The sequence below is a fragment of the Orcinus orca genome, chromosome 8, assembly GCF_937001465.1.
Source record: "Orcinus orca chromosome 8, mOrcOrc1.1, whole genome shotgun sequence".
Lineage (NCBI taxonomy): Eukaryota > Metazoa > Chordata > Mammalia > Artiodactyla > Delphinidae > Orcinus > Orcinus orca.
This window is the reverse complement of record NC_064566.1, coordinates 49,967,255-50,217,810: the sequence shown is the minus strand read 5'-3', so window position 1 is coordinate 50,217,810 and position 250,556 is coordinate 49,967,255. Positions and strand designations below refer to the sequence as shown.

The 250,556-nt window shown below is 46.1% G+C and overlaps 4 protein-coding genes across 11 annotated transcripts; 2 read left to right on the top strand and 2 right to left on the bottom strand.

The window, feature by feature from the left end:
- Positions 1-41,624: 41,624 nt before the first annotated feature.
- CLPB (caseinolytic mitochondrial matrix peptidase chaperone subunit B) lies at positions 41,625-206,311 on the top strand. Of its 3 annotated transcripts, XM_049713879.1 has the most exons (18): positions 41,655-42,126; positions 45,596-45,647; positions 77,287-77,373; positions 97,943-98,046; positions 104,165-104,254; positions 118,018-118,146; positions 147,734-147,831; positions 160,015-160,129; positions 170,505-170,582; positions 171,840-171,895; positions 179,009-179,053; positions 179,429-179,590; positions 185,274-185,430; positions 186,195-186,268; positions 186,437-186,556; positions 186,775-186,879; positions 187,267-187,497; positions 204,794-206,311. In XM_049713879.1, the coding sequence occupies exons 1-18, from the start codon at positions 41,724-41,726 to the stop codon at positions 204,866-204,868; spliced, it is 2,181 nt and encodes a 726-aa protein (XP_049569836.1). In that variant the 5' UTR covers positions 41,655-41,723; the 3' UTR covers positions 204,869-206,311. The 3 variants fall into 3 exon arrangements, with proteins under 3 accessions (XP_004279801.1, XP_049569836.1, XP_004279802.1); XM_004279753.3 differs by lacking the exon at positions 204,794-206,311 and having other exon boundaries at positions 41,625-42,126; positions 187,267-195,197; XM_004279754.3 differs by lacking the exons at positions 104,165-104,254; positions 204,794-206,311 and having other exon boundaries at positions 41,656-42,126; positions 187,267-195,197.
- Positions 206,312-211,282: 4,971 nt separating this feature from the next.
- PHOX2A (paired like homeobox 2A) lies at positions 211,283-225,373 on the top strand. 3 transcript variants are annotated; one of them, XM_049713892.1, is made up of 7 exons: positions 211,283-212,118; positions 212,245-212,414; positions 215,761-215,818; positions 216,214-216,364; positions 218,078-220,897; positions 223,062-223,249; positions 224,208-225,373. In XM_049713892.1, the coding sequence occupies exons 5-7, from the start codon at positions 220,681-220,683 to the stop codon at positions 224,658-224,660; spliced, it is 858 nt and encodes a 285-aa protein (XP_049569849.1). In that variant the 5' UTR covers positions 211,283-212,118; positions 212,245-212,414; positions 215,761-215,818; positions 216,214-216,364; positions 218,078-220,680; the 3' UTR covers positions 224,661-225,373. The 3 variants fall into 3 exon arrangements, with proteins under 3 accessions (XP_049569849.1, XP_049569851.1, XP_049569850.1); XM_049713894.1 differs by lacking the exons at positions 211,283-212,118; positions 212,245-212,414; positions 216,214-216,364 and having other exon boundaries at positions 212,421-215,818; XM_049713893.1 differs by lacking the exons at positions 211,283-212,118; positions 212,245-212,414; positions 215,761-215,818; positions 216,214-216,364 and having other exon boundaries at positions 216,552-220,897.
- Positions 225,342-241,501, bottom strand: INPPL1 (inositol polyphosphate phosphatase like 1). 4 transcript variants are annotated; one of them, XM_049713878.1, is made up of 29 exons: positions 241,487-241,501; positions 239,268-239,682; positions 236,399-236,462; positions 236,156-236,306; positions 235,805-235,925; positions 235,416-235,556; positions 235,079-235,172; positions 234,882-234,971; positions 234,603-234,701; positions 234,339-234,489; positions 234,143-234,249; positions 233,702-233,804; positions 233,422-233,618; positions 233,001-233,118; positions 232,297-232,393; positions 231,856-231,994; positions 231,640-231,739; positions 231,451-231,539; positions 231,132-231,213; positions 230,911-231,000; positions 230,239-230,352; positions 230,012-230,100; positions 229,481-229,568; positions 229,233-229,388; positions 228,909-228,987; positions 228,673-228,813; positions 226,655-227,327; positions 226,287-226,420; positions 225,342-226,166 (listed from the first exon to the last, which is right to left on the bottom strand). In XM_049713878.1, the coding sequence occupies exons 2-29, from the start codon at positions 239,462-239,464 to the stop codon at positions 226,076-226,078; spliced, it is 3,795 nt and encodes a 1,264-aa protein (XP_049569835.1). In that variant the 5' UTR covers positions 239,465-239,682; positions 241,487-241,501; the 3' UTR covers positions 225,342-226,075. The 4 variants fall into 4 exon arrangements, with proteins under 4 accessions (XP_049569835.1, XP_004279799.1, XP_049569834.1 ...); XM_004279751.4 differs by lacking the exon at positions 241,487-241,501 and adding an exon at positions 240,516-241,152; XM_049713877.1 differs by lacking the exon at positions 241,487-241,501 and adding an exon at positions 239,806-240,500.
- Positions 241,502-242,341: 840 nt separating this feature from the next.
- Positions 242,342-244,836, bottom strand: LOC101290489 (folate receptor beta). Its single transcript, XM_004279750.4, has 4 exons — positions 244,644-244,836; positions 243,397-243,585; positions 243,149-243,284; positions 242,342-242,999 (listed from the first exon to the last, which is right to left on the bottom strand). Exons 1-4 carry the CDS (start codon positions 244,791-244,793, stop codon positions 242,713-242,715), a joined length of 762 nt encoding a protein of 253 aa, XP_004279798.1. The 5' UTR covers positions 244,794-244,836; the 3' UTR covers positions 242,342-242,712.
- Positions 244,837-250,556: the final 5,720 nt, after the last annotated feature.

Here is a 250,556-nt window from a genome sequence, read left to right as displayed (position 1 = left end):
GTTAGTGTACGACAACGGTTTAGGGTGAGCGTATGTGTGAGGGCACAGGTTAGTGTTAGCGTACGGGTTAGGATTAGGGGACGGGTTAGGGTAAGGCTTCGTGTAAGGGTTACATTTAGGGTTAGAGGTAGGTTAAGGGGACGGGGACGGTTTAGGGTACAGGTTACTGTACGACAATGGTTTAGGGTGAGCGTATGTTGAGGGCACAGGTTATTGTTAGCGTACGGGTTAGGATTAGGGAACGGGAAGGGTAAGGCTTCATGTAAGGGTTAGGTTTAGGGTTAGGGTTAGGGTTAGGGGACGGGGACAGTTTAGGGTACAGGTTAGTGTACGACAACGGTTTAGGGTGGGTGTACGTGTGAGGGTACGGGTTAGTGTTGGCGTACGAGTTAGGATTGGGGGCGGGTTAGGGTAAGGCTTCAGGTAAGGGTTAGGTTTAGGGTTAGGGGACGGGGACGGTTTAGGATACAGGTTAGGGTACGACAACGGTTTAGGTTGAGCGTACGTGTGAGGGCATGGGTTAGTGTTGGCATACACGTTAGGATTAGGGGACGTGTTAGGGTAAGGCTTCGGGTAATGGTTAGGGTTAGGGTTAGGGTTAGGGGACGGGGACGGTTTAGGGTACAGGTTAGGGTACGACAACGGTTTAGGGTGAGCGTACGTGTGAGGGCATGGTTTAGTGTTAGCGTACGGGTTAGTATTAGGGGACGGGTTAGGGTAAGGCTTTGGGTAATGGTTAGGGTTAGGTTTAGGTTTAGGGTTAGGGGATGGGGACTGTTTAGGGTACAGATTAGGGTACGACAATGGTTTAGGGTGAGAGTACGTGTGAGGGCACGGTTTAGTGTTAGCGTACGGGTTAGGCTTAGGGGAGGGGTTAGGGTAAGGCTTCAGGTAAGGGTTAGGGTTAGGGTTAGGGTTGGGGGACGGGGATGGTTTAGGGTACAGGTTAGTGTATGACAACGGTTTAGGGTGAGCGTACGTGTTAGGTTATGGTTTAGTGTTAGCATACAGGTTAGGATTAGGTGACGGGATCGGGTAAGGCTTCTGGTAAGTGTTAGGGCTACGGTTAGGGTTAGGGGTCGGGGACGGTTTAGGGTATAGGTTAGGGTACAACAACGGTATAGGGTGAGCGTATGTGTTAGGGTACGGGTTAGTGTTAACGTACGGGTTAGGATTAGGGGCCTGGTTAGTGTAAGTCTTCGGGTAAGGGTTAGTGTTAGGGTTAGGGGACGGGTTGGGGATGGTTTAGGGTACAGGTTACGGTACGACAATGGGTTAGGGTGAGCGTACGTGTTAGGGTACAGGTTAGTGTTAGTGTACGTTTTAGGATTGGGGACGGTTTAGGGTAAGTCTTCGGGTAATGATTAGGGTTAGGGTGAGGGGACCTGGACGGTTTACGGTACAGGTTAGGGTACGACAAATTTTAGGGTGAGCGTACGTGTTAGTGTATGGGTTATTGTTACTGTACATGTTAGGATTGGGGACCGGTTAGGGTAAGGCTTCAGGTAACGGTTAGGCTTAGGGTTAGGGTTAGGGTTAGGGGTTGGGGACGGTTTAGCATCCAGGTTAGGGTATGACAATTTTTTAGGGTGAGCGTATGTGTTAGCGAATGGGTTAGTATTAGCGTACGGGTTAGGATTAGGGGACAGGTAAGGGTAAGGATTCAGGTAAGGGTTAGGGTTAGGGTTAGGGGATGATTTAGGGTACAGGTTAGGGTACGACAACGATTTAGGGTGAGCATACGTGTTAGGGTATGGGTTAGTGTTAGCGTACGGGTTAGGATTAGGGGACGGGTTTGGGTAAAGCTTCAGGTAAGGGTTAGGGTTAGGGTTAGGGTTAGGGGACGGTTTAGGGTACAGTTATGGTACTACAATGGTTTAGGGTGAGCCTACGTGTTACGGCATGCTTTAGTGTTAGCGTACGGGTTAGGATTAGGGGACGGATTAGGGTAAGGCTTCGGGTAACGGTTAGGGTTAGGTTTAATGTTAGAGTTAGGCGACGGGGATGGTTTAGGGTACACTTTAGGGTACGACAAAAGTTTAGGGTGAGCGTACGTGTTAGGGTATGGGTTAGCGTTAGTGTACGTGTTAGGATTAGGGGACGAGTTAGGGTAAGTCTTCGGGTAAGGGTTAGGGTTAGGGTTAGGGGACGGGGACGGTTTAGGGTACAGGTTAGGGTACGACAACGGTTTAGGGTGAGCGTACGTGTTAGGGTACGGGTTAGTGTTAGCGTACGGGTTAGGATTAGGGGACGTGTTAGGGTAAGTCTTCGGGTAAGTTTTAGGGTTAGGAGATGGGGACAGTTTAGGGTACAGGTTAGGGTATGACAATTGTTTAGGGTGAGCGTACGTGTTAGAGTATGGGTTAGTGTTAGTGTACGGGTTAGGATTAGGTGACCGGTTAGGGTAAGGCTTCGGGTAAGGGTTAGGGTTAGTGTTAAGGAACAGGGAAAGTTTAGTGTACAGGTTAGTTTATGACAATGATTTAGGCTTAGCGTACGTGTTAAAGTACGTGTTCGTGTTAGTGTGTGGGTTAGGATTATGGTACAGGTTAGGGTAAGGCTTTGGTAAGTGTTAGGTTTAGGGTTAGGGTTAGGTTTACGGAAGGGGGATGGTTTAGTGTACAGATTAGGATACAAAAAAGTTTTAGGGTTAGCGTACGTGTTAGGGTACGGGTTAGTGTTAGTGTACGGGTTAGGATTAGCATACAAGTTAGGCAAAGGCTTCAGTTAAGTTTTAGGGTTAGGGTTAGGTTTAGGGAAGTGGGACGGTTTAGGGTACAGGGTAGGGTAGGCCAACGGTTTAAGATTAGCATACGTGTTAGGGTACTGGTTAGTGTTAGTGTACGGGTTACGTTTAGGGTAAGGCTTCGGGTAAGGTTTAGGGTTAGGGTTAGGTTTATGGTTAGGGAACAGGGACGGTTTAAGGTACAGGTTAGGGTACGACAACAGTTTAGTGTTAGCGTACGTGTTATGGTACGGGTTAGTGTTAGTGTTCGGGTTAGGATTATGGTACAGGTTAGTTTAAGACTTCTGGTAAGGGTAAGGGTTAGGGTTTGTGTTAGGGTTAGGGTTAGGGTTAGGGTTAGGGTTAGGGTTAGGGTTAGGGTTAGGGCTAGGGAACGGGTACGGTTTAGCGTACAGGTTTGGTTCCAACAACAGTTCAGTGTTAGCGTACGTGTTAGGGTATGGGTTAGTGTTAGTGTCCGGGATAGGATTAGGGTTCAGTTTAGGGTAAGGCTTCGGGTAAGGTTTAGGGTTATGGTTAGGTTTACGGAACGGGTACGGTTTAGGGTACAGTTTAGGGTACGACAACTGTTTAGGGTTAGCGTACGTGTTATTGTACGGCTTAGTGTTAGTGTAATGGTTAGGATTAGGGTATGGGTTAGGTTAATGCTTCGGGTAAGTGTTAGGTTTAGGGTTAGCGCTAGGGAATGGGTATGGTTCAGGGTACAGGTTAGGGTATGCAACAGTTTAGGGTTAGCGTACATGTTAGGGTACGGGTTAGTGTTAGTGTCTGGGTTAGGATGAGAGTACGTGTTTGGGTAAGGCTTCGGGTAAGGGTTAGGGTTAGGGAACGAGTACATTTTAGGGTACACGTTAGTGTACAACAAGAAGTTAGGGTTAATGTACGTGTTAGCGTAAGGGTTAGTATTAGTGTATGGGTTAGCATTAGGGTACCGGTTAGGGTAAGAGTTAGTGTAAGGTTTACGTTTAGTGTTAGGGTTAGGGTTAGGATTAGTGTTAGGGTTAGCTTACAGGTACCGTTTAGGGTACAGGTTATGGTACAACCATGAGTTAGGGTTAGGGTACGTTACTGTATGTGTTAGTGTTAATGTACGTGTTAGGGTAAGGGTTAGGTTTAGGGTTATGGTTAGTTTTAGTGAATGGGTTCATTTTAGGTTACAGGTTAGGGCACAATAGTGAATTGTGGTTAGGGTACGTGATAGGGTACGGGTTAGTGTTAGTGTATGGGTTAGGATTAGGATACGTGTTAGGGTAAGGCTTAGGGTAAGTGTTACAGTTTGGGTTAGGGTTAGGGAACGGGTACGGTTTAGGTTACAGGTTAGGGTTCGACAACGGGTTAGGGTTAGGGTACGTGTTAGGGAAAGGTTTAGTGTTAATGTATGGGTTAAGTTTAGCATACGGGTTAGTATTAGGTTACGGGTTAGTGTAAGTATTTCAGTAAGGGTTAGGGTTAGGGAACGGGTACAGTTTAGGGTACAGTTTAGGGTACACAAACAGGTTAGTTTTAGGGTACGTGTTAGGGTATGGGTTAGTGTTATTGTCTGGGCTAGGATTAGCGTAAGGGTTAGGGTAAGGTTTAGGGTAAGGGTTAGGTTTTGTGTTAGGGTACGGCTATGGTTTAGGGTACAGGTTAGGGTACGACAAAGGGTTAGGTTTAGGGTTCATATAGGGTCCTAGTTAGTGTTAGTGTATGGGTTAGGATTAGGGTACACTTTAGGGTAAGGCTTAGGGTAACGTTTAGGGTTTGGGTTAAGTTTAAGATTAGGGTACGGGTACAGTTTAGGGTACAGGTTAGTGTACAACAACGGGTTAGATTTAGGGTATGTGTTAGGGTACGGGTTATTGTTAGTGTACAGTTTAGGATTATTGTATGGGTTTGGTAAGGCTTAGGGTAAGGGTTAGTGTTACAGTTAGGGTTAGGTATAGGTTAGGGATCGGGTACAGTTTATGGTATATTTTAGGGTACGACAACGCTTTAGGGTTAGGGTATGTGTTAGGGTATGGTTTAGTGTTAGCATACAGGTTAGGATTAGGGTACGGTTTAGTGTAAGGCTTAGGGTAAGTGTTAGGGTTAGAGTTAGGGTTATAGTTAGGGAACGGTTTAGCATACATTTTAGGGTACGACAATGGTTTAGGGTTAGGGTACGTGTTAGGGTATGGGTTAGTGTTAATGTATGGTTTAGGATTAGGTTATGGGTTACAGTAAGGCTTAGGGTAAGGGTTAGGGTTAGGGTTACAATTAGGGATCAGGTACGATTTAGGGTACAGGTTAGGGTACGACAAAATGTTAGGGTACATGTTAGGGTCCGGGTTATTGTTAGTGTATGGGTTCGGATTAGGGTACAGTTTACTGTAAGGCTTAGGGTTAGAGTTAGGGTTATGGTTAGGGATATGGAACGGGTACAGTTTAGGGAACAGATTAGGGTATGAAAACGTGTTAGAGTTAGGGTACTTGTTAGGGTAAGGCTTAGAGTAAGGATTAGGGTTAGGGTTAGGTTTAGGGTTAGGGAAAATATATGGTTTAGGATACAGGTTAGGGTACGACAATGGTTTCGGTTTAGGGTACAGGTTAATGTTAGTGTACAGGTTAGGATTAGGGTACGGGTTAGGGTAAGGCTTAGGGTAAGGTTAAGTGTTAAGGTTAGGGTTAGGATTAGGGTTAGGTTTAGCATACAGGTACGGTTTAGGGTACCAGTTATGGTATGACAACGAGTTAGGATTAGGGTACCTTTTAGGGTACGGGTTAGTGTTAATGTACAGGTTAGGTTACGGGTTAGAGTAAGGGTTAGTGTTAGGATTACGGTAGGGTTAGGGAACGGGTATGTTTTAGTTTACAGGTTGGGGTACCACAACGGATTGTGGTTAGGATACGGGTTTGGGTATGGTTTTGTGTTAGTGTACGGGTTAGTTTTAGGGTACGGGTTATGGTTAGGCTTAGGGTAATGGTTAGGTTTAGGTTTAGGGATTGGGAACGGGTACGGTTTAGGGTACAGGTTAGGGTACGACAACGGGTTAGGATTACGGTTCATGTTAGGTTATGGATTAGTGTTAATGTACGGGTTAGGATAAGGGTACGTGTTAGGCTAAGGCTTAGGGTAAGGGTTAGGGTTAGGGATTGGATTAGGGAACATGTATGGTTTAGGGTACAGTTTAGTGTATGGTAACGGGTTAGGTTTAGGGTACGTGTTAGCATATGGGTTAGTGTTAGTGTACGGGTTAGGATTAGGGAATGGTTTATGGTACAGGATAGGGTTAGGATTAGTGGTACGGTACAGTTTAGGTTTCGGGTACAGTTTAGGGTATGGCGAGAGTTTAGGGTTAGTGTCCGCGTTCGTGTATGGTGTAGTGTTAGGGTATGGGTTAGGATTAGGGTACAGGTTAAAGTATGGTTTAGAATTAAGTTTAGCATTACGGTACGGGTTAGGTTTAGGGTACATTTTGTGGTATGGTTACGGTTTAAGGTTAGAGTATGGGTTAGTGTACCGGTTAGTGTTAGGGTACGGGTTAGGATTAGGGTATGGGTTAGAGTACAGTTTATGGTTAGGGTTAGGGTACAGGAGAGGGTTAGGGTACAGTTTAGGTTATGGCTACGTGTTAGGGTTAGGGTATGTCTTACTGTATGGGTTAGTGTTAGTGTACGGCTTAGGGCTAGTGTACTTGTTAAGGTAACAGGGTTGGGTTAGGGTTATGGAACAGGTACTGTTTAGGCTACTGGTTAGGGTACGGTTATGGGTAAGGGTTAGAGTACAGGATAGGGTTAGGGTATGGGTTACAGTTAGTGTTTTGGTTAAGCTTAGTGTATCGGTTAGGAATAGGGTTAGTGTTAGGGTACGCTTTAGGGTTAGGGTATTTATTAATCCTCTCCCACTCTCCAGATATCACTTAGCACGTTTCCCTAGGTACCAGGTTGGGGAACGTAGAAATGCTGCCGACCTCTGGCCAATACCTGCAACAGCACCTTTGAAATCTGTGCTAATGGTCACTTCATATGCACAAGTACTGCATGGTTGTAAATGAAACCTGCCCTCAAAATATCTTCATGCAGTTAAAGGCCAAAGAGTTTCAAAATGTGGCACATATTTCAAGAAAACAATTTGAAGAAGTAAGCTGTAATAACAGTTTGAAAAATTAAAGGACATGCCTGAAAGCTCAATTTCAAAGGATTATGAGACACATGCAAATCCAACCACAAAGAGATATCAGCTTACACCACTCAGAATAACCATCAGCAAAGAAACTACAAATGGTCAATGCTGAAGAGGTTGTGGAGAAATGCATACCCTCAATTTGAAGTGGGATGTAACCTGGTAAGAGCCACTAATGGGAACAGAATGGAAGTGCCTTTAAAAGGTAAACATTGAGCTACTATATGATCCAGCAGGCCCACTCCCCGGCCTATAACCGAAGAAGACAGAATTGGAAAGACACAGGCAAGCAAAACTGCACTGCAGCAGAATTACAATAGCCAAGACATGGAAGCAACCAAAAAGTCCATCAAGAGATGAGTGGACACTTCCGGGAGGATGGCGGAGGAGTGGGACGCGGAGATCGCCTTCCTCCCCACAGATACACCGGAAGTGCATCTACGCGTGGAGCAACTCCTGCGGAGCACCTGCTGAGCGCTGGCAGAAGACCTCAGACCTCCCAGGGGGCGGGGAGCCCCCCACGTGCCTGGTTGGGGCAGGGGGGAAAACTAGACAGAGACGGGAGGATGGGGACGGGTCCTGCACCAGCGGGAGAGAGCTGTGAAGGAGGAAAAGTGTCCACACACTGGGAAGCCCCTTCGCGGGTGGAGACTTCGGGAGGCGGAGTGGGGGAGCTTGGGAGCCGCGGAGGAGAGCGCAGCGGCGGGGGTGCGGAGGGCGGAGCGGACAGATTCCAGCGCAGAGGATCGGGCCGACCGGAACTCACCAGCCGAGAGGCTTTTCTGCTCGCCCGCCAGGGCGGGCGGGACTGGGAGCTGAGGCTCCGGCTTTTGTCGGAGCGCCGGGAGAGGACTGAGGTTGGCGGCGTGAACACAGCCTGCAGGGCGTTAGTGCACCGCGGCTGGCCGGGAGAGAGTCCGGGGAAAAGTCTGGACCTGCCGAAGAGGCAAGAGACTTTTACGTCCCTCTTTGTTTCCTGGTACACGAGGAGAGGGGATTAAGAACGCTGCTTGAGAGAGCTCCAGGGACGGGCGCGAGCCGCGGCTAAAAGTGCGGAGCCCAGAGACAGACATGAGACGCTAAGGCCGCTGCTGCCGCCACCAGGAGGCCTGTGTGCGAACACAGGTCACTGGCCACACGCCCTTCCGGGGAGCCTGTGCAGCCCGCCACTGCCAGGGTCCCGGGATCCAGGGACAACTCGCCCGGGAGATCGCACGGCGCGCCTCAGGCTGCAGCGTCACGCCGGCCTCTGCCGCTGCGGGCCCGCCCCACACTCCGTGACCCTCCCTACCCCCCGGCCTGAGTGAGCCGGAGCCTCCGAATCAGCGGCTCCTTTGGCCCCGTCCTGTCTGGGCAAAGAACAGACGCCCTCCGGCGACCTACACGCACAGGCGGGGCCAAATCCAAAGCTGAGCCCCTGGGAGCTGTGAGAACAAAGAAGAGAAAGGGAGGTCTCTCCCAGCAGCCTCAGAAGCAGCGGATTAAAGCTCCACAATCAACTTGATATACCCTGCATCTGTGGAATACCTGAATAGTCAACGAATCATCCCAAATTAAGGAGCCCTGTGGATGAAAGGCTCTTGGTGCTGCAGCCAGGAGTCAGTGCTGTGCCTCTGAGGTGGGAGAGCCAACTTCAGGACACTGGTCCACAAGAGGCCTCCCAGCTGCACATAATATCAAACAGCAAAAATCTCCGAGAGATCTCCATCTCAACGCCAGCACCCAGCTTCACTCAACGACCAGCAAGCTACAGTGCTGGACATCCTATGCCAAACAACTAGCAAGACAGGAACACAGCCCCACCCATTAGCAGAGAGGCTGCCCAAAATCATAATAAGTCCACAGACACCCCAGAACACACCACCAGACGTGGACCTGCCCACCACAAAGACGGGATCCAGCCTCATCCACCAGAGCACGGGCACTAGTGCCCTCCACCAGGAAGCCGACACAACCCACTGAACCAACCTTGGCCACTGGGGACAGACACAGAAAACAGCGGGAGCTACGAGCCTTCAGCCTGCAAAGAAGGAGACCACAAACACAGTAGGATAGGCAGGATGAAAGGACAGAAAGGCACACGGCAGATGAAGGAGCGGGATGGAAACCCACCAGACCTGACAAATGAAGAGGAAATAGGCAGTCTACCGGAAGGGGAGTTCAGAATGATGATAGTAGGGTTGGTCCGAGGTCTTGGAGATAGAGTGGACAATGGAGTGGACAGGGTGCAGGAGTCAGTTAGCAAGGACCTAGAGGAACTGGGGATGAAACAGGCAACGATGAACAACGCAGTGGATGGGATTGGAAGTACTCTAGATGGGATCAGTGGCAGAGTGGCTGAGGCAGAAGAACGGATAAGTGACCTGGAAGATAAAATAGTGGAAATAACTGCTGCAGAGCAGAATGGAGAAAGAAGAATGGAGGGAGCTGAGGACAGTCTCGGAGACCTCTGGGACAGCATTGAGCGCACCAACGTTCGAATTATAGGGGTTCCAGGGGAGGAGGAGAGGGGGAGGGGGACTGAGAGAATGTTTGAAGAGATTATAGTTGGGAACTTCCCTAATATGGGAGGGGAAATAGTTGGTCGGGTCCGGGAAGCACAGAGAGTCCCATGCAGGATGAATCCAGGGAGAAATGCGCCAAGACGCATGTTAATCAAACTGTCAAGAATTGAATGCAAAGAAGGCATATTGAAGGCAGCAAGGGAAGGACAACGGATAACACGCAAGGGAGTCCCCATAGGGTTGGCGGCTGATCTTTCGGCGGAGGCTCTGCAGGCCAGAAGGGAGTGGCAGGACGTATTGAAAGTGTTGAAGGAGAAAAACCTGCGGCCAAGAGTGCTCTGCCCAGCGAGGATCTCGTTCAGATTTGATGGAGAAGTTGAAGCCTTTGCAGACAGGCAGAGGCTGGGAGAGTTCAGCACCACCAAACCAGCTCTACAACAACTGCTAAAGGAACTTCTCTAGGCAGGAAACACAAAGGAAGGAAAAGACCTACAATAACAAACCCCAAACAATTAAGAAAATGGGAATGGGAACACACATATCGATAATTACCTTAAATGTAAATGGACTAAATGCTCCCACCAAAAGACACAGATTGGCTGAATGGATACAAAAACAAGACCCATATATTTGCTGTCTACAGGAGACCCACTTCAGACCTAGAGACACATGCAGACTGAAAGTAAGGGGATGGAAAAAGGTATTTCATGCAAATGGAAACCAAAAGAAAGCTGGAGTAGCAATTCTCATATAAGTTATATATATATATATATATATATATATGTAGTTTGCTTGAGTGCAGTGTTTTTTGTTTTCTGTACTGAATTCATTAGCATGGGTCGGTATAAAATTTAGCATAGGTCAATATGTAATTTGTAAACTAATAAGGTCTTAAAAGTGAGGAATTAAGTCTTTTAAATTTAATTATTTATTGCAAAGAGCAGAATAGCATACATAAACAGGTGCCTAAGGAAAACTTGTATTCTAATATGGAACTCTCATGAACACCTTTTTTTTTTCTTCTAACGGTATGATAGTAGGCCATTTGATTATTTTTATGGCTTTAACTTTACAACAATGAAATATTCGTAAATTTTAAAAAGTATTTTTCTTTATTTGATGCGGGTGGGATACTGGAGAAATGAAAGGTCAAACATCTATTGAGGAATCCATACTTGTCTATATATTGTGTACTTTTATTTCAAGAACTGATTTAAAATTCCTAAAAGGATGCTATAATAAGTTATTATGCCATTTTACAGACTGAATTAAGTGAATTTCAGGGAGGTATGAAACTTGCCTAAGGCTATCCAGCTACCAAGCGGTAGAAGTGAGAATTAAATCCAGGTATACCTATAAAAAAAAAAAAAAAAAAAAAAAAAAAAAAGAAGGCGAGGGCAGCACCAGGGTATGGGGTTGTTAGTTTTATAGGGGTGAGTAATTTCATACGCTGATGAGTGGGAGGAGTATTCCAGCTATTTTGGGGAAGGGGTGGGGATTTCTAGGAATTGAGCCACCGCCCACTTTTTGACCTTTATGGTCATCCTTGGAACTGTCGTGGCACCTGTGGGTGTGTCGCTTAGCTTGCTGATGTGTTACAATGAGTGTATACTGAGGCTCAAGGTCTAGTGGAAGTAGACTCGTCCGCCATCTTGGACCTATTTTGTTCTAATCAGTTTATGTTGTGTCCTTGGGCTATGTAATTCTTTTAAAGGTTGTGCCCTGCCCCCTTTCCTCCTGTTTCATATTGAATATATAATATTTACCAGAGTATGTTTTAATAATTAATACATGATATATTGTATAATTAATTTATATATCATATATATAATGATATCTATAGGTATTTGTTCTAATAAGTCATTAAAAATAAATGAATATTCTTTTTCTTTCATAAAAAAAATATATAAACATTTTTCTATGTCAATAAATATCCCCCTCCATAAAAAAAAAAAAAAAGATGTTAAAAAAAAAAGAAATGGTCAAAAGTAATGAAATCTAGGGACTGGTTGTAGAACTGATAGTATGAGAAAAGTATTATTATTATTTTGATTTTGATTGTTAATGTCTTTTTCACTGTTTATTTTTCTGTTTATACTATTATTTGGGCAATAAATATTAATAAAGTCAAAAAAAAAAAAAAGAGATGAGTGGACAAAGAAGAACTGGTACATGTAAAGATGGAAGTATTAGCCACGGAAAAAAATGAAACAATGACATTTGAAGCACCATAGATGAGTCCAGAGGTAATCAGCAACTGGTAGTAAGTGAGAAAGCAAAAGACACATATCCTATGATATGACTTATAGGTGTTACCTAAAAATTTATACCAATGAAGGTATTTCCACAGAGAAATGCAATCACAGATTCATTAAGCAAACTTATGGGTCACCAAATGGAAAGGTGTGAGGATTGGATACATTAGGATATTGGGTTTAACAGAGATATGCAAACACATGTGAAATATGTAATCACCAAAGACCTATGGCATACCAAAAGAAGACTACTCAACATTCTGTCATAACCTACATGGGAAAAGGATCCAAAGAAAAATAGATATATGTATATGTGTAAAAGAATCACATCTTGCACAGCCAGAACACACAAAACATTGTAATCAAATTTGCTCTGATACAAAATAAAAATTAAATTAAAAAAACGAACAGCAAGTAATGAGACATAAACTTAAGGGGCTTTTTCCTGGCACATTCTATTCTAATTTACAACCTACAACACAACTTCCATTATGGCTCTGTTTCCCTAGTAACAAGATTTGGTAAGGAGAAGTGCTGCTGCCTTCTGGCCGTTTCATACAACAGCGCTAATGGTCACTTAATATTCAAAATAATTGCACGCCTGTAAATGACACCTGCCATCAAAAAAAAATCCTGGGGTCGTATATTGACCAGAAAATTCAAAAGACGTCAACATTTCAAGAAGCTAATTTTAAGAGGCATATTTTACGCACATTTTGTCTTTTCTTTTTTTTCTTTAAAATAAAAGGGAATTGAAAAATGCTCAACATCTGCAATTAATAAAGCCAGACAAATCCAATCTACAGAAATGTTCCCCTCATAGCCATCAGAATGATCTTCAGCAAAAAGTCTACAAAGAATAAATGCTGAAGGGGTTTCAGAGAACTGTGTACTCTCTAGCTGCTGGGAGGATGTAAACTGTTAACAGCCAGTAGTGAGAACATAATGGAAGTCCCTTTAAGGGTAAAAATTGAGCTACCATGTGATCTGGTAGGTCCTGTGATGCACCTATCACCTGAGCAGAGCAGAATGGAAAAGACACAGGCTGGCAATCCTACACTGCAGGAACATTTATCATAGATAAGACTTGGAAGAATCCAAAATGTCCAGCAACAGAAAAATGTAAAAGAAGTGGTCCATGTACACAATGGAATATTAGCCATGGAAAAGAATGAAACTGTGCCGTTTGCACCACCATAGAAGGACCTAAAGATCATCACCCAACTTGAAGTACGAAAGAAACTGAAAGACAGATATCCTATGACATCACTTATAGGTGTTACCAAAAAATTGATACCCACGAACTTATTTCCAAAACAAGGAAAAGCATGGATTAAGAAAACAAAATTACGTTTAACCAAATGGAAAGGTGTAAGGAATGGATGAATTAGGATATGGGGGTTAAGAGACATGTGCTAATACATATGAAATATATAATCACAAAATACCTCTGGAATACCAAGAAAGGTCTACTCAACACTCTGTAATAACCGACATGGGAAAGGATCCAAACATGAATAGACAGATACATTGATATAATGAACCACATTCTGTACACCTAAGGAGAAAGAAAATATTTTTTATCAACTTTGCTCTGATAACTAATAAAAATTAAATTTAAAAAACAAACAAGAAGGAGATATAAGCTCTTGGGGGTTTGCCCTGGCACATTCCACTCTAATTCTCAACCTACTAACACGATTTCCAGGGAAGCTCTCTTGCCCAAGAACCCAGAGTTGGAAAGGTAGAAATGCTGCCGCCTTGTGGCCATTTCCCGCAAGAGCGGCTTTAAGCCCCCAGCTAATGGTCACTTAACATTCACAAGGACTCAGGGCTGTAAAGGACACCTGCCCTAAAAAACTGTGCTGAGGTAGGGAAAAAAAATTCAAAACAGGCAAATGTTTCAAGAAGATAGTATGAAGAGGTAAGTTTTACTCACTCTCTTTAAAAAAAAAAAGGAAAATGGATAAAAGCTCAATCTCAGGAATTATTACACTCATGAACATCTAATCTACAAAAAGTTTTCAACTCATAACTGTCAACTAACGATCAGCAAAAAGTCTACAAACAATAAATACTGAAGGGGTTTTAGAGAAATGTGTACCCTCTAGCTGCTGGTGAGATGTAAAGTGGTAACAGCCAATAATGAGAACAGAAAGGAGCTGCCTTTAAAAGTAAAAATTGAGGTACCATTCAATCCAGCAGTCACACCACTGGGCCTCTCACCTGAGAAGACCAGAAGCTAGAAGACCCAGGCTGCAAAAGCTACACTGCAGCCTATTCACAATAGCCAAGACAGTGAAGTTACCAATTTGCATCAACAGATGAATGGATAAAGAAGAAGTGGTCCATGTACACAATGGAATATTAGCCATGGAAAACAATGAAACACTGCTCTTTGAGGCACCATAGATGAGCTTGGAGATAATCACAGAACATGGGGTAAGTCGGAAAGCAAAAGACCTATATCCTATGATATCACTTATAGGCGTTATCTAATAACTGCCACAAATGAACATATTTCCACAGAGAAAGACATGGACAGATGTAGAAAAAAACTATGCTTATCTAAACGGAAAGGTGGGCAGAATGGATAAATTAAGATTAGCGTTCCAATACGTATACACACACATATTATATACATATATGAAAAAGACCGACCATATAGCAAGGGAGGTGTACGGAACACTCTGTAATATTTAACACGGGAGGAGGATCTGTACATGAATAGACGTATATAATGTACAAATGAACCAGATTGTGTACACCTAGGACAAACAATATTCTAATCATTACTCCGATTAAAAAAATTTTAGAAACCAAGAAGTAATGAGACAAACTTATGGGCGTTTCTCCTGGCACATTCCATTCTAATTTACAGCCTAGGAACACGGCTTCCAGAAAGGCTCTGCTGCCCTAGTACCCAGATTTGGTAATGGAGAAATGCTGCCTCCTGGTAGCCGTTCCCCAAAAAAGCAGCTTTAAACCCAGTACTAATGGTCACTAAATATTCACCAAACTCGCAGGCCTGTAAATTACACCTGCCCTCCAAAAAAATCCTGGGGGCAAAAATGGACCAAAAATTCAAAAGAGGGCAACCTTCCAAGAAGACAATTTCAAGACGTATATTGTACTCACACTTTTTTCTTTGTTTTTTTAACAGAGAATAAAAAGGTGTGGGAAAATGATGAATTTTAGGAATTTTTAAAGACATGCAAACCCAAATTACAAAAACCTATCAGCTCACAGAAGTCAGAATGGCCATTAGCAAAAATGCGGCAAACAAGAAATGCTGAAGGGATTGTGGAGAAATGCGTACCCTCAGTTCTAAGGGGGACGTGGTAAGAGCCACTAATGAAAACACAGTGGAGGTGCTTTGAAAAGGGAAACATTGAGCTACTAGTCAATCAGTCACACCCACTGCTCGGCCTATCACCTGAGAAAATGAGAATCAAAAAGTCACTGGCTGGCAATCCTGCACTCCAGTAATATTTACCATAGCCAACACTTGGAAGCAACGAAAAAGTCCATCAACAGAGGAATGCACCAAGAAGAAGTGGTCCATGTACACAATGGAATATTACTTCAATAAAAAATATAAATTAAATTTCAAAAACAAACATAAGTTAGGAAACATCAGCTTTGGTGGGTTTATCTGGGCACATTCCACTCTAATTTATAACTGAGGAACACCACTGACTGGAAGGTCTGTTTCCCTAGTACCAGCATGGGGAACGTAGAAAGGCTGCCGCCCTCTGGTCATTACCAGCAAAAGCAGCTTTAAAGCCTGTGCTAATGGTCACTTCATGTGTACAAGTGCTGCAGGGGTGTAAATGAATCCTGCCCTCAAAATGTCTTGAGGGAGGTAATGGCCAAAAAATTTCAAAATGTGACTCATACTTTAAGAAAACACTTTGAAGAACTAAGCTTTAAGCAGTTTGAAAAATAAAAAGGACATGCCTTAAAGCTCAATTTCAACAGATTATGAGACACATGCAAATTCAACCACAAAAAGGTATCAGCTCACACCAGTCATAATATCCATCCACAAGAAAACTACAAACAATAAATGCTGAAGGTGTTGTGGAGAAATGCATACCCTCAACTTTAAGTGGGATGTAACCTGCAAAGAGCCACTAATGAGAAGAGAATGGAGATGTCTTTAAAAGGTAAACATTGAGCTAACATATGATACAGGAGGACCACTCCTGAGCCTATAAGCTAAGAAGACAGAATTGGAAAGACACAGGCAGACAAATGTACATTGCAGCAGTATTACAATAGCCAAGACATGGAGGCAACCAAAAAGTCCATCAAGAAGTGAGTGGACAAAGAAGAACTGGTACATGTACAGATGGAATACTAGCTAGGGAAAAAAAATAAAACAATGCCATTTGCAGCACCATAGATGAGTCTAGAGGTAATCAGGCAAATCGTACTAAATCAAACAATAAAAGACACATATCCTATTATATCACTTATATGTGTTAGCTAAAAATTGATACTAATGAATATATTTCCACAGAGAAAGGCAATCACAGATTCCTTAAACAAACTTATGGTTCACCAAATGGACAGGTGTGAGGATTGGATACATTAGGATATTGTGGTTAACAGAGATATACAAACACATGTGAAATATATAATCACCAAAGACATACGGAATACCAAGAGAAGACTACTCAACATTGTGTCATAACATACATGGGAAAAGGATCTGAAGAAGAATAGATACATGTATATTTGTGAAAGAACCACATCTTGCACACTTAGAACAAACAAAACATTATAATCAAATTTTCTGTGATAAAAAATAAAAATTAAATTAAAAAGAGAACAAGAAGCAATGAGACATAAACTTAAGGGGCTTTTTGCTGGCACACTGCATTCTAATTTACAACCAGAACACAACTTCCATTAAGCCTCTGTCATCACTAATAAAGCAGCTTTATAAGCAATGTTGAAGGTAGCTTAAAAGAAGTCTCACTAACTATTGATAGTAACAAGAAAACAAACAAAAGTAAAAATCTCACTGCAAAAAGTATACATAGAGTAAGGGTAGTAGATCAAACACTTATTAAACTTCTGTAAAGAATAAAAGACAACAGTAGTATGTTTTTTTAAAAAAAGAGAGGGCCCAAATAAATCAGAAATGAAAGAGATGATGTTACAACAGACACCACAGAAATACAAACTATCCTAAGATACACACAGGTTAACTCAGGGCTCAGATTGGACAGAGCCCTCTCTCCATTCCCCTGTACATGACTTACAAGGAGCCTCAGGAACTGAGGATGGAGTCCCTGACAGGAGGCACAAGAGAGAAGATGTTAGGCATTAACATTACTGCATTCATCTTAAACGTGCCTGAACTACATTCACACGAGATGATTTTGTCCTCTATGTACATTGCACCTCTAGTCGGAACTGCAGATCGTTGGCTTCACCACCTCTACTGACAGCGTTAGCTTCACCTGCTGTGGACCATCTCCTATAGGATATCTAGAACCACAAAGCATCGAAGCTTCACAGGACCCAGAGTCTGTGTGACTCCATTCAGAGTCTCAGAGTCTCAACTGCACTCAGAGACTCAGTCTCAACAGAGACTCCACTCTTGGAGGGCACACACAAAGTAGTGTGCACATCAGGACCCAGGGGAAGGAGCAGTGACCCCGTAGATGAATGACCGGACCTACCTGCTAGTTTTAGAGGGTCTCCTGCAGAGGCGGGGAGTGGCTGTGGCTCACCGTGGGGACAACGACACTGGTAGCAGAAGTTTTGGGAAATACTCCTTGGCGTGAGTCCTCCCAGAGTCTGCCATTAGCCCTTCCAGGAGCAAGGTAGGCTCCAGTGCTGGGTCGCCTCAGGCCAAACAACCAACAGGGAAGGAACCCAGCCCCATGCATCAGCAGACAAGCGGATTAAGCTTCTTATTAAACTTTTATTTAATCCACAGACAAGCAGATTAAAGCTCGGCCCACCAGAGCAACACCCAGCTCTACCCACCACCAGTCCCTCCCATAAGGAAGCTTGCACAAGCCTCTAAGATAGACTCAATCACCGGAGAGCAGACAGCAGAAGCAAGAAGAACTACAATTCTGCAGCCTGTGGAATGAAAACCACATTCACAGAAAGATAGAGAAAATGAAAAGGCAGAGGACTTTATACCAGATCAAGGAACAAGATAAATCCCCAGAAAAACAACGAAATGAGGTGGGGATATGCAACCTTCCAGTAAAAGAATTCGGGATAATGATAGGGAAGATGATCCAAGACCTTGGAAAAAGAATGGAGGGAAAGATCGAGAAGATGCAAGAAATGCTTAACAAAGACCTAGAAGAATTAAGGAACAAACACCTATAAGAATTAAATAACAAACAGATGAACAATACAATAACTGAAATGAAAAATACACTAGAAGGAATCAGTAGCAGAATAACTGTGGCAGAAGAACGGATAAGTGACCTGGAAGACAGAAAGGTGGAAATCACTGCCATGGAACAGAATAAAGAAAAAGAATGAAAATAAATGAAGACACCCTAAGAGACCTCTGGGACAACATTAAACACAACAACATTCACATTATAGGGGTCCCAGATGGAGAAGAGAGAGAGAAAGGACCCAAGAAAATATTTGAAGAGATTATAGTCGAAAATCCCCTAGTATGGGAAAAGAAATAGCCACCCAAATCCAGGAAGCACAGAGAGTCCCAGGCAGGATAAACCAAAGGAGAAAAATGCCGAGACACAGAGTAATCAAATTGACAAAAATTAGAGACAAAGAAAAATTATTGAAAGCAACAAGGGAAAAATGACAAATCACATACAAGGGAACTCCCGTAAGGTTAACAGCTGATTTCTCCACAGAAAGTCTACAAGCAAAAAGGGAGTGGCATGATAAATTTAAAGTGATGAAAGGAAAGAACCTGCAACCAAGAGTACTCCACCCAGCAAGGATCTCATTCAGATTCAACGGAGAAATCAAAAGTTTTACAGACAAGCAAAAGCTAAGAGAATTCAGCACCACGAAACCAGCTCTAGAACAAATGCTAAAGGAACTTCTCTAAGTGGGAAACACAAGAGAAGAAAAGGACCCACCAAGACAAACCCATAACAATTAAGAAAACAGTAATAAGAACATACATATTGATAATTACCTTAAACGTGAATGGATTAAATGCTCCAACCAAAAGACACAGGCTCACTGAATGAATACAAAAACAAGACTCATATATATGCTGTCTACAAGAGGCCCATTTCAGACCTAGGGACACATACAGACTGAAAGTGAGGGGATGAAAAAATATATTCCATGCAAATGAAAAAAAAAAGAAAGCTGGAGTAGCAATACTCATATCAGATAAGATAGATTTTAAAATAAAGAATGTTACAAGAGACAAGGAAGGACACTACATAATGATCAAGGGATCAATCCAAGAAGGTATAACAATTATAAATATATATGTACCCAACATAGGAGCACCTCAATATATAAGGCAACTGCTAACAGCTATAAAAGAGGAAATCGACAGTAACACAATAGTAGCGGGGGACTTTAACACCTCACTTACACCAATGGAGGTCATCCAGACAGAAAATTAATAAGGAAACACAGCTTTAAATGACACAATAGACCAAATAGATTTAATGGATATTTATAGGACATTCCATCCAAAAACAGCAGATTACACATTCTTCTCAACGGCACACGGAACATTCTCCAGGATAGATCACATCTTAGGTCACAAATAAAGCCTCAGTAAATTTAAGAAAACTTAAATCATATCAAGCAGCTGTTCCGACCAAAATGCTATGAGATTAGAAATCAATTACAGGGAAAAAAATGTAAAAAACACAAACACATGGAGGCTAAACAATACGTTACTAAATAACCAAGAGATCACTGAAGAAATAAAAGAGTAAATCAAAAACTACCTAGAGAAATATGACAACAAAAACACGATGATCCAAAACCTATGGGATGCAGCAAAAGCAGTTCTAAGAGGGAAGTTTATAGCAATACAAGCCTACCTCAAGAAACAAGAAAAATCTCAAATAAACAATCTAAACTTACACCTAAAGGAACTAGAGAAGGAAGAACAAAACCCAAAGTTAGTAGCAGGAAAGAAATCATAAAGATCAGAGCAGAAATAAATGAAATAAAAACAATAGCAGAGATCAATAAAACTAAATGCTGGTTCTTTGAGAAGATAAACAAAATGATAAACCTTTAGCCAGACTCAAGAAAAAGAGGGAGAGGACTCAAATCAATAAAATTAGAAATGAAAAAGGAGAAGTTGTAACAGACACTACAGAAATACAAAGCATCCTAAGAGACTACTACAAGCAACTCTATGCCAATAAAATGGACAACTTTGAAGAAATGGACAAATTCTTAGAAAGGTATAACCTTCCAAGACTGAATCAGGAAGAAATAGAAAATATGAACAGACCAATCACAAGTAATGCAATTGAAACTGATTAAAAATCTTCCAACAAACAAAAGTCCAGAACCAGATGGCATCAGAGGTGAATTCTATCAAACACTTAGACAAGAGCTAACACCCAACCTTCTCAAACTCTTCAGAAATTTTCAGGGAAAGGAACACCTCCAAACCACTTCTATGAGGCCACCATCACCCTGATGCCAAAACCAGACAAACATTACCACAAAAAAAGAAAATTACAGATCAATATCACTGATGAATATAGATGCAAAAATCCTCAACAAAATCCTAGCGAACGGAATCCAACAACATATTAAAAGGATCATACACCATGAACAGGTGGGGTTTATCCCAGGGATGCAAGGATTCTTCAATATACACAAATCAATCAATGTGATACACCATATTAACAAATTGTAGAATAAAAATATGATCATCCCAATAGATGCAGGAAAAGCTGTTGACAAAATTCAACACCCATTTATAATAAAACGTCTCCAAAAATTGGGCATAGAGGAAATCTACCTCAACATAATAAAGGCGGTATATGACAAAACCACAGCAAACATCATTTTCAATGGTGAAAAGCTAAAAGCATTTCCTCTAAGATCAGGAACAAGACAAGAATTTCCACTCACCACTATTTCTCAACATAGTTTTGGAAGTCCTAGACACAGCAATCAGAGAAGAAATAAAAGGAATACAAATTGGAAAAGAAGAAGTAAAATTGTCACTGTTTGCAAATGACATGATACTACACATAGTGAATCCTAAAGATGCCACAAGAAAATTACTAGAGCTAATCAATGAATTTGGTAAAGTCGCAGGATACAAAATTAATGCACAGAAATCTCTTGCATTCCTATACAATAACAATGAAAGGTCAGAAAGAGAAATTAAGGAAACAGTCCCATTCACCATTGCAACAAAAAGAATAAAATACGTAGGAATGAACCTACCTAAGGAGGTAAAAGACCTGTACTCAGAAAACTATAAGACACTGCTGAAAGAAATCAAAGATGATATAAACAGATGGAGGTATAAACCATGTTCTTGGATGAGAAGGATCAATATTGTGAAAATGATTATACTACCCAAAGCAATCTACAGATTCAATGCAATCCCTATCAAATTACCAGTGGCATTTTGTACAGAACTGGAGCAAAAAAAATCTTAAAATTTGTATGGAGACACAAAAGACCCCGAATAGCCAAAGCAGTCTTGAGGGAAATTAAAAGAGCTGGAGGAATGAGACATCCTGACTTCAGACTATACTACAAAGCTACAGTAATCAAGAATATATGGTATTGGCACAAAAACAGAAATATAGATCAATGGAACAGGAAAGAAAGCCCAGAGATAAACCTACGTACCTATGGCTAACTCATCTATGACAAAGGAGGCAAGGATATACAATGGAGAAAAGACAGCCTCTTCAGTAAGTGGTGCTGGGAAAACTGGACAACTACATGTAAAAGAATGAAATTAGAACACTCCATAACACCATACACAAAAATAAACCCAAAATGGATTAGAGATCTAAATGTAAGACCAGACACTATAAAACTCTTAGAGGAAAACATAGGAAGAACACTCTATGACATAAATCACAGCAAGATCCTTTTTGACCCACCTCCTAGAGAAGTGGAAATAAAAACAAAACTAAACAAATGGCACCTAATGAAACGTCAAAGCTTTTGCACAGCAAAGGAAATCATAAACAAGACAAAAAGACAACCCTCAGAATGGGAGAAAATGTTTTCAAATGAAGCAAATGACAAAGGATTAATCTCCAAAATTTACAAGCAGCTCATGTAGCTCAATATCACAAAAACAAACAACCCAATCCAAAAATGGGCAGAAGACCTAAATAGACATTTCTCCAAAGAAGATATACACATTGCCAACAAACACATGAAAGGATGCTGGACATCACTAATCATTAGAGAAATGCAAATCAAAACTACAGTGAGGTATCACCTCACAGCAGTCAGAATGGCAATCATCAAAAAATCTACAAACAATAAATGCTGGAGAGGCATTTATTGGACAAAAGGGAACACTCTTGCACTATTGGTGGGAATGTAAATTGATATAGCCACTAGGGAGAACAGTATAGAGGTCCCTTAAAAAACTAAAAGTAGAAGTACCATACAACCCATCAATCCAACTACTGGGCATTTACCCTGAGAAAACCATAATTCAAAAAGAGTTATGTACAACAATGTTCATTGCAGCTCTATTTACAATAGCCAGGACATGGGAGCAACCTAAATGTCCATGCACAGATGAATGGATAAAGAAGATCTGGCACATATATACAATGGAATATTACTCAGCCATAAAAAGAAACAAAACTGAGTTCTTTGTAGTGAGGTGGATGGACTTAGAGTCTGTCCTACACGGTGAAGTAAGTCAGAAAGAGAAAAACAAATACCATATGCTAACAGAGATATATGGAATCAAAAGAAAGTAAGTTTATGAAGAACCTAGGGGCAGGACAGGATTAAGGACACAGACGTAGAGAAAGGACTTGAGGACATGGGGAGGAGGAAGGTTAACCTGGGACAAAGTGAGAGAGTGGCATGAACATATATACATTACCAAATGTAACATCGATAGCTACTGGGAAGCAGCCACATAGCACAGGGAGATCAGCTCGGTGCTTTGTGACCACCTAAAGGGGTGGGATATGGAGGGTGGGAGGGAGATGCAGGAGGGAGGGGATATGGTGATATATGTATATGTATAGCTGATTCACTTTGTTATGCAGCAGACAATAACATTCCATTGTAAAGCAATTATACTCCAATAAAGGTGTAAAAGAAAAAAAGAAAGAAAGAAAGAAAGCCCAGAGATAAACCTACACACCTATGGTCAACTAATCTATGACAAAGGAGGCAAGACTATACAATGGAGAAAAGACAGTCTCTTCAATCAGTGGTGCTGGGAAAAATGGACAACTACATGTAAAAGAATGAAATTAGAACACTCCCTAACACCATACACAAATATAAATTCAAAATGGATTAGAGACCTTAATGTAAGACCGGACACTATAAAACTCTTACAGGAAAACATAGGAAGAATACTCTGACATAAATCACAGCAAGATCTTTTTTGATCCACCTCCTAGAGTAATGCAATAAAAAAGAAAACTAAACAAATGGGACCTAATGAAATGTAAAAGCTTTTGCAAAGCAATGGAAACTACAAACAAGATGAAAAGACAACCCTCAGAATGGGAGAAAGTATTTGCAAATGAATCAATGGACAAAGGATTAATCTCCAATATATATAAACAGCTCATGCAGCTCAATATTAAAAAAACAAACAACCCAATACAAAAATGGGCAGAAGATCTAAATAGACATTACTTCCAAGAAGACATAGAGATGGCCAAGACGCACATGAAAAGCTGCTCAACATCACTAATTATTAGAGAAATGCAAATCAAAACTACAATGAGGTATCACCTCACACCTGTTAGAATGGGCATCATCAGAAAATCTACAAACAACAAATGCTGGAGAGGGTGTGGAGAAAAGGAGCCCCTTCCACTATTGGTGGGAATGTGAATTGAAACAGTCACTATGGAGAACAGTATGGAGGTTCCTTAAAAAACTAAAAATAGAATTACCATATGATCCAGCAAGCCCACTACTGGGCATATACCGAGAGAAAACCATAATTCAGAAAGACACATGCACCCCAGTGTTCACTGCAGCACTATTTACAATAGCCAGGTGATGGAAGCAACCTAAATGCCCACAGACAGAGGAATGGAAAAAGATGTGGTCATATATAAAATGGAATATTACTCAGCCATAAAAAGGAATGAAATTGGGTCATTTGTAGAGACGTTGATGGATCTAGAGACTGTCATACAGAGTGAAGTAAGTCAGAAAGAGAAAAACAAATATCGTATATTAATGCATATATGTGGAACCTAGAAAAATGGTACAGATGAACCGGTTTTCAGGGCAGAAATAGAGACACAGATGTAGAGAACAAACGTATGGACACCAAGGGGGGAAAGCCATGGGTGGGGGGGGAATGAGTTGGGAGATTGGGATTGACATGTATACATTTATATGTATAAAATAGATAACCAATAAGAACCTGCTGTATAAAAAATAAATAAAATTAAATTTAAAAATTTTTAAAAATGAAATTAAAAATAATAAAACAGAAAAAAAAGTTCTTCTCTTCACATACATGTATTTATATGAATGAATGATTTCCATGCTTATATCTATAAATACAAAAAAGAGGAATAAAATCTACCTTGAACCAAAAAAGAAAAAAAAAACAGAACCCACCAGTTATACAGAGGAAAACCCTATCAGGGCACTTGCTCCAGTGGTAAACAATTCTGAAGTTGGTCAGAGGTGGGGAATCGTCTCCCATGCAGCCAGCAACCCCCCCGCAAGGAGCGTCCTCATTGCAAAGCTGGGGGACTGTGCTGAGACGTCTGTGAGTAAACGTGAGCTGAGCCCCAGGCCAGCTGCTGCTGAACTGTTCCCACCCTTCCCAGGTAAAACACCTGAATAGGTACAAGGACTTGAAAGCCTATAGGAAGGGCCATGCAGCCACACCAGCGACAGCACACAGGCCGACTTGGTGCCTGCAGGCCAGCCAGGATGGTCCTGGCCCCAGGCGCTCTTCTGGAAGGTTTCCATTTCCCTTCCTGAGATACCCCTCCTGTCCCGGCCCCCACTGCTTTTTTCCTTCCTCACCTCTGCCCAGGGAGAAATTCCAGCGGCAGGTATGGGTGACACATCCTCTTCTTTAGCAGGTGGCAGCTTGGCAACTCCTGCAGAAAGTCAAGCAGAGCCCCACTCACACCGGGCCACCCACAAAGCCGTGGCCCCTCACTCCCTCCCACCAGCCCAGCCCCGACACTGCTGACAGGGCAGAGAATATGGCGTCAGGCACAGCTGCAGGGGCTCTTGCTTCCTGGAGCAGTGTTTATATTGACCTCAACCCAGGCACACCTGGGGAGGGCTGGCCGGCAGGGTCAGGCTGCCCAGGTCAGCCAATCCTCACCCCTCAGGGGCTCACAGTTGCAGAAAATGGACCTTGCTGAACAGGCCAGGTCCAAGGAACAGGTGTGGGCTCCTGAGAGTCAGGATAGACAAGGGGCTGCAGCTCTGTTCTCTAATCATTTTATCTGGCCCATGAGTGGGAGACAACTTCAAGAAGACCCTCTCCTAATGAGAGGAACCCAAGAGTCAGGGAGAGGAGGGGTGGTGGGTGGAGACAGAGGCCTGGTGCCCCAACTGCAGTGGAAGTCTCTGGAAGACCAAAAGGAGGGAGGCCGCACAGAGTGATGCCCAGGGCCACAGACCTGTCAGAGCTGCTGTTTGTTAGTTCAAGTCCTGCTCTGAGGTGCTCTGTGTCAGCTCTGAGCGACAGGTGAGCTGGGGGTGCTCTTCAATGAGGGCTATGTGCACGGTTCCTGTGTGCCCATCCCTGCCAGGGTACCTGCCCAGGGGAGCTCTGTAACCTGGGAGGGGCCTGACCACACGAGCCCCATGGGCTGCTGGCAACCTGCCCAGGTGAGCTCCATATCCTGGGAGGGGCGTGACCACGAGAGCCCCGTGGGCTGCTGGGAACCTGCCCAGGTGAGCTCCATATCCTGGGAGGGGCCTGACCATTAGAGCCCCATGGGCTGCGTGGTGGGGGGGACCTGCCCAGGTGAGCTCCATATCCTGGGATTGGCCTGACCACGAGAGCCCCGTGGGCTGCTGGGGATCTGGTAAAGGATGTCAGGAGAGTCAGTGAAGTCACCAAGGATATACATCCAGTAATTCCTAATTCCTACACACTACTGGACATTCTACCATCCACCAGAACATGGTATTCTGTATTAGACTTCAATGATGCCTTCTTCTGTATTCCATTAGTCCCAGAGTCACAAGAAATTTTGGCTTGTGTGTGGCAAGACTCAACATACAACAAAAACAATACTGTTAGGCCGTCCTGCCCCAAGGGTTCAAAAATTCCCACACCATCTTTGGGGAAACGTTAGCTAAAGACCTAAAAGTTCTACCTCTGGAAAAGGGAACCCTCCTTCAATATGCAGATGACATTCTGATTTCCAGCCCTACTAAGGAGGTCTCTGAACTACGTAGCCAATAAAGGATAGAAGGTGTCCAAGAAAAAGGCTCAAATATCACAGACTAACGTGACCTGCCTGGGCTTCATTCTCAGAGAAGGTCAGAGAAGCCCATCCCAGGAAAGGGAAGAAGCCATTTGCAGCCTTACCCCTTCTAAAACTAGAAGACAGCTTAGGGGTTCCTGGGGAGGCCGGGGTTTGCTGCATCTGGATCCCTAACTACAGTCTAATAGCTGGGCCTCTATATGAAACACTGAAAGGAAAAGATGATGATCCTTTTGAATAGAATCCAGAAGCGGCCTTTCAAGAATGGAAAGAGCAGTCAATTCAGACACTTGCCCTGGACCTCCCTAATTTAGCTAAACCCTTTGACCTTTACATCTCCATAGAAGGTGAATCGCCCTTGGAGTATTAGTGCAAAAACTGGGACCACTTGAAATGGAACAACGCAAGAATGCCCTCCAGGTAGGAGAAGTTACGGTCACCAAGGGCTTGGCCCGCCGCCCCATCTGGCGAGGATACTGGGGGTATCTAAAAACCTGGAAATCAGCAGCCCGCAAGGCCAGCTGCCTCCTAAGGAAAAAGGACCCCACGTGGTGATCCTAACCACCCACCATGCCCTGAAGTTGCAGGGGTCGCTCCGTGGGCACACTGACCTCGAGTGAGGAGGCCCTCCAACTCCAACCTCCAGAGACAACCGGGGGCAACGGGCCACCATGACGACTCGTGTGACCATCACTTGACCTGGAGTTTCTCTCAGAAAACAAGAGTGTGCCCCAAAAGAGCAGACTACTACTTGCAGGACGTACTGCACCCAGAGGGGAGCTAATAAGCTTGGCGGGGGAACCGTTTATCATGCTGTCACAATAGAAAAACCTACAGACACCGCAGTGACGGCAGCCAATAAGACCGGCTGGACTCCTGGCTACTTCAAAAGGACGTTGATTCAGTGGCCATCATGGTCCTGGATCACCACCGACCCTGGATTGTCTGGGAGTTGAGTAGGCAGGGCTCTGACACCTGGTGCTGTTTGTACGTTAATTCAGGGGCCTAATTGAAGAAAGCACAGACTACAGGTCAGAGCATCTAGGCTGGCAGAAAACGTCAGCCTAAGTAAGGTGGCCGAACAAATGTGGGGCGGGGTAAAACCGGCCCCCCCCCAGCGTCTCTGCGCATCTCTTTCCTGGACCCTTAAAGGTCATTAGAATTTATAACACTTCAAATGCTGGTGCTCAGGCGGACAAGCAGTGAGGCAGGAGGCCTGGGGACAATCAACCTCACCTGGAGGCTGCTGGGGGGAGAAGTTCTGCCCCTCCCCCCCCGGGTATGAGGACTCCCAACTCAGCACGAAGCAGTTACAGAAGAGGGGTCTGCACCCGCAGCACCCCAAGAATGAGGAACGGGACAAAAGGCAGAGGAGGGGTTTGTCACCGGCAAAGCCCATGAAAAATTCCTGGGAGATAAAAATAGAATCTGGGCAATAAAATAAAGTCTAACCTTTTTTTCCTTTGTGCTTTGTCTAATTTCACGTGCTCCTAGGGTTCCGCATGCAGAGGTCCCACACCCGGCACTTCAGACCCAATTTCCTAGTGCAGAGTGGCTGGGCCGACACCTCAGCTCGCGGGGCCCCGTGCAGACTCCGCGACATAGAGCCTGAGCTGCAGCCAACCTGGCCCTCGAGAGCTCCGCCCCTTCCCTCCCGCTGACGCTGCCGGGATCCCTACACAACAGCCCCGCCCACAGCCCGCAGGGGAGTGCACGCTCTCACCTCTCCATTTTCTGATCAAAATATAAAGTTTCCTTTGCTTCTGAACCAAACTCAGTCTCGATCTGTTGGCTCCAATGACACTGGGCAGGGGGACCCTTGTTGGGGCCCACTCTGGAGGATCAGTAACAGAAATTGAGAATATTGTAACTTCAATGAACAGATGTGTGAGCCAAACTGTAATTAACATAGAGCAGTGTATAAGGCTCGGGTAAAATAAGATGTTTGTAACACTTCCATTGGATATTTCCATCACTTTATTATAAGCAAGTTCAAGAGGTTTGTCTTACTTGTCAGGTCAACATTAGAGAAATGAAGTGATTTCTTTCCAAGGATGTACATCTAATAATCTTGGCTAAAGCTTCAATCTTGTTTTGAATGTTTTTCCATTGAAAATGATACCTCTCTTTCAGCTCCCCCATTTTTGAGAAGTATAAAATCTTATAATTTATTATTACCAAAGGGGAAAGGTGGGAGGAGGGATAAATTAACAGTTTGGGATTAACACATATACACTGCTATGTATAAAATAGATCATCAACAAGGAACTACTGTATAGCACAGGGAATTACACTCAATATTTTTCAATAACCTATAAGGGGAAATAATCTGAAAAAGAATAGATATTTTTATCGACATCATCTATCAACGACAGATAAAATGTAACCTAAGGGAAGCCGATGGTGAGCGCTTCTGACCCTGAAGACTTCAATCATCTAAAGTTTGGACTCTGCCTACTTCCCAAGGCCCTTAATGAACATACGTGTAGCCGTAGCTTAAAAAGTTCCCCAGTTTGGGGTTCGGGGAGACACTGATTTGGAAAAATCTCTGGTGTTCTCCTTACATGCACGGGACCCTTCCTACAGCTAAAACATTCCTGTCACACCCAGAGGATGGCACACCGTTTGATCGGGAAGAGTTTGGAAAAGGCATCTCATCTCCTCATCTCCTGGTGCTCGGGTTCACCCCTCCAGCATCTTTCCTAACAATCTCCCCACTTGGGGATGTCAGCACCGTCAACATCCTGCTGCACACAGTTTGGAATTTGTCCAGAGGATGAAGCGTAAGGAGAAGAAACAATGAGAGACAAGTCCTAGGTGTTCGGACAGGCACATGTCACTCTAATTTCCAATCAGGAAGACGAATTGACCAAAGGCTAGGATTGCCCACGGAAACAGAAAAGGCTTGAGGAAATCCCGCTCTCTTGTGGCCAGTTCCCAAAAACACAAGTTGAAAAATGAAACTCAGGGACACTAAAATTCACGAAACTGCAGAGTGGAAAATATCTATCTCCGAAAAATGTCTTGAGGTAAGTCACCGAAAAGGACTTGTAAGCAAGGGAGAATGGCAGGAAAGGGATTTGAAGAGGTAGAATGGACTCGCCACTAAAGCACAAGAAAAGAGGCTGAACATCGCCTACGATGCAGTTGGCCAAAAAAGGCATATGCATTTTTTCTGAATATATTCAAGAAAAGGGCATACACCCTTTTTAGCCAACAAAACAGGTGGGCACTGGAAATCAATACTACAAAAGGTATCACTTCGCATCAGTCAGAAGAGCCATCCTCATAAAGTGTAAACACCAGAAATGCAGGACAGGACGAGGAGAAAAGGGAGCCCTGTGAGGCTGATAGTGTAAATATAAATTGCCAACGGCCACACTGGAGAAGTGTATTGTGTTTACTAAAGCATCTAAAAAATGAGCTACAGAGCATAGGGCACTTTCACTCATGGGCATATATCTTGGGAAAAACAGAAATCAACAGGACACAGGCACCCCAACGTTTACCGCCTCTCTGTTTAAAAGCGCCTCGACTTGGATATAACCTAAATGTCCCTGGAAGGAAAAAATGGATAAAAGAGATATGGTACTCATGTAGAGTGGAATATTACTCAGTCCGGAAATCAATGAAATAAGGCCAGTTGCAACAACTCCAGAGGAGTTACGGACGATCATTCTAAGTGACATAAGTCAGAAAGAAAAAGACACATATCATAAGATATCACTTAAGGGTGGAATCAAAAATGGCTACACATGAAATAAATTACAAAACAGAAACATAGTCAAATATGTAGAAAACACGCGTAAGGCTGCTAAAGGGGAAAGGTGGGGAGGGGTGAGGCATTATCCAGGAGGTTGAAATTAGCAAAGATACCATTCCAAATACCAAATTGATAATCAACAAGGCCTACACGGTAGCTCAAAGAGCTGCACTCAGCACACTCAAGTCACCGGAAAAGAATATATACGACTGGTAAGAATCTGAAAAAGAATTTATTGATGTCTCTCTGTACGTGAATCAAGTGGATGTACAGCAGCAAGAAACAGAGCTTTGAAAATCAGCTGTAACCAATATAATAATAAATTTTAAAAAATAAAAGACAATGAGACACAGAAAACTTCTTACAACTTTTTCTCAGGGGCTGTGATGCAACATGGATTGAACACATCTAGACCCACAGCAGGATGAGACATAAGGCTGGAAACTGTTCGCGCTAAGAAATTAGTGAGGTTGGATGAGGAAATGCAGACCCTTTAAAGTAATACTGCCTGGTACCCATTCCATGGGTCCCAAATCTGCAGGTTCAAGGGAATCTTCCTACAGCTAAAACATGCATGGGAAACCCAGAGGACTGTACACCGTGTGATGGGGAGATGTGTCTAAAATGCACCTCATTTATCCTCTCCTGGTGCTCGGGTTCGCCATTCCAGCCACGTTACTAACAATCTCCCCACTTGAAGAATCAGCACCTTTAAACTTCTGTTTCGCACAGTTTGCAATTTGTCCGGAGGATGAACGGGAAGAGGGAGAACCAATGAGAGACTAGCTGTAGGCGTTTCGACAGGCACATGTCACTCTAATTTCCCATCGGGAAGAGGAATTGATCAAAGGCTCAGCCTGCCTCCCCAGAACAAGAATAGGGCCTGAAGCAATCCTGCGGTTTTGCAGCCAGCTCACAAAAAAGCGAGGTGAAAAATGGAGCTCAGGGGCACTGCAATTCACAAACCTGCAGAGTTATAAATGACAACTATTGTCCAACAATATATTGAGGTAAGGCAACGAAGAGGATTTGAAAGCAAGGCAGAATTGCAGGAAACAGATTTCAAGAGGTAGATTGGACTCGCTTTTAAAGCACAAGAAAACCGGCAGAACTTCGACAATGATGCAGTTGGCCAAAAAAGGCGTATGCATTTTTTCCTGCATATATTCAGGAAAAAACGCATACGCCCTTTTTGGCCAACCAAGCAAGCAGGCAAGGCAAATCTGCACTACAAAGAAGTCTCACTTCCCACCGGTGAAAAGCGCCATCCGAACAAACTGTAAAATCCAGAAATGCAGGACAGACCATGGAGAACAGGGAGCCTTGTTACGCTGATGTGCGGGGTGTAAATTGCCGAGAGCCACTCTGGAGAAGTGTATGGTGTTTCCTAAAACATCTAAAAAACAGAGCTACAGAGCATAGGGCACTTCCACTCACAGCGCTATATCGTGGGAAGACTAAAAATCAACAAGACAAGGCACCCCAAAGTTTAGGGCTGCTCTGATTCAAGAACCTCGACTTCAGAACACCTTAAATATCCCAGGAAAGAGAAAAATGGATAAAGAAGTTGTGGTACTTATGTACAATGGGATATCACTCAGCCATGAAATCAATGTCATAAGGCTAGTGGCAGCATAAGGAGCGAATTTAGGTACGATGATTCTAAGTGAAATAAGTCACACAGAAAAGGAAACTTATCATAATATATCACTTATAGAGGGAATGTAAACATCGCTACACATGAACTGAATTACAAAACAGACCAGAGTCACACATTTAGAAAACACACTTATGCCTGCTTAAGGGGAAAGATGAGGTGGGGCGGTGCATAACACAAGAGTTTGAAATTAGCACAGATACCGTTCCATAAACCAAATATGTAATAGACAAGACCTACTCCTTGCTCAATGAACTGGACTCAACACCCCCTATTCACCACAGAAGAACATATCTCACTAGTAAGAATCTTAAAACTTATGTATTGATATCTCTCTGTAAGTGAATCAAGTGTGTGTAAAGTGGCATAAACACAGCAGTGAAACTCAGATAAACCCCATTATAAAAATAAATTCCAAACACAAAACACAAGGACAGTGAAAGAGAGAGAAATTTTTACAAAATTCGTTCAGGAGCTGTGATGCAACCTGGACTGACCACATCTACACCCACAGCTGGATGAGACATAAGGCTGGACACTCTTGGGGCTGAGAGGATTGGTGAGGTTGGGTGAGCAAATGCTGACCCTTTAAAGTAATATTGTGTGCTACCCATTCCATGGGTCCCAACTCTCTAGGTTCAAGGGAATCTTCCTACAGCTACAAGATGCACGGGAAACCCAGAAGATGGTACACCGTGTGATCGGGAAAGGTCTCTAAAACGCACCTCATTTTTCCTCTCCTGGTGCTCGGGTTCGCCATTCCAGCCGCTTTACTAACAATCTCCCCACTTGGAGAATCAGCACCTTTAACCTCCTGTTTCGCACAGTTTGCAATTTGTCCAAAGGATGAATGGGAAGAGGGGAACCAATGAGAGGCTAGCTGTAGGTGTTTGGACAGGCACATATCACTCTAATTTCCCATCAGGAAGAGGAATTGACCAAAGGCTCAGCCTGCGGCTCCAGAACCAGAATAGGGCCTGAAGCAATCCTGAGGTTTTGCGGCCAGCTCACAAAAAAGCGAGGTGAAAAATGGAGCTCAGGGACACTGCAATTCACAAACCTGCAGAGTTATAAATGACAACTATCGTCCAACAATATATTGAGGAAAGGCAAAGAAGAGGATTTGAAAGCAAGGCAGAATTGCAGGAAACAGATTTCAAGAGGTAGATTTGACTCGCCTTTAAAGCACATGAAAAGCGGCAGAACTTCGACAATGATGCAGTTGGCCAAAAAGAAAGTATGCGTTTTTTCCTGAATATATTCAGGAAAAAACGCATACGCCCTTTTTGGCCAACCAAGCAAGCAGGCAAGGCAAATCTGCACTACTGCCGAACTCAGCTCAGGTGTCACTTCCTTGAGGTCTTCCCTGACCCACTACTCAGCCTGCTGTGTGCTCCCAGGGACACCTGAGTTGTCTCTGTTAGAGCACTTGCCATTCTGCACTGATGTTTCCTGTTGACTGCAGGCCGTCCAGAGTTCCATACCTTGACTGCCATTTCAGTACCTGGTGCCTCACCGCTCTGCAGTTAAGTGAGGTTGAGTATTATTGAAACTGTGTCAGCTTTAAAGGGTTGGTTTGTTGGGTCAGCTTACCCATAAGCATTCAACAAAGAGGAACAGAGTGGGATGGAGTGAAGTTGAATGGAGTGGTGAAAACTCTGATTATGATATTTAGCAGCATTATCTTAAAAGTCCACAAGATGTCAACACAACCTTGTAAAACAACCATACCCCAATTAAAAAAAAAAAAAATTGAACAGAAGGTGGAAAAAAAAAATAGTCCACAAGATATCAGGGTTTCTACCTGAGAAAAAAGAATGCAATAGTCTGAGATAAAGAACACTCTCACTGATGCCAGAAATTAATTTAAAGTGAATATTGGGGGCTTCCCTGGTGGCACAGTGGTTGAGAGTCCACCTGCCGATGCAGGGGACACGGGTTCGTGCCCTGGTCCAGGAAGATCCCACATGCCGCAGAGCGGCTAGGCCCATAAGCCATGGCCGCTGAGCCAGCATGTCCGGAGCCTGTGCTCCGCAACGAGAGAGGCCACGACAGTGAGAGGCCCACATAACGCAAAAAAAATAAAAAAAATAAAAATAAAAAAAAAAAAAATAAAGTGAATATTGGTATAGAAATAATAGATTTATTTAATTGAATAAGCAATATATGTCCATGCTACAAAATTCAAAGTGTATACGTGGAAAGTAAACTCTTCCTCCCTCCCTACTTCTTTCCCTGATCCCCCCGCCCCATTTTGTCTACCCCAAGGGCAACTATTTTTATTATCCTTCCAGAGATATCCTAAGTGTATAATCATATAAATGTATTTTTTTCTAAATAACACCAATGATTGTATACAAGTGTTCTGTGCCTTGGTTTTTTCCACTTAAAATACCTCAGAGTTTTCATATTAAAAGAGATAATATTATTTATATCTTATTATTATTTATACTTTATTATTTATATATTAATATTAAGATAATAATATTTTTAGCTGTACTAACATATTTACTAAACCTCCTATTATGGATATTCAGGCTGTTACCAATCTCTTGCTATTACAAATATCCCCAAACAACAGGCCTCATCTTACATATATGCAAGTATATCTATATTTTAAATTCCAATATTGAGATGTTGTCAGCCCTCCATTGAGACTGTACACATTTACACTCCACCAACAATATGAGTGTCTTTTTCTTCACAAACTTGCCACAGTTATACATAATATATATATAGTTATATATATGAAACTTAATATATAACTTAAGTGTGTGTGTGTATATATATATATATATATATATACTGTAAAATATATTAAAAATATATTTGCCGATCTGATAGGTGACTCATATCTCATTACAGTTTTAAAAAATGCCTTACTGGAGTATAATTGACATACAGTAAACTGCACATGTTTAAAACGTAAATTTAGTCAATTTTGACCTGTTTACCCATGTGAAACCATCACCACAATCAAGATAATAAACCTATCCATCACCCTCAAAGGTTTCCTTGTGCTCCTTTGCAATCCCTCCCTCCTACCAGCCTTCCTCACCACTCCCCCATGCAACCACTGGTGTGCTTTGTGTTACTATAGTTTTTATTTTCTAGAATCTTATATAAATAGGGTAATACAGTATGCAGTCTTTTTTTTTAATCTTACTTTCACTCAGCATAATTATTTTGAAATTCATCCATGTCATTGCGTCTATCAGTAGTTCATTCCTTTTTATCAGTGAGTAGTACTAGGTTGTATGGACACACCACAATTTGTTTATCCATTCTTGTGTTGATAGACATTTAGATTGTTTCCAGTTTGTAACTATCACAAATAAGACAGTCACTTAGAAGCCATATGTTTCTGTTTCTCTTAGGAAAATACCTGGAAGTGGAATGGCTGGATCACACGGTAGGTGTATGTTTAACTTTTAAAGAAACTGCCAAACTGTTTTCTAAAGTGATTGTACCACCTTGTGTTCCTATCAGCAGTGAATGAGTGTGTGGTTGCTCCATATTCTCACCATATTTGGGGGTCAGCCTTTTTAATTTTAGACATTCTAATAGATGTGTAATGGTAATTCATTGTGATTTTAATTTTCATTTTCCTAATGAGTAATGATGTTGAGGGTCTTTTCATTTCACTCTGATGAAGTGTCTGTTCAAATATTTCATTTTAAAATCGGGTTGTTTTCTTATTATGGAGTCTTGAGAGTTCTTTTTATATTCTGGTACCAGTCTTTGATATATGATTTTCAAATATTTTCTCCCCTTTTGTGGCTTGTCTGTTCATTCTCTCAACAGTGGCTTTTGAGGAGCAAAGTTTCTCAATTTTGATGAAATCTAATTTATCTCTTTTTTGCAAATGAATGTTTTTTGTGTTTTATCTAAGAAATCTTTGCCTTACTCAAAGTCACAAAGATTTTCTCTCTGTTTTCTTCTAGAGGTTTTAGAGTTTAGGTTTTACCTTAACCCATTTTGAGATCATTTTTGTATATAGTACAGGATGTGGATCATTATAGTTTTGATTTGTATGTTTCTTATCACAGGTATTGATTATATTCTCATATATTTAAATATAATTTTTTCTTCTTGTGAACTCTTCAGTCAAGTCCTTTGTTCCAGGCTGCCATGATTGGATGTGCAGTTCATGTGCTGCTCAAAAGCCTAAGCCAACAGGACTAATGGAAGCAGAAACCTGGCAGCACACTGCTCACTGAACCCCTTTCCATAATTCACCCCCAGGAAGACCCTGCCTTCACTTTGCACAAGGAGTGGTATAAGCTAGCACAAGCATTGACCCTGTCCATTTATTTATCTCTTGTAGGCGTTCTTTGTATTACTTAGCCCTTCATCACTGTGGTGCAAATATATTTTTCCCAGACTGTCATTTATATTTTTCACTGTTTATGGTATTTTTCCATCAGGATTGCATTTTACAGAGTCAAATGTATCAGTCTTTTCTATTGTGGGTTCTGAGTTTTGTGTCATGCTTAGAAAGTTTCTCTACTTCAAATTCATTTCAAAAAAATACTTTATGCTTTTTCTAACATTTTTATGGTTTCTTTTTTCACATTTCAACATTTTGATTCAGTAGGCATTTATTTTGGTGGAAGAGGTAAGATAGTAATCCAATTTTTTTCCAATTGGCTCCCCAGTTGTCCCAACACCATTTACTAAATAATTCATCTTCAGGTTTTCATAAACAAAATTCTCATCTTTAGTGTAAAAAGTAGCCATGTTGCTCTGCCCAGAGGCCACATACTACACTTTGATTATGTGGTAAAGAGGCAGATGAGAAGTAAAGGAGGTGATACAAGAGATTTATTCTGCAAAATATTTTCCATGCGTGGTTTGGGTTAATGCTCAAGATTTCTACATTTACAACACGGTACAAAAAAATCTGTTGTTATAGCAATAACCTTGATCAGGAAAAGGTTAAATTATATTCACTATCTGCTATTTGTTAATACAGGAAAGTGGGCAATGTATTGTATTTGAGAAAAAAATAATGCAGAATATTTTTCACACACACCCCTACAAACATAGATAGAAAACACACACACAAACACGCTCACACATTTCCTTCCTCAGAATGGTGTAATGGCTAAGAGTTTGGACTCTGAGTCGGGCAAATCTGGGAATATTAATAGTATCTAACTCATAGGGTTAATGCAGGCAATTAAGAGAGTTTGCTCATATAAAGTGTTTATTAGCACTGACTGACTCAGAATAAATCTCAGCATTCAGTACCTATTAACTTCTTCTGTTTTTGTAAGATGCTTAGGTAAGTTTCTCCAAGATTTCTCAGATGTAGTTTACTTGTTATCATTGGGGTATTGTACCTTCATTGACTAGAGAGATCACATGAAAAAAACATATTCAGCAAAACCTGGGAGAAACGTATCTGAGTATTTATATAAATAATAGATGCAGGTAGGTTACTTAGCACAGTGGCTGGAACATAGTAAATAGTTAATAAAACTTAGCTTCTATTATTACTAAGAAATCCATTCATATCACTTATTCCAAAGAGCTGTGGGTGAGTGGGCACTGAGGTAGGGGTATGATAGTATCCAGCAGGATCCGCAGGAAGTGAATTCTGTTTCCAGACCCTATTCATTAACCTCTAGGTATGGTGCTAAATATACTTTAAAATATCTTTGAGTAATGAAGGCTAACCAAAATGAACTACTTATCAGCCACTCTTGATATTTGGAAGAATACCTTATTTTAAAATTATATCTTTTGCTTCTATTAACTGACCATATAACTTGTAGAAAAAAGTTGTTTTCAAAGGTTTCCACTGGAATGCCATGAGAGGATCTGGGGCTCTAACCATCATCTTCCATGCAAGCATGAAGATTCTTTGAGAACTCACATATTTTACCTTCAAAAAAATCATGTAAATTTTGTATTTGAATTCATACCATTGAATGCTCTTTGAACTGAATGATGCCTATCCAAGATGGAGAGCAGCATGATGTGGTGGAAGGAGGCTTTGGAATCACACAGACCTGGGCTGGCATCCTAGAGCCATTACTCACTAGTTTATGACATGGACAAGTCACTGAACCTGTTTCTCCATCTGAAAAATGGGGGCAAAATCCTACCTCATAGTTATTGTCAGAATTAAATAAGAACATACATGCCTTCTCTGTGCCAGCCACTGTGCAAAGTGCTTGGGATACATAAATGAGTAAGACATGGACCCTATCCTCAAGGAGTTGACTCTAATAAATCACTTAACATGGTATCCAGCATATATTAGGTGCTCAACAAATACTTTGTTGAAAGGACTAATAAATGAATAGCAGACCCTTAATACATGTCAGTTTCTTCTTTATTTCCCCTGCCTATCCCAACTACCAACTGATTTGAGGGAGAAAATAGACTAAAGTACATTTCCCTTAAAAACATTTTATTTTGAATTAATTTTAGACTTACAGAAAGGTGGCAAAAATAGTACAAAGAGTTTCTTTATATCCCCCACCTCACTTTCTCAATGTTAACATCTTAAATAACCACAGTATAGTGATCAAGAACAGGAAATCAACATTTGTACAATATTACTAACTATAGAATTTACTTGAAATTCACCAGTATTCCCACTAATGTCCTTTTTTTGTCCCCAGATCCTATCCATGATCACACAAGGTATTTAGTTTTCATTTCCTTTCATCTCTTCCAGTCTGTAGCAGCTCCTCAGTCTTTCCTTATCTTTCGTGACCTTGACTTTTTTTTTTTTTTTTTTTTTTTTGGCTGTGCCGTGTGGCATGTGGGATCTTAGTTCCCCAACCAGGGATCTAACTCGTGCCCCCTGCAGTGGAAGCACAGAGTCTTAACCACTAGATCACCAGGGAAGTCCCATGACCTTGACACTTTTGAAGAGTACCACAGTAGTCAGAATTCTAAGGTGACCTCTAAGATTCCCACCTCTGGGTGTACATGCCTTGTGCACACATTGAGAGAAAGAAGAACCTATGAATATGATAAACTATCACTCCTGTGATTATATTACTTATCATTTGACATTGATTTATCAAAGAGATAGTACCTGGGTGGACCTTCACATTGACTCCTGTGTTCTTTTGACAAGCCTGTATCTGGTTTTTCTTTCCTTACTTTCTGGCCCACAAGATAGTCCTGGGTCATCTTGTATTTTCCCTACCTCAGTTCTGAAAATAACCATTTCTCCAAAGAGAACTGGTTCCTTTTATTGGAGGATAGTGTTTAGATATGGGTGATATGGTGTATTCAGTGTTTAAGGTGTCATTGCTTCTAGACCTTCTCAGGAGACACAGAGAGGGAATATATGGGCTATACTAAACCATACATACTTACATATCTATATTTCTGTATTGATGTATCTGTATATGTTTTATCTATTGATTTATTAATTTTTTATTTTTGGCCGAGCCATGCAGCTAGCAGGATCTTAGTTCCCTGACCAGGGATTGAACCTGCACTCTCAGCAGTGAAAGCGCAGAGTCCTAACCACTGGACCGCCAGGGAATTCCCTATCTGTATATATTTTGTTTTATTTTATTTTATTTTGCATATATTTTAAAACCATGAGTTTATACTGATACCCCTAATTCCAATCCAATGCCACAAGGTTCATTTTAGCTTTCTCTCTTTCCTTACTTATAACTTCTTTCTCTAACAGTGAAAAATCCAGCTTTCATTATCAACCATACATTTAATTATTTGTTTAAAAATGAGTGTGTGTGTTGTTGTTTTTCAGGAAAAGTTTTTTCTTTAGAAATCTATAGAATGGTCTCCAACTCTACTCCATCAGTAGATGACCCCAGAAAATGCATTGATCCTTCACTTTCCGCCTCCTTCTAAACCCCACTCCAATATCTCTACTAACCTAATTACAAATTAAATGAAACTGGAGTCCTCTGTGCCCCAATCCAAGAGCTAGAAGCTCGGGGCCCAGGTAGGGTAACTAGAACCTGATATAAATCCTTGCTTTCTGAGCAGACCAAAAGGAAGTCTTCCTGAATTGAAGATCTTTTAAAATGTTATCAATGAGACCTAGGGGGGTTTGAATTGGTTATTGGAAGATCTAGAATTCACTGAGTCCTGGCTGATTCTAATGGGTGATTCCCCCATGCTCCCTCACTACTTCTCACTCAGCCAAACATTGATCATTTAACACTCTCAGTACTCCCTACCAAATGCTGATAGTTATTCAACACTGCCTTTTTCCCTTCATAGATGTTATTTGTGAAAATCAAATGAGAGAATCAATGGATATGTGCTTGGAAAGTTATGCAGTTCTAAGTATACTGAAGGGCCCTGGAAAGTGTCTGCAGCAGGGGGGTTGAATTCTGCATACTCAGATGCTCTCCATCTTGTGACCCACCTGGTAATGGGAGCTCAGAGACCACCCTTCCTGCTGTGACCAACCCTAGTTGGGAGTCAGAAGTCCTCTAAGAAAACAGGGAGGGTGAAGCTGCTATAGTGAATAGAGTGGCTAAAAAGACAGGATATCCTGGGAATCTCTTAAAATAGGGAGGTCAAAATGCTTTGACTATTGTACTTTTAAAACATTCATTCATTCATTCAACAGCTATTTGCTGAGTGCCTCTGCTAAGGGATGGGGAGATGAGAAACCCCATCTCTGCCCACAAGAAGTTTAGAGTAGGGAATCCAATAAACCCCTAGTGCAGGCAATACAAGAGCTGCCATTTCTTGAAGACCTACTGTGAGCCAGGAATGGTGGTGGTCTACATATTATCTCATTTAATACAACTGATTGTCTTGAAGGTAGGTATTATTATCTTTGATAAAAATGAGGAAATTAAATATCAGAGAGGCAAATAAATTTGTCCAAAGTCACACATGTAGTAAATACAAGAGTCATAATTGAAATCCAGGTCTGCCTGGACTCTAAAGCTCATAGTCATTCCCCCACACTAATAAAGTGAGAGTAAGCCATTCACTGAACAAATATTTATTGAGTACCTCTTTTTGTTCCAGATATTGTTCTGGGTGCTAGTGATGTGTGAAAGTAAAAAAAATAATAAAGTCCTTGTGTCGTGGGTCTCACGTCTACTGGAGAAAGACAATAAACAAATAAGTATTTAGTATGTCAGGTGGTAAGTGCTATGAAGAAAAAGTAGGCAGGATAAGAAAGACAGGGGAAGGAAGATTATTAATTTAAATAGAGTCATCTGGGAAGGCTCTGATACTGTGAAGTAAGTGCAGGAGCAGGAGCTGGAACTGGCATAAAGAAGAGCTTCCTCCTTTGCCTACCTGTGGGTTCACTCTGGAGAAGAGAGGGCAGGTTGGGGGTGCAGGTGTTAATGGAGAGGATGGGCTTGGAGTCAGAAGACTTGAGCTTTATTTATTGATTTATTGACAAATCATTTCACTTTTGAGCCTAAATTTCCTTCCCTGTATACGGGAATTATAGTCCTTGCCCAGGTTCCCACATGCAGCTACCATGAGGATGAGATGAGATAGCCCATGTGAAAGCCCTTTGAAAATAAGACAAGCAAGATTAGGCGTCAGCTTTTCAACCGAAAGGAAGCCTGTGTAGGAAAAGAAAAGGAATTTCTATTTCAGGTGCACCAGTTACCTAGATATCTTTTTGAAAAGCAGTCCCAGGCTGAAAAGAGATATAGGCTAAAAGAAATAAACATAAGTTTCATAATTGGCCTTCACTGAAGACTCCTGTTTAATTTACAATCGTTAGAAATTGCTTTTTTTTTTTCAACCTTAACTCTTGATCGCTGCGCCCCTACTTGGTTGTTTCCCTCCTTGCCACGCCCCCCCGCCCTATCTCCATTTCCCAACATGCCTCGGGCTCCCGTAAGCCGGCAGTCATTCTGGCGCAAGTTCCAGAGCCTTCTGGGAAGTGTAGTTTATTTTTTCCTCCGCTGCGTCAAGATCTAGGGCTGTGGACTACCACTCCCGTGAAGTAGTGCGTAATTCCACTACGCGGCGTCTTCGAACGCGCCGCGGCAGCCATGTTGGACGTGGCCAGTACAGGGGCCGGCACCAGGGGGTTATCGAAGCAGCTGTCACGATGCTGGGGTCCCTGGTGTTGAGGAGAACAGCGCCGGCGCCGCGGCTGCTCCTCCAGCTGCTTAGGTCCCCATCGCTCCGGAGCCGTGGGAGTGCCACCGACCGGAGTGTGACCACCGGGGGACGCGGGGAGCCTCAGTGGCTGAGGACAGCCATCCGGGGGCGCCCTGGAACATCGCCGGCCTTACTCACAAGAGAAGGGACAGCCACTGGGGGGCGCCAGAGGGGAGGTACCGAGACCCCCTGCCTCGCAGCCGCCACGTGGGGACGCCTTCCTAGCCCCGAAGACACTCTGCCTGGACAGGACAGCTGGAACGGGGCCCTCAACAGGGCCGGAATGGGCGTGTGGGCGCTGGCAACGGTGCTGGTGGTACACTGTTACAGCAAGAGCCCGTCCAACAAGGGTGATTATCGGGACAGTATGGGTTTGTGGAAGTGAGAGGCCGGAGGAGTGTCCTGACTGCGTATCTTTGGAGGGTGGGAGTTGCATATAGATTTAGACCACCGGAGCCTCAGTCCTTGTAGGACCTAGACATCATCAGGTCATAGAGCAGGCCGAAGAGTTCAGTGTCTCTGCGTTGTATAATTTCCCAAATTGTACAACTATTATTGTATAATAATACAGTTATTACAGGTCAGCCTCCCTTCTTTGAGCATCACTTTGTCCATCTGTACGATGGGAGCATTTTCTCTACCGTATCGCCTGGTTCAATTCCTCTTTTAAGAGGTCTCCAAGGAACCGCGCGTGTTTTAAGGGCAACCATTAGATGGTTTAGAGAAGTTGCCCTCCCTAAGGTGGCCTGAGAAAGGAAGAGGAGACTTGGTTTCAATGCCAGCTTTGGCCCTGCTCGCCCCTTGCTGCTCTCTAGCTTCAGTTTCCCCATTTATACAGTGAAGGATGACTTCTCAGTACGCTTACAGTGCTGTTATTTTGACTCCTCTTGGAGTTCAGCAGCGTGGGTGTATCCATCAGGGAGACTCCTAAGGTTTTGCTGTGCCTGGTCTCAGGCGTGAGGTGATCTTGCTATGTGGGGCAGTTGGCAGGAGAAGGAAGACAAGGAAGTGGCTCTGTAGAGCCCCAGAGCAACCATGGGGCCTGGCTGACCCAGGTTGGCATCCCCCCTGGGTGCATGGAGCCGAGCAGGGACTGGGAGAGCAGGCAGAGAGCTAGACTTCTGGCCTACGTGAGTCCAGCTACTCAGGTTCTCAGCTTTTCCTCAAGAGAGAAGACTAAGGCATGGTGTTCCTAGATTCCATGCATCCCAAGCTCTGAGATTTTGGACCAAGAGGAGGGACTCCCTTGACATTCATTTGTTTATTCAACAGATGTGACCAGCTATAAAGGAAGGGCCTTGGATGGGGAGTAAGGACACCTGGGATCTTGTTTTGGTTCTGCCTCTAACTCCCATTGTGACTTTGGAGTTTTGTTCCTCCTCAGTGGTCCTCTGTTTTCTCATCTACAAAATGAGGGTGTTGAAATAGAACCCCTAAGGGCTCTTCTAGCTTGGGCATGCTATGATTCTATTACTTCCAATATTTTTATAATATTAAAAATTAAATTATATTTTTATGATTCTATTACTTCCAATATTTTTATACTCTGTGTGTGCCTACTTTGGAGCTCAATGTAGAACTCCTAACTTAACACAATGCCAGTTAAGGGGACAGTGCAGGCAGTTAGACCTGTAGGTCTGGTGAGTGATTTGACAGTGTGTTGTTGGGGGATCAGAAGGCCAGCAGGGTCAGGAAAGCCTTCCTGAATGATTGGAGACCTTCCTGGAGGATGGGGAATTTGAACTTGAGTTCCAAAGGATAAGGCAAAGATGAAAAGGAGAGTGAATATTGTGAGTTCCATGAGAGCAGCAAGTGCATCTTGATATTTTCAGGTTGATGCCAGCTCCTTTCCCTAATACTTTCACGTTGTTTGTCCACCATAGTCTCTGGTATTTAGTATAGGTACTTAGTAAATGTACCTTGAGATGGTTTGTATTCTACGCAGAGGTTTCCGGGAACAAAGATAAAGTAGTCGCAGGTCAGCATGGCATGTATAGAGGCTAGCAGAATGTCCAGCCTGGTTAGAGGACAGGGGGTCTTTGGAATGAGGTGAGAGCAGATGGAGTGGGGTCTGGATATCAGGCACAAGGGTTTGGAAAGGTTGGAATTCTCCTGTAGGCAATGGAAAGTTGATGAGCAGGGAATGTTCCGAGGCCAGTATGTTTAGAAGGACTGGGGGAAGGTGTCCAAGGTCTTGCCTTAGAGCTTTTGGGAGGCTCCAGATTGGACTTTGTGGCATATGAACCCTAGCAAAGAGACTAGGGTCTGTTCACCAAAATAGATAATGACCAAAACCATGACCAGTTCAACCTTTCTGACCTGCCAGTTACCCTGTCTCCTTACTTTGAGTTGTAAGCTGAGACCCTCAGTGCAGCACAGTCATTACTGCCCTTTAGGAGCCAGGAGGCCCTGGTTCTAATCTCAGCTCATTCCTCACTCCCTCTGTGACCTTGCAGAGGCCACTTCTTTTTGAAGACTGAGGGGAGAGTGGATACAGCAATATCTGAGGAAGGCTTGTTTCCCTTCTAGCTAGGGGCTGCCCAAGCATGCCTGGGTGTGTGTTGGAAGAACAACTGGGGAAGGTAACCAAGGAAGACCTGGCCCTGCAGTCTAGGCCAGGAGGTGAGGTGGAGGCATATGCATAGGTCTGAATCACAGGACTGGTTTGCATATGCATGATAAGGTGGATTTTGTACACATGAGGAAACTGAGGCTCCGGAGGTTAGGTAAGTTAGCCAGCTCATACAGATAGGACTGGAGCCCAAGTCTGCTACTTCCACCCGGCTCCAGTGCTTCCTCTCATGTTTTACTGGGTGACTCTCTTGGCTGGACTGAGAGCTCCTTGAGGCAGGGATGGGTATGAGTCTGTCCAGTGCCCATCAGTGGAGCTCAGGACCAGCTGGGCTCAAAGTGTTGCACCGGCCCAGGAAAGAATTGTGCCTCTGCTGACTTTTGAGTTTTTTCGAGCCAGGCAGCTTTTCCTATGGCCACAAGGTGGTGCCAACAGCCTACAGGCTGCCCAGGCCAGGCCAGACTTAACATTGCCTTTCTGCTAGGCCTGGTGATTCCTAAAGGATTGATTGGAACCCTCTGCTTTGGATCTCCCTTTGTTGGGCTTGGCACTTGGGTGTTTGCAGATTTTTCAGCCATTATTTCATTTCTTTAGCATCCTTGTGAGGCCATCAAGGCAGGGATTACTGTCTCTGCTTTATAGTCAGGGAAGCTGGGGTTGAGAGGGAGAGGGGCTGCCATAGCACATGGTGAATAGCGGGCAGAGTGTATTGGAGCCTGGCCTCCTGGTCGAGGCTGTCTCCACTCTCAGAGGGGTCCACATCCCTGCCTGCTCCTCCCTATCCTGTCCCTCTTGCTGGGCTTGTGACCTGTGACATCAAGATTCAAGACTAGGCTGAGAAACTGAAGTGGGGGGAGAAAGTGGGGCAAGGTAGGGGGATGGTTAATAACAACAATGATAATCACATAAACCTGCAGAGCTTTATAGCTAATGAAGAGTGAAGGAGTTCACACACTGAGTGTTTACTGTAGGCCACACGTGGTACTAACACGTTATTTGGATCACCTTTGGGATGAGAGTGAAGCGTTTGGGCTCTAATAGAAAGATGTGGAAGACAAGTTGTTAACAGAGGCTACCACGTAGGCAGGGGATGACTAGCTTTCTCTTTGTATATCTTGGCGCCCTTTCACTTGCTAAAGCCCATGTTTCTGAAGTGCCTCCATTTCCACTGTCTTACTGGGCCCTCCAAGCAGCCCTGAGGGGTAGGTCCTGGCCAGGGATTTGACCAGTGCCCCCTCTCTCTTCAGATGCAGCCCTGGTGGAAGCTGTTCGAGCCAACAATGTCCAGGAAGTCAACAGGTGAGTGTCATACCCCAGGCCTTGCTCTCCCGTGCAGGAGGGCTGAGCGGGATGGGCCCCTTGCTCTGGCGGTGGCTCTGCCTTGGAGGAAATCCTCACAGTGAGCTGGGAACTGAACGCTGTGACTTCCTTGTAGTCACCGAGTCACTTGGGCTCCTTTGGCCCAGGTCAACCCTTAGATATTTTAAGGTAGAGAATCAGTCCCTGTGTCTTCTTTCTGGCCCCAAACATCCCCGGATCCTTTGGCTGTTCTGTTCTTTGAAGGATGTGGTTTGGAGTTCCTCTGCATCCTGTAGGTTCTTCAGTGAATCTTCCAGTTTGTTCTTGTTTCTCTGTGGGATCGGTCACTTGTAATTGCTTGTTGCCTGGATGGGGTGCAGGTGGGCACCAGTGGAGAGGCTTGGAGATTTGAGAGGGAGCTGGAAGAGACCTTTCTGCCAGAGCAGCCTGCCTGCAGGGCTGGGTGCACATGCTGGGCTCCTGCCCAGGGGCTGACTGCATTTCTAGCCTCCCTGGCTCAGCTGTTCCCCTAGTGACCACTGGTCAGTTAGATCTGAGACTTGTTCTTGCTCAGGGACAGGACTTCACTCGGGCCTCCGCCTGGTGCCCAGGGCAGGGCAGAGTCTGTGTCTTGGACGGATGCTCAGACATAGGGCATCAGTATGGGGCTGTTATTCAGGGGCAGAGGCTTCATTCTTGGTGAAACTAGTGGCCCGCATTAGGCCTAACTTTGACCATTTTTTGCCTTTTGTATAGAGCTAGGTGGCCATAGGACATCCTCCCTTCCCTGCCACTATGTCCACATTTTAAACAGGAAGTCAGGTGTTTGGAGAGGCTGTCACTGCGCCCAGCGCTGCACACCCGTTGGTGCGCTCCCTCACTCCAGTTGCCTGAACATACAAGAAAGTGTTGAAAGGCAGTCACAGCCCCCATCAAGACTTACTGCTTTGATTCCCTTGCATTTTATCTGCAGCATTATTATTGATTCTCAAGGGTGCTTTTGAGTATTAATGTTCAAGGCTTAGTTTTTAATAAACCACTTTTGGAAGTATGGGCTGGGAGTTGTTTCGTAGCCAAATAAATATTATGGAGCAATAGTTTAATAAACATGCGATGATGCATCTTTAAAACCAAGCACAGATGTCAGCTTGTTGTTATAAGAGCCATTCATAACTCCAGGCAGTGCGTGGCCAGAAACAGATGAGCCTCATTTCCTTCTGCTGCAGTACGATGGCATGAGGGGGTGGAAAGTGGCTGTGCCCCGTGCTTTAAGGCTTTTGCTGACCCTTTAATCACCTGTTGATGACTGCTGAGGTAACTGCTGCTTTCCTCTGGCGAGCCAGTATAGGCAGTGCATTTACAGAGCAGCAGTGCTGTGAATCCACCTTTCCATCACCTAGGGGAGGCTGAGTTTACCCTGTTCCATTGAGCCCCCAAGGGTTGATTGATTTAGCTCTTTCAAATACACATTTTTCTCATTAGCAGGTAAACCCGTGCCACAAAATTACAGGAAGTGATTGAATTTATGTTGTGTGTGTGATTCACAACATTCATGCTTGCCTGTGTGGATAGGGTCTGTAGGGACTTTCCTGTATGTCACCAGTCTCTAACCTGCCTTTCTCCTGCCTCCTCTTGTCCTCTCTCTCTTGGTCATGATGACTCAATCAGAATCTCCCTTCACCCCTCGTGAGGGGGTCAGAGATGAGCAAGGCACAGACCCTGCCCCTCAGAATTGACAGTCTCCCCCCTTCACCACCACCTGGTCTCAAGGAAACAAACATGTAACCTACCAATCACAGTTCTTCCCACTCAGAGAGCTAGACCTACAGGTAGGAGTGGGGAGAGCCCAACCACCCTTGCTAGAAGGAAGCTTTCTTGAATTCCTACTGCAGGTCCTTGTTTAGCCTTTTTACGCCCTAGACTCTGCACAGGTGCTTAACGCTACCCCTAATTTCTTCCTCTGTGTGTCCTGGCCTTTAGTTCTGCCCAACAGACCTGCCAATACCAGGATAGAATTCCATTCTCAATTTTTAAAAGATATTTACTATAGTTTATACGTGGTTGGGTCACCATGTGTATGATGTGTGGTTAAATCAGTATTTGGAATAAAACTCAGACCTGGTAATAATATTGTCCTCTACCCTCCTTTCCTTCTTGCCCTCTCTGGATTCTATGCTGTGTGTGTCTCTGCCTTGATGGCCCCCTACCTTCTGCTGGCCCCAGAGCCTTGGTAGAGCTCCGGATAGTGAAGGGCAGCGATCTGAAGCTCTTCTGCTCAGAGGCGGGAAATTTCATCATCCTCTTTAAGGATACTCTGGAATCTGCAGTTCCTAGGTTCTAGGTGTGGACCCTCCACACAGATGGCTCTCTGTATACAGTGCTCATTACCCTCTGCTTAAAGCCTCCCAGCGTCAGCTCAAGTCCTACAGCCCTTGTGAAGACTTCCTTGACTCCTCCCAGCTGAGTGTGATCTGCCCGTTGCCCCACACCTGCCTGCTGGTCTGGGAAGGTACGTGGGTCATCTAGGAAGAGCCGTGTTAGCCATGGCAGGAGAGGAATCCTTTGCTAGAAGAGAGGTTGGAGGTCAGGTGGGAGAAGCAGGGCTGAACATCAGGACTGAGGAGGCACTCAGCCCATGAACAGGAAAACCAGTGCGGTTCCCATGCTGCCCAAATCAGGAACAGATGAGGAATCCTCACGCAGCAAGCCAACAGCTCTGGACAGCCACCTGAAGTGTGGGCACTGTTGACCTGTTTTATGTAGAGCTGGCTAATCGTTTGTGGTATGGGCCTGCCTGGCTAAAGGGGCAGGGAAGGTTCTGCCACTCGCCACACTCTTTTTTATATTAAGAAGGTTTGGGCTAGACTTCACCTTAAACCACTGGATTGTGTGCCTCCCCAGGGCAGGGACAAGGTCTGGTTTCCCACATGTCTTATCCTCTTCTCCAGCACAGTGAAAGTTGGGGAAAGCTGCTTTTTACTGACTTTTCAGCAAACCTGAAGTAGACAATCCAGAGTCTTATTTCCATACTCCCATTGGCTATATCAGAGGAGGGCTGGGTCCCTTTTTCTTCCCATTGTCCTCTCCTCCTTTCTCCCTGTGTGGCAACTGTTTCCTTCCTCCCCCAAGGCACTTAAACCTTGTTAGCAAGTTCAGGTCTCGCTCTTCAGGAGTGGAAGCCCAGTCCTGAGGCCCCTGTCCCACCTGTCAGCAGCATGAGCAGGTGGCCCTGCTTCTGGGCTTAGCCCAAACCCAAGCCTGGCTTCTGGACTCAGGATCCACTCACCCGAAACCTAGGGCACAGGGCAGTCTGAAGGCACATCTGTCCAACCTCGAGCTGAGCCATGTGAGGAGCTGTCGGGGCTGGCAGAAGTGAGGCCTCCTGTTCTCCCAGTGGAGATCACATTTCCTTTCGAACAAACTTGGGTGAAAGACTATACCCCTACCCACTTCCCTTCTCCTGGCAGGGAGCTGGGCCTTTGCTGAGTGCTTTTTCTGTTAGTTTTTTTTTTAATTTATTTATTTTATTTTTGGCTGCGTTGGGTCTTTGTTGCTGCGCGCAGGCTTTTCTCTGGTTGCGGCGAGCGGGGCTACTCTTTGTTGCGGTGCGCTGGCTTCTCATTGCGATGGCTTCTCTTGTTGCGGAGCACAGGCTGTAGACGCGCGGGCTTCAGTAGTTGTGGCTCGCGGGCTCTAGAGCGCAGGCTCAGTAGTTGTGGCGCACAGGCTTAGTTGCTCTGCGGCATGTGGGATCTTCCCAGACCAGGGCTTGAACCCATGTCCCCTGCATTGGCAGGCAGATTCTTAACCACTGTGCCACCAGGAAAGCCCTCTGCTGAGTGCTTAACTCAGTTGTTTCCATCCGCCCAAGCGCTTTTTAAAAGAAGGAAGTCTGATGGTGTCAATCTTGGACTGCAGACTGCCTACCCTTTCTCTCCAGGATTCATTTGTTCATTTGACAAAATTTTACTGAGCACCTGTCATATGCTGGGTTGCATACTTGGCACAGGGGACATCTGACCACTCATGATTCCTGCCCTCAGTGAAGAAGTCTGGGGAAGACTGTGGTAACACAGTGTGATCAGTGCTGAGACAGGAGGCCAGGATATACCACTAATCAACCTGGGGGACCAGAGAAGATGTCCTAGAGGAAATGACACCTCTCAGACATTTCCTAGTGAAAAAGATTAGAGTCTTAAAATGTCAGGAGGGCTTAGCAAATAGAAGGAGAAGGCGTTCCAGGCAAAGGGAACAGTGTAAGTGATAGCACTGAGGCAAGAAACAGCCTAGAGTGTGTGGTGAGGAGGGGAAATTACTGTTTGGTGTTGCTGGATCACAGCCTGAGGCCAGGAGAGACTGGAGATAGGAAGGGACCTGGTCATGGAGGGCATTGTCCATTTGTCCCTCAGTCACTCATCTGTCCAGCCTGTCCATTGTGCCTAGCCCTGAGCTGAATTTGTGTTGGTGGCAACAAAATGAGGAAGGGGCAGCAGTCCTCGCTCTGGAGGAGCTCACTGACCCTCTTCTCAGGTGAAGAGGGAGCACATTAAGTCAAAAATCGAGAACCAGCGAAACAAGGCACAAGTTGCCTAACTTCTGTAAGACTAAGTAACATGGAAATGATAGTACCTATAACTTACAGAGTTGTTGAGTGTTCATTATTAATAATAGAATTATTACTTAATTCAACCAATATATATGACTGCTTATTAGGAACTAGGCGTTGGACTGAGTGCTGGAGGTAGAGTGGTGAACAAGATTGGCACAGTTCCTGCCCTCTTGGTACTTACAGTCTAACCGGGAGCCAGGTGACTAATTATGCAATTATGTACTTCAAAGTGATGAACAGTTTGTCTCTTCAACAGATGGTGCTGGGACAACTGGATATCCACATGCAAAAAAATGCAGTTGGAATCCTCCCTCACCTATACACAAAAATTAACTCAAAATGGATCATAGACCTAAATGTAAGAGCTACAACTATAAAACTCTTAGAAGAAAACATAGGATTAAATCTTTGTGACTGTGGGCTAGGCAAAGCCTTCTTAGATATGGCACCAAAAGCATAGGAAACCAAAGAAAAAATTAGGTAAATTGGACTTCATGGAAATTAAAAACATTTGTGTTCAAAGGACACTTTTAAGAAGGTGAAAAGACTCTCCCACAGAAAAGGAGAAAATATTTGCAAATTATATGAGATTTGCATCCAGAATATGTAAAGAACTCTTACAACTCAAGAATAAAAAAGTTAACCCAATTTAAAAATGGACAAAGGATCTGAATAGACATTTTTCTGAAAAAGATTTTCAAATGACCGATAAGCGTGTGAAAAGATGCCAAACATCATTAGCATTAGGGTGATGCTAATCAAAGCCACAATGAGATACTGCTTCTCACCCATTAGGGTGACTGTAATCAGAAAGACATAATAGCAAGTGTTGGTAAGAATGTGGGGAAATTGGAATCCTCATATATTACTGGTGGGAATGTGAAATGGTGTAACTGCTTTGGAAAACAGTTGGCAATTCTTCAAAATATTAAAGATAGAGTTACCTTATGATCCAGCAAGTCTACTCCTAGGTATGTACTGCAGAGAAATGAAAACATGTATATTAATGTACTTGTACATGAACGTTCACAGCAGCATTATTCATAGTAGCCTAAAGAGGGAAACAACTCCAAAGTCTATTAACTGATCAATGGATAAATAAAAATATAGTATAGCCATACAGTGGAATATTATTTATCAGTACAAAGAAATGAAGTACTGCTAGGTATATGCTACAACATGACCTTGGAAGCATTATGCTAAGTGAAAGAAGCCAGACACAAAAGACCACATATTATATGATTCAATTTACATAAAATGTCCAGAACAGACAAATCCATAGAGACAAAGTAGATTGGTGATTGCCAAGGACTGGAGCGGCTGGGGTTGGGAGGGCACAGGGAGTGACTGCTAGTGGGTCCAGAGTTTCTTTCTGGGCTAATGAAAATGTTCTGAGGTTAGTAGTCAAGATCACACAACTCTGAATCTACTAAGAACAATTGAGTTGTGTACTTTTAATGGATGGATTTTATGGTATGTGAATTATATCCTTTTTATTTCTCCTTTTTTTTTATAGAGGAGAGTTTTTATTGTTGTTGTTGTTGTTTTGTTTTGTTTTGTTTTGTTGCGGTACGCAGGCCTTTCACTGTTATGGCCTCTCCCGTTGCGGAGCACAGGCTCCAGACGCACAGGCTCAGCCGCCATAGCTCACGGGCCCAGGCGCTCCACGGCATGTGGGATCCTCCCGGACTGGGGCACGAACCCGTGTCCCCTGCATTGGCAGGCGGACTCTCAACCACTGCGCCACCAGGGAAGCCCTAAAGGAGAATTTTTTAAATATTTATTTAATTTATTTTTTGGCTGTGCCTCACGGCATGTGGGATCTTAGATCCCCAACCAGGGATTGAACCTGTGCCCCCTGCAGTGGAAGCACGGAATCCTAACCACTGGACTGCCAGGGAAGTCCTGTGGATTATATCTTAATAAAACTCTTTAAAAAATGAAGTACAAGACACTTGGGAATCTAACCTTGAGTATAGGAGGGCTTAGGGGTGGGGGTATGTGGTCAGTAAGGCAAACCATCTGAGTGAGATTGAAGTGAACTCTGAAGGATGAAGAGAAAACTAGAACATTGTGTTAGAAGGGCAGTAGGTAGAAGGCCTTGAGTCAAGCAGAGATGTGAAGGAATTAGAGAAGGTCAGTATGATTGGACTCTAGAGAGTAAGTGGGAGAGGGTGTGAAGCAAAGTTGGAAAGTTAAGCAAGGACCATATCACACTGGATCTGTTGGCCAAGTTAATGATTTTTATTTTTACTAAGAACAGTGGGCAGCCATTGAAGAATTTTAAGGTGTGTGTATGTGAGAGAAAAAGACACATACATGGTGACATGATCTAGATCTGTAATTTTAAAAGATCACTCTGGCTGCTCTGTGGAGAATAGATTGATAGAGCTGTGGTGGATGGAGAAGACCGGTTGAAAGTGACTGGAGTAGTGCAGACCAGAGAGGATGATGGCAGGTGGTGACTTGAAGTAAGATGTCAGTAGCAGAGATGGAGGAGGTAAGCTAGACAGGACTTGGTGTTGTGTAGAACAGTGTCAGTACCTGGTATGTAGTAGGTACTCAATATGTGAATCTTGAATGAATGAATGAATGAATGAATGAATAGAATTGGATATGGTTGATTAAGGAGAAGAAGGTATTAAGAATGAATTTCTGTTTTCTGGCTTGATCCGCTATGGAGATGCTGTTACCATTCGCTGAGATGAAGATCCTAGAGGAGGACTGGATTGGAAGAAAATGATGAGTTCAGTTTTGAACATGCTGCGTTTAACGTTTCAGTGAGATATTCAAGTGGAGAGGTCAACTAGGCAGTTGAATGGGTCTTTCTGACTCTTCCCGCTATATATAGCATGCTGCCTCAATGATTGGTTTAGAGATTGTTTTGACATCTTGTTTTGATTTCTGGTTTGATGGTTTTAGGCAATAAAGTACTTCATACCAGTTAAAAGTTTTTTACTAGATACCTTTGGGAAAAAGTCTGGTTTGATTTGCAACACAGGAAAGAAGAAAGGGTTGGGTTTTGTTGAAGGCTAAACACATTTATTCTAGCTCTGCATTGATGGCTTGGTTTGGTTCTTGTCCCCAGATGCCCCAGCTTGGGGCTTGAGGCGCTTGCTGTCCACGTGCCAGGATTAAGGTGTCCAGAATGTGCTTAGCTACAGTATAGGTAAATGTTCTGCATATTGATCCAGGGATTTTATCTAATTAACAAAAACCCTGGCTGGTAAATACATTTGGCTGTCTCGGGGCCTCAGGGAGGCTGTCTGTCTATTGATTGTTGTATCATTTTGGCTCGATGGGAAGATATTAATGATGGCATCAGAGCAACCAAAACATCTGACTCTCTTAACCAGTAAATATGTAAATGTTCTTGTGGCTTGCAGTAGGTTGAAACAAAAGCTTTATCCTAGGCCAAAGGTCAAGGCCTAACTGGCATCACTCTTGTAATTTGATGCTTTTTGAGAGCATTTTTTGAATGCTAGGGTATAACCCACACAGGTTGTTTTGAATTCTGGGATGTTGGAAGGCAGCATAATGTTACAGAAAGAATACAAGGTTTTTAGGATTAGAAGACCTGGGTTCCCATAATTCAAAAAGAGTCATGTACCACAATGTTCATTGCAGCACTATTTACAGTAGCCAGGACATGGAAGCAACCTAAGTATCCATCGACAGATGAATGGGTAAAGAAGATGTGGTACATATATACAATGGAATATTACTCAGCCATAAAAAGAAACGAAATTGAGTTATTTGCAGTGAGGTGGATGGACCTAGAGACTGTCATACAGAGTGAAGTCAGAAAGAGAAAAACAAATACCGTATGCTAACACATATATATGGAATCTAAGAAGAAAAAAAAAAGGTTCTGAAGAACCTAGGGACAGGACAGGAATAAAGATGCAGATGTAGAGAATGGACTTGAGGATACAGGGAGGGGGAAGGGTAAGCTGGGACAAAGTGAGAGAGTGGCAGGCATATATATACACTACCAAATATAAAATAGATAGCTAGTGGGAAGCAGCCACATAGCACAGGGAGATCAGCTCTGTGCTTTGTGACCACCTAGAGGGGTGGCATAGGGAGGGTGGGAGGGAGACGCAAGAGGGAGGGGATATGGGGATATATGTATACGTATAGCTGATTCACTTTGTTATGCAGCAGAAACTAACACAACATTGTAAAGCAATTATACTCCAATAAAGATGTTTAAAAAAAATAACAGCTAGCAGTAATTGAATACTTGTAATGTGCCAGGCACAGTTCTAAGCTTTTTAAGTATATGCTTATAACAATCCCAAGAGATAGATATCATTACCTCCACTTTATAGATAAGGAAACAAGGACAGAGAGTCAGGAAGAAGGCCAGCAGAGACAGGATTTAAACCTAGACCATTCTAGTTGCTGTATTACCCTGGAATTACTAAGTTCATTCTTATTCAGGAGACAGAATGAGTCGCTGATAGAAAAGTTACTAAAGTTTGACTGAAGTTATTAAAGTTTGCCACTGAATTTGTCACTAAATACCTGGCTTGGATTTTAGAGAGAAGAGCAGTATGTATTTAAAATATATTACAATCCTCATCTGTTAACATCGTCACATAACTTTAAAGATGATATTTTTTATTTAAAATAATACTGTCAGAAATTAATTCTCAGTGGTTCTCTTATATAAATAATTGGCATTAAAGTGAAGATTATTAAATAAAGAAAACAAGACCTGGGTTCCACTTCTGTCACAGTAACTGTCTCTATGACCCTTAGTAGGTAATAGACCCTCCCTTTTTGAATCTTAGTTTCCAAATCTTGTTAATGGGCTTCCCACTGAGAACTCTGAAATATAATTCTCAGGGTTAAGCTCTACAGAAAAAACTGAGCCCTTTGGGGAGGGTCCAAATCACACACTAAAACACCAGGGCTTGCTCAAGTGGGCCTTCACCAAACAAGCAATTTTGCAGAGTGGTCCAGGGCCTGGCACCTTTTCTGAGGTGTGGACTTACTGAGTCTCTGGTTGCTTGCTCCCTGGTGATGGAAAGCAACTGGGGAAGATTGGGTTAGCAGCTTTTTATGAACTTCGAGAGTAGGTGAGTTGTGGAAACAGCCAGTCAGCTGCTGAGAACCCCAGCAGAGTCAGGTGGTTGGCCAAGCCGAGGAGCAGAGAACAGCCAGGGCTTACTGGGGTGGCTTGGGGGAAGGAGGGATGCCCCTGAAGGGGAGCCCAGCCCTGGGATTGAGCCTCTAGTGCTGGCCCCACTGGTCCTTGGCTGTATGGCCTTGAGCTGGTAGTCCCTTAACTTCCTCAGTGACTTCGACTGTAAGATAACTTCACAGGCCACCCTCCCAGGATCTCGTGAGAGTTCCAGGCAGGTGAACTCTTGTGGTCTAGAAAATTACCCATCCTTTGGTTCATCAGTGTCACGTCTTCAGGGAAGCCTTCCCTAGCCCTCCAGGTAGCACTTATCACCCTCTTTTGGAATGGGTCATCTGTTTCCTTCTTCCTCTCTCTCTCTGTCTCTCTCTGTCTCTCTCTGTCTCTCTGTCTCTCTGTCTCTCTGTCTCTCTCTCTCTCTCTCTCTCTCTCTGTGTGTGTGTCTCTCTCACAGTACTGTGAGTTTTGGAGGTGGGAGACCATTGCTGTGTTGTTCATCTCTGTTCATGTAAACAGTTAACAAATACTTATTGAGAATTGTAAAAGTGTTTGGTGAATGGTAAGAGTTAGGCAGACGTTAACAGTTATTTACAGTCATAATAAACCTGTAAATGGAGGAACTGACATCCCCTAGGAAAAAAATAAAAATGGTGAATTAGTTCAGTCATTTATTCATTCAACAAATAGTGCCTACTGTGTGCTGGCACTGTGCAAGGCCCTGATGGATCAGTGGTAAGCCAAAAATGTACAGACCTCACCTCATGAAACTTAAAGCCTAGTCAGACGTTAATCATGCAAATATGAAATTACAACTGTGACAAGTGCTGCAAAGGAATGGTATGGAGAATCCTGAGTGCCTCTGAGAGATTTACTCTGGTCAGGGAAAGCTTCCCAGAGGAAGCTTGAGTCCGAAGTGAAGGAGAGGAAGAATTAACCTAGGTGAAGAAGGATAAAAAGAGCTTTCCTGGCAGAAGGAACTTTTGTTTATAGAGGCCCCGTGGCAGGAGGAACAACAGCAGGTGTGAAGGACTGAAAAAGGCTGATGGGACTGCAGCTCAGAGGGGGGTGCCAGGAGCTTGGAGAATAAGCAGGTCTTGCAAGGCATTGGAGGCTGTCTATAGTAAGGAGCTTTGTCTTATTCTAACAGCAGTGACAGCTGAGTTGGGGGCGGGGCAGGGGTGGTTGAGAGGGGATTGATGTGCTCAGCTGCTCAGCAACCATTCTTTTTTTTTTTTTTTTTTTTTTAATTCCTAGGTATTTTATTCTTTTTGTTGCAATGGTGAATGGGATTGTTTCCTTAATTTCTCTTTCTGATCTTTCGTTGTTAGTGTATAGGAATGCACGAGATTTTTGTGCATTAATTTTGTGTCCTGCAACTTCACCAAATTCAATGATTAGCTCTAGTAGTTTTCTGCTGGCATCTTTAGGATTCTCTATGTATAGTATCATGTCATCTGCAAACAGTGACAGTTTTACTTCTTTTCCAATTTGTATTCCTTTTATTTCTTTTTCTTCTCTGACTGCCGTGGCTAGGACTTCCAAAGCTGTGTTGAGTAATAGTGGTGAGAGTGGACATCCTTGTCTTGTTCCTGATCTTAGAGGAAATGCTTTCAGTTTTTCACCATTGAGAATGATGTTTGCTGTGCGTTTGTCATATATGGCCTTCATTATGTTGAGGTAGGTTCCCTCTATGCCCACTTTCTGGAGAGTTTTTATCATAAATGGGTGTTGAATTTTGTCAGAAGCTTTTTCTGCATCTATTGAGATGATCATATGGTTTTTCTTCTTCAATTTGTTAACATGGTGTATCACATTGATTGATTTGCATATACTGAAGAATCCTTGCATCCCTGGGATAAATCCCACTTGATCGTGGTGTATGATCCTTTTAATGTGTTGCTGGATTCTGTTCGCTAGGATTTTGTTGAGGATTTTTGCATCTATATTCATCAGGGATATTGGTCTGTAATTTTCTTTTTTTGTGGTAATGTTTGTCTGGTTTTGGCATCAGGGTGATGGTGGCCTCATAGAATGAGTTTGGGAGTGTTCCTTCCTCTGCAAATTTTTGGAAGAGTTTGAGAAGGATGGGTGTTAGCTCTTCTCTAAATGTTTGGTAGAATTCACCTGTGAAGCCATCTGGTCCTGGACTTCTGTTTGTTGGAAGATTTTTAATCATTTTCAATTTCATTACTTGTGATTGGTCTGTTCATATTTTCTATTTCTTCCTGGTTCAGTCTTGGAGAGTTATACCTTTCTAAGAATTTGTCCATTTCTTCCAGGTTGTCCATTTTATTGGCATTAAGTTGCTTGTAGTAGTCTCTTATGATGCTTTGTATTTCTGCGGTGTCCGTTGTAACTTCTCCTTTTTCTAATTTTATTGGTTTGAGTCCTCTCCCTCTTTTTCTTGATGAGTCTGGCTAAAGGTTTATCAATTTTGTTTATCTTCTCAAAGAACCAGCTTTTAGTTTTATTGATCTTTGCTGTTGTTTTCTTTGTTTCTATTTCATTTATTTCTGCTCTGATCTTTATTTCTTTCCTTCTACTAACTTTGGGTTTTGTTTGTTCTTCTTTCTCTGGTTCCATTAGGTGTAAGGTTAGGTTGTTTATTTGAGATTTTTCTTGTTTCTTGAGGTAGGATTGTATTGCTATAAACGTCCCTCTTACAACTGCTTTTGCTGCATCCCATAGGTTTTTGGATCGTCATGTTTTTTTTGTCATTTGTCTCTAGGTATTTTTTTATTTCCTCTTTGATTTCTTCAGTGATCTCTTGGTTATTTAGTAACATATTTTTTAGCCTCCATGTGTTTGTGTTTTTTACGTTTTTTTTCCCTGTAATTTCTAATCTCATAGTGTTGTGGTTGGAAAAGATGCTTACTATGATTTCAAGTTTCTTAAATTTACCGAGGCTTGATTTGTGACCCAAGATATGATCTGTCCTGGAGAATGTTCCGTGTGCACTTGAGAAGAAAGTGTAATCTGCTGGTTTTGGATGGAATGTCCTATAAATATCAATTAAATCTATCTCATCTATTGTGTCATTTAAAGCTTGTGTTTCCTTATTAATTTTCTGTTTGGATGATCTGTCCATTGGTGTAAGTGAGGTGTTAAAGTCCCCCACTATTATTGTGTTACTGTCGATTTCCTCTTTTATAGCTGTTAGCATTTGTCTTATGCATTGAGGTGCTCCTGTGTCAGTTTCCTCTTTTATAGCTGTTAGCATTTGTCTTATGTATTGAGGTGCTCCTTTGTCGGGTGCATATATATTTATAATTGTTATATCTTCTTCCTGGATTGATCCCTTGATCATTATGTAGTGTCCTTCCTTGTCGCTTGTAATAGTCTTTATTTTAAAGTCTATTATATCTGATATGAGTATTGCTACTCCAGCTTTCTCTTGATTTCCACTTGCATGGAATACCTTTTTCCTTCCCCTAACTTTCAGTCTGTATATGTCCCTAGGTCTGAAGTGGGTCTCTGGTACACAGCATATTTATGGGTCTTGTTCTTGTATCCATTCAGCGAGCCTTTGTCTTTTGGTTGGAGCATTTAATCCATTCACATTTAAGGTAATTATCGATATGTATGTTCCTATTACCATTTTCTTAATTGTCTTGGTTTGTTTTTGTAGGTACTTTTCTTCTCTTGTGTTTCCCACTTAGAGAAGTTCCTTTAGCATTTGTTGTAGAGCTGGTTTGGTGGTGCTGAATTCTCTTAGCTTTCGCTTACCTGTAAAGGTTTTGATTTCTCTGTCGAATCTGAATGAGATCTTTGCTGGGTAGAGTAATCTTGGTTGTAGGTTCTTCCCTTTCATCACTTTAAATATATCATGCCATTCCCTTCTGGCTTGTAGAGTTTCTGCTGAGAAATCAGTTGTTAACCTTATGGGAGTTCCCTTGTATATTATTTGTTGTTTTTCCCTTGTTGCTTTTAATAATTTTTCTTTGTCTTTAATTTTGTTCAATTTGATTACTATGTGTCTCGGTGTGTTTCTCCTTGGGTTTATCCTGCCTGGGACTTTCTGTGCTTCCTGGAGTTGGGTGCCCATTTCCTTTCCCATGTTAGGGAAGTTTTCGACCATAATCTCTTCAAATATTTTCTTGGGTTCTTTCTCTCTCTCTTCTCCTTCGGGGACCCCTATAATGCGAATGTTGGTGTGTTTAATGTTGTCCCAGAGGTCTCTTAGGCTGTCTTCATTTCTTTTCATTCTTTTTTCTTTATTCTGTTCTGCAGCAGTGAATTCCACCATTCTGTCTTCCAGGTCACTTATCCATTCTTCTGCCTCAGTTATTCTGCTGTTGATTCTTTCTAGTGTATTTTTCTTTTCAGTTGTTGTGTTGTTCATCTCTGTTTGTTCTTTAATTCTTCTAGGTGTTTGTTCTTTAATTCTTCTAGGTCTTTGTTAAACATTTCTTGCATCTTCTCGATCTTTGCCTCCATTCTTTTTCCGAGGTCCTGGATCATCTTCACTACCATTATTCTGAATTCTTTTCCTGGAAGGTTGCCTATCTCCACTTCATTTAGTTGTTTTTCTGGGGTTTTATCTTGTTCCTTCATCTGGTAAATAGTCCTCTGCCTTTTCATTTTGTCTGTCTTTTGTCAATGTGGTTTTCATTCCACAGGCTGCAGGATTGTAGTTCTTCTTGCTTCTGCTGTCTGCCCTCTTCAGCAACCATTCTGATTGCTGAGAAACATTAGGAGCCAATCCGAGTGCCCACCAGCTTGTGTGTGCCAGCGTCTTCTTGGGCACTGATCTAGCCACGGAGGCAGTGAGACCACAAAACTGCTGTGCCCCAGGGCTCCCCAGCAGGGGCAGCTGTCAGGCTGTATCTCCCCACCACCATTGCTGTGGCCCAAGTGCTTCTTCTCCAAAGTCCCAGCTCAGTCATGGTCATAGCACAAATCCTGTCAGCATGACTGGAACCAGTTGGATTTTTTCCCTTGGAGTTTTCCTGGAAACTGAGGAACATAGAGAAATCTAAGAATATTAAAAATAGTCAAACTAATATGTTACTGGGCTTACCATATTCACTGTAGTAATTTACCTCACAGTTCTGCTCTCTCTGTCCTGTTTGAAAAGCCTCCTCAGAAAATCTGACTTTCGAACTTTAAGGCTCTTCTACATCCTGCTTCCTTCCCTCTCCTCTCTTTGGAGCAGTGGTCGCAGGCCCAAAGTCCTCCTAAGGCCATAAGTGGTTCTCTTCTTGTGACTCTATCAGTGGGTTTGCTGGAGAGGTTTTCATATCACTGGCAGGAATCCTGTCAGTAAGGAATTCAGAATCTGAGAAAACAAGGTTTGACTCCCAGCTGTCAGTCTGAGAAAACAAGGTTTGGATCCCACCTGTGCCATTTGTTAGCTCTGTGACCTTGGGAAAGTAGCCTAACCTCTCTAGCCTTAGATTTTTCATCTGCAAAGTGGGATGATGATTGACCTACCTCACACCTTTGCTGTGAGTATTAAATGAGAAAATTAAATGAGAAAAACCAGCGAGTGCTGTGCCTGGCACATACCAGGTGCTCAATACATAGTAGGTGTTGTTTTTGAGTGTTGTTAATTACACTAAGTGTTCGCCCCTGAACTAGCAAAATAAATTAAGATAATGGTTAGGATTTTCTGGATAATCTATTTTTACCCTCTTCATTTTTCTTAAGCTCCTAGTGTGCATTCAGAGACCCCAGCGAATGAACACAAGGTAAATGGATATTAAGGTGGAGCAGAAAGGCACCCAGCCTATCATGCTTAGTTTTACTACATTTTTTTAGAACCCATGTATATTCAGAGTTTTGTTTAATGTTTGTAGCATATTACTTTGACAGCATACTTTTGTATATTTTTTACATATATTCATTGTATATGTATATTATAAAGCACATAAAATAATAATATTTTAATAACATTATTAACTATTACTAATAGTGACCAATGTTTATTGAATGCCTTTTTAGAGATAGGCATTACGTGAGACTTAAATCACTAAATCCTTAAAACTGTGTAAGTAGTATAGCCCCATTTCATAGATGATGAAACAGAAATTTGGATTGTTTGAGTAATTTACCCAAAGTCGCCCCCTTGGAAGTGACCCACCACTTCATTTTACAGATGAGGAGGCCATGAGGCCGGAAGCAGAATGGAGCTTGCCTGGGTCACAGTTTCCTCCCAGCACTTTTCCAGGCTCAGGGAGATATTTTGTAGCTCAACGGAGAACCATTTCAGTCTGCCTTACTGGGAGTCTATAAGGTTCCTGAAGATAAATGTCAAATCTAGATCCCTTATCTGTCCTGCCCTCAACTCTGCTCTTCATTGACAGGCCCCACCCCACCCCTGCATTCCTCCCAGCCAAGCCGGCTCCCCTCTGTCCCAAGAACCCCCATTCCAGTCAGAACTGACTTCTCTAGCCCTAAACACACAGCTTACTTCTTCCTACCTGTGAGCCTTTGTAGCACTTCCAACTCTACCCCTGTTCTCCTCACACCCCTATCTAGATCCTGTTCGTGGTTCATTGCCCCCTTCAAGCCCTTCCTTTTCCAGAAAGCTCACCCTCCCTAATAATAATAGCTGCCATTTATTAGATACCCACTCTATGTGAGGCAGAGTACCAGATACTGTATATGTATTACCTTCATTCTTTGCTGCAGTATTGCAAAACAGATTGCGTTATAATCATTTTCCACTTGAAGCTCAGACAGATTTAGTGCTTACTACCCTACAGCTTGTAAGAAGTAGAGCTGTGATTTAAACCGAGTCCCATGTGAATGCAAAGTATGTGCTTTTCTCACTGCAGTTCACTGCTAGTTCCAGCCCATGTTGATCTTTCTTATCAACATTTCCACAGCCTTAAAGTCTGAGCCAAATGGTATCATGTTTAGTTTTCACCTCATTGTCTTTCTCCTCAGTTGCTTCATGCGTGTGTCTCCTCACCCAGGCCATGCTGTCACAGCCAGGTAGATGGCATCTCCTCCTGCCTTCACCATAGCTAGTCACACAAGGCTGACTGGGCATTCAGAAAGCACACAGTACAGAGTCTGGCCAGGTGATTGACTGGTTGAATAAAACCTTGTTTATTCTCCAGAGTCTACCCAGCAGGAGGGTACAGCAGCTGGGCAGGCTGACTGGTCTCCAGGATCCTCCATTCATGTGGATGGGAGGCCCAGGAAGGCTGCATAAGAATCCCTCTCTGAGGCTGAGCTGAGGCTTCCATGTCAATGCCCTTTTGTTTGCGAGGATAGCACCCAGGCCTCCCGGGAAGTCTGTGTATTTGACCAGCTTTTGCAGATAGTGAGCAGGGACCGAATGTAAAGCACAAACAATTGGAGGAGGCCCCTGAAATTCCCAGGGGTTCAGAGTCCAGCAGGCAGAGGAGTATCCTTCCCAGGGCCAACTGGGACTCAGGTACAGCCCCCGAATGGGTCTGTTAGGACCCAAGGCACTTTTGTCTCCAGCCTCACTTCCTGTCCAGTATTCATGTCTCCTCTTTAGGTTCTCTGATGGGCAACATCCAGCCCTCAGTTAGGCACCTCTAGGTATGAGGCACACTCTCCCTCCTGAATGATAAGCAGACTGATTGGTCAAACATTTACTCATTCATTTTATTTTTCCTTTTGAGATATAATTCGCATATCATAAAATTCACCCTTTTAAAGTATACAGTTCAGTGGTTTTTTAATATAGTTGTAAGATTATGCAACCATCGCTGCTCTCTAATTCCAGAACATTTTCATCACCATTTCCCCCCAAAAAACCCAGTCCCATTAGCAGTCACTCCCCATTCCCCCTTCTCCCAGACCCTGGCAACTGCTAATTGACATTCTGTCTCGATGGATTTCCCTATATGGGTATTTCAAATAAATGGACTCATACAATATGTGGCGCCTTGTCACTGGCTTCTTTCACTTAATATGTTTTCAGGGTTCATCTCTGTTGTAGCATGTATCAGTACTTTGTTCCTTTTAATGACTGAATAATATTCCACGTATAGATATACTACATTTTATTTATACATTCATCAATTGATGGACATTTGTGTTTTCACTTTTTGACTATTATGAATAACACTACTATGAACATTTGTGTACAGTTTTCGTGTGAATGTATGTTTTTATATCTATACCTAGGAGTGGAACTGTCAGGTCATATGGTAACTCTATGTTTAACATTTTGAGAAACTGTCACACTAGTTTCCAAAGTAACTAAACCATTTTAACATTCTCACCAGCAATATAGAATATGAGGGTTCTGATTTCTCCACATCTTTGCCAACATTCGTTGTCATTTTTATTAGAGCCATCTTTAGTATGTGTGTAGTGATATCTAGTTGTGGTTTTGGTTTGCATTTCCTTGGTAGCATCTTTTAATAAGTTTTTTGGCCATTTGTACATTTTCTTTGCCATTTATTCATTCTTAAGGCCCATCATGAGCAGTATGCCCCACTTGGCATTGAGGAGGACCATAAAGATGTATCCTCATGACCTTTGCCTTTCAAAGAACTTTCAGTCTGGTAAGAGAATTGTAATTAGTACATACGAAAAGTTAAGGCTCCATAGACAAGGGGGCATTTAGTCTGGGCCTGGAGATGGGTAGTATTTGGATACAAGGAGCTCAGTGGAAAGACATTCTGGGCAGTTGGAATAATGTAAGCTTAAGCACTTTGTAATTAGAAAAGTATTATATTTTATGTCGTGGTGAATTCTGACGTAATACTGTGAAAGCACCTGGCATAGCACTTGACACGTGGTGGGCTGCTGTTATGGAGTTAGCGCTCTCTACTGCTCCCCTCTTTGGTCCCTGCTCTGTCTTCTAGGACTACACAGCTCCCTTTTCCTGTTCCAGACTTTTAAATATTAAGAGACAGAACTCCAAGCCAAATAACCCTTGGTTCTCTAAATTGTGATTTCAAGTCTTGTCCTCATCCTAGTCATTTTCTAATGAAGTGGCCACAAAGTTTTTGGTGCCCCTTCTGAATTCCAGTGTGGCATGACCATTATTGGGAGGAGCAGGGCAGTGATCCCCTTTTTAGAGATTTTAAGAATCTATTAACATGGCCTGAGCTTGCATTAGCTTTCTTGGCAGCTGCATTATACTCCTAGAGTCTGTTAAGCTTGCAGTCAGCCCAGTCTACAGAAAACTAGGGCTTCCTGTACTTCTTTTTTTTTTGTTTTAATATCTTTATTGGAGTATAATTGCTTTACAGTGGTGTGTTAGTTTCTGCTGTATAACAAAGTGAATCAGCTGTACATATACATATATTCCCATTTCTCCTCCCTTTTGCGTCTCCCTCCCACCCTCCCTATCCCACCCCTCTAGGTGGTCACAAAGCACTGAGCTGATCTTCCTGTGCCATGCAGCTGCTTCCCACTAGCTATCTATTTTACATTTGGTAGTGTATATATGTCCATGCCACTCTCACTTCGTCCCAGCTTACCCTTCCCCTTCCCCGTGTCCTCAAGTCCATTCTCTACATCTGCATTTTTATCGCTGTCCTTCCCCTAGGTTTTTTTTATAGATTCCATATATATGTGTTAGCATACGGTATTTGTTTTTCTCTTTCTGCCTTCACTCTGTATGACAGTCTCTAGGTCCATCCACCTCACTGCAAATAACTCAATTTCGTTTCTTTTTGTGGCTGAGTAATATTCCATTGTATATATGTGCCACATCCTCTTTATCCATTCATCTGTAGATGGAAACTTAGGTTGCTTCCATGTCCTGGCTATTGTAAATAGTGCAGCAATGAACATTGGGGTGCATGTGTCTTTTTGAATTATGGTTTTCTCAGGGTATATCCCCAGTAGTGGGATTGCTAGGTCATATGGTAGTTCTGTTTTTAGTTTTTTAAGGAACTTCCATACTGTTCTCTGTAGTGGCTGTGTCAATTTACATTCCCACCAACAGTGCAGGAGGGTTCCCTCTTCTCCACACCCTCTCCAGCATTTATTGTTTGTAGATTTTTTGATGATGGGCATTCTGACCAGTGTGAGGGGATACCTCATTGTAGTTTTGATTTGCATTTCTCTAATGATTAGTGATGTTGGGGCTTCCTGTACTTCTATAACCTACCAATTAGATTTGTTTGCCAAGCTTGTTTTAACCAAGACGACTTTAAAGTATTGTATTGCCATGCAGCTGTGAAAGTGGTGGTGGTAGTATGGAGACTACCACGAAGAAGAAGGGATGGATCTGGCCTTTCTCATCTTCAGTCTAAGAGAAGGGGTCTCTTCCAGGGGAGAAGGTTCTAGACAGCAGAACTAATCAGAGTATCTCTATCCCTCAGATAACCTCCTTTTCACTTAAGGCTTTTCCTACTTTATCATTTTCTGTCAATTGGTTAGTCCCATCAGATACTTGTGCTGGCCCCAGGCTAAATGTGGGAAAAAAGGGAAGAAGATGGAATATGTGCCCTGGAAGGCAGTGTGGTTCAGTAGAGAGAGCATGGGGTCCAGTCCCAAGCTGCCACTTAACTGACCATGTGATCTTAAGCAAGTCAGTTACCCTCTCTCTATATGACTCAGGCTCTTCCTCTAATCACAGGACCAGTTAAGATTATAAATGTCAAGTGCCTGATGCATAGTAGGCTGCTCAAGAAACATGAGCACTTTTGAACTCCACCATTCAAGAGCTTTGCAAGACCGGAAGAGCCAAGCATGCAGTGTGCTCACTGACCCTGTACAAACAGCTCTCAGAACACCTGTGATCCTTTAAGCACTTATTTGTGTACTTACTTGTTCCATTTCCCCACCCCCAGTTCAGACTGCGAGCTCCTTGTGGGCAGGATCCGTGTCTGATTCATCTGTACCCTCAGTGCCCAGCACAGAGCCTGGTTGGAGAAGGGGCTACTTAAGTTTTGTTACTGGGACAAACCTGAATTAATGAATCCAGATTTTGTCCCTCCCCATCTAGAGGGCCAGGTACTGTGGTTGGCTTTGCACAGTCCATTCTTTACTGAAAATCTCATAGGGTTCTGGAGCTTAGCAGTAGTGGGCCAAGTGCCAACCCAATTTAAGAAATTTGAGCCACTTCTGTGTCTCGTTGCCATAGTATGACAAGCTTCCTATCAACCAGCCAGCTGCCCAGCTGCCCTACTGCCCTCTGTGGCAGCCTAGAGGCCTGCCGTGGTGCCAGTAGGTGGCGCTCATGGCCCTTTCCCACACTTCACTGCCTAGACAGACTTTGCCTTCTTGTCACCAAGGCAGCTGCTGACTGGGACATAGCTTAGAGCCCAGAGGTACCCAGATGAGAGTGAGGTACCCAGATGAGAGTGCCCTGGACCGCCCCCTCCCCTTTCTGGCCTTGTTGGTTTTTCTGTTTTATTGAGTCCCAGCCATGGCGCACACTGCTTGAGGAAGTACAGATGTTTCCCATAGAAGATCCCAGGAATTCATTAAGGGAATCTGTGCTTCTGCCCATCCTTTGTGGCACAGCTCATGCCTCTGCCTCCAAGAAGTCATCCCTGTGGCTCTTGCTCTGCCCTACACTCACATGGTACCTTGCTTGTATTTTAGCTGTTTGCCAGGTGTGTAGCTATCCAGTGAACACCTTGAAAACAAGAACACTGCGTAATTCATCAAACTGCCCTCAGTATCCTGCTCAGAGTCCTATAATAACCAGTTTCATGAAAAGTTTGTGGAATGAATAGTTGAATAATAGGCCGTGGTTCCTCAAAAAAATTGTTGTCCAAATTGAAGGACAATCTACAAACTAGCCTGACTCTGCAGAAATGTCTATATCATGAATATATATCAAAGAAAAGTTGAGGAACTGTTCTAGATGAAAGGAAACTGAAGGCACATGCAATGCTTGATTCCAGTTTTTTTTTTTAATATATTTATTTATTTATTTATGGCCGCATTGGGTCTTCATTGCTGCACGCAGGCTTTCTCTAGTTGTGGTGAGTGGGGACTACTCTTCATTGTGGTGCGCGGGCTGCTCATTGCGGTGGCTTCTCATTGTGGAGCACGGGCTTTAGACACGTGGGCTTCAGTAGTTGTGGAGCGTGGGCTTCAGTAGTGGTGGCTTGTGGGCTCTAGAGCACAGGCTCAGTAGTTGTGGCGCACGGGCTTAGTTGCTCCACGGCATGTGGGATCTTCCCAGACCAGGGATTGAACCTGTGTCCCCTGCATTGGCAGGCAGGTTCTTAATCACTGCGCCACCAGGGAAGTCCCTGATTCGAGTTTTGATCCTGGATTATAGCTGGATCTGGGGCAGAGAGGGGATTGCTATAAAGCAATCCCCTATAAAATCCCCTATTAAAAAAAAATTGCTAAAAAAATTATTTGGATAATTGAAATTTGAGTACGGGATATATATTAGATAAAAATATTTTATCAATGCTAAGTGTTCTGAATTCAATCATTATTGGTTAGTGGTTATGTAAGAGAGTGTCCTTATACTAGGAAATACGTGCTGAAGTATTTGGGAATAAAGGGGTATAATGTCTGAAACTAACTCTCACATGGTCTAGGAAAAAAGAGAGAAAGAAAAGGAGTGGAGTGGTAAGGCACATGAGGCAAAATGTAATGAGAATCCAAGTAAAGGATATACCTGAGTTTTGTGCGTTTGTGCTATTTTTTAACTGCTTGGTAAGTTTGAAATCATTTCAAAATAAAAAGTTAAAAATAATAATAATCTATGCACTTTAATGTGTGCCAAGTTCCTCCTAGAAACTGTAAGAAAGATGGGACAAAGAATGGTCCCATCTTTGGCTTTTATTCTGTTTAATCCAGCAGTATTCAGTAAAGTTCTGATACAGTTCCTCCACTGTATGCCTTTTTTTTAAATAATAAATTTATTTATTTATTTTTTGCTGTGTTGGGTATTCGTTGCTGCGGTGCGGGCTTCCTCTAGTTGCAGCGAGCGGGGGCTACTCTTGGTTGTGGTGCGCAGGCTTCTCATTGCGGTGGCTTCTCTTGTTGTGGAGCACGGGCTCTAGGCATGCAGGCTTCAGTAGTTGTGGCACTCAGGCTCAGTAGTTGTGGCTCGCGGGCTCTAGAGTGCAGGCTTAGTAGTTGTGGCGCACAGGCTTAGTTGCTCCGCGGCATGTGGGATCTTCCCAGACCAGGGCTTGAACCCTTAGTCCCCAGCATTGACAGGCAGATTCTTAACCACTGTGCCACTAGGGAAGTCCCGTCTGCTGTATGCTTTTGAACACATAAAACAATGGTAATGATGATAGCTAACACTTGGAAGTGCTTACGCATACATTATTTCCTTTGGTCATCTCAGCACCCTTGTTAGGTAGGTCTAGCAGACTGATAAAGTAGGATGGCTGAGGTTCAGAGAGGTAAAGATGACCTGCCCAAAGTCACACAGCCTGGAAGAGACAGGTGCAGGCTTATATCCGCATCAGTCTGTTCCAAGGCTGGTGCTTTCTGAGCCTCCATATCTGTATGTATAAAAGGAAGGATTGGACAGATTGATCTCAGTGGATCCTTCTTTACATCTGGAAATTTTAAAACTTTATACAATAGGAGGTAACTGGTTATGAAGCATGCAGGCACATTACACAGCACACCTCATTTGTTGTTGGTGCTGCCTAAGTGCCAGTCCTCCTCCCTCACTGCCCACCCACTGCCCCTTGGAGTAGTCCAGATATGGCCGCGCTGGGATGGGCTACCTCACTGGGAATGAGAGCATCTGGAGAGATTCCTAGGGGCAGGGCCCTGAGCCAGCCCTTGAATGAGAGTGCTCAGTCCAAGCAGTGAAAGCAAAAGATGCCAGGGAGGCCTCATGTCTGTGGAGTTGGAGCACCTGGACCTGCCTGAAGTCAGCTGGCCGAGGCTGGGGTCTGAGAGCAGCATTTCCTCCCTTGCCCCACCCTTCCCAGCCCAGACCCACCGGGTAGATAAGGCACAGATGGAGGCAGTGTGTGGATTCTAGCCCCAGGCGCCTTGCCTCTGCTCAGACAGCAGGGCCTGGTGCTGTTATTACTGTAAACAGGACCTTCTGCGAGGCTCCAGCCAGGGCCCTGTTGCCCAGATAGCAATTATGATTGAGTCTGCATGGCTCACTGCTTCCAGGCCTCTGATGCAGGTGGGACAGGGCTCCCACCCTTCAGCCCCCTCCCCAGCTGCAGCTGAGGGCAGTTCATGTGAAGGGTCCGGAAATCAGTTGGAACAATGCACGATTGAAGTTCAGTGGCCGCTTTATATTGATTGGTCATAAAGAAGAAGGAAGAAAAACCAAGTGTTACCTCCCTCCCCTGAGTGGAAGAGCTGTTAGCCATAATAACTCAAAACTGTCCTGTATCCCTGTCTGGGACTCCCTCCCTCCTATAAACAGCAAGCCTGAGGAGTTGACTTTTCTTTGGAAGTCATGCTGGTGCCCGTGTCTGCCAGGAGTTCACTTCTGTTTTGATGCTGTACATATTTAGAATCCTAAGATTTTAGAACTGGCAGGGACTTGAGAAATCATTTAATTCAGTTCCCTTATTTTATTGCAGAGAAAAGTGAGACAGATTTATCCAGGTCACACAGCTAGTTACTGAGCGAGCCATGACTAGAACCCATGGCCTTCCAGCCCCAGGCCTGTGTCTAAGCGTCCTCAGCCCTGAGAATGAGGACATTTTCCTCACCCACATCTTCCACATATACACAGGAGCCTAAGTTCTTGGAAGAAGACAGGCACATGAGTATAGGTGAGAGATTTGTATAGGGAAGTGCTACAGGCATTCATTTGTTCAACCCCTGAGCCCTCTGGCGTGGGCTGCTGTGCCAGCACCAGAAGTCAAGAAACAAGGCATGTCCTCATTTCTAGGGGGCCATGCTGACTACTGGGAAAGTAGGACAAGGAAACTGTATGACAGCTGTTGACACAGGCTAGCACAGGGCACCATGGCTGCACCAAGGCTGTCTTAGGGAAGGCTTCTGGGAGGAAGAAAGGGTAAGTTTTTCTTTCTCGTTTTTTTTTGTTTTTTTTTTTTTTAATTGGAGTATAGTGGATTTACAGTGTGTTAGTTTCTGCTGTACAGCAAAGTGAATCAGTTATACGTATACCTATATCCACTCTTTTTTAGATTCTATTCCCATATAGGTCATTACAGAGTATTGAGTAGAGTTCCCTGTGCTATCCAGTAGGTGCTTATTAGTTGTCTCTTTCATATGTAGTAGTGTGTCTCTGTCAAGCCCACTGTCCCAGTTTACCCCTCCCCCGCACTCCTCCCCACACTGCCTTTCCCCCTTGGTAACTGTAAGTTGTTTTATACATCTGTGACTCAGTTTCTGTTTTGTCAGTTGGTTCATTTGTACCTTTTTTTTAGATTCCACATATAAGCGATATCATATGATATTTGTCTTTCTCTGTCTGACTGACTTCACTCAGTATAAGCTCTAGGTCCAAAGTTCTTCTTTTCCTAAGAAATTTTTTTTTAAGAGTAATAGTATGCTTATTGTTACAAAAAAACAGCAACAGAACTTCAAACAATACAGAAGAGTTCATAGCAGGAAGTGAAAGTTTGAATCCCTTACCCCCACTTCCCCAAAAGAGGTAACCACTGCTGCCTGTTTGGTCCGTAGCCTTCAGGACTCTCCTGGGTCCCTGATAGATGGGAGCAGCTTTTCTTCCCTTGATTAGTTACTCTTATGTGGAAATCTTCAGCTCTTGGGCTGGAGAACCCTTATTCTACCACTGCCCTTGCCTGGGGATTTGAGACCATCCATTTATCAATCCACAGAAAATTTGGAGCACTTATATTCCAAGTTCTGTGTACACCTTGGATATATCATCCTAGTTTGCTCTGTTGCTTCCTTAAAATGAGGTAGACACTCATTGGAAAATGATGATAGTAATGAAATAGACTCTTCCATTTGTATAGCACTTTTATCGCATACCAAGTGCTTTTATATATTTTGTCTCGTTTCTTCATGGTGCCCCTGAATGACATGTGGAGTAGGGCTGGTGGAGTCCTCTCCCTTTTTTTAACAGTTTTGGAACAGGCTCTGAGAGCAGGAGCTGTTATTCAGGTGAGGAGACCAAGCGAGATTGAGAGAGGTTGAGTCACTGGTTCGTCCATGACTACCCACCCAGTAAGTGCCAGAGCCTGCATTTGAACCAAGGTCTCTCTCGCTTATTTTCCTGCCCCTCTCTACTGCCTGAGAGTTGTACATGAGCTGGGATTCAACTCTGGACTGCTAGTGTGGTCTCCTCTCCATCATCTACCCTGGGTTTAGTGTCACCCACCACTGCCCTGCCAAGCAGGAGACCTAGTTCATTAGGGAAGGGGCTTCCACAAGTCTGGAGTGAGCCCAGAAAGGCCTGCAGTGCCCACCCTCACTTCTCAGCCCCTGGCCACAGGCAGCTCTGCCCTGAGTGGCAACCTGCATTAAGCCTTTCACTCATCATCTCAGGGATGATGGAATCCTAACCTTTTCGGAGACACCATGCTCTGTCACAAGCATTGCTCTTTTTAAAAGAGATTAATTCACTTGCCGCATTTTGTCCATTGGTGAAAATCACAGGGGAGAGCAAGGGTGGCTTTCTCAGGCCTCAGAGGCCCTTTCAGCTGCTCTCAGCAGGCATCCACCCGCCCAGCTGGCCCAGGACTTTGAAATGACTGCCCGCTGGGCATTCACTTGCAAAGCAACAAAATGAAATGGAGGAGACCTGGGTTTGTGAAATCCTAACTTTTGGGACTGCTCTGCACACAGAGGGGAAGTGGGGGAGAGGCCCACCCAGCTCTGAAAGAGGAGAAGTTGTTTGGAGTTGGGGTCACTGATGTTTTTGTTTGTTCTGGTCCTTCCTTGATTTACTAGGTGCCACCACTCCTTATGGAATTCTGCCATGTGGTGTCTCTTTTAATCCTTACAACTACCTTGCACAATAGGGATTAATAGCCCCCATGTCACAGCTAATAAGTGACAGAGCCAGAATTTGAACTCCAGCCTTTGGACTCCAGGGCCATTGCTTTCTCCTTTACACCTCAGCCCCAGGAGGCTGCAAAGGATGATAGCCAGTATGCTGGGCAGGGCTTAAAAGCTGGTGTCTCACTAAAAAACACTAAGATTTGCCTCCTAGGAATGATCCCTGCAGGTTTGCAGAGCCCTTTCCTTCAGATTTCAGTGTCACCTCTTAAAACCCTAGTGGACCTATAAAGAGTCTAAATCTCAGAGAGATAATATACCTTCTGTGGGGTGTCAGAGTAGGAGGTGGCAGAACTGGAACTAGAATGCAGGTCTCTTGCTTCTGCCCTGTGCTCCTTCTACACTGTTCATTGAAAGGATAGCAAGTTTGGAGAAGCCTTCTCTCCCAGCAGTTCCTCCTCTTAAAAGAAAACCCTGCAGTGTACAGAAAAGGAAACCTCAGCATGCTAATGTGCATATAATAAGTAGCTCAAAATTATTGGTAATCAGAGACATGCAAATTAAAACAACAATGTGAGATCCCTTTACACCTATTGAACTTGCAGTGATTAGGAAGTTGGCTACTGCCAAGTGTCCGTGGTACACAGGAACACCCCTGTCCTGCTGGTGGGAGGGTAGATGGAGCAGTTGTCCTGTAGGACCCTGGCACTATTTAGTTAAATCAAGTGATATAAACCCTGTAACCCAGGGATTGCACTCTGAGTACATGCCCTGGGAAAATACTCACACAGGTCCAAAAGGGTATATGTAAGAGGATGTTCTTTGAGCATTGCTTTTGGTGGCTGAGAGATGGAGGTTAGCTGGGTGGGTATCCCTGGGAGAGCAGAGAGGGAAAATCTGGTGGATGTGCCATAGAGCATTAAGTAGCAACTTAAAAGTGGAATTATTGTATGAATTAGCAGTATGAACATATCTTAAAATGCAATTATGGACTTCCCTGGTGGCGCAGTGGTTAAGAATCCACCTGCCAATGCAGGGGACAGGGGTTCAATCCCTAGTCCGGGAAGATCCCACATGCCGCGGAGAAACTAAGCCTGTGCACCACAACTACTGAGCCTGCGCTCTAGAGCCCACGAGCCACAACTGCTGAGCCCACACACCTAGAGCCCGTGCTCTGAAACAAGAGAAGCCACTGAACGAGAAGCCCGTGCACCACAACCGACAGTAGCCCTTGCTCGCTGCAACTAGAGAAAGCCTGCACGCAGCAGTGAAGACCCAACACAGCCATAAATAAATAAATAAATAAATAAATAATTTTAAAATGCAATTATTTGTGGAAAAAAGTAATAAATACACACACGCACATTTTATATATATATATATATATATATATATATATATAAATAAAGAAAAAATAAAAGAAAACCCTGCTTGGCTTAGGTTCTGGAAAGCAAGAACTTCAGTCGTCTCCTCCTCAGTAGCCAGTATGCGGCCAGGCACAGAGTGAGTGTTTGCATGTTTGTTGAATAAATGAACAAAGGAGTGCGTGAAGCCAGCCTGGCTGAACTACCGAGGTCATCCCATGTGACCCTGTGTTAGAATCCCAGGGTACTTGCCAACCTGCCACTACCAACTTGAGGCCAGATCGCTTTGTTCCTTCAAAGAGATAGAAACAGGGTAGCGTGGCAGGCAAAAACCACTTTGTACTGAGTACTTGCTATGTGCCAGGGACTGGGCTGGGATCCCTGCAAATTAGAGATTACTGTCCCTATTTGATAGGTGAGAAAACTGAGACTCAGAATTGATTTGCTCAGCATTATCTAGCTGAACCAGAATTTGAATCCACGTCTGACTTGCTCCAGAGGCTTTTATTCATCTTTTTCTTTTTATTACACTACCCTCAGCCCTTAAGGGGCAGGAAGAGGAGGCATCTCAATCTTCTTTCTTCAGCACTGCCTCCAGAGGAGTGCTGCTTCTAGAATTCTCAGGGCCCAGGCAGGGGAACACAGGTCACTGACCCACTAAAGGCATAAAGGATTCTGGCTGCACTGCGTTTCTTCTGTTCATGCGCACTTTCTCATTTCCCTGCCCTAGCTCATCTCCCTTGGTCTGTGTTATAGCAACCTCCAAATTGGTCTCCTTGTCCCCATTTTCTATTCTGTCTCCTTTCAAATTCAGCCTGCTTAAGCTATTAGGTTAATTCTATAAGTTCTTTTGCCCCAAACCTTCAGTGACAACCCCACTTGCCTATGGTGAGAGTCCAAGGAATGGCAAATAGGTTTCTTCTTATTGATGGTAGCTGATTGAAACCAGTGTTGAGAAGGATTCTGAGGCTCTTTCAAAGGCTCCATAGGAAAGAACTGCTGAGAGAGAGTCATGATTTCTGACTGAGATACAGGAGGGCAGGACCATAGCACACACATGCCAGGCATTTGTCAACCCTTTAGATTGGGTTTTTAACCTAGGGTCCACTATTGATTTCATGGGGACCTACGAACCCCTGGGCATTTTATGTAAAGAAAGATTTTTTTTTTTTTTTTTTTTTTTGAGTGTGTGTGTGCCTGTGCACTTTTCTGGAAAGAATCATCAGCTTTGATGATTTATCCTCAGAGGAGTCCATGGCTTAAAAAAGGTTTATGCCTACTGCCTTGGCCTCCTAGCTTGGCTTTTGAGGCCCTGTGGTAGGCCCTGCCTACCTTGGCAGCTGCCTGTTTCTGTGCTGCTAACTGTCACACAGATGGATCTACCTGATGGTCTCTGAGTATACTTTCTCATCCCTTCCCTGCTTCTGAATAGTATCTTGTGTCTTTTGTCTTGACTGGCATGCACTTCCTCCCTCTTCTGTAAATTGTTCCTATTCTTCAAGGCATAGTGCAAGTCTTTTCCTGCAGACACCTCTCATCAGCCCTTCCTGATTTTCTGGTCTTACAGACTGAGGGCCAGAGAAGTGAAGCCATCCAACCAGAATCACAGTTAAAATCAGACTCCAGTCTCTCAGTTCTCAGAAACTTGCGCTCTCCACAGCACCACTTGGCCTGCTAAACAAGGGAAGGTTTTGTGCAAAGAGAGATTTCTGTCTCAGAAAATTATCCCCAGGGTTCTTAGCCTCTTTAACACCTTTGGCTATGGACAGTTGTTTCTGCATAAAGGATGCTTAACAGTGTATGTGGTAAGACGAAGAGGCCCAGGACTTTGACCAGAAGAAACCTTTCAAACTAGAGGTGAGAGAAGAGGGTTTCCCAACCTCCTCTCTCAACACTCTCCTCGCACTTCGTGCCTGAGTCGTGCCAGACCTCTTTCAGGGCCTCATATACCCCGTGCTGCCTTCTACTCTGATGAGAGGCTTTACCTCTGCCTGGAACACTCCTTCCCTCCCTTGCCCGCTTTTGTCTTGCTAACTCTCTATCATCACTTCCTCTGAGAGGCCTTCTGGGTCATTAAGGCTAGGTTAGGTTCCCTGGTTGTACATTTGCAACTTGAGGCCCCCTTCCTAGCACTCGTCTGATGTGTAGCGACGTGCTTGCTGGTCTGTCTTCCCCTCAGGCTTTGACAGTGCCTGTCTCATTCCCTGCATCAGCACAGGCTGAGTGAACGAATGAGTACATGATGTGTCTCTTCATCCTCCCAAGCCTTTATCACCTGCTTACCTCAGCAGCACAGAGGTTAGACTTGGCTTGGTCCAGAGGGGCATTTACTACAGATTATGGCATAAGAATGGTGCTAGGACTCAACCCCAAGCCTCTGGACTCTCTGCCAGTGCCCTTTCGTCTAGAACGCACTGAAGAGTAGACAGCTTCCCAGTTCCCCCTAATGCCCATTCCTCATAAGCAGCTCCTGCCTTGTTGGTGAAACACTTGACTTTTGGTCTCCCTGTTTCCTGGCCTCCTACAGCACTTATGGTGGGAAACCACACACGACAGCCTTTGTTTTCCTGCTATCCTGAGTCCTCCCTCCACAACTAAATTCCTTAGGGCAAACCCCATGTCTTCTCCACACTCCCATCCCAGAATTCAGCACAGGGCCAAGCATATGTCATGCTGATTTGCTGGAGTCCATTTAGTCTTTTCTCTTCCATGTTACATGGAGTCAGGTTCAGTGTAGAGGAAGGTTGGTGAGGTGAGAAGGATTCAGGCTGCAGAGCCATTATTGACTTGGGTTCCAGTCACTGTACTGCCCCTTAACTAGCTTTGTGACCTTCAGCGAGTCATTTCCCCTCGCTGAACTTATTACCTCATCCATGAAAAGAGGAGATTAATACCAGCTCCTTAAGCTTGTGTGAAGAGTGAATGAGAGCATGTATGTAAAGTTCTGGGGCAGTTCCTGCTTGTAGGAGGTGCTCAGTAAGAGTTGGTTCTCTTCGTTCTCCTCTCTATCCACCCCCACATTATAGGGCCCCCTGCTACTGGGACCCAGAATTCAGGCTTTTAGTGGTATACTTAAAAACTTTTTTTAACAGCTACTGAGCTCCTACTGTGTACTAGGCACTGGCATATAGAGTCAAATAGGCTCATATGGACTTTTCTAGAAACCTAATCTAGCATTTCTAACATTCTTTCCATCTTCCCTTGCATTCAGAGTTCCAATTTCCAGACAGCGACCATACAAATAAACTTGAGAAGTGGGATTCTTCCGTAAACCGGGAGCTACATAGATGAGAAGTGTCATTGGGCATTTGGTGCTAAGCATGGGGGAATTCTAAGGAAGGAGGAGAGATCTGTGGACTGGATGAGTCAGGAAAGCCTACTTGGGAGAGAGTCCTCAAGCCAGGGTTGTATCCCATTATATGAAAGTAGGTTTAGAATAGGCAGAGAGGCAGGGAGAGAGCATTCTGGACAGGGGGGAAGGCACATTCTTTCCTCAGTAGGCTGGGAGGATGACAGCAGAGGCAAACTCATTTAAGGGAAGAGGGAGAGAGGTAGGAGAAGGCTGGGGTCAAGGGAGAGTGACCAGAGGAGCTGGGATGGGTATTTAGTTCTCAAAGCCCTATAACTATTTCCAAATTCATCTAGCCTCCCTGTTTATTGATTTTTCATTTCTTCCACTCTTATGTCCATGATAAGCCATATACTGAAAATATTTCTGTCTCTTTCTAGGCTGTTGTCGGAAGGTGCTGATGTCAATGCAAGGCACAAACTTGGCTGGACAGCACTCATGGTGGCAGCCATCAACCGAAACGACAGGTGAGAGATCTCCTTCCACATGGGGCTCCCTTTGCCAGAGCTCTGCAGACCACGATCCTGAACACTCTCCCACCCTTGCCTGTCCCCCTGCTGTCTTCTTGAAAGGCAGGGAAATGGACTCAGCCTAAGGAACTGGTCTACACCTGGCGCAATGGAAAGTATAGGAGATGTGGAGAGGGAAGATGTAGCTCTGGATCGCAGCTCCATCCTTCATTGACTTTGTGACCTTAGGCGAGTCATTTGCTTTATTGAAGCAACAAAATGTTTGAAAGCCTGTTGTAAGTGGTTAAGTGTACCTGTGTAAGTTATCATTATGATTACGTTATCATTATCCATGTTGAGCAGTTTGCAGTCACTGTCCCCAGCAAGGGCTCCATTGGGCTGTTCCTTTGGAAGTTCTTGTATAAACTAGGGCAGGTGGGGGTGTTCCTTCCCTCTCATTGGAGGCCCTGCTGTTTTCCTATATGCTTCCCCATTCCCCCAGCATGCAGCTGTTGTGTAAAGATTGAAACAGTCTACTTTGTATATAGTTATCTCTACTTCTTACAACCACCCACAAGATATATATTATTATTTTTCATTTTGCAGCTGAGAAAACTGAAGCCCAAAGAGGTAAAGTGATTTGTCTAAGGTCACACAGATAGAATTTAGAACCTGGTCTGACTGCCTGCAGAGTTTGTGTGTTTTACTGTACCTCACTGCTGCCTCCCACTGCCAGATCCAGGGCTTGGGCTGGATGCTGCCATTACGTCGCAGTCTCTAGCTGTGATTATGCAAAAGAATTGATTGAAAAAGAGCAAAAAGAGATGCTTTCAAAGAAGGCAGACTGGGTGCTTTAGTAACAGCCACTGACATTGATGGTGGGAGGTGGAAGTTTTCATTTTCCCTTCAAGCAGATCTTTAAGGATTTTATCTGCCAGTACTGGCCACCTTTGGAAGGGTCATAAATGTGGTGGAAATCAACCAAACAGGTATTTTATAATGTCGGGGAGGCACTGCCTCAGACTGGCTGAGAGACTTAGCTGTACTGAGAGTTCTCTCTTCTCTGCTGCTCTGTTGTGAACTTGATCTCAGCACTCTTTCTCCTTATTTGCCCCTTTAGCTTTAAGCACATAGTCTTTAAAAGAAAAATTAATGTAAATAGGTTCCACAGTTGAGAGCCTGGAATCCAGTCCTGGCTCTGACCCTTAGCTGAATTTCAAAATTCTATGAACACCTTGTTTCTTCACCTGACATCAACTATTTCTACAAACATTTGGTAGATATCTACTCTGAACCAGGCTTTATGTTAATCACTGGGGAATCAGAGGCCTTGGGAGCTCGTGGTCTAATGTGGAAAAGACAGGCAGGTAGAGAAACAGAGTATAGTGTAATCAGTGGTATCAGAGCAGTGTGGACAGGATAGTATCAAAGCAGAGGGGGTGAGGGGACTGAATCTCACCACAGAGCAGATAGATTCTTACTATATTCTTGTGAGAATCAAATGAGATAATGTATATGCTACAGGTTACAAATGGTGAGATGTTATTCTCTGCTGCTCACATTAGACCTCTACACACAAACACACATGTGCTTATTCTACCACTTATAACCCCCCTCCCCTGCCTCCACCCCCACCCACCAGTCTTTCCCAGCTTGCAGGTATCTCCATCTGCAAGAGGTAACCCGTGGTGGAGAAAAGGGAGGGGGTATGTGCCCTTCTATGTTTGATTTTATCAGCATTGAGACAGAATAGGAATTAACACTATACTTAAGAGTACTGCCAATCAGTGAGCACATAGCTAGTAGATGTGCTTTGAGGACACTTCTCTCTGAATCTAATGAGTTGTTGGTTTAACTGATTGCTCTGTCTTTATCCAGGGCCATTAGCAAATCAGTGATGCTCATTGAGCAAAGTGAGAGTGTTGGCTTGTATGTACTTGGTTCCTAGAACTAATTATTGGTGTTTTAAGCTTCTATTTTGTGCCCTCCTCTTCCTTCCGGTACCCAGTGAGGACAGATTTTTATAGAAAATAGCATACTCTCAGGTTGCCTTTATTTATTCATATCACAAAAATTGTTTGGCACCTACTGTTTGCCAGGCACTGTTCTTGACAGACAAATATCCCTATCCTCAAAGAGCTTATTTCTGTACAAGTGGTGGTCCCTGGGTAGAGAGAGGCAGGGACAGACAATAAACAATAAATACAATGCATAAGTAAACTATATATTAGAAGATAAGAAGTGCTAATGGAAAAAAAGGAAAAGTAGAATCTGGTAAAAGGGAATGCCAGGGTGGGTAGGCCTCATTGGTAAGGTGCCATGGGAGTGGTCTTGAAGGATTATCATGTCCATCCCAGCACAATCTGCCAGTAAGTTTTTCTGTATTAGAAGTGTGCTGATTCTCATCTCATCAGTCACCAAACCCTTCTGGAATCATACTGGCCAAGCCTGAAATGCCACCACCTTTGAAATGGGTTGGGTCAAGGGCAAGTAGAGGGACAGCACCCCGTGATTCAAGGCTGAAAGTAGAGAACCTTCACCTCCTTTAGAATGTTGGCAGCCCACAAGCTCAAAGGAGATATCCTGAGAGAAGCCCAGTCATTTCACCCTCAACTGCCTTTAGTGCCTGGCTGCTTAATGTGTTAAGTCCTTGGGGATATGAACACAGTAGTCTCTATACTTAAGGAGATTATCTTCTTGTGAACCTTTATTTATATATGTATTTATTATTTTATTTAATTTTGAATAGTAAAGAGAGTGCTATTTTGTTTAATTTTGAACAGAAAATACAGTGTTATAGAACAAAATGTTAAAAATATGCATGGGAACTTATTTATAATTTATTCCCTCCTTTTATTTACAAAAAGGGTTTAAGGTGACTTAAATCAAAATACAAATATAAATGTAGACAGGAGAGTTAAAACTGGATCAAGATCAGAAATCATATTGGTAAAAGGAAAGATAATTCTGTCAGGATTGAACTAGAGATTTTCTTTTCCAAAAATAGGTTTATTGTTTTTGTAAAGAAAATATAGAGAAGAAAGTAGCCGTCAACTGAATCCCCTCTACCTAGAGACTGATCACTATATCTATATCTATATCTATGTGTCTAATTTTACATAAATGGGACCAGGCTGTACTCACTGTAAATCAGGTAATTAGTGGAATGGAGTATGAATTTAATTTGAAGTTTCCTGACAAGCAGGGCAAAAAAGGGATACAGAGAGTTTTGGTTCTTCAGGAGAGAGGAACTTTGTGCTGACATACCTTTATGTTATCATGTTATGCATCCAGCAGACTTTTTTAAAAACTAGACTGTGTCAGGTGCTGATATGCTAGGCTAAAGGGGATTCAGATACTAAGTAAGCATCACAGCCTTTGCCTTAAGAAGCTTACTTGGACTGCTGACATCAAGGACTTGAGCATTGTGATGGCCATTGTCTTCAGTAGCCCTCCTGCCAAAGATTTACCAACATTCTGCTAGGACAATCCTTTTGCCAGCCTAGTAACAGCTTGGGTGTAGTGTTGACTTGAGGAGTAGTTGGCGGGGGCTGGCCCCTTCTCCACAGTGAGCCCTCCATAAGCCTCATGCCACAGGCACTTGTTTAGCCTGAGTCTGGGTGCCTCATTCCGTGTTGCACTCTGACCCAGCCCAGCTAAACGCTAAGCCACAGGGTCCCAGGATGACCACTGTGACTTAGCACAGCCTCTACTGGCTCGTGCAAATATACCCAGCCTTCAGCTAAATTCAATTAGTTTTTCTTTAAGAAGGGAAAGAAATCCAATTTTACTAAACATGGACAGACGGTGGAAGGCACTTTGATGTTACAACCTCTCAGTGATGCTTTACTTAGTCACAAGTTCATAAGCAAGAAGGCTTAATTACTTGGGAAAACACGGGATTAAAACTGGACACAATGGCTGAGTATCCGCTCTTGGGCAACTTGATTCGAACCCATGCACCCAGTTCGTGTGTGGTGCAAACTTTGATGTGTGCTGTGACAAGCTGAAAGTCATGACCCCCTCAGGGATGCTCCTTCAGATGGCATTTGCAGGATGTGTAGGCGGAGAGGCAGGGCCTGCCGGGCCTGTTTGCTCTACTTTGATGTCCAGGCAGCCACAGGCCGCACTGTTTGCTCTTTCACTGAGGGGTGGATTGGGAGCCTCCTACCTTTCCCAGTGGACAATGGCCAGCAATGGAGTGTGACGACTGTTGACCATTCCAAGAGCCTGGCGGACCAGAACAGGGCTTTGGGAGGTGCAGAGCCTGGGGGGCAAAAGCTATTTATAGGACAGCCATTTCTCCAGATGTAGCTTTCTTTAAAGCCTAATGGTGGTTGGGCGCTCATCATAGAGGTAAAAATAGTCTCATGAGTTTTAACAGGTACTGAGTACTGCTTGACCTTTTGTCCAATGACACTAAGGTATTTGTAAATTGAAAATTTAAGTCTGTCCTGTTTTCTTCATCAGCATGTATATGCAGGGGATAGTGGTTTGGAAGAAAAATGGTATTCTAATTCCTCAAAAAAGAAGCTGTCAAAACACGTCTGATAAAAGAATAGAATCCAGAAGATATAAAGAACTCTTACAAATCAGTAATTAAAAGGTAGCCCAATTTTTTTTTAAATAAATTTATTTATTTATTTTTGGCTGCACTGGGTCTTCGTTGCTGCGCGCAGGTTTCTCTAGTTGCGGCGAGTGGGGGCTACTCTTTGTTGTGGTGCGCGGGCTTCTCATTGTGGTGGCTTCTCTTGTTGTGGAGCATGGGCTCTAGGTGTGTAGGCTTCAGTAGTTGTGGCACGCGGGCTCAGTAGTTGTGGCTCACAGGCTCTAGAGCGCAGGCTCGGTAGTTGTGGCGCACGGGCTTAGTTGCTCCACGGCACGTGGGATATTCCCAGACCAGGGATCGAATCCATGTCCCTTACATTGGCAGGTGGATTCTTAACCACTGCGCCACCAGGGAAGTCCCAATAGCCCAATTTTTAAAAAATAGGCAAAAGATTTGAGCAGACACTTCACCAAAGAAGAGATTGATGGCAAATAAGCACATGAAAGATACTCAGCATTTAGGGGAATGCAAGTTAAAATCACAATGAGATACCACTACACACCTATACCAATGGCCAACATTTTTAAAACTGACAATACCAAGTGCTGATAAGGATGCAGAACAGTTGTCATCCCTGCTGATAGGAATTCATAATGGTATAGCCACTTTGGAATATACTTCAGCAGTTTCTTATAAAGGTAAAACATACATTTATCATTGCTGCTACAGCCCAGCAATACCAACTCCTAGATATTTGTCCATGAGAAATAAAAACATACATCTACAACAAGACCTGTATGCAAATATTTATAGTAGCTTTATTCATAATCACCAAAAACTTGAAATCACCCAAATGTCCATCATCTGGTGAATGGACAAATTATGGTACATCCATACAGTGGACTACTCAGCAGTAAAAAAAGAACAAACTTCTTGTACAGGTAACAACATGGTCAAATCTTTAAAGCCTTATGCTAAGTTAAAGCCAGACATGAAAAGCTACCTGCTGTATAATTCCATTTATATGACAGTCTGGAAAAGGCAGTACTATAGGGACGGAAATCAGGTTAGTGGCTGCTAGGGTTTAGGAGTGGGAGGAAGGGCCCAATGGAACTTTTGGGGTGATGGAAATACTCTAAGTGTTGATTATAGTGGTGGTCATAGAACTCATCAAACTGTACAATTTAAAAGGATGAATTTTACTATGCATAAATGATACTTCAATAAACAGACTTTTAAAAAGTTTTCAAAAAACCACCATATCTCTCTACATTTTCACTGTTAATTGTGACCTTTGGTGTACTGAGAATTCCTGTTAGTAGAGTTAAAATGAATTCATACTGTTTATAGTCACCTGGAATGTTTTGAATTCTTATAGTTGATGGTATCTTACATTGGAGTACTATATATTCTGATTGTTAGTAGAGAATAAAGATTTGTGGATTCACACGGTTCGTGATGTCATGAAGTACAGTTACTAATGAATAGTGATAAATTCACCTTATGAGTGGTATACAGTGGGCTCACAAAGTGTCATATGGTTCTTTATGGCGAGGAGAAAGTGCAGGGTTCAGGACTGGGAGCTTGCCTCTCATCCCACATCATTCTTGGTTTCCTTGTCCCTGGACTGCCACGCAGGGAGGACCACCTAAATAGCATGGCCATTGTGGAGCTTCAGGAACCAAAGATCCTGAAACAGTGGGGTCGTGGGGGGAGGTTCAGATTTGAGTCCACTTGGGCTTGCTGGTTGCCTTGAAAGCCCCTGCCTCAGAGAAGTGAGACTGCCAGGCAGAGAAGGAAGCTCCAGCAAAACTGTTTGAAATTCCCCACAAGAGTCTCCCTCCCTCCTTCTGCTTTTTCTCCCGGGGTGCATTTCATCAGCATCGGAAGGACTGCTTCCCGGCACTGCCTTCCCTGCTTGGCTGGAGTCCCTGAGGAGCTGAGCTAATGAGTGGATAACACGCATTTGCCAAGGCCTTCCTGGATGTGGTACCTGGGCTTTGTTAATTTTAAAATGCCGCCATCCTTGGCTGAAGACCATTTAATTCCCTCTCATAGCAGTCATTTATTTTTAGCATTTGCTTATTTTCCCTCCACCTTACTAAGGGGAGGGGGGGCATTAAATCCTATCTTTAAGAACCCAGCAGCCCAAGCCAGATCGCTGACCTGCAGGAGAGGTTTTACAGGCCTCTCTGTGTGGCCGACAGCTCCACAAGTGTTCTTAGAGCAAAGAGCTGATGCTTCTCTTGCAGCTGGACTGGGGCAGCCTCCATGGGAGGCTCTTCTTCCTTGCTGGCTGGCCAGAGGCAGAGCAGGTAGAGAACCCCAGTACCTGTGCTTTAATGTAGGTACCAGGGGACCTGACAACATGGAGGTCTATCCTGCTTTGGAGGCCTACAGTCTCTTCCCAAGGTCCCCAGCCTGTTCTCAGCCTGGCTGCTTGCTGCAGAGTGGTGCTTCCTTTGGCCGGAGGAGGCTGGCTTTGTGCTATCTGATCTCCTGACTATAGTGGTGATGATGGCTGTGGTTGACTGAGTGTCTTCTGTGTGCCAGGCCCATGTCGAATACTTCCCATGTTGGCTCTAATCCTCACTGCAATCCTAAAATGGGGGGATTATTATCCCTATTTTACAGATAGGGAAAATGAAGCTCAGAGTTGCCTAAGGTTGTCCAGTAAGTGAAAGGGGGAGCCAGGATTTGAAGTCAGGTCCCTCTGAACCCCAAATCCTTATTCTCTCCACTGGATTATACTACCTGGGTAGGGAAGATGCAGGGAGCAAAGCCATGCAGTGAATCAAGGGGTGCCAAGACCAGGAGTCAAGTCAATTCAGGCAGGGTTTCTTGATGACCCACTATGTGCTGGATGATTTTTTGAGAAATCTAAAAACTGACAAACTACTCTCCTTGTCTTCAAAAAAGCTTTCAGAAAAGGGATAAAACAAGCCTCCTTTTAACGGCAGATTGAGGCAGAATGTGGTCAGTACCCAGAGAAGACCAGCCTAGAGTGCTGGGCTAGGGGTTAATCATGAAAGGAGGCCCTTTCACATGAGGTGGGCCTTGAAAGACGGACAGGATTTTGGTTGGTAGAGGTGGAGAGCAGAAAGACAGCATTTCTGGAATAAGCACCATTGTGAGCATAGGCTCATAAAAGTAAGAAAGTAGGGATGTACCAGAGTTAGTAGGGGGCACTGGCAGGGTCTGGAGACCAGTGAGGGTAAAGGAAAGCCTTATCCAGCATGGACCATGGTCCTCTCAGGCTGTAACTGTCTAGCATGTGGTAGAGCTGTGAGCTCTAGAGCTGGACGACCTGGATTCACATCCAAGCTGTCTCTTCCTCTTACTAGTCATCTACCTTGGCAAGTTCTTTCACTTATCTGTGATTGTTTCCTCAGCCATAAAATGGAGATAATAAGCTGAGCTACTTTAAATGTGTAAATATATGTATAGTGTTTAGAATAATGCCTGCCACATAGTAAGCACTTGATAAGAGTTTGCTACTTTAGTTAATGGTAGTATAGTAGTAGTGGTAGTGTCTTAATTATTATTATGACTAACACTGCTGCTGCTGATTGGTGACCTCAGGAAGTTAGTGAATTTCCTGCAGGTAAGCCTATCTTTGATGGAGGTGGGGGTATTACTTGCCTCTCACCAGTATCTGATGGGTGATGCAGAAGCAGTAGGGCTTTGGAGATTCTTTTTCCACTCCTTTTCATCTAAGAAGCTGGGCCTAGAACATGGGACCCCAAAGCAGGGCACTTTGATGTGGAGCTTGCTCTCATCCCAGGTGGCCGCAGCTGCCTAGTGAAGAGCAGTTCCCAGTATTTCCCAGCAAGAAAGGGTGGGTGAGCGTGCTGGCCAGGTGCCCGGAATGCCAGCACCATGCCCCCAGAAAAGTGTGCCGAGCTTGATGTCTCTCCCACCGCTGCTGTGGTTGATTATCTCTGAGTAACAGAGAGTCATTTCTAATCCCATTTAGAATCATTGCTCAAGATAATCCTGTTTCGTAGTAATGATATTCCAAGCTCAGCATGCACCCGTTTCTAGTTTGGCAGACACATGCCTTGACCTCAGGCCACCCAGACACTGCTCCCTGGAAAGTGATGTCAGCTCATTTGCCTAAACTGACAGTCTCAGGGTACCCACCCCCTTCTCCAGCGCTATATCCCATCCTGGGGTTCTGTGTTCAGTGCTGTCTTCATGGAGAAGATCAGTTCGGATGAAAAGAGCATCCAGTACTCATCCAGTTCAGCAGCCTGGGGAAGGGTGTTCCATTTCTAGGGACTGTGGTATGGTCCACTCCTGCACCTCCTCTTTAAGGACATCAGACCCACTCTGTGCTTATTTAAATAGGGGTGCCACAGGGATATCGGCTCGGTGCTTTGTGACCGCCTGGAGGGGTGGGATAGGGAGGGTGGGAGGGAGGGAGATGCAAGAGGGAAGAGATATGGGAACATATGTATATGTATAACTGATTCACTTTGTTATAAAGCAGAAACTAACACACCATTGTAAAGCAATTATACCCCAATAAAGATGTTTAAAATAAATAAATAAATAAATAAATAGGGGTGCCAGCTTGGTGGGTCAGGAATATACAGTAAATATGGTAGGTGTGTCTGGGTTGCAGCAAGGTATTTGGCTGTCTCTTATAATATCCACATTAATAAAATATGATGTGGCAAATAGTTTGGTCAAACTAATGAATGGTGAATGATCTGGTTCATTGTTTATATGTGAATGGATATCAGACTGGAAAGCAGACTGTACTGGTGAGCCACAGGGGTCTGTCCTATTCACTAGTCATATCACTGATTCTAGTGAGACCATTGATAAATGCCAACCAAATGGGCAGATTAAATGAAGCTTAGAGGTAGTTGATATGTTAGGTGAAAGAGTCAGGGATGTGAAAAAAGAACTCCGTGGGCTAGAGCAATGGTTAAATCTGTGGTGATAAAAATTAATAGGGACAAGTGTTTCAGTCTACAGTTAAAACCAAAAACCAACTGTAAAATCCTAGGAGACCCACTTTAGCAATACTAGCAAGTAAAGCCCAGGAGCTGACTGAAAACTCAATGTGTGCATCAACAGTGCAGTGTTAAGGCCTTAGAAGTGAATTGATTCAACGAATATTTACTGGCCCGTACTGCGGCCTATGTGCAAGGGAACAGATGGCCAGGCACAGTCCTTACTTTGGGGAGCACAGTCTAGTTGTGTGTGGCAGAGTGGTGAGGAACAAGAGCTCTGGAAAGAGGGCCTGAGTTTAAAACCTAGCTCTACCTCTGAACAGCTGTTTCCTCATCTGCAAAGTAGGAACAACGTTAGCATCTGCCTCAGCATAGGGTGGTTGCGAAGATTAACATGCATGTAAGACTGCTTACTGCAATGCCTAGTGCATAGTACGTCTAGGAGATGTACCAGCCTCAACATGCTCTTACGGATCATTTGCCTGGAGAGAGCCTAGTCTAGCCTATACTGTGGAAAGAATCCCTAATAACCAGGGCTTGACCACACTGCCCCATCGGTTTGGCGACTGTGTGTTATGAACCACAGATTGAAAGATATGGAAGTGTATTTAGAACTAGGCTAAGTATATGAAATTGGGATTGTCCTGGAAATCCTGTGATGGGTAATCTCGATTCCTTGGCCCTCTGCTTAACGTGCCATGTCTTCCTTAAGCCTTGCCCAAATTATCTCACCTGGTCTGAGCCCTCTACTGATTTTGACCCTTGTCCCTCTGAATCAGACTCCCTCTTATCCCAGCCAGCTGTTATGACCATCTGAAAATATCACTGTCCCTGGTACATAGTAAGGGCCCAGCGACTATGGGATATTATGACAGACTAATGGATGGTCAGATGGGTGAGAACCAGTGTGGTTTAGGGGAGTGTGCACTGGGTTTGGCCCCAGACAGACACATGGATTTGAATCGTGATTCCTGTGCTTATTTAATGTGTATACTTGGATAACTCATGTTATCTCGCTGAGCCTCAGTTTATTCATTTGTAAAATTGACTAGTACCTCATTGCAAGTGGTTATAAGGATCTGGAGTAGTAAATGTAAAGTGCTCAACCCACCGTGGCTGCTTTATTATGATTATTGATCTTTACCTTTTGAGGGAAGTAAACAAAATAACATCCTCATTCGAGGAAACGGGGGCACATTTTCTACACAGGTACCTTCCTTGCTTCCTCCCTAATCTTTAGTTTGTTTCCCAAGGAAGCTGGCTTTAAAAAGAAAACTGCACCCCACCCCCCAAAAAAGAAAAGAAAACTGCCTTCCCATCCTGCCCCCCACCAAGCTCATGCCTCTACACCACAGGACCTCTAGATTCAACACAGGCCAGTTCCTTTGGTTGGGCCTCCCCGCTTTCCCGACCGCCTGTAGACCAACCAGTAGACTGAATGATCCATAGCTCATTTGACTTTCCAGCAAACCTCCTGACCTGTGACCTCTTTGCTTTCTCCCCTCATCGAGGTGTGCTCTGGGTTGAGAATAGGTCAACTCTTTGTCTTTTCCTTGGGACACAGTGACCCTATGCTTGCGTGTGGGGGGTAGAGGGGAGGAGGAGTCGGAGGAGCTTCTTCTGAAGCTCCACATTGTGTGGGGACGACCTGGAGCTGGGATCACTGCCCTTCTTGCTTCACCAACTCCAGCTGCTCGCCAGCCGCCTTTGACACGCGCCTCGCCCAGCTTAGGCCTCAGCTCACACCACAGGTTTCCTCCCTCTTTCCTAAACAATGTGATGATCCAAAGCCCCTCCGGCCACTGAGAGCAGAAAGCCAATTGATGTAACTGTCCTCCTGTGCATTGTGACGCCCCACTGTCCTGAAAGCAGGAGCTCATCAAGGTCCACGTGAGCCAACTTCCTACGTGTGCTCCCACATCTAATCTAATTACAAACCTGATCGGTGGGGGCTGTTGCTCCAAAGGGAGTTCTGTGAGTCCCAGGAGCTGCTTCTTAGGGACCACCCTCCCGTTCTTTTCCTCAGCTTTGTTTGGGAACTGCCTAGTGGAGGGCAGGAAGGGCCTAGTGCTCAGGAGAGGAAGATGGAAGTTTTCCACAGCTAAGCTGCCTGCAGCCCAGTTCGGACCCTCAGGTGGGGGAAGGCTGGGCAGGGCTGAGACAGTTGCGTTCCACCTTTCTCCCCCATCTCTCACCAAATAAAATAATTATTTCATTTATTCATTCTTCATTTTTTCGTGCAGTCATTCAGAAATCATCTGTTGACCACTTATTGTGATCCAGGCACTGGGCAAGGAGCTGTGAAAGAAGGTTGAGACATGGCTCTTGCCCCGTGATCTACTGGGAAAGGCAAGTAAAAGTAGACAGGCTATAACGACATAACATGGTGAGGGCCACCTTCCACAGGAGTAAGTACTGGATTCTGTGCAAAGAGGGAGGGTGTGGACCCGGGCTGGGAGTCGGAGAAGCCTCAGTTGAGTTGGTGACTATGTCACTGAGGAGCCCTAAAGGTGAATGAGCACTAACCAGTTGAACCAGTAGGAGGGGCCTGCGTGATGGCCTTTGGTGTACTTCGGGGAGTTAATTGTTTTCACTGGGTCCTTAATTCTTCAGCCCCCAAGATCACTAGATCAGCATGGGAATTAGAGTTCTGCAATTGAGAGACTCCCTGAAGGAATAAATTTTTAGAACAGATGGTCAAGTTCAATTAATGAATAATAGTAGGTGGCAGGGAATCAACCCCTTTTTAAAAATCATCTATTCATGTTGCTGCACGTGTATCCAGCCTGTTGCTTCTGACTGCTGCATCATGTTTCATAGCATGTGTCTACTACATTTAACTTACCTGTTCCCCCAGTGATGGACACTTGATTGCCTCAACTCCCCACTGCCACAAAATATGTGGTGAACATCTCCCATGTTGCCCTCTATAGACCTGTGTAAGAATCTCTCTGAGATACATATCCTCACGAGCAAAGTGCTGGGTCATAGGGTAAGGTACTTTAACATGACAAATATTACAAGATTGGCTTCCAGAATGGCTGCTCCAGTCTGTCCCCTGGCAGTGCATGAAGAATCTGAGATCTGCATGTCTTCACCAACACTGGGCATTTTTCAGCGTTCTCACTTTTTGCCAGTGTGTTAACTTGAAGTTCTATCTCATTTTTTTAAATTAATTAATTAATTTACAGTAAGTCCTTGTTGGTTATCTCTTTTAAATATAGCAGTGTGTACATGTCAGTCCCAAATTCCCAATAAAATGCTATCTCATTTTTAAAAATTTTCCTTTCTCTAATCACACACAAGCTTGAGGATCTCTTCATATACTTAATCATCTTGTTTGTTTGTTTTTTTCCTCCTCTGGGCATTGACTGTTCATATCCTTGCCTCATTTTTCTGTTGGGCTTCCTGATCCTAGCCTTGTTGCTAAAACTTGAGTTGAGGCAAAGTGCTTCTACAGACTGTTAGCTACCTGGGAGTCAACACAGGGAAGTGAGAGGCCATGTAGCAGAGTGATAAGGACATGGGCTTGGTAGCCAGACTGCCCTGGTTTGAATCCCACCTCTGCTCCTTACAGCTGAGTGACCTTGGACAAGTTACTTATCCCTCAGTTTCTGTTTAACCTCCTTCATAGGGTTGTTGTGAAGATTAGATGTTAGTATATATAAAGTATTTAAAATAGTGCCTAGCATGTAGGAGGTATATACAAATGCTAGCTCTTATTATTAGACTGCTATCTTCCTCCTACTTAGCCCTACTGTACCCTTGAGAAAATAGATACTTGTATCAGCAGGCAGTAAAATAAGCAGAAAGAAAACAGCTCTCAGCCTAGGCTCAGAGCTCACCACTCCTACTCACATGTGTAACTCTTACCAAGGTCTCGGGCTCTGGACCTGCATTCTGCTCCCTATCTAAGGCCAATCTTTAAGACCTGACCATTTCTGATTAGCCAGATTTCCAGGCCTGCAGTGCCCCCCATCCCTGGCCTGGCTAGCTCGGCCCTATTGCTGCTTCTCTGCCAACCTGTCAGCTGGATACTATCCCTCACAACCTTCACCTTCAGTATTCACAAAGCCCGGTCTTTTTGGTGAGTCAGCTCACTTGGGCAGAGATAAGACCAGAGTAGATTCTGATGGACACACAGGAAGGCAAGTACTGCTACCAGAGCCAAGTCACTAAAGGCCAACTCTAAACCCCCATCCTCCTGGGCTGTAGACATTCTCTGACTCTCCAGATTAGTATTGGAAGTAGGGTATCTGGAGATTATCTCTAGCCTTTGAGGTTGATACTGACATTGGTAGGCATATCTTTCCACAGACCACCAGAGGCCAAGTCCTGAGGTGGCTGGGAGAATTGCTGATGTTTGTAAGCCTTTGTCCGGTGAGAACCTCTGGAGTAGTCAGCATAGTTCCTTTGAGTGTGTTATAGAAAAACATAAGTGAGTGGGATGGTGTACTCTGTCCCCTTTAACCCAGCTATTAAGACCATGAAGGCCTAGCCCATACACTTCACTGCCCATTTAGCACCAGCTACTCCAATTTAAGATAGTGATACCTAAACCCAGACCTCCCAAGTGACAGCCAGTATGCCAATGCCAGAACAGAGGGGCGGCTCTAGTTTTCCTTTGGTGGATCACCTCGGATAGCAGTACCTGCCTCCCTTTGTGCCGTCAGATCCTGTAGTCCCCTTGTCAGCCAGGTGGGCCAACTCACCATCTTGTGTACGTAACCTTCTCCCAGATACAGTTCTGAATTGGGGGATTTGTTTCTGCTTCAGCAAAAAATGTCAAAGAGGCAGAAATCTCTTCATTTGCGAAGTCTCCTCACTGCTGCCCCTGGTGTCTGCTTCTTTTGCCTTGTCTTGACCTCTGATACCAGTGTGTTTCTTCGTTTCTGGTTGCTTACTTGTTTTGTGGTCTGCTGTTTCCCTCTGCCTCTAGTCCTTGACATCTGACCTGGCTTTTTACTCTCTGCCTCACGTCTCTGCTGCCTGGTCTCTGGCCCTTGGCTCTGTTTTGACTATGAACTTCTTGACACTCCCTGGGCCTGGCCTGCTGCTAAGCCTGTTCTCACGAGCCTTGCCTTAGCTTTCTCTTACCTGGCTAGCCTCCTACTCTGTTTCTACCCTCCTACATCCCATTGGTCCACGAAGTTCTTTTCATCATCAGAGCTAACCATAGTCATGTAGTCCTTTAGCCTGATCTGGGCTGGCTTCTCCAAAAAGGGCCTGATCCCTGTGGAACTCTGGGTTAGATGCTTTTTAAGTATGAGATAGCTCTTGGGCAAAAAAAGCTTACTAGCTATCTGGTAAGGTGTTTGGTGCCACTCGGCCTGAGCAGCCACAGTTCTTTTAGTCCTAGGTATACCCCACAGTGGGGCTGCTGCCTTTTGAGTTAATTAAAAGTGAAAGGAGTCTTCTCCAGGATTGCAGAATGAGTCACTAGCTTGGATGCTCACCCTCTTTGTCCTCCAAGTTTGTGAAGTGAATTGCCCATTCCTTTTTTTTTTTTTTTTTTTTTTTGCCCATTCCTTTTGATTGGGTTAGCGGCCCCAGGGCTTAGCCTAGTCACTTTCCTCTCCCCATCCTGCCAGACCACTGTCTGCCCTTTGGGGCGAAGGGCAGCATACTTGGTTCCTTGGACACGTCTTGCAGCCTGCAAATTGGACAGATGGAATCAATACTCAGGAACCTGGAGAGGCCCAGGTAGCACAGTTAGTGACACTAGCTGCCTGGAGGGACAGCTTGCCATGGGAGGGGGTGTGATTGAATGGTGATTGGACACAGCAGCTGAGGATTAACCAAATTATGTCCCTTTGAGTTTAGATCGACAAACCCTTCTCACTTAGATTTTAAAACAAGCCAACTTGTGCAGAATATAGAAGAGCTGCCTTATTTTTTTAACATCTTTATTGGAGTATAATTGCTTTACAATGGTGTGTTAGTTTCTGCTGTATCACAAAGTGAATCAGCTTTACGTATACATATATCCCCATATCCCCTCCCTCTTGCGTCTCCCTCCCACCCTCCCTATCCCACCCCTCTAGGTGGTCACAAAGCACTGGGCTGATCTCCCTGTGCCATGCAGCTGCTTCCCACTAGCTATCTATTTTACATTTGGTAATGTATATATGTCCATGCCACTCTCTCACTTCGTCCCAGCTTACCCTTCCCCCTCCCCGTGTCCTCAAGTCCATTCTCTATGTCTGCGTCTTTATTCCTGTCCTGCCCCTAGGTTCTTCAGAACCTTTTTTTTTTTTTAGATTCCATATGTATGTGTTAGCATACAGTATTTGTTTTTCTCTTTCTGACTTACTTCACTCTGTATGACAGACTCTAGGTCCATCCACCTCACTACAAATAACTCAATTTCATTTCTTTTTATGGCTGAGTAATATTCCATTGTATATATGTGCCACATCTTCTTTATCCATTCATCTGTCAGTGGACTTTTAGGTTGCTTCCATGTCCTGGCTATTGTAAATAGTGCTGCAATGAACATTTTGGTACATGACTAGAAGAGCTGCCTTCTTTTTTTTTTTTTTTTTTTTTTTTGCGGTACGCGGGCCTCTCACTGTTGTGGCCTCTCCCGTTGCGGAGCACAGGCTCCGAACATGCAGGCTCAGTGGCCACGGCTCACAGGCCCAGCCGCTCCACGGCATGTGGGATCTTCCCAGACCAGGGCACGAACCCACGTCCCCTGCATCGGCAGGCGGACTCTCAACCACTGCGCCACCAGGGAAGCCCAAGAGCTGCCTTCTTAACACAGGGCTATGCCAGCATGAGTCCTGGGGGTGATTAGGTATATATCTAGAGCCCACTTCAGCCCAGATTTGTGTTATTATCACTAAGATTATATGGACACAGAGAAGAGAGCTCATATTTGTGGATCTCCTTTGATGTGCCAGGCACTGTGGTTTTACATACTTATAACCTACAAGGGAGGCATCATTATCTGTTATTCCAGTAAGGAAATGGAGTCCCAGAGGTATAGTAACTTGTCCAAGATCACAGTCAGTAAATGATAGAGCTTTGATTTGAACCCACGTCTCCCTATACTTGTTATAAAATTTCATACTGTCTTCCCAATTTGTGTCTTAGTTCAAACTTCTCTTGACTTTCCCACAGCCCAGCTATGGGGTCAGGTACATAGTAATGATAACTAATGTTCTTTGAGCACTTATTATATGTCAGGCACTGTACAAGCACATTACATACACTAACAGAGTCATATGAGCTAGATACTCCTCCTTTTTTTTTTTTTAATTTGGGGGTGCTGCATACCATAACCTTCTTTAGGAGTATCACAGTACTCATTAGCATTTATGTATGTATGTATGTATTTATTTACTTGGGCAGGCTGCGTTGGGTCTCCGTTGCTGCGCACGGGCTTTCTCTAGTTGCAGCAAGTGGGGGCTACCCTTTGTTGCGGCACGTGGTCTTCTCATTGCAGTGGCTTCTCTTGTTACGGAGCACAGGCTCCAGGCGTGCGGGCTTCAGTAGTTGTGGCTTGCAGGCTCCAGAGCACGGGCTCAGTAGTTGTGGTGCACGGGCCCAGTTGCTCCATGGCATGTGGGATCTTCCTGGACCAGGGCTTGAACCCGTGTCCCCTACACTGGCAGGCGGGTTCTCAACCACTGTGCCACCAGGGAAATCTGAGCTACATACTCTTAATATCCCTGATAATTATGATTGCAAAATGATTTTCTAATTTCATCATTTGTTCTACATTTATTATTTGTCATTCTACAATAAAGAAGAGCTTTCCCGTCTCTCCCATTGACTTATTCATTTATTTTCAATACGGACTCTTGGAATCTTAGTGTACCCAATGGGTGATAATCCATTAATGTCTTTATTCATGTTGATGTTCATATTGTCTCCGATTTTAAAGCCAGCGTTCTTAACCTCTGTACCATACTACATCCCTTTCTATCAGATATTTTTCTCACTGCCTGCAGGTAGTTGCCCATCTCTAACAGCCTTTTTGAACCCTCTTTTAATCTTCTGGCAAGCAGGAAGACTAATGCCAGTCTTAATCCAAATTATGTGTAAACTATGAGCAAATAGTCTCCAAGTGAAAACCTGACAGACTCTGCTGTGAGTTAAATATCTGAGTTTTAGACATTGATTTTAGGTGCTTAGAGACCCTTCTTATTTCTCTTTGGGATCATAATTCATATCCTAGATAAATTACCTGTAAAAGGTAATTCTTAAGATCCTTTTAGGTAAGGGGAATAGGCACAGGAGGCTCACTTGACCATGTTAGATCAGATGTAGAAGAACCCCATCTATGTGGGAGATAGATTCTGGTTCTTTGACTTACCTATGAGGACTGTGTGTTTGTGTGCATGGGAGTTATTGAAATTCATTCATCCGTTCAGCAAATAATTGGGCAGGTCCTGTGCCTGTTGAAGGTTATGAAACTCAAACCAGTTGATACAGGGAAAACCAGCAATACTGCTGGCTACAGATATTGAAAAACTAACAAAGGAGAGAAACTAAAATTGTAGGTTGGCTTTTTAATATTTATGATAGAGTGATTTTTAAATTTTTATTTATTTTTATTTTTGGCTGGGCCACAAGGCTTCCAGAATCTTAGTTCCCCAGCCAGGGATTGAACCCGGGCCCTGACAGTGAAAGTGCCAAGTCCTAACCACTGGACCACCAGCGAATTCCCTAGAGTAATTTTTTTTAATGCTTGCCATTTATGCCTTCAAAAGCATTAATAGTTTTGAAGGCCAGTGAGCAAAAGATGAACATGCTAAGAGAAAAATAGGCAAAGGACATTATGCCTGAAAATAAAAACAAAATTGATAATTGTGATTCATGAAAAAGGAAACACAACTGATTGCTAAACATTTTTTTTAAGTCCAGCCTCACTAGTAATCAAGGAAATGCAAGTTGAAACAGCAGTGTGATTCCATTTTCTGTGTCCAGATTAACACATAATGAAAAAGCTTTGGTGAAAGAAAGGCACAGCGGTTGCTCTCATCCTTCTTCCTTTGATAGTAAAAATAAAAATCGGTACAATCTTTCTGAAAGGTAATTTAGTAACATTTATCAAAATCCTTAAAAATGCTTATACTTTTGATCTAGAAATTCATCTGTTAGGAATTTATGCAAAGGAAATAGAGATTGTTATTGAAATATTAAGAATAATCTAATTGTTTTACCATTGGGGATTAGCTAAATATAGACTAGCCTTTTAGTAGAATACTGTGCAGTCATTAAAAACAATGTGATAGACAGATATTTAAGACATGGAAGGGGGGTGAGGTATGTGTGTGTTTAGGGAGAGTTTATATATGATCCAATTTTTGGTAAATAAAAATGTGCATACATTGAAAAAAATGGAAAGATGTTATATATTCTAAAACTTTTTTCTTTTTGATTAGCTATATCTTCTGAGTTTTTTTTATAGTGAACACGAACCTTTTTTTATTAGGGAAAAAAAAGGAAAGTATTAGCAGGAACATTACATGATAGAAGGGAAGCTAACATATATGGAGTATTCCTGGGTCAGGCACTGTACTTGGTGCTATATAAATTCACCTAATTTAACCTCACTGTGGAGGCTCCTGCCTCTTGTCCTACTCCCTCCAGTTCATTCTCACACAGCTATAGGAGTGATTCTTCTAATAGCAAAGATTTGGAAGGAAACACACCAAACTATAAATAGTGGTTAGTCTTAGAATTTAGATTAAGGAGATGGCTATAAGGGAAGACTTTCATTTTTCAATTTAATATTTCTATATGATTTGTATTTTTTTAATGTATATATCTTGAAGTGGGGAGGAAAAGCATGTGTTGCCACGTCACTTCCCTTTTAATCCCTTCAGTGGCTTATCTCATTCCCCACTTTTCTTCCCCTTACATCCTCTACTCCAATTCTACCTTTTTTTTTTTTTTAATTTTATTTTTTTTGGCTGCATTGGGTCTTCGTTGCTGCGCGTGGGCTTTCTCTAGTTGCGGCGAGCAGGGAGCTACTCTCTTTTGTTTTTTGGGTTTTTTTTTTTTTGCGGTGCGCGGGCCTCTCACCGCTGTGGCTTCTCCCGTCATGGAGCACAGGCTCCAGACGCGTGGGCTCAGCAGCCACTGCTCGCGGGCCCAGCTGCTCCGGCATGTGGGATCCTCCCGGACCGGGGCATGAACCCGCGCCGCCTGCATTGGCAGGCGGACTCCTATCCACTGTGCCACCAGGGAATTCCGTGGGGGCTACTCTTTATTGCGGTGCGCGGGCTTCTTATTGCAGTGGCTTCTCTTGTTGCAGAGCACAGGCTCTGGGCGCTCGGGCTCAGTAGTTGTGGCTCACGGGCTCTAGAGCACAGGCTCAGTAGTTTTGGCGCATGGGCTTAGTTGCTCCGTGGAATGTGGGATCTTCCTGGACCAGGGATGGAACCTGTGTCCCCTGCATCAGCAGGTGGATTCTTAACCACTGCACCACCAGGGAAATCCCCAATTCTGCTTTCTTCAGGTGAAGCTTCGTGCTCTTTTGCCTCCGATTTGTAAATGCATTGGGTCCTCCCACTTCACCAACCCAGATCTGGCTTCTCAGCCTTCCAAGTCTTTAACACCTTAAATACCACATCCTCTGGGAGGGCTTTCTTGATCCTCTCCCTTTCCCTTTCTTGATCCTCTCCCTTTCCCACCATACATGGTACTTCTCCCATCGTAGCCTTTATCACACTTCGCTGTAATTTTATGCTAATTTGTTGTCCTTCCCAGAAGAGACTGTAAGCTCCTTGAGGGCATGGACACTAGCACCTAGAACAGTGACTAGAACATAGTAAGCATTTGATAAGTAATTGATGAATAAACACTTCGTATTTTATTGTCTTGGACACTGAGCCTTAGAGAGGCGTTAGATAACGTGTCCAGAGCCTCTCAGCCAGTAAAGTTTCAGAGCCAACTTTCCTACCCTTGTCTTTGATGCTCGTAAAGTTCATGTTCTCTCCACTGTACCACTCACATGAGCAGAGGCAGATCCAGTCCCCAAGCATGCCTCAGAATCTGAGTGTCTACTTCCTCAGCCTTTCCTGTTTTTGACACTTGGTGTCTTTTTGATTTCTTCCAGTGTGGTGCAGGTCCTGCTTGCAGCTGGTGCTGACCCAAACCTCGGGGATGATTTCAGCAGTGTTTACAAGACTGCCAAGGAGCAGGGAATCCATTCTTTAGAAGGTAAGTGTGGGCTACCCTGCTGTTCTGAGATCTCTCCTCCCTGTGGCTTCCAGGCAGCCGTGCTCTGTGCCAACTCTACCAGCAACTCAGGGTGAGAGCCTGCAAGTCCCTCATCCTCTAGGAACTCATAGAGAGCGCAGAAGGCTTGGAACAGATGCCCTTCACAGTCCCCTCTGGCTCTATAATTTATGTCACTTCAAGTCTTGGGGAATAAAATAGAGGCCCAATTTCATAACCGGGGTGGAGGGGTAGAAGAACCTTTTAACTGGTGTTCTCCCAAAAGTGCCTCAATCTGTGGAGTCTCAGATGAGTGGACAGTGGAGCAGGTTTCCATAAAATAATTAAGGCAACTGTGTGGAATGTGGATTTATTCTTCCTCTACTTTCTTCAGACTTACCCTGTCCCAGCCCTGCCCCAGAACTAGAAAGCAGCCTCTCTGGTTTCCTCAGCCTCAGAAGTCCCTCAACTGTTTTTTTCCCCTCTTCTGTGTGAAATACAATCCTCTCTCTGGACTGGCCCCTCAACTTACTGAATGACCCAGGAAAAAGAGTGGACCTTGTCTGTGCTTGTAAAATGGGGTGGTCATCAGTGCCTCCCTGGGGTGTTGTGTGCGTGGTTGCTTGGACTTCTCAGAGGAAGGAGGCGGTGTGCACCTACCAGGGCTTGGTCACATGTCCGTTGAAGGGTACCTGGGCAAGTTAGTCCGTTATTGCCTCTGGTGAGTTTTTCAAAAGTAGGGTTGAGAAGAGGGTAGGTTGCTTTGACTGCAGACAGAGATGAATATTTTACGTTTGAGCTTTGCTTGTCCAGATTGGCTCTGCTGCCCGCCCATTATCCTGGATCACTCACAGAGGCTGAGATTCCCCTCCCTTTCCAGCAGCAGGGCAGATGAGCAGTGGCTACTTTAGGGTTGGCAGTAATGCCAGGAGGACAGACAGCCTTGCTGATTGCCTAAGGGTCAGAACATTGACCTGAGGGAAGGTTCAGCAGAGGGAAGCAGTGTGCTCAGCCCTCAGAGCTGTCAGCAAGGCTACCAGACTGACGTGGGTGTGGTAGCCTAGGGCAGAGGTGTCATTGCTGCCCCAGCAAGGTTTCTCAAATCAGCAGCCTGAGAGAAATGTCAAGAGCATCAGAGCATTGCTACCCAGTTGCAGTGTGAAGTTGCCCTCCCCCTGCCTCTCCACCTCTCTGAACCTGCTCCTTTTATCAAGCTCGCTTGCTGTGACTAGATCCTCCATGGAACTTTTGCTGCAACCTGCCCTCAGCTGCTCTTTTGAATGTTCTCTAAATCTTGGCCCTTTATGTGGTTATTTGAACTCTGATCTGCTCATATGTCTTTTCTTTCCTCGTCAGCTGACAGTTCCATGTTCAGGCCTTGACCTATGCCTCCTTGGATTCCCCACTGAGCTGGGGGAATCATGTTCACTTTGTTTCCAACAGAGGAGAATTTCATGAGTACCAAACTTGCCCTATATTTGCAGCCTGATGTGTGGGGACTCACCTTATAGGCTGCCCTCTCCTCACTAAGACATAGCATTGCCACCCTCAGCTCTGTCTTCTGTTCAGGTGCTCTCACCAAAAAGCAAGGAGGAGCATTTGCTGAGAGGGCAGGGCCAGGTAGAAGGGAAGGGATTATTTGAGTGCCTTCTTATCTGTTCTTGGGATCCCAACAGGGTCCAGTAAGCATTTTTGATTTCACAGAATCTCAGAACTGTGAAGCCGTCTAATCCAACCTCTGCTGTCACACCAGTCCCCACCCGTGCCTTTCACGTTTTGTACCTTTGTGTTCTAATAGTTCAGCTTTCCAGGTTGATCCTCATATTCAACATTCTAGATCAGTGGTCAGCAAACTTCTTCTGGAAAGTGCCAGATAGTAAACATTTTAAGCCTTGTGGGCCAGTTGGTCTTAGCTGTGACTACTCAGCTTGGCCACTGTAGCGCAGAACACAATACACAAATGAGAGTGTGTGGATGTGTTCCAGTAAAACTTTATTTACAAATATTGGCAGCAGGCTGGATTTGGCCCATAGGCTGTAGTTTGCCAACCATGTTTTAGATATTTCCTTTTTTCTTTCTTTCCTTCCTTTCTTCTTCCCTCCCTCCCTCCCTTCCTCCCTCCTTCCCTCCCTTCCTTGCTTCCTTTCCATTTCTTTGCCTGTTTTCATCAACCTCCTCTGAATTTTTTTTAGCTTTTGCTAGCCAGCCTATATTCTAGGTAGGTAGACAACAAAAATATTGGAATAGGCTAGCGTATCTCTCATGAAATAAAGATAAAAATATTAACTATCTCTTCTTATTTTATATGATCTGCAAAGTTAGCAAATAGGCTTTCTATGGATTCAGTTACTTATTCAGCAATCATTTTACAAAATTTTATTGATCACATTCCTATCTAGCAGGCATTGATCTAGGTACTGGTGAGTTAGACAAGATCCCTGCCATCATGTACTTCATGTGCTAGTCGTTGATTAAAATGTTTACAGGACTCTATTAAGTACAGAGCCCTGGAGCTCATGATCAGGACAATTTAGAAGTATTACTCAACAGTCACAGCTGTAGATCCACCAAACTTCATTCTTTTCTAGCCTCCATTTCTTCATCCTGTCCACAAAATTTTAAGAGATTTTCTCTGATTTATTGCTGAAATAAAAACATGTTTAACGTTTGTCTTAATTTGTTGCTCAGTAATCCTTTCCCAAAAGGATATTAGGTTATTCTGGCGTGGTTTTGTCTTATCCTTAGCGAACCCATACTGGTACCCAGTAATCACCTAAGTGTTTCAGAACCATTAAAAATAAATTCTAGATTGAAATAATAAATTTTATCAACAATCATTGATAAACTCACTGCTCTGTGGCTTGTGAGATCTAACTCTCTCTGTAGCTTTTTCTCTTTTTTGAATTTCAGACTACCTTTGCCGGCCACAGTTTTCTGGCAGCTCAGCCGATTTTCCCTGATGTATCAGTGTGGATGTACTCTGCTCTCTGACTTCATACGCTCTGCTTTCTGACTCCGGGCCTGGAGAGTGACAGTTCTTTAAAATCGTCTCAGGGTTCTCCTCTCCTTACCAGTCTAAGCCTTTAACTCCTTCTTAAACATATTTTTCTTTCCTTTTTCCATTTAAAGATACCTCATTCATTTATCCATTCAACCAGTATTTATTGATTGCCCACTGTATGCAAGTCACTGTACCCAGCTCGGGGTCATTCTCACTGCTGAAGTAGACAGAAACAAAAGAATCCTGTGGTTCTTTTTTTCTTTGGATTGGACTGACTTTTTCATGGGAAGCTACCTGACTTGGGGATGTGTGAGGAGGTTAAGTAGAAGACGAGGTACAAGCCCCTTGTCCAGAGTGTGTCTAGGCAAATTCACAGGAAAGTCACAAGCTCAGCAAAGTTCTTCAAAACACAAGCAAAGCATAAAGTCAGTGCCAAAGTCCATCAAGTTCACTAAATTTCTAATAGATATTTCTGTGGGGTTCAGCCTGTGCTCAGTACTGAAGCGAAGAGTGAGTTGTAGTTTGTGACTTTGGCAAGACCTCCCTAAACCCCCATAATATATCCCTTGTCTACCTTATCAGTATTATGTGAAGATGAAGAGATAAAGTATGTGATGTGTGAATTGTAGAGTACTCTACGGTTGTAATTGCTTATTAGTTTTGTTTATTTATAATTGAGCATGCACTTACTGAGTGTCAGGCACTCTGCCAGATGCTGGGAATAAATAAAAATGGATATATATGATCTAGCCCCTCAATATATATGATCTGCTCCCAGTCGAGTAAGAAGACAGACCCGTGAACAGGCACCACAGTGCAGAATGATAAATGCAAAGGTTGATAGATGTACAAAGGATATAGGTAGCACTGGTATAGGTAGTGATGCCCTCTATCTGAAGGCAGACTGATATCTGGGAAGTGTCACAGGGTAAGTGACTTTGAACTGGGTCTTAAGGATGTGTCAGAGACTGCCAGGCAGACTAAGAGGGGTGGACTTTCCAGGTAGAAGGGATAACACATGCAGAGACATGGGATAGGTGACAGCCACTGGAATCATCTGCCACAGTACTGAGAATAGCAAGAAGTAAGACCAGAGAGGGAGGCAGGGTTCTATGTGGGAAGGACCCTGAAAGGCAGTTCTAGGGAGCTCATAGTGTTTTCTGAAGGCCATCAAAGGATTTTAAGTAGGAGAATGCTCAGTTTACATTAGCATTTTAGACGGACCATTCTGATGGGGTGGGGATGAATTGGAGAGGAGAGATTAGCAATGTTTGGGGGATGATGGATCCCTTTGAGAATTGGATGAGAAGTCATGCTCCTCTCCCTCAAAATGCATTTCTCATTTCTGGGGATTTCTAAAAGAAATCTTTGGGAATGGAGAGAACAGGTATTAGAAAAATATTAGGAGGAGGTGGAATATTCAGTGGAATGTGGGAATTGATGGAAAAGGAGGCACCCATCTGTCACCTCGGGTTCTGCTTTCGGTGAACTGTTAGATGAGTGGGTCTGTAGTTCAAAGAAGTCTGGCAGCATTTGCTTGGTGGTTAAAACAATGAATGTGGCTGAAACTGCCTAAGGAAAAGAGTTAAAGGGAAGGGATAGGAGGACAAGTCCTTCACTCAGGGTATCAGCATTTAAGGTGTGGGGAGGAAAGAGGATCCAGGCAAGGAGACCAAAAGGTATCAGAGAAGTTTCTCTCAGAGAGGCTCTATATCCGTTCTGCCTGCTCAGAATGGGCACAGCCTAGAGAGGAAAGAAACCTCTTTGCTGAGACTTGGCTATCGGTTGCCCCATTTCTAGTGAAACCCTTCTCCTGTTTGACATTTGGCATTGCTCTAGCAAGAAGCCTGCTCAACTGGCACATTACTGTATCTTCAGCTCTTGTCAAGGTTGGTGTTTCTGGGTAGAGAGCAGGTCTGCTGGTGCAGGTGATGTAGGGATGCTTGGCCTTATTGGTCTGACTGTTCTGTCCATTCTCTCCAGTTCTCAGAATGGCATCTTCAGAGGCACAGCGGTATCCTGGAGAAAGGTCAGTCTTCAGTGCCAGGAAGTAATGGGTCCTCTAAGCTCTGTCACCAGCTGTGTGATCTTAAGCAAGTGGCTTAAGGTCCTTGAATTTAGGTTTTCTCATCTGTAACATAGGGATAACAATACCCATCTTAAAGGGTTGTTTGGATGACTAGAAATAAATATATGTAAAGCACAGTAGCATGTGATGAAGAATTTCTGTACAGAGTTGGGTCTTGGATCAGTGTAAGGCAGGAAACCTGCCTTGGAGGTACTGAGCAACTCACCACTCAAGGGGCACTGACAGAGGCTGGCTGTCCGCCCATCAGGGATTTTGTAAAGGGTCATTAGATTATATAGCCTCCAAGGTTCCTGTCAGCCATGTGATTTCTAAGGTTCTAGAAACTTTAGGCTCATCGTCAGAGCAAGTAATGTACTTAGAAGAAGTAGGATTTGAGCTGGACTTTGGAGAGTGAAGAGGAGGGGAAAAAAAAGAAAAGATTTTCTTAGCAGGGAGCACAGCTTGAGCAAGGCACTTAGAGGGGACACGTGGAGGGGAGCTTAAGAGATCACGGCTGCTTCTCTACCAACTCACTCCCTGATCTTGACCACATTCCATTCAGTGCCTTGAGCCCCACCCATGCCCACTCTAGGAGAGTTCCAATTGTGGCTGGCTGATGGGTGGTGGGCCCCAATCCTCAGGTGGAGGAGGCAGTAGATTAGACGTAACAGTAAACAAGTCACCCAGTCAGGGATGCTGCTGGCTACTTGTAAGTAACTGTTATAAACATTGGGTGTCTGGGGCTGTCAGAAATGCAAGTGAGCCCTCTGAGCTCCTCCCACATAGACAATTAAAACAATAAAACACGGCAGAAACGTGGCCAGAGCAGGCTATAAATCAGCTTCTCTTCTCAGCTCCAAGTGGCGGCTGTATAAAGATGAGTTGTACAGAAGCTGGGTTGGCACAGGGCCCTTCTGGGGGTAGAGGGCCTGACTTTCCTGGCTGAACCTGCCAAGGCCAACCCCACCAGCCCAGTTGGCCCTCTTCCCACAGCTCCAGGGGCTGCAGGTCCTGACCTGCTCCAGCTGACTTCCCCATCTCTGTATCTTCAGATGGGGGACAGGATGATGCAAGCTGGTACATCACAAACCAGTGGACAAGTGCCCTGGAGTTCAGGAGACGGCTAGGAGTCCCCGCCAGCGGTAATGGAACTGCTCTCTATAAAATTTCTCCGTCTCCCCAGGACATGCTAAGGAGTAGTCTTACCCTAGCTCATCTGTTCACTATAAGTTAACACCTAGTACCCACTGCATGTCCAGACCTACCCAGGCAAAGCAGAGAGAATCTGCGCCCTTGGAGACAAACTCAAATGGGAGTAATAAGGCTCCCAAGGACCTAAGAATCACCTAGAGAGCTTGTTAAAACACAGATTCCTGCCACGCCCCGACTCCCAAGATTCTGATTCAGTATGCCTGAGGTAGGACCTGATATTTTGCATTTCTGCATTTCTAACAGGCTCCCACTCTTGAGTAGATGATCTAGGCTACTTGTGCTTGAACTGCTTTAAAAAAAACTCATCTGGACCTTCTCCTCCCTGGAAGAGACCTTTTTTATTGCCACTTTAAGTTTCATTCCTAGAGCATCTGTGTGCTTAAGCCATGGTATTATGGGTGTACAGAACACTTAGTAGCTATGACACCTGGAACAATTTTCTGTACCTCTCAGAGGCTGCATCTCCTTATTTGTAAAATAAAGGTTATTGGGAGAGTTAGGGGTAGTATATTTATCCCTAGCCTAAAACATAGAACATAGAAGGAATTCCATTAATGTAAATTTCTGTTTTTATATCATCATCTTTGTCCTCATCATACTCTTATATAAAACTTCATTCAGAGTCTCTGTCACAGCCTTCCAAATGCTTTTCAGCGGTAGCAAACTGTTATCTGCAAAGAACCAAACATTATCTCAGAGTCCAAGGAATGGCTTGGCTATCACCTAACTGTGTGACCTTGGGCAGTTCTCTTTAGCTCTCTAAGCCTTGATTTTCTCATCTGTAGAGAATAATACTTTTTATACCATAGGTTTATTATAAAGATCAAATTGAAGTACTTATGAAATATTTGAGAAAATACAAGGTATCATGCACATATAAGGTATCAGCAAGAATGATAATTAATAACAATAAAGATTGACGACATGACCAAGACAGTGTTTGACAAGGGTCCAGTCAGAGGTGCAGATAACAAGGACTATCAGAGCTCAGAGAAGAGAATCTCTGTCTGAAACATCAGGAAGTAAAATGATATTTGAGCCTCAAAGTATAAGGTTTTATGGAAGGGCCTGCAACTAAATGTGAATTGGGTGTGATCAGAGAAGGGGTATGTTATGTCCAAAATATTCAGGGGTGGAAAACAGAAAAAACATATTTCAGGGCAGCAAGTAAACTGGTTAGGGTGAAGCATCTGTACAGCAGAAGATTCATTTTAGAGGGTAATGAGCAGTAAAGGTGCTGCTTTAAAGAGAGTAGGCTGGGGCCAAATCAAGATTCTTGGACCTTATCCTTTAGGCAGAGAGGAGTCTTGAAGGTCCTAGAGGAGAAGGTACTGCAGGAACTGATTCCTTCCAGAGTAGAGAAGCAGGGGGAAGTGGTAATAATAATAGGTAAGATGATGATGATGATGATAGCTACAGCAGCAGGTTATGTTTATTGATACTTACTGTGTGCTCACAGCAACCCTGTGATGTAGGCACTAAAGGAAACTGAGGCAGAGAGATGATGCCAAATGCCAGCAGAACTGTCTCCTGCCCTTGTAGGAACCCAGCAACCATATCAGCTTGTATGTGCCCCACACTTAGCTCAGAACCTCTGACTTGTCCGAAGTCTTGGAAGGCTTGGGGATCTGCCAGGCCAAAAGCTGTTTGGGCAAGCTATTATTTTTAATAATGTCCCTGCCTCTTCCTCATCATTGTCAGAGCCTTGTCACACCTTCAGTGCCAGTGGTTCTACATGTCATTTCTCAGCAGTGTCAGCCACTACGGAGTCACTAGGATGGACAATGCACTGTCTATCCATCAGGCCTTTTGGTCAACTTCAAGATTAAGTGTAGCAGCCAGTTAGGTTAATTGTTTCCATCCTTTTAGCCCTCCAAATCTATATATACATTTAACTAAGAGAGGGAGATAGACTAGTTGACATGTTTTATTAAAAAGAATAAATTCGATACATTTATGAAAATAAGAAAAAAGTGGGATGGGGTGTCAAAGAACTAGTCTTATGATTTTTAACTGATTTACATATTTTGTGTATAAATATTTTTTCATCAAAAGTTCCAAATCAGGGATGGGTCCCACACACCACAAAAAATATATTAGAGACATTTATATGGATAGCAGGAAGGGAGACAGAGGGCTGAAATTTTCCAGGCACCCAGTGATTGATGGGGGCTGAGGCTCCCCCTGACGCTTTATTGAGTTTCCGATGATTATCTCTCACTGAGACATTTTTTACAGATGACGGTCGAGCTGTCACAATGGACCATGGGGGAAAAAAAACCAACAATAATAACACTTTAATCTTTTTACCGCACTGCTCCCTAGTATCTCAGATTCATCTTCCCTGACGCACGCAGTTCATTATTCTGCCCCTCCCTGGATGGGAAATAAAGGAAAATAAATATATATGTAGACACACTTACCCACATACATACACACACACAGAGTATATATAAGAGACCACCCCAGAACCAGAGAGGGGCAGAATTTATTGTTCTTTTTGCAAGTGTTGAGGTTTATTAGTAGAGATGCTGGGTTGGCTTGGAATTGGCTATTAATTACAGCATTTTGTATTTGTTTTTTATTGCGGGCTTTTAACATCTTAAAGAAAAGGCAGAGGAGAGGCAAGCAGGTGTAGAGATGGGGAGCACAGAGGGACCAAGTTTAGCCAACCAAGTAGCATGGCTTGCTGAGAGGCAGAGAGGTCAGACTCCTTCCTCTTGTTGCCAGCCCTGCCCAGAGGATCCCTGGACCTGAAAGAATACTGCTTTGGTTAGGATCAGGGTGGGGGCAGGGGAGTAGGAGAAGGTGAGATCAGGGTAATTATAGGACAGATCAAAGGGACTCTAGATACCTGTGAGCATGTTATTCCCCTGAGAGTTAGGAGAGATGGGAAGTAGTGGAAGTTCAAACAGACTGTTGATGGGTCTGTAGATAACAGAGTAAAAGATAACAGAACAAGTTACAGATTCTTAAGAGTTTGCCCAGCTCTTTGATTTTGATGGTGTGCGGGTGAGACATGGGCTCTGGAAAGCTCTACCTGGGTCTGTGGTCAGAGGAGGGTCCTGGGCCAGAGAGGATGCTTCTAGGGCCACAGGCAGGGCGAACAACATATTGTCTTAAGGTTCCAGGCCAACCTTCCTGCTCTTCCATTTCTCTTTCTTGGAGTGAGAGAAGATGGACTTGGGATCCCAATGGGAAGGCTGCCCTTGATGTGTCTCCAGTAGACTAAGTGCTAGCCCAGTCTTCTCTTTAATTCATCAAACCTTTCTGAGCTCCTACTACAGAAAGTGCCAGTGCTCATGCTACACTATGATAAGGTATAATAAGGTGAGCCAGGGTCCTCTTTTTAAGGAGAAACCTTCCAGTCTATGGGCAGAGAGCATGGTGTTTGTGAGAACCATTTTTAAGCGGGGTCTAACCCTCCAGCCATAGGCCAGCCTAGATGACCGTTCTCTACATGAAGGTTAAAGAGATCTATAAGACACAGTATCTGTCCTTCAAGAACCTGTTTTCTGCTTGGAGAGACAAGCGTAACATCCATTCACTAAAGAAGTATTTATGGAACACCTGCAATGCTCAAGAGTGTATGCATGAAGCAATCTGAGAACACAAAAGACTATGTAAGAGAAAATGTTAACTAATTTGATGTGGACTAGACAGTACTAGAATGCAGAGAGGAAAGGGAGATCAGTGAAAATCAGACTTCTTGAGTTGTAAAGAATGGGTAAAACATAGATAAATAAAAGGAAGAAATAGTGAAGCCATGATATCACATAGAGAAGAGAGTAAAAGCCTTGGAGTTGAACAGACTAGCTCAGTCATTGACTACCAGTATGACCTGAAACAAGCTACATAACCTAAGTGCCAGCTGCTTCATTTAGTAAATAATAATAATAATAATAACAGCCCTGTATGATTCTTTCAAGGAAAATAATTGTAAAGTTCCTTGCACAGTACCTGGCACATAGTAAGTGCTCAGTAAATGGAAGCCATTATTTTCTTATTACTTAAAGAGTTTTTTATATATATATATGTGTGTATTATATTAATATGTATATAAATATATTTTTTAAATATATTTTTTAATTTTTTGCTGCATTGCACGGCACGTGAGATCATAGTTCCTGAACAAGGGATTGAACCCATGCCCCCTGCAGTGGAAGCACAGAGTCTTAACCACTGTACCCCCAGTGGTTTCTGCTTGGAGAGACAAGTGTAACATCCATTCACTAAAGAACTTCACTCTTGGGAAGTCCCCCAAGAGTTATATATTTATGTAAGACTCTTCGTCCTGGGATATTAGCCTTCAGAACTCACCTGTGACCCTTCACTGAGTATGAAATGGGCTCCTTTCAGTGAGCTAGACATATTCTTCAGTATTAGTGTAAGAGGTGATTCTGGCCATGGTTAGAGTGGCATCAAGAAAAGGAAAGGGCACAATAATAAATTTATTACCATTTATTGCATCCTTACTACGTCAGGCAATGTGCTCAGTTCTTTACATTTTTTAGTGTAACAGTTTTATTGAGATTTAATTTACATACTATATAGTTTACTCATTTAAAGTGCATAATTCAGTGGTTTATAGTATATTCACAAGATTTGTGCCACCATCACCACAATCAATTTTAGAACATTTTCATCACCCTGTAAAGAAACCCCATACCCATTATCAATCATTCTCCACATCTCTCAACTCTCCCTAGCTCTAGACAACCACTAATCTACTAGTTTCTGTTTCCATAGGTTTGCCCATTCTGGACACTTCATATAAATGGAATCATACAATATGTGATCTTTTGTGGCTGAATTCTTTTTGACTTAGCATGTTTTCAGGGTTCATTCAAGTTGTAGCATGTATCAATACTTCATTCCTTTTTCTTAGCTGAATAATATTCCATTGGTGGCTATACTACATTTAGTTTATCCGTTCATCAATTGAGAGTCATTTCAGTTGTTTTGACTTTTGCTATCATGAATAATGCTGCTGTGAATGTTTGTGTACACGTTTTTGTGTGAACATAATGTTTTCAGTTTTCTTGGGTTTATATCTAGGAATAGAATTCCTGGGTCATATAGTAACTCTATGTTTAACCTTTTGAGGAACTACCAGGCTTTTCCAAAGAGGCTGCATCATTTTAAATTCCCACCAGCCATGTATGAGGGTTCCAGGTTCTCTTCATCCTCACCAACACTTATTATTGCCTGTCTTTTTCACTTTAGCCATCCTAGTGGATATGAAGTGGTATCTCATTGTGGTTTTGATTTGCATTTGATGGCTAATGTTGTTGGGCATCTTTTCATGTGCTTTTAGGCCATTGTGTGTCTTCTTTGGAGAAATATCTACTCAGATTCTTTGTCCATTTTTTAATTGGATTTGCCATTGAATCTTATGAGATAGGTGATGATATCTATCTTGCAGATGAGAAAACAGATTCTCAGCGATGTTAATTTGATCAAAGTCATACAGTGAGTTTTGCTTACCAGTCTGACTGGCTCTGACCTTTATGCTCTTCCTAATACACAGTGCTGCCTACTGAGGATTCATGGTAGGATCACCAGGGTCATCTCATGGAGGGGGGTCTCTCCAGCAGGAAGGGAGGAGTTGGAAGTCTATTTGGAGACATTAGGACCAAGTAGGAGAGCCTCTGAAAGTCAAACAGAGGAATATGGATATATTACAAGTTCCAGGACAGCAGAGGACATGTTAATTTAAAAATCACCATTTCCTAGATGCAGCCATTTCCTGTGCCCTTCACTATATCACATCATTTCAATTTTCACAACAACCCAATTCAAAGATATTAATGCTTCTATTTTACCAGTGAGCAATTTGAAGCTCAGAGGGATGAAATAATTTTCTAGAGTCACCAGGATTAGAATCCAGGTCTTTCCAGCTCAATATTCTGAACTCTTTCCTTTCAGAGATACTTGGTAAAAGATAGATTCTTTTGATGTTATTTGCAGCATTTATAAGATCTTGAGGGCAGAGCCTGTTCATATCGCCATGGCCCAGCCCATGGAAATTACATAACACTTTGCTGGATAAACAAGGAAAAAGGCTAGAGTATATGCTATAGAAAGACCTAATTCCAGTTGGATTTTGGCAGGGAGAGGAGGTTTGAGTGAGATATTGGATGTCTCCAGTATCCCAAGACTTGGTGTCCTGGGGGCTTTGCTCTAACTTTCTAAACATGGGCCTTGGGAAGAACATTCTGGTGCCTAGACATCCTTGGCTTCCCTAGAGCAGATCAGGCATTTGGAAGTGGGATGGGTTTGGCCAGCCTTGCATCTTTCTTGTGTTCATGACAAGATTAGAATGGGAAGGACCCTCAGAGACCAGACCCTCAGAGACTAGTCCAGTGCTGCTCAGAGTTTTCTGTGAGGAGCAACACAAAGGGCTTTTTCAGCTCTGCATTTCCAGGCCCTGCCTATTGAATCTAAATTGCTGAAGCAAGGGCCCAAGAATCAACTGTTTTTTTTTTTTCTTACAAGTTACCCATGTGATTCTGTTGCCATTAAAGTTTAAGAGCCACTGATGTGAAGAAACTCCTCTACTTTAAAAATAGGGGATCTGAGGGGCTTCCCTGGTGGCGCAGTGGTTGAGAGTCCGCCTGCCGATGCAGAGGACACGTGTTCGTGCCCCGGTCCGGGAAGATCCCACATGCTGCGGAGAGGCTGGGCCCGTGAGCCATGGCCGCTGGGCCTGCGCGTCCAGAGCCTGTGCTCCACAATGGGAGAGGCCACAACAGTGAGAGGCCTATGTACCGCAAAAAAAATAAAAAATAAAAAAATCAGGGATCTGGGACATGGAGGGATTGAGATACATATCAAGTTTAGTGAAAGCCATTTTTGAACCCAGTTCACTTTTCTCCTGGTCTATTGTTTTTGCTGTTCCCCATGCTGCTTAATTCATCAACAAAAACCACTGCCTGCGCATAGCTTTCAGGATACAGTCCAAACCCCTCTCAGGATCAGGCCTCTGCCTGCCTGGGCAACCTCATCTGTGCCCACTGCTCCACCTGCCTTCACTCAGCATTCCAAGTTTGCTGAAGAACTCCCAGTTTCTTGTATGGGCAGGTAATGCAGCCTTGACCCTCTGTCCTTTGCAAGCACCACTTCCTTTCCTGGAACACTCTTCTCTACCTCATCTTCCAGTTAGTTTTTCTGGGAGATTCCTCCCCAAGCCACATGACATGTGCCCTGTCTTTGCTGCCATCAGACAGTTTGCGCACATGCCTTTCATAGCACTCACTGTGCTGAGGTGCTCAGTAGTGGTGTGCTCCAGGGCAGGGGGTGAATGAAGGCTCCTGTGTGCTCATTGCTAAAGATACGTGAAATACTGAAGTGATGCTGGGTGAGATACATACAGAAAATGTTATGAACTAGTTTCTGTCATCCATGAGGAAATTAGGGAGTCAGAAGGGAAATTTTAACACAAGAAAGTATTACAAAAGCTGTTATAAGATGATCAATAAGTAAGTGGTAAATGGATACACACAATCAACATGATAGGCATCCAGGGCAGAGCAGGGAGGAAAGGACTTCCTAGAAGAGGAGGCCTTGAATTGGGCTTTAAAGAACAGTTAGGATTTGGAGAGGAAGGAGGATCATCCAGGCTGTGGAAGGAAATAAAGAGCCTTGCCCTCCCCAGAGACGGTCTCTTGGTGACCCAGCACAGAGAGTCTCCCTCTTGCCCCATTCCTTGGCTGAAGATAAACACAAGAGGCAGAGCCGACAGTGCCCGCAGAAGTTGAGGCAGCTTGCCGATGCTGGCAGTAGGAGTGAGGATTTAACGAGGTGGTAGATACACACCTTGTGGGGAGGGAGCTGTGAGCCCAGAGGCTTCTTCCTGGAGACTCTTGGTAAGAATTTAGCTTAGTCCCTGAGATTCAAGCCAGGTCCGCTGATGCTGGGGTATGTGAGGCTTGAGCCTGTGGGCACTGGCGAAGCTGTGCAATATGGATGATGGAGCCAAATGGGCTCAGGACCTAGTCCTGGTCCACCACCAATTAGCAATCCAAGTTGGGCAGGCCATCCAACCTCTTTACCTCTGTCTCCTCTGTTCAATAGAATAATATTTGACCTATCTGTCCTAGGTTGACCTGGGGTGAGGAAACAATTGCATTGAAGCGCTCTCTAAACCGTAAAGTGCTGCACAAATGTAAGAGGTTATCCTTGTGTTTGTCAGGTTAGTTCTAAAGGTTCCCTCTCATGGAGACATGCTCATGTTTTTAAAGGCACTGCTACACACTCCATGACATTAGATGGCATAAGTTCCTGGGCGTGGCGGGTAGAGGCTGAGCCTGAAGGAGAGACTTTTAGCTAGGGTTACCTTTCCTCCACACAAGGCAATGATAATAAAGCTTTTGTTATCTGGAGACCACCCATTTTGCCCCACATGCCTTTTTTCAGTCTCCTCCAGTAGTCTTAGCAATATGAGGACAGAAGCCATGTCTGATTCACTTCTGCATCCCCAGTGCCTACCCCAGGGGAGAAAACAGCATTACTAAATGTTTGTGGTAATGTTTTTAAAAATCTGTTATCAGATTTTATTCTCATAATACTTAAATATTTAGTATTCCTTAAATTACTGCTTGTTGTGCCCATTTTACAGATAGAAGAACTTAGTAAGTGGCAGAGCTAAGATTCAGGACTGTGTGACTCCTTTACCTTAAATTACTGTTTCTTATTGTGGGAGGCAGTGGTTTGTTTTGTTTTGTTTAGTTTTGTTCTGCAGTTTCAGCAGTGCTGAGTAGTGGCCAAGCTATAGGAAGGGCTTTGGGGACAACTTTCACCTCTGCTAACTCCTTGGCACTGCTAAGTGCAGGGAATCCTGCAGAGTGTACATCAGGTGCACACCTGCCTCGGCACTCAGACTGACCCTGGCCACGGCACCGTGCCATAGACTTTGCAACATCAAAAGGCAGAGGTGGGAGCAGAAGGATAACAAAGTAATGCTTTGTCATTCTTCCTGTGGCCACAAGGGTGAAGGGACAGGAATGGCTGGCCTGGAGGGGAAGCAGGAGCCTGAGCCCATCTCCCCCTGTGCTGGAGACAGGCTGGTAGATGTCTTTGGGGAGGGGATGGTTCACTGGCTGAGGACCAGCTGTAAACGCCAGGCCTCAAAAGACCACGGTGGTGGCCAGCTGGTGAGCCAGCCTTGGATGAGTCACTTTAGCTTCTGTGGGTTTGCTTCTGCTTTCTCTGTGAGAGCAAGTGAGAACATGAGGGTGCATGCTGCGCACACCTCCTTCCCACCTTTAGTCTTTTTTTTTTTTTTTTTTTTTTTTAAAGAGAAGAGTATGAGATCTAATGATCTGGGGGGTTCAGCAAGATATCCTGGGTCAGGGCTTCTAAAACTGGGCGATGAGGGGAAAAGAGCTTACTGTTAAGAGCATGAAATGGGCCTAGCTGACCTGGACTGGGTCCTAGCTCCACCGCTGACTGACTGTGGCACCCTGCTGAACTTCAGCTTCCCCATCTATAAAATGGGGAGAGTGAACTTCCACCTCACAGGGTCGTTCTGAAATAAATAAGTAAATGAAGTGCTTTACAGATTGTTATGTACAACCCAGTTCCAAAGAGTGTTCCATGGAACACCAGTACTGCAGGATTTTAACAAGGGTTGGGTGGAAAGAGGCTGTCAGACATAAAACTGCTGAGTAATGCCAAATTAAACAGATGGTTCTTACTCACAACTGTGCCTTTTGGAGGGGAAAAGTGCATGCAGGGTTCCCCAAACCTCTTTTCACAGAGAGAATACACTTTTGGAAGCACAAGACTAGACAGTAAGGATAATAGCCGACATTGACTAAGAGGTACTGTTAGGCCCTGTTCCAAGCCCCTTTACTCACAGTGTCTCATTCAATCCTTACAATATCCCATGAGAGGGCACTGTTACCATCTCTGCATACAGGTAAAGAAACTTGGCATGGAGAGGTTAGGTGAGTTACCCAAGATTACACAGTCAGTAAATTCAGAACTGGGACCCAAACACAAGTGGTCTGGCTCCAGAGCTCACTTTTTTAACAGCTGCACTCTACTTCCTCTACTAAATACTGCTGGCTGGCATTATTATTATTATTTCCAAAACAAGGTAATATTAGGGCCTTATTTATGTATTAGGTATGCATTTGCTGATTCAACAAGTATTTGTTAAGCACATATTTATGGTCAGACACTGTACTGGGCACTGGGATACAACTGTGGGGAAGACAGTCACACTTCCTGTCCTTATTGTGCTTTTGGTCTAGTGGGGAATGTAGTCAAGTAAACAGATGATTGCAATGGAGTGGGTAATAAATACCATAATTGGGAAATGCCTAAAGTGCTAGGGAAGCTCTTGGGAGGAGTAACTACCTCAAACTCAGCAAGAATCACTAGAGGAAATGACTTTTAATCAGAGGCCTAAAAGTGAATTGGAGTTAGTCAGTTGAAGGCATGGGAGAGGGGGAAATGTTCCAGGCTGTGGAATAGTATTTGCAAAATCCAAGAGGCAAGAAAGAGCATTAGGAAGGGGATGGTAAGTGATGAGACCTCAGAGGGGAGCAGGGGCCCTCTTCATGGACATTCCTTATTAGCTGGGCTGTGACACTGCCACTCTGCTGATGTTTGTCCCTGAACCAAATAGACCAGCTGTGTCCCTTGAGTTCATCTACTTTTTTATGGTAGGTACCCTGTGTATAGCTCTGTCTTGCACTCGTGAAACAGTGTTATAATTTGTCCATTCAGTGGTCTGATTCTTGCATTAGACTGTTAACTTCTTAGAGTCAAGAAGTGTGTCTTATTAGTATATCTCCAGAAGCTACCATGCATTGGTGTTCATTAATGATATATTTTGAATGAATGATATATTTTCTTTGTAAAATGGATTATACCCTTCCTGCTTTCTTGAACCAGCTATCACTTTTCGTCAGGTTCATCATTATATCTAGCAGTTAATGTCCTACGTGGCAATTCAGTGGTGCCCTAGGGGCTCTTGAGGCACTGTATTCTGTGGCTTCCTCTTTCAGCTTTATATTGTGCTGTTCTTTTCCCTCCCTGCCAGGTCAGCACTTGATTGTAATCAGCGTACTTGATTCTGAAGACTTCTCCCTAGCCTTCTAGTTTGCTTCTTCTAATCTGCAGTGGGCTGGAAACAAGATCCCTTACCATGATTTGATGAGACTGTTCGTGACCAAGAGTTAATCTCTGAGTTAGATCCTAAAGGGCTCTTATGAGAAAAATGCAGATGCCATTGCACAACGGACTTACACGTTAGCTAATCAGAGGCCTTCTTCCTGTTTTCCCTGCTCCAGGAAAGGTCAGATAACTCCAGGGGTGGGGGTCATCAGTCAGGAGAGCCTCTGACTGCTACAGAAGAGCTGATGGACCATTGATTCACCATACCACAAGAAAGTGTGGTCTGTTCCCCAGTTACACACTCCAACAACTTCATTTTGACCAAACATTTGAAATGCTTCCACCTAAGTAAGCTTATCCGGTATTAGCTACAAACCTCAGGCTGATCTTTGTTAGGGCAAGTTCCACAGAGAGTGTGCTGGCACCTTCACTTGAGCAGGGAAAGAAGAGGGAGTAGGAGCCAAGGCTGGGACCAGAACATCTGGGATCTGGGCTCTGATTCCCTCATTTGCAAAATGAGAGTGACAGCATGCTGTGATGGGGAAAAAGGGTGAGGACTCAGATTAGACCTGGGTTCTAATCCTCACTTAACCACTTATTAGCTCTATGATCTCTGTGCTTTAGCTTTCATCTATAAAATGGGAATTATAATGCCTACTATATAAGGTAGTTAGGAGAATTAAATAGATTGTGTGAAATGACCATGTCAGCCAGAGTAGAGGAAGGTCAGTAAGTGAAATCTATTAGGATTAGGAAAAGGCATGACAGTCTTCTGGCTTTTGGGACTTTAAATAGCAAGTTCAGTTTTGTAGGAGGGGAAAATGCATAGATTCCATTCCAAGACAGCTTGGAAAAGAATGGTTTCAGAATTGTCTGGTGCTTTTGACTACATAGGCAAGGTTATGAATTACACGCCTTTATCCAGTGGGAGGTAGGAGGAGCCTGCCCTCTGCAGGCCCTATGCCCTGGACTCGGGGAGGAGTGGGTACAGGTAGGTAGGAACCAAATTCCTCCTCCAATGAAATAAGCTCAGGAGGGAACATAAGGCAAGAACTCCAATAATTTCTGCATGAGGCAGAAAGAAACCCCATCACCTAAGCAGCATAGGTATCGTTCCACGGGGGCTCAGTTCCCAAGGGAGGGCCCAGAGGTTGGGTAGCCTTCCAAATATTGTCCAGAGTGGGACCATTCAGGACAAAAAGCAAAAGTCATGACTGTCCCAGGTGAACAAGGACATGTTTGGTCACCTAACCTGGAGTGATGCAACTGGTTTTAGGTTCTTTTGTATCAATTTGGAGAGAGAGACTCACTAATATTAGCACTAGAGTGAGCCTGGGGGTTTTTGGTTCTTTGACACATGAAATGCTTATTCTTCCTACCTTCAAAAACAATGTTCACAGTACATTTATTAAGGGAAAAAAAGCAGATTACAAAATTGCAATGTAGTAAATTCCAGTTTTGTAGGATATATATGCAGGTATAGCTATACCTATAGATATAGATGTAGATATAGATATCAGAGGACATGTACCAAAATACTAAATGCAGTTTCTCAAATTGCAGAGACAATGATGCTTTTTCTTCTTTGTACTTTCAAATTTTTAATGGCTTTTATAAATTTTAAAAGTTCTTTACGAAATATTAAATACTTACTAGATTGTAGACGTCTTCAGAGCACAGAGGAGGTATGTTACTGTTCTGCTAAGAACAGCCTCTGTCTCTTTCCTGACTTGTCCCATGTCTTTTTTCTTTTTTTTTTTTTTAATTTATTTTTGGCTGCATTTGGTCTTTGCTGCTGTGCGTGAGCTTTCTCTAGTTGTAGCGAGTGGGGGCTGCTCTTCGTTGTGGTGCACGGTCTTCTCATTGCAGTGGCTTCTCCCGTTGCAGAGCATGGGCTCTAGGCGCGCAGGCTTCAGTAGTTGCAGCACGCGGGCTCAGTACTTGTGGCTCGCGGGCTCCAGAGCCATGGGCTCAGTAGTTGCGGTGCACGGGCCCAGCTGCTCTGCGGCATGTGTGATCTTCCCGGACCAGGGCTCGAACCCGTGTCCCCTGCATTGGTAGGCGGATTCTTAACCACTGTGCCACCAGGGAAGTCCCTTGTCCCGAGTCTTACCCTAGCCTTCTTTTCTTCACCTGGATAACTTCTCTTCACCCTTCAAGACTGTCCTCTTTTGAGATCCTCTCCATGCCCAAATTGAGCTAAGCTCCCTTCTGGCTTTCTATATCATCCCGTTATACCTATAATGGCATTTATCTCAATACTGTAAACATCTGTCTACTGTCTGCCTCCTTTGTCAGATTAGGTCAGGGACCATGTCTGATTCATTTCCGTGTCCCCAAGTGAATCCTATCAACATAATGGATGTCAGTAAACGTTTGTGGATGGGCTCTGTTTTACCTCCTCTTTCCCAGCACAGATGGCCAGGCACATAGTAGGTGCCATTATATGTTTAGTAAGTAGGTAGATGAGTGAATGAGGGAATTAAAATGACAAGAGAAAGAAGACGAGGTTGGCAGCTCATGGCATTTGTTGCTAATGGAAGGATTTGTGTTGCTGTCCCTCTAGTCCTGGTCACCCGAGAGGATGACTTCAACAACCGGCTGAACAACCGTGCCAGCTTCAAGGGCTGCACAGCCCTGCACTATGCTGTCCTTGCTGACGACTACCGCACCGTCAGGGAGCTGCTTGGTGGAGGTGAGGTCATGGGTGAATGGGGCGGGGCGGGGGGGCAGGGAAAGAGGGTAAGGACTTAGCAACCTTTCTACCCTGGAAATGCCATGCTTCCCCAGAGCCTTGTTACCCTCTTAGAGCTGGAAATGCCTCGAGGGTGCCTGCACTTCATGAGAGTGGCCGTGTGCATGTGTGATGTGCCCTCATGTGGCTGGAGTGCATTCTTTGCCTGTGATTGTGTGAGGTACCATGCCATCCTGCCTGTCTGCACATGCTCTGAGAGTTTTCTTGATTGTTGCTCTCCCCCAAAGTGTCCTGTCTTCTTCCCTGTGACCTCCAGAGCAGGGCTGGTGGACCAAGGGGGAGACCCTTCAAATCTCTACTAACCCCAGTTTCAAAGACATCTTCCTTGATCCCACCTCCACCCCAGTCTAAATTAGGCTCCTTCCGTTACTCTGGGTCATGGTACCCTACTCTTTTCTGTCATCGCACTTGTTGCAATCTGGAATTGTTTTTGTGTGTTCAGTAGCCTTTTCTCTAACCTGACTCTGAGCTCCCTGAAAGCAAAGGCAAGAACCATGGCTGATTCATTCCCAGCACCTGGTAAAGTACCTGGCACACAGTAAGCACTCAGTAACTCTTTGTTGAATGATTGAATACCTTCTTTTAGAGAGCATTGATTTAATTGGAGGGTTAATACATACCATCCCCAGACTCAGGCTAGTCTGGTCCTGTCCAGGCCCGCTACAGAGTTACCTGCCACCCTGTCAGATGCCTCCCACGCAGTCACTTTCCCTCATCCCACTGCAGCCTCTCCTTGGAATAGGGAGGGAAGCATCTTGCCAGGATGTGTGGTGCCCAGGCCCCAGAGTGAGTAAGGCATTGACTGCCTTTTTATGCCCTCACTTACACTTCTTAAAGGTTTAGGGACCCTCTCTTGGGCCTGGACGCCAGGGTATTCCTTGTCAGTGGTCATTCTTCATAGAACCTGGGAGCTAGAAGGATCCTCAGAAGTCCTCTGGGTTACCCTGATTGCCTGACTTCTCTTCTCCTGGCAGAAACCTCTCCAACAGCTGGCTGACTGGCATTTCCTTGGATTCTCTCAGGGACTCAGGGAATCCTACTTCTTCCCTAGGAGTCCATTCCATTTTAGTTCTTCTCTGACTGGTTGAAATAGATTCTTTTAAATGAGGTGTGATTTTCTTCTCTGTATCTTCTGCCACCTGTCCTTTGCAGCCAATCACTTTTTCAAAACCCAGTCTTCAACGGAAGTTCTTTAAGTCCCAGAGCCTTTGCCTCCCTGGCCCAACCTCCCCAGATCATTTTCTAGTCCTTGTCATGTGATTGGACTGGAAGGATTTCTCAGTAACCCTCAAATCCTGCCACCTTCCATCAGCCCCAGCCGTACTCACTTAAGACTCAGGCCTGGCCCATATCCCCAGCCTACAAGGGACCTACCTGCCCCAGAGCAGCCAGAGTGTGCCTTGATCTGGGGCATGTACATTGTGAGGCGCAGGACTGTCCACAGATGTGGTGACGGCGCCTGGGATGACTGATGCTTTTGGAGCAAGAACTCATTGCTCTCAGAAGCAGAGACTTAGAAAATGTCCCCAAGCAAGATGCTACTCACTTTGTCCTTTGGAAAGCTCTCCAACGAGACATCTGTAGCTAGGAGTTGCAGTGTTCACCATGGAGCTTCTCTGCCATGCCTTAAAATCAATCAATACCCCCAGCTATTGTCCAATGGTTTACATTTCCTGCTTCCCCTCAGCCCCTAAGCAGACAGGGAATTCACTCTAAAAAGAGTCCTTCTCCCCAGCCTTCCAGATCGAACACCTTTGAAATGAAGAAACACAGGCCTTTTATGAAGCACCCCTCCACCCTCACCCCCCAGGCCAAGGCTGGCCCTTTGAGCAATTCCAGGGGCATGGTTCTTGCTTGTTGACTTGGAACAGATGCCCTTAGCCCCCACCTTTACAGTTCACCCACCTGCCTTTTTACCCAGAATCCATTTACACCCCCTGCCCTAGCCTCCCAGCCTCAAGGGCCAAAACCATTAACCCACTTATTTCTCCCTTCCTGACCTGAACAAGTGGCCATCACTCAGGGCCTGCAGGCTTGCCAACTTCTGACCTCCCTCCCCCCTTGACCTCTCTTGGTCTGCTTGTGTGTGTGACCAGCCAACCGAGAGGCAGGATCCTGCTCCCTTGTCCTAGGGGCTCTTGTCAGTGACATTTCCAAAGTTTTCTGACCTCAGCTGACCTCCTCCAGAAGGTTTCAGGGAATACAGGCCCTGCCTTCCTGACCATCCAGCTTTTTTAGCCTATATTTGCCACCGGCTTTGCTACAGCACCTTAGAGGCTTTCTCTGTGAGATCCAAGGCAGGTTTAGACACAGGGCCAGCCTGTGCTCACGAGGTCAACACCGAACCCTTGTCCTTGAAATTGCTTAGTCCACAGGGATTTAGGGCCCCCAGATCTTAGAGGGTTAGAGCCAGAGGGGGCAACCGCGCTTGCCCTCTGATCAGCAGTCCCCACGTGAGAGCTGGGGGTGGGGGGTGGTCCAGGCAGCAGCATCAGTCTGGTAATGTGGGAAGTTCTCTGACCTCTTAAGAGGCAGCATGGAGTAATAAAAAGGACTTTAGGCTTCAGAGTCAGACCAACCTGGGTTTGAATCCCAGCTTCCCCAGCTACTAACTCTGTTGGCTTGGACATGTTACTTTAACTCTCTAAGCCTCAGTTTTCTTGTCTGTAAAGTAACACCTGGGAAATATCACAGTGATTAGTGGGCATAAGGATTAGTGATGACATCTATAAAAGCTCCTAGTACAGGTAGGTGCTCCACGATTGTATAAAGAAATCAAACTCTCACCTGGCAGCTGTAATCCCATTCCTCCCCCATGAAACCTGTACTCCTACCTAATGGCTTCTTAATTCTGTTTCTGCCCCTCAGCTTCCCCACCTTGCCTAAAACACCATCGTGTTCCCTCTCTTCTCAGCTAGATCCTCAGACTCTTCAAGGATCTACCTCTAAGGAAGCCTCTCCAGGTGGTCTGGTCTACTCTGATAGCACCGCCTCTGAACTCTTCAGTGTTGGGCTGGGTGCTTAGCACAGAAAGGCCCTTCTTCATCTTTGGGAGACCCTGAAACATAGTGAAAAGAACACAGTCTTGGGGATCAGACAGACCTGTAGTGTGTCTGATCTCAGCTCTGTAGTGTGACTCTGGGTAAGCCAGTTGCCATCTTTGAGATGGACCTCAGGGCATCCTAAGATGGATCTGGCAAACTGTCCCTGACCCTGAGAGAGGCTCAGACTGGTAGAGGAGACAGACATGGAAACAGGCAGTGACAGCAGGCAGATGCTCGGGCAGGGTCCTGGACAAGGGGCTGTGGGGATACCGAGGAGGAAATACCTGCTTCTGCCTGGTGAGCAGGGAGGTGGAATCAGTTACAGAAAGCTTCCCAGAGGATGGTGTGCTTCAGCCTTATCAGGGAGAGTAATAGGAGTTTGCCAGATGGATTTCTGTGGAAGAGTTCTGAGTTCAGTAGTGCCAGTTTTCTACCCCCAGCCTCCACAGAAAAGTGGGTGCACTGGCTTCTGTGGTTTTCATCTCTGAAGATGCTGCTTCTGCCTGGGTTGCTGGCTTATGAGCAGGAAGGCTCTGCTTCAGTACTTGACTGCCAAGTACAAGAAAAGGTTGGAGGAATGAAGGAAGGGCAGGACAACTGAGAAGACAAGTAATTAGAGAAGATGGGGGCCTCCTTCCTCAAGCCCCCGGAGCTGACTCATCCCAGTAGTTCCGAGGCTGTTTAGGTGCTTTTGCAGCTTTTTCCTCCCAGGGATGTGATCCCACTGCCAGATTGATTTTCCTAAAACATATCTCTTGTCACGCAGCCTTTCTCAACCAGGGTTCCTTGGAAAATTAAGCTCTAATGTTTTAAGGCGTCTGTTGCACACAAGGAATTAATTTCTCTCCCAGGCATCTAAAGTGGTACGAGTTATGTACCATTCTTGAGAGAATTGAGAAAATCATTACTCAAATAATTTCCCAGTTGTGGTTCAAAGGAGAAACCCCAGGTGAGAAAGACCACAAAGAGGGAGCATAAACTGTGGAGTTAGGATCTGAATCCAGCCCTGCCCTTGATAGCTGTGTGTCCTGGCTAAGCTGTGACCGCTCTGCAGTTCTCTTTCCTCATATGGAAATGGGAGCATGCCACCTACCATCTAAGGTTTTGTAGGATTGGGCGTGTGTAGGTTCTACAGAGTAAGCACTCTACATATAATATCTGTTATTAACTTGAAAAGCACCCAGTGCTCATGTATTTTTTTAAAAAAAAAGGAATCCTACTCATCCTAATTTGTTAACCTGGTTTTAGAGTTGTTCTAGTCTGACCCTCACTTAGCTTTTTTTTCCCACTGCTGCCCTAATACTCCAGCTACAGCGTAACGTCGCTTCTGTGTTCCTACCTCAGTGCCTTTACTCATGCAGGTCTTTCTGCCTCTCATTTCCCTTCAAGACTTTGTTTCTCAGCCTAGTGGAATGCTTTCTACCAGCCAGTCTGCAGCTCTCATGCCACCTCCCTTCTAAAGTCTTCCCTGTTCCCTGTGATTTGGGTCCAGTCCCCGCTGCTAGACTGAGGTCATTTGAGGGCCTTACTTTCCCTGCCTCCTTTGCCACAATGCCCTGCACATAGTTTAGTACATATTTGGATGTGCCGGAATCTCCAGAGCCACTGTAGATTTGGATGCCACTGGAGATGTGGTGTCTTTGCTTCCTGGCCCACTTGCTCTGAGTGTCATAATATATCTGGCTTTTTAGAGCTTCATGTATGAAGCTATCTTCCTTCTTTTAGTCACAGTGCCCCTGCCTTTTCAGCCACTAGTGCTCATCACCTCAGAAACACTGGGCTTTATGAAACCTAATAGCATCTTCCCCAGGGCTTCCCTTAGCCTCTTTCCTACCTACTTTCTTGCCCTTCCATGTCCCTCTGCCCAAGTACAGGGCTCAGTTGTCAGTGTTAACCAGCTGTCCTTAAATTCCCAACCATTGCCGCCTGAGGCAAGGAAGCTTTCCAGTGCTGATATCTTCCCTTTAACAGCCTGTTATTTTGTTGTCGGGGCTAGAAACTTAGAGCTCCATTCCTTATTCCACTTCACTGTCTGCCCATCTGGCTGCACTGCCAGATGCTAAGGGGATCGGTTTTGCCCCAGGCTGTCCTCTATGGAAATGTCACCCTCTGATTCTTGCCAGCAGTGCAGGGAAGGGGGATGAGCCCTGGGCTGAAGATCAGACCTTCTGGCCCTGCCACCAGCAAACCCTATCTGCTTTAGGCAAAACCTTTCTCCTCCATAGTAAAATGGAGAAATTAGTGTGGCTGATTCCAAGGACCCCTTCCAGCTCCCGCATACGGTACTATGTAACCCCTGGGCGAGTCTTCTTACTTATTTTTCAAGCACTTATTGAGCATCTCTCCTGTCATAGGCACCCATGTGCCTAGGCACCTGGGTAATAAAAGATGATCCAGACATGGTCTTTACCCTTAAGGAACTCATAGGTCAGTGAGGAAATCAGACATTTTAGCAAAAAATTGCTATCTGATGTATTAATGGAGATGTATAGAAGGTGCTGATGGGTCACAAAGAAAAGACCTTTTAAATCTCTGGGGAGAGCAGGGAAAGCATGGTATAGGAGATGGTGTTTACACTAAGTCTTAAAGGATGCATGTGAGTTTACTGGGTGGATGAGGAAGAAAGGCAGAGGAAACAGCATGTTCAGAGGTATGGAGTAGAAAGCAGCATACTTTATTCAGTACACGGCAGGTAGTTCAGAAGAGCTGAATTTATGGGGTATGAATTGAAGGATGGAAAGCAGGAACCAATAATGAAGGCGTGTAACATAAGATCTGCTAAGGACATAAAACTTTATCCTCCAGTGAGAAACCATTAAGATTAAGGGTAGGGAAGGATCAGATTTATGTTTAATGTGAAAGATGGTTTAGAAGTTTCAAAAATGTGTATCAGTAGTTGAATGGATAAATAAATTATGGACACGCAATGGAATAGTAGAATGAACAAACGAACGAATGAACTCTTGCTGTATACAAGACTTGGATGAATCTCAACAACCTAGCATTTCTGGACACAAGCCAGACATGGAAGAGTACTAACTATATGACTGGACTGTAATATATAAAGTTCAAAATAGACAAATCACCCAATGAGTAAGAAGTCAGGATGGTGGTTACCCTCAAGAGGGTAGGTAGTGACTGGGGAAGGGCACATGAGGGCTTCAGAGGTGCATAATGTTCTGCTTCTTTATCTAGGTGCTAGTTATGCATCCACCGTGTGAAAATTCTTTGAGCTGTATCCTTATGCCTTCTTTGTACTTTTCTGTATATATGTTATACTTGAAAGAAAGATTAGAGAAAATAGGGGAAAAATATATTAGGAGGGGCATGATTGGAGAAAGGGAAAATATTTCATTTGAAAGCTATTTTAATTGTCTAGGTGAGACCTACAGCAAGGCAGTTGCAGTGAGAAAGGAGAGAAAGATTGATCCCAGAAAGATTTAGGAGTAGAATCATTAGGATCAGATGGTGAGAGAGAAGGAGTAGTCAAGATCAGGTCCAGATCCTGGACTGGATGGCCGAGTAGTTGCTATGTGCTTGTACTGAGGTAAGGAATACTGGAAGGAGGTATGGGTGGATTGGATGTGCAGAGGAATGACCAGTTCGGTTTTGAACATTTTCTTCCTCCCTCCTTCCCACTTTTAGATTCCATGGTCCAGTGTTCTAACTATTCCCTTGCTTCTCTCTCCCTTCTTTGTAACCACCTGATGAAACACTAGCCCTAGTTAAACCCAATTTCTTTTTACTTCATGTCTGTATCTGAAGAGCTGAATATTGCTGGAGGAAAAAATATCACACAACCATGCTAACTTGACTCACTTTACATTTATGTTCGTGAATTTCAAACACTCAATACTGCCAGCCACCCCACTACACTTCTTGAGTAAAATCACAGTCTTGTTCTGGATCACGAACACTTTTATATACCTTCTTTCTCCTCAAACCTCCAACACTCGCCTTCCCCAACTCCCAAACTAATGATCTCACTTCACACTTCATAGAGAAAATAAATTGCGGTCATAAGGAAACTACCTTATCTTCCCACCACCACTTCCACCAGCCTACCTGCATCTATACGCCTGCCTTCCTTCTCTGCAATGGAAGAAGTTCCTAAGATCACCTCTGCTTTTGGTCTCAGACTCCTATTTCCTCTCTCTTTCTCAATTACTTTGCTCCTCCGGTGATCCCCTGTCTTTCCTACATTATCCTTTTTCTCCTTTCTGCTGGCTCATTCCCATCGGCATAAAAATATGCCTTAATATCACCCATCTTAAACAACAAAGCAAACTAAAAAACTTCCCTTGACCCCCATATCTACCTCCAGCTGCCACCTCATTTCTCTGCATCCCTTCATGGTTAAAAGTCCTCAAAAAGAAATGATAGCTAGCCACTTAATTCACTTCTCCGGCTCCAGTTGTTTCCTCAGTCTCAGTGCCATCATGGCCAAAATATACTTCTATTTTTCTCCCAAAATTGGTATCCCCCAAGTCTTCTCCATCTCAATAAATGATAACTGTCATTTACCTAGTTTTCGGGCCACAAATCTTAGAGTTATCCTTGAATTCTCTTTCTCCCTTACACTGCCTATCAAGTCCTTCAGTAAGTCCTGTCAGCTGTACCTCTAAAGTACATCTTGAACCATCCCTTTTTTGCCTCTAGTCAAACTCTAGTCCCAGTTCAGGACCACGATGCAGTTCTCCTGGATGATCACCGCAGCTTCCTGGCTAGTCTCACCATTTCCACTTGTGTCTCCATGAATCCATCCTCCACAAAACTGCCACAAGGATCTTTTTAAAATATAAACCCTGTCTTTCTGCTATTTAAAATCTTCTGTTGGCATACCAGTGAAATCAAAATGAAATCCAAATCCTTTACCAGAGCCTACAAGGCTCTATGTTATGTAGACCCTTCCTGTCTCTGTGACCTCATCTCTAGCCACTCCCTCACCCCGCTTGTTCACGGTTCTTCAGTGACACTGACCTTCTTTCGCCCTTCAGGCACACTGAGCTCCTTTCCATCTCGGGGCCTCTGTACCAACCTCTCCCAGTGATGGGAACACTCTCCCCCTTGGGAATTCAGATCTCAGCTCAAATGCCCCTTCCTCAGAGAGGCCTTCCTGACCACCCTAGTAAAATAGCTCCCCCAGTCACTTTTTTTTTTTTAATTAATTTATTTTATTTTTGGCTGCGTTGGGTCTTTGTTGCTGTGCACGAGCTTTCTCTAGTTGCAGCGAGCGGGGGCTCCTCTTCATTGTGGTGTGCGGGCTTTTCATTGCGGTGGCTTCTCTTGTTGCGGAGCACGGGCTCTAGGCGCCCGGGCTTCAGTTGTTGTGACACGTAGGCTCAGTAGTTGTGGCGCACGGGCTTAGTTGCTCTGCAGCATGTGGGATCTTCCCGGACCAGGGCTCGAACCCGTGTCCCCTGCATTGGCAGGAGGATTCTTAACCACTGCACCACCAGGGAAGCCCCCCAGTCACTTTCTGTCATATTACCTTATTTTATCTTCTTCATGGTACTTATCAGTCCCTAAAATGATCATGTTTGTTTGCATGTTTATCATCTGTCTCTCCCCACCACTAGGATGTAAGCCTTGTAATCACAAAGACCTTGTCTCTTTATTTCACTGCCATATTCATGGCTCCTAGGAAAAAACCTCACAGCTGGCATATAGTAGGTGACTAATAAATAGCTGTTGACCAGCCGGGGAACCTGTGGGACACTCTTGTAGAGATGTGAGGCAGGCAGTTGGACAATGAGTCTGAAGCTCAGGAGAGAAAGGACTGTAAGTTGGGCGTGAAGATTCAAGAGTTGTCAGTCTCTTGGGGGTGGTAGAAGCTGGCTTAGTCTGAGTTGTCCATGGAAAGTTGTAGAGCTAAAGAGGCCCAAGGACACAACTGAGAGAACCTACATTTCAGATGTGAGCATGAGAAGAGGAGCCAGTGCAAGAGATTCAAGGAAACAGGGAAAAGGAGAAGCAGAAGAGAGTGAGGAAGGGGTTGCTTTAAGGCAGTGCTTCTCAAACTATCTGAAAAACCTGTCTTCTGCAGGTTTTCTTTTTTGTAAAATATGATTAAAACAAATTATTAGAAAAAATATATTTTGAAAGAGCATATAAAATACAGGCCCAAATTTGTCATTAGGTTCAACAGACAAAATTACTCTTAAGTTGCTATAAAAGTTTCCAGGCACTTACTCTCACTTACTGTGCTTGTCTCACCGATGACTAATAACCAAGTTCACAGACCAGCACAAGTATGTGGACTACACTTTAAGCATCATTGCTCTAATGGTACTCCTGGGCAAGAGGGGAAGACAAATGAGCAGAACATAGCCTCTGCCCTCAAGTAGCTTAAAGTCCAGTGGGGTAAACAGTTTGGGATAGACAGACACACTGCATGGCAGAGATATCAAAGCAATGCCATTAGGATGCAGGCACTGGGGACCATGATCTGCCCCAGCTCTGCCACCATCTCACCCTTGTAGGGCCTCTGGCAGATCACAGCCCCTCTGTGGCATCACTTTTTTCATCTGTATGGTGAAGAAATCATGTCAGATGATTGGATGATAAGTTTTCTTCTGGTTGTTTGGACACAGAGCTAAAAACCCTCCATGCCAGCAGTTTTCTGTGGGAGCGTTGGGGAGTGACTTCTAATGGTGCAGGGTTTCTTTTGGGGGTGATGAAGGTATTCTAAAATCAGATTATGGTGATGGTCGCACAACTCTGTAAATATACTTTAAAAAAAACCCATTAAATTGTATACTTTAAATAGGTGAGCTTTATAGTATATAACGCTATTTTAAACAAAAAGAAAGAAAATCCTCCATGCCACTCAAAACCAGAAAAGATTGGCTTAGATGGGTAACTGGTTGCAGGCTGTAAAGCCAGTTGGTCCCATAGCTAATGTGGTGTATAGGAGGGGCCCCTCTGTTGTATATAAAAGTTTCTTTTTAAAGAATACTATTAAAAACTTACCTGTAGGGCTTCCCTGGTGGCGCAGTGGTTGAGAGTCCGCCTGCCGATGCAGGGGACACAGGTTCGTGGCCCGGTCCGGGAAGATCCCACATGCCACGGAGCGGCTAGGCCCATGAGCCATGGCCGCTGAGCCTGCGCGTCTGGAGCCTGTGCTTCGCAACGGGAGAGGCCACAACAGTGAGAGGCCTGTGTACCGCAAAAAAAAAATAAATAATAAATACAAAAAAAAAAAACTTACCTGTAAAACTTTCTCTTGCCCATACTGGTCTTTTTTTATTGATTTCCAGTTATTACTTTAACAACTATAGCACTCCCCCCTTTTTTTTTTTTTTTTTTTTTTTTTGGCCGCTTCACGCAGCTTGCGAGATCTTAGTTCCCTGACCAGGGATCGAACCTGCGCCCTTGGTTGGCAGTGAAAGTGTGGAATCCTAACCACTGGACTGCCAGGGAATTCCTGCACTCCCCATTCTTATGAAGCTTTAAGTCTGGCAGAGTATAGACATTAGGCAAATAATCACAAAATTATTAGGTAATTACCACGGAGAGAAGTAGTATTAATGAAAAGTAAAGGGTACTAGGAGAGTGTAATGGAGACCTAATCTAGTCTGAAGAAGGTGAGGGAGGTCTTCCCTGAGCAAATAGCATATACATGGAGACCTGAAGTGTAGATGTTAACCTGTCACTTGACTTGAGAAAAGCCTGTGGAGAGTGATGGCCATTAGTCATCCAGAAGGACCCAGCAGTCCAGTCAGGAGCATTTTGGGGAATGGAGGAATTCTGTGGTATTACTGCCGTTCATATGGTAGGTCAGGGCTAAAAGGGGCCCTCAGTGACCCTGAGTCCTGTCCTCTGCCCTTGGCCTATTCAGTGCAGAATGATAAACTGTCCTTGCTGTCCCCAGGGAAAGGTGTTTCTGTATCCCAGATCCTATGGACATAGAGGAGTCACTGCATAGTTGAGTTAGAGATGAGAGCGCCTGGGCACCAGAGCCCCAAGCTCTCCAGAGCCACCTGCCATCCAGGCACCCGCATTTCATCAAGGCTTTAATCGGCTCCAAGCAGTCCTCAGATGAGCCTGGCTGGTATCCGGCATGAGCTCATCACCGCCAACAGTGGCAGCTGGAGGCCAAGACTCCCTTGGGTGAGGGAGAGGTCAGCGTCAGTTGGGCCAGGTCTGTTCTGCGTTCTGTGCTTTCCTCCACCTGCACTGGGCCTGGAAACATCTGAGTAGGATTCCGATTTCCCAAGGCAGGGCCAACTGCCCTTTGCCAGCCCACTCGTGCCCCTCCAGTGAATGTGCTCTTGGGCAGAATGCACAGAGAAAGGGCAGCACTGTGTTTTAAGAAGGGGAACATCAGTCTGAAGGTCAGAGCCTGCAAAATAGCAACAGAGGCCCATCCCAGGGTCAGATGGGTCAGAACTGAGGTCCCCTTCCCAAAAAGAGTTTGCTTCTAGTATTCACATGCTCTCTTCCTCTACACAGAGGCCTAGAAGTGTCCCAGGGAGAACACAGCAGAGGTGCTCTCTGTAGGTTGATCCTACAGACTCCTTCCTGAACATCATTTTGGAAATGAATTCTTTTAAGTGTAGCAGAAGAAAGGAGCCTGCCACTTCAGGAATCCTTCAGAAACTCCCTTTGAAGTAATGAACCCTGTGCAGTGGGAAGTGCTGACTGGGTGTCCGGTGACCTGCACTAACTTGACCTTGTGGTGGGCCCTTGAATAAGTCCCTTTCCCCTCACTGGGCCTCATTATCCCCATCTATAAAATTAGTTGGTCTAAGTTGGTGATTATTAGTTGGCGATCTCAAAGCTCCCTTCCGTTTTCAAATTTTGTGATTCTGATGAATAATTGCTCTTTGATTTATCTAACTGCAAATCTAAGTATTCATATTTATTCAGCAACTATTAATTATTTTCCTGCAGCTGACCACTGGCATCCCTCTTCTAGGTTCCTCTGCTCTTAAAGCAGCCTGTATAATTTCTTTATCTCACTTACCACAGCATGTAGCTATTCAGTTATCTGATTAATAGATCTCACCTTCATTACACAAGGTAGGGTCTGGATCTGCAGGGCTTACATCCCCAGCACCTCGCACTATCCTTAGCACATGTAGATGCTCACTGAATGTTTGCTAAGTTCATGTATAAATGGGCACTAGGCATTACAGGAATAGAAAGAAAAGATACAGGCCCTTCCTTCAGACTACACCCTGTAGAGTGCTGGTTTGGTGAAAAGGCCCAGACACAAAGCACACTGAAAACACCATGACAGTAGGTAACAGGACTAAATTAAATGTAAGCAAAGGTCAGAAAAAACAGTATAATGAATGAGGTGAGGAGGGGAATGATGAGTGTTGGCATTGTAGAAAGCTTCATGGAGGAGGGCGCCTAGAGGCAGATCCTGAAGGACAGGCAGAATTCAAACCAGCGGGGGGAGGAGGGAAGCTTGTCAGGTGTGGGAGGTGCAGAGATGAGCCTTGCATGTTCAAGACGTGGAAGAAACTGGCCACCTATCGGATGGTGGGTAGGGAGGCCTGAGTGTGGAGGGCCTTGCGGGTGAGCCAGAGGACTTGTACTCAACTTTGAAGTCAGTAGATAGCCCCTGAAGTGATTGTCTATTGTTGGCTTGTTTAGCAACTGTAGTGATTTTTACTTCAAAAAAAGGTAGAAAATAAAAATTTCAAGAAGTACCAGAGGATGTATAGTGAGAAGGAAGTCTGCCTTCCACATGCCTGGTCTTCCTCCTCAGAGGCAACCACTGTAGCTTTTCCTATGTATCCTCCTTAATGCTGCTGTAAACAGATTATCACAAATTTAGCAGCTTAAAACAAACCAAATTTATTATCTTATAGTCCTGGAGATAAGTCTGAAATGAATCTCACTGGACGAAAATCAAGGTGTCAGCAGAGTTGTGTTCCTTTTTGGAGACTCAGAATCTGTTTTCTTGCCTTTTCCAGCTTCTTGAGGCAGCCCACATTCCTTGTCTCAGTCCCCTTCCATCCTCAAGCCAGCCACAGTCCCTCGAGTCTTTCTCACATTTCATCACGCTGACAGTGACTCTTCTGCTTCCCTCTTTTACTTGTAAAGGACCCTTGTGATTACATTGGGCCCACCTGGATAATCCAGGATACTCTTTCCATCTCAAAGTCACTGATAAGAAACCTTAATTCCCCGTTGCCAAGTTAACTTTATATATTCACAGGTTCCAGGGATTAGAACGTGGACATAATTGGGGGCCATTATTTTACCTACCACACTATCAGAGATATTTTATAAATGTTTTATTTTTCTTCCTGTTTTTGAATAGTTAATAGTTTTGAATAGTTAACTTGTACACAGTACAAAATTCAAAAGGGTTTTCAGTGAAAAGTCTTACTCCCACCCCATCTCTAACCCAAGTATTGTCCAGTTTCTCCACTGTATCATTATTGGTTTTTCCCTTGAAATTAATAAAGTCTATGGGGAGACATTTTGAAGGCCATGGAACTATCCTTTTCATCAAAGTTTCCCCCCTAGACTTAGCATCCACTGATGGTTCTTTCCTGAATAAATCTTTATATGATGGTTGCAAAATGAATATTTTACATCTTTCCCAACTCCAGTGCTCACTCCACAGTTGACCAGTCAGCACCTGGCATTCTATGGTCAACAAGAACCCCTTTTCTCCCATTTATCTCTTTATTGTCAAAATGTGCTTGTGGATACTCTTGCTTTAATGTTCTAGAATTAATTACTGACCTTAGTTGTTACATTGGTGCTAAAATTGCCTCAGATTTGGCTAGGGTGCCATACCCCCTTCTTTTTTTTTTTTAATTTCCATATTTTCTGGCATAGCAAGATGTTTCAGTCTTACCTTGGATCCACCTTGCCATTGCCCTGGAATCAGCCATTTCTCTGAAAGCCCTACAACTTTTTAGTGGGCAGTTGTATTAGAGACTGAAACATGAGTAATAGGTGTGCTTATTACACACATGCATATACATATACACACATATATGCATATGCACATACCTGTTTTAGAGGTCCTGAGAACACTGATACCTCCCATTCCAGTCCATTGTTACAGCATTCTTCCTTGTCTTCACACATTTCATATTTCTATGCCCCTTCTTCTGTAGTGAGAATTCTAGCTGCAAACAGCACTGGTACATGTACTCATTTGCTTAATCCTATAATACATCTAAAACAATCTTTAGACCTACTTCAGCTAAACCACTATAGGAAACAAACTACTAAAAGAGTTCAGGTCAGAATTTGTTTACAGTTCTCACAGCTACTCCATTCCAAGGCTAAGGGTATATAGTCAAATACTGGTTCCTCAGTTACTTAGGTGGGTGTTTTACCCTTCAGGGTGTTTATGTTGTTCGTTTGAAATACAGTTGGGTTAATTTTTTCAATATTCTTTCAGTTTTAGGATTTTTCTCCTCTACCTCTCCTTGTTTTAATTTTGTTGTTTGAACATGTAGAACATTAACGTTTTTCTAAAAACTGTACAAAAAGGTATACTCAGAGAAGTAAAACTCCCTCCTGTGTCCCTTTCAACTTTTTTCTGCTCTCCTTAGTAAGCCCTGAGCCCTTGTAGATAACCAGTTTTGATTGTTTTCTGGTTTATTCTTCCTGTATTTCTTCGTATAAGCAAATATATGTGTGTTTTCTTATTTCTCCTTTTTCCTACATAAAAGCATACTATATATGCTCTTCTGAAGTTTGCTTTTTTTTACTTAACCATATTTCCTAAAATTCACTCGGTATCATTTCACAGAAATCTTCCTTATTTTTTACAGCTGCGTAGTAACTGATTGTGTGTATGTGCTATATATCCTATGCTTGATTTCCATTATTTTACAATTACAAATAATGCTATGTGAATAACCTCTTGCACATACATTTGGGGATTGTGGGAGGTGCGTCTCTACAGTAAAGTTCTAGAAGTGGTATTGCTGGGTCAAAGGATAAATGTATGCCCTTGGTTAATATTGCAAATTTCTCCTCCATAGAAGTTGTGCCATTTTGCATTCCCACTAGTAATGTATGAAAGTGGCTGTTTTCTCACAGCCTTGTCAACATCGTATATTGCCAAGCTTTTGAATTTTTGCCAGTCTAATAGGTGAGATACAGTATTTTGGTATAGTTTTAGTTTGATTCTCTTATTATGACTGAAGTGAGCATCATTTCAAATGTTTAAGAGCCATTTTTTCTCCATTTGTCAATTGCCTATTCATGTCTTTTGCCTATTTTTCTCTAGGACTTTTGGTCTTTGTTTTCCTCTTGATTTTTAAAAGTTCTTTGTATGTTAAGAATATTAGCTATTTATCTGTGATATATATTGCAGATATTTTCTCCCATTTTGGATTGATATGGTTTTAATACTTCTCATATAGTCCTAAATATACAGCCAGGACTGAGAACCACTGGGATAGTTTGTGCAAATTGGAACTATTTCTTTTTAAAGGAGAATGGATACAGAGAGAAAGGGACAGGGGCTGAGGACTCAGCCTTGGGTGTCACCCATGACTTGGGATAGAAGAATGGACAGGAACCTGCAAAGGAGACAAAGATTTAGGTATTGTGTATCATATAAATCAAGGTAGAAAAGAATCCAAAGGGGGCAGGGTTGGTCAGCATCATTGGTTACTACAGCCATGGGCAGAGGAAGAAGAGGTTTCTGGGTGTGGGTGGTAATGAGGTCCATACCCTTACCTCCCAATACCACTTCATCCCTTCTCGTTCAGGCTGAGAGAAGATGCCCCAGATCTCTGTGAGTGATTTTGTTCAGCATTATTACCAGGGACTACAGGAGGCCTCTCCTGACAAACACATTGAAGGAACATAGCTCAGTTGCATCATAACTAGGGCATAATTATTCAGTCAGCAAATATTTATTAAATTCCCACTGAGTGCCAGGTACTGTTCTGGGCATGGGCTATCACAATAAACCCTCATTTTTAATGTGCTTCTCTCTCACCACTTTCTAAAAAGTTGGAGGTTTCCTTTACCCAAGTCCATCCATCTGGTTTGTCATGAAGCTTCAACTCTGAGACAGACTTGGTAAAGTCCTTAGAATTAATTAGGGAAAAGCACTTTTGAGAAACAGTGGAATCATTAGCACCAGCAAGAAGCTCTGGGTTGAAAATGGTCCTCTTGGTATAGATTTCAAGTCTATTCCCCGTCTTCTCCTTTTCCTAATCTCCCCACTACCCTTCCACTTATACTTTCAGTGACTATTGCCTGGTGACTGTGGTTGGGTATGAAGGAAGGAGTATTAACTGGAAGAGTCCGTTTGGCAGTGGCTCCTGGTTTTTTGTTTGTTTGTTTGTTTCAGATTTTTTTGGCAACAGTTTTATGAGGGAGATGAGTAATTCCTTTCAACCTTGATGGGGGGTTGAAAAATAGACATCAGTGGTGAACAGTTCCTGTGCCCAGAACTGCAGCCTGTGGCATTTAATATCATAGTTAAAGATACTTGCCTCTGTATTCCTGATTCTCTCCATTCTGGGAAGTGCAGTTAGCAAAACTATTTCATCGGTTTCTGTTTCTGTCGCTCTTCTCAAAGACAACTGTAAATAGGGCCTCCTGTCTTCCTTTAAGGTCAGAGTGAAAGTCTGTATATTTGAGTGTACTTCATTCCAGTTAGCCTGGCTCAGCCACCACTCTGACGTGCTGGTACTTCTCATTCAAGCAGAAGGCTTTACTTAGCTTTGGGAATAGACATGTAAGTGGAAGCCTAAGCCATCTCTTGATAACCCCCTCTTCCCTGCTATGGACATTAGGCTGGGATTGGTCAACAGAAGCTTAAACATCTGGTCAGCTCAGTCCTTTGGGGTGGTTGGTATTTTATAGACAACCCATCAAGATTGATTGGCCTCGTAACTGAATTAGCCAGATGTGTGGGCATTGTGTGCCCTTTCCTCAGCCTCCTTCAGTGTTGTTAGATGGAAGCAGACATGCGATTAGCATGTTTGAAGATGGTGTGCTTTTAGCGCATGAACAAAAGCTGCTGCCTTCTGCAGAGACTGTGGCTCTGCCCCAGACGTCAGCAGTATAATTATGACTGCTAAATTCAGCCCAGACCCCAGGCTTGGCTGCCATGGTCTCAGCTGTCATTTGCAGGAAGGGGAGGAGGGGCGCTGAAGCCCGGGGACCCAGGCTCTTATTATAGTTCACTTTGAACTCTGCTTTATCCAGAGTCTCTCCGTCCTTACTGACAATTGCTCCCAGCTGCTTTCTGGTCACAGAGCCTGCTGCCACTTCTGAGCATAGTCTGTGCTGGATTGTAGGGAGCACAGGGGCTGGCCTACTGAAAGCCCACAACATACAGGTAACTTGCCCCAAATGAAAATGAACTAAGGATCCCCATACTTCCAATGTATATGTCACATGCTATTCAGAGCATTATCCCTCATCTAGAAAACCCCTACCTTAGGTTTGCCTTGAACAGAAATCTTTGGCAGGAGTTTTTGCTTTTGCCCTTTTCCTCGCCTAACTCTGTATGTGAAATATTCGATATGTTTGAATGTTCATTTCCCTGCTTTTGTATCACCTCTTTTCTAACCAGACCAACCTGCATATTTGCCTTCCTTAGAACACATCAGGCATTTTCATGTCTCTAGTAGCTCTGCTGATGCTTCATATTCTGTAGACATCTCATGCTCAATGTATCCAAACCCAGCCCTCCTCATACTTTCTTCTGTATTCCCTAGTTGGTGAATGGCATCATCATTACTGGCCACCCAAACAAGAAAGTGTTTATAAGTGTCTGATGACTTCACCCTCACTTTCCACCAAGCCCATCTTTCTTAGAGTTTTCTCTCAAGTTTATCCTCTCTCCTCTGTCCCCACTATCCTAGTTCAGACTTCATCACTCTCACCTGGACTATTGTAAGAGACTTTTTGTTGGTCTCCCTACCTCTAGGCTCCTTTCCAAACCTTTACCCTGCAAAACCCTACCACTCCCCTGTTTTGAAACCTTCAGTAATTTCTAATGCTTGTGAGTTAAGCTCACATGCCTAACCCAGCCTGCAAGTCTTTCTACAGTCCACCAGGAATCTTCTACCACCCTATCTCCAAGAGGGGCAGGGGACAGTTGTTTGCTTCAGGATTGGGACCAGAGCTTGATAGGCTTACCAGGGGCATGCCTGCAGCCAGGTGGGCCTGGGGACACAGGAACTGTCTCTGCCATAGGCCCATTCAACTACTCATTCCCTAGCATGGAGTCTTTCCTGCCTCCAAACCTTTGCTCATTCACTTTTCTGTGCCTGGGATGCCCTTTCCCCACTTCACCACCTATCAAACCCCTACTTAGCCTTCAAGAGCCAACTCATTTATGTCTCTTCTTGTCACTTTTCCTGGTTTGCCTACCTGAAGTGAATCACTTCTCACTCTGTTACCCCACAGCAATTTTAGGAAGCTTATTTTTGGCCGAGCTGCGTGGCACGTGGGGTCTTAGTTCCCCAACCAGGGATTGAACCCCTGCCCCCTGCACTGGAAGCATGGAGCCCCTACTGCTGGACCGCCAGGGAATTTTATTGCTTTAAAGATTACAACTGAAGTTTGAAAAAACAGAGCTTAGCATGTGTCTCCTCATATATCCTCTTCCTTCTGTTCCTCTGATTCTGCTGCCAGTAGCCCTGAGTAGGTCTCTAACCTGTGGAAGGCCACTCAGTCTCCCTTCCATCTGCTGAAGAGTTGGGGTGGCTGGCTTCCTCCTCGACACCTCCATCTCTACACATACACCATTAGTGAGAAATATTATAGGAAGGAATGCTTAATAATGGTAATTGTAGTAAAAATAACAATAGCTGTCATTTATTGAGTTCTTACTTTGTACCAAGCTCTAGACTAAGGCTTTTCTCTCTTTCAGTACTTAAAATATCTTTGCAAGTTTAATACTCTTATTACCTACATTTTCCATATGCATACTCAAAGGCATTAGGCTTAAGTAACTTGCCCAAGCTCCACCACTAGTAAGTGGCAGAGCCACTGTGGTATCTGTGATTATGATCTCAAGAGCAGAGCTCCAGTTATGTTCCTGGAGAGTATACAGGGTTCAGCATAAAATAGGTGCTCTGGAATGTTGGTTGGTTGATCACATGAATGAATGGATCAGTGTTCTTCCCATTGAACTTGTCTTCAGGCTTTTAGAGACTGGCTGAGCATCTGTAGCTTATGCCAAGAAGTATGGATTTTGTCTCATTTCCTAATGCCCAGCTATACACAGACGTGTCCCCTCCCATTCAGTAACAAACTGCCTGGAACTCTTTCCTGGCTCATATTTACAAGAGAATGTGATAAATTCAGTATTGATCCCTCCTGTTCCACTGTAAATTTTGCAAAAGATGATTAAATAGAGAAATAGAGTCTTCAGGCATTGTGGCTCAATATGTTGTGGAGTGGCGTATCGACCTCCTCCATCCAAAGGCAGCCAGTGCCTAGCCCTGCTGCCCCAGACCAGTAATTAAAATCCTGGGAGACTGGGATTTAAAATCCAATCATATCCCTGAATCAAGCCTTCTAGCCTCCCCATGTGATGAGTGCAATAAGGTAACAGCAGGAGCATGTTTATGTCTGTGCTAAAGCAGTCCCCATAGGGTGGGTAAGAAATGGAAAGTTGGGTAGCCCCGCTGGCTAAATCACTTTGCCCTGACACCACAGCCACTTGTAAGACAATCTGTAGATACATAAGTCCCAGCCAAAGACCAATTTGGACTGTAAGAGCAAAATACCATGCACAAAAATTCACAAATTGTGCTTTAGTGTACACTTCTATTCCCACAGCCAGTAGTTGGTTTACACAAGTGATTTGGCCTTGATTAAACTATGACCTTTAGTAACCAAACGTGTGTTTGAATTTCCATAGGAACTCTTTGAATTAACCTGAGCTGAAGTCAGCCTTCCCTGTCCTGAGGCCTGTAATCAAGGCATAAGATACTATTGAAATAAACTTGTCCATCTGCTTTCAGCAGGATCAAGAGCTCCCTGAGAGCAAGGACAGTGCCTTCTTATTCACCTTTCTGTCCCTGGCACCGGCATGGTGCCAGATGCATAGAAGGCTCTCCAAAGATATCTCTGAATGAATGAATAAACACAAATTAACAATCTGGAAAAAAAAAACCTCTGTCAACTGATGTGTAGGTAGCAGACCTACCACACTGTTACCCATTCAGAGCTTGAACACTTCCAGTGCTGGGGAACTCATTTGTTCCTGAGGCTGCTCACATTCTATCTTTGGATTTTCTGATGGTTAGAATTTTCTAATATTGAGCCAAAATCTGCTTCCAAGGGTCTTAATTTTACTGTTGGGTTCATGTAGAATAAATCTAATTCCTGTTCCACATGATGGCCCTTCAAATACCTGAAAATTCAGGCATGGTCTCCTGAGCTATCTTTCCTCCAGCCTAAACCTCCAATTCCTTAAACCGTGTTTCTCACTTGGCTTCTAAACCCTTTCTTATCTTGATCACTCTTCCCAGAACAGTCTCCACTTTGTCTGTCATCCAAAACCCATGACTTCCCATTTATCTCCATTAATTTTCATCTCATGTGTTTTAGCTCTTAATGTCCGTCTTCCACACATGTATTTGGTACTCTTCCCACCCTAATCTGACATCCATAGATATGATGAACAGGCCATCCCCATGTCAGGGGTCAACATGCTGAACCAGGACCAAGCCTTTTTGCTGCCACTGGAAACTTGCTTTTTCTTCACCTCTGATCTGTCAGTCACTCCACCCTGCCGCTTGGGTCTGGTTAGTCCACCAGTCACTGACTAACCCTCCACACTGTAGTGACATGGAGCACACATTTCTGCATTGTGTCCTCAGTGTTGTCCTGAGACACCCCAGCACATGTCTGAAGAAGTCTACATATGCCCTAACTGTACCTGCTTAAGCAAACACATGTAATCCTGGTGAAGAAAGGAAATGAGGTTAGTCTGGCATGACTGGGTTTCTGTGAACCCATCCTGATGCCTAGGGATCATCACCATTTCCTTTTCTAGGCCTTCACAAAGCATCCCTTTAGTAATGCATCTGCTTCTGGAGACAAGACGCATATGGGTGAAAAGTGTGTGATCAGATAAGTACTCTAGGGCTTCAAAGGAGGAAGTTGTCCATGTAGGCTGCAGTGGTCTGAGAAGGCTTCAAGGCAGGGGAGATGGAGCTGGTCTTTGCAGAATGTTGGGTCTGAGTGGTAGGCAAAGAGGCGTTTGACACACTGAAGAGAATGGTGAAAACCCAGTGTAGTCTAGTCCCTCTTGTCAGTGCTGGAACTGAAAGCTCATGGGGTAGGGCTCGAGGCAAGCAGAAAGAGCCCTGGACTGGAAGGCCTGGGTTCTAGCTTACACTCTCCCACTCATTCTCCATGACCTTGAGCTCTGACTTTCCCCTCTCCAGGCTTTCTCCAGTCTTTTTTTCCCTTAGTTCTTATTATAGCACCTTCTGCTCTAAAGCTGGTACTCTTTTTTCCATCTCCCCAGCTACACTGTGTATGGCTCCCTCTGAGTCGGGGGAGGGATTCATCATCCTCTTCTCATCCTGACAACACACTATATTGTCATTGTTTCTGTACCTGTCTGTCTCCTACCAGTCTGGGTTCTCCCCCAGGGCAAGAACAAGTTTGATTCCACTGCGTGCCCAGCTCCTGGCCCAAAGTCAGTACTCAGTGAATTTTAATGATGGAACCATGAGGCAGTAGCTCTCTGTTCCATGAATTTTAGAAATCCACCTCCCTGAAGGCAAGGGTTCCCAACCAGACTGTGTGTGTCAGAGAATTAGGACTTCCAAATGACATTCTGGGGGCCAGCTAGGACTTCTAAATGACCTTTTTGGGGGCTCCCCTGTCACCCCAGACAAGGGAGCCCTGAATGGGAGGAAAAGGAGTTCCATTTCGTACCCTTCTACAAAGCTGTCTGTCCCAAACCTGCCTGTCCCAAACCTGCCTCACCCCCATCTTGGTTTTGGATCATCTGAGCACATTGGAAGGGAAGAGGAAAGATGATTTTTAGCTCTTTTTGAGTCATCAGGCCTTTGGAAGGTAGCACTGTGTGGTGGAAAACCAGACCTGTCTTCTTTAAAAAAAAAATTTTTTTATTATGGAAAATTTCAAACATATACAAAAGAGAAAAATAGTATAATAAGTCCCATGACTGTGGGCAGATTATTTCAGTTCTCCCCGCTTCTGTTTTCTCAGTCTTTGTATGATGAAAACTGTATATAAAGGCCGTAACACCCAACAAATGTTAGCCAGTCTCCTTTCACCTTGCTCTTCCACTGGACTCAGTTATCTGTGAAATGGAAAAAAATTATACCTCTCCTGCTTTCTTCATCAAATTCTTATTAAGAATTAAATAGAAGGAAGTAGTTGGCACAGGGTATGGCACATAATAAGAACTCAGTAAATGTTCTCAGTTACCAGGGAGGCTGATCTGCAGGTGCACATGTACGCGGGTGTATGCATTCTGTTGAGAATGCTCAGTGGTTGGTTTAGGGGAAAAGCTCAGGAACCTCAGCTCTGTTCCCAGTGCTGCTGTGCTGCCTGCAGCATTCTGGACAGGGCTCCTCTCTCTCACCTTCAGCCTCTGGGAACACACAGAAGAATCAGTCCATCTCTGACCTGAGGAGCTACACACAGACTAACTCTGAAGATTAAACAGAGATGGACTCCCAGAAAAGGGAGGAGTGGGAGGATAATAGGAGCCCATAGATGATGAGCATTGAGAACTGGAAGGGCGAGAAGGCTTCCCAGAGAAGGGCCCTTGAAAAGGGGGTAGGGTCTGGATAGTCAGGGAGACAAGGAGTGGGGTTCCAGGCATGAGGAGTGTCCCAGACAACAGTGTGGAGATGAGTGAAGGTGAGTGTGGAGATGAGACAGGTGCATGGCATCTCTCATGTGGTCGTCCTGTCTCTCTTGGAGCGCTTCCTTGATGGGGAGCTCGCAACCAAAAAGAATGGATGGCTCCATATTGATGTCTCTGATCATGGGAAAGATTTCCCTTATATTCAACAAAACCTTCTAATTGGAAATAGTAAACAGACTGTTAAAATAGTGAAAATCAGGATGAAGGTGCTAAAGGAGCCAGCAGTAAAAATGGAAAGGAAGAGTGAATGCAGAAGTTATTACAAAGAGCATTGTACAGCCAGTACAATCTTTCTCCCCACCAATAGTTTTCAAGCTTTTTATCTTATTTAGTTCAAACAGAACCCCTAGAGGTAGGCAGGGCAGCAGTCATTACCACCAGAGAAATGAAGCAGGACCCCAGTCATACAGCCAGAGAGTGGTGATCCCCATCCCTACTGGCTCCCAGGCTGTGTGCCCTTTTAGGGGGCAGGGAGCCAGCTGCAGTTAGGGGAAGGGGTGAATCATGGAAACTGCAGTGGTGGTAGATCTGGGTCACTAGAAGGCCCCAATGGCTGATAGAACTGTGGGGGGTGGGAGGGAGTGGGTGAGCATGTCAATATTATTGATAATATAGCCTCACACATTTGTATAGGACAGTTACTGGGGGTTTTTTAAGCTGTCTCATACGCATCATCTTCTTAGATAGTCACAGAGATAGCAGAGGGCCAGAACAGAGTGGTGTCAAGGGAGGAGGGAGTAACATGCCTCCTCCCCTCCCCACCTTAGGCTTGCTGTCTGCACAGAGAAGATCTGAATCCCATCTCCCACTCTGATTTCAGCACTCTCCCCAGGAAGGGCAAGTGGGCCTCTATCTCCAACCACTTCCTCCCCACTTCCCACCCACAGAGCACTGAGGGTGTCGGAGCCTGACCTGACCTGATCTGTAACCCAGACAAAGAGGTGTCTAGAACCAGCAAAGAGACTGGGGGCTTTGGCCCACAGGAGCAAAGAACATGGTCACACACTTGCTGTGAGAAGGGCTTTTCTGGGTCAGGAAGAACAGCCATGTTGTGTGTGCCCTCAGAAGACAGCACATGGAAAGAAGTCCGTTCATTTGGTAAATCTCATTGAACACCTGTTCTGCGCCGGGCCCTGTGCTGGGTAGTCAGGATATAACAGTGGATCAGCCATGGTCCCTGACTTCTGAGGGTTCTCAGTCTTGGATGGAGACAGACTGTTTTAACACAGGGATCAGTGTAGTAAGATAGAAGCAGATGGGCCTGTGGGAGCACAAAGGATGGTACCAAGCCTGGGGTGGTAGGGAAACAAGGAAGATTTCCTGGAGAAGAAGCCTGAACTGAGTCTTAAAAGATGAACAGGTGTTTACAGGAAGTCCAAGGTGGGAGTGGGGTTGGAGAGAGAGGTTGGGGCTCATGTGAAAAGAATCTTCCCTCAGTTTAGTGGCAGGAACCCCTTGGTAGGCCATGAGCTTGGGACTGGGTTCTGGGCATGTTCAGGGAAGCCAGAATGACCCACCTGTTTCGAATGTAGTAGAGGGGAGTCTCTTCTTAAGGAATTGGAAGAGCTCATCATTAAGGTCTTTTTCCACTCAGAAAGCCTATGATTATGTCAAACCTAAAGCAGGTGCTGTACCAGAGAAGAGCAGCAGGCTCCCTGAGCCCCCGTGGGCCAGGTCTCCTCTCCCATGAATACCATTTCCACTGCCTTATCCTGCCCTGGGTGTTGAGACCCAAGCCTGTCACTGGCACCAGCCAGGACCGGTCCAGGACCATCCACCCCCATCCTACTTTCCTGGCCCGAGCCCTATTGACAGATCCCCCAGAATCTGAAGGAATTCAAGACAAATGGTTAAGAGGATGGAGTTAATAAAATTTGAAAAATTGAGGCCTGTCACTCCACTAAACTTTTTTCAATACCACTGACAGAAACATATTTCCCCAATGAGTGACCTTCCACAGCTGTAGGGGGCAGGCGCAGCCGCAGCAGTGCTGCCAGGGAGCCAATCTGCTGTTTATCAAATATCATAAGCTGGGACACACTAGTCTGAAGCAGGGAGAGGAGGGGAGGGGTCCTGCACTATACTGCCTGGGGTGCTCCAGGTGTTGGCCTGAGCCCCAGACAGCCAGTGGGAGGTGACGGATGGCCTGCGATTAGCGCTCCCCACCTCCGCCCAGCCCTCTGACTTACTTCCAGAAGCCTGACCCTCTAGACCAGCTGCTTGGCCCGGAGGGGCCCTGGGTGGGAGGCAAGGGGAGGTCAGGCCAGGGCATGGGCCATCCTGATGCCCCTGGAGAGGGCAGGCGGGTGAGGCCCAACGTGGTTATTTATTGGAGTGTAATGGTTTGTGGCCGTTGGTCGTGGAGGTGAAATCGATCAGTTGTAGAAGTCAGGTTCCATCAATTATTACAGCAATTAGTCAAGCCAGAGCATCAGAGCGAGGGTGCAGGGGCTGGAGGACTAATATTAGATGGACATTATCCATGATGCCCCTGCCTCAGCCTTTCTAAAGTGGGAGCAGCCGTGCTGCCCTGAGGCTCCAGAACCTTGGGGAGCCTGGCTGGCTTTCCCGCTCGGGGTGGCTGGGGTCGGGCCTAGCTGAGAGCCTCCTGGGCTGGTGACAGGCCCAGCCCTGCTTTAAAAGGCATCCCTGTGCTGGCTGGCCCCGGTGCAGAGATGCCCTACCTATCCCCATCCCATCCTTTATGAGAAGTGACATGACTCCTACTAGAAACTACTCAGTGGCCAATGTTTATGGCACACATTTTTCACTCTGTAAGCAAATATAGATCACTGACAGCACTTGTTTGAAGCTTCTAATCTCACCCTCTGGTCTTCCACTATCTTCTTCTCTCACCTCTCTTCCTCTCCCCCTCCCCTTCTCTCTCCCAATTTTTTTCTCCTCTCTTAACCATTTATCTTTTCTCTTTGTTCTTCTCTTCTTTCCCTTCCAGAGGTCTCTCCCTCATCCCCCTTCCACTCTAGCCCATATTTAGTGACAGAGCTCCCCCTGAGGCTACCTGAGAAAGGAGAGGGCTTTCCACTGCATGACTGTAGCTCTCTTTCGGCCCTCCCTAACTGTGGTCCAGGAGCTTTGGGAAAGGGGAAGATGATGTCTGCCACTGCCCGTCGAGTTCTCAGTGCTGAGCACCAGAGAGAACAGGGCTGGGCTGGGAAAACTGGGCCAGGCGAACAAGCCCCTTAGCGCTGTGTTCCTTCCTGAGCCTCCACAGTCCTGCTGTCCCTCCTTCAGCACACTGATCACACTTGGCCTGAGTTGTAGTTGCATGGTCACCTCTGGTCCCCGTTAGCTTCTGGAGAGCTGGAATTGTGCCTAGACTCGAACTCTAGATGGCACCTAATCTTTTTTTTTTTTTTTTTTTTTTTAATTTTTGGCTGTGTTGGGTCTTCGTTGCTGAGCACGGGCTTTCTCTAGTTGCAGCGAGCGGGGGCTACTCTGTTGCAGTGCACAGGCTTCTCATTGCGGTGTCTTCCCTTGTTGCGGAGCATGGGCTCTAGGCGTGCGGGCTTCAGTAGTTGTGGATTGCGAACTCTAGAGTGCAGGCTCAGTAGTTGTGGCGCACGGGCTTAGTTGCTCCACAGCGTGTGGGATCTTCCCAGACCAGGGATCGAACCCATGTCCCCTGCATTGGCAGGCAGATTCTTATCCACCGCGCCACCAGGGAAGCCCGACCTCATCTTAAAGACAGGAAGAGGAGCCTGCAGAAGAGAGAAGGAACAGTCACAGGGTGTGAGGAAAACCTGAAAAGTGGTTTTTAGAACTCAAAGGAGAGAGTGGCCGAGGTATCAGTTTCTACAGAGTGGTCAAGAAATGTAAAAAAGAAAACTCTTCATTGGCTTTGGCAGTCCCCCATCTTCCTATATACAGGGCCCTGATACACAGTGCCCAGTAAGCACCAACAGAATTGAAAGAAAAAATGAGGCTCCAACTGAGCATCTGAGGACTTGCCTGCTAGTTAGGAAGAACCCAGGCACCCTCCTTATTAGGAAGGTTGTATTTTATCCTGTAAACAGTAAAAAACCACAGAATGATTTTTCACCAGTGGTGTGTCATGGCTGTCCTGGTGGGAGTGTGGGGAATTGTAGTCGACGAGAGTTCGACTCCTGCTCCAAACAAATGACTTTGTGACCTTGGCTAGTTGTCTCACTCCTCTGAGCCCAGTTTCCATGTCTGTAGCATGGTAATTTAATTCCTGCCCCTCAGGATGGTTGTAAGGATTTAATGATATAACGTATATAAAGTACAGAGCGCCGTGCCTAGCACATAGTAAGTAAATACCCGTGGCTATTATTCTTATTATCATCACCACTTCTAGATATATACCCGAGACATGAAAACATATGTCCATGCAAAGACTTGTACACAGATGTTCGTAGCAGCATATTCATAATAGCCAAAAGGGGGGAACAACTCAAATGTTCATCAGCTGGTGAATAGGTAAACAAAATGGGGTACGTCCATAGAATGGAATATTATTCAACCATAAAAGAAAGAAGTACGTGCTATATTCCTACATTCATGTTGTAGCATGAATGACATGTGCTGCAACATGGATGAACCTTGAAAACATGCTAAATTTAAAAAGCCAGACTTAAAAGACCACATGTTGTATGATGCCATTTATATGAAATGTCAAGTGTAGGCAAATACAGGAACAGAAAGTAGGCTAATGGTTGCTGGGGTTGAGGGGAATGAGGAGTGTCTCTGATAATGGTGACGGGGTTTCCTTTCAGGATGATGAAAGTGATCTGGAATTAGATAGTGCTGATGATGTATGATGTTGTAAGTGCATTTAAAACCACTGAATTGTATATTTATTTTTTTGAATTGTATACTTTAAATGGTATGTGAATTATATTGTAGTAAAGATTATTTATATTAATATTTTATACCAGATTTCTATTAGAAAATAGGATCGTATATAAAAGTATTAATTTTTCTTATTGACAGTAAGTTTCCTTGGCCTGGATCATACTTTCTGCTCTCTGTTCCTTTCCCCTCATCCTCCCACACCTCTTCTCTGCAGCCCAGGCAGACAGCCACTTGTAAATGCTTAATGAATGTTTGCCATTGTCGGTAAGTATATAGTCCTTTAAGAAGCAGAGAGTTGGGCTTCCCTGGTGACACAGTGGTTGAGAGTCCACCTGCCGATGCAGGGGACACGGGTTCGTGCCCTGGTCCAGGAAGATCCCACATGCCACGGAGCAGCTGGGCCCGTGAGCCATGGCCGCTGAGCCTGCGCATCCGGAGCCTGTGCTCCGCAACGGGAGAGGCCACAACAGTGAGAGGCCCGCATACCGCAAAAAAAAAAAAAAAGAAGCAGAGAGTTTCAATAGGAATGATTTTATATCATGATATAAATGTTTCCTCAGCCTGGGATTGAGAAACACTGATTTTTACTGTCCATCAACAAACAGTGGCTGGACATCCCCCCGAGCCAGGCCTCGTGGTGACACGGCCTTACCTGTGTATTTAGTGTCCCCAGCCAACTTATTATATCCTGTGGCAGGGACTGTGTCTTAACCCTTCTTTACTTCTAGACAACACTTCCCTAGCAAAAAAGAAGATCAAGGAACACTAGTTGACCACTACCTTAATGTTCCATTTAACACATAGTTCTTGAGAGAAGTGCTTTTAGAGCAGGGCCAGATCTGAGTCTTCCATGTTCCCAGGCCCCACATTCAAGATTTGGCAAATTGAATGGAATGGACAGTTTTTGAAGAGGAGAGTGAGGTGCTCAGACCTAGGCTTTGGGAAGGAGATTCTGATAGCATGGGGGTTAGAGTAGCCTTTCCTCCACGACTGCCTGTCCACAAGGCTTTGCACCAAGTGGACACTTTATTCAGGGCTCATCAGCTGCCGGCACTTAAAAGTGAGAGAAGGTAGATGCATGGCCCCCAGCAAGCCTCTTCTTTTTGTTATACTTAAAGTTCTTTGTCTTCAAATCATAGGAACTAATGATTGGAGGAAATGCCTGCCTGAGTGCACAAACTCACCAACAAGTAGCACCGGTGAGGGCTGGCACAGCCAGGTTGCTGATGATGACCAGAGGACTCAGCTGACTCTGGTAGGCAGGAAGTGTCCAGAAGGAAAAGAGCATTAAAGGAGAGGGAGAGGCAGAGAGCAGAAAGAAGGGGGCCTTTTCACGGTTATTTCGTATATTCTGTGCTTTAGATTTTTATATGATTTTGATGAATGAATATTCATCTGTGTACAAACGAATTTGATAATGCGGGCATTTTAATGAATAACGCATTGGTGTTGGGGTGTATTAATCTATGTGCGTGTTTGGTGTATTTTTTAGCATGTTTGGCTGTGTGTATTTTTGTATGCACAGCACACCTGTGTGTGTGTATAGCATATCTGTGTGGGTGGCACCTCTCTGCATGGGTGGTGTGTTTCTGCACGTGTGCATGCCCATGTAGGAGCCTCAGTACCCTGACCACTGTGTCAGAGAGGACTGAGAACTCCTCTCTCAGAGTAGCTTAACATGTATTTCAATCTCTTAGGTTTCTGTTGCTCCATATTTCTGTGGGCATTCCTTACACTGAAATCAAGGCACAAGCCACCTCTGAGGGAAGGCCGAGAGCCCACTGATCACTCATAGAGGCTCTATTTCTCCTTCTCCTCCTGCCAGGAGCTAACCCCCTGCAGAGGAATGAAATGGGACACACACCCTTGGATTATGCTCGAGAAGGGGAGGTGATGAAACTCTTAAGGACTTCTGAGGCCAAGGTAAGTCTCAAAGAAAGGAGAAGGCCTGTGGGTACTCCATGCTGCATTTGGTCTTTCACTCATTAAATTATGTCAGGCTCCACACCAAGGGCCACTTCTCCTTAGGGGATTATTGTCTATTTAAATTGAAATCCAACCCCCACTCTCATCAAGAATAGGAAGCCGCCCCTCTTCCTGACCAGGAAGAGGCCTGGGCCACTTCTGTCTTCTGAGGACTTTCAAATTCAGTTTTTGAGGTAATGGACCTTCCAGCTCCTTTTCATAGGAGGAAGGACAGCAAGACATAAATCTCAGCCTAAGTACTATTTCCTCAGGCCTCATGTATTCTTTAGCCTCATCAAGTAATCCTTTCCCATCACCACTCCTTCTAGAGCTATTCCCTGACCTCTTCCCTCCACACACACTCCAGAGAGCCTTGTATGGAATCTGAGCCAAAACAATCTCCATCTTCATTTGATCTTCTCAACCAGACTTTTGAACCTTCTGAAAACAGGCTGCCTTCTGCTCCTCTCAGCCACCCAATTATATCTCAGAAAGTGCTTGGCAGAATCCAAGAACTAGAATCACAAATCTCAGAGCTGGCAGGGACCTGAGAAGTCATCAAGTCCGGTGATGGGAAATCTTATCGAAGTCTAAACAAATAAGTCAGAGGAAAAGAGAGCTGTTCTTGTTGAAGGAGAGGTGGCCCAGTGCCCCGCCCACCGGACTGTCCCTACCCCCCAGGTAACCTCCCTGAAGGCTGTGCTGTGGGCACACATTTTAAATCTCTGAAACCTAAATCAAATGACTTCTTTTCCTCCTGGGGAGACTGGACCCCAGGGATGTGGTGTGACTTGCATTTGGTCCCAGAGTGAGTTACTGTCAAAACCGTAACTAAGACTTGGACAGGGGGTCATATAGTAGGTTCACTGGCAGGACTGGAACTGGAAGGCTTGGTTTCTGACTCTCAGTCTTGAGCTCTTTCCAGCATCGTGGAGTCTCTCATTGGCAAACTGGCCGAAGTGCTTTGAGATGATTAAGAGTGACAGGTCCCACCTAGTGGCACATATTCTCTGTGTCTTGAGTAAGAGCACTTAGGTCACCGGACTAAGACAGACAAGACAGGGGTTGTGATCCCAGCTCCCCCACTCACTGACTGGGTGACCTCGGGTGAGCGCTTCCCCTCTTGAAGATCAGTTTACCTTTATGAAAACATTGTGACTAAGTGGTTTCTAAGGTTCCATTCAAAATACCATTGTCTGTGTAGCAGTCAGGATAAACTAGGTCATGGTATCGTAACAACCCAAAATTTCGGAGGCTTAAAACAGCAAAGATTCATTTTTACCTCATGCTACACATGAACGTCAGCAGAGGCGGGTTGTGCTCATCCTAGGTCCTCAGGGACCTGACTGGCAGAGCAGCCACCCTCTGAAATACTGCTGCTTGCTTACAGAGAGGAGAGAGTGCTCTGAAGGGCCTTGCATCTGCAGCTAACTGCTCAGCCTGGAAGTAGGACCCTTTACTTCCACTCACAACTCACTGGAACTAATCCCATGTTCCTGTCCTGTAGTTGGGTCAGCTTCCCCCATGCCATAAGGAAATCCCTGAGCACTGTTTCAAGTCACCTCAGGGACTGCCTCCCCATCATTATCTCCCTTTTCAGGCCAAACCACTGTCCCCTGAGAGCAAGCGCTGCACTTGGCCAAAAGTACCCATATTTGTCAGGTGGTGTGACATAGGGCAGGCCCTGGTCTAGTCATGTAAAGCAGGAGAACAGGCCACTTAGTGCCAGAGAGGGTGGAAGGGTTAGGGCTGCAGAGGGACCCTTAACAAAATTTGGCTGCCCAAGAAATGGCCTGATGTCAGCCACATCAGTACAAAGCTGGTGTCCCGAGTGAATACGTGGCAGTTGCGTCCTCTGTGCCAGTCAGATCCTTCTGGACCACAGAGGGCAATTGCAGATGCTACCTTCTGAGTAGACTGAGCTCTTAGAATCTGTGCAGAGGGGGGCAGTAAGGAGGCAAGCAGAACTGTGCCATGAGAAAAGGCCGAAGGCAATGGGGCGTCTGGCCCGGAAAGGAGAGATGCACGTAGACACAGGGACGACTGGGGGGGATGGGAGGGAGGAAATTAATTCAGTATTAGGACTAGGACAGAGCCAGGCCTAACGGATGGCTGCTGCAGGAGGAGCTCCCTCACAGAGCTGTGACCCCAGGCAGGGACTGCCTTTAGAGGCTAGAAGACCACTCAGAGCCAGCCCAGGGGTTCTGTCACCTCTCAGCTGGAAGACTTTCTCTGTCGTCACCTCTCTGCACTTGATCCCTTTACCCAGTCTGGATTTCCTCCTTCCAAAGTGTTCACCTGTCTGCTGAGCACTTCCACTTGATTGCTCTGCAGTCCCCTCAAATTCTACCCACGTGAACCACCCTCACCTCTCCCTGGATGTCAGCAGCGTTGTCTTTCTCTTAGTTGCTCAGCATCTCCATGGTCACCCATTCTTTCCACTCTGCTTTTTTCCTCCAAGCTGCAAAAAACTGCCTTTTCAAAATTGTGCGGAAGAGTTTTGCAGAAGAGTTTCAGGGGAAGAACACTGCTTTAGACTGGGTTCTGTCTCCCTCTGCCAGTAAGTAAGCAGCAGCTGCTCCTTTCTGAGTTCAGGCCCCATGTCAGTAACATAATGATTCAGGCCTGGAGGGTGCTGAGGCTCCAACCTGAGACCTCATCTCCTGGCTCTTTGTCTAGACATAGGTTACCACCACTCTGATCTTATCTTCCTCCCCTGCTTTCCATCCGGATCCCCCTGCCACCCAGCTCAGCCTCTTCCACCTTCACCTACCTCTATAGTCAGTTATGGGCTCTTTATAGAAAATTTGTAATTATAAAAGTCATCTTTCCCATTATGGAAAATTTGGAGAGTAAAATGAAGAGAATTAAATAAGTCAGTACATATTTATGAATGACTGTGTGCCAGGCTCTCAGCTAGATGGGAAGAAGACAGCTGGGTGAAACCCTCAAGGAAGTCCCAATCTGGTGAGGAGACAGGCAAGTAAAGCATGATACCACCAACTCATCAGTCCCAGGGAAGGCCAGGGCCAGGGACTATGGAAAGCCAAGGTGGCTTCTAATACTGCCTGGGAGATCAAGGAAGGCTTCCTGGAAGAGATGTCAACTGAACTGAATCTCAGTTAAAAACGTTTTAGCCTGATAGCTTGACTACCTGTACATAACTGCTATATATGTTTTTAATTATTTATAATAATTGTAGGTACCATTTATCAAGTGCATCTAGGCACTCTGCCAGGTGTTCTAATATATATTTTTTCTAATCCTGTAACAAAGCCATGAAGTAGCTCTTATTCCCCACATTTTACAAATGAGAAATCTGAAGCTGAAATAAAGCATGTGACTTTAGAAAATCAAGCTATTATTAGCAACTATTGGGATAGGAATCAGATATTTCTTCTTATGATACTACATTTGCCTTTTCTGAACCATATCTATATATATTTATATAAGTGGTCTTTTTTTTTTAACCTGGTTAGTAGCCTACTGTATAAACCCCAGGGGTCTCAAACTGGCAGCCATGTTTTATTTTGCCAACGTTTTTTCTTTTTAAATGTGAGTATAATGCCTTAGAGGTTGGAGCATGGACTCTCCAGCCACAGGCACCTATTTCCTATTGTATTATGTGCTTGCCTGTCAGACATTTGTATTTCCTACTTGGTCCTGAAGGTGTTATGAGTTATGATCCTAGTTCCATATTTGGAATCTGCTTTTTTCACTTATTATTTCTTGATGATTTTCTCATTTTAGAATTATCCATAAGCCTAATTTTTAATTTTCTTCTGCCTTTTAAAATGTGTCACTCACTTATCTAAGAATCTCTGTCACCTTAGGTGGCTTAAATAAGTTTCTCCTCATGGCTGGTTTGCTCAGTTCTCTCAGCATTCTCTGTGTGCAGAAGCCCCCTTGGGCCCCCTGAGAAGATCCAGAGGTGGATGAAGCCCAGCTCCTGTCTCCTGAGCTGGCTGTTGGGAGAGGAAGATGGGGAGAGGCAGGCGCTCTTAGCTCTGATACGCACAGACTGACTTGTGCCTTAGGAGGGGTCCATACAGAGTGTGTGGGGGCCCCAGGAAAGCATGGATCACCTCCAGACAGAATAAGCAGGGCAGGCTTCATAGAGAAGATAACTGTGATCTCACTTTGAAGGATTTCAGTAGCTGGAGAGTTTAATACTTAAAGCTTAGACCATTTCCACATCTTAACTAAGAGATGAAGGAGAGGTAGAAATCTATCTCTGTGCACACGATGGCAGATAAAACAAAAATATAGGGAGCTATTCCATGATGAATATTCAGCTGAGGGGGACGTGCTTGTGCCAGCCCGCATCTCCACTCCCAGATCCTCACTCCACCGAGACTCACGAGGAATTTATTGCTCATTTTAATCACATCCAGAGAATGAATTGGCAGGAATATTAGGCAGATAGGCCTATCATATATATTTTATTTGCATATCCCAGTGACAGAATCACAAGCACATTTCCTATCTCTGTATTTTTTCATTTGCTTCAGGGGTAGCTGGGGATGCAGTGCTCCCCTGAGCCCCTCATTCTGGGCTGCAAGCCTGGGTGCTCCCATCAGATCTGAAGGAAGCTATCAGGAGAGAACAGGTGAGGTATACAGGAGGGTAAGAGAGTTATGTTCCTCCTGGCTTAGGGTGAAGAGCTATCCCTTCCCTGCCTTGCCCAACCTGCTCCCTGCTTCGCATCTCATTTCGAGAGCCACTGTGCCGCATGCCTGGCTCTGTGCTTGGCCCAGATGGCCCAGACAGCACCATCTGACCTTCATTACAGGTTCTCCATGGGCCAAGAACAGCACTCCATGCTTTACAGGGACAGGCTTTTGCTTTCTTTCTTTTTCTTTTTGCTTCTTTTTTGTGTGTGTGTGGCTGCGTTGGGTCTTCGTTGCTGCGCGCAGGCTTTCTCTAGTTGCGGTGAGCAGGGGCTACTCTTCATTGCGGTGCGCAGGCTTCTCATTACGGTGGCTTCTCTTGTTGCAGAGGTGCACGGGCTTCAGTAGTTGTGGCACGTGGGCTCAGTAGTTGTGGCTCGCGGGCTCTAGAGCGCAGGCGCACATTGTGGCACACAGGGCTTAGTTGCTCTGCTGCATATGGGATCTTCCCGGACCAGGGCTCGAACCCGTGTCGCCTGCATTGGCAGGCGGATTCTTAACAACTGCGCCACCAGGGAAGTCCCTTCTTTTAACTTCTCAAAAACTGTTTGTTGAAACATATTTGTATAAAGTACGCATAAGTATACAGCTCACTGTATTTTTACAAGCTGAATATACCTGATCAAGAAATAGACTATTACAAGTACTCATTTGCATCATACTCCCCTCCAGTCACTACCCATCCCTAAGGGTAAGCATTGTCCTGATTTGTTTCACTTTTACTTTTACATAATTTCAAAGATAGTACAGCAAATTCCCATAAACCTTCACCCATAATACCAATTGTTAACATTTTATTGCACTTGCTTTATTACTTATGTATATATAAATAATATATATAGAGAGATATGTATAATTTTTTCTGAACCATTTGAGGGTTAAGTTATATACTCGATACCCCTTTACCCCTAAATACTTGTATGAATTTCCTAAAAAATAAAGGGCAATTTTCTTATATAATCTCAGTACAATCCTTAAAATCAGAGCATTAATATTGATATTAACTAGTCTATAGATATTATTCAGATTTCACCAGTTGTCCCAATAATTCTCTTTACAAGAAAAGAAAATTCTGGATCTGAAGCTGGATTCAGTTTTCATGTCTCTTTGGTCTCCTTTATTTTTTAATTATTTTTTATTTTATTTTTTTTATTTTTTATTTTTTTTGGCTGTGTTGGGTCTTTGTTGTCGCACGTGGCTTTCTCTAGTTGCAGCGAGCGGGAGCTACTCTTCGTTGCGGTACGTGGGGCTTCTCGTTGCGGTGGCTTCTCTTGCTGTGGAGCACGGGCTCTAGGTGCGCTAGCTACAGTAGTTGTGGCACACAGGCTCAGTAGTTTTGCGGTTCACGGGCTCTAGAGCGCAGGCTCAGTAGTTGTGGCACACGGGCTTCATTGCTCCGCGGCATGTGGGATCTTCCCGGACCAGGGCTCGAACCCGTGTCCCTTGCATTGGCAGGCAGATTCTTAACAACTGCGCCACCAGGGAAGCCCTGATCTCCTTTAATCTGGAACAGTTCCTCAGTCTGTCTTTCATGACCTTGACATTCTAACGAGTACAAGCTGGTTATTTTGTAGACCGTCCTCAATTTGGGTTTGTCTGATGTTTCCTATGATTCAACTCAGATTATGCATTTCTGGCAAGAACACACTCTGGTGCTTATTTTCAATAAATTCGTTAGGTAACCCCATGCTAAAAGTAGGAATATGAAATTTGTGTTTTAAGTCTCATCTTCCTAAACAGGCTCTGAACTTCCTGAAGGCAAGAACAGGTCTTTTCTTATCTCCAGGGTGGAAAGTGCAGGCACTGGAGTTAGACTACAAGGGTTAGTGTTCTGCCTTTATTACTTGCTACCAGTGGGACCCTGCTCTAATTACTTCATCTCTGGACAGTGAGGGAGGAGGAGATCCTCTGAACTCCACAGGGCTGTGAGACTTAGAACAGTTGGTTCTAAATCAAGCAAGACTCATCAGTCCATGTTCAAACTAGTGAGTGGAAGTTTGAGGAGTAACAGGATATTTTCACAGTCACTGAGTCCCACCCCACAAGGTACTTATTAATTACAAAGGGAAAAATTTTGGAGAAACTTAGCACAGATCACCTTAACCAAGTGATCAAAATTAACATCCCCAGCCACAGGTACAGGAGCATCACGTGCCTCCTGATGTGATGGACTGAGGAGAACATAACCCATTTTCTCACCTTAGCCACTCCTTGCGCCTCTTAACCTTCTCTCACCACTCTTGTCTCTGGGTTAACCCAGCTATTTGCAAAGGAATGACATGATCTGATTTACATGTTAAAAATATGGCTCTGGCAGCAAAAGGAGGATCGACTGGAGGAGAGGAGAATGGAATCTGGGATGCTGACATAGTGGTTCTCAAGTCTGATGGGACTGATGCCTGCTCTGTACCCAGCTTTCCTCTACAAGGATGTGGATTCTGAGCTAGTTCAAGAGACTTTGAAGTCCCTTAGGTGCCCCTCTTGTCCCCCAGTCTCCTCTCCTGTCTGCGCTGTATTTCCCAGGCTCCTTTGTTGGACCCCTAGGCTCCTCTTGTCATCACCCCCCTTTTCAGGACTCTTTCCATCATCCCACACCCCTCCAGTCTCATCTGTTGCCCCATGGTCCCCTTTGTTGTCCTCTGCACCCAGTCCTCTCTGTCCCCCACAGCTTCAGGGCATGGTAGAAGCCCTGACTGTGATGTAAGTTGGGGTTGGATCAGGGAGTCAGGAGGATGGGGCATATCTGAGTGTGTGAGCAGCCAGTGGGCTCTGCCCTGACCTCCCACAAGAGACACACTGCAGCTTGGCCTCTCTTCTCTTCCCTCCTCCATGCTTATCCTGTTCTTGTCCAGGGTCTCATTCTGCCTACCAGCCCTAACCTAGCTCCTCTCTCAGTGAATGTACTACCAGGTTTATTATCAGACCTGTTCCTGAGGAATGCCCAACAGTAGGTGTGCTGCCATACCCCTTCTCCCTGTAACCCTCCTCCACAGATCCTCTCTGCCCAGCCACCCACTTCCTAGCGAGAGCCCAGCTAGGCTTCGCCTCGGCCTCCCAGGCCTTTCCTGTAAATGCACTCAGAGCCAGGAGGGGTGCCATATTAAATCAAGAATGATGGAAACCAGTGGCCATGATTATCCAGCCGAGATGAAGCATTGGGAGCTGGTTGCTGCTAGCTCCAGGTGAGGGCTTCTGAAGCTAATTGCATGTGGCTTTTATTAAGAAGATGATCACTCCCCCGCTCTTGCTCTCCTGGGTAGCTTCTTGGGCCTCTCAGCCCAGTGCCCCCTACTTTTGCAGACTGGGTCATCTAACCTGTCTTCTCCTCCAGTGGAATCCTGTCAAAGCAGGGCCTTGACCTCAGTCCCTGTAGCCTTCCTCCCCATTTCCTCAGAAAGCCGGGAACAGCAGTAGCCCACATTCATAGACCCTTACCAAGTGCCTTCTCCCATCCTTCTCTCTCCTCTCCCCCAAATAGAATATATACAGACCAAATGTTTTCCTTTCCTAGGTTCTTCCACTGGTTAGTTTTCCAAAAGCCTGAACTCATAGCTCATGCCTTAAAAAGTCATTCATTCATTCAGCATATTTTTTAATATAAACTCTGTGCTAATAAGCATTAGGAAAAGAGCATGAAGCAGTAACCTTCTACCTGGTTTAATCCCATTGTCCCGTACATTTTTATCAAAAAGTCTGATCCAGTTTCAGAAGTTTCTCTGAGGAGATATATAGGGCTTCAGGCTGGGAGGGAGTATGCTAGAATCAGGATGTGCTCAGATTTAAGCCATAGGTTGAATCTTTCCCAGTACCATCTAGAAAGCTCCTGAGAAACCAGCCAGATCACAGTGCAACCTTTCCCCCATGCTCACCCCCATAAAAGTCAAGAACCCTTTCCCATTGCCCAAGAAAATAATAGGAATACTAAGATAACCTAAAATCATGACAGTGAAGTCGAGTTATAGGAGGTAGAAATATTTCCCTGAAAAAGACTTAAGGAGGCCATGGTGGCCGTACCCAAACCAACAAAGTGGCGGGAAATGTCATGTTAGGCTTTGCCTGTAGCAAAGGAAAGAAGATATGTTTTGTGAGGCCCCACAAACTAATAGATGAAAAGTACCTAGATATGGAGTTCTCTACCGCGTAAGGAAAATTGACAGGCAGAGCTGAGCCACCCCAGACAGTAGAGGCGTCCTGAGAACTCAGTTGGTGTTGAGACTGTACCCTGCAGACCCAGGGTTCCTAGGGGGAGAAGCCTCAGGAGCCACACTGGGGCAAGTGGGGGCATCCACGTGGACTTGGCCTCTGGCTTCTGCTTAAGCCGGAGCAACTGTTCCCCTTATCTGTGGGCTCCGTGCAGATTAAATTAGTTAAAAGGGTTCCAGCACCAAAACAAAAACAAACAAACAAAAAAGGCACTGGTTTAGATAATCAGTTATCAAAATGCAGCAAAGGAGAAGTTACATTTATCAGAGGCCTGCCACGGGCCAGGTACTATGCTGGCCACTTGAGTCTCTCACATAGCGACTTCTACATACACATTTGTTGTATGCCAGAGACCTATCAGTTGTTTCATATACATCACCTCACTTAATCCTCACAAGGATCCTGCAAGGTAGGTGTGAGTACCATCACCGTGTTAGATATGCGGAAACTGAAATTCAGGGAGGTGAATTAACTTCCCCAAGGTCAGCTAACTAGTAACTGGATTAGGCGAGGTCTAAATTCACATCTTTGTGGAGCAAAGCTGCTGCTTTCTGCCACACTGTGTGCCCCACTGTGAGCCAGAAGAGGAGTCAAACTCCAGATGGGGACTACTATAAGAATTCAGTGAGACACTACATATAAAGTGCTGAGTACCGTGCCTTTCACACAGCAGCTGTTCCACAAACGGTAGTTACCTCATTCGGTTGGCAACATGTATTGACTTCTTCTGTGAGTAGGGCCCTATGCTAGGCGCTGGAGCTATAGCAATGAATAAAACATGGGCTTTGTCACTACGGACCTCATGTGTGGATTAAGGAGACATAAACAGTCAGTTAAATAAGTGCTCTGGAGGTCCCGGGGCCAGGGCAACAGGCTCCTTAGGCAATTTGGTATTTAAACTGAGATCACTTAGAGGTAGGTGGGAATAGAGAAGACTTTTGTGCTGAGGGAGCAGTGTGAGCAAAAGGCCCAGAGGCAGGAATACCCATCCCTGAGGGGAAGTGACGAAACAGACCTAACAAACCCTCCGAGGCCAGCTTCCTTCTGCAGCCAGACTGACTGTGAGCTGGCCAGGCTGCTGGCCAGTGCTGTACCAGCAGGTATGTGTGCATCTCACCATCAGAGCCTTCCACCCCAGTGGACTCTAGTGCTGAGAGGGGCTGAGTGGACAGGGAGGAGGAAGCAGATATATGCCTGGAGTCGGCAGAGCCAGGTGATGTATGTGGCGCCTGAGGGAGCTGCACGATGACACGTTGGATTCCAACCAGCAAGTGTTGCTCCGCTGGGATCAGCGCTGAATTATTGCTCCGTATGAAACCCCGGAACTGATGGGAGCTTTCAGTTACAGACTGATAGCAACAGCCGAAATTGGATTGTTTGCTATTTATTTTTTTTAACTTCTGTCAAGGTCACTACCTTAACAGGAAAACACTGCCCAAGCAGCAGGTATTTTTCATCCACTCTCCCTGCAAGAGCAATCTGCAGCCACAACTTTTGTGACAAGGCCATACCTTGGCAGCTCGCTTTCTAGAAAGCTGTCAGTATTACAGGGGCCCTAGGGGAAAGAAGCCTCCTGAAGACCCAGGTCTTTCCATCCCACTTCAAGACCTGTTTCCTTCCCCCACCCTCCATCCCCTGGCCTCCATAAATGCTTTATCATCAGACCCACACACTCACCCCTCCTTGCCCAGTCTCCAGATAGTCCCACAGCTCCCACCTAGCCCAGTATTCCAGCTCCTACAAGCCTCCTGTCTCCCAGAATTGTTCCGTGCTTTATGTATCCTTCCCTTCTCTGTACTCCTACATCACCCAGTCTAGCTGTTAATTTCTCTTTATATCTGTCATCAACTTCATTTTTGCAAGTATTCACCAGATGCCTCCACTGTGCCAGGACCCGTGCCGGGAATAGCAGTGAGTAAAAGGCAGTGCCTACCCTCAGGGGGCTCATAATTGATTTGGAAGACAGAATCACACACATGCAACAAACTGGTTTTCAAGTAATTTTTTTTTTTTAGTGATAGGTACAAGGCTAGAAATAGGCACACATGCTTTGGAACCATGAGGGAAATGGCTAATTCTGCCTGAGTAGTATTTGTGTACAGACCCTGCCTCTCCTCCCCTGCACAACTTTGAGCTTCCTGAGAGCAAGGCCTGGCTCTTCTCTTCTCCCTCGCAGCAGGACCAAGCTCGGGCCTCCTCCATCTGCCTTTTCTGAAATGGACCAAGCCGGAGGCCAGACACATGCCAGGCACTCAGCATCATCTAAACCTCCCAGGGGGCAGGGTATAATCCTCCTCCTTCCCCCTGCCCCACCTTTCCATCATTGCATGCACAGGGCCAGGCACACAGCAATTGCTGAATAGTTGTGTTTAATTGAAATGCAGTATCATTGAAGTAGAGGGTGTTCGTAGCTCTGGTTTAAAAACCAAAATGGTTTTCAAGAGGTTAAGTGGAGGACTTCCCTGGTGGTGCAGTGGTTAAGAATCCACCTGCCAATGCAGGGGACACGGGTCGATCCCTGGTCTGGAAAGATCCCACATGTCGTGGAACAACTAAGCCTGTGCGCCACCACTACTGAGCCTGCACTCTAGAGCCCGTGGACCACAACTACTGAAGCCCGCACGCCTAGAGCCCGTGCCCTGCAACAAGAGAAGCCACCACAGTGAGAAGCCCACGCACCGCAACAAAGAGTAGCCCTCACTCACCACAGCTAAAAGAAAGCCCGCGTGCAGCAACAAGGACCCAACACAGCCAAAAATAAAATAAATAAATAAATAAATTTATAGAAAAAGAGGATAAGTGGAAAAGGAAAGGAACCTATATTTGTAAGCACTCAGTGCACATCAGCCATGATGCTAGGCACATTCTATATACATTATCATATTTAATCCCCAATTTACGGAGGAGAAAACTGGGGCAAAGTAACTTGCTCCAGGTAATGAGCACATCTTGTAAGTGATAGAGCTGAGATTCGAACCAAATCTTCTGTCAGACGCCAGAGTCAAGGGTTAATTTACTAGCAGTACTTACTAGCAGGGTGAGGCAGGACCCCTGAGCAGTGGCCACCCGAGGTAGGAGATGAGGTGAGGCCTAGGTCGAGGGGCAGGGGGAGGACTGGGCCAGCCTCCAGTGGTCATGAGCCAGAGCTGTGCATCAGGACCCTCAGAGAAAAAACCCTGTGTTTTTCCCCCCTGGGTTGGGGGATAGAATGAAACTAGGATCCTCCTGGGCCCAGCACTCCTGAGCCAGCTTCCCTCTCTCCCCACAGTACCAAGAGAAGCAGCGGAAACGTGAGGCCGAGGAACGGCGCCGCTTTCCCCTGGAGCAGCGGCTGAAGGAGCACATCATTGGCCAGGAGAGTGCCATCGCCACAGTAGGTGCTGGTGAGTATGCGAGATGCTGGCCTGCACCAAAAAGAGCAAGGAAGCTCGCGGTCTGCCCTAGTGAGCTGTAGTCCTGCTGTCTCCATGCTGGGGAGAAGTGGCTAATAATATTACAACATAACATTTGTTGAATACTTCCTATGTTCCAGGCAGTGTTCTAAACTCTTTGCATATGTTGTGTCATTTAATCTTTACAGCAACCCTATGAGGTTGGTGCCATTAAATTCCTCTTTTACAGATGAGGAAGCTGAGACAGAGCACTTCAGTAATTTGCTCAAGGCTGCCTTCGTATGCTTTGAATTTAACTCTAACCTTCATCTGGTCTACTGCCCCCACCCCACTCCCATTTTTCAGGTAGGGAAACTGAGACCCAGAGAGGAACAAGAGTTTGTCCATCACTAGTAATATAGCAGTTGAGCCAGAACTAGAACTTTTATCTTCTGTCTCCCAGCACAGGACTCTGCCACACTTCAGTATAATTTGTCAGCAGCTGGTTCAATTTTGGGGAAAATATTCTGAACAAGTCTTGAGTGCCTTCTTCTCCACCTCAGAAGTTCTTTATGTCTGATACTTTGACCCCTGGGAGCTAGACTGCCTGCTGGTGTAACTCCTAATCTAATGGCCCTCCTCCCCATGCAGATCCCACTAGAGAGATATATCAAACTGAGATTCTGCTCAGGATGGTGGCCTCACTATTGTTCCTCTACTCAGGTGCATGACTCCCTGAGGGTGACCTCAGACAGGTGAGGTAAGGTCAGTGGAACCCTATGCCTGGCCTAGACAAGGGGTATCCCCCAGGGCAGTGGTTCTCAAAGTGGTCTCTGGACCAGCAGCACCAGCATCCTCTGGGAACTCGTTGGAAATGTAGATCTGAGGCCTCAGCCCAGACCTATGGAATAAGAAGTTCTCGCAGGGGGCCCCAGAAATCTGTGGGTTTTGTTTTTGGGGGTTATTTTTTAATTTATTTTTTTGGCCATGCCATGCAGCTTATGGGATCTTAGTTCTCCGACCAAGGATTGAACCCAGGCCCTCGGCAGTGAAAGCAGAGTCCTAACCACTGGGCCCCCAGGGAATTCCCCAGAAATCTGTGTTTTAACAGGCCCTGCAGGCAATCTGATGCTCAGCTCAAGTTTAAAAACTTCTTTCCGGTACTTCCCTGGAGGTCCAGTGGTTAGGACTCTGCGCTTCCACTGCAGAGGGTGCAGGTTCAATCCCTGGTCAGGGACTGGGATCCCGCGTGCCACGTGGCTTGGCCAAAAAAAAAAAAAGAAAATTAAAAACCTCTTCCCTGTGATGTCGTGGTCAGTCCCACTCACATGTTGCATCTGGTGCTGCATCTAGTCCCACCAGCTGCAGCCCAGCGACTGCCAAGGCCAGCACCAGTTCTCGCCAGTAAAAGGAGAAATGAGTCTGAAATTGTGGTGCCCCTCTGGAACATTCTGGAGTGGCCTTGTCAGCCCTAGGAAACCTATTAGAGGAGTCATTGAACAATGAAGGCAGTCACCCCTGTGACACACTAAGCCCAGCCCAGTCTCCATCATCCTCACACACCAGTGGGACTGTTAATTTCTCATTATATCTGTCATCAACGTCGTTTTTGCAAGTATTCACCAGATGCCTCACACACCAGTAGGATCGTGAGCCCCTCATCAGAGGCCTGACCATCAGTGAATAAGAGGAGCCCATAGGGACTTCCCTGGTGGCACAGTGGGTAAGACTCCGCGCTCCCAATGCAGGGGGCCCAGGTTCAATCCCTGGTCAGGGAACTAGAGCCCACATGCATGCCGCAACTAAGAATTCACATGCCGCAACTAAGGAGCACACTTGCCACAACTAAGGAGCCAGCAAGCTGCAACTAAGGAACCCTGGAGCTGCAACTAAGGAGCACGCCTGCCACAACTAAGGAGTCCACATGCTGCAACTAAGGAGCTGGCGAGCTGCAACTAAGGAGCCCACCTGCCGCAACTAAGAAGACCCAGTACAACCAAAATTAATTAATTAATTTAAAAAAAAAAAAAAGAGGAGCCCATAGACCAGAGCTGCCTCACCAGCTAGAGGTCAGAAGGCTGCCTGCAGGCACACACAGGAGCCAGGGAAAGCTTTTATGAATACACAAGTTCCTGCTACTCAGGCCCAGACCACACCAGGCTGCCCTTTTGGGTCTGGATACAGACAGCCACCCTCAGCCACCACCTTGGAGGTGGCAACACCACACTCTGTGTCTGAGGTAGAGGGGAAGGAGACCTGGGAACTCTTGAGTTGAAGAAGAGAGGAGGAGGAGCCCATGGGAGAGACAGGTGACCTAGCAGAGATCTGAGAAAGCATATCCTGCTGGAGTCCCATGTCTACTTGGGCCAGAACTGCAGCTGCCATCATGATATTTTCCCCCCACTTCTTACACAGCCCTTTCCCAGCAGGTTGCCTGCTCCTCTTACCTCCTGCTACTCACCAGCTTCTCAAGCCCATAAGCTATGAAGCTCGCAGAAGTAGCTGGGGGGAGAGGGAGGATCAACCAGGGCTCAAATCGTAGGTGGGCCACTTACCAGCTGTGCAGCTGAGGCTGGTCATTCAGCTTCTTTGAGCATCAGTTTCCTCATCTCTGTACCGGGGAGCCAAATCCAGGACTGTTGGACTGTAAAGCACATGCTTCCTCCAGCGTGTACCAGATAGCACTCAACAAAATCTAGTCCCCTTCCTCAAGATGTTTACCACCTAGGGTTGGGTACTGTGCTCTACAGGTCAGGCCCACAGTTATTTCCTTCAACCCGGGACTTATCCCTAGTCCCAGCCCCAGACTGGTCTCTTCCCCAGGTCCTACATCACCTTGTCTGTCCCTGCCCTTGGCCCAGAGCAGGAGTAGATGATTCCACTCCCCACCTCCTAGGACCTGTCAGAATGTCTGCCCCGAGTGCTTCCTTCTATCCAAAGCTCCATTCTGTCACCCGAACTGCCTCAGATCTGGAGGCAGATCTTTGTCCTGTGGTATGTAGGTTGACCCTGCTATGGCTCCAGTGATGCTGGAAAAGATACAGAGGCCGTGGATGGCCTGGGCTGAGGGGTTGGTATGTTCTCTTCCATTTGTAAAGCAGTGACTGTGCACCCACCTTGCTAGAGGCCCTGCAGCCAGGATCACACTGATAATAGATTGTGTTCAGCTACAAACTCAGGTGAAGCATGAGGCACTCTTTGGGTTGGAATTTGTGGCAGGTAAGCAGCAGCCAGTGCCTCAGGACCTCAAGACTGAAGTAGGTGCAGGAGAGGGAGGCGGATCTAGAGGGTAGGCCAGACCTCCCTGAGTCCTCTAGGCTAGTGTCAGATATGTGCTGGGGGCTGGCTGGGTGGAGCCTGGCACCCCAGGGGTACCACGAGGATGGGCAGGCAGAGAAGTGCCGCAGAATGAATTGATTTGATAAATGGCCATTTATTACCCTCACGAATTGACTGAAACCAATTTCGGTCACATCAACCCCTGGTAAGTGCTGGGATATTGATTTGTGCAAAGTAATACAGTGAATTTATCAGTGTGATCCCCAGCTGCAGGGCTTCTAGCAAGGCTGGCGCACAGTTACCGCCTTACAAATGGAGGAGATAAAGCACCAGCCCCACAGCCCAGGCCCCCATGGCCTCTCTGGTCTTCTGGGGTCACTGGAGCCAAAACAGGACCAACCTACAGACCACAAGCCAGAGCACTGACATTGAAAGTGAGGCTCTCCATCCAGAATGCAGAGCCGTTCTTGAACATGGGGAAGGGGAGGATGCCTGTTCTACTGGGCAGACCTCCTGGGAGCTCAGAGCCTCTGTGTCCCACCATCCTCAGAAACGCAAGCAGTTGTCTATTCAGCCCATTCAGAGCTAGACTCCGCCCCCCTCCTCCAACCCACCCTCCTCCCATGTTCCTGTCTCAGTAAAGGCACTACCGTTCCCTGGTCTCCTAAATAGAAACTTAGGTGTTTCCTTGGTCCTTCCCTCCCCCTCACCCCTCACAGCCCATCAAGTTCTATCATTGTAACTCTCTGTTCTTCTCCCCTCTGTTCCTAATACCGCTGCCCCAGCTCAGGACCTCAGTATCTCCCATGTGAACCAAGCAGTGGCCTCCTCACTGGTGTCTCTGCCTCCTTTTCTTTCCCTGTAATCACTTCTCCCCAGCTAGAGTGAGCTTTGTAAAGTATAGGGGGGAAAAAAAAAAAAGCCTGTTTAAAATCTTTGAGTGGCTGCCCTAGCCTGGCACACAGGGCCCACCCCTGCTGCTCCCCCTCCTCGGTTGCCCCCACCCGTCCCCACCTGGCACTGCACAGAACGGCTGCTTCTGCTACCCCGCATGTGCTGTGTTGATCTCCTGCCTGCATTTGTTGATGCTGCCCCCTCTGCTTGTAATTCCCTTTCTTCTGGCCCCTTCCCCACCCCAGCCCTGCCCACCTCCCACACTCGGGCTGGTTTTTACTTAGCCTAACTCAGTTCAGGAGCAATAGACTGTAGACTCCTGAGGGCAGAGACCATGACTGAATCATTTTTGTTTTCCCATGTCCTGGCACAGCGCTCTGCTCGAAGTAGATGCTTAGTGAAGTTTGTCAGATTAATTATTTTGGTATGGCCCTTTGTCCATCTCTGATGTGCTCTGAGGAAAGAAGAGAAGCTGTAAGCCTGCTTTCTAGTTGTTCACAAGCGTACTAGGAATGTGACTGTAGCGAAATAGTTAATTACAACACCCATACTACTCAGCCTTTGACCCCTTTTCCCCAGACCTGCTCCAAGAAGCTTTTTCTGGGCAGCAGGTCATCCTGTACACCCTGTTGCTCCCTCTGACCAGGGGCCTGTCCCCAGAACCCATTGCATCTGGTCCCAGTTGACTCAAGCCCATGAACTCCCCCGGGAAGCTCTACCACCTTGACTGCTCTTCCAAGGTCTGTCCCGAATTCAGAATCTCAACATCAGCCATGTGCACACAGTAGGCGCACCATCCTTTCTTGTGCTCCACGTCCCTCTTTGACTAATCCAAAAATGTAATCTTCCTAAGCACTGCACCTTTCTGGACCCTCCCTTGGAGTCCTGTTTCTAATCTGAGAAATACATCCAGGTCATCCCTGAGTTGTAGAGAGGCAGTGACTGATTTAGAAAACTTCTTACAGTTCCACTTCCCCACCTCACCACTTCAGGTGTCCCTCCTGTGCGCCTGCCATTCTTATTGTCTGGACTGCCCTGCCCTTCCACTCACCTGCCGGGACCCTCAACACCGAGGCCTCCTCCAGGAAGCCTTCCTTAGCCCTCCACCTGGGTGCAGGGCCCTTTCTCTGGGCTTCCCGTGGACATCTTTTAAAACTGAACTTACCACATGGCATCAGTGGTCTTTCTCCCTCCCAAGGTCAGGAACTACCTCTCATTCAGGTCTGTTTCCCCAGGGTTGGTACACAGGTGTGTAAAAGGTTGAACTCAAGTGAACTCAAATGAACAAAGTCTGAGACCATCTTGACGTTCTGCCTCTCCTCAGCACAAATTCTGATCTCAGCCTCTTTCTGGAAGGGTGTCAATCTTCCTTCAGGGATCCCTTACCTCACAGCATGCACATAGGCACATATAATGGGGTGGGCTCAACAAAAGCTGTTTTTTGCAATTTTAATACGTAACCCCTTAGTAGCAATAGTTTGTCTTCAGAAAGACTAATCCTTACAGACTAAGAAGAGAACTCTCTCTCATCATCCACCAAACCCAAGGCACCAGTATCCACTCAGTCAGCAGATACTTCTTGAGCTGTGCTCCTCGAACCTATAAGCTTAGATAGGAAATTGCTAATAGACATTTAGATGACTCAGCCATGGAGTCCCTCTGAAGGACAGGTTTCCCTAGGAGGTGGCACAAGCATGGAACAAACATGTTCCAGTTAGGTTAAAAAAATCTCTCCCACTGCATCACCAGAACTTATCAGGAAAGAAGTGTCAGCCTGCCCAGACTCCCCCAGAACCTTGAGCTAGATGGAGGCAAAGGCCTGGCATGGGAGGAGGAGGCAGTACTTTTGTCTCACTTTGGTTTTGCACACACCAGGGCTTTCCTCTGGAATGTCCCTTCATACCCAGACTGCCTGACCATCTCTCCCTCATACTTCAGGCACAAATGGCTCTTCCCACACTTCTCCCAGTTGCTCCCATCCCGCTTGGAACCCACAGTTTTCATAGCAGCGTTGAACCAAAAGGCACAAACCTTGTTTTAGGCTTCTTTGTAGGTGCCCCAGCACTCAACACAGAGCTTTTTTGCTGAGCAAATGAATAAGGCTCCCTGGAGAGAGGTTAAGAAGAGAGTGGAAACCTTATTCACCCAAGGGTAGTAGTAGTAGTAGTAGTAGTAGTAGTAACCAGTTGAAGCCATAAGAGACTCTTGGGTCCAGGCCTCACTCTTCTCTGTAAAATGGGAGTTGAAGTGTCTGTTCTTTTCCCCTTGTGATTCCAGAAAAACCAAGAATTCATTCATTTAGTCAGCACACATGAAACCAGTGATGGGCAAGAGTCCCTCGGGAAGTAGAATGCCTAGCACATGCACCCACGGAGTACACAGGTTGAGGCACACCCTCCCCCTGATACGAGGGCAGAGACAGATGAAACCTGTTCCACTGCCCCCCTTTGAGCCTCAGTCTCTTCTTCTGTAAAACGGAGGTAATGTCTACTTCTCTGAATTATTGTAAGGATGAAAGAGAGATCTGTAAAATAGCAAAGCTAATGGCAGCTGCCACTACTGCTGCTATGACTACCATTATTTTTATTATTATTCCATTCTTTGCAACTTATAGCCATTAACTATACTATACTATAGCCATTAACTCATTTTAATCTTCATGTGCGGCTGACTGAGCATGTATGGCTCTTCCCATTTTATAGATGAAGAAACCAAGCGTCTAAATCAGTAAGTGTTTTACTCAAAGTCAATCAGCTAATAAGTGGTAGAGCCAGGACTCCAAACTAGGTCCTGTAACTCCTGCCCTCTCCATCATACTGCCCCATAGATGAACATAGGAGTTAATGGAGCAGATGTGATGCGGTGGAATAAACAGGAAAGAGTTGTTGCAGGTGAGACTTAGGATGGTCTGGTAGTGGTTGACATGGTCAGGAGAAGACGTTCTGGTAAGGGGAAGAACCCAGCAAGGAGGCCCTGGAGCTGGCTCAGCATGTGGAGAGGCTGCCAAACCTGTTGGAGCTTTCAGAGATGGGACTGGCCAGAGAAGGGGCTGAGCTGCCTGCTCAGGGAACCTGACACCATCTCAAGCCCAGAGAGCAGTGGTCAGGATATGGTCAGGGGCAGGGGCTCCTGAGACCATGTATGGAATGGCTGAGCCAGCCAGACTGGAAGACTGCAGTGCGGTGGCTTTCCAGGTGAGGCGAGGGAATGAGGAGATGTTGTGGTAGGGGAGAGCCAACTCCTTTCTCTAAACTCCTGAAGCACCAGTTCATGCTCAGGAGCTAGCCAGAGCCAGGGTTAAAGCCCAGGTTCATTTATTTACCTGTGTAGTCTTGAGCAGGTCACCTAACTTCTTTATATATATTTCCTCGTCTGTAAAATGGGAATCAGGTTACCTGCCCTGCCAGCCTCATGGGTTCATAACCAGCCTCAAATGAAGTTATGTCTACAGAAGTTCTTTACAGACTCTGAAGTGCTAGCAGAGGAAGTTGCTGCATTTGCCTGTCCACAGAGCACCAACACCTGTGGCCACATCCCAAATGGGCCTATCCAGGTCTCTGTCTGTCCCAGCCTCTGCCCCAGCCTGACAGAACCCTGAGGCACCCAGCCTTGGTCCTCAGCCACCCTGCCAACCACACACCCCAGGGCCCGCCTTCCCCGGTCTTTCGTAGCTGCTTCCATTTTTCATTCTGTCGGACGCCATCTGCTTGGCCATTTTTCTCTTCAGATATTATTAGAAATATCCAGAGTTGTAATTGTTTAATGGTTGGCATTTTGCCTGTTTCACGGGGATCCCAGATCAAGCCCACCCCAGACTCATGCCCTGGGTCTGGCAGAATTGACCAGGGACAGCTGTGCAGTGGAGTCTGCTTGGCATTATAAAGAGCTCTCTCCCAGGTGCATTATTAGAAAAGAAGGGGGAAAAGATGGCCCCTGGCGTAATCCAATTCCGCATTCTCCATGGTGTTTTTGAACTGCATAGCCCAGAGGCATGCAGCTCTTGGTGGGCTGGGAAGCTTCCTGAAAGAGAAGTCAAGATCAGAACCTCAGGTTCATGACACCTGGGGAACCCTGGTCCCCCAGGCCACCTGTCTGAGTGATGCCTGGATACTTTTGCCTCCCCAAATACCCCCATGAAGGCTGAATCCAGTTTTTGCTCAGCTTCTTTCCAACCTAGATTCTCAACTTAGCCAACTTTTGGAAGAGTGTGTCTCCTTTCATATAACCCCTTCTGTCACCCTTGCCTCAACACACATCCACACATAATGTTCACAGAAGTCTAGCCTTTGCCATTTTACAGTATCTCCACCTCCCCAAATACCCCAACCCACAGGATCTTGTTTCTGTCAGGACACTGGGGGCTCCCTCTCACCAGGCTGGGACTTCTCCATCTTCATCCCCAGCCTTCAGATACCTATGAGGTCTGTGGATTCCCATCATGGCCAGGCCTTCCAGAGGACCAAGCCAGTCAGTTTAGAGATGATCTGAGACCTAGCCCAAGGGAGAGGTTAGACAGTGTTTTCTCAGGCCCCTCTCAGGAGTCTCAGGGAGTATCTCCCGAGCAGGCAGAGTGGCTAGTCTGGTGTCCATGAGGTTGCACAGTTTTTTTTTCCTGCTGAGGCCAGAACTAGAAAGTATCTTAGGTAGAAGCATTAGAGATTGAGGTGACAAAGCCCACAGTGTGGACCTGAACTCCTAAGACAGGGATTCGAGACCTCTTTGATCTGATCCCACCCACAAGTACTCACGTTCATTCCTGTCTCTCCACCTCTGTCATGCTGCTGCATTTGCCCCCTCCAGATCCCACCCAGTCTCTGTGATCTGTCATCAGTCCCACTTCTTCCAAAAGCCTTCCCTGATCTCTCCAGCTGCTTCTTTGAAACCCAACCACACAGATTATACCACACAGTATAGCATTTAGGATCTTTGCACCTCAAGAATGGACGATGCTTCCCTAAGACTGTCAACTCTTCCTCCATTGACTTGGTTTCCATGCCTTGTCCTCTGACATATATCCTTTTGCTCATCTCCCCTTAACGCTCTGGGGACCAGACCATATATGCTGTTCCGTCTGCAGGATGACCTTGACGTTGCACAATGGTCTCTCCCCTTCCTTCTTCTGACGGCCGTGTTTCCGTTTATGGCAACCCAAATTGATACTAGCTTTTGTAAGTAACCATATGTGACAAAAAAAGAAGACAGGTTTAGAGATGCAACTCTAACATCTCCACCAGTCAGCTGGTAATCTACTAGTTGTGTGACTTGGGCAGATCTCTTTATCTCTTGTTTCAGTTTCCTGTTCAGTATGATGGAATTGAAAATAATGTTTTCCACTCAGGGTATGGGTCTTGAGTAATAAAATGTTGGCGATTTTTCCATTGGGCCTAGCAGATAGCATGTTTAATAAATGATTCTTCTGATTGTTCTGCCTCATTCTGTTCCTACTCTTATACTTGAGTGATGCTTCTGAGCCTGACTCTCCCACTCTGTGGTTGGGCACTTAATTTCCTCATCTTGCACATAGAACCCTTGAAGAGGAGAGGTTAGCACTCACTCTAGCAGAGCTGAGCCCTGGGGAACCTAGTACGTGTTTATTCCCGTTCCCCTACCTCTGCCCAGTGGAGGCCATGTTGGTGGAGGTGCTCACCCTTCCATGCCCTGAGCTCCACACTACCCTTCATTGGCTTCCAGAAAGTGCATTTGGCTGTATTTCCTAACAGCAGATGAGACCTTAGTTCCCCCAAATGGGAAAGAGTTCAGAGCTCACACCCCAGATCCCCAAGGGCCTGCCATGGGCTTCTGCCTCTCCCATTTGCATAGGGGCAGGCTCAGACTCCTGCCAGTGGTGAGTAGATGGGTTACCAGTGGAGAGCTAAAGTTCCTCTCGAATTCTCCTTCACCAGCCCCCCACCCCCTTCACCTCCATTCACCATCCACCCGCCTTTCAGTTTCCTTGGCAACGCTGAGTGCTCATCCTGGAAAACTTTATCCGAAATCTGCTCTGGGCAGCTTTCCAAATCCATGCTAACCTGATTAGGTGTCTCTAGGGGCCTTGCCAGCTAATCAGATTAGGCAGCACTAATGGTAGTGAGGACTTTGAGTGGGCGCAGAGCAGTAAAACATATTGTATACTTAGTGATAATTATCCTGCCTTTTGTGTCATTGATTTATCTGCCTCCCTCCCTGTCCTCCCGTCTTATGTGTTTGGCCATAGCGATCCGGAGGAAGGAGAATGGCTGGTACGACGAAGAACACCCTCTGGTCTTCCTCTTCCTGGGATCATCTGGAATAGGTAACTGGAAGTAGATCAGCCTGTGGGGAAGGAGAGCTGGGGGAGCCCCAGCTGCTATGGGCCAGAGTCACACGACCCACCTCTCATTCAAATCTAGCTCCCAGAACAACTTCCTCCAAATTACAGAGCCAGCAAGAGGATCATCTGTCACATTAGGAACAGCTGGAATTATGCCCCTCCCTCTGGAAGCTGTGGTGCAGGACCTACTTCACCTGGAAGGCCAGGCCCTTGGGGTCCTTTGAGTCCTGGTCCAGCCACTCTGCAACCCCAGAGGCTGCCCTTTAGGAACTGAACCACCTCCACTGCCCAGTGCACCAGGCTTATCTAGTGTAGCCTGGGACATAACCCTCTAGGAAGCTAAAGAAAGCCCCTGATGGCCAGCACAGTGCTAAGTGCATAGCAAAATTGGTTGCAGTGAAATGGGTCGGGGATTTTTATAGCCATTTGGGCTGGATTATCTGAGGCATTCTCACCCCCTCACTCTCTGCCCTCACAGATACTTCCCACTGCCACCACCACACCACCACCACCTCCCGTTGTCTTTTTGTTTTTCTCTCTCCCATTGTCTTGATAGGGAATTTCATGCATCTGTTGCCTCCTCTTCCCCTCTCAGCATCTTCATGGGTGCTCCCTCAGATGTAGGGTCCCAAAGGGTTACCATTACCTCACATGATACTATAGAACTTGACCCATACCAGATAGTGACTTCCAAAGGCTTGACCATCATGCCAAATGGCCCTTCAGAGCCACCACTTCGGTATTATCATTCCTTCTTTATGTTACAAAGCAAGGCTGTGAAGCCAAGGAGAGGTGCTTTTTATCCTCTCCCAGCCTCTATTTGGCCTGTGGCTCCAGGGCCTGGCTGGATGGCAAGACCGTGGGTGTCCAGAGAGATACAGTGCAGTGAGCCAGGAAGTCAGGGTGCTCCTAGGACAGGCAAGGTTTATGCTGGGCTTCAAAGGACAGGATGGCTCTGGATTGTAAGAGTCAACCTCTCACTCTTAGGATGCTGCTGTAGAGAAAAGGCTTCAATCCCCATCCACAAAAAATCAAGATGCAATGCAGACTTTGATTCTGGTCCCAGTTTTACCATTAATTCCCTTGGTGACTTTGAGAGAGTCACTGACCCTCTCTGGGCCTCAACATTCCCATCCATAACATACATTATTTCCAGCATCCATGCATTTCTAATATGCTTTCATCACAGGAGATAGTCATCTGGTCCTAACCCAACACTTCTCTTTTCCTTCTTATTAGGAAAAACAGAACTGGCCAAGCAGACAGCCAAATATATGCACAAAGATGCCAAAAAGGTAAGGGCTGGGATCTACGCCCAATTGGCAGGCCATGGAGAGCTCACCACTCCTGCTAGCCCAAAAAATCCTAGGCTCCCTGAATCTGGCAATAGCCAATCAAAAAGATGGGCCCTGGCCCAGGAAGCAGGCCTCAGCTATGGCCCCAACTTGGCCACCAATTGCTCCAGGAATTTGGGCAAGTTATTCAACCTCTTTGTGCCTCAATTTCTTCATCTGTGAAATAGGATGAATAATCCTTGCCCTGCCTGACTCTTGAGGCACTTGGGAGAACCCAGTGAGATTCATTTATACAACATTTCTAAGCATCTACTCTATGCCGGGTATTGTACTAGATCCTGATAATACAGCGTTCATTAAGACACTCCCCTGCCCTGAGGAGCTCAGTCTTGAGGGGGAAACAGCTTTAGAAACATATCACTACTGTCCAGTGCCATCAAGGCCATGCTAGAGGGAGTCTCAGACCTGTAGGAGAAAAGTAGAAATAAGAGGATTTGCTTTTCTACATGAGCTTTTTTTTTTTTTTTTTTTTTTTGCGGTATGCGGGCCTCTCACTGCTGGGGCCTCTCCCGTTGCGGAGCACAGGCTCCAGACGCGCAGGCCCAGCGGCCATGGCTCACGGGCCCAGCTGCTCCGCGGCATGTGGGATCCTCCCGGACCGGAACACAAACCCGCGTCCCCCACATCGGCAGGCGGACTCTCAACCACTGCGCCACCAGGGAAGCCCCATTCTACATGAGCTTTTAAACATGATTTCTTAATGCCCTAAGCTATGAGGTGGTCAGTCTCCTTTTTCCCATGACCCAGAGGCCTGGATTCTCCATAGGACAGGGCTGTGCCCATCCCCTTATTCAGACTCTGGCTTTCCAAGGCCTGCTCAGTTTGACTTTCTAGACTGACAGGAAATACTTTCACACAGACAGAAATGTCAGAGCAGTCCTTGGAGATTGCAGAAACATTTCAACTTAAAGCCACACATTCTTCTTCCTACTGGCCTTCCCAGTGTGGAGGCATCACAGGTTGCCCGTGACCCTGGATGCCCTTGCCTACTTTCTGTGGAAAACCTCCCCAGCTGAGGTGATGAGGAATTGCCCAGGCCTCCGCCAGCCAAACTGCCAGCAACAGAGTCCTGGCCACCTCCTTTCCTGCTTTTGCCTAGCTCCCCCTTCACCACCTCCCTGAGGGCCTGGCAGCCACAGAAACAAGGTAGCTCAGGCTGTGTCCTTCTGAGCTGCATTCATAGCCCCCTTCTACTGACTCTGCCAGTAGCTGCTGTGAGCTGTCTCAACCAAAGCTAGAGCAGACCCACTCAACAGGCAGGCAGGCAGGCAGGCAAGAAGCAGCGCATGGCATGCTAATATGCTCCAACCGAAATAGCGTTTTTAAGACAATTCATCAGGTTGGCAGCGATTGAAACAATTAGCACTCTGGAAAGGGCCATAAACTAGCAAGACTATTAGGGAAGATGCAGTTATGGGCAGGAACCACCTGATTAGGGATGAAGAATTCCGAGTGGTTTAATTTTAATACTGTCAGAAAGGTTAATATTTAATTACAAATCATAATCTCCTTATCCAAGCTGTCTTAATATGTCTTCATACACAGTGGAAGTAGAAGGAAGGTATCTGCTGACTTGCTGGTGTAGAAAGGAGAAGGGGCTTGATAAAAGACTGATGATGCAGGTCATTTTTCAGTTGGAGCATCTAAACAAGAGGCAGATTTCCATCAGTGCAGTGTGTCCTGAAAGCTGATGATGGCATCCTTCAGTACATGCCTCACCTAGGAGACGGAGTTAACACCGTCACCACTTGGAGTCAGTGGCCTGGGTGATCCAGGCTCTGGAGTCAGCCATTCCTTGGCACAGGTTCTACTGGTCCTAGACAGGTTGCTTTACCCCTCTTAAGTTTCAGCTCTTGCCTCAAAGTGAAGCTAATCAGTCCTGTGTCTAAGGTTGTCGTGAGCATCAAGTGAGATACTATGAATCACAGAGAACACAGGTTCTAGCACCCAGTAAGTGCCTGATCCCTTGTCTTATATTTATTCATCACTCTGTACTTTCCACAACAGTACTCCCATCCATTGTCTTATTTGATCCTATAAGGAAGATAGCATAAATGCTAAATTAGACCCACTTTTTAGATGAGAGAACTGAGACCCTACAGCGTTAAGCATCCAGAGTCACCTGTTAGGGGAAGAAGTAAAATCAGAATCCAGTCTCTCAACTCTTCTCTCAGAACTGTTGTTCTCAGCCACAAGAGGAGGCTAGATTATAAACTTGTCCATTTGTCCCCATGTCACATAGGGAGATGAGAGGCATGAGAAGCCCAATATAACCATGTATTTTATTTTTAAATCATAATTGTTGCTTCTATAAAACTTCTACCTTCACCAGCCCTGAGGACCAACTCATTACAGCATCTATGTCTAGCATAGACATTCTCTGGACATGTAACAGGCATGTTTGAAACCTGCCTTCAAAATCTGAGGGTTCTGGGCTTCCCTGGTGGCACAGTGGTTGGGGATCCGCCTGCCAATGCAGGAGACAAGGGTTCAAGCCCTGGTCCGGGAGGTTCCCACACGCCGCAGAGCAGCAACGCCCGTGCGCCACAACTACTGGTCCTGCACTCTGGAGCCCACGAGCCACAACTACGGAAGCCCACGTGCCTGGAGCCTGTGCTCCGCAACAAGAGAAGCCACCGCAATGAGAAGCCCACGTACCGCAACCAAGAGTAGCCCCCGCTCACGGCAACTAGAGAAAGCATGCACGCAGCAGGGAAGACCCAACGCAGCCAAAAATAAATAAATAAATAAATAAATAAAATTGAAAAATAAAACAAAATCTGAGGGTTCTGGACTGTAAGCTGTCTAACCAGGGTACCTGACATCACCAGGACCCATGGAGTGATGTGTGGGAAGTGTCATGTACAGGGCCCAGTATAAAGGAGGACTGAGCACTGACCTGGGAGTTGGTGACTTGAATTCAAGTTCTGGCTCTCTGATCCTTAGTTTCCTCATTTGTAAAGAGTCACAATACCTCCAGACCTGGCTGCCTCTCAAGGACTTGTTTGCACATTTTTATAATTTCTTTTTTATTATTAATTTATTTATGTTTGGCTGTGTTGGGTCTTCATTGCTGCGTGCGGGGCCTACTCTTCATTGCAGTGTGCGGGCTTCTCATTGCGGTGGCTTCTCTTGTTGCGGAGCACGGGCTCTAGGCACGCGGGCTTCAGTAGTTGTGGCACACGGGCTCAGTAGTTGTGGCTCGAAGGCTCAGTAGTTGTGGCATATGGGCTCAGTTGCTCCATGGCATGTGAGATCTTCCCAGACCAGGGCTCAAACCTGTGTCCCCTGCCTTGGCAGGTGGATTCTTAACCACTGCGCCACCAGGGAAGTCCTGTAATTTGTTTAACAGACTTGTGAGCTTATTATTTTTCTCTCATTAACCTCTACTATTTCTCCCAAATTGAGCAGCTTTGTTAACTCCCATTATTAGGGTTAATAATCCTTGAGAAGAAACCTTAATGGCATTCCGTGATTTCATCCTGAAGTAGGGTGGTGAAGCCCTAACGACTGCAGTTATAGTGGCAGTATGATGAAGGGATCAAGAGCAGGGCTCTGGGTCCAATGCTAAACGACTCTGTGGAGTTGGCTGAGATCTCTGTTTACATCAGTTTTCTCATTTGTAAAATGGATTCAATAATGGTGCCTGTCTCATTGGATTGTTATGAAGGTTAAGTGAGATAATGATGTAAAATGCTAAACACCATTCTTGGCACATAGTAAGCAATCAGTACATGTTAGATATAATTGTTATTATTGTTGCCTCACTTCTAGATAACCCTAAGGTAAGATCATTTGAAACCAAAATTATTCTAGCCAAGAAAATCAAGCCCTTAGATTTGTTGAGAGTTACTCAGCAAATCAGTAGGACTAGGATAAGAACCCAGGTAATTTGACATAAGCGTAAGTGAGCACTGAAGTCTGTACTCCCTGTTATCTTGGGGCATTGATTGACACTGGTTCTGGACACAAAGCTCAGAACCCTTCAAATGAAGATGCCAAGAGCCCAGCTGATTGATGGAGTGGGAAATATGAGGCAGGAGGGTATAGTGGCTAAGAGCACAGGCTTGGAGCCAGATTGTCAAGCTTGAGTGACCTTGGGCAAGTTACTTTAATCTGTGGCTCGGTTTTCTCATCTGTAAGGTGGGAATGATAATACTACTTTTATCTCATAGACTTACACACATTCTAAGCCCTTTATAGCTTGCTTATTTAGAACATCGCCAGACACATAGTAAGCGCCCAGTGAGTGTCACCTATTATCCAGATACCCATCTCATGGCTTCCAGCTCATTGCTCCCTCTGGGCAGCACTCCCAGCTTCCCCATGTCTATCTTCCAACACTTCCTGAAGCCAGTGTTTCTCTTGGCCGAGCTGCCTGGGTCCCTCTGAAGATGCTTGCTGGCTAATGCTCCATGTCCTCTGATAACACACCCTCATGACCTTAAGAACTTCTCCAAGGCCTTTCCAACCTCTTGGATTAGGTCCTCTCCTCAGGCCATAACATAAAGGAGAAACAGCGAGAGGGCATAAGGGCCTGAGTATATAGGAAGAAACTGCAGCTCCAAAAGGGAAAGCAGCCAAGGCCACACAGATAGTGGAGAACTGGGGCTGGAAGCCAAGCCTTGGGCTCTTTCTGCCACCCTATACCTCACGTACAGAGTGACAGGACAGAGAAAAAAATAGAATACATCACAGACTGAATTTCTGGCCAGCTAGAGTATAGCCTGGATTTCAGACATAGCTACCTCCCTCTCAGGGTCTTGAGTATAGCCTAGAACTAGAGTATAGCCTGGATTTCAGACATAGCTACCTCCCTCTCAGGGTCTTGGCACGCCCTCCCTTATCCCCAGCTCTCAGGAGAAGCATAGGCAGTGGGTGCATTCTCTTAGCTGGAAGCATGTGCCAGTAGGAGAGGAGCCTGAGGAGTCTCTGGGGAACCCTGATCTGGGTGGAGAGACAGGGCCTCTGAATGCCCTTATAATGCCCTAAATCCCTAAATTCTTCATGAAAAGTCATGGGCATTCTGCTTGTTTTAACTCGCAAATCCCACTCCAGAGGGTGTGCTCTTCCCCTGGGGCTAATTATGGTCGGGCCTCACCCCAGGGGGCCAGTTCCCTGGAAATCAGCCCTAGGCCCAACCATGGAGAGAGAAGGGCTGCAAGCTACATTCTAGATAGCTTTTAAGTGAAAACATGTAAATAAATGAGAAAGATTTATTAGTTTAAAAGAAAAGTAGGGGGCTTCCCTGGTGGCGCAGTGGTTGAGAGTCTGCCTGCCAATGCAGGGGACACGGGTTCGTGCCCCGGTCCGGGAAGATCCCACATGCCACGGAGCGGCTGGGCCCATGAGCCATGGCTGCTGAGCCTGCGCGTCCGGAGCCTGTGCTCCGCAACGGGAGAGGCCACAACACTGAGAGGCCCGCATACCGCAAAAAAAAAAAAAAAGAAAAAAAGAAAAGTAGGGACTTCCCTGGTGGCGCAGTGGTTAAGAATCTGCCTGCCAATGCAGGGGACACGGGTTCGATCCCTGGCCTGGGAAGATCCCACATGCCGCGGAGCACCTGGGCCTGTGTGCCACAATTAGCCTGCACTCTAGAGGCCACGAGCCACAACTACTGAAGCCCACGTGCCTAGAGCCCATGCTCCACAACAAGAGAAGCCACTGCAATAAGAAACCTGCACACCGCAACAGAGTAGCCCCTGCTTGCTGCAACTAGAGAAAGCCTGCGCACAGCAACGAAGGCCCAATGCAGCCAAAAAATAAATAAAATAAATTTTTTTTTTTAAAAACTGTGATAAAAAAAATTTTTTAATAAATAATATAAAAATAAATTGGTGCAGCCACTGTGGAGAGCAGTATGGAGGTTCCTTAAAAAACTAAAAATAGAGTTACCGTATGTCGCAGCAATCCCTCTCCTGGGCATATATCCAGAAAAGACGAAAACTCCAATTTGAAAAGATACATGCAGCCCAGTGATCATTGCAGCACTATTTACAATAGCCAGGACATGGAAACAACCTAAATGTCCATCGACAGACGAATGGATAAAGAAGATGTGGTACATATATTACAATGGAATACTACTCAGCCATAAAAAAAGAATGAAATAATGCCATTTGCAGCAACATGGATGGACCTAGAGATTATCATACTAAGTGAAGTAAGTCAGACAGAGAAAGACAAATATTGTATCGTACACTTATATGTGGACACTAAAAGAATGATACAGATGAACTTATTTATGAAACAGAAATAGACTCTCAGACGTAGAAAACAAACTCATGGTTAACAAAGGGAGAAGGGGGAGAGGATAAGTTAGTAGTTTGGGATTAACATATACACACTACTATATATAAAAAAGGTAAGTAATAAGGACCTACTTATAGCACGGGGAACTGTATTCAATATCTTGTAATAATCTATAATGGAAAAGAATCTGAAAAAGAATATATATATGTATATATGTGGGTGTGTGTATGTATAACTGAATCACTTTGCTGTACACCTGAAACTAACACAACTTTGTAAATCAACTATACTTAAAAAAAAAAGAAAAAGGGGCATGTGCCCACATAGACTTGCAAGGTTGAGGGCACCATGGAGCTGTCTGGGTGCTTGTTGCTCCCCTCCATCTCAAAATGATCCCACGCTGATGGTGACTGACTTTGTCCATGTCAGCCTGCCCCACTCAGGTGCTGCTAGAGACCAGAGACATAGCTCCAGTGCTTGGCACACACAGTATGCCCTCAGGAAATGTGGGATGAGTGGATGATGTGGTGATCAGACCCAGTAGAAGCCTGAAAAAAGAGACATTCCAAGCCAGATTTAAGGCAGGAACACGACTTGGGTTTATTAAGGTAGGGCATGAGGGAATCGTGGGGGATGAGTGGACAGAAAAAGGAGGCAAGGAGCCAGAAAAAACTATATCATGAAAATGGGATAGAAAATCTTGGCTTGGTGTGGCTTAAAAGCCGAAATATATTTGAGATCTCTCCTCGTTAACCCTTCCCCCTGCCTTCTTCAAATGGACTCCTGCTTGTTTCCACACAGGGTTTCATCAGGCTTGACATGTCTGAGTTCCAGGAGCGGCATGAGGTGAGTGAGAGTCCTTGGTGAAGTGTGGTTTGGAGAGCCTGTCAACAGGGCTCTGCCTGGCTATTTTGATGTGACTTGTCGATTAGGCCTGAGATAATTCCAGCAGCCTTGGGATTTGTCCTTTGCGGGGAGCATATGTACACAGCAGGGTCACTGATCTGTTTTGCATACGATTTGCTCTGAAGAGTAAACACAGAAAAGATCATCTGCTCTCCCATCACAGCAGGATTCCTTCCACCCAAAGAGACAACCTGATTGTCCTTGTTGAGACAGGCAATCTTAACAGTATATAAAGCCATCTTACCGTTGCATGTCCCATATTGGAAACTAAAAGCATAGAAAGGCCTTCCTAACTTATTTCCTTCCTTCCATCAGGTGGCCAAATTTATTGGGTCCCCACCAGGCTACATCGGCCATGAGGAGGGTGGCCAGCTGACCAAGAAGCTGAAGCAGTGCCCCAACGCTGTGGTGCTCTTCGATGAGGTGGACAAAGCCCATCCAGATGTGCTCACCATCATGCTGCAGCTGTTTGATGAGGTGCCAGTCAGCTTGGGCCGGGATGGAGTTGGGGACACCTGTAGGTATGGGGGGCTGTGAACAGCAGGACCCAGGGGCCCAGAATTGATCATTCCTCAAGTTGCTGCTTCCTCGTATGTACGTTCAGTCACTTAGCAGGTGTGGCTTCACCCCCTCTCTGGACCGGGGCCCAGACTGGGCACCCAAGGAAGACCAGCACTGCCCAACAGTTGAAATGTTGTGGCTGCCCAGACTACCTTCGAAAGAGACAGAATGGGACAGGGGTGCCAGGGGAGAGAGAGAGAGAGCTGAATTTTTAGTTCTAGCTCTGCCCCATCTCTCGGCATCAGGGACCTCGTTTGACAAACAAGGAGGCTGGATCCAATAAGCTCCAAGAACCTTTCTGGCTCAGACAGCTCCTGCTCCTCCCCCTGTCAGCCATCATTTTCACCAGTTCTTTAAAACGCCAGGGACGTTGCTGCTGTCTGTGATGGTGACCATGATGATGGAATGGTGGTGCCCTGGTTCATGGAACCGTCTTCTCCAGAGGAGCTCCAGGCTGGTCACAAGCAAGGACAGTCTCCCTCTTAACTGGTGAAATGAGCTCTAAATGAGAACAACTTCCTCTTTTTCAGCACAGTCTATGTAATAGGCCTGTGCTAAAGACTTTACAGACGTTCTTGCTAATCATCACAATAGCCAGGCAAGGTACCAATCATTTGTTACAGATGAAGAAACTGAGGTTCAGCAAGGTTATAAATGACTTGCCCAAGGCCACAGAGCTACTGTGTGGAAGAGCCAGAAATGGGCTGCAGATACATCTGGTCCCAGAGCCCCAGTTCTCCCCATCTGTACCAGTCCTTATCTTGAGCAGCGGAGGGAGAGCTTATGATCGTGGGAGGGGCTGCCATCCACCTTTTCCAGGGGTCCTGCAGAACTGGGGATGAGGCCTCCCATCTGCTCCCATGCAGGGACTATATTAGCCAGCACATGGCCGGATGGAGTCCAGTCCAGGGAAAATGTCCAGCCCCATTTTCCCTCCAGCCCTGGGAAAATGGAAAGAGGTTTGCTGCCCATGTCAAAGTGCACTAACAAAATGCAGGAATGGATACCCGTGGACCAAATAGCACATCAGGTACCAAGCCAGGAAGAACCAGATCCAAATGTCCCCACAGCTGCCCACTGCCTGTCCCACCTGGCCCAGCATCCTTGCCCCTGCCCCAGTTTATTGCTCTCTTCCTAGGCTCTCATCTGCTCCCTGTCTCGAGACCCACCCCCCACCCCCACTGAGGAATGAAGGCCAAGCCTTCAAAGGTCACATATTCTGTTTCCCGCACCTGTGCTCTGAGACCACCCCGACCCCGACCCCCGCTGCCGCCTTCTAGCCTCTTGGTGGGATTCAGGTACACAGCTGTGGACCAGACCCAAACCTGCCCTCTGGGAACTCCCTACCTAGTAGACAGCAGAAAGGAGATATGATAAAGTTGACATTTTTGTACTTTGTGTGCAGGGCACTGTTATTGCATGTATGAACTCCTTTAATCCTCCCAGAAGGAGGATTGGTTCCCAGAAGATGGTTATTATTACTGACTCCATGTAACAAATGTAGAAACTGAAGTAAAGTGAGACGATTTATTCACCCATGGTCACACAGTTGGGAAGAGGAAATCCAGGATTTGAACCCAGGCAGTCCAGTTCCAGAGCCTGCAGCTAAAATAGTAACTACCATGCAGCCAAGGCCAAAAGAGAACAGTAGATCTGGAATGAAGCATTCACAGGAAGGGAGAGCCCGGCTTAGGGAAGGTGAGCACAGCAGCCTGGTTGGCCTCTCACTTCCCTGGAGAGGTTCCTGGTCCAGAAAGAGGGAAGGCAACTGCTGACTGAAATACAACCAACCCCACCTGGAAAATGCTTACCACTCCCGTGTGTAAGCCCTGTCCACCCCACCCACTGCTGCTGTCACTCCACTGACTACCTTGGGGAGTTGATAATAACTCCTTCCTACAGCTCCCGACAACCTGCTACAGTTTCTGATGTTTATGCGCTTGCATCCATTGACCAAAGCTGCCATCTGAGCTTACTTAGCCAGATTTATGCATGTTTGCTTCTTGAGGACAGAGACCTTGTCTCACTCCAACCATTCCCAGAACCCACAGCGCCAGGAGAAATGCCCTGTTGACAAACTTAATTCAGTAGTAATTCAGCAAACCTTCCAAGGATGAATAAGTATTTGCCAGGTGAACAGAGTGGAGAAGGGCTGGCAGTAGACACCCAGTGTGCAGAAGCACAGGGGCATGAGGCAGCCTGGTATATGCAGAGAACTACAGCTGTTCAGTATTGATCGACTGCAGAGGGAAAGGGAGAATAGAATGGTGGAGATAGGTGGATAAGGTAGACAGGGGCAGGTAAGAATGCCAGGCAGAGGAGTGTGGACTTTTTTGGTGAACAGTAAGAAGCCTTTAAAGACTTTAGGCAAGAGAGAAATATGATCAGGTTTTCACTTTATAAAGATCCTATAGGCAGCAGTGAGCAAATGGACTAGAAGGAAGAAGAGAGACCAGTGAGGAGACTGTTGAAGAGTCCAGGCGAGAGCTTGGGAGGCCTGCTCTCAAGCAGGGCTGTGAGATGGGGAGAGCTCCCGGGAAGTCCGCTGTGCAGGGCTCGGTGGTTGGATGTGAGGAGAGAGGGAGGGACCAAGGATGACCAGCGGCAGGATTTCTGGCCTGGGTGACCCATGGGTGCTGCTGCCATCAACCTGCGGCAGGGAACACAAGGGGATGAGCAACAGATTGATGAGGAAGGTAAGGAGCTAAGGTTTGAAATTGTTGAAAATGAAATGCCACAGCCAGATGGGTATGTCCAAGAAGTCGCTCATCAGTTTGAGCGGTCTGGAGTGTAAGAGAGGCCTGCACCGGAAGCAGAGACTCAGGAATGCTTCAGCACAGAGAGAGTACCAGAAGCCACAGGAAGGGGTGAGATCTCTGACCTAGTGAGAGTATGGTGTGCAGAGAAGAGAGGTAAGAACAGCCTTGCAACCTCTCCAAAAAGAGTCAAAGGCAGAATTGCCAGAGAGTAAGAGGCAAACCAGGAGAAGGTGGTTCAGTGCGGGGCAGAGAGGACAGAGGGAGAACAGACAGTCCCTGCCTCAGTGTTTCTGAGCGAGGGGGAGACAGGCAGCAAAGAGCAGTCCAGCCACTGTGGTGAGTGGTGTGCTAGGATAAGTAGGAGTTATAAGGGCACCTGATCCAGTCTGGGGGAATAGGGAAGCCCCCCCCCCCATATCCACCCAGCCCAGACCTCCCAAGCTTGGACCCAGAAAAGCAGAAGCCCTAATGCTCTCACCAAAACACCAAGCAGAGCTAATGCAGGTCACTTCTCTGTTGACCCCAGAGTCTGTAGCACAGGGCAGAAGTCCTAGGAAGCCCACCCACTGCTCCTTCCTTCAAGGACAGAAACGGGGGAAAGCAGCCCCTATAACCCTGAGGTGAGCATTCACGCGCCACCCAGGATGCGTGCACTCCAGTCGTTGCTGAGAGGCAGGACAGCAACAGCTCCCTCTTTGGGACACATTTTCTTGCCAGGGACTCTGAGGAGAAGGAGACGTGAACAGTGTGAAGGTCACCCTTTGGGTCAGTAATACACTGCACCTGCTCCCCTCACCCACCTGGGACCCATCCTCAGGCCCAGTTATGAGCAGAGCTTTGATCTCTCTGAAAGAAATGGCCACTGGTTATTGCTCTGGCCAGTACAGCAGTGTGTGTGCTCAGTCCTCAGGGATGAGCTCTGCGAACACACACAGGGTCATCTGCACGCACTTGGGCACATCACACATGCACGCAGACATGGTCCCCAAAACTAGAGTTGCCCTTAGTGGATTCTGTCATGTTGTAACCCATAAGCAGGGGGTGAAGTAGGAAGCTAATGGCCAAGCTCAGGAACATCTGCTTGCACCCTTGCCTTCTCTTCGTCCCTCCCAAGGCTGGGACGGGAGAGTGACCAGGATTTGGATCTTGAGGGCCCTGTTGAATAGACCCCCTTGGAACTAACACTTTCTGAGGTCTGTGCCAAGGTCCCATGTAAAGTGAGGCAGAAAAGCACTTGGTACTGTGCCCAGTACACAGTAGGCGCTCAGTTAATGCACATTCCTTTTTTACCTCTGAGGGCCAGGGCTGGTCTGCCTTTGCATTGGCTTTAGAACCAAGGGCTGACCTTGAGTGAGGCCCTCGCCACCAGGGAAAGGGGAACACTTGAGGAGGATTGGTTACCTGAGGCTGGGGCAGGGCCCAGCATCACTGGCTTGGGCAGGTGCCAACAGGCTGAGGTCAGTGACCTTTCCCCAAAGCCATGTTCTCAAACTTGGCAGGAGTTATGCTTTTGCATGCAACCCAGATGAGTTCCCAGGAAGGTCTGCCTCTCCCCACACCTGTCCCGGTAGCTTGTTTCCTGTCAGGATCAAAGGATGCAAACTGAATTTGGCAGAATTCTGAGAAATTTTTATTTAGGGAAAGAAAATTGCATGAGGCCTCATTTTATCCCACACTGTTGGTATGACCCCAGTAGCCTGGTGTACAGTGAAGGATATGGGTTCTGGGGTCAGACAGTTCAATAGAGCCTCAGCTCTACTGTATTCTAGCTGTGAGACCTTGTACAAATTACTTAACCTCTCTGAGCCTCAGCTTCTTTGTAGGGGTGGTGAGGATTCAAGCATTCAGCAAGCAAGTGTTGAGCACATGCTATATGCCAGACACTGTTCTAGGACCCAGTGAGAGCAAGACCCAGCCTCTGCCCTCATAAAGCGACCTTCTAGTGGGCAGAGTGCAACAGTGCACGGAAAGCACTAAGCAGGGCACCGGCAGTGGAAGTAGATGTGCCCATCAAAGTCAGACTCCATCAGTTCCTCTCAATGGGGCCCTGATTAGTGCTTTTTTATAAATGACTGCAAAGTGCTGTTGTACCATGCTAGCCTTGAGGTTTGCTGAGTGGGCAGAGTTCCTTGCCCTTGAACTGAATGGCCCTGGACAGCTACAATTTTCTCATTCTTCTGTCTCCTCCCTCTACTGTTGCCCCTTTTCTCTTTCCTTGTGCATCTGTTTCTAGTAAAGATGCTTTCTTCTGTGTAACCTCTAGAAAAAGCTAAAGATTCCAAGGCAATTTCCCAAGTTGGTTAAAGGAGGGACATTAACCAGGCCAGAGGATGGCTCTAAAGATGCAGAGATTATACCTGTTTCAGTTCATTTACCTGGTCCTCACAATGACCCTGTAGAATACCCTCCTCTGACCTCCTACAGCAGCGTGGCCTTCCCTTTATCATAACATTTAACCACTGAATTGTGACTGCTTGTTTCCTGACCTCACTCCTTCTCTAGACTGGGAGCATGTCAGAGGCTCAGTGAGTCCCCAGTGCCCCAACACAGAGCCTGGCCCAGACTGGGCCTCCAGGAGAGTATGTTGGATGGATGCATGTACAGTCAAGCTGGCTTCTGGGTGCCCTCAGAGATGCCAGACAGCAGGTTCAGTCTCAACCTGGGGCACTCCCAGCAGGTGAGCACTGTAGCCGAGGTGTGAGAACAGTGCTCAGAGACCCCAGAGGAGGGAGTGCTGACTCTGCTGGAGGAGGGGGAGGCACAGGGGTTCTGGAGAGAGCTCCTGGGAGAGGGGCCCAGCCTTACCACTCCCTGACCATGCAGTCACGGTTCCTTCCCAGGGCCGGCTGACAGATGGAAAAGGGAAGACCATCGACTGCAAGGACGCCATCTTCATCATGACCTCCAACGTGGGCAGTGACGAGATAGCACAGCACGCGCTGCAGCTGAGGCAGGAAGCTTTGGAGATGAGCCATAACCGGATCGCCGAGAACCTTGGTACAGCACGTGGCCCGAGCTCTCTGGGCAACTGGTCAAGTGACCAGGCCGCCAGCGCATCTCCTGAGGTCAAGGATGGCAGGATGGCATTGGTGTCCTGGGGCCAGATGAGGGCCCTGGTAGCATCTTTGTTCCTAGCTGGTCCTGACCAGACACCAAGCACCCTACTACATAGTGGAGGGAGGCAGACAGACGGTGCCCCTACTTCCTCAAGAAATCCCCAAGTCTCTTGGGTGACAGGAGGGCTCCAGACAGAGTAATGGACAGAGCCACACCAGGGCATGGGGCCAGGAAGAGGCCAGGGCCTAAGGGGACTGAAGGGATGCACACTCAACAGATGGAGACACTTCGGTGCAATGAGGGGATAGCAGATCAGAAACCGTATGGAGGTGACACAGCCTTTTTCAGCCAGGGAGCCTTCCTGCATAGGAGGAAAGGAGGAGCATGTCAGGCAGGAGGCCACATCTGTCACCTTTCTATTTAGGATTGAACTCTCCAGCCCAGTCTTGGTCCTGACTCTTCTCCTCTCCCTTCCCCTCCTTCATACAGTTCCTACCAGTACATGAGCAGTGGAAGGGCCTAGGAGGTACCCAGTCCAGGCCTCTCATTGTGCAGGTGAGGAGAAGGCTGAGGCCCAGACAGCCTGAGACCTTGACCAGGAACACACAGACCATAAGGGTCAGGACCAGGGCTTTTTTCATGGATAGAGTGAAGGAGCAGGCACAGCTCCCAAAGGTCCTGGGTTTATGATTCTGTCTCTACAGGGGATGTCCAGACTAGTGACAAGATCACCATCTCTAAGAACTTCAAGGAAAATGTGATTCGCCCCATCCTAAAAGTAAGAGCTCTTTGTCATTCCTGCTGGAGCCTCGGGTTGGGGGGGATCCCCTTAGCCATCGTGAAGATACGGAAACCCTCCCACACCCATCTTCCCCAATAGGGTCCAGTAATTCCTTTATACCCTCTGGGTCACTGAGTTCACCCCATCCCTAACCTGGCCCTATAGGCTCACTTCAGGAGAGATGAGTTTCTGGGACGAATCAATGAGATCGTCTACTTCCTCCCCTTCTGCCACTCGGAGCTCATCCAACTCGTCAACAAGGAGCTGAATTTCTGGGCCAAGAGAGTAAGAGCGGGGACTGCCTGTGGGTGGGGGTGGGATATATGCCCACTGGAAGTCAGGGAACACTAGGCTGGGAGCGCCACCCCCAGAAGAAGGAGCACAGAGGGGTCCAGTGGCTATAGGGCACACAGTCTCTCACAGGCCCAGGCCTCAGGCCAGAGCGCTGAGAGATAGAAAGCCCTGGCCCACATTCAGGCATGCTCCTATCTGACCTGTCCCAGGCCAAGCAAAGGCACAACATCACACTGCTCTGGGACCGTGAGGTGGCAGACGTGTTGGTTGACGGCTACAACGTGCACTATGGCGCCCGCTCCATTAAGCATGAGGTGAGCACAGGAGCCTGAGAGAAGTGAGGCACCTCCACACCTCCCTCCCTGGTGCCCCCAGACGCATTCCCTGGGCTCCCAGTCTGTCCAGACAGGCAGGAATTGTTCTTAGAGCAGATGCCTCTTCAGAACCAAAAACAATATAATCAAGTAAAACCCCTATCCTAAAGGGTAACTGAGTTTGAACCCCTACCAGTGTGAGAAACTGGGCTGAGAACCTCAGAAACTGACATTAATGTGTCATTAGCACTGTCCTGCAAGCTTGCGTTGTTAGCCTTTTGCAGATGAAAAAGCTGAAGCTTTGAGTAAGTACTTGCCTGAGCAGTAAGTGATAGAGCCAGGCCTCCAGGCTTTGGCAGTGAAGACCACTTCACCTACCACCTGCAGGTGGAGCGCCGTGTGGTAAACCAGCTGGCGGCCGCCTACGAGCAGGACCTGCTGCCAGGGGGCTGCACTCTGCGCATCACTGTGGAGGACTCAGACAAGCAGCTACTCAAGAGTCCTGAACTGCCCTCACCCCAGGCTGAGAAGCGTCCACCCAAGCTGCGGCTGGAGATCATCGATAAGGACAGCAAGACCCACAGATTGGACATCCAGGCACCACTAAACCCTGAGAAGGTGTGCCACACCCTCTAGTGTCTACCTACCTGCCTATACGTGCCCTGAACACCTAATAAAGCCCCCTTGGCTGTGGCATGGTAACGACCTACCTTCTCCTCCTGCCTCTCGCTCCTCTCCAAAGTCAAAAGCAGGAATTTTGCCCTACCCTGATCCCTTCCTGTGGGCCCCACATGTGCTAACAGGTCTCTGGGAGAGGAGCTGCTCCTCCATCCCCTTCAAGCCAGGGGGAAGAGGGAGGTCTCTTATCTCTGTCCTTCAGCGTGATCCCCATGTCCCAGCGTCTCTGGAACTTTATCATGTTTCCTGGAAGCTCAGAAGTATGGCAGCTGAGAACAGATCTGGCTGGAAAGAGACAGGGACCAGGCTGTGACCTGCCACCCTTTACTGGCTCTCATGCAACTGAGTCCCCAGAATGTCTCCACTGGGAATGGAGAAGAATGCAGAGGCCCAGGCACAGAGGTTCTGCATTTAGGCCGTAGCTTCCTCTTTCCCAAGCTCTAAAATTCCAAGGGAAAGGGACTCTCAGGGACACTACTGTGTCATAGCTACTGTTGCTCCCCACCCCGTGTTCAGAGGTCAGACCAGAGCATGTCTCTCCAGCCTTGGAACTAAGCCAGCATAGGGCATCTTTAGGAGGAAGGCTGACTGGGTACTACCCTGCCCTACACGGAGACTGGACAGAAGTTACCAAATGACCAAGCAAGGTCAGCTCTACAGGGCCTCCTTCAGGAGACCAACTACGTAGACATTGGGGAACTGCAGGAGGAGGAATCATGGGGTCGGGCTCTGCCCAGATGGCCATGGAGCCTGCCTCAGCCCCGTCTATACTATGATCCCAGCTAAGTGAACCTGGAATAAACAGCTCCCCTGTGCAGTCTGCATGTTAGTCACTAAGCAGAGGGACTGCACACCATCCCCCAAGGCATTCCACAGACCAGACATGTTCCAGCCTCAGCTTAGCAGGGCACAGCAAGGCTTGGTACACCTTGGGAACCATCTGCAATAGCCACCATCGATGACCATGTCATCACCCTCCCCCTGCGGGGCCATTTTGGAACCTTCCTTTGGTGTTACAAAGTCTCTTTCAGGAAGCAGAAAATGGGGACAGGAATCAAAATCCCTTGGGTGATGACAACATGGCGAGTGTGAGGCAGTCAGAAGCCAGAACATGGGCTCCAGCAGATGCTCCAGAAATCACTGTCCAGCCCCTCAAGGAGTTGTCTGCTGCTTCTTAACCTCAGTGACTGCCATTCTTTTTTTTTTTTAATTTATTTTATTTACTTATTTTTGGCTGCGTTGGGTCTTTGTTGCTGCACGCGGGCTTTCTGTAGTTGCAGCGAGTGGGGGCTACTCTTCGTTGCGGTGTGTGGGCTTCTCATTGCTGTGGCTTCTCTTGTTGCAGAGCATGAGCTCTAGGTGCACAGGTTTCAGTAGTTGTGGCACGTGGGCTCAGTAGTTGTAGCTCACGTGCCATTCTTTTTTGTGTGTTATTATTATTATTATTATTATTTTACTTCTTGCTCTGAAATAATTTTAGACTTACAGGTAGTTGCCAAAATAATAGAGTTCCCATGCACCCTTCACCAGCTTCTCCTAATATTAACATCTTTAAAAATTATTAAATTACAGTATAATTAGTAAAACCAGGAAATTAACATGATACAGTACTACTAACTAATCTGTAGACATTCAAATTTTGCCATGTTCCCCACTGATGTCCTTTTTCTGGTCCAGAATCCAATCGAGGAGCCCACATTGCATTTTGTTATGTTTTCTTCATCTCCTTCAGCCTGTGACAGTTCCTCTGGCTTTCTTTGCCTTTTATGACCTTGACACTTTTGAAATGTCCAGATCAGTTAATTTGTAGAATGTCCCTTAATTTGGGTTTGCCTGCTGTTTTCACATGATTAGATCGAGGGTCTACATTTTGGGCAAGACTAACCCACAAGTGATGCTGTGCCCTTCTTAGTGCCTCATAGTGGCAGCACATGGCTGAGGTTGTGTGTGCCAGTTTCTCCACTGTAGGTTTACTAATTTCCCTTTTGAAATTAATAAGAATCTCATGGAAAGATAGGAGCTGTATAGATGTCTTATTTATCCTTAGAATTTTGCCTATTGATTTTTAGCATCCATCAATGGTTCTTACTTATAACAAGCATTAATATTGTATTTGCCTAATGATGACTTTCTCTTTTCTTATTCCATCTATGTTTATTAATTGGTATTCTACTGTAAGGAACAGCTGTCTCTTTTCCCCCATTTATTTATTCAGTAATTTATTTATATTAGTATAAACTAATGGATATTTGTTTTAGTCTATGGGTTATAACCTAATACTAACATAGTTTTTTTTTTGCTCATTTGGCCTAGATTTGGCCATTGGGAGCTCCTAAATTGGCTCCTGTGTTGTTTCAACATTGCCCCATCATTTTTTTTAGTATTGCCTTACTTTCTGGTACCACAGGATATTCCAGGCTCACTCATACTTTTCTTGTCCCAGCCCTGGCATCAGCCATTTCTCTAAGCAGCTCCTGGTTCCTTTTATTTGAGAATGGTACTTAGAAACTAAGGTGGTATATTCATTGCTACTGGAGTGTTGTTGCTTCTAGGCCTTTTCAGCACACAAAGCTAGGAAATATATGTGTGTATGTTAACACATGTATCACACACAACTGAATTTATTACTGTATCTGTCCATCTGTATATTATTAAAAACTATGAGTCTGTATTGATGCCTACAGTTCTAATCCAATACCACAAGGTTTGCAATTTGCCCTTATTATTATGACTTTACTATTCTTTTTCTGCTTCTTCCTCTCCTGCTATCTCTGTTTCTTCTCCTCTCACTCTGTTTTTTGTTCAGACTTCCCTTAGAGGCTCTAATTAAGTCAGTCGGTGACCATCCTATATGGAACATTCCTATTGGATAAAGTTCTTATGCTTGGCTGTCAGTCCCTTGGTTTAGTCAGCTGCGGCCAGGAGCAGCAGACATATAACTCAAAACCAGATAATTTTTGTACAAGAAAACCCAATGGCCACCTTTCTGAGAAGAGGGTAGGGGACAGGGTAGACCCTCAGATTCTGAGGAACTTAAGTATCACTTGTAGGGAATCTTAGCTAGACCTCCTAGGTGATGTTGGACCATAGCATCCTAGGCAGTATTCAGCTCACTTGCATTATCTGTTCTATGTAAGAACAAATAGAGTGTAAGATCCAAGAGGGCAGATACCCAGTTATTCCACTCACTATCCTATTCATAGAAGCTGGCACAGAGCCATCACATGATGGCTGCTCCAGGTATTTGGATGGATGGGTGGGCCCTGCAGCAAGCATAGACCTTCATAGTGAGTCCCAGGACAGAACAGTATCATATGTTCATGGAGTACACATTTGTCATGTGTTTGTGGCAGGCAGTAGAACCTGCTAGACCCTTAGTGAATGGGGCAAAGTAAGACCCCAGATACTTACTGAGTATCCAGAAATACATGAGGCTGGACTTGCAAATGAAAATGTAATATCTTTATTGTTCAAAAGGAAAAATTCAAAGATATGTAGTGATGGTTTTAGGAATTTAGAAAAAAACACATTTAAAGCATAGGAAAATAGAAAATGGATCAATTAAAGATAAAACCTGAAGTTAAGTAGGAATTCAAAAAACAAAAAAAGGAGAAAGGATAAGAAAACTATTCTTTTTGAAAACACCAATAAAATAGATAAAATCTCCTCAGCCTGATATAAGGAAAAAGCAAAAAAAAAAAAAACAAGATTAGGAATGAGAAATCAGACATAACCACATATATGAAAGTATTTAAAATAATTTTAGGAGAAGTCTGTGGCCACAATTTTGAAAACAGAGCAGATAGATCGTTTCCTAGCAAACACTGACCCAAGTCAGTGGTTTGAATACGCCAATTAGTTACCAAAAGAAGAGATTGGAAAGGTCATTAAAATTTTATCTTTTTAAAAGATTGTTTTCTTTAAACTTTTTAAATTGACATATACATGGAAAAGTACACAAATCACAAGTATACAATTCAATGAGTTATCCACAAAGTGAATACCACTGTAGCCATCATCCAGCCCAAAAAATAGATCAGAGTAATTTTTAATTACTATAAAAACTGATTCAGATCATGGGAAAAGATGGAAAGATGCTCAGTTGATTTTTAAAGGCCAGCGTAAGATTAATACTCAAACCCGCTAAACTGCCAAAAAGAATGCCATAGCTTAATCTCATCTACGACTATAGAGGCAAAACTTCCAAATAAAACTAAGTTGAATTATACAACATAATTACGTAAGTTTTATTTCAGCAATACAAGCCTCAGTATCAGGAAATTTATTAATATAATCCATTACATCAAGAACTTGAAGATTATTTAAATGTCTGTAGATTAATATTAATTTTCTTATTTTGATAATAGTTCTTATGATTATGTAAGAGAATATCCTTGTTTTTAGAAAATATACATTGAAATATTTAAAGATAAAGACAGTTGGCAAACGTTTCAGGAAGCTAAATTATACATACACACACATACAGAAGTATACATACAGAATGATAAAACAAAAGTAAAGTATTTACATGGAGGAAATCTGAGTGAAGGGTATACAGGAACTCTTTGTATTGTTTTTGCAACTTTTCTGTAAGTCTAAAATTATTTCAGAATAAAGTTTTTTTAATGAAAGGAGATGAACATTTTATCAGTATATGCTGAAAAAGCATTTGATAAAATATTACAGCTTTAAGTATGATTTGATAAACTCCAAGTAAAAGAAACCATCAAAAGCCAATAGCAAACATTTTTAATTATAAATACTAAAGCTACTTCTGTTAAAGTCTGAAATAAGACAAGAGTCAACACTGCTTTGAAAATTTAGGTGTAAATAATTAGGCAAGAAAAGTGAGTAATTGGTATCTATTGGAAAATAATAAATGATCTTGTTTTGTTGATATGTGACTATGCTTTTAGGAGATCTAAGAGGCTATAAGTAAAACCTATTAGCATTAATAAGGAAATTTGGTAAGTGAGTAAAAGATAAATGTACAAAAATCAATTGCTTTTTTCTATTCCAGCAATAATCAACTAGAAACAATAACAAAAGTATTCCATTCACAATTGAAATAAATAGGTGTATGTATATGCTCATATAAATATAAAATATCTCTGGAAGAGAGAAGAATTGGGCAGAGAGGAGATTGCAATGGAAGGGTAAATTCACTGTATTCACTTTTATAATTTAAAGTTTTGAACCATATTAATGTGATACCTATTCAAAATTATAAAATACGAAGAATAAACAAAAAATCATATTGAAGGGCATAGAACAAGATCTGACAAGTGAAAAGACATACCAGGTTCTTGGAAGGGTGACTTGATATCATTAAAGTGTCAATTCTTTAATATACAATTCAGTGCAAGCATAGTTAGACTCGAACATCTTTAATTTAATAAAATTAAAATCATGTTATACTGAAGTGTCTAGTAGCTTCACCATATGGAGCTACTGTTTTCTGGGTTAGGGAGATAATGAGTTACTACTGCTGTCAGTTACTACAATTCCATCTTGATAGCACGCAAACTAGAGAATAAGTAAATGTAACTACTATCAATGTACACCCTAAATAAAATTATGAGAGAATAGAAAGAGAAGAATTAATGTCTGTGACTGGAGTGTAGAGAGTGTATGTGAGTGTGAAGAAGAGGAGAACGTGGTGGGAAATGAAGCTAGAGAGATGAGTTTCTGTACTTCATAGTGTCTTGAATGCCATGCTGAGAGGATGAAATGGCCATATTTGTGTCTTTAAAAGACCCTATGGGGCTTCCTTGGTGGCACAGTGGTTGAGAGTCTGCCTGCCGATGCAGGGGACACGCGTTCGTGCCCCGGTCCAGGAAGATCCCATATGCCGCGGAGCGGCTGGGCCCGTGAGCCATGGCCGCTGAGCCTGCGCGTCCGGAGCCTGTGCTCCGCAACAGGAGAGGCCAGAACAGTGAGAGGCCCACGTACCGCAAAAAAAAAAAAAAAAAGCCCCTTGATTGCAGTATGCAGAATGTTTGGGGGTGACTTCTGACCAATATATCAATATAACAGACAGTAGTTCCAGGCAAACTCACTTCCTACCTCAAATATAGAAATATTGAATATTATGTAGCCAAAAAAAAAAGTTTGACACACAACTGGACTTAAACCTAAAAATGGGAAATCCCAGGGTTCCAGAAATGAATGGGAACCCAAAAGTCAGAGGGTTTGTGAGAGTGGAGGTCAAAGAGTTCATGGAGACTTGGGACTCAGATATAGGCCTAATGGCTGAGTGCTAGGCCTTCAACACTGAAACAGGAGTCTCAAAGGACTACTTCCTTGTGAAATGAAGACTAGAAAAACACTGCTCCTTAACCTGGGAATCAGTAGGGAAATACAAAAAAGTCTAACATCACTCAGAGATGTAAGTAGAAAGAGTCAGCTACAAAGAAACTAAGACATTTGCTGTTTGTGAGAGTGTGGTCTAAATTCACAGTACCCAAATGTTACTGGAACGTCAAGATGAAAAACTAACAAAAAACTGGTCCTGGGCCGTAGGATCCCTTAGAAGCAAACACAAAACTGTTCTGTAAGGATATTCTTGTAACCAAGTTTTCACAAAGGAACCTTTGGAAAAACAAGTCCTATTGAAATGAGCTTACAGGAAAACTTACCCCAAATAAAGGAGGAGGAGAAGAGAAAACGAAAGAAGAAGAAGCAAACCACCATGAAGGAGAGCAAACTCAGCAGATGCAACAAGTGGGAGATTTTGCACTCCAAGAATTGTAGCAGAAGAATCTGAATTTAAAAGACGTATGTTGGCACTTCCCTGGTGGTGCAGTGGTTAAGAATCCGCCTGCCAATGCAGGGGACACGGGTTCGATCCCTGGTCCGGGAAGATCCCACATGCCGTGGAGCAACTAAGCCCGTGCGCCACAACTACTGAGCCTGTGCTCTGGAGCCCGTGAGCCACAACTACTGAGCCCACGTGCCACAACTACTGAAGCCTGTGCACCTAGAGCCTGTGCTCCGCAACAAGAGAAGCCACTGCAATGAGAAGCCCACGTACTGCAACGAAGAGTAGCCCCCACTCGCCGCAACTAGAGAAAGCCCACACACAGCAGCAAAGACCAAATGCAGCCATAAATAAATAAATAAATTTTTTAAAAATTAAAAATAAAAGTATGTTTAGGGACTTACCTGGTGGTGCAGTGGTTAAGAATCTGCCTGCCAATGCAGGGGACATGGGTTCGAGCCCTGGTCTGGGAGGATCCTGCATGCCGCGGAGCAAGTAATCCTGTGCACCACAACTACTGAGCCTGTGCTCTAGAGCCCGTGAGCCACAACTACTGAGCCCACATGCCAAAACTACTGAAGCCCACGTGCCTAGAGCCTGTGCTCTGCAACAAGAGAAGCCCATGTACCACAAGGAGGAGTAGCCCCCACTCGGCACAACTAGAGAAAGCCCGCACGCAGCAGCAAAGACCCAACACAGCCAAAAATAAATAAATTTTAATAAATAAAAAATAAAGTATGTTTAAAATATTCAGAGAAATAAAGGGAGGACTAGAAACCATAAGGCAAGAAAGGACAGTATGAAAAAAGAATAGGTGAACTTGAAAAAAGAACCTTTGTTCTAGGTGGTTTCTTTAGATTTATTTCCTTTTTTTTTTTTTCCCCTGAACAATTTTCTCTACTGTGGTCTTAACTGATTTAGGTATTAAATAACAGAACCACTAAGTACTCGTATTCTTTAAAGGATAAAGATTTGGGTCACCCACTGGGCTCCAAGGAGCTGACCTAGGACAAGGGAAATACCCGCTAGGGTTGGGGGAAGAGGGCAGTCACCAGTGTGCCACCCCCAGGGCCATGATCAGTTGCAGAAATAAGGAATGTACCTGCCAGCACAATCCTGGAACTCTGCCCACCATCCTGCAAGAGTCGTTCCAGTCTAATCCCAGCATTCCTCACAGGTTTGTCAAAGTAATTTCAAGAGGTCTGAACGTCAGTGGTCATCTACCATCACCTCATCACATAGTGTTCCCAACACTTCCCTGTGCCCCCAGTTCTTCCTTCAATAATCAACAAATTTTTCTATATAAGCATCTTGTTGGAATGTTTGCTCCATCTCTTCACCATTTTTTCTTTTTTTTTTCTGTTACTGAAGTATAGTTGATTTACAATATTGTGTTAGTTTCAGGTGTACAGCAAAGTGATCCGGTTATATGTATAGATGTGTATATTCTTATTTTCCAATTCTTTTCCATTATAGTTCATTACAAGATTTTGAATATAGTTCTCTGTGCTATACAGTAAATCCTTGTTGTTTATTTTATATATGGTAGTATGCATCTGTTAATCCCATACTCCCCAATTTATCCCTCCCCACCTCTTACCTTTTGGTAACCATGAGTTTATTTTCTATGTCCATGAGCCTGTTTTTGTTTTGTAAATTCGTTTGTACTGCTTTTTAGATTACACATATGAGTGATATAATATTTGTCTTTCTCTTTCTTACTTAGTATGATGATCTCTAGGTCCATCAATGTTGCTGCAAATGACATTACTTCATTTTTTTATGGCTGAGTAATATTTCATTGTATATATATACCACATCTTCTTTATCCATTCATCTGTTCATGGACCCTTAGGTTTCTTCCATGTCTTGGCTGTTGTAAATAATGCTGCTATGAACATTGGGGTGCATGTGTCTTTTGGAATTAGAGCTTTCGTCTTTTTTGCATATATGCCCAGTAGTGGGATTGATGGATCATATGGTAGTTCTATTTTTAGTTTTTTAAGGAACCTCCATACTGTTCTCCATAGTGGCTGTACCAATTTACGTTCCCCCCAGCAGTGTAGGAGGGATCCCTTTTCTCCACACCCTCTCCAGCGTTTGTTATTTGTAGACTTTCTGATGTTGCCCATTGTGACTGGTGTGAGGTGATACCTTATTGTAGTTTTGATTTGCTTTTCTCTAATAATTAGTGATGTTGAACATCTTTTCATGTGCTTGTTGGCCATCTGTATGTCTTTGGAGGAATATCTATTTCAGTCTTCTGCCCATTTTTTGATTGTTTTTTTGTTATTGCATTATATGAGCCGTTTGTATATTTTGGAAGTTAAGCCCTTGTCGGTCACATGATTTGCAAATATTTTCTCCCAGTCCATAGGTTGTCTTTTCATTTTGTTTATGGTTTCCTTTGCTGTGCAAAAGCTTATAAGTTTGATTAGGTCCCATTTGTTTATTTTTGCTTTTATTTCTATTGTGTTGGGAGACTGACCTAAGAAAACATTGCTATGATTTATGTCAGAGAATATTTTTCACCTTAACTGTCTCCTGAAGGTATCGTTTACTCTGGCTGTCCCTTAAGATGCTTCTTCCCCTGTAGTCCTCTTAGGTGGCAGCTGCTTTTATTGTCAGACCCAGGAAGTGAGCCCCCACTGCTTCTCTGTGATTATTGCTCATCTTTCCTCCTAGCTTTTTTAAGTTCAGCAGTTTGACTATTCCAGCCCTCTGTCATTGCCCTATCTACTGATCTCTCAACAACTTCCCTCACACAAGGAAGATCTTAGGCCCCATATCACTTTCTCCCTTCCTCAACACATGCCATCATTCTTGGTGGCTTCAACTTCCCATGAATGACTTATCCAATACCCTACTTTGCTTACACTTAGTGACCTTTTTGTGCCCCTGCCCACCTTAGCCACCTGTATCATGGTCACATCTAAATTTTATCAACAATAACTGTACTTCCTCCAAAACCCCGATCCTTCTCTGGCCAGTCTAGTATACTGAGTAAATGAAAAACTTTTACAACTCAACAATAAAAAGACAATTTAAATAGGAAAAGCATCTGAGTAAACATATCTCCAAAGAAGGTATACAAATGTCCAATAAGCACATCCTTAGCCATCAGGGAAATGCAAACCAAAACTGCACACCCACTAGAATGGCTATAATCAAAAAGATAGACAATAGCTAGTGTTGGTGAGGATGCTGAGAAACTGGGAATGTAAAATGATGCAACCACTTTGGAAAAGAGTCTAGCAGTCCCTTAAAAGATTAAACATAGCATTTCCATGTCCCAGCAATTCCATTCCTAAGTATACCTAAGAGACCTGAAAACATACACCCACACAAAAACTTGTTGCACAAATGTTCAGAAAGTAGAAACAACCCAAATGCCCATCAAACTAATGAATGAATAAACAAAACTTGGTATATCCATACAATAGAATATTATTTATCCATAAAAAGAATGAAGTAATGACTCATGCTACAACATGGATGAACCTTGAAAACATGCTAAATGAAAGAAGCCAGTTACAAAAGAATACATATTATGATTCCTTTTATATGGAAATGTCTAGATAGGCAAATCAATAGAGACAGAAAGTAGATTAGTGGTTGTCAGCGGCTGAGGGAAGAGGGGAATGGGAACAACTGATAATGGGCTTCTTTTGGAATGATGAAAATGTTATAGAATTACATAGTGGTGACGGTTGCACAACTTTGTGCAGTCACGCAATTGTACACTTCAAAGGGTAAATTTTATGATGTGAGTTACCTCAATTTTTTATATCAAAAAATTATACATCAAATGTAAGAAAATTTTCTTTAAAAATAAGGCTTTTTTTTTTAATGTATCGAAGTTAAATATCAAGAGAATGGGAAGACAAGCCATAGACTGAGAGAAAATATTTGCAAAACATAGTATCTGATGAAGGACTGATAGCCAAAATATACAAAGAACTCTTAAAACTCAACAATAACAAAATGAACAACCAGATTACAAACTGGGCAAAAGATCTGAACAGATAACTTCTCCAAAGAAGACCTACAGATGGCAAATAAGCATATGAAAAGATGTTCAACATCATATGTCATCAGGGAAATACAGATTAACGAACGAGATACCACTACACACCTATTAGAATGGCCAAAATCTGGAACACTGACAGCAAGAAATGCTGACACAGAGCAACAGGCACTTTCATTCATTGCTGGTGGGAATGCACAAACTGGAAGACAATTTGACGGTTTCTTAAAAAACTAAATATACTCTTACCATGCAATCCTGTAATCGTACTCATTGGCATTTGCCCAAAGAAGCTGAAAATGGATGTCCACACAAAAACCTATACACAAATGTTTGTAGCAGCTTTATTCATATTCAAGTTGCCAAAACTTGGAAACAACCAAGATATTCTTTGATTGGCAAGTGCATAAGCAAACTCTGGTACATCCAGACAATGGAATATTATTTAGCACTAAAAAGAAATAAGCTATCAAGCTAGAAAAAGACATGGAGAAACCATAAGTGAAAGAAACCAATCTACAAAGGCTACATACTATATGATTCCATTCTGGAAAAGGCAAAACTATGGAGAGAGTAAGAAACATCAGTGGTTGCTAGGAACTTGAGTGGGGGGCAGAGATGAACAGGTAGAGAACAGGGGAGTTTTAGAACAGTGAAACTATTCTGTATGATAATGGTGGGTATGTGACATTATACATTTGTCAAAACCCATGGAATGGACAACAGTGAACCCTAATGTAAACTATGGAATTCGGTTGATAATGATGTGTCAATATTGGTTCATCAGTTGTAATAAAGGTGCCATTCCAATGCTGATGTTGATAGTGGGGAGACTTTGGGGCAGGTGTGAAATACGGGAACTCTATTTTCCACCCAGTTTTGCTGTGAACCTAAAGCTGCTCTAAAAAAGTCTTATCAATTTTAAAAAGTAAAACTACATTTTAATAGAGCTGTATCAAAGAAGTCAAGGTTCATATTTTAACAGGTTAAAATTACAAAACTGTCTTAGGGTCTTCCTCTGCTTGATTTCTGTGGCTTCTCTGGGCATACTCAGACACAGAGTAGATGCTTACCTAGTGCTTGTTGGAAGAGCAAATTCCTCAATATGCTTTCTATGGCATAATTTCATGATTTGGAATTTTATCTTTGACAGTTTCTTCCTATTACAGTAACTCCTCATCCAGCTGCCTTTTTCTGACAATTAAATATATAAAATAATTATAATTTCCTGATGACTAAAGCATACCAGCTTAAAGTCCTCACAATGTGGCAGTTAGCATTCCCAGAGCAATCTTAGAGTCAGGCAGAAGCAGCACTGTCTTGTATGATCTAGGTCTCAGAGGTACCACACCATTATTCCCACCATAGTCTCTCCATTAAAAGTGAGTTTCCTATGGAAAACAATATGGAGTTTCCTCAAAAAATTAAAAATAGAACTACCTATGATCCAGCAGTTCCACTTCTGGGTATTTATCCGAAGAAAATGAAAACACTAACTCAGAAAGATATATGCATCCCCATGTTCATTGCAACATTTACAATAGCCAAAGTTTGGAAACAACCTAAGAGTCCATTGATGGATGAATGGGTAAAGAAAATGTGAGATATAAACACACACTGGAATATTATTCAGCCATTAAAAAAATGAAATCTTGCCGTTTGGGACATGGATGGACCTTGAGGATCACACTTATATGTGGAATCTTAAAAAAAAAAAAAAAAAGCTATAGCTACAGAAAACAATTTGGTTGTTGCCAGAGGCAGGGCCAGGTGGGGAGGTGGGTGAAATGGGTTAAGGGGGTCAAAAGGAACAAAGTAAGGTTCAGGTTATAAAATAAGTCATAGGGATGTAATATGAAAAAAAAAATTGGAACTATGTATGGTGACAATTAACTAGACATTGATCACTTCTGCAATACATACAATTGAATCATGTTGCACACCTGAAACTAACACAATGTTATATGTCAAATCTCAATCAAAAAAAAATCAAGGGCTTCCCTGGTGGCGCAGTGGTTGAGAGTCCGCCTGCCGATGCAGGGGACATGGGTTCGTGCCCTGGTCCGGGAAGATCCCACATGCCGCGGAGCGGCTGGGCCCGTGAGCCACGGCCGCTGAGCCTGCGCGTCTGGAGCCTGTGCTCCGCAATGGGAGAGGCCACAGCAGTGAGAGGCCCGCGTACCGCAAAAAAAAAAAAAAAAATCAAGACAGAAATTTTAAAAATTCCACCTTATACCTGGAAAAAAAGAAGCAAGTCTCTAAGTCTATCCCAAACTTAAGAGGAGGGGAATTAAGCTCCACCTTCTAAAACATCAAAGACTTTGTATGCATATTTTTATTTATTTATTTATTTATTTATTTTTGGCTGTGTTGGGTCTTCGTTTCTGTGCGTGGGCTTTCTCTAGTTGCGGCGAGCGGGGGCCACTCTTCATCGCGGTACGCAGGCCTCTCACTGTCGTGGCCTCTCTTGTTGCGGAGCACAAGCTCCAGACGCGCAGGCTCAGTAGTTGTGGCTCATGGGCCTAGTTGCTCCGCGGCATGTGGGATCTTCCCAGACCAGGGCTCGAACCCGTGTCCCCTGCATTGGCAGGCAGATTCTCAACCACTGCGCCACCAGGGAAGACCTGTATGCATATTTTTAAACTACTACACACGCCTGGACTTATATTTAGATTCCAAAAACCAAAGATAAAGAGACAATCTTGAAAGCAGCCAGAGAAAAAAGACATTATACAGAGGAAAAAAGCACACTTCTCACCAGAAACTCTGTAAGCTAGAAGACAGTAGAGTGACATCTTTGAAGTGCTAAAGGAAGAAACTGTCAACTCAGCATTCTAAACCCAATGAAAATGTTTCAAAAATAAAAATTAAGTACTTTTTCAGACAAATACAAGTTGAGAGAATTCATTTTCATCAGACATGCATTACAAGAAATATTACAGAAACTCCTTCAGGATGATGGAATGTGATATCAGAGAGAAACTTGGATCTACATAAAGAAATGTAGATCTCCATAAATGGTTAAAATGAAGACTTTTGTAGGCAAGTCCTGGCCTTGTTTGAACAATAATTCCTACTGCTTTTCACCTTCGCTTGAAAGGACCACACAGCTTTGGAGGCCCAAAGAGAAGGTTGTGCTGATGGGTTCCAAACTGGTAAAGGCATCTTTGATTGGGTAGGATCTCTTCTCTGTGACCCAGGGAACCTTTGGCATGGTCATTATAAAAGCTTCTCTAAGGACTTGAATTCCCTTTGAATGACGGCATCACTGAAATCTTACCCCTTCCAGGAAGTCTCATCAAAGAATTAAAAGATTCAGTAATGGCAGACCCCTAGAAGAAGCAGAAGCAATACAGGAAAACTTCCCCCCAAATCTATGATATCCATAGAGAAAAAAGAGAAAATAATATAGCCATGAAAGAAAAACAAGATCCTTCTTTTAAAAGTAATAACAGAGGGGCTTCCCTGGTGGAGCAGGGGTTAAGAATCTGCCTACCAGTGCAGGGGACATAGGTTCGAGCCCTGGTCCGGGAAGATCCCACATGCTGCGGAGTAACTAAGCCTGTGTGCCACAACTACTGAAGCCCGCGCACTCTAGAGCACTCGAGCCACAACTAGTGAGCCCACGTCCCTAGAGCCCATGCTCCACAAGAGAAGCCACCACAATGAGAAGCCTGTGCACCGCAACGAAGAGTAGCCCCCGCTCGCCACAACCAGAGAAAGCCTGCACGCAGCAACGAAGACCCAATGCAGCCAAAGATAAATAAATTAAGTAAATTTATATTAAAAAAAGTAATAACAGAAGAGAATAACTTTTAGAATTTTAAGATATGGTAGTTAATTTTTTTAATCCATAAAATAATTGGAAGATAAACTTGAGAAAATCTCCCAAGAAGTAAAACAAAAAGAAATGAAAAATGTGAGAGACCAGATAAAGTTAGAAAAATCAATTAAGAATGCCCAACATCCACCTAGTAGGGGTTTTTAAAAGAAAGAAGAGGTAACTCCCTGGGTTGTCCAGTGGTTAGGACTCCACGCTTTCACTGCTGAGGGCCCGGGTTCAATCCCTGGTCAGGGAGCTAAGATCCTGCAAGCCATGCAGCCAGAAAAAAAAAAAAAAAGGATTAAGTGAGGCAGAAAATATTATCAAATAATTAGTATAGAAGAAATTTTCCATCGCTAAAGGACATGAATTTTTCAGACTGAAAGGACCCACCAAATGCCCATTGGTTGAAAGCAGATTCCTACCCAGTCATATCATATTGAAATATCAAAACCCTCAGGATGTAAAGAAGATTCTAAAAGCTTCCAAAGGAAAACTAAAGTCATGTACAAAGAATAAGGAGTCATAATGATATCCCTCAAAAGCAACATAGGAAGCTGAAAGAAAATGGTGAAATTATGAGAGAAAATTATTTTCAACCTAGAAATACAAACCTAGCCAAATTATTAATCAAATGTAATGGCCCAATAAATGTGTTCAGATATGCATGGGTCTCAAAAGATATTCCTATCTTGCACCCATTCTCAGGTAGCTACTTGAGGATGTGCTCCTTTAAAACAAGGAAATAAACCAAGAAAAAGAAAGTCACAGAATTCAATAAATGGGGTATCTGGCCCAATAGATACGCAAAGGCATATCCCAGGACAATAGCTCTATAGAGCAACAGCTAGTCCAGATTCATGAAGGAGGACAGAAGGTATATTAGTATTTTCTGTGTAATAAGATCTCAAAACCTCGGGAGCTTACAACAATATTTTTCATGTTCGTGGGTCTGCATACGGGCTAGAGTTCAATCAATACAACTGCACTCAGCTGGACTTGCCTCTAGACTGAGGTTTCAGTTCAGGTCTTCTCCCCATGTTTTCTCGTTCTCCTTGAACCAACAGCTATCCAAGCCATGTCCTTTTCACGGTGGATTGCAGAGGCTCAAGAAGCAAGCCAGATTACACAAGCACATTGAAATCTCTTTTCCTCTCACGTCTGTTAAAATTCTTGAGCCAAAGCAGGTCACAGGGCCATGCTCAACATCAGTGGGACAGGAAAATATACTCCCCCTACTCTAGGGAGAGATACTGCAAAGTCACATGGCAAAAATCAGGGGTGTATAATTCTCTTAACTGGAAAGAAGTGAAGCACTGGGAACAATAATCCAATCTACCCCAGAAAGCTCCAGGAAAGATGTCTCCAGGAAAAAAAATATGGGACTGATAGAAGACTTGATATATCCGACTGTGTGGAAAAGACTATCTCCAAGAATTTTACAGTTCCTTAGGAGAGTGACAGTGATAGAGGCTTAGGAAACTAAGCAAATGAAAAATAGGTAATTATTACTTCTATGAAAATTCATACAAGGAAATTAAGGACTTCCCTGGTGGCACAGTGGTTAAGAATCCGCCTGGCAAGGCAGGGGACACGGGTGCGAGCCCTGGTCCGGGAAGATCCCACATGCCACGGAGCAACTAAGCCCGTGCGCCACAACTACTGAGCCTGCACTCTAGAGCCCATGAGCCACAACTACTGAGCCCACGCACCACAACTACTGAAGCCCGCTCGCCTAGAGCCCGTGTTCTGCAAAAGAGAAGCCACCACAATGAGAAGCCCGTGCACCGCAAAGAGGAATAGCCCCCACTCGATGCAACTAGAGAAAGCCCACGTGCAAAAACGAAGACCCGGGCTTCCCTGGTGGCGCAGTGGTTGAGAGTCCGCCTGCTGATGCAGGGGACGCGGGTTCGTGCCCCGGTCCGGGAAGATCCCACATGCCGCGGAGCGGCTGGGCCCGTAAGCCATGGCCGCTGAGCCTGCGCCTCCGGAGCCTGTGCTCTGCAGCGGGAGAGGCCACAGCAGTGAGAGGCCTGCGTACCACAAAAAAAAAAAAAAAAAAAAAGAAGACCCAACACAGCCAAAAAAAAAAAACTGGAATCTGAAAATCTGAAATCAAGATCCATTACAATCATTGTCAGCCAGGCAATGGTTGTGACATAGATGCAACTGCCATGTGCAAACATGATTGCTATTTCTATTGGCATGACTAGATAACTGCCACTCCTGGAGATTTCAGTCCACAAACCATTTAAGTGTCATTTGAGGAATGAATATAAGTCCAGGTTTTGTCTAAGACGTTTTCATTTATACTTTCTGGAAAAAACAAGGAAGTGCCAGTATCAAAACTCGCAGAATGAATATCAATGGTTTGGAAGAAAATTCTATTCATGATTGCAGATCAGATCCCTCTTTTTTAAAATGCTGTATCACCAATACTTTTGAAGTTTCAGAGTATGATATTGTGTTTAAATTAATTAAATGTGGGCATTGACATCTTTGAGGCAAAAAATGATTCAAAAAATGGGACTCTGAATATAAAGAAGTTTTAGAAATACTTAAGCCAACTTATTTGCTTATATTTTTCTTTTTCTTTTTCTTTCTTTTGAATTTTTTGGCCGCTCAGCACTGCATGCGGGATCTTAGCTCTCCAACCAGGGATCGAACCCGTGCCCCTTGCAGTGGAAGTGCGGAGTCTTAACCACTGGACAGCCAGGGAAGTCCCTTATATTTTTCTTTTTATTGCTTGCAAGCACCAAAGTATATAATAAATTATACATCTAAAGTATAAAGGATCTATTTCAATAAATATAAAAATGCTAAGGGATAAGAAAGCATTGTGGTTATTTTGGTTATTTTTTTCTTTTTTAGCGGTATACAGAAGTGTGGCTTACAATCAGTGATGTCTTAGATCAATGAAATGTGGAATATTGAGATAATAGAGACACGGCGGGGCCTTGGGTGGTGTGAGTTATAATTATTCATATTAGGATGCCAGGAGTCTAAAATCAGTCAATCAAGAAATCACAGGGTAAACATTATACTGGAAGAACACACTGCCTGAGATTAAATCCCAGCTCTGCCATTTGCTAACAATGTGACTTTATGTAATTACTTGATCCCTCTGTGACTCGATTTTTCTCATCTCTAAAATAGGAATAGAAATAGTGCCTACAATATAAGGTGATTGAGAGGATTAGACAATGCATGCAAAGCACTTAGGATAGAGCCTGACACATTGTAAATGTTACCTAAAATTATGATTTATCTAAATGTATGGAGATAAATACCAAAAGAAACAGCTAGAATGGTTTAGAGAGTAGGTTCTGGGTTCTGAGAATAAAAGTGGGGAGAGAAGAGGACTGATGTTTTTCATTATGTCTTGATTGTTTTTAAATTCTGTACTTTTAATTTGATTTAAAATTCTTCTTTTTTTATTTGTTTCTTTTTGATAAAATAATTATTTAAAATACACACGTAGGGACTTCCCTGGTGGTGCAGTGGTTAAGAATCTACCTGCCAGTGCAGGAGACACAGGTTCGAGTCCTGGTCCGGGAAGATCCCACATGCTGCAGAGCAACTAAGCCCGTGCAACACAACTACTGAGCCCGCGTGCCACAACTACTGAAGCCCGCGTGCCTAGAGCCCGTGCTCCACAACAAGAGAAGCCACCACATGAGAAGCCCACGCACCACAATGAAGAGTAGCCCCCGCTCGCCACAACTAGAGAAAGCCCACACACAGCAATGAAGACCTGACACAGCCAAAAATTAATTAATTAATTTAAAATAATAATAATAAAATACACATGTTAGTGGGTCATAGACCTAAATGTAAAATGCAAAACTATAAAACTCGTAGAAGATAACATAGGAGAAAACTGAGGTGATCTTTGGTTTAGCAATGGCTGTTTGTCTGTTTTTGGCCATGCTGCAGGGCTTGCGGGATCTTAGTTTTCTGACCAGGGATTGAACCTGGGCCCCGGCAGTGAAAGTGCCGAGTCCTAACCACTGGACCACCAGGGAACTCTCAAATAGCTCTTTAGATATAACACCAAAAGCAAGATCCATGAAAGAAGAAACAGATAAGTAGGACTTGATTAAAATTAGAAACTTCTGTTCTGCAAAAGACACTGTTAAGAGAATGGAAGAACAAGCCACAGCCTTGGAGAAAATATTTGCAAAACACATATCTGACTCGTATTCAACATACACAAAGAACCCTTAAAACTCAACAATAAAAAAAAAAACCACCTCATTTTAAAATAGGCAAAAGATCTGAACAGCACCTCACCAAAATGATATACAGATATCAAATAAGCACATGAAAAAATGTTCCACATAATATGTTATCAGAGAATTGCAAAGTAAAACGATGAGACACCACTACACACTTACTAGAATGACTAAAATCCCAAACACTGACAACACCAACTCACTAAGACATGCAGGGTACCTGATACTTCCTGCTATTTAGGTTTTATCAGCATTTTGTCATAATCATAGTGGACCAATGTGTTGTCTTATGGGATGCTAAGGTGATCAAAGTCCCTGTGGACTAAATTGTGGCCCAGAGGCAAAGTTAACTTGGTCCTGAAGCAAAATGGTGAAGATGTACTTCTGCCCTTGACAGGTTAAACAAAACTACTTTTGGCCTTCTTTGCTATTGAAATAAAGAAAAAACAGTCACAAGTTAATAACTTTATTATAGGTGGCAGAGGCTCTATTGTTTTGCTCTAGTAAAGAAACTATATCTGGAACAGCAGTACAATTGGAGTCATCACCTGTCTTAACCTTTCAATAATCCACTGTCATTCTCCAAGGCTCTTCTGACTTCATCATGAGCCAGAGAGGTGAGTCAAGTGGGTAAGTAACAGGAATCACCACCTCTGAATTTTCAGGTCTTTGATGGTTACCAAGTCTTGCATTTCCCCCCAATGATGTGTTATTATTTGTTGTTTATAATTTTGATAGGAAGGAAGCCCTAGGGCTTCCACTTAGCCCTTTCAACCATAATAGCTGTATTCCCTGTATTAGAGAGACATATTCTGCCAACTGCTTACTATCCCTAATCTATACACTCTGGAACTAGAGAAATCATGGGGAAAGGGGTTTAAGGACTAGATTGATGTTGAAGTAGATTAGAATCAAGTCAATTTATCACTTGACTCCACTCTGAATGGTGGACCACTGTGCCAACTACAGCCCCAATTAGCATTACAGCCAGTGTCAACAATCCCAGTATCACAGTTATTCTATTCATTTTCCAGGGCTGCCATAACAAAGTACCACAAACTGGGTGACTTAAAACAACAGAAGTTTATTCTCTTGCGGTTCTGGAGAACAGAAGTCCAAAGTCAAAGTGTTGCCACGGCTGGTTCCTTCTGAGGCTTCGAGGGGCATCTATTCCATGCCTCTCTCCTAGCTTCTGGTGGTTACCAGCAGACCTTGGCATTCCTCGCCTTGCAGTTGCATCACTCCAACCTCTGCCTCCATCCTCACATGGTGTTCTCTGTGTGTGTGTCCAAAATTCCCTCTTCTTATAAGGACATCAGTCATTGGATTAGGGCCCACACTAATTCCATATGACCTCATCTTAACTTGATTACATCTGTAAAGAACATATTTCCAAATAAGGTCACCTATTCCAAAGGTACCTGGGTGAGGACTTCAACATATCTTTTTGGGAGACATAATTCAACCCATAATTTACCCTGAGAAATGACTACAGGTCCCATCAGGGAAATCTACAAGGAATATATAGACAGATATTTATATACATCTTCCATAAGTGTACTTGCTTTCACTTCATTCAAGGTACTCGAAATCTGTGAACTAACCCAGGCCTGGAAATTGGGTTAAATATCATAACTATCTTGTCTTAAGTTCACCCTCTGTTCACCAGTTCCAGAGGACTTTGGTTTTACAAATTAGGATATTAGTGAACTACCCATATTCTTTAGTCCCATCTGTAGTGTCTTCCTCCAGCATCACTGGCCTGCAGAAACCAGTTGCTACAGCACTTTCCAAAGATGCCATCACCCTCTCACAAATGTATTTCTCAACACCTTGGTGAAGAGAATGTCATCTGGGCCCTCTCAGGGGGTGGAATTGGGTGTAGATGAATCACACTTATAAACCTAGAAGGAGAGGTTTATAAACCAACATTCTCATCTCCTTAAGTGTTTTAATTATTTCTTCTTCATTATACCAAAGGATTCTCAATTTCATTTAACTTCATCAGTGAATCCAGGTGTCAGTCAACCAACTGGAAAAAAAGGCAATTAAATCTATTATACACCCACCAGAATGGAAAATATTAAAAAGACTGACACTATTTGACTTTCAAGAGTATGTGGAACAACCAGAGTTCACATACATTATTGGTGAGAGTGTAAAATGGCACAACTACTTTAGGAAAACTCTGGCAGTTTCTTAGAAAACTAAATACACATCTACCCTATGACCCAAGAGAAATGAAAACATATAACCACAAAAAAAGTCTTGTACATAAATGTTCATAGCAGCATGATTGATAATAGTCTAAAACTAGAAATAACCCATATGTCCATCAAAAGAGAATGGCTAAGCAAACTGCGGTATTATATTAGTTTGTTATTGCTGTGTAACAAATAACCCCACAACTTAGCAGCTGAAAACAATGTTCATTTCAGCTCACAAGTTTGTATTTCAAAGTCTGGCACAGTTCTCATCTACTCAGAACGTGGCTGGACTATCATCTGCTCTGGATCTCAGGGTGTCAGTTGAGCTGCATTCCTTTCTGGGGGCTCTGAGGAAGAATCCACTCTTAGGTTTATTCAGGTTCTTAGCTGACTTCAGATCCTTGTGGCTGTAGGACTGAGGTCCTGTTTTCTTACTGGCTGTCAGCTGGAAATCACTTTCAACTCCTAGAGGTCACCCACATTCTTTGCAATGTGGCCTCTCCATCCAGCAATGAAGAATCATCCTCCTGTTGAGTGTCTCTCATGCTTCACATCTCTCTGACTTCACTGTTTAAGACCTCTTGAACCAAATGTAAACGGTTCATGTCATTAGGTTAGATCCACCCAGATAATCCCCCTTTCTAAAAGTCAAATGTGCGGGACTTCCCTGGTGGCGCTGTGGTTAAGAATCCGCCTGCCGAGTCAGGGGATGTGGGTTCAAGCCCTGGTCCGGGAAGTTCCCACATATCGCGGAGCAACAAAGCCCATGTGCCACAACTACCGAGCCTGCGCTCTAGAGCCTGTGAGCCACAACTACTGAGCCCACGTGCCACAACTACTGAAGCCCGTGCACCTAGAGCCTGTGCTCCGCAACAAGAGAAGCCACCACAATGAGAGGCCCGAGCACCACAATGAAGAGTAGCCCCTGCTCGCTGCAACTAGAGAAAGCCCGTGCCCAGCAACAAAGACCCAGTGCAGCCAAAAAATAATTTAGAAACAGAAAAAAAAATTTTTTTTTTAAAGTCAAATGTGCTATATAAGTGGTCCCCAACTTTTTGACACCAGGGACTAGTTTCATGGAAGACAATTTTTCCACGGACTGGAGGCAGGGAGGATGGTTTGGGGATGATTCAAGTGCATTGATTTATTATGGTTTCTGTGCAGTCAAACCTCTCTGCTAATAATAATCTGTATTTGCAGCCGCTCCCCAGCGCTGGCATCACCACCTCAGCTCCACCTCAGATCATCCAGCATTAGATTCTCACAAGGAGTGCACAACCTGGATCCCTCGCATGCACAGTTCACAGTAAGGTTCGCACTCCTATGAGAATCTAATGCCACCGCTGATCTGACAGAAGGCAGAGCTCAGGCAGTAATGCAAGTGATGGGGAGTGGCTGTAAATACAGATGAAGCTTCGCTCCCTCACCTGCCTCTCACCTCCTGCTGTGTGGCCCAGTTGCTAACAGGCCACAGACCGGTAGCAGTCCGTGGCCTGGGGGCTGGGGACCCCTGTGCTATATGATATAACCTAATCATGGGAGTGCTATCCCATCGTATTCACAGAATTGGGGATTGTACAGGCCATGTGCACCAGGAAGCAGGAATCTTGGGGGACATCTTAGAATTCTGCCTACACAGGTATATTCATTCAATGAAACACTACTCAGCAATAAAAAGTAGTGAACTATTGATACACACAACATGGATGAATCTCAAAAATATTATGCTGAGTAAAAAAGAAGGCTTACACAAAGAGTACTCAGAGGAATTCAAGAACAGGCAACATTAATCTGTAGTGGAAAAGAATCAGAAGAGTGGTTGCCTCTGAGGGAGCGGGCTTGGGATTGATTGGGAAGAGGCATGAAAGAACTTTCTGGGGTGATGGTAAGGGGTAGGGTTGCACAGATATATGCATGTGTCAAACTCATTGAATGGTACACTTAGATTTATTCATTTCACTATATGAAAATTTTACCTGAAAAATTAACAATAATTTTCTCTACTTAATGATATGCACACTGAAGTGTTAGGGGCCAAGTGTATGGATGTCTGCAACTTACTGTGAATGCATCAAAAATACAGTCTGAAAAATCTACATGCTCTGTGATTCTATTCTGGAAAAGGCAAAAATATAGAGACAGTATTGGAAAGGGGAGAGGGATTAATAGTTGAAACACAGGGGCAGTGAAACTATTCTGTATGACACTGTAATGGTGAATAAAGACATGTATTTGTCAAAAACTATAGAAACATATAACACAAAGAGTAAACCTTAATGTAAACTATGGACTTTAGTTAATAATAATATATAAATACTGGTTCATTAATAGTAACAGATACACAACACTAATGTAAGATGTTGATAATAGGAGAAACTAGGGTGGGGGAGGGGAGTATATGAGAACTTTCTCTATTATCTGCTCATTTTCTATGTTAATCCAAAATTGTCCTAAATACTAAAATCTATTAATTAAAAAAATAATCTGAAAAAAAATACAATGAATTGACAGAAAAATGCATAGATGGGTGGATATGTGATCAAGTGAACATAATAAGATGTTAGACTCTAAGAAAAAATAAACTCATCTCTTTTGTACAAAAAGGTGATTAGAACTCCCAGCTCTTAAAATCGGCACATGGAATCCAGGCTCTCTGGTAAGTGCACTCATATTGGTCATTTCATTCTAATTTTAAATTATGTTCCTCCTCCTTAGTCCTGAACCCTCAGAATCCATTCCCACATATATTTGCTAAATTTTATTGATATAAATTTGAAAAATCTTTTAATTCTTTTAGTGAGAAGGCCTTCTTGTGAATTTGAGCTCCTATTTGACCCTGATGCATGTTGGGGTCTGATTTTGATAATGAGTATGGAGACGATTAAGTCAGTGGGATGGGGCATGAGGAGACTTGGCTTCCTCTTGCCACATAATTCCCCATGGGAAGTCTACATATAGTCTTCACACCAGAGGGAAGCAACCCCATTGGACAGGGAGAGGGTGCTATAGTCTCTGGCTATTTTCAGTAGTAGGTTGGGGTTGTAAGAGAGATCACCAATTGCCTGCTGTGGTAGACAGCTTCTGACATGACTCCCAGAGATCCCTGCCTCCTGATGCTCATGCCCTGTGTAATCCCCTCTCCCTGGGTGTGAGCAGGAAGACATAGTAACTTGCTTCTAAGGAATAGAAATGGCAAAAGTGACAGAATGTCATTTCCAAGGATAGGTTATAAAAGGCTGACTTCAGTCTTGCTGGCATTCTCTCTGGCTCTTCCTACATGCTTGCCCTGATGGAGAGGCCCATAGGCCAAGGGAATGAGGGTAACCACTGGCAAACATCTGATAAGGACTGAGCCTTTCAGACTAACAGCCCTGGAGGAACTGAGTCCTGGCAACAACCATGTGAGTGAGCTTGGGGGAAATCATTCCTTAGTCAAGCCTTCATTTGAGACTGCAGAACTAGCACCTCGATTGCATCCTTGGGCGAGGCCCTTGAAGCAGAAGACTCAGGTTAGCCACACCCAGATTTCTTACCCACAGAAACTGTGACTTTATAAGTATGTGGTTTCTTTGGGGTTTTTTTGTTTTGCTTTGCGGTACGCGGGCCTCTCACTGTTGTGGCCTCTCCCGTTGCAGAGCACAGGCTCCGGACGCGCAAGCTCAGCGGCCATGGCTCACGAGCCTAGCCGCTCCGCGGCATGTGGGATCCTCCCGGACCCGGGCACGAACCCATGTCCCATGCATCGGCAGGCGGACTCTCAACCACTGCGCCACCAGGGAAGCCAAGTGTGTGTTGTTTTAAGCTAGTAAGTTTGGGGTAATTTGTTATGCAGCAATGGATAACTAATACACTTGCCTAATATCCATTCTCTCCTTATTCCTCAGCAACAGAGACTCTATTTTATTTGGGATACTAACATGCCCAGCTAAAATCATGCTGTTTCTAATCTCTCATTAAGTCTGATGTGACCATATGACTGAGTTCAGGCAGAAAAGAAGTAAGCAGAAGTGTTGCATGGAACTTCTGGAACGTTCCTTATAGGGAGATATCTCACTGAGAAATGTACCTTTTTTTTCCTTCTTCCTCATTCTTGCCATCTAGAATGTGGATGTGATGACTGGAATTCCTGCAGCCATCTTAGAACATGAAGTAACTTTGAGGTTAGAAATCATACTCTAGGAAACAGAAAGGAAGAAGGAATATGAGTCCCTGATGTGCACTCAGCAGCCATACCAACACTGGACTCCTTACCTCCAGACTTACTTTGAGTGAAGAAGAAATAATCTGTTATCTTGTTTACACTATTGTTATTTTGGATTTTCCCTTATGTGCACCCAAAATAACCCTAACTCGTAGAGGACTCAGGGCTCTCTTAGCCATGCACGTCCTCTCATTTATCACCAACCCATGTCCCTCTTCCAAACAATACTCAAACTCTCACACAGGAGCAATCTTTGAGTTTGATTTTTACATTTTTCAATCTCTTTAAGCTTTCCACACCTCCTCACAATCCTTGCATTCCTCATTCTCTTTATACTGATCTCTGACAGTCCCCCAAGTCTGTGCTCTCAATGGACACTTCATTCCAGGTGCCACTAGTAATAAACTGATGAGCTGTTTTGCCCCTGAATGCCACTCCATCTCTGGATTTCCACTAACTCTAGTCCCAACAAAGCCACACAACTATTCCCAGATTCCAACTAGTACCCTGAGAGTTTGATGCCCTCAGCCAATCTAGTACCGATTTCTTTATCAATCAGTCATTAGTTACAAGCAACAGAAACTAACTTCATCTTATTTAAGCAAAATAAAATTTTATGTTAAACATATTACATTTATAAAACATATCTCAGGGGATTGCTGAAATGACTGGAGGACCAAATACAGAGCCACACAACTAGAAACAATGCCCTAAATTAAGCTGCATTGTTGTCTCCATGAGGACAGCCCCATCACCACTGCCCCTTGCACAGCTGGCATGGTTGGCACTGAACCCTCAATGCTGCCCAAAACAAGCTATGTCGGGGCCCTGCTGCACCTAGAACTAGATCTTGCTGTAAAGCCATTTCCCCTGGAGAGAATTCTTATGGTCACTGAGTGCTCACTTCCTTAGCTACAGAGTCATTAGCTTAGGCTGTGATCAAGGTACATGCTTGGCTGAGAATAGGTCAGGTGTCTGCACTCTGGTTTTAAGGGAAGTTCAGAGAGTATCTGGCATCTATTAGGTAGGGAATTCCCCTAACATAGGAAGTGGTTTCAGATGCCAGATGTCAAAAAAAATGCCAACTTTTTCCTACTCTCAGGCCAGGGTGCCAAGAAGGACTGGGAGAATCACACTTCCCTAATTTCTCTAGGTCTTCCCAAATATTCCCATTATCACCTGTCAAACAGTCAATGTTTCCCAATCAATGCATTCACTCTAGAGTGTGGCAGAGAACTTGGCTATAACCAATCTGCAGATCACATGGCTATCCTCCTGCAGCAGCCTCAGATTGCTGGCCATGGGCAGAGGCTTCCTTACCAGAGTTACAAATTGTCATGCTGTTCCTCATCTGCTTGTCCCCTCTTAAACCCCTTCCCAAGGTTGCCAGATGTGAATTATTTTACCACTTTTCTACTTAATCCTCTGCAGTTACAACCACAGGGCAATGGGGAAAGTTGAGGTCAAGCTCTAAGAGACAACATGCAGTAGTTTTCCCAGTTACTTCATTATCACCTAACAAGGACATCTCATTTCCAGGCTCAGAATGGAGGGATTCTCACTGCATCCCACCCTATATCAACAAGGCCAGTTCTTTTTTAGGGTCTGCTGTTTGCATCACTGCATACCTTATACCTATTTTTTATTTGAATCTCTTTGTTTGGAAGTGACAGAAATCCAACTTGAAATAGATTAAACATAAAGAAGACTGTATTGGGTAACAAAATTCAATAAAGGGCTGAAGAACTAATTTGCAAAAAGAGTAAGGATGTCTCAGGAATAACTGGAGCTAGGCTCTTAAATTCTAACATAAGTCTCTATATCTTTTGCCTCAGCTTCTTATTTATTCTTTCTTCACTTCAACCACCTTCCTTCTCTTCATGTTGGGGAACATGGCTGCAAACATTTCCTGAGCTTTACATTTATAGTTTTCACCATTCAAAAGAGAATGACTGGTTTCTCAATTCAAATAAGAAAAAAATGATGAGAAAGGGTTTTATTGACCCATCTTCAAACAGGTACCCACACCTGGACCAGTTATGGCTGAGGGTAGGATTATGTAAGAACAATGGTTCCGTGGGTAGCCATGTTTGGAGGAGGATGTTTGGATGGAGGAGACAGTTCCCAAGAGAAAAGTTGTGCTGGGCTAACCACACTACAGATGTCCACGATGGTGGCCCTGAGTCAAGTCCTTTCTCATGCACAAAAGCTTGAATAAGCTTATCAATGTATGGCATGTTTGGTAGGATCAAACCCTTTTTTCCCCCTTCCCTTTTTTAAAAAAGAGCCATCTTGTGTCACCTTCTATGTACCATTCTCTTGCCCAGACAACTAAAATATTCTAAGGAGAGCCTCCCCATAAGTTAAGTGCCTATGTGCCCACCAGATCGGAAGATCCTTAAAGAAAGCAACCAGGATTAATTTATCGCCATGTGTCGACTGCCCCATGATTCCATCATAGATCAGACACTCAAGAAATAGTTGTAGAACTGAGTTAAGATCTCTTCTCACTCTTCAGCGATCTCTGAGAACTGAACATTTTAGATGTTTAGGATCCCTGGAAAGGCCTAATGCTAGAAGCTAAAAATAAAAGTGGAAATTAATAGAAGACCGGGTAACTTAAGGTAGTGGTGGGAAGAAAAAAAATAGTCAGTAAGGGTTGTCCCCATAACAGAGAGATGAACAAGAGACTACAGGTTATGATAGACAGGTTGGGAATATACAGTTAATATACTTGCCTCCAACCTTCCCTGGACCCAAAATTATAGCAGGAGAGAAGAGCCATTGGGAAGAACATTGCTGATGGAGTTGGTAGATATATGGGGGTGAAAGGAATTTTAAGGTCCTTAAGCAGGACCAGAAATGTGCTAACTTTTCACTGATAGATAAGCTCCATCCTTTATTAGAAGGTCGACATGGATGTCTAATCAAGCTTGGCTTCTAATCATAGTTGTACAGTGATGACACTGAGGACATTGCTTCAGAGAGTGAGAAGATGCATTTCAAAGGTAAGGAGGCGCCATCACTTTCTGTTCTCCCCCTAGAGAGAGAAGGACTGACAGGAGTGCACTGGGTTAGTAAATCAGCCTGGTGCCCACATTCTGAGCCCTGGAGATCCTTGCTCAGAGTTCTGAGGGAGGCTAAGATCTGTGGCTGCTCTAGAAGTAGCCTGGGAATTCTCCAAGTGACCACAGGCAGGGAGAGTTCTCCAAGGCATGGGTCCTTTCTCCTCTGTTCTCAAGGTAATTCCACTATCCAGGCTCGCAGAGTTGGGATCGAAGCAGCAGAAAAAGGACAGTCCCCACTGTACCCTCTCCCCAGGTTCCTTTTTGCATGCTGCTCCCTCTCTGGAAGGAATCCTCCCCACCATGACACACTCTCGCTGTTTTCACTTTTCCTCCAGGACTCCTCTCTGGGCATCAGTTTCTTCATCTTCAAAAATTAAGGGGTCAGGCTGGGTAACTCTGCAGGGCCCTGATATCTTCTGAAATCTCGAAGGTAGAAGTGATGCTGTGATGCAAAGACAGGAGTCCATGCCCAGATTATATGTCCAGGTATCAGGTGCAACAGATCAGAGGAGCTTGACTAGAGTGTGGTCTGGGTCTGTCAGTCACAGGCCTCAATCACTTGGTGAGAGAGAGAAGGGGTGGTGGTGGGAGCTAATTTATTTAATGTTTACTATGTGCCAGACACTGTTCAAACACTTCATATATATATATATATATATATATATATATATATATATATATATATTTTAATAAATTTATATTTTTTGGCTGCGCTCGGTCTTGGTTGCTGTGCGCGGGCTTTCTCTAGTTGTGGCGAGCAGGGGCTACTCTTTGTTGTGGTGCGTGGGCTTCTTGTTGCAGTGGCTTCTCTCGTTGCAGAGCATGGGCTCTAGGCGCGCGGGCTTCAGTAGTTGCGGCACGCGGGCTTGGTAATTGTGGTTTGTGGGCTGTAGAGCACAGGCTCAGTAGTTGTGGCACATGGGCTTAGTTGCTCCGTGGCATGTGGGATCTTCCTGGACCAGGGCTTGAACCCTTGTCCCCTGCATTGGCAGGTGGATTCTTAACCACTGTGCCACCAGGGGAGTCCTACTTCATATATTTTAATTCACCTAATCATTAAAATAAACCAGGTTACAGGTGAAAAAGGTGAGGCACAGAGAGGTTGAATAACTTACCCTAAGTCATCCAGCTTGGAAGTGGCAGTGTCAGAGCCAGAACCCAGCAATCAGGCTCCAGAATATGTCATCAGTTATGGAAGTGAGGACATGCTTAGCAAGGAGGCTTCACAGCAGGAGTGCTGTGACAGTGTTTCATGTCAGAGCATTTTTAGTTCCCCAGGAGTGCACGCATTTGGGAGGGGGTCTCAGTCAGGATGAGCTCCCACATCAGATCACAGCCACTAGCCTCTCTGGTATGAGGCCCTTGCAAAGCCCAGCCCACTCTGCCTGTCTCCTTCTTTTATGGTGAGTTCTCAGGAAGCCCTCTTGGGTGTCCGCGTATCACACACACACACACACAGATGCACACAGCCTGGCCTCCAAAGTCCCCCCACCTCCACCACCTGAAACACCTGAACCCAACAGTGGACAGGGTTCAAAGCATTTTCTTGGGCTTCATCTCAGTTTCAGTGCCAATCAGCAGATACAAATGGCTCCTTGCAGAGAGAGGAGGCTCGAACTTCACAGTCCTGAGCCAGGGGAAGGGCAGCTCCTGCCCAGCCGACCCTAAAACATGCATGTTACCATAAAACTTCCAATCACAGCCATTTGTTTGATTATCTGTAAAGGTGTCAAGTATTTATAGGTTATACTGCTCAGAGCTCTTGGTTTTAAGTGTCAGAAGCCCAACTTAAAGCAGTTTAGACAGAATGAGGAACTTAATGGCTCAATGACCAAACTGTAGAAATGACAGGGATGGCTCATGGAAACAGAGACAGGTGGAACCAGGGCCTCATATCTCTGCTGGTCCCTGCATGAAAGCTTCAGTTGCTCCTTTGCTTCAGCTTTGTCCCTGTGGAAGGGATATGGCCCCTTGAAAATTCCTCAGATGAGGAAGGACTTTCTCCCAGGCAGAAGGTTGGCCCAGATGGAGGAAGTTTCCTGTCCTTGAGGATCGAGGGAATGAAGACGGGAGTATGATCCCTTTTCAGAGAGTGGGGAGTGGGAGGCTGGGGATGGGGATTCCTTCCCTAGAAACAAGGGCAGGATTCCCCAACACAAAGAGTTCAGCCTAGCCTTCACTAATTCATTCAACAAACAGATATGGGAAGGCCTATGATGTGCAGTGATGCCATAGACATCGTGGGTAGGCTGCAGAGAAAGTGATCAACATGAGGACACAGCTCTGCCCTGAGACCTTGCACTTTATTGCAAATACTTCAACAAGGTGAGTAACCAAAAGAGAGGGAGGTACTGTGGGACACCCAACCTAGTCTAGGGGTATCAGGGAAGGCTTCCAGGAAGCAGTGACTTCCAAGTTGATACCCAGTGGACAAACAAGCGTCAACCAGGTTTTGGCTTGCTTTTTGGTGAGGGATGGGGGGAGTGTGGTGGGATGGAGACTGGAATGAACATTCCAGCCAGAGAGAACAGCTCTGAACTAAAAGATCAATGTGTGAGGGCTGCAAAGAAAACCACGGTGAGGAGGAAGCAGACTGGAGCACTGGCATGGAGGACATTGTGGGCCAGAATGGATTTGATCCTGAGGGCAATGGAGAGCCATGGGAGGTCTAAGGAAGAGAGCAGTGGCACTGTCTGATTTCCCAATTGTGAGATCACTTGGGTCCCTGGGTCAAGGTAGAGAGGTGCACCTCCCACACCAGTGGAGAGAACATTTTGAATCAGTTTTGCTCTCAGTTTTAGAAGCTTAGACCTAAAAATAATTAGAGAAAATACCTCAAAGAAACACCCTGAAAAGGAGTGGTTACAGAAAGGGGGATAGGTGTCCTTGTGTTAAGCAAAGAATGAGTGGCCAGGGAAGTGAATCACCTGAGGGTGGGCATGCTCCCCACTGTGCTGGTAAGCTGGGGGGAGGGATTCCAGGAGCCGTCTCTCAACCCCCGAGGACTCTGGTTGGTGACAAGGGGGCCCCCCTGCCTTCTTGCTGGGTCTCCACTTCTCCACCTGCAGAACTTGCCAAGATTGGGTGCAGGAGGCTGGGGGTTGGGTGGGAAAGCTGCTAAATCCTCCTTAGGTGAGCTGCGGGGGTGGAAGAGTTCTCTAGTCTCTTCTCCTGGAAAGGATTCTGTATCCTGTGGCCCCACAGTATGGAGGCCAATGGCTAAGTCCGTGGAGCGCGTCTGTGGCCAAGTCCAGACTGAGTCTAGGTGGTTTTCCTGAAGAAGAAAAAGGCCTCTGCAGGAGGGGGTGGAAGCTGAGAAAGAGTGAAGGGGTCATTTGGTTACTCCCCAGTCTTGACATTCATCACACACACACACACTCTGTGCCGAGGGTGCTGGGGACCAGAGACTCACACCCAGCAGCAGCGGGGAGAGGGGCTGAACTGTGGGACCTGGGGGAGGGGAGAGGCAGGCTGGGCCTTGAAGGTGCAGGGCAGGGTCCTGTGGCCTTCAGGACAAGTTAGGAGAGAGGCAACCCTCCCCCTCTGCAGCTTCACACCGCGCCTCCACTACAGTCCTTCTGCCCGCTGGGCGCTCCAGCTGGTGGGTCTCGGCTCTCCAAAGGCTCTTTCTCTCCGCCCCTTAGCCTCTGTTCCTCTGTTGTGTCTGTCCCTGGCCTTGTCTCACTGAGACTGACCCTCCGTGTGTGTCTGTCTCACTATCACTGCCCTGTTTTGTCTCATCTCTCTCTTCATCTCCATCACAATCCTTCTTTCCAACCGTGTCTCTTCCCTGTGTTTTCTGTCTCCATGCCTGCCTCACTTGCTTTCTCTGTCCCCCTCTCATCTCTCTCTTATCTTTGTCTCCTCTATCTCTGCCTTGTCCCACCTCCTTCCCTTCCTTCCTCTTGTACATGTTTCACCTTTGTCGCCACCTCTGTCCCTGTCTCCCTCTTGCCGCCCACCCCCCCCGCCCACGTCTCCAATCTATCTCTCTCGTCCATGTCTCATCCTTATCTCCATCTGTGTACCTGTATCTCTCTTGTCCCTTTCTCCATCTTTCTCCATCACTGTTTCTGTCCCTTTCTCTCCCTGTCTCCGTCTCTGTCTCCTCTCTTCATCCACATCCTCTGTCCCCATCTCAGGCCCCGTCTCTTCCTCGTCCTTGTCTTCATTCCCCCTCCTGAGCCATCTCCGTGGTCCCTTCCGGGATGGGACCTCGCTGGGGGCGGGGCCGAGGGACTGGATCGGAATAACTCGGTTATCAGGACGAATTGAATTAACTTCTTCACACGAGCGCCGCCGGGCCTGTTTCCCCTCCCTTCTGCGGGGCCGCAGGTGGAGAGGCCAGGGAGAGGGGTCGGGACCCTACGGCTGCGCACGATGCATAGACTGAAGGTCTGGTCCGGATTGGGGCGGGATGGGGGACTCTAGGGATGGGGCCCCGCGCAGCCTGCCCTGCACATCCCGAGCTCTAAGAGGGCGGCGGCGACCCTTTGGGGTGGGGGTCGGGGGCGGCTGGGGGCGGGGCCTTGGCCGTCCAGGCCCCGCCCCGACGAGCTCGCCCCGCCCCGCCCCCTCCTCGGGGTCCTACGCGTTAAAAGGCGCGCGGGCCGGGTTGGGCTGCACTTGCGTTGCACCGGGGCGGAGCGCGGCCGCGACGGGGCGGGCGGACTCGCGAGCTCTGAGAGCCGGCCTCGGGTCCTCGGCCCCTGGCGCTCCAACCCCCATCTTGACCCCCACCCGGCCCGGGACACCAACTCCGACCCGGCCCGGCCCGGCCCCCGCCCCCGCCCCCCGGGCCGATGGACTACTCCTACCTCAATTCGTACGACTCGTGCGTGGCGGCCATGGAGGCGTCCGCCTACGGCGACTTCGGCGCCTGCAGCCAGCCCGGCGGCTTCCAGTACAGTCCCCTGCGGCCCGCCTTCCCCGCGGCCGGGCCTCCCTGCCCCGCGCTCGGCTCCTCCAACTGCGCGCTTGGCGCTCTACGCGACCATCAGCCTGCGCCCTACTCGGCAGGTGAGCCCATCCCCGGTACCACCCTCCTTCCAAATCCTACAGCACCCCTAGCCCCTGACCTACTCGGCTAGTGGTTGCGACTGTCCCCCACAGCCGCCACAATCCCTGCCCTAGTCAGACCCTCCAACTCCCCGCGGGATCCACAGTCCCTCGTGTAAGACGGGATTCCCTAGGCAGAGTTGAGCCCCACCCTCTCCTCCTTCCCGTTCCTCTTCTCGCTGCCGTATCCCTATCCCGTGCTCTTTAGGTCAAGGAAATAGATCCCCAGTGTAGCCCCAGGCTCCTCACCAGGCCCTCCCCTGCCCATCTGCAAAGACTGACCACTAAACCTCTCCATGCCCTGTATCCTTGGAAAATGCTCTCGGCTCAGGCCAATAAGACCTCCCATCCTTATCATTCCCACCCCGCTTCATGCCCGACCCCCAGCATGGACCCCTGCGGCAGATGAGCTGCCCAGCTGGGAGCCTTCCCAGAGCCCCAGCACCATCAAGCCCCTACTGCCTGGTTTTGAACCCATCCTACCTGTGCCCAAACCCTCTTGCGCTACTGAAACCCATTCTGTGGCCAGAAGAAAAGGATGCTCAGGTCATTGAGCAACTTTCATTTCCCCATGCCTCCTGGAGATTCTCCCAGCTAGAGTACTGCAGAACCCAGAAGCAGTCCCATGCAATACCCAAGCCCCCTGATCCAAGACCCCATCTGAACCTTCAACCTCGTGGAGCCTCTTAGCCACCCCCATTGCTCCAGTTAGAGTTCAAGCTGCCCCACCCATTCTCCTTATCTTCTTCCCTCCTGGGAAGACCACCGGGACCCAGTAGAAGATTGGGACCTGTGTGGTGGGGAGGGATGGTGAGAGAGACCTGGATTTGGAGAAGTGAGAACCAGAGAGATGGAGTCAGAAACTGGAACGGGGATGGGGAGATTGGGTACTCTGGGTCATATGCAGATGGGGACTGGGGAGCTGGAAACAGGAAATGGGGAGATGGGCCCTAGAAAGATGGAGGTCTGAGATGGAGAAGACAGGGACAGATATAGAGAGATGTGAGCAGAGATGGGAAGATTGGGGTACTTGGAAGAAATGGAGAACCAGGGTTGGGGAGATGGAGATAAAAACCAGGTGATGGGGACAGGAATTATGGGAGATGGGGACCAAGGAAGATTGAAAACAGAGATGAGAAAGATGGGGATAGGAATGGGGTGTTGGAGACAGGATTAGGGGAGATAGAGAACTAGGGAGATATGACAAAGATAAGGATATTGGGGATCCCTGGAGAACAGGGAGAACTAAACGGGGGCTGGAGACAAGGATGGGGAGATAGTGTCAGAAATACTGTCCGTGGGACAATGGGTACTGGGAAGGGGTAGATGGGAGACAGGGATGGGAAGAGTGAAGGGAAGGGTTGGGGCTGGTTTTTGGAGGAGTTGGGAGACAGAGAGAGATGTCTGGGAGGAAGAAGAAGGGCAAAGAGAAGATGGAGGAACCTGGGAGGGGAGAAATAAGAACCCTTCTCAATGGGCACAAAGAGAAGAATGGTCCAGGAGGGGAAAGTTGCAGATAGATGTGGTTGGAGAGAGATGAAAAAGAGAGGGGGACACCTGGAAGAGAATTCGATATGAGATCGGGCTGAGGAAATGAGGCCTAGGAAGGAGAGGGATGCAGGGTAGAGGCGGCCAAATTTTTACATGTCAGAGAGTCCGTGGCAGGCCTGAAAGTAGACCCGCGGTCCATGACTGGTTACTGGGGAGACACAGGATGTTGATGAGACCTGACAGACAGCTAAGGCTAGAATGGATATAGCAGGACCTGAAGTCAGGCCGACTGAGGGAGAAACACACTGAGGGTCGGGTCCGGTAGACTGGCGGGAGATAGAGGGAACACTGCGGAGGGCCAACGACAGGCCAGCAGCCTGGATCCGAGGATCAGATTTTGGTTCCCTCTCTGCGGCTCTTGGGCCCCAGGCCTCCCCGCGCCCCGTCCGCTTTCACCCCTGCCGGCTCCATCCAGCGATAGGGAAGCCGATCCGTACTGAGAGGACCAAGCCGAGGGGCCAGGTCAGGGGCGGGGGATGGTGAGCGATCCCTCAGGGGCAGAACACAGCGGGCCGGGATCGGCCCCTCACATCCCCACCCTTGTTGATTTCCCCCCTCCTGCACACACCCGTAGTGCCCTACAAATTCTTCCCGGAGCCGTCGGGCCTGCACGAGAAGCGCAAGCAGCGGCGCATCCGCACCACGTTTACCAGCGCGCAGCTGAAGGAGCTGGAACGCGTCTTCGCCGAGACTCACTACCCCGACATTTACACGCGCGAGGAGCTGGCGCTCAAGATCGACCTTACCGAGGCTCGCGTGCAGGTGCGTGTTTGCGCGGAAGTGTGTGCGCGCGGAGCGGGGCCGGGAAGTTAGTGCCTGACACCTGGGGGTCCGAGGGACAGAGGGGCCTCACTCGGGCAGCGGGCGGGTACAGCCCGGGGGCGGCGAACTAGGACCAGGGGCCAGGGTGCAGTCTGGAGGTGATTGGGCAGGGGAGGACCGGCAGCCCCGGGAGGCGGTGGGGCCAGGCGGGTCCTGAGGCCTTCGGAAGAACTGAGCTGTTCAGCCCCACGATTTCTCCTCAGTCTCCCGGGTAGGGCTGGGCACGCAGAGTGATGCTTGGGAAGCCAGGACGGAGGCCGAGTGGATAGAGGGTCAGCTCCAGGTGGCCTCGGGGCCAAACAAGGCCGAGCAGTGGGGGAAAGCCAGTCAGCGCCTCCAGGTCCCCTCTTCGGCTCTGCAACGGTGAAACTTCTGAGTCTGGAAAGCCCGGGTTCAGGGTAGGCGCAGGAGCTGGGTCGGGACGGACTTTTCGTCGATCTTACAAATCTGAGTACAGATGTTCAGCTGGCATGCCTTTACTGGAGACCCTGCACAAAAGGCTTCCCGAGTGCCCTAACCCTCTCTCCACTGCCGTGGGACGCTCCGGGGGGACTCCCGGAGCTCCTTGTAGGAAAGAACTGGGGCGAGGGCTTTGGGTGATGAGGAGAGCGAAGGCGGAGTTCCCTCCGGGAGACAGAGAACACTGGGAGGCAGCGGGATCCGCGGGTGAGCAGATCCCAAGGGGAAGAGCCTAAGGACCTGGAGGAAGGGGCTAGTGGAAGAGGGGAGGGAGGCGAGAGACGAGGAGGGGAGGGAGGCGAGAGACGAGGAGGGCAACGAGCAGAGTGGTGGAGGGGGTCAAGACTCAGAAGGCTGGTAATAATCCTGACCAGCCCCCTCCGGAAGGAGGTCTCACCGCGCCCGCCGGCCCCGGGCTGACCGGCCCCTGTGCCCGCAGGTCTGGTTCCAGAACCGCCGGGCCAAGTTCCGCAAACAGGAGCGTGCGGCCAGCGCCAAGGGTGCGGCGGGCGCGGCGGGCGCCAAAAAGGGTGAGGCGCGCTGCTCGTCTGAGGACGACGACTCCAAGGAGTCCACGTGCAGCCCCACGCCCGACAGCACCGCGTCGCTGCCGCCGCCGCCGCCCGCGCCCGGCCTGGCCAGCCCGCGCCTGAGCCCCAGCCCGCTGCCCGCCGCCCTGGGGTCCGGACCTGGAGCCGGGCCGGGGCCACAGCCGCTCAAGGGCCCGTTGTGGGCCGGCGTGGCGGGCGGTGGGGGCGGCGGACCGGGCGCGGGCGCGGCGGAGCTGCTTAAGGCTTGGCAGCCGGCGGAACCCGGACCAGGGCCCTTCTCGGGGGTTCTGTCTTCCTTCCACCGGAAGCCCGGCCCCTCCCTGAAGACCAATCTCTTCTAGCTGCCGGCCTCTAGAGGCTCCGGGCCTGCCGCCTGAGACGCCCCTGCCCCTCCAGGATCTGACAGAGTCCCTCCTCATCCTGGCCACCTGCCTGATGTCCCCATCTGTCCCACCCCCCACCGTGTCTGACACCTATGTGTGCCCTCCCCAGCTTTGGAGACCAAGTCAGGGCCACTCTCATCCTCACCCACCCCTACTCAGTGGAGGGGGGTACTTTTCACTGGGATGCCCTCCAGGAGAGCCCAGAACCCCTTCTAGCCTGGTATTCTTCAGAACCGGAATCAAACAACACCTGCCCCTAACACAGTGCCCAAAGGTGACTCCTCAAACGGGGACAGCCTGGCTTCCTCCCCTGCCCCTGTAGCTGGCTGGGTCACTCAGCTTGGAGAGCAGTCTGCTGCTCCAGCCCTTGGGCCCACCCACACTGACCCCACCCGTGCAAAGGCTGGTCGTCATTGGGATAACGAGTGGCCTGAAGGGTCCCACCACCAATTTCACCCTCATGCATCCCCTCCCATCCCCAGCCGGTCTGGCACAGAGGGCAGGCCCGTTAGATGAGTGGAGGAGCTGCCAGGGCAACGGGATGGAGGGGCTTCCTCGTTCCTGTTTTTTTGTCGTTGTTGCTGTTGTTGCTCTTTTCCTTTGAAAAACCTGTAATTTATTGAGGTGAGTTTTGCTCAATCCAAATAAAACTTAATTTATTGAAGACAGCACACCGGCAACCCTTCTGAGTACCCACGATGGGGACAGGCTACCTGCAAGAGACCGGTTCCCCTTGTGACCAGCGAGGAACCCTGAGCTGCTACACAGCCCCAGGGCAGGGCGGTACAGACCAGGAGACAAATCTAAGCAAACTGGCGCTTTATGGCCAAAATTATTCCCCCCCACCTAAACCGGCCCCCATAACATTAAAGTGCCCGCCCTCCCTAAGCCCATACAGAAAAGCTTAAATAAACCCTAGCCCAGTTCTCGGGCTATTCCTTCATTTCCGGACGGACACCCCCCAGAATGGGGGTTGGGAGAGGTCCTAGCCGAGCCCCTCCACCTGTGGTTCAGGCCAGGTGGAGGGCAGCAGGAACAACGGTGAGAGTGGGGGCCCACGACGTACCCATATGGACCCCATGGCCTCCCTGGGGCTGGAGAAGGGGTCCAGAAAGGGAGGACAGCACCAGAATAACCAAGATCCTCGGTAACCACGGCAACTGACCTCCTGGGCCCTGACTCTAAAAGGTGAGGGGCAGGATGTCCTAACTAGGGCATTCCAAATGATTGGGCAGTAGGGAACGCAGATCCCCAATAAATAGGCAGAGAAGTACTGCCCCGCCCGCTCGTAACTTTTTCAACTCCGGAGCTCTGGCTGGGCCTTCAAGGGCAGGTTGAGGCGCTCAGTTCTTAGCTTCGCAGTGCCACCGCGGTCACTTGCTGAGCTGCAGGGTGTCCAGAAGGAGGCGCTTGTGAGCCGGGTCCTGCACCCCAGCTTCCTCCAGATCTTCTTCGGTGATGTCGCTGTAGGGGTAAAAGACGCTGGGAGAAGGGCGAGGTGGTCCAGAGAGCCCGTAGCTCCGCCCCCGAGGCCAGCCCCACCCCCACCCCCCCACCTCCGTCCACCTCCAGCCCCGCCCCCACCTGAGAAACTCCAGGTCGTCCCAGCCATTGTGCACCAGGCCCTCCTCATAGCGCTCCAAGCCGATGGCCCGCAGCCAGGCTCCCATGCCTGCCTCGCCCAGCCCACCAGACCGCCCGACCTGCGGGCACGGAGCCTGAGGGAATAGGGCACGTCAGAGAGAGCACTGAGGGTGCCTCACACAGCAACATTCTACCACGTGCTCTGGGGTGGGGAGAGAGGCCAGGAGCGGGGCTGATTCATATGACCTCCAACTCCTCCCCAGTGCCCAGCTCAGGGCAGAGGCAACACCACTGAGTGCTGAATGAAGTAAAAGTATACCACGACCCATGGGCAAGCACACACCGACAGCCACCCCTGGTGCACATACCTCTTCTGCCAGGTCCTCCTGAATGCTCTCTCGGATGCGAGGTGGAGGGAAGCTGAGAGGCCGGCCATAGTCCGAGGGCAGTCCCCGGGGCGGCTGCAGCTCCAGGGGTCCTGGCAGGAGCACGGAGCGGCCAGGCCCAGCAGGAGCGTAGTCCACCTCACTCAGTGTCTTGGCCATCTGCAGCACTGAGCAGGAGCGGTCATCCCCACTGGCTGCCTCCCCCAGGAAAGTGCTGGTGGGAGAGGGGCCTGGGGGCAGTGGGGGTCTTGGATGGGCCTTGGGAGGTGGTGGGCCACGGGCCTCACCCGCACTGCGGCCCCGGATCACTGGCCCTGGCAAAGGATCCAGGCTGGGGGGCAGGAAGATGGCCGAATCCGGCAGAGGTGGGGGTGGAAAGTCTGGAGGGGGCAGTGTGCCCCCAGACTCTTCATCTGATGAGCTTCCCTCTCCCACACGGGGAGGCCGGTGGCGCCCAAGCTGCGGAGCAGGCACTGTGATGGCCACTTTGTTCTTGGTGGCAGGTGGGACAGGGGCCCTGGCAGGCGAGGGTGGCTCCGGGGGCAGCAGCTGGTGTGGGACCCCTTCAAGGACGTAGTAAGCAGGGTTATTGAAGCTGTTCTTAGGTGAGGGCGCCACCACCCCTTCCAGCTCTGGAGCGCCCTCTGGCTTCAACCTGGGTTTGGGAGCAGAATAACTAAATCAGGACCCAGCAACCCAAAGGGAAGGCGGTGGGTGGGTGCAGTGGAAGGAGAACTGGACTGCGAGTCAGGAGACGTAAGCCCCTGGTCCTAGACTTGCACGTGACCTTGAGCACATCACTTTCCCTCTCTGTCCCTTGGGGTCCTCATCTCTAAAACTGGGGAGACGGGGGAGTTGAATGGATAACCCCTAAACTTCCTTGTCTTACTCGCTAAGATTCTGCAATCTTTTTTGATTTTGTAACGGTGAAAGCTGAGCGTAAATGGGTGAAAACAGAGCCCAGAAGGAAGGACAATAAAAGTCTTCAATGAGAATGACCAGCCAGATTCGGAAAGCCTCTGGAGGCATCTGAGGCCGATCTACTGGGGAATCTTACTCAGGGATTCAGGTTAGTTTTACTCAAGCCTAGAGATAAAACCAAGGTGACTGATAACAGCTGAAGATGACTGAAAACACACCAGCAGTTTTTATTTACGTTCAAGTAACAACTGGATATAATTAAAAAGCAAGCCTCACTTTCCCAAAGTATGATCCACAGAATACTACAGTTGACCATTGAACAACACGGGCTTGAACTGCACGGGTCCACTCATACGCAGATTTTTTTCAGTACTGCAGCACTACATGATCTACAAGCCACAATGGTTGAACCTGTGGATGTGGAACTGCAGATATGGAAGAACTGGGGATACAGAGGGATGACTCTAAGTTATACACCCCTAACCCCTGCCATGTTCAAGGGTCAACTGTAGTGCCCCAGGATATTAATAGTTATTGCATGGAAAAGTTTCCTGGCCCATTAAGTTTGGGAAACTATATTCAACAGAGTTGAAAAAGGATTTCCTTCCTGTCCACATGCTCAGAGCTTTTGCTGATACTATTGTGCACTGGGAATACCTAAGAAAAGAATCTAGCAACAACCATTTCCCAAACTCATTTGACAACAAACCAGTTACCAGCGGGGGCATCTTGTAGGACAGTGGTCCATAGAACACCCCTAGGGAAATCCGTGCTGAGATGAAGGCCTATCCCCAAACAGAAGGCTCAAGTTAAGTGTTTACACAGAGGGAGCTGTTGCAGAAACAATTTCTAATTCTATTTTTTAAGGCAGGATTGAGAGGAAAGGCTGACTGTGCTCCCTTTGACCAGAGAGCCACACCTTCAGGAGGCCTGGCTGGCCAGTGGCCACGAGCGTAGGGCCCTGGCACCTCCGGCCATGTGGCAGCAGAGCAGCCAAGCAGCAGGTGATCCCCAAGCTGGCCCTGAGAGCCACGCACAGCGATGGATAAAGTCAGGGGGTGACAGTTTCCTTCTCTCACCTGGGGGTCAAGGGCTCCTCCCGGGGAGCAGCTCGAGGTGGGGCTGGGGGCCTCCCAGTTGGTGGTGGTTTCTCTGGTTCTTCAAATAACTTGGAGAGTGGACAGGAGGCCTCTCCAGAGGCTGGCTTGCGGCTCCCTGACCTGCCAGGGGTGCACAGGGGAGGAGAGGTGAAGTAGGGGCTGACCAAGAGCCCCCGGGCACCCCTCACGTAGCACACCACACAGCCCCAGCTCACCTGGGCTCCTGGCTGCCTCGGGACACAGAGGGGGCTTTGCTCTTTGCTCCTGCCTCATCCTTATCAATGCTGATCCACTCTGGGGGAGGAAGGGAAAGGAGACTCAGAGGAGACTTGGGGTCCTACATCCCACAGACACCCCAGTGGGCTGCTAGCCCCTTCCCAGCTACTCCTTAGGGCAGGCCCACCCCCAGACCTGGCTGCAGAACCGCCAAATGTTCCAGGGATTCCAACATGCCTTCCCTGCAGCCCTGGTCCTCCCCTCCTAGACCCGCCCACACCACCCCGTCTTATGCCCCACACCCCTCCCAATGGGGCCCCCACCATAGAGTCGCTCACGGGTGCCCAGGCGCTCTGTGGGCACCCGCACCTTCATGGAGCCACGGATGTTGCCTGTCTCTTCGCCGCGGTGGGACAGGAAGGTCAGGAACTGCTGGGCCGTGCTGCCAATCATGGACTTGAGCGCCACCACGCACTCCCCTGAAGGGCAGATGGAGCAGACCAGCAGACTGCCAAGCCTTTCTAGGGCCCTGCCCAGCTTTCTGTGCCCCTTGGCCCCCCTCGACCCTCACCATAGGATTCGTAGCCGTCCATGGACTTGACTGTGAGCAGGAGGTGCTGGTCCTGCAGGTACTCGATGTCAGCCAGAATGGGCTTGAGCTGGGGCACAGAGAGGCCCAGTGAGGAACAAAGGCCCGCCCACCCCCACGTGCCACACCGCCACTCACCCCACCCTCAAGCTCGTCCATGCTCACTCCCGTCCACTCTTAGGAAAGATCCTAATCCATAAGGTAGAAGACACAGTCCTGCATGGGCCTCTCAGAGCACTTAACAGCCCTGTAATTAATTAATTTTCTGCATCAGCAATGACCAACACAGGACCTGATGTTTAGCAAAGGCTCAAGAGCTATTCATTGAATGAATGAATGAACCAGCTGCAACTTGGCTCCCCCCACTCCCCCAAACAGAGCACGTGCCCTCATCCTCACTCACGCCCACCCCACACACAAGCCTGTGCTGCCGGCTCTGCCCGCCCTCCCAGGCAGGCTCCAGGTGGCGCTCTGCTGCACCTCCCTCTCTGTGTCCTCACCCACAAGCCTCACCGTGGGCAGCTGGCGTGAGGACCACTGCACCTTGAGGAAGTTGATGTTGTCACTGCTCTGGGCATCATTTTCGAAGCTCTTCTTGTACTCTGGGTGGGGGTGGGGGATACCCAACTGAGTGCCACCTCTCAGCTTCCCTTCTCTCTAACTAGAGGGCTGACCACTCTGGGCACCTCGGACCTCCCATACCCTGTGGCCCACACCCAGCCCTGGGTCCCGCCTCTGACCCTCCAGGCAGGTGGAGTAGAACTCAATGAAGAACTTGGTGCGGCTGGCTGTCTTCACAATGGCCTCAATGCTCTCAAACTCGATGTAGGCCTGGTCTGAGGTCTTTGAGAGCCCTGAGGGGCAAAGGGAGGAATATAGACAGGAGGGCTGAGAGGGTGGCAGAAGGAATGGGATAGAGAGACTGAGTGCTGGGACAGGGAATCAGCAGCCCTGGCAGAGCAGGAGGGAAGGCCAGGAGGGGCCTCCTCCATCCCAAGCAACCAGTAGCGAGACCCCAAAGCCCAGACCTGGGACTGGGACAAACAGACAACCCAAGATGAGAGACTACCTGAGAGAGGACCAGGGACCAGAATGCCTGCAGGATATGCCTGCCGACAACCCACCACACCACCAGGCACACTCGGGTACTCAAGTGGCCCCAGGCAGATAGACACACGTACATGTTTACGTTCACACGCTCTTGGGCATGTACCTCCTGTGATGACCCAGGCAACACAGACACCCTCACACATCACATATTCAGAAACATTCCTACACGTACATGTAAACACCCAAACACACACACACACACACACACATTTAGATGTATTCAAACCTATGCACATCCCCAGGCCAGCACCTGCAGCCACCCAGATGGACGCCACACCCACAAGCACATCCAGAATAGCCACCTTTCTTGGAGATGAACTGAGAGGTAACTCCAACCTCAAATGTCCCAAACACAGGGGAGTGGTCGCTGGTGACGATGTCATCTGTGCAGCCTGGGGAGGGGAGTAGGAATGAGGGCTCAGGGGAAAGCTCCTTATTCTCTGCTGGCACTTCCCAAAGCTGAGGCAGAGTTGGGTCAGTGACCACCCAAGACCACCCATCACCCTGTCTGGGAGGCTCTGACCATAGGAATTGCAGATGATGTGGGTCTCGGGATAGGACTTCCAGAGAATCCGGTCACACCATGAAGGCACGTTGGTCCGGACCTGGGGCAGGGGATGGCAGCATGGTCAGAGGTCAGCTGGGGCCCCACCACAGTGGCCCCAGCGCCCACCTCCTTCCTTGGATCCTCACAACATGCAGGAGCACCCCAGAGGCCCCAAAAGGGGCCACGGAAGCTGGAGCGGTAAGTGCAGAGGCCTGGACCCTTGACCCCACACACACTCTTGATTCACTGCAGCCCTGGGGGGTCTCCCCAGGCCCAGCTCCTTCTCTTCACTCACCCCAGTTGGCTTCTGCTTGTGCCAGGCATATGTGTCCCGGGAACCCCGCTCATAGCGGTAGGTGGGTGGGAAGGAGATCTCCTCCTCACCTAGGGAAGGCGGGGGGGATGGAGGAGTCAGGGCCCGGAAGACCCAGGGATACCACAAGGATCCTGGCCCTCAGGGACCCCCTGCCGGGCCCACACTCACTGAATCGAAGGAAAACCTTGTGCTTTTCCCGCTCCAGATTGAGCTGGTCCACCCTGAGCAGGGGCTCAAACTCCTTCCTGCTGATGTAGTTCAGGATCTCCTGGGGTGGGGACACAAAGGCTGGAGACTTTCCCCCTCGAGCCAAAGCCAGAGGTGAGAGCCCACCTGGCCCCAGCCCAGCCTCCCTACCAGCCACCTGCCGGGCCCTGCTCACACCTGTATATCCATGTCAAGGCGGTAGTTGAGGTCCCCAAACCAGAAGAGGTGAGTGAAACGCAGAGAGATGTCAAAGGCACTGAGCTGCCGGTCACCCAGCGAGAGCAGCCGCAGGATGTCCAGGTAGTTCTGGTTCCGTCTACAGTGGGGGGTGGGGGGAGGCCTCTAGGGTCAGGTGTCAGGGACAGGCATGAAGGTAAGATATCTCTGGCTGGGGTCAGGGATGGGCCAGGGATCAGGGTCCCTGGGGACAGAGGAAGGAACTGGGGACAAGGTCAAAGTCAGGGAGAGACAGAGGGGTCCTGAGTTGAGGTAAGGAAGAAGGGGGCCTTTGGGGACAGGGATGTAGGATGTACTGTAGACTAGGATATGGGAGAGGGAATAGGTCTTTGGCAAAGAGAGGATGAGGCTAAAGAGACAGTTGAGAAGGTGCCCCCTCACCGGGCAGTCTTCTCATTTCCCGAGGTGAGGTGGCAATTCACAAAGCCAAACGAGGTGCCATTGAACATGAAGGAGACACCCACGGCCCCCTTGTTTCCTGTCAGGGCAACAGAAGAAGGCCTGAGTCACCCCCGGTGGGCTCCCGACTCCCCTCTGCCTGTCTAAGCAGCAGTGGGAAGATCCTCCCGACTTCCCCACATACCATGAGGCAGGCAGGCCCCTGCACACACACACACGCCTTCCCGGGGGTCCACACGGGGCACATGCAGCCCCATCTGGATGGCCTGGGTCTGTCGGCATGTGTGAACAGAGAGCCCCTGGAGATCACAGGGGACCCCAATAGTGAAGCTGCAAGAACCTGCAGATTCTGAGCAGAATCTATCCTGAGGGACCACTGGACTGCAAACAGGGAGACCTGGGCACTATGCCAGGTGCCGGGCTCTACCATGTACTAGCTGTGTGACCTTGGACAGCTCACTTGACCACTCTGGGCCTGAGTTTTATCATCTAAGAAATGGAGGTAATTATCCTGGCCCTGCCTTCCTGGTGGGGCTGGAAGAGATTTAGAATACGAACACGCTTTGCAAAGTTCAAAGAGTTCTATAGATGGGAAAGCTGAGACTACCCAAAAGGGGGAGACCCTGGACCCTGGGCTGGAGAGGAAGCAAGAAGCGTGGACAGAGGGACCCACCCTCCCTACTCACCCAGGGTATTGGCGATGCCAGTCTTCACACTGGATGTACTGACGTGGCTGATGCGGTTCTCATGCTCTGGCTTGACCAGCACAGCCACCTTGATGTTCCACAGTGACTGCATGGCAATCTGGGGAAGGGGTGCGGGGTCACCCCTGCCCCGAGCTGGGCCACTGTCCACATCTCCCCCACCCCGCCCAGCCCATACTACAGACTGTTCTGGAAGTCACAAAATAGGAAGGGCTGCCACCCCTTTTTCCTGAGGGACCAGAGAGAAAGAGCCCTTCCCATAGCATAAAGGACTCCAGTTAAACTTCCTAAAGGATATGCCCAGGGACCAGAGGGAGAGCTCTCCAGGGTCGTGCGTGAGGTCAAGCAGGATAGTTGGGGGCAGTGTGTGAGGAGGCGGGCTGGACAAGAGGATGACCCTCACCGGGCGGTAATCCAGATCTGTGAGCTCCTTGAGGCTCCCGCGGAGCAGGTCCAGCCACTCGCGGTCGCCCACCGAGTTCTCCTGGGTCCCAAAAACATAGATGTCATGAGGTATGGTCACCGTGACCTCATCCAGGGTCTTCCCCAGACCCTTCGATGTGAACCAAGATGTCACATTTTTTGGAGGCGGCACACTTCCTGGAGGGGGAGTGGATGCAGGTGGTCAGGCCCCTGCATGGGGCCCTTCCTCTCTCCCACCCCAGCCCCTGCACGGGCCTGACCCATGTTCCAGGTGCCTATGAAGACGGAGATCATGTCGGGCTCGTCCTGCTTGGAGTGCTTATTCTTCATGAGCTGCAGCAGCTGGCAGAAGGCCTCCCGCTTCTGGGGGAACAGCAGCCAGTCAGGGGCAGGTGGGTGGCCAGGAAACCCCCTTCCACGGGGACACCCTGCTAGGTGGCAGGTCCAGGAGGAGACGGACATACCTCTCTGGCTCACCACCATACACCCACTCCTCAAGCATACAACAGGTGCTCAGTAAACGTTCACTGAATGAATATTTGAATCCACCCTCAGGCTGCCCACTCTCAGTATACACACTCTCTGCTCCGTCAGAACTGCCCCCACCACGAGGGATGGCATGCCTACATCATGTGTTCCCTCTCTTCCCATCCAGCAGGGACTCCTGCAGCCCCCAGTGGCCTGGCCCACCCGCTGCTCACCCGGGCGCTGACAAAGATGAAGTCCTTGCGCTGTGTCCGGTCCTTCTCTTTCTCAAACACGACGCCCAACTTGTTCTGGACCCGCTGGGACTTAATGAGCTGGCGGACTAGGGGATGGAGGATGGGTCACACCAGCCTGTGCCCTGAGGCCCAGGGGCCCACCCCACCCCCCATCCCAGGGTGGGCCCTGGCTCACTGCGGTCATGCGTGAAGGTCGTCCAGTCCTCCTGTGAGTCCCGCTGTCTCCGCAATAGCACCAGCCGCCCACCCTCCACGTCCACACTCAGCGTGAACTTCTGTGACTTCCCAATCTTGGTCAGGTCACCCAGGGTCACATCCAGCTTCACCTACAGGCCAGGAGGTGGAGGGGCTGCTGAAAAGACCTGGGGGCAGGCAGCACCCCCTTCACCTCCACCCACTCTTTGCCCTGTGAGGTTCCCCCCCGCCCCCCACCATGTACCTCAAAGGCCTGCACAGGGATGGTCTTGGCCTTACGTGTGGATGGCTGCAGCGGGGTCGGGGGTGCTGTGGAACTCATGTCCTGTAGGGCCTTCAGGGCCTGGAGGGGGCAAGGACAGGGCAAGGTTAGGAGCCTTGCTGAGGGCTGGGGCGGGGAGGGACACAGCTGATGTGGGGCTCAGTGCTAAACTACAGATTCAGGGTTCAGATCAGTTAGAGCAACGCAAGTGGCCAGGGACCGGTGAGTGGGTCAGGGATCAGAGGTCAGGGGTCGGGGCACCTTCTTCTGGATGCCTGACAGGAAGTCCTTTAGCACTGACAGCTTTAGCACCAGGCTCTCTAGCTCCTGCTCCCCAGTCTGTGGTGGGTTCTGCGGGGAGAAAGAATGAGGCTCGTCCGTGAGGCCACCAAGCAGGAGGCACCCCACTCAGCGCCAGAACATGAACCCACTCCCCAGAGGTTTCTCCACAATCCCACCTGCTGCTGCAAAAGGCGGGTCACCATGGGCGAGCTTTGCTGGTCAAACACCTTGGACAGGATCTCCAGGCCCGACAGGACCTTGTCCACCTCACTATGGGAAACATCAGGTCAGAACTCCCCACCCCGACCCAAGCATAGGGAAGAGGGGCTGAGTGTGTAGCTTCAGCTGCCACCGAGAGGATACAAGGGTTCAGGCGAGGAAAAGTCAGGAGGCAATAGCTGGTTCCTGGTTCAGGGCCAGAGGTCAAAGGTCAGGGCATTTGTGTAGCAAGGCAGCAGGAGAGGACAGGTGAGAGGTAAGGGTGCAGCGCGTGGAGCTGGACGTCCCAGGTACCTGTGCAGCCTCCGGCATGAGGTGGCAAGGGTGCGGGTGAGGTGCGGCAGGTTGCTGGCTCCACCCCGCACAGCCTCCAGATCCAGCCCGTAGCTACCCTTCAGGTACTCGTGCGAGACAGTGCTCAGCCCATTGGGAGCACTTCAGGAGGGGTTAAGAAGTCAGTGGAGGCCCCGCTGACCCTGTCCCAGCAACCCCACCCCACTCCTAGAGGAGACGGTACAGGTGGCAGTCATAGTACGACAGGCCAGGGTGTCTGCCTCTGGGGCTGAGACAGGGCGGGGGTCCCTGGGGAGGGCTGGGGGCTTAAAGGTCTTCCCACCTTCGGTGAGGACACAGTTCTCAGAGAAGAAAGGGACTTCCTGCTCAGGAGGGGGTTGGGGTCTCACCTCTCAGCAGCCGGAGTCGTGGGGGTCTCAGGGGCTGGCAGGGGGCTGCTGGGCCCGAGGGGGGCAGAAATGCTGGTAGAGCCAGAGCGCGGGGGCAGTGGGGGCTTCTCATCCTCCCCATCTGTGGACAGGGGCCAGTGGGCAGCGGTGTGAGCCCCCTGCCCTCAGTGAAGTACGGGGGACACGATGGCTGTCAGAGACTTGCGTGGAAAGGGGTAAAGGGCCCAGGCACCATGGAGAGTGGCAGCGGGCTTCAGGGGAGTCAGGCTGAGAAGATGGGTTGGGAAGTCGCAGGTAATGGCCGGGGATGGGCGCAGGGAAGGCATTCGTACATCGCACCCCGGGCAGCACCTGAGGCATCGCGGTCATCCGGCAGGTCTGGCTCTCGCTCCCGCTCCACAGGCAGAAGCAGGGCACACACCAGGCCCTGGTTGGGCTGGGCGTACAGGCCGATGAGCTCCCCCAGGGTCTGGAAGCGGCGCACAGGCACACCCTGCGAGGTCTGCAGGCCAGCAAGAGTGGGAGAAGCGTCAATCAGCTGGTCCCAAACCTTAGGCTGGAATCAAGGTCAGGGGTCAGGGTCTAAGCTCCTACCTGCACGGCCAGGAAATCTTCTCCATCAGGGAGAATTCGATATGTGTGCACATGCTTCTGATACCTGACAGCAGAGCAGGGGATCAGAATCTGTCACCCCCAGGCTGGGGTCTAAGTCCCAAGACCCCGTTTCCTCCTACCAGCGGGCTCAGCCCCCAGGCCCCTCATCTAGGTTTCCTTAAAGCTGTTTGCCCAGGCTGCACAGGGTTAATGATGGGGCCAGTCCCCTCTATCCTGCTAGTGCCAAGCAGAACAGGAATGCCCAGACCCACCCACCCCCACCCCAGGCCTACATACACTCCACATCCACTGTAGGGCCCCGGAAGCATCAGGCGGCTCTTTTGTGGCCTCCACAGCTGTCTAAACAGACCCTCTGGGCTTTGGTACCAGTCTGGGCCCCCCGCCAGAGTAAGAGTCCTCAGAGGCCTGGGTAACCCGTCTGCGTGCATGGGTGACGTGCTATCACACGTGTGCCTGCTGCCTGTGTTTACACTGGTGTCTGGCTCTGCTGGAGTCAGGTGTGTCTGGAGTAGTTTTGCTGGGGGGGTGTGAGGATATCATTCTAGGGCTTTCTCCCCCCTTCCCCAGACACCAGGAAATTGGGATGACCCACGGGGGCCCTCTATGGGAGAGGTGGGCCTCTAGGAGCCCCAAGCTAAGGAGGGGCAAGAGGGGTGCTGACAGATGGTAGCAACAGCTGAGCAGGTGACAGCTGAGCCTGGCCTGGATGGTACAGGCTGCACTCAGTGGGGGTGGAGGATCCCTCTGCAGCCGCACCTCAGGGCAGGCTTGCAAAGGGGGTCACCTAGGCCGTGTGTGTTGGAGGTGGGTATCACTAGAGAGGACCAAATGCCTATTTGAGGAGACTCTACACCCTAGCCACAGGGCCATCCTCTCCCCTCAGGTAAGCCCTGTCCAGGGGCTCTCCTGACCACTGGGCACAAACTGTGTGGCTATCTGTGTGTGACTGGGTGTGTTGGTTTTTGGACTGTGGGTCTGTGTTTGTAAGAGTAATAGCATCCCATTAACTGAGTCCTGTCTCTGTGACAAGTCAGGTACTCAACGTCCTACAGACGTGATCTCATTTAATCCTCACGTTTTAAGGCAGATATTATTATTATCCCTCTTCTCCAGAAGAAGAAACGGGCGCAAGGAAGAAAAGTGATTTGCCTAAGGTCACAGAGCAAGTAAAAGGTAAGTAAAAGGCAGAGCTGGCATTTAAAGTCAGGACGGAGGCCAGGACCTGTATCCGGGCCTGCTGGTTGGATTGACTGCACCTGCTGGGGCAGGGCCGTGTCCTGAATGTTTCCCCTGTATGCGTGGGTGGCATATACAGGTAAGCAAGTATGTTTCTGATCACCCACTCCCAGGTTCCTGAGATGCAGGGAGTAACCAGAGTCAGCCGGTAAAGCTGAAGTCCTCACACACAGACAGCCCCTCACCCCACCCGTCCCCTCCCCGGCAATGGAGCCAGGACTTTTCCCTCCTGGGACAATAATGTTCCCATCCAGACACAGGCCCAGCTGTCCCCCTCCCACTCAACAGCTGATCTAGCACCTGCCTCCCTCCCCTCCCTAATTAGGGGGTACGCCTCAGAGAGGGTTGGCATGCAGGACTCTAGGTTATTCATCTGCCTAGGCTGTCCCTCTTCAGTCCCCTATTGGGCCTCAGATATGGGACATAAGCTGAAACTTGAGGGACCCCTTCCTCTTCAGGTCCACTGCCTAGGCCAGGGTTGTTCAACCCTCAGCACCACTGACATTTTGGACTACATAATTCTTTGTGGTGAGGGACAGTACTGTGCATTGTCGGATGTTTAGCAGCAACCCTGGCTTCTACCCACTAGGAGCCAGTAGTACGATCCCAGTTGTGACAACCAAAAATGTCTCCAGACATTGCCAAACATCCCCTGAGGGGTAAAATCAACCCCAATTGAGAACCACTGGCCTAGGCCAGTGTACACCTAAAGATGTGAGGAGAACAGAAGGGAAAGAGACACAGGGATAGGGACTTGGGAGGGCTCACGGGCCTGAGGAGGAACATAACTAGGTCTAAACAAAGCAGCCCCACCACTTCCCACTCACCACCTCCACTCCAGAGGCCTACAGGAGCCCACCCAATGTCAGATTCTGGGGCTCAGGGGGGCAGCTCAGGAAGAAGACTCCAAAACTGAGAGTGCAAACTCACCCAACACCACTGCCATGCACGGCAGATGGGTACAAGCACAAAACCAGGCCCACTCAGAGAGCTGCCAAGCCTAGCCCCACACTCAGCACCCACAGCTCAGGGCTAGGGCAGCAGGATCCCAGAGCCAGGGCACACACACTCACTCACTGATTCATGAAATAATGACAGGGAGCCATACTGCCTCACTCCCCTTCTCAACACCACCCTGTCCCCAGCCGCAGTCATACATACGCAGGCAGGCCCCAGCCTCAGTCCCGGGAAACAGAAAGCCCCCTAAGGAAGCTGCTGGGCATCCCCACACACCCCATTAGTTCCTCTGGCCCCAACTCCCACTCAGACACCCAATCCCTACATAAACAGAAGTGCACACAACCGTGGGATGCACATCCTCACCCCTGCCTGGAGGATGCCTGAGGGGGTCTGCCAGAGACTCCCTACACTTTCCCCAATTATAGCGACCCTGGGCCGCAGGACCCCGCATACTCTGCCCTCAGTGCCGCAGCAAGTGCCCCCAGACACACAGCAGGAAGGAAGTGCTCCCGGCATCCTTCCTCAGGCCCAGCAGAGAGCCAAGGCCCCCACTGTGGCGGGCGCAGGCGTCCCACTGTCCCGGGCCCTCCCCACAGCACTCAACGAAGCCCGGGCCGTGCCCCCGCCCGCCGGGAGCCTCAGCCCCACTCACAGGACGCAGAGCGCGAAGGCTCCCGCCACGCTCTCGCTGTCTCGGACCAGGAAGCTGCCATCGCGGCCTGCCCGGGCCAGCAGCTCCTCGGCGGCGGCGCGGCTCAGGTCGCGGTGGTACCAGGCGGGGGCCGGGCTGCCCAGAGCGGCCCCAGGCCCGGCGCCCCCTGGGCCCGGCGCCCCGCACGCCGAGGCCATGGCCAGGGCAGGGTTCAGCGCCGCCCGCGCCCACCGCCCCGCGCCATCCGCCCTGGGACGCTCGGCGCTGACGCTGGGACCGGGCCCGGGTACCGGGGCTGGGGACCGAGCCTGATGATCCGCTGGCGGGACCGAGCCGGGGATCGGGGTTCCGTGCTCCGCCGCGCTTGCCGCCCGGTTTGCCGCGCAGCCGCCGCCGCCAGCAGCGCCGGCCTCAACTTGAAGAGAAAGAAAAGTTTGTTCAGAGGCGGCGGGGGAGGGGCAGGAGCGGAGCGCAGTGCCGGGCGGCCGGCCCCCACCCCCACCGCTCGGCCCAAGGCCCGTCCCGCCCCTGCCCTCACCCTCTTCCCCGCGGGGAAGCCGCCCTCTGCATTCCCGCAGGAGCCGGGACCCCCCAAACCCCAGGGGAGGCCGGCCTCCCAAACCCCACAATGATCCTGCCCAGCCATCACCACCCGGAGAAGATCCAGCTCCTAACGCCCGCCTCCAAGCCCAAGTCAACCCATCCTGCGCCCCGACACTTTGGGATTCCCGATCCCCTCCCCCTCCTTTCAATACTCACAATTATATGACCCCCAACTCCCATAAACGTCTGATTCCACCCCCAAATCCTTTCCATTCGGCCCCCCTACAGACTCGTAGGATCGAGTTACCAAAATCCCCGAAGGATCCCATGATGAACCAACCTCCTGCCGTCTCTCTCCCCATCACCCCCAACTCCCGTGAAATCCAGCCCCTACTTAGGCCTGAACCCCCAAACTCCACTGGGTCCCAGTCCCGCGTGGGGGATCCCCCACAAACCCCCAGAGGAGGTCCAGTGTCCTCGAATCCCCATGCACCGTCCCCGGCAGCCCCTCTCAGCCCAGGCAGAGCCCTTCCCCCCTCTCGGCCAAGTTCCCTGGCACCATCCCCCATACCCGCAGGCCCCGGCCTTGAGGGGTTCAGCAGCCCGAGATCAGGCCTTTCCTTGCCCATCTAGAAGAAAGTTCCCTCAAACCCCCGGGCTCCCGACCTCTCCCCAGAGCCCCGGCCGCCGTACTCAGACCCCCACCTCCTGGGCTGCTCCGATGCCCCCTTCCCCGGGGAAGCAGCCCTGGACTCCCAGCGGCCACTTAAGATGGCCATCCTCTGCCGCCGCACCCCCCCACCTCGCCTTCCGCCCCGCCCGCCGCCCCGCCCCCGCGGCTCTCCGCCGAGCCGGGGGTAGAACCCGCGCCCCGCCTCGCCCGGCCCAGTGCCTTGATTCCGGAGCCGCTAACCAGCCGATTGACCTCGGGCGAGTCACGGCGCCTCTCAGAGCCTCGCCTTCCGGCTCTGTAAAATGGGGATAACTTTATGAGGGCAGACTCAATAGGACCGTTCTTGTAAAGCTCTCCGCACGGGGCCTGGCATTCAGTGGGCGCTCCCGAACAGCGGCTATTTTTATTATTAATTAAGGAGTAACGAAGGTGACAGCTGTGTAAACTGTAAAGCGAGGCAATGGAACGAACGAGTATTATTAGCACCCGCCCCCATCCCAGCTACTCCCTCCAAGTCAACAAACTCGAGCCTCTGTGGGCGGGACGCGGAGCCAGGAGCGCCCTAGACCAGGCTCGCTCCGACAACCCCCGGCCCCTTCCCCTCCCACAAGGGGCGGTAGGGCCCCCCTGGGCCTCCCGGAAAGGGGGCGGGGTCCTTAGGAGGGTCTGGCCCGCCCCTCCCCACAAAAAGACCTAGCCGGTGGCGGCGTCTCCTGGGAGTCCGCTTCCTGCCCCGCCCCTCCGCCCCCTGGATCCTTAAAGGCGCAGGCCTCCAGCCTGGCTCCCATTGCTGCCAACTCTTAGGCCGCTGTCGGAGGATCCCCTTTAACCTGCGAGAGAACTTTCACTTTGCTAAATTGAACCTGTGTCTGGGTCAGTTCCGACGAGCTCCTTTCTCTGTTTCAAATGTGCATTGACTTCACCCAGCTGGAGCAAAGCCTGGGACGTGGAGCGGGGTCCGTGGGGCCTTCCAGACTAGGTAAATGTAGTGACTGAGACTCACCCACACGGTAAACAGCGTCTCAGGACCCCTCCAGCAACCCAATAACCCGTCCTCCAATCTGTGGCCAGCTTCCCCTATCAGTCACCTCTTGGTATGAGGCGGCGGGAGAGACCTGGACTACGAGTCTTCACTTCTGGGTTCTCGTCCTAGCTTGATGACACCTCCTGCCTGGCGTTCTCACACAGGTACCTGCGCCTCTCTGACGATAACTGCGGTTGGGATGTGGAGACAAAGGCTTCCCCAGGGGGAAAGGGGAAGGGGGAGACCCTGAGATATAAACTCAGGCCCAGTTCCTGGGGGCTGTGCAACGACAGAGCAATCCTCTAGGAGAGGCATATCTACCAACCCTGGAGGGGACAAAGGTGCCAGAGAAGTTCCTGCCCCTGGGAAGCCCCTAAGGGTTTCCGCCGCTTTTCCAGCCACGCTTCCAGGATACAGCAGGGCTGAACCAGTGCAAGGCTCCGGAGTATTTCCTCCCCAGGAACCTCACAGATGCTCTCCCCAATCTGCTGTCTTCCTCCTCTGAGGCTCCCAAGCCCCAACTCTGCCCCTTCAATCCACATGGGTGAATTTATTTTCACACCAGACCCACTGTACCCCCTGCCCCGGGAATCCAAAGCCTTCCCTGGCTCCCATCCCCAGCTTTCCCAGAGCAGCAGAGCTGAGCACAGAGCCAGGCAGACAAGGCCTGGGGGAAAGGCAGGGTATTTGGGGCCCAGTATAAATAATGAAGTTCTGGACTTGGCGCTCTCATTTGGGGCTACAAGGGCAACAGGATCCCTGAGGACTATTAATGTGCAGGCACTAGGCACACATGGTTTTTAGGCAACATTTAACAACCATGAGAGAAGGAAGGATTATTATCTTCATTTTATTGAGGAGGTATGGTTTAGAGCAGTCAAGCAACTGCTTCACTTTCACATAGTAGCAGAGCTGGGTTTCAAACCCATGTCTCATTTCTCTAATCTGAAGGAATCCAAAAACTATGGAATCTGCCCTCTACCACCCACAAACTCACAACCAAAATAATTAATCAGACACGGATGTGTTGGTCTGTTTTTTAGAACTGGCTGTCAGAGAAACCACAGGCCCCACCATGGAGCAGGAACTAGATGACAGAGGGATGGGTAATGGATGGAGGCATGCTTATGGCTTCCTCATTTGTGGGAGCTGAGCTGAGCCCAGCCTGGTCATCAAACCTGAGGACTGTCTGGGGATGGCTGGACTCATTCATGGAGCCAGAGTGGCAAAATCAGGGCCAGGCAGAGCAGGAGAGGTCTAATCCCCTGGGGCATGGCCCCAGCACTCATGGCCAAGGCATAGAACCTCGCCACCTCCTCGTTGGGGTTGCCCTGGGCGGGGTCGAACCACATCTGGATGCAGCGGCCACTGCCCCGGCTGTAGTTGCTGAGCTTGTAGGAGTTACTCCAGAGGCCCTCACACAGGGCTGCTGGCGTGGGGAAGTAGAACTCAAATGTGCCACAGGTGGTCCCAGTTGGGCACTTGTTAGATCCTGCAGGGGGAGAGAGGGTAGGCACGGACATTCAGCCCCTGGGCCCAAAACTCATTTCTGGCCCCCCTTAGAAATACTTGCCCAACCCCAAATCCTCAAACCCCCTTTCTCCATTCTCCACCTCCATCTCCCCACCCTCAGGCCCTCACCTGAGGTCCAGTTCCAGCCTTTGTGCCAGTCGGCCTTGCAGGTGTAGGAGGTGCGGCAGTCTTCCCACCAGCTCTGACAGTCCTCTTTGCACAGGGGCACGTTCAGGAACCGTTCTTTGCGCCAGCTCTGGTTCACCTGGGGGGAGCCGGGGGAGGGAGGGCTCCAGTCAGCCTGAGATGTTGGTAGGAACAGCCTTGACTGAGTTGGGCGACAGCCTGCTGGGGTGGGGTGAGGGAGACACCAATACCTCCTGGATCCAGGGCCCCAGGTTAGGTGAGCACTCGTAGAGGCAGTTGTCCTGAATGAAGTGGCGCTTGCAGGCGGGCTTCATCTTGCCACAGTGCTCCCAGTTAAAGTTATACAGGGAGGAGGTGTCCCTGTGCAGCTCCTGGCTGACTTTGGCAGAGCAGCAGGCATTCTTCTTCCAGGGGATGCACTGCGGGGGGGCGGGGGGGGGAAAGACATGAGACTAACTGCCTCCCCGACCACAAGCTCTGCCACCTCCAGCCTCTTCCCATTTGGCTCTTGCCCTCCTGCCCCAGGTAGGTTGTCCTAGGAACGCTCGCTGTTAGGACCTCTCTGTCCTTGGCCTCCAGAAACTCTGGTCTTGGGAGAGACTCAATTACAACAGTGTGATGGGGAGGCAGGGGTGGTGAGAGCCTGGGAGAGACCCTGCCTTGGGGAGACAATAGTTTTCATTTATACAGCGCTTGATACTTATACAAAGTATTTTATTTTTTCACTAAAAAATAATTACTGAGTACTTGTTTTATGCCAGTTGCTGTTCTAGATGCTGGGAATATAGAAGAGAACAAAACAGAAATATGTGTTCTGGTGAGGGGAGACAGTAAGAACTAAAAGAGAAAAAATATATATCAAGATCCGATCAGTTATATGGAGGAAATTACAGCAGGGAATGGAAATATGGAGTATGGGATGACTGTTGAAATTTTCTGGCTGGTTGTGAACAGCCTCACTGGAAGGTGGCATTCTGAGCAAAGGAGGAAAGGGGATACGCTATGCAGTAATATACGCTGAAGTCTCTCACCCTTTAAACCCCTGGAGTTGCCCACCTCAGTCCTACCCCTACCCCACCACAAGGGCAAGTCCTGTCCCATTCCTTTGTGTGTCTGTGTGCTTCTCTGGGCCTCAGTTTCCTAATTTGTGTCATGTGGAGGAGAACATCATCTACCCACATCACAGGACCCCTGGGAATATGAAATCACACACGGAAAACACATGACACCTGGTAGGTGCTCAGTAAACGATCATTCCGCCTTATTGCCGACACGGTGTCGTATCCTGAGCAGGCCACCCCTAGAATCACGCCAGCCACTCCCCCGCATCCTACCTTCACCTTCTCCCACAGTGATAATTCAGGATGTGTGTGTGTGGTGAAGGGGCTGACCCCGCGACCCCTCCCTCGCCACCCTGACTTCCTCTTCCTTGTCTGAACAAGCCCCCTCCCTGCCCAGAGCCACAGTCCATCCTCACCTGGTCATGTAGCTTGTCCTCAGGGCCTGGCTTTACCTTGTGGTGCTTGGCATCCATGCAGACATTGAGCAGGTCTGTCCTGGGCTGGGCACTGCACTGGTAGGCCATCCAGGCCAGAAACAGCAGAAGGGGTGTTAATTTCCAGGGCATGTCTTTCTTTTCCTGCAGAGGCAGCTGTGGTTAGGGAGACCAAAGCCTGAGGGGAGAGAGTCCAATGCAGGGTGCCCCCTTCACCTCTTGCCTCAGTCTCCCCAGCTCCACACTGAAGGATGGGGTCAGACCCTGTTCCTTCAGTGTTGGGGTCCTGAGGCTCCTTGAGACTGAAGTAGAGAAGATCGGCAAAAGGGGTGGCTCCCTCACCTCAGGCTCGAAGGGCTCAGAAGGGGATCTGGGATTAGAGGGTGAGCCCTGGGGGAATCTTCCCAAGGTGGAGGAGATGCCTTGTGCCCTCAAGTCTCTGGACTTGATCTAAGAAAAGTAACTAAATAATTCAGGTCCATGCTCTGCTCCCCTGAAAGGGGCCAGGGACACACAGTGCCCTCATCCTGTGTCCAGCAAGTGCCCTGCCTTTACACCCTGGATCACCTGGGTTCCCATGCCAGGTTAGAAACCCTGTTACCCCTGGGGTGGCAGCGACCCAGCTCTGCTGAGTTCTCCGGATCAGCACAAGGATCAAGTGAGGTAACACGCAGGATGGTGTTTGGTTAAATGATACAGAAATGACAAGGGTGGTTTTTGTTTGTTTGTTTTTTTAAAGATTCCACATATAAGCAGTATCATATGATACTTGTCTTTCTCTGTCTGGTTCATTTCACTTAGTATGATAATCTCTAGGTCCATCCATGTTGTTGCAAATGGCATCATTTCATTCTTTTTTATGGCTGAATAATATTCCATTGTATATATGTACCACATCTTCTTTATCCACTCAGTCTGTTGATGGACATTTAGGTTGCTACTGGGACTCTACTTTTTTTTTTTTAATTTATTTTTGGCTGCATTAGGTCTTTGTTGCTGCACGAGGGCTTTCTTTAGTTGTGTCTAGTGGGGGCTACTCTGCGTTGCAGTGTGCAGGCTTCTCATTGCAGTGGCTTCTCTTGTTGCGGAGCACGGGCTCTAGGCACGCGGGCTTCAGTAATTGTGGCACACGGGCTCGGTAGTTGTGGCACATGGGCTCTAGAGCGCAGGCTCAGTAGTCGTAGCACACGGGCTTAGTTGCTCCGCAGCATGTGGGATCTTCCTGGACCAGCTCGAACCCGTGTCCCCTGCCTTGGCAGGCAGATTCTTAACCACTGCACCACAAGGGAAGCCCCTGGGGTGGTTGTTTTTAAACAGCTTTGCTTTCTCAGACTTTTTCCTTCCCTATTCTCTGAAAGCCATTTCCTCCTGTCCACCCCCCACATTGTGACTCTGGCCTCCTCAGCTCTTTCTGGACAGATGCACCAGATCCCTACCTTATCCCTCAAAACACAAATGCAGGACCCTAGGACCTGAGGACCTCACATTGGAGCTGCTAACCAGACAAGCACTTAGAGTCGTGGGAGACCCCCAGCAAAAGTGACGGCCCACTACTCTGTCCATGACTGCCTCTCACCTTTCACCCCGCCCATGACAGATCTTTTCCTTTAGGCTCTGTCACCGAGGGACCTAAGAGTTGATAATAGAGACTTTCCTCTCCCTCCCCATCCTCCATGCAGTTGATCACCAAGCCCTGGCAAGGTCTCTCCGAAAACGTTTCTGGAATTCACTTCCCTTGGCTCTGTGTTTGGGGTAAGGTCTTCCCTCCTCCAGTTTCTTCCCCTTCCAGTCACCTTCCCCGCAGGAGCCAGAGTGATCTTTCTAAAGAGAGGTATGCCCCGCCCCTGTGCGCCAACCTGCCAAGTCTCCCCAGTGTCCTGTCACCATCCCCTCCTTAGGGCAACTTGCCTGAGCCTCCTTTGCTGCTGGGCGCACACACAACTCTGGATTGGCCTGTCTTCAGGTTGGCAGCAGCTCCAAGCCGCAGCACTGCCCTCTGTGTTCTCTGTCCTCAGCGCCGGATAGACTGACTAGGAGCTCTGGGAAGCATAGATACAATTTCCTCTTTCAGCTTTCCTCCTGCTCTTCCTTCTCTTCCGATCCCACCCTCTTCAGGATTGCTTTAGTCTGTCAAATGATCCATTCCTGTTTTCATTCATCTCTTTATTTGTTAATTTCTTCATTCCAGGGTCTACACATTCAACATGCATCAAAATCTAGATGATTGCTCATCTCCAAGGGGGATCTGAATTTTTGACCCCAAGCGGTTGTTAGGATAAAGCTAACTTGAGGGGAATGGGACCTAGTGAGAAAGAACCCAGGCTTTGGGGCCAGGTCATGGGACCCAGTGATAGCTCCATCCCTCCCACAACTGTGGGAAATATCACTGAATCTTTCTCAGCTTCAGTTTGCTCACAAGAAGATTGTTGAGAATTATATGTAGAAAAGCCTGACATATACTGAGTAGGCTTAAAAAATTTTTTTAATTAACTATATTTGATTTATAATATTGTGTTAGCTTCAGGTGTACAGCTTCAGATTCTTTTCCATTATAGGTTATTACAAGATATTGAATATAGTTCCCTATGCTATACAGTAAATCCCTGTTGTTCATCTATTTTATATATAGTGGTGTGTATCTGTTAATTCCATACTCCTAATTTATCCTTCTCCCTCCCCTTTCCCGTTAGGTAACCATAAGTTTGTTTTCTATGTCTGTGACTCTGTTTCTATTTTGTAAATAAGTTGATTTGTATTATTATTATTTTGGCCACACCACATGGCAATGTATTATTTTTTTAGATTCCACATATAAGTGATATCATGTAATATTTGTCTTTTTCTGCCTGACATTTCACTTAGTATCATAATCTGTACATCCATTCATATGCTGCAAATGGTAATATTTCATTTGTTTTTATGGCTGAGTAATATTCCATTGTGTGTATATACCACATTTTATCCATTCATCCATCCATAGACATTTGAGCTGCTTCCACCTTTTTTTTTTTTTGCTGTACGTGGGCCTCTCACTGTTGTGGCCTCTCCCGTTTTGGAGCACAGGCTCTGGACGCGTAGGCTCAGCGGCCATGGCTCACGGGCCCAGCCACTCCACGGCATGTGGGATCTTCCTGGACCAGGGCACGAACCCGCGTCTCCTGCATCGGCAGGCGGACTCTCAACCACTGCGCCACCAGGGAAGCCCTGCTTCCACCTTTTGACTACTGTAAAGAATACTACTATGAACACATCTTCTTTTTCCATTCATCTATTGATGGACATTTAGGTTGCTTGAGTAGGCTTAAATGGCAGCTATCAGATTAATTTATGAGCAGCCAGATGGACACAGGTAGAAGATGAGGTACAGAAGTCCAGGGTCACAGAGAAAAATTGTCTCAAATCTGATAAATGAGAATACCTCAATTAAACAATATTTTAGCCTTTTAAAAAATTGTGGTAAAATACAGACTATATAAAATTTACTGCCTTAACCATTTTAAGTATACAATTCAGTAGTGTTAAGTATATTCATATTGTTGTGCAACAAATCTCTAGGACATTTTCATCCTGTAAAACTGAAACTCTATTTCCATTAGTCAGCAGCTCCCCATTTCCTTCTCTCCCCAGTCCTCAGTAACCACCATTCAACCTTCTGTCTCTAAGAATTTGACTGCTCTAGATATCTCATATAATTGGGGTCATACATTATTTGTCCTTTTGTGACTGGCTTATTACACTTAGCATAATGTCCTCAAGGTTCATCCATGTGTCAGAATTTCATTCCTTTTTATAGTTGAATAATATTCCATTGTGTGTATATACCACATTTTATCCATTCATCCATCCATGGACACTTGAGCTGCTTCCACCTTCTGACTATTGTGAAGAATGCTACTATGAACACAGGTATACAACTATCTCTTTGGGACCCTGCTTTCAATTCTTTTGGATATATAACCAGAAGTGGAATAGCTGGATCATATGGTAATTCTATTTTTAATTTTTGAGGAACTGTCGTACTGTTTTCCAAAATGGTTGCACAATTTTACATTTCCACCAGCAGTGTACAAGGATTTCAATTTCTCCACATCCTGGCTACACTTGTTATTTTCTGTTGGTTTGTTTGTTTCTTTAATTGTAGCCATCCTAGTGGATATGAGGTGGTATGTCACTGTGGTTTTGATTTGCATTTCTCTAATGATTAGTAATGTTGAGCCTATTTTTGTATGCTTGTTGGTAATTTGTATATCTTCTTTGGAGAAATGTTTATTCATGTTATTTGCCCATTTTTTAATCAGGTTATTTTGTTTTTGTTAAATTATAGGAGTTCTTTATATATTCTGGATTAATCCCTTATCAGATACATGATTTGCAAATATTTTCTCCCATTCTGTATGTTGCCTTTCATTCTATTAATTGTCTTTTGCTGGACAGAAGTTTTAAATTTTGATGTAGTCCAATTTGTCTTTTTTTTCTTTTGTTACCTGTGCTTTTGCTATCATATCCAAGAAATCACTGCCTAATGTAATATTATGAAGCTCTTCCCCTACGTTTTCTTACAGTTTTATAGTTTTAGCTCTTATGGTTAGGCCTTTGATCCATTTTGAGTTAGTTTTTGTGTGTGGTGTAAAATAGAGTCCAGCTTAATTTTTTTGCATGTGAATATTCAGTTGTGAATGTGCACCATATTTTGAAAAGATTATGCTTTTCCCTCTTGCATTGTCTTAGCACTGTTGTCAAAAATCTGGACTCTCAGCTTCATCCTGCTACTGTACTGTCTTATAGTTTTGTAGTAAGTTTCAAAATCAGGAAGTGTGAGTCCTCTAATTTTGTTCTTTTTCAAGATTGTTTTGGCTATTGTAGGTCTCTTTCATGTCCATGTGGATTTTAGGATCAGGTTGTCAGTTACTCCAAAATAGCCAGCTGAGATTTTGATAAGAATTGAGTTCAATCTGTAGATCAATTTGGGAAGTATTGTCCTCATAACACTATCAAGTCTTCTCATTGATGAACATGGAATTTCTTTCCATTTATTTAGGTTTTGCATTTCTTTCAACAATGTTTTGTAATTTTCAGTGTACAAGTTTTTTTGTTGTTGTTTTTTAATTTGGCCTCGCCATGTGGCATGTGGGATCTTATTTCCCTGTCTAGGGATTGAACCCACGCCCCTTGCAGTGGAAGCACGGAGTCTTTTTTTTTTTTAATTCTTTATTGGAGTATAATTGCTTTACAATGGTGTGTTAGTTCCTGCTTTATAACAAAGTGAATCAGTTATACATATATCCCCATATCTCTTCCCTCTTTCGTCTCCCTCCCTCCCACCCTCCCTATCCCACCCCTCTAGGTGGTCACAAAGCACCGAGCTGATCTCCCTGTGCTATGCGGCTGGGAAGCACGGAGTCTTAACCACTGGACTGCCAGGGAAGTCCCCTGTGCAAGTCTTTTACTTCGTTTGTTAAATTTTTTCCTGTGTATTTGATTCTTTTTTAAGCTATTGTGAATGGAACTGTATTTTTCTTTTGTTTTTTTTTATCCTGGGCCACACATTTTATTTTATTTTTTTAAAATAAATTTATTTATTTATTTAATTTATTTTTGGCTGCGTTGGGTCTTCGTTGCTGTGCACGGGCTTTCTCTAGCTGCGGCAAGCGGGGGCTACTCTTTATTGTGGTGCGCAGGCTTCTCATTGCGGTGACTTCTCTTGTTGCGGAGCACGGGCTCTAGGCACAAGGGCTTCAGTAGTTGTGGCACGCGGGCTCAGTAGTTGTGGCTTGTGGGCTCTAGGACGCAGGCTCAGTAGTTGTGGCGCACGGGCTTAGTTGCTCCGCGGCATGTGGGATTTTCCCGGACCAGGGCTTGAACCCGTGTACCCTGCATTGGCAGACAGATTCTCAA

What these genes read in the sequence shown, in the direction of transcription:
- CLPB (XM_049713879.1), top strand. Translation starts at nt 41,724, where the DNA reads ATGCTGGGGTCCCTGGTGTTGAGGAGAACAGCGCCGGCGCCGCGGCTG. An exon ending in GCTAGGAGTCCCCGCCAGCG is followed by an intron (nt 104,255 to 118,017) that starts GTAATGGAACTG and finishes CTGTCCCTCTAG; the next exon opens with TCCTGGTCACCCGAGAGGAT. An exon ending in CCGGATCGCCGAGAACCTTG is followed by an intron (nt 185,431 to 186,194) that starts GTACAGCACGTG and finishes CTGTCTCTACAG; the next exon opens with GGGATGTCCAGACTAGTGAC.
- PHOX2A (XM_049713892.1), top strand. Translation starts at nt 220,681, where the DNA reads ATGGACTACTCCTACCTCAATTCGTACGACTCGTGCGTGGCGGCCATG. An exon ending in GCCTGCGCCCTACTCGGCAG is followed by an intron (nt 220,898 to 223,061) that starts GTGAGCCCATCC and finishes ACACACCCGTAG; the next exon opens with TGCCCTACAAATTCTTCCCG. An exon ending in TTACCGAGGCTCGCGTGCAG is followed by an intron (nt 223,250 to 224,207) that starts GTGCGTGTTTGC and finishes CTGTGCCCGCAG; the next exon opens with GTCTGGTTCCAGAACCGCCG.
- INPPL1 (XM_049713878.1), bottom strand. Translation starts at nt 239,464, where the DNA reads ATGGCCTCGGCGTGCGGGGCGCCGGGCCCAGGGGGCGCCGGGCCTGGG. An exon ending in CTACTCCACCTGCCTGGAGG is followed by an intron (nt 230,101 to 230,238) that starts GTCAGAGGCGGG and finishes ACCCCCACCCAG; the next exon opens with AGTACAAGAAGAGCTTCGAA. An exon ending in CCTCACGCCAGCTGCCCACG is followed by an intron (nt 229,569 to 230,011) that starts GTGAGGCTTGTG and finishes TCTGTGCCCCAG; the next exon opens with CTCAAGCCCATTCTGGCTGA.
- LOC101290489 (XM_004279750.4), bottom strand. Translation starts at nt 244,793, where the DNA reads ATGCCCTGGAAATTAACACCCCTTCTGCTGTTTCTGGCCTGGATGGCC. An exon ending in AGGACAAGCTACATGACCAG is followed by an intron (nt 243,586 to 244,643) that starts GTGAGGATGGAC and finishes GCCCCCCCGCAG; the next exon opens with TGCATCCCCTGGAAGAAGAA. An exon ending in TGGGGCCCTGGATCCAGGAG is followed by an intron (nt 243,285 to 243,396) that starts GTATTGGTGTCT and finishes GGCTCCCCCCAG; the next exon opens with GTGAACCAGAGCTGGCGCAA.